The 246,492-nt window shown below is 37.1% G+C and overlaps 1 protein-coding gene across 1 annotated transcript; it reads left to right on the top strand.

The window, feature by feature from the left end:
- Positions 1-73,268: 73,268 nt before the first annotated feature.
- LOC308613262 (bifunctional heparan sulfate N-deacetylase/N-sulfotransferase 3) lies at positions 73,269-217,938 on the top strand (the record flags this gene model as incomplete). Its single annotated transcript, XM_081226474.1, has 13 exons — positions 73,269-74,482; positions 120,707-120,794; positions 128,384-128,538; positions 145,321-145,506; positions 150,482-150,610; positions 185,688-185,870; positions 188,043-188,139; positions 192,283-192,406; positions 196,772-196,946; positions 199,938-200,108; positions 201,569-201,678; positions 212,356-212,458; positions 217,819-217,938. The coding sequence occupies exons 1-13, from the start codon at positions 73,460-73,462 to the stop codon at positions 217,936-217,938; spliced, it is 2,664 nt and encodes an 887-aa protein (XP_081082600.1). The 5' UTR covers positions 73,269-73,459.
- Between the last annotated feature and the right edge of the window lie 28,554 nt (positions 217,939-246,492).

Consider the following 246,492-nt stretch of genomic DNA (forward strand, 5'->3'; position numbering starts at 1 on the left):
ACATGAACTCATGGCAATCCTGGAGCAGAAAATGTCACAGAGACTGAAACTCAGAAGTGGAGACTCGGACAGAGTTCTAGAGAGTGAATGGATTTTCTTTTTACCTGGGTGGCAGAAGTTTATTGCTTCTCTGCTTGCGTGATATTCAGCTCCTGTCTGTCTCTGTTTTCTCTCCTTTCAGAAACTATCAACAGCATCCATACGTTTTAATGTATTTCCTTGTGGCCTTCCTGTCCCACCACTTTCTCTGAATGCTTTTTTTCAACTTCTGCTTCAACTACCTAATCTCCTGGTCCATATTTCCAGTTTAAATTCACAAGAGTCTAATTTGCTCAGCTGATCCTTGTTTGGGCAGAGTTTTCACATGTCAGATCGCCTCACGGGTAAGGCTGTGGATTGGTCAGGTGCCCACTCCAGATCAGATGCTCTCAGTGAAGGCTAGGGGTTGACGTGGTACAGACTGTGGTCACCCCGTCTCTGGGATGATTGAGACCTCCTTCCTTTGCAGGGGCTGTAGATGAGGCAGTTTCCCTCATGGGGATTAATAGCATGGCCAACTGGTCTAATACAGCAGTGGCGGGAAACAGAGAGAAATAGGGAAATAGGTTCAAAAAGGGGAGGGGAGGAGAAAAGGGAGCATATCCAGTGTTCCACGGGAGAGTACAGAGATGTGGCCTCCTAGGACCTACATCAAGGCCCAAGAAAGAATGCATTAGCTCTAAGGAAAACTTTAAAATAGTCCTGAATTGCTAAGAATGTGGCATATAAAAGAGGCTCCAGGAGATCTCTAGCCCCTTCCATCATGCGAGGCCACAGCCAGAGGGTGTTGGCTGAGAACCAGGAAGGGGGCCCTGCCCAGAAGGCAACCATGCTAGTACCTTGATCTTAGACTTTCCGACCTCCAGAACAGTGACCAACAAATTTTTAGGAGCCACCCACTGTGTGGGAGCTTATATTAATAGCCCAAACAGACTAAGGCAGTGACCACATAACACATGATCCATTTCACTTCTTTATGTACTGTCTCCAGCCTCCACTAGAATGTGGGCTCCTTGAGGGGTGAAGAATTTTGCCTATTTGTTCATAGTTGTATTTCCAGTGTTCAGAACAATGCCCTGCATATAGTATTCATTCAAAAACATTTGCTGAGTGAATGAATATTTGATATATATTATTTTCTAGTTAATATATAATATAGAAAGTTAAAAAGAGGAAACAAATCTGCAAATAAAAAAGAAACTTTAAGATTCTGTCAGTAAGAGATCATCTTAATAAATTTGTGCTAGAGAGAGTTATGATCAATGGGTAGCAAATTCATAGAATGGTATCATTCTTCCTATTTATCTTTAGAGACAGAAAAGCGTTGAACTTCTCCAAACTGAAACAAATTGTTCACTTTGGGGCATAACACAACTTGGCAACAAACATCCTGCAAATTCTTTGGTTAAAAATAGTGCCAAGTAATTGAGCTAAAAAAAGTTTTTTAATTACAAAAAAAAAAAAATGAGTTGCAGAGGGTTGGAAACAGTACCACAGTTTTTAAAATACATTTGGAAAGCTGACTCTTTCATATAAATTACATGGTAAGTGGAATGACTGTGCAAATTCTTACATAATTCTAAGACACTTTCCATATTATTCTTTAAGAAAAAAAATACCAGTACCATTCAAGTAACAGAATATTATGCAAACTGAATACCTTTAATAAAAAGGCAAAAATATACTCTTTTGCAAGAATGCTTGTCTGGCTGGTCTAAAAACACTTCATGAGATAATAGCACAAAATAACATAATCAACTCCCTCTAAAGCTAACATTTATGTCCAAAACAGTATAATATGGTTTTGTTTATTTAGAAAAGTAAAATGTAGTGATACTTTCCAAATTCCTTTTCTAGCATCTTAAAAAAAAAAGAATAGAATATGAAAATAAACTTAAGTGCACACGAGTAGGATAAATAGTAAAACTGATACAACTGCAGAAAGATAAAATGAGTTATGTAAATGGTAAACTCTCCAATAAACTACTTCATACTACAAATATACAAATACACTACAAAAAGTATATTTGATAAATGAAAGGGTGTTACAAATACAGATGAAAGAGGTATAATATTAGAATTTTCACTTTTATAAAGACAAACGTTTATTTCATGTTATTTGCAGTTTAAAAATTTTCCTTCAGATATATTTTGTAGCATTAATAAATCGACATGTTTATGACAAATTCATTCTGGCAATCTTTATATTATATGCTTCAAATGCATTCTTCTTTTGCTTAAAGATTACAAAATTTCAACACAACAAGTAATTATTGTTTTTCCTCTTTCTTAATCTGACTTGATTATGTGTAAACTTCCATTTCAGGAGACAGCAACATCTTTTCTCTAGGCTCCTTTAGGTATCAGGAATTGGAAGTATAATCCAATAAAATTCCAATGTGTGTGGAATACCTAATACCATACTAACCACTCCCATGAGATTATACATTTTACTTCAACACTTTTTGCCACTTGCGGTGGCTTTTTGTCCCCTTTCTTATAAGCATAAAAAATTTACAATTCCTCGGGCTTCCCTGGTGGCGCAGTGGTTGAGAGTCCGCCTGCCGATGCAGGGGACACGGGTTCGTGCCCCAGTCCGGGAAGATCCCACATGCCGCAGAGCGGCTGGGCCCGTGAGCCGTGGCTGCTGAGCCTGCATGTCCAGAGCCTGTGCTCCGCAACGGGAGAGGCCACAACAGTGAGAGGCCCACGTACTGCAAAAAAAAAAAAAAAAAAAAAAAAAAAAAAAAAAAAAAAATTTACAATTCCTCTAACATGAACTTATGCTGTTTTTTCTTTATAGCATAAACATATCACTAAAAAACTCACTGTAAATAAAATTATATTAATATTAATAAATGTATAATTTTATTATAAAAATACAGGTTAAATACATACTATTTGAAAACTCAAAATATTTTTTTTTAATCTTCTAAGTTTAGAAAACTAAGTTTCTCAGTTTAGTATGCAGGCTTTAAACATTCTTAATTAAAATTAATTTTTAATTACACAATTTAAAAGTGCTTTTCCTTACTTAAAAATTTCGATGAAAATTTTCTTTTGCCATCAAATATTCTTCTAAAGTATGAGACAACAATAAGCAGATCCATATAGGATTTCTGAGAACTCACCCATTTTGTCTGGATTTGTGCTAATCCTTTAGCAGTCTGTTACTTTTAAAAATCATAACCCCTGGGCTTCCCTGGTGGCGCAGTGGTTGAGAGTCCGCCTGCCGATGCAGGGGACACGGGTTCGTGCCCCTATCCCGGAAGATCCCACATGCCGCGCAGCGGCTGGGCCCGCGAGCCATGGCAGCGGAGCCTGTGTGTCCGGAGCCTGTGCTCCGCAACGGGAGAGGCCACAGTAGTGAGAGGCCCGCGTACAGCAAAAAAAAAATAAAAAAAAAAAAATAAAAAAAAAATCATAACCCATACTATATTGTCTTGAAATATCACTTATTATTACTTCCCCTCTTCCTAGTGTATAATTGCATGGCAAAAAAATGTGTCTCTTAGCCATCCTTCTACTGCCATTGTCTAGAACATATAGGAAGACAAGCCTATCACAATTCTTTAAACTAAACCGTAATATTGTTATATTATAGCGATGTCCTTTGATGTAACTATTTCTTCTTCTTTTTTGTTTATTATTATGGAAAATTTCAAACAGAATAGAATAATGACCCCCATGCTCCCCTCACCCTGTTTCAAAATTATCAGTTCATGGCAATCATTTTTACCTATATCCTCATCCACTACCTCCACCAATTTTATTTTGAAGCAAATCCCTGAATGATATTACTTCCTCTTAAAATGTTTTAGTATGAATTTTTAAAGCTAAGAACTCTTTTAAACATAACCACAACACCATTATCACACCCAAAATAATTTAATATTTATTCCTTAATGTCATCCAATATCCAGTCAGTGAGAATAATTATTTCTTCTATTTGTCCCAAACTGTATTTAGTAATACACATTAAATTACTACTAGTATACCTAGAAGAGACTCTCAGATCTAAGAAGTTTTGAAGTAAAATGTAAAGCATAAAATATTACTAAGGTAGAAAACCACAGTATAGGGAAAATACATTTTATTTACTTTTTATATGAGACAGCACTGAGAAAATAGTATTTAAGTTTGAATTCTCATGGTGTCTCTGCTTTCATTTGTTTAGAAAAACTAAAGCCTTCACGAGCACGTGTGCTCTAGAGCATGAGCTCATACCTCTCCATTCTCTGATCAAAGAATAAATCTTTCCTTTGCTTCTGAGCCAAAAAAATAAATAAGTAAATAAAACCTTCACAAAATTATTAACCAAGAAAAGGCTTCGCTGTTGTGCTTAAGTACTCCAGAGTCAGATAGCTCAGTGATTACAGGATATTGGCCAGGTCACAACTATTTCCTCACCTGTAAAGGGATCAAATATCACCTACCACCTAAGACTGTTGAGTTAATGCAAACAACGCATCCAGAGAAGTTCCTGACACTTAATAAGTCCTCAATAAATGATCACAGTTATTGCTGTTGTTTTAAAGAGAAATGAGAAAAAGAATACAGACAGCAGAGATGGTTGACCTTTCTTTACTTCATGAACGAAATTCTAAAAGACTTTCTAAAGCACACTAAGGAGCAGAGTTGGAAAATTCTTGTTTGCAGAGGCTTTTAACAGTACATAGAAATTTAAAAACTGATACTGATCGGTAATCCTTAGATAATTATGGAAGACCAAAACTACCTATAATTTCACATAATTCCCAAGATTACAAAAATCCACTATTGTGTTTGGAACAATATAGAAGAGTCCTAAACTATCATCTGACTCATTTTATCGTTAAACACATCTTTTTTTTTTTAATATCCTATTACAGAAAGGCTTTGGGTTTTATCTTGTGGTTAAGAGTGTTTCCTTAAAATCTACTTTTGTCCAATATAGAAACTACCTCAATAAAAAATGGCTTTTTGAAGTCAAGCAGGGAAAAATCTAGTTCCCTTGTACTTCCAAGGAGAGAGAAGTGACATGAACCACTGGCACAGTATGCTTGGAGAGGTGACTAGCATAAAAGTGGATATTAAGAAATAGTTTAAATTTTAACACAAACTAGGAGAGTTCAGTCTCACACATGAGTTCTTTGCCCGGGCCTCCACCAGGTGCTATGAAAAAGACAGGCAGGGAGGAGACTGCAAGAAACTCCTCAGTGACACATAGGTACAAAACCCAACCCAATCACTAGACCCTTCTCCCACACAAAGCAAAAGCCTTAATCTACTGGGTGACAAGTTGTAAACCATCCCACTCCCAGGGTCTATGCAAATACAAAATGCCTCAGGGGGTGCGGCAGAAAGAACAGCTGTTTGCCCTTGCAGGCAGGCAGGACATTTGCTCAGGCCTAGGATCGTGCACTGATAGAAAGCTGAAATCAGCTCACATTAGGGCAGCAGAAGGAAACCATCTCCCATCCAAGACCATCCACCCCCAGGCATGCGTGCACGTCACACACACACACACACACACACACACACACACACACACAAATATACACACAGATAGATAGAAGGAAGAATTTGGCTCTCATGTGAGGGAGGGAAAGAAATGCTGAGAAATTGTAAAAGTGAGTCCCAAGTACACAGGGCCTGCCTAAGACTGAAGCTGGACCAGGATAGGCGAGAACTCTCCATCCTAACCATGAGCCTAACACTGAGTAGCAAGCAGCAGGAGTCTATCACTGGAGGCTGGCAAGAGGATGGAGAGAGAACCCCTCACTGTGCACACGTGTGCAGGGACTGCTCATAGTGGGGAATGGACCAGAAACATGGAGAAACCTAGCCAATACCCCAAATCCAACACTAAGCACAATGTAGCAGTGGTTCATGCCTGGAAAAATCTAAAGTCTGTTGAGCACTAAATTTGATTATAGCAACAATAAAACCAAAATCCAGTTCAACTACTGACTAGATGGGTTCAGTCCACAAAACTAATGACCAGAAAGGAGAGGAAGGATTGACCATTTCAGGAAGAAATGTTATTTATTATGATACACACCAAAAAAAGCAGAAAGAAAACAATCAGGAGAGAAGATGTTTAACAGAAAAGATTCAGAGATGACCAAGATGTTAGAACAAATAAAGTCTTTAAAATAACTATTCTTAATATATTAAAACCTGTAATGGTAAAGATGACAAAATCCCCATAAAATAAATGGGAAAATTTAGCAGGAAAAATGGAAACAATAAGTCAAATGGAAATGTTAGAAATAAAAACATTAAAAAAAAGAAGAAATAAAAACATTGATATTACATATGAATTCTTTGGATGAGTTCCTCATCAGATTGGATAAAGCTAAGGAAAGAATCAATAAAGTTAAAAGCAGGTCAATGGAATTTATCCAAATATAAAGAAAAAAAAGAATACAAAAACAGAACAGAACATCCAAGAGTTGTGGGACAATAACAATTGGTCTAATAAATTAACCAATAATTAACTAATAATTAATTAGCTCTGGGAGGAGAAAATAGGGAGAATGGGACAGGAGGAATATTTGAAGAGATAATAGCTAAGAATTTTTAAAGATTAATGAATGACAACAAACAAACCACGGATCTAAAAAGCTCAGAGAAACCCAAGCAGGAGATATAGATAGATAGATAGATAGATAAATTTTTTAAATTAGACACATCCTAATCAAACTGCTTTTTAAAAAAAGATAAAAAGAAAATCATGAAGGCAAGCAAATAATAAGAAACATTACCTACAAATAAAGATGAAGTATTCAGCAGACTTCTTATCAGAAATAACGCAAAACCAGTCAACAATGAAGTACTGAAAGAAAAAACTGTCAAAACAGAAATCTTAACAAAAATATCTTACAAAAATAAAAGCAAAATAAAGACTTTTCAGACAGACAAAAGTCAATAAAATGAGTAGGAGTAGTGTAGGAGACCTGTACTACAAGAAATGTTAAAGGAAATCCTTTAGGCAACAGATTTGATACCACATTAAAATTTTTATTTACATAAAGAAATAAAGAGCTACAGAAATGGTAAAAATGATGGTAAATATTTAAAGCCATTTTTATCTGACGTTTAAGTCTCTTTTTAAAATAATTTACAGTTGCCAAGGTATGGGAGCAACCTAAGTGTCCATCAACAGATGAATGGATAAAGAAGATGTGGTACATATATACAATAGAACATTACTCAGCCATAAAAAAAGAATGAAATCTTGCCATTTGCAGCAACATGGATGGACTTGGCATTATGCGAAGTGGAATAAGTCAGACAGAGAAAGACAAATACCCTATATTATCACTTATATGTGGAACTAAAAAGTACAACAAACTAGTGACTAAAACAAAAAAGAAGCAGACTCACAGATACAGAGAACAAACTAGTGGTTACCAGTGGGGCGGAGAGAGAAAAAAAGGTAGAGGAAATATAAGGCTAGAAGAAAAAAAGAGTTATTATGGGATTATATGAAATCACCTGTGTGAAACTTTTGAAAATTGTAAAGCATATAGAATTTAAAGAATCTTTCATTCAATAAAAAAATTTTAAATTGTCTAAAATTAAAATAGTAACAATATATTGTGATATTTACATATATGTAGAAGTGAAATCAATGACAAAATGATTACAAATGAGGAACACAGAGTAAGGGGAATAGTTGTGCAAATGAATATACAATCATAAACTATAAGAAGCACCATGAAGGAAACATTCAGCGTTTTTTCAGAAGCTGTCATTTGTGCTTCTACAGAACATGCTAAGAATTTTGAACTGTATTTTAAGAGCATGGGAAATTAAGAAATGATAAGCAAGGAGTATCAAAATAAAATTTTCATTTTAAAGAGGTCATTCTAGTTACTTCCCAAAGAGTTGCCTGTAGGGCAAAATGGATTCAAGAACAATTGGGAGACTATTTCACCATTGTAAGAGCCACACAATGGAGTTTTTGGCCTACAATGGATACAAGGGAGAGGGGGCAATGTAGAATGACTTGAGAAACATTTATGAGCTAAAATCAATGGTCCTCAGTGATGGAGAGAGATGTATAAGTTTGTTTTTTTCACTGTAGGTCATGACTCTTCTGGTGACACACAGGTAATTTCCTAGCAAAAGAAAGTTGAGAGTATTTGGGAAAAATAAAATAAAATATAATAAATCCATATAAAAGATTCTGAGGCCCTATAACTGAATCACTTTGCTATACACTGGAAACATTGTAATCCAACTATACTTCAATTTAAAAATGTCAAAAAACACATTTCAATATCTGCATAGTATATTTGTATGTCTATAGTACAGTAACATTAAGCCAGATGTTTTGAATGCTTCCAATTATAAATAAATTTTAATGAAATTTTTTTAAAAAGTTTCTGAGGCCTAAATATAGTATTTTAAGATACAGAATGCATTTTAACATAGTTTCTTCCAATGCAAATAGCAAATTAGTAGCATAGTGTGGATATTTTAAATATTGTGATTCCTCGCCTTTTAGGCTGAGCCCTGATTTTGTGTGCTGAGCCAGATCACCATTTATGAAAGCAGGCAAAAGCTATAGGATTTTAAGTATAGCTGTGTCAGGACCATTCAATAAAATCATTTTTTCACAGTATGCTTTTGTTAGCCTTTTAATGACAAGTTAGCACACCACAACGTTGGTTTGCATAACCGCAAAATTTGTAACTTCTAAAATATGTAACTTGCTGTATGGTTATTGTTTTTTTATTCCAAAATGCCTTGTAGTTGCATGAAGAAGAATTTAATTATTCATCCTGCTTTACTTGGAGTTCATTTCTGCCAGATCTTTTAAAACAGAGAAACCAAAAGTTCTGACACACAGAAACTTCTTTGGCATTCACAACTTTATGGAATGTTTTTTCTTAAATTCTTTAACTTATACTCCTAATTCCACAAACTATAATTCTAAATTATACAGAAATAATATATGAGTACCAATAGGTAATGGTGATTGATGTTCTTATGTCTAAATAAACTTCATCATAAATAAGAATACTAAGACAAAGATAAGTGTAAGAAAATTATTTTTCTTTGAATGTTTAATTCAAAGATTATCATACTAATTTAATTTTCAAAAATTATGAAAATAATGAATTTTAACTATAGAGATATATTTAGAAAAATATCCACTCCTTCTGGTTCAATATGAAAGGAGAAAAAAACATACGTTATTTTCCCTTTCCCTACAGTCCTGCTGAAATGTCAGAAAAGTACATGAGAAATACACCACATCTCCAAAAGCTCTGGATTAGGAGAGGATTCTGCAGAGATCACAGTTCCTCTGTCCAGTAACTCCCCAGAAGAATGCTAAGTTTATTATTCACTAGGGTGGGGAGCAAAAGTGGACCATGGAGTGATTATCAAGTTTATTTTAAAAGGCCACAGAAGAGCTGATTAGAGCATTTCCAGATGCCATGATTAGAACACTGTCCAGTTGTACCCATATCCTCACAGGAGTCACCACTGAGCCTGATTCTTTTATTTCTAGCTTGGAGATCCAGGATGTCATAAATCATGAAAAGAGAAATGGTAATTTTTATTGTCCTAGAAAATTGACCTCTTATCTAGATTTTCAAACTTACTGTATTGAATTACACCTAGCACTCACTGGTAATTTTTTAGAACACTTTTGTTATATGTACATATATTTGCTTTGACAGTTCCAATGTCCTTAATTTATATTTCCCTCTCTTTGGTTTTTTGGTCAGACTAGCCAAGTTGTTGTTCTTAGAATATTCAAAGAATCAACCCTTGATATAACTTATCAGAAAGTCCTGCTGATTTAACCCACTAAGTATTTCTCAAGAACTTGCTCTTCTCTTCTTTCTCATCATTATCACACTTGTCCAAGCCACCATCATCCTTTGCCTGGCAACTGTGAAAGCTGCCTAACATCACTACAGCATCTCTCCCTGACCTTCCTCCAATCCATTCTCCACATTGCAGGCAGTGACCTTTACAATAACACAAATTTTACTCCATCTCCTCTCCTGCTTACAACGTTTCAAGGAGTGCCCATTGTGTGCCCATAGGAAAAAGGCAAACTCTAACATAGCCTACAAAGTTCTGCCCGGTCAGCACCCCACTGGCCTCTGATCTCTGGCCTCATCTCACCCCATGTGCCCCACTTGTCCTCCCCATTTCATCCACACTGTATTTCTTTCAGTCACTTGTATTCAACACGCTCCCTTATCTCAGCGGACTTTTGCAGTGCAGGTGGGATGATTTAGTCCTGTCTCTTTGCCTCACCAGAGGGTAAACTTTATGAGGGGAGGCTCCCACTAACGTGGCTTCCACTTTATCCCTGGACTTAATAGAGGACCTGGCACACAGTGGACATGCAATACATTTTTGTTAAATTAATGAATGATATTAACAAGTCTGTGACATTGTGTGGTGAGATGGTATGGTTTGGATGGTGAAAGCTTTGAATGTGAAAGTGAACGTTTTTCAGTTCTTCAGTATGTCTCTAAATAGATTCCTCTCCCTCTTTTTCCTCTTTTTCTGGTACTCCTAATAATTTTTTTTTAATGTCTTGAGATTCATTCTCTAAATGTCTTATCTTTTCCCTACAATTTTAGATCTCTTTGTATTTTGGTTACCTTTTCGGAGATTAATTTCACTTTATCTTCCTACTAATAGATTTTTTAATTAGCCATATATTTCTAATATGTATATATGCTCTGATTATCCCTGTGAGTTTTTAAAATTTTTATGAATAAGTATTATCTCCTTTGAAGTTTTCTTCTACTGCCTGTATTTTCTCTTTTTTCTCTGAGTTTCATTTTCTATTGATTTGGTTTTGGTTTCAGTATTCTATGTTGGAGACTCCTCTCACATGTTTAATTATTATTTTTGATTTATTCATATTTAAGAGATAACAGCCGGCAGATTGGAAGTTTTACAGGCGTGGGTGCATTTTGTTTAGTGGAACCCAGCCAATTTATTGAGCCGTCCACAGATGTCAGTAATCATGTGTCTTTTCTGAGGAGCACTACAATTTCTCCAGGGAAGAATCTGTTGATTCTTGAATCTACTTTAATCTACCAGCAATGCTGTGCCAAAAGGCGCAAGTCCAAAAGGTACAAGAGAGCTGGGTGGCCTCACTATTCATTACGTGGGTTTTTACATCATCTTCTCTTTTTGGTATGGCACCTCTTGCTGCTATTCCTGCTGTCCCTGGCTTGGAGTTTCTTGGTTCAGTTTCCCCAAACAAGAAACCTCCAGACTCATGCCAAAATCAGTGAGGGCTGGATTTCTAACTGCACAGAATACAGAAGGGAACCATAATGTCTAATTGATCTTTTTGGACTTCTAAACAATCCCTAGGTTTCCGCATTCAGTCCCTACCTTTGGAAATCACCACTGACTTTTGGAGCAAAGAAAATGTTAAAAGGAGTAGTACCATAATTTTTGCTAATTGTTTTATTATGAGACTGAAAGTGCCTTTATGATCAGTAGTCCTCTAATGGGACTCTTCTCCCTAGGCCTACGATCACTAGCTTTTTTACAACTGGTATACGTAGAAGATGTGAAGCAGTGACAGTGTAACAGTACTTCATACTATAACTCAGCTACTTCTCTCACAGTAGAAACTATGTATGCATTTATGTTTGAGATACTCAAGAATTCAAAGCACTGTAGCTAGGATTTTGTTTTCTGCTTGAGAACCAACATGGATCATTGAGAAAAATATCAGACTGGGAACAAAAAGACCTACATATCAGTTCCAGCTCTCTCAAAAAATTAGTTCTGTATCTTTAAACAACTCACTTAACTGCCCTAACAGTTTTTTGATCTGCAGAATGCTGAGATTGGATTAGTAATCTCTAAAATCCTTTCTATTTCTAATATCATAGGATTGACTAAGGTGATGTGATGGTACTTTGACAAGAACAGAATAATAGACAAAAACACCACCAACCCTTTAAAAAGCTTTGACTCTCTAACACTTTCAGTAATTAGTTGCCAAGATTAATGACAGTGTCACCTAAAAACAAAAATATCATAACATACTCATTATCAGATAGAATCAAGGATATTGAACTTGCAAAAACTGAGACCCTTTCATTTCTGGCCCTCTTTAATTAAGAATTTGTTTAATTTCTTTTTTAATACTAACGGCATTTGTGAAAAGCAGGGCGAGGTTTCTTCCTATAAATGTAGATAAATAATTTCTTATATCTATACAGTTCTTTACAGTTTTAAAGCACTTTTAACTGCATTTTCCATCTAATGGCCATAATGACCTCAATGAAATCAGTAGAACAGGTACTGGTGTTATCCTCATTTCCAAATAACAATATAAAGAGCCCCTGATTGTTACAAAGATAGTAAGCAAAACCAGGACTCCTAACTTCAAGCATGATTTCCGTATCTTGTGCTGCTTTCCCAGAAAGGTCCTAGAAAATAAGCACACTATCCTTACAAATAGATATATCTGAGTGGTTTATTAAAGACCAAAGTTTATAAACTAGTAAGTATGGATCCAGCGTCTCGCTATCTTCATTCCCAACATGACTTTCAGATTTCAAAAGTAATTTTCACTTTACAACCTAAAGCAACAAGTTCAATTATACTGTTCTGTGTTGGTAGAAGTCAAAAATATATATGTTATGGCTAAACTTTGTTCCACCAAACTTGGAACACAAAGTAGCATTTAGGTTTAGTTACATCATCCATCCATGACACAAAGCAACACACCCTTCTCTTTTATAACTTCCTAGTGTCCCAAGCCTTAAAGGGTCACTGAGCGCTCGTTAGGTAGGATGCCTGCTGAAGATCTGTAATCCATTCAAAAGTGTTATCAAGGCACTGGGTATGTGTCCCCCTACACCATCAACCACTCCCCCTTCCAGAGCTGAAGGATCATACCCTTCATTCCCTCACATTACTTCCATTAGTCTTTAGAAGAACACACTCAATCTTCTTGAACTGTCCACGATGAATGTCCAGTGTGGCATCACCTTCATTCCTAATGGATGTGACCCCTGTACTCAGAACAGAGGTCTCACTTCTTCCAAGAATGAGTCATTATATGTTCCTCCTCAGGAGCTTCAGCTGTCAATGTCATTGAGATGTATTTTGATCCGGAATTCACTGAGGCAAGCAATGAATTGAAATGGATCATTTAATCCCACCTCCTGTGAATAATTCCCAACCATGACTTAGATCCTTTAAAAATCATGTTCTTTTGTAATCAAATGTAAAGCAGTAGATAAAATTAGAAATTGCAAATTTAAATTTTCACCCCGTGAGATTGCCTAACAATATAGGGAATTTATTGGCTTATGTAACTGAACTGTGTAGAAATGTGATTAAGTGACTGGATACAGGAACTCCAACTTTATCACCCAGGACCTGTTTTCTACCAAGTCTCCACTCTGTTTCTGCAGTGGAGGCACCAGCCTCGGGCTCCACACAGTAACTGGCGACGGGACACTCTACCTCAATGGTAGTAACATCCTTTTGGGTTTATAAAATTCACATCCTCATGTCCCAACAAAAGTTTCTTTCCATCTCATTGGCTCTGTCTGGGTTATTTACCCATTCCTCAGAGGATCTCTATTGCTAGTAATTTGGCCACTCCTGAGTTCAATTCAACCACACTCAAATAATATCGAATTAGATGAGTGTTTTTCAAACTGCACCTAATCTCATTTGTGGGCCATACACTCACAATACAATGGACCGCAAGCAGTTTTTTAAAAGAATAGACTAATAGAATAGAACAGAAATAAAAATATCAGCGTGCATTACCATTAGTAATATTTTTTGTTGAAACTTGCTTAGTTTTATACAAATGATGTATGTGTTTGGTGGGTAGTGAGGTAATTTGTTTTCTGTGAACTTCCGTGGAAAAGTTTGAAAGGTACTATTTAGAACAAGAGAAATTTGTACCTTTCCCAGGAAAATCAAGGTGTTGATTGGAAATGGGAACAGATGCTGGATAGCAGCTGAAAGACAAATATATACCACATGGTTTTTGTTGATTTATCATCTTTATAGTACACAAACTATTTGCTCTTTTATTTTTTACTAACTGTAGTTACTTTTAAAGTAAGAGCACTAGCCATTTGACAAATGTTTTCTGTGAGTTTGGGAAAGCAGTATTTTTTAAAAGCCGTTTAAATCTTTCATCTCTGCCATTCTGAATAAAAGGTATATTTCTCCACCTAACAAGCTTATTCCACTTGTGCCGTGAAGCATGACCTTTAGCTCTAAAGCTCTGTGTGCTCAAATTCCAAGTTATTTCTTGACAGTTCCTGGTTTTTTTTATTCATGATGGTTATTTTAATTTTAATCTACAGACTTCCCTACAATCAGTCTCTGGATGGTGTCTGTGTGCGTAAAGAAGAAATAACATAACAGCAATCAGGAGGCCCAGACACCAGTCCAGTCCCCAACCAGTCCTAGCAGCTTGGGTCTTGTCATTCTCAGTGGCTCAGTTTCTTGAAATGTTTAACATCTTAAAATGGTGAAATTCTCTCCTAAGAGAACTTCCATCTTTACAAGACTCATTTGAGTAACAGCAAGTTGAGCAGGGTTTTTCAGTTGTTAAGGAAAAAGATATATAGCAACTTTTATTTCTGTATTACCAGATCATAACACAGTAGGAGGAAAGAAGTCTCCCGGTGAATGGACATACAGGAATACAGGAACATCAGATAAAGTGTTATGTTTATTAAATGAGTTAAGAGGTGTTAGATATCTAGCACATTGTCTGGGTCTTGGTAGCTTCTCAATAAGAGGAAAGGAATATCAATAAACACCTGGTAGACAATGTTTAATTTCATCAGTAACAAAAGAAATACAATATAGTATGATGATATACTATTTTTCACCAGATTAGTGACAGTGACTGAGGGTGACTGTGCCCAAAACTGTTTTAGGTGTATGATGTAAATATGTAGGGCCATGAATATAGAAATCTCCAGAAGAATATAACAATAGTTACTTGTATTGTGGTAATATAGGTGGCGTGCATGTGTGTTTTAAAAACCTCTTGATATTGCACAGCAATTTATAAAATAAAAATAAACTATTTTTTAAAGAAAAGAGGCAAAGATGAGGGGAAAGCAAGTAACAGAGACTTGGAAATAAATTTTTGAAATGACTCAAGGCTATTTCCTTGACAAACTGCCCCAATGGCCCAATTCTGCTCCTAACATGAATTAGCTTTCTGAATCACATAACCATTGCTCAAACCATTAATGAGAATTTAATCTCAGCTTAATCAGAAAATATTTATTAAAGTCGCCTCTGTGCCCATTTTGAGCTATTTGTTGTGATAGATGTAAACCAAAACAATAAATATCCTTAGAAAATGCATAAATTTATTAGGAAGACAAGACTTCACAGTAGAGCAGCAAAGGGTAGAAGCCTAGAGATGAGTAGCAAATTTTGAAATACAGATTAAGAAGTGCAGAATTAGAAACAAGAAAAATCAATACGGACTGAAAAATCAGAAAGTTTCATACATCAGATAGAATCTACTGTAATCTTCTACAGAGATATCCTTGTGTCTCCTCCACTGACCTCTACATAAACCAAGATATAAACTCACTGTGTATTTCCAAAATCCTCAGAAGCTTATGCAGGGAAAATAAATGAGGACATGGTGTTTGCAAGAACATTACAAAGCCCCTGCCCGTGTAATCATTCCAGGCAGGATTGTCCTCCAACTCTGCAGCCAATGGACTATTCCTTGCCAAAACAACCCTCATGGATCCCTGGACCATCTGCAGTGGTGAATGGAGCAGCCCCCTCTGCTCCACACCCTGTTTGTGTCTGTCACATGTCAGGTTCCCCAGGAAGAAAATGCTGAGGCAGAGTTTCATGTGTAAGACAGTTATTAGGAAGTTCTCTTAGGCTCAATACCTATGGAAAGGAAGAGGGAAAAATTAGAAATTGACAAAAGAAGAAGTTGAATGCAATCTCAGTGGAGGCCTCAGCCAACTCTCTGGGAAGTTGTAAAGCTAGAATGATCCTTCAGAGTTGTCCTGAGTTAAGGAGAGAACACTTTTATTTCCCATGTAGATTAGTCACTGGACACAGGCCTCCCCAGAAATGGAGTGTGACCTTGGGTGAGTTGCTTCTCAGCGGAAGCATATTCTGTAGAGAGATAACAGCTGAGGTCTTTCTGTTTATAGCACTTCTAGCAACTGGGGAGTAAATCCTTCAATCCTAAAGTGGAAATCTGGGTGGCTTATCACAGTGTCCACCACATGGCCTATGTCTGTAAAGCTGTATCACCCCAATACCCCTGTAGGCCCCCAGAACAGGGTTGTGCTGTTCCTCTCTATTCATATTCCCCATCTTCTCATTGATTCTGCTACCCAAAGACCTCAGAATATACGCTCCACTGAAAAGAGAGTCAGGGATACAAGAAGCCTTAATATGAAAGTCACATTCAGGTCAGAATTCTGTTGTCTCATAGCTCCAGGGGTGCGATCTGTTAGCACGCAGTATTTACAAGAATCCTGTTATCTAGGCATCTCCAGAAACAATGTGGTCTGTGTGTTGTTGGCATTGCTTTTCCTCCATACTTTTCCACTGGATGATGAAGCAATGGTTCCATGTTCCCTTGAGACAACAGCATAACTGCTCTTTGTAACTGTTTTTCTTAGTCCATTTGGCCTACTATAACAAAGTACCATAGAATGGGTGGCTTATAGACAGCAGAAATTGATTTCTCACAGTTCTGGAGGCTGAGAAGTCCAAGATCAGGGTGCCTGCATGGTTGGGTGAGGGCCCTTTTCTTGGTTCATAGCCAATGCCTTTTCATGGTGTTCTCAAATGGTGGAAGGGCAAGGGATCTCTGTGGGGTCTCTTTTATAAGAACACTAATTCTGTTCATGAGGACTCCACCCTCATCATCAAGCACCTCTCAAAAGTACCACCTCCTAATACCATCACAGCTGGCATTAGGACTTTAACATATGAATTTGGGGGGAACACAAACATTCAGACCATAGCACCATCACACCTGAATGCAAGAGAAACCCAGAAAACACAGAATTAAAATACACCCTCCCGCCACTCTGAGGCACTGCTTCTGCTGCTTTGTTATATCATTCCAAGATCTGAAAACTAGGAAGGCCCAGGACCCTCTCCAGAGGGAATGTGTTTTTCCTGTGTCCCCCTAACCCCACCTATCCTTACAGAGAACATTCAGCAACTAAGGCCTGACCTTTCTCTAACAGGGGTCATATTCCCTACCAGCCCCCCCAGGTTTCAACATGGGATGGACAGACTTCCCCTCTCCCAATCTGGACCCTGTGAGGAAACACTTTCCACACATTTCGGCATAAATGCCTTTACCACAAGGTGAAGGCCAACACGGCAGTTGTTAGCTATTAGGGCCATATAAGGCCAATTTCCTGTCGGTGGGGCTGGAAGATTCAAAAAGGATGCATCTTATTATAAAGAACACAATTGGAAAGACAAGCCTTTCACAGAAGTGTGCAGCATCATTCATTCTGTATTTCAAAATACCAAGTCTGGCATCCTGGGCAACAGATGTTAAAGAGGCTGCCAGTCTGGTTGACTATGTAAGCCTGTAGCAAAGAAGGGAAAGGCTTAAGCTAATATTTTTCTCAGTATAGTGAACTAAGAAAGTGCCTGCCGGGCTTCCCTGGTGGCGCAGTGGTTGGGAGTCCACCTGCCGATGCAGGGGACACGGGTTTGTGCCCTGGTCTGGGAAGATCCCACATACCGCGGAGTGGCTGGGCCCGTGAGGCATGGCCGCTGAGCCTGCGCGTCCGGAGCATGTGCTCCTCAACGGGAGAGGCCACAGCAGTGAGAGGCCCGCATACCGCCAAAAAAAAAAAAAAAAAAAGAAAGCGCCTGCCTTAGAATCAGATCTGGGGTAAAAGCCCAGCTTTTCAGTTAATAAGTTGTGTGATGTACTGAAAGTACTTTGCCTCTCAACCTTGGTTTCAGGTTGGAAAATGGGAGAAAATATCATTACCCAATAGGACTTTTGTAAAGATTTAATGAATAACTAGATAAATCTCACCCCAATATAGTATCTGGCAGATGGTACACACTCAGAAAACAGGAGCTGTGATTATCACTTCATATGGAATTTGATGGGGCCTGTTCTCTCCAAGGAGCAAGCTATACCTTTGTAAACAAGAACGTTTCGATTTCTTCTATGCTGCATCTATTTTTCTTGGTAATTTCTCACTATTGAGTAAGGCGTTTGAAAAGCTCAGGATTTCTCAGTTGCATTAAGAAAAAAATTTAAGTCAAAACCCGAGTCCATGCAAGTGGTCAGGGAGGCAAGTGCCCACTAAGGGTGGCAGTGTGGCCTGGGGTTGGTCACCACGGTGCTTGCACTAGCTGGGAGAGCATGGAACTTTCAAAGAAAAAGTTGGGGCCTTGGGCTCTTAATTCCTCTTCCCAGAAGATTACCACAGTTTGGAGGTTCTGGGTATTATTATATTAAGAATGCTGCTGTTTCCTGCAATACCTGTATTGTACAAGTAAAATGCACATGAGGTTTTTCTGAGAGGACACAGAGCTAACATGATTAAAAGAGGGTGGTGCTCAAAGGTCTACAGGGGCTTGGGAGTAACATGCATAAGTGAAGCAAGCCCAGTGGAAGAATGATCAAGAGGCAGTAAGAAGTGTCCAGGGCAGCGATGCTCCAGGCATGAAATCACACGCCCTGTCCAAAAGGGGCCACACTGACAGCCTGGGAATGTGGACCAGGCATTGCCACAGCTTCCAGTTTTTTTCAAGAGAAAACAGATATCAGGACTTCTATGTAAATTGTTCAATTTTGGCCATTAAACTCAGTTTCATTCAATTTGTGCAAGCCCTAAACCTATGTAGAGAGAGAAGTAAGGATGAGATCATAAAAGTCAGAATATGAACACTCTCATAACTTCAGTTATTACTTTTTTTTATTAACACCTCTCAGTGTTTTATGCAAGAAGATTATTTCCTCACCAATGAAAACTGGTTTTGTAAACGGAGCAGGAGTGGGCCCTGGTCCAAGACATGCCAGTGTGGAACATTTAAGACTCAGTGATTGAACGTAAGAAATTCTATCAGGCTTCACAGTTAATCGTCCATATTTACACTAAACTATATTAGCTACCAAAATGATCATGTGAACAAAGTTTTATATACTGATGCTTTTCCCTACATGCCCACAAAAGACAGTCCTCTTTTATTTCCCCACTGCCAAATCTTCACTGTAACTCATCCATTCTTCTAATCATTATCACTTTTCCACAGTCAATGCCATGGCTGCATGCACTCCATCTCTTTTAATTCTAAACCAGAACACAAGATCTAGGAATATGAAGTTTGTTAAATCCCTTGACCCAGCTAAGTACACAATGCAGTAGATTACAGCAGATGAGGGACGTCTGAACCTGGGGACCAACCTCTCCCGCTGAGGAGGTAGAAGTGCTGAGGCTCATGAATCAGCCTCAGGTGGTAAGATTCCAGCCAGGAGGGAGTTCAATATCCAGAAGAGGATAACAGACTTAGGTGAAGGTCCAAAGAAGGTGTCAAGGCACTTTGCACATGCTACCTCTTAGAGCTGTCACCATGTAAACGCCAGGCTGATTCCACTCAGGACCAGCTCACAGTTGCACGATTCAATATTACTATTGACAATGAGCTCCTGTCTTTTATGAAGATCTTTTCAGACAAAGTTCTAAAAATAGCAGAAAATGTTTGGTCTCTGAAAACCAGAGAGGAAGGACTGTGTGACAGGGATTTCTATATTTACAGAATGGTTACTCTGTTTTCATACCTGAGTGGTAATTTCACACACAATAATGACACTGGTGGAAAAGCCATCTTCCAGGAGAAATATGCTGCTAAGAACGTTTTCTGGAAGCACACCAGTCTTGGCACCTTGTCCAAGGCAAACGTTGGATCCAATACAAGTGGTTCTAGAGTCTTCATCTGTCCTGCTGGTTAGCTGGATGGAAATAACGTAGTCTCTGGGCTAGTGAAAGGTAGCCCCATGGAAGTGGTCAAAGCCATGGACAGTCAGCCATGCTAACCCCAGCCCTTCTGAATTTGGGTTATCTGCCTTCATATACTACTACTTTGTGCTCTTACTTGTTACCTCTTTTACATTTTCTTCATCCCCTCTGTAAGTTTAACTGAATATCGGAATAAAGTTATGGCCACAAAATAGAAACTAATATCAATAATAAATCATTATGAGGCAGAGTGCAGGCACAGGGACAAGGCGGCGGGGGCGTAGGGATGGGTCTTAAAAAGTCCATATACAGAGATCAGGAATGCAGGGCATCACAGAGCTCCAAGTGGACACAGTAGAGCTCAGTAGTTAATACAGGGTATTACGGAAATACAAGCAAGGAAACTAAAGGACAAGACAAATTATTAAGATATCACTAAGATTATTAAGACAGTAATCACTTACTAAAGCCAGTGTCCTCAAGGAACCTGAATCTTAGAATCAAGACAAAAGTCATCCTACCTCCTCTAGGCCAGTGCAAGCCTGGCAGAAAGGACCCCAGAGTCCTGGACTATGTATATGATTTATTTATTTCAGGATTTGTCTAAAGGGGTAAACTCTGTCAGATTAATGCTTTGGGGGAATGTGAAACATGTTATTTTGGCTTTTCTAACTTTTGAAGAGAAGACAAATTTCATGTAAAGTTACCAAATATTCAGTATTGGCCACCAATTCAAAACTTAGGGACTGCTCATCCTAGAGGTAGAGGTAAAGGATTCCACTGTATAGACTGCACGTGTAGGAGCAGAAATTAAGGGAGGTTGTTACATGTAAAAAATCAGTAAAATGTAGAGAAGTAAATCCACCTTTCTAATTTAATGGAGAAATGGGTCTTTATATTAGAATTAGGAGAAAAAATACTTATTTCTTTTTGTGGCCAACCCAATATAATTTGGCAAGAAAATCTAAGAAATTTCTTCTCCTTATGTTGATTAAAGATATTTTTAAGAATAGTCATTTTGGATAAGTACAGTTAATAAACACAATTAGGTATTTAATAAGGATACTACTGCCTTTAAATTTTTTCAGATTTAAACAAGAAATATCTTTGTCAAGTCAAAGATAATGCCAGATCTGAAATCTGACAGTCTACCCATAGAACATGACTTACAGATTTCCTGGAAGATATTCAAATGCACTCTGGGCAAAGAATGTTCTGGAACTGAAGAAAAGTTTCATTGATATCAGGAGTTCTCACTTTGTGGGGGTTTTTTTTTCATATTTTATTTTATTTTATTTTACATCTTTATTGGAGTATAATTGCTTTAAAATGGTGTGTTAGTTTCTGCTTTATAACAAAGTGAATCAGTTATACATATACATATATTCCCATATCGCTTCCCTCTTGCATCTCCCTCCCTCCCACCCTACCTATTCCACCCCTCTAGGTGGTCACAAATCACCTAGCTGATCTCCCTGTGTTATGCGGCTGCTTCCCACTAGCTATCTATTTTACATTTGGTAGTGTATATATGTCCAAGGCCAGACACTATCAAACTCTTAGAGGAAAACATAGGCAGAACACTCTATGACATAAATCACAGCAAGATCCTTTTGGACACACCTCCTAGAGAAATGGAAATAAAAACAAAAATAAACAAATGGGACCTAATGAAACTTAAAAGCTTTTGCACAGCAAAGGAAACCATAAACAAAACCAAAAGACAACCCTCAGAATGGGAGAAAATATTTGCAAATGAAGCAACTGACAAAGGACTAATCTCCAAAATTTATAAGCAGTCATGCAGCTCAATAACAAAAAAAAAAAAACCCAATCCAAAAATGGGCAGAAGACCTAAATAGACATTTCTCCAAAGAAGATATACAGACTGCCAACAAACACATGAAAGAATGCTCAACATCATTAATCATTAGAGAAATGCAAATCAAAACTACAATGAGATATCATCTCACACCAGTCAGAATGGCCATCAAAAAATCTAGAAACAATAAATGCTGGAGAGGGTGTGGAGAAAAGGGAACACTCTTGCACTGCTGGTGTGAGTGTGAATTGGTACAGCCACTATGGAGAACAGTATGGAGGTTCCTTAAAAAACTACAAATAGAACTACCATATGACCCAGCAATCCCACTACTGGGCATATACCCTGAGAAAACCATAATTCAAAAAGAGTCATGTACCAAAATGTTCATTGCAGCTCTATTTACAATAGCCCGGAGATGGAAACAACCTAAGTGTCCATCATCAGAGAAATGGATAAAGAAGATGTGGCACATATATACAATGGAATATTACTCAGCCATAAAAAGAAACGAAATTGAGCTATTTGTAGTGAGGTGGATAGACCTAGAGTCTGTCATACAGAGTGAAGTAAGTCAGCAAGAGAAAGACAAATACTGTATTCTAACACATATATATGGAATTTAAGAAAAAAAAATGTCATGAAGAACCTAGGGGTAAGACAGGAATAAAGACACAGACCTACTAGAGAATGGACTTGAGGATATGGGGAGGGGGAAGGGTAAGCTGTGACAAAGCAAGAGAGTGGCATGGACATATATTCACTTTGTGTTTTAAGTCTGCCATTTTTTTTAGTAAAACAGGAGCAACTGAACATGCTTCTTTGTCCTAGACATGGAAGACCAATTGAGTTTTCTTTGAAAATGACTTAAGTATTTGAGATTAAATTTTTTCCTAAGTTTTGTATTATTCTCAATTCCAACATGATATAAAAGTTACACACCAAGGAAAAGAATCCAGTAGAGCAGAGCAACCCCGTAAGTACACCTATTGAGCCCCAGAGGATTTGTTCGTATATCAGATTGTAATTCATTTCCCACTTACCCAGAACTTACTGCTATACACTTCTAATAAAACAAACTAGATTGTGAAATTCAGAAACTGCTAAGGTTGGCTAGCAATGCTTTTCCACACAAAAGGAAGCAATGCTGGTGCACCTGAGATGCCGAGGGACTTAGAAAACAAAACCCACTTTTTTCACTTGTCATTTACCTTGGGATGTGTTGGTCAAAATCATAAAGAATGTTTACCAGCTGAAAGCTCTGCTAAAACACTCAAATAATTTGTTTGCATTAGAAAAATACCAGATGCTATCATGTTTTAAAAAATATATTTAAACTATATCAAAGGAGAAATAGGAAGGGATTTGAACACTAGGAACAAAAGGTAAAAGCAATAAATCAAATTAAATCCATGCCTAATTAAATCCATGTCTAATCCATATCTAATGGTGGTGAGAATTCTGATGCCTACCAGGATATATAAAACATAGTCCCTTCCTATGGGGATAGGGAGCTAAAGGAGCTAAAATCTAATATACTAGGAAAACAATAAAAGACATGAAATGATAAATAGTTTCACGTGCATAAAGTGCAAATACTCCGAGAGGAAGAAATGAGATGAAGCAACACAGTATTAATTACCAAAATAAAGTCACAATCACTACAAAGAAGAAAGGATTGACTTCAGCCTGAGTTTTCCCTGAGAAAGGGAATTTGAGCTCAGTCTTGGAGGATGGGTGGAATAAGTGTGGTTGTAGTGACATATTATGTTTTACACACTTGAACGTGCAAAAATTGTGAAATTACTTTATTTAAATCAAATATGACCCAAGCCTGTGTGGTTCCATGAAGGCAGGTGATTTCTGTGCCAAGTTTGGACAGGAGAATCTTGGTTTATGCCAGAGCCCTGGTAGCCAAGTTTTCTCCTACTTGGTAAAGTAGGAGCTCCTTCATTCCTTTCCACACTGTGCCACCCAGGCTAGCATTGCCAGGGAGAAAGTAAGCATAGGCCTCCCCTATGCTTTACCTGCCAATCTCCTAACATTCCCAGTGTATTACTCTCTCTAGTAGGATGAATAGTGTTCCCCCAAAATCCATATCTACCTGGAACCTCGGAATAAGACCTTATTTGGAAATAGGGTCTCTGCAGATGTAATTTTTTTTTTTTTTGGCAGTACACGGGCCTCTCACTGTTGTGGCCTCTCCCATTGCAGAGCACAGGCTCTGGATGCACAGGCCCAGCGGCCATGGCTCACGGGCCCAGCCGCACCACGGCATGTGGGATCTTCCCAGACCGGGGCACGAACCCGTGTCCCCTGCATCGGCAGGCGGACTCTCAACCACTGCACCACCAGGGAAGCCCGTCTGCAGATGTAATTTAATGATCTTGAGATGAAATCATCCTGGGTTTAGGGTGGGCCCAAAACCCAATGTAAGTGTCCTTAGAAGAAGAAGAAAGGACACAGAGACACACGGAATACCTCATGAAGATGGAAGCAAATAATGGAGTTCTGTGTCTCCAAGCCAAGGAACACCAAGGATTGCCAGCAAACTAGGAGGGAGGCCTGGAATAGCTTCTTCTTAGGAGCCTCCAGAAGGAACCAACCCTGCTAACATGTTGATTTTGGACTTTTGGTATCCAGAACTGTAAGAGAATAAATTTCTGTTGTTTCAAGCTACCAAGTTTGTGTTAATTTGTTGCAGTAGCCCTAGGGAACTAATACACTCTCCTTTACTCTTTTTCCCCACTGCCAATACAGTCCCCTTCCTGCTTTCCCTCAATCCCAAACATAAATCTCTCAAGGACTTTGACCTTCTGAATAAAATAAAATCCGGAAAACAGTTTGTCTATCAACAACTTCTATTTTCTGACTGGAAGATACCCCTTTTCCCCCCTTATTCAAGGATCTACAAGTGCCTGAGAACCTGTTTGGACAAAGGAGGGAAAAAGATATATCAAAATGCAAATAATATTTCCACAAATTATACATGTGGAAAGTATATGGACAAAAGTGCAGGTTGGGAAGTAAATATGCAAAGTACTGACTGGATAAACCATTATCAAGAGACAATGAATGCACCATTCTAGAGATAAAAGTGCATTAAAGTAAGGAAATGGTCTAACATGAATTAAAAAGAATTTGGGGCAATATTTAAAGAACACTGAATGCAAGGCTAAAAGGCTTAGCCAGAGATTTCCATATCTTCGTTCATGGCATCCTTTTTAACTCAGTAATTTTTTCGTGACACCTCTAGACCAAAAGAAATACCTAGTATCTCCATTTATTAAGTAACTAAGTTCAAACAACTTAATAAATATTTATGTCCTAACAAGTCAGTAACCATTTGAAAAATAAATATAACACATTTAAAGAAAAAAATACATTTTCTTTCATTTTAAGTAACCATAATTATTTACTAATGGGATGTATATGCTTGCTGGGCACTGCACAACTTCTCAAGAGTCAAAATCAGACTGGATGTTACCATCCTCATTTCATGTCCCACATTGTTTTCCAAGAGGTATTTGATTTTTTCATAGCAATTGTTGAAAAGTCACCTTTGAAAAGATAAGATGCCACCAAAAGGAATTGTAGCACAATCAAATATTAAAACTGCAAACTACCTTGAGATAGTAGTTTCTATAGTGTCTGGCAAATGTCCACTATCCTTCTTTCAATTTTTACAAAAATTCTGTGGCATCCCTATGAATTCACTGCAGTGCCCTGGGTGCTCATAGTCTGGAAACCATTGGCTTACACATTAATCTCTAATGACAAATACTCAAAGTTTTTGAGCAGAGGAATAACCTAATCAAAGCAATGTTTTAGGAAGACTTATTGAAAATTGGAAGGCAGACTAGGCTGAAAACGAAGAAGACTAAAGAAGGGAGACTCAGAATTAGGTATTTGGTTCTGCTAAAATATTTTTTACCATAACCATTGTTTAATATGTATGAAAATTTCTTATATGTGGAGGGCCTTTGAGTTGATTGGCAAAAGTAGGGGTGCTATGCTAATGAGAGGAAAAATTATAAAGCAAGCACTGTCTTGGGCTAGAGAATGTGACATTAGATATGAGATGTTAAAACGTAAATACTATGGCAAATCATTCATTATTCTGAAACTGCAAGAAGATCCAGAGCTCAACATTCTGAAGCCCTCCTTCTTAGAGCAGACATTTGACAGATGACATAGGCAGCACAAAAACTCCATTTAAAATGGGTTCTCAAAAACCAACGTCATTTGGGGGTGTGGAAAGACAACCAGGTTTCCACTTTTCCTTATGATTCCCTCTTTTCAAAGGAATCATTTGCTCTATTATTGGCAGAATGCTTCACATTCAGGGTTTGTACATGTATATTTGTGAGGGAAGTAGGGATGGTTGCTGTTTGACTTTCAGGGAAAATTTGAGCTTCAGAAGATTTGTGCAAAAGTAGTTTTAGAAGTATAGCACTAAAATTAAGTGATCTATAAAAATATTCTCTATATTCTGTAGTTATAAGTACCTTTTAATAAAGAATTCTTCCTTAGCAGACCAAAAAAAAAAAAAAAAAAGAATCAGTTTCACTAGAAAAACCAAAGAACCAAGGTTCAGGAGACCTCGTTCTAGAGGCAGTTCTGCAACTAATTTGCTGTGATCTTAGAGAAGTCATTTCTCTTCTTTGAGTGTCATGCTTTAGTTCTAAAATAGAATAAAACAATAAAATAAAATAAAATGATTTGTAATAGAACTAGAGATCACAAACAGCTGCTCTGGTCTGGGTATGACATGAAAATAAATGTATTTTGCTTGGCCCACTGTGTTTTCATACGAACTAATTTCACTGCTAAAAGGAGTTTTCACATAAAACTCTAGGTAATCTGTCTGGCTTCTTTTGAACACTCAGCCTCTTTTCTCCCAAAGCAATGAGCAAGACCTCGCTCACTGCTGCCCTCTTTCGATGGGTCACACACTGTAAATGAAACCCAAACAGCTTTGTTTATTATTAGTGCCAGGAGTCTGGCCCTTATAGGATTTGAGTTTATAACCCCTAATCTACATGATTGCTGAACTTCCAAAATGTCTAAGTACCTCAGATATACACTGAGAAAAGGATAGAATGTGATTAGATATGTATTACACGTGTGTATTTATTTAATTCTATAAATAATTTATTTTGTTATTTTCATTGTATATCTTTTTCTTTATCAAATAACATAACATTGCTCTACAAATTTATTTATCACGCTAAGATTTAACTACCTTTGTGATTATATATATTTGATTTTGTTGTAAACAAATACAAATGTGTTAGAGAAAATAATGAATTATATGTATATAAGGAGATGAAATATATAGAGCATATTTTATCAGCTAAGCAAACTTCAGTGATATGCCAGATCACACATATCTTCACAGCCGATTCACTGAACCATCCAACGCTGCATATGTTTTAGGTAGTGTTATGAATCCATAGTGTTTAAATATAAAGCACATGGGACTTAAGATATGAACTACGGGAAGGAATTATTTTTCATGAATATTTCAATGTTATCAATAAGCCATTAGCTAATTATCCACTAAAATGCAATACACACATTTAAAATATCAACATACATTTTAAAAGACAAAAATCTATAATTTACATATCTAAAACCAGTTTTTTAGCTTTTCTTTCCAGAATATGTACATATGGACTTACATGTTTATAGCTGTGAGTAAACAAAATTTTGCTTCTCACTTTTTGCCATTTAGTCTGACATCCCAAACACTTTGCCATGTTGAACAATTTTCATAATTTTTACTTAGTGACACTAGAGTATGACATCCACTGCCTATACCTTGCTTTACTTAATTATTCCCATGCTTTTAGTATTAAATTTATTCTCAATTTTTTCATTATAATCATTATTGTAATGAGCTTCTTAATACTCATAGCTTTTTTTTTCTTCTTCTGAAGAGTTTCCTCAGGGTAAATTCTCAATAGTAGAATTACAGAGTTGAAGAGTATAAACTTTTCTATGGCTTATGATATATACAGCCAAAATGGTTTCTGAGAGGTATATGAATTCACATTTAATGTGCCAGCTTTGTGAGGAACTTGCCAGCATTAACCTATTATCATTTTTAATGTCTATGCCAATTTAAAAGATGTTAAAATTGCCTCATTATTGTTTAAATTTGCATTCTCTTGAACATTAGTAATGCCGAAACTTTTAACATGGGACTCGGTATACTGGATCAAAAAGTTAGATAGTCAATTTTTCTTTTCCTAAATAAAAAGTAGAGGGAGATACCCTCATAATGAGTGTTAACACCCCCAGAAAGCTATTAAAAAAAAGAGGTAAGAAAGAACTTTCCTCAGTTTATCCCAACATGCACTGCCATGAATATGATAATTTGTCATGAAACCACCCATCCACGTAGAATTATTTTCCTAAAGGTGATACCTATAAAATATTCAACAGTCTAATATTCTAATATACTCTAAATATACCCACCTTTCAAATAATTCTTTGTTCATGACATTTTCATTTAGTTCTAAAATAGTTCTATATACTTGAATCTTCAAAATAAGATGTGTTTAAAGTTCCTTCTTATGGCTGCCTTGAATAAATAGTGCTTTCCATTGGTTAGGTTCACAATAACTGGGAAACAACTGAGGACATTTTATGTAGCTTCAACCTTACAATTGCAGCTAAACACAAAATATTCTTAAGGGGGTTACCAAAGACAAGATGTTCTCATTTGCCACCAGCAAGACACATACTTTCTGCTTTTTCTTCAGGTGTTATTGCAGTTGGATGGTTCTTTATTTACCATTGCAACTATGTAGAATTGATTCCAACCAAACTTATTTATCTAATTTTGACTTAGCAGTAATTTATGAGAAGAATGTGTTTCCCATCAAAAGAATTATCACATGAAAGACTATTTATAGATGTCCCCCAATTCTTTTTCTGTGTAGTTTGCTTTAACCAAAATAATAGATAATAATAATAATTAATGAATGATAAATACAACATGCTTAAAGACAACTGTCATGAAATTGAGTTCCAGATTTGAAAAAAACTACCCAAACATTAATATTAGTTATCTAAATTTATTACCTTTTTTTTAAAACAGTCTTTTAAAGTGGACTGACATTAAATGCATCTTTATAATGCTGAAAATGAGGTTAGCTTCTCCACTAAGTGTATAATTTGCAAAAACTGTTCTTTATTTTTGTTTGCTAGACTTCCATGTGTCTTATCAAAGAAAGCTTAACTGCATTTTGGTAGAACTGTCAGGCTCAACAAATCTAGTTCATATGATTTGTACCACAGAATATAGTTTCTGAAAAAGAACTCAATAAGTGTTTCACATACTTTTTGAAGAATATTCCAAAGAAAAAATTATCTAATCAAGGACCCATTTCATCAACTAACATTATTTAAAGATTAAAATGTTTACATAGGGCTTCCCTGGTGGCGCAGTGGTTGAGAATCTGCCTGCCAATGCAGGGGACACGGGTTCAAGCCCTGGTCTGGGAAGATCCCATATGCCGCGGAGCAACTGGGCCCGTGAGCCACAACTACTGAGCCTGCGCATCTGGAGCCTGTGCTCCGCAACAAGAGAGGCCGTGACAGTGAGAGGCCCACACACTGCGATGAAGAGTGGCCCCCGCTTGCCACAACTAGAGAAAGCCCTCGCACAGAAACGAAGACCCAACACAGCCAAAAATAAATAAATAAATAAAAATTAAAAAAAAAAAAAATGTTTACATAAAAAGAATTATCCATGACAGGCACATAATGTACTTTTTACTAAAGAAGGAAAGAGGGAGGGAAGGAAGGAGGGAAGGGGTGAGTATTCCAATAAATAATTACAATATATAATTAAATTAATAGGTCAAGTTTGAAAATACAGTACAATCTCAGATGCTGAAAAGGCTTTTGATTAAAAGAAAAGTAAATTAAGCTTGGAATAAAATGAGCCATTCTTAATGGGATAAATACAACCTATAAAAAAGATTACCCAATGCCAAATATCAAAGGTATCCCATTCATACTGGAAACAAGTCAAGACTGTCACCTATCAATGCTAAAATCTTATCCTGAAGTTTCTGTTTACTGCTAAAAATAAATCAAAAAAGGAAACAAATATATATCAATTGGAAAAGAAAGATCAAAATTATAATTTTTTATATTATGTGATTGCCTAGGAAACCTAAGAGAACCAACCATAAAACTCTTAGATTTAATAAGAAAATGCATCAAAGTAGCCAAATAAAACTACACGGAAAAATAATTTGGGGACATCTACAAATAGTCTTTAATGTGACTAATCCTTTGGTGGGAAATACACTCCTCTCATAAATTACTGCTAGTCAAAAGTAGACAAATAGGTTTGGTTGGAATCAAGGGACTATTCTACATAGCTGCAATGAACCAAATAAATAGATTTAAAACAATCTAAATGCAATAGCACATGATGAAAAAGCAGAAGTAATCTAAATATTTAGATTATAATAATCAGTAATAACATTTTAAAAGACCATCCCCATTCACAATAGCAAAAAAATATGTGAAATGTGAAAATATAAGCTTAATCTGAAGGACTTACAATGAAAATTTTAAAAGCATTCTGAGACAGATTTTTTTTAAAGACTGAAATAAAAGAAAGCATATTCCTGAATGAAAGACAAACCTCTGGATATGTAAATTGTAGCCAAATAATATAGAGGTTCAAGAAAATATAATCAATAATAATTAGTAAACATTAATATAAATTAAAATAAATATTTTAAAATATTTTATTGCCAAAAAAATAATTCTTCAGTAAAAAACTTATTTGAAATGGAAATTTTTAATTTAATGCTATTTATTCAGTTTAGAACATACTCCTAATTACATCAGGAAGGAAATCTCTTACCTGTCCTGAACAGTTAAGGACTGATAATTTTCCAGAATACATGAAAGTAGTAAAAGGATTTTTCTAAGCAACTGGAGACAAAGCTTTTATTGTTATTTTGTGTTTGGGGATTAACTAATCTATAATTTCCTCTGATTTCTGTGCCATTTAGATCTTCCTTCCAAATCAAAATACTTGAATTGTTATATCACTTATTTATGTAAAGTTCAACAAGTTGGTTAATTCCTCCCATTTTGGGGGGCTTCATTATTAAAATGGGATAAGATGTGGATAACAAGTTTACCAGTTGGATCCCCTCCTTTCTGCTGTACAAGGAACAAGAACTGCTGTAAAAAGAAAATCCAGTTCACTGATCTGCAAACGTTTTAGAGGTCTTCTGTTGTTCACATCAGACCATGTTTTGACCTTTCAATTATAGAAGAAGGTTAAAAGATTTTTTAAGTACTTTTAAATTAAATCTTTGTATCCTAAATAGATTGATAATTATACTGCTACATATCTGTAATATAGTTTTAGCTGAAGGTTTTCCTTTTACACAAATATGAACAATCATGAACTTCTCTAGAAATAGAATGTATACTACTTAAGTTTTGGAACAATAAGCCTTTCAGTAGCCAAATTACTTAATTGTCTTTCTCATTTGACCTTTCAGCACATTGGCAGAATCAAACAAGAAGAATCAAAGAACATTCACAATCCTAAACTTAAAAGCATCAGAAACAGATTTTATGCAAAACATTTCCCTGAGGCTTAAGGGTGAGATCACATAGTCCTTCTTTGGCTTCTCAAAAACTCTTAATTCTTTGCTTTAACACTTTTCTGATAAAACAGCAGTCAGACTATGAACAGTAATACTCCATAGAGTGATAGATTGAAGTGAGCTTGTCCATTAAACTACAAGATAATGTGCATTTATGAAGTTAATGATAAATGCTGCTTCTCTACATTAATGCATTACTTTATTCACCATAATTATTGATCCCTAAAAGCCATTCTTTGTACTAAAGTGCTTTAACCAAAGTGCCTTAATAGAAAGTTAATTAGTGACCTCATAAAATGACACACATACAAAGGAAAATAGAGAGTTAAATCATATATATACCAAAAACTTGAATATCACATATGCCATTGGAAATCTTTCAATAGAAATCACATAAGAACAAGTAATATAAAGAGAAATCTAAATCTTGTATATGTTGGGTTCTGTCCAAAATGTAACCCAACCAAGATTCCCTACAAGAACATTGCAATGATCAGTCATATAGCAGACATCAGAAAGTAGAAAAACAGTGGTAATATATTAAAACACATTTTCAGTAGACCTAAGACCAAGCTCTTGAAATCTACAAAGAATTAATTTAAGAGGGAGAGAGAGAATGCATCCCTGCAAAGTATAGCAGTTCATCTTCATTTAATAAAGTATAGGACACACTCAAGTATGTATAAATCACTTTACGTTTGTTCCATTTGTACCATATGTACCTTCATAGGAGTAGTTTGGACACTGCTGATGTCAAAGAGAAGAAACATTACAGCAGTTAGACAAAGAAAGGTTATATTCCTTTTCTGAAGGCACCGAATTCACTTCTGCTAATCTATGATCAGCAACAAGTTCCAAATGGCTGTTGGAATTAGAAAAATTACACATGGTGTAACTAGAAATTTCATGCTCAGAAAATACCTCGCGTTGGCAAACAGTGTTGGCTTAGTAAACATGAAATAAAAGTGTTTCAAATTCTAGCTGTTCGATTCAACGCAATCCCTATCAAACTACCACTGGCATTTTTCACAGAACTAGAACAAAAAATTTCACAATTTGTATGGAAACACAAAAGACCCCAAATAACCAAAGCAATGTTGAGAACGAAAAACAGAGCTGGAGCAATCAGGCTCCCTGACTTCAGATTATACTACAAAGCTACAGTAATCAAGACAGTACGGTATTGGCACAAAAACAGAAATATAGTCAATGGAACAGGATAGAAAGCCCAGAGATAAACCCATACACATATGGTCACCTTATTTTTGATAAAGGAGGCAAGAATATACAATGGAGAAAAGACAGCCTCTTCAATAAGTGGTGCTGGGAAAACTGGACAGGTATATGTAAAAGTATGAGATTAGAACCCTCCCTAACACCATACATGAAAATAAGCTCAAAATGGATTAAAGACCTAAATGCAAATCCAGAAACTATCAAACTCTTAGAGGAAAACATAGGCAGAACACTCTATGACATAAATCACAGCAAGATCCTTTTTGACCCACCTCCTAGAGAAATGGAAATAAAAACAAAAATAAACAAATGGGACCCAATGAAACTTAAAAACTTTTGCACAGCAAGGGAAACCATAAACAAGACCAAAAGGCAACCCTCAGAATGGGAGAAAATATTTGCAAATGAAGCAACTGACAAAAGATTAATCTCCAAAATTTACAAGCAGCTCATGCATCACAATAATAAAAAAAACAAACAAACCAATCCAAAAATGGGCAGAAGACCTAAATAGACATTTCTCCAAAGAAGATATACAGATTGCCAACAAACACATGAAAGAATGCTCAACATCATTAATCATTAGAGAAATGCAAATCAAAACTACAATGAGATATCATCTCACACCAGTCAGAATGGCCATCATCAAAAAATCTAGAAACAATAAATGCTGGAGAGGGTGTGGAGAAAAGGGAACACTCTTGCACTGCTGGTGGGAATGTAAATTGATACAGCCACTATGGAGAACAGTATGGAGGCTCCTTAAAAAACTACAAATAGAACTACCATATGACCCAGCAATCCCACTACTGGGCATATACCCTGAGAAAACCATAATTCAAAAAGAGACATGTACCACAATGTTCACTGCAGCTCTATTTACAATAGCCAGGAGATGGAAGCAACCTAAGTGTCCATCATCGGATGATTGGATAAAGAAGATGTGGCACATATATACAATGGAATATTACTCAGCCATAAAAAGAAACGAAATTGAGTTATCTGTACTGAGGTGGATGGACCTAGAGTCTGTCATACAGAGTGAAGTAAGTCAGAAAGAGAAAAACAAATACCGTATGCTAACACATATATATGGAATCTAAGGGGAAAAAAATGTCATGAAGAACCTAGGGGTAAGACAGGAAAATAAAGACACAGACCTACTAGAGAATGGACTTGAGGATATGGGGTGGGGAAAGGGTAAGCTGTGACAAAGTGAGAGAGTGGCATGGACATATATACACTACCAAACGTAAAATAGATAGCTAGTGGGTAGCAGCCGCATAGCACAGGGAAATCAGCTCAGTGACCACCTAGAGGGGTGGGATAGGGAGGGTGGGAGGGAGTGAGACGCAAGAGGGAAGAGATATGGGAACATATGTATATGTATAACTGATTCACTTTGTTATAAAGCAGAAACTAACACACCATTGTAAAGCAATTATACTCCAATAAAGATGTTAAAAAAAATTCTAGCTGTTCTAAATTTATCATAAGTAATATCTTTTATTAGGTAATATAACAGTAGAGACAAATTCAATCATTTTGGTGGGTAAAAACCTTACAATCTTATCCTGTTGATAACATATACAATCAGCAGATTATGCATTAATTATTTTCTAATAATTAATAATTTATTAGAAACTGTAGCTTAACTGTTTATCCCCATGTTCCTTCTTGCTGTTCTTTTACTATACTTATGTCTTTTGACTAGGGCATTCCTTGGAGATCTGCTTTAAATCTATTATCAGAAGGATTAGAAGGAAATACATTATAGAAGACACATGTTGAATAATGTCATGTGTCTAACAGACAGAGGTCAAATAGATGAGCTCTTTAAAAAGGGCACTTAGAAAAAGTACCTCAACTCTACTGATTTTTGCTATGTTTACATTCTTACAAATATTTCATAATTGTTTATCCACTTTCAAAAAAGAATGCTTCTGACATCTGATACTATAAAAACTCTAGAGCTCTAATTTGTTTTTTAATTGATTGTTATAAGCCAATAGTTAAGCCCTGATAAACATACCCTGAAATGTTCTTAAGTATATCTAGTATTCCAATTTAAGTTCTTTATTATTTTATCTATGCATTTTAGGAGAAGAGAAAAACCATTCTGTCCCAGATTGAAAGCCAATAACTAAAGCTAAAACTCTCAAATCTAACCCAAGCGTTCCAGGTTGTGAGAGTACCATAATGATAGAGGAAAAAGAAAGATTCATGTTCAGCCAGTGCTTTGTACAAACGACTAATCTGCATATATCACATCATTCCCAAGACAAAAGTAAATATATTCTTCCTTCCTACTGCTGCATGAAGGCCTCAGGCTGAATGTTCTCTTTTTATTTTTCTCCCATTAATATTATCTTTGATGAAAAACTGTAATCTGATCTCTCCAGTGTAAAACTTTTGGCAAATGAGGTATGAAGATATTTGGGGCATGGGGACGAATCACAGTGTGATTGGTCATAGGACTCAAATATTATCTCAGACAACCACATAAAGCATACTCGATTTCACATCTATATCTTCCTTTCTTCATCTGCATTAAAAAAAAAAAGTTCCTTCATACTATAGTTTCCTTATTTTTACAAAGGAATTATGTGTTTTTCCCCTGCAGTTCAGTCAGGATACCATGGGAGGAGGAAAAAGAAAACATGTTAATAAGAAGTAGTAATATATATATTTTTAAATCAAGCTAAAATGCTACTCAGAGGAATTTTATAAGAATCTGCTGCCCTTATGAAGCTTGTGGTACTTACAGAGGAGTGAAGATTCATCATCATCTCTGATTTTAGTAGCTCCCTCAATAATTTCATTTTATTATTCTCTTCATCCCACTTCAAAGCTCTTCAATCATTCCAGTTTTATTTTCAGTGCTTTTCTTCAGTACCAAAATCTCGTTGAAATAAAACCTGACTGTGGAATCATTATAGGATTTGGTGGCAGTTCGATCGTTAAGATTGTGTGAATATCTCCTTCATCTCTGTTACATTTCTTCTCCTAAGGGCATAACATAACACCAGTACTATACTTTTTATGGGAAGAAATTTCTCCTTGTATGTTCTAAAAATCAGGAGCAAGGGAAATCATACAGCACTAAATTCTTCTGAAACTTTAGTTCGAAAATAGCAGATAAGTAAATAAAAGACGACTACAGTGTTGTTAAGGTTAATCATTAACTATACTTACAGGTTGTAATTTTTTTCATTTATAGAAGAGATAATAATTTAAACAAAATAACTATTGTCCCCACTATATGGTACTTAAAGACTAATGGAATCAACAGAGCTAGGAAATAAAAGAAACTTAGGGAAAATTTAGGAAACAGAAATAGGAAGAGAGGATCTTGAACTTTAGAGTGCATAAGAATCACTTAAGGAGATTGGTAAAAATACAGCTTCCCATATGTCTCCATCGAAGATTCTAATTTAATGCATTTGGTCAGAATTTGGGGTATCTGCATTTTAGCAAATATTTCCAATGATTCTGATTCAGAGAGTCTGTTTGAGAAATACTTAATGGGCAGAACTCAGGGCCCTTAATTCCAAGTTCAATATTATTTCTGCCATACCACAAGGTCCTTGATTTTCATGGAATTTTTAAATTCCATTTTTAAACAAGGTGTTATAATTTGGAAATATAATTACAAAGTGTCCATTGAGTTTTGACCATGATTTACAGAAATTAGTCATTAGAAATGACATCCTTTCCTCCTGGGAGTACTCATCTCTACCTATTTATCTCCACAGTGCTCATTTTGACTATTTCCATATTACTGTGGTTCTGGCTACAGAGAAAGACGACTAAGATTTGATATGTAGTTTCTAGTCAAAGATATAGCTGGGGACTAAAAACATGACCCTTGAGTTGGAACACAATCCCTGTGCAGTGGCGAGATTTACAAGGACACCACCACCTTGAACAAGAACTACCCTGGGATCACATGAGGGACAGCACTTGATTTACCATCATTAAATGTGCTCTGGTAATAAATAAATAAATAAATATATATATATATATGTATGTATATAATTTTTTAAGTGCTGCATCTCTCTGAAATTGGAAATTAATCTTAAACTGGCAAATCATTGGAATATTTTACCTTACATAGAAACTTAGAAAATAAAACTGCAACAAAATGGATTCTGGAGTTGTACATCAAATGTATAAAGCAACTTGTCAATGAATGAAGAGGAAAGAGCAAATTATCCCCCCTTTCACCAGCTTTCTATTTTATCTCCTAGAGGCAGAGTCCCCTGCCCATTCTATTTACCTTGATCAAGCAGAAAAGTGACTATATCTAAAATTGTGCCTAGTGTAAGAAACATTGTAGAAAGTTTTTTTTTCCTCAGAAAGTGAGAGAGTAAACAGAGTTGTGCAATTTAGGATAATTACCAGCTTTTTGCAATTAAATAACAGAGTTTTCTATTCTTTAACTTAATAACCTGGCATGGATTTAAAATGCCACACCACCACAAATAAAAGTTCTTTTTCACAAGAATGAGAGAAGTTTATTCAAAGGAGTTAAAGGATCAGAGTTGAAGGCTTCTTTCTACCACTAACTTGAACCTCTGAAAGCCTGTACCTTGAATCTCTGCTTCACCTATAGAGAATACATGGAATCACCTAAGAGTTTAATAAAATTGGATTATAAAAGTATTTTGCAAACCAGCAAGTCACATTTTTCAATCCCACCTATATTTTGATTTTCTAATTAGGAAATCCATTTCCGTTTTTTTAAAGGTTCTAACATAATTATGAGGATTTATTAAACTTTTTAAAAGTACAGCTTACTCCATTAAGTACAGGCATACCTTAGAGATATTGCAAGTTCAGTTCCAGACCACTACAATAAAGTGAATATCACAATAAAGCAAGTCGCACAAGTTTTTTAGTTTCCCAGTACATATAAAACTTATGTTTACACTATACTGCAGTCTATTAAGTGTGCAATAGCATTATGTCTGAAAAACCAATATGCATACCTTGACTAAAAAATACTTTCACACTAAAAAATGCCAACCAAATGCTAACCTTCAGCAAGCCATAATCTTTTTGCTGGTGGAGGGCTTGAAAGATTGCAAGAAATACCAAAATGTGACACAGAGAAAGAAGTGAGCAAATGCTGTTGGAAAAATGGTGCCAATAGACCTGCTCCACACCGCGTTGCCACAAACCTTCAGTTTGTAAAAAACACAACTCCTTGAAGCATAATAAAAGGAAGCACAATAAAACAAGGTATGCTTGAACACTGAAACATGCACCATGGGATCCTGCCATCGGTGCTCTTGTGGCCTTATAGTACAAAAACACAGCGAAACACCCTGGGAGGATTTCAAAAGAGGAGCACCTCAATTTGGTTATCTATTTTTTGAGAAGTACTCTTGAACACGAAAGCTGCTGAGTGTTAACTGACACCTTCAACTTGAATTAGAGAGTCTCTACAAATTTCATTTTTTGGAAAATGTCATGTTGTACTCCTCACATCATTTTATTCAGTTTTCCTCATTTCCAAAGGAAATACAGTAAGATCACATGGGCAGATTTGCTCCCATCAAGGACAATACATATGAAACACAATGACCTGAACCGTATCTCCTTAACGCAACTTTAGTTCAGAAGATAAGGTTATAGATTTCCAAAATTCAGGCTTATATTTCCTTGTTTTCTTTCTTCTTAAATCTTTCCCCATGCATGAAGTAAATTCATAGACTTTTCATTGAAAATGATCCTATTCATTTTAATAAGTGGAAAATACAGCTATTAATAGCTATATTTATCAATTAACTTTCCAACAAAAATGTTAATAACTCTCCATTCCATGCCTACCAGCAGAAGAGAGGCGGGAGTAAGAAAGTCTAATTATAAGAAAATAGCAGGTTCTTAATGCCATCTGGGTAGTGTGCAGAGGAAATAATCTGAGTTGGGGGATGGAGAAATCATGGAGTTCTGACTTGATCTAAGAGAGATTCTATGAAGAAGCTGAGAGTTCAACTGACTTTAAAGGACGGAGCCATTTAAAGTGCAGAGGAGGTAATATCATAATAAGCTGGAGAGTTGAGCAAAGGTGTGGAGGAGGGAGCTTTAGAAAGCTTATTTGGGGTAGATCAGCATACCTGGAGCTAAGGGTCGATTGGGAGATATTTTTGTAAAGACAGATTGGACCCATAAGTAGAGGACCATAACTACTAAGAACCTTGGACTTGAGAATTTTTAAAATAAAACTCAAAATAAGATTAGCAAACCTTCAACTTTTGAAAAGCTGTAATGAGGGACTTCCCAGGTAGCGCAGTGGTTAAGAATACGCCTGCCAATGCAGGGAATGTGGGTTCGATTCCTGGTCCAGGAAGATCCCACATGCCACGGAGCAACTAAGCCCATGTGCCACAACTACCGAGCCCACATGCCACAACTACTGAAGCCTGTGCACCTAGAGCCCATGCTCTGCAACAAGAGAAGCCTCCGTAATGAGAAGCCCACGCACCGCAACAAAGAGTATGCCCCGCTCGCCGCAACTAGAGAAAGCCTGCGTGCAGCAGCGAAGAACCAACACAGCCAAAAATAAATAAATAAAATAAATTATTTTTTAAAAAGCTGTAATAAATAATATGGCAAGCCTGAGTTCACACAAATTTTAACTAGCATGTGAAAATATTAGCAAAATCACAGCTCATACATATATATGTACAAAGTTAAGCAATAATCTGAGATTCATCAGTGAATGCAAAAGTCTACATCTGAGTTATCTGTTTAGTTATTGAAGTCAAATACTGAACACAAAAACAAATGGCTTAAATTGACTTTTTACAAAAACTGAAATTTAGTGACAAAGAAAAAGATGGGACATTTTGTCTCTTTCTTGCCAAATGCTTGTTTGATTAGATTTTTCACATTCCAAACAGATGTTTTAAAGTAATTTCAATAAACTTTATCTTAATGACAGAGAAGTCATGACATTTAAATGTCACAAATATTTGCTATAGAAGTCTATTTTCCCAGCACTTAGATCAAAATACTAAAGAGAAATAAACCAAATGTTAATGGTGGGTGTTTCTGAGTGTATATTAATGAGTGATATTTCTTCTTTGTTCTTTCCAAATCTCCTATAATAAACATATATTCTTACTGTAGTAAACAGTAAAATGAAACTTCCAGTTGATAATACTATATTATTTGGAATAATGATAGAAAACTAGAAAAGGCAAAATAACGGCTCAAACAAGATACAGTTATGCTCACATGAAATCCCCTCCCCCTCAAGAACCTAGAGGTCTTCCACCTCAAGGCTCCAGCATCTCAAAAGTGTGGTCCTCAACCTCTTGGTCCAGTAAAGTTGTAGCTGAGTTTTAGGCAAAAGGATAGAAGCAGACATGAAAAATAAAAAGAGGGCAAAGGGCTTGTGCCAGTGGTCTCTGAAGAAGTATGTTAGTTATCTATTCCACACAACAAACTACCACGTACTTAGCAATTTAAACAACAGATATTTATTATCTTACAGTTTCCATGGTCAGGAATACAGATACAGCTTAGCTAGTTCTCTGGCTTACGGTTTCACAGTGTTGCTATGAACGTATTGGCCAGGCTGCATTCTCATCTGGGGGCTCAGCTAGGGAAGAAACCACTTGTAAGATGACCCAGGTTGTTAGCAGAATTTGTTTCCTATGCTTCTAGGACTGAGGGTCCAGCTTATTGCTAGCTGTTGCCTGGAGGCTGCCCTCAGCTCCTAGAGGCCATAGTTCCTAGAGGCTGCCCACAGTTCCTAGAGGCCTCCCATGGTTTCTTGAGGACTCGTGAAGTTCTTTGACACATGGACTTCCCCAGTGTGGCCACTTACTTCACCAAGCTGGGACAGAGAGCCCCTAGAGTTAGTCTGCTGGCAAGATGGAGTCCTATGTAATATAACTTAACTGTGGGAGTAACATCCCATCATCTTCACCATATTTTATTTGTTAGAAACAAGCCACTGATCCTAACCACACTCTCCCAGGGAAAAGGATTCTAGAAGGGCATGAACACCAGAAGACAGAGATAATGAGGGCTTCCCTAGTGCCTTGTCCACCACAGAAAGTTTCCCAGAAACAATCACATAACCTTTCCTCTTGTATACCATTGGCTACAGCTGATCCACATCTAGTTGGAAAATGCAGCCTCTTTTTCTGGCTAGCCATATGTCCTGATACAAGTGTTATTACCTGATATAAGGAGAGATGGAATATTGGGAGACAACTAGCAGATTGCCTTCCAATCAGAGACCTTCCCATCAGAACTTTTATAGCAATTCGGTGAGCTGAGGAACACGACAGCATCTGGCATAGATTAGGAGGCCAAATGATGTTCCCTTATTACATCTACTAAATTGACTACTAGCTGTAGTTTGGTTATTAGAAGAATAAAAATTAAATTCCTTTAGAAGAATAGAAATTAAATTCCTTTAAAAGAAGAAAAGTGTTTGAAAAGAATATCATGTTCAATTCACTTGTACACTGAGAGCTAGTCTCAGGTAAATCAATTCGATCTAGTGTTATAACTTTTTTTTTTCTTCTAAACATGATCAACCTGGTTACCATTTTTAAAATTTTTGTGTGGGCTTCCCTGGTGGCGCAGTGGTTGAGAGTCTGCCTGCCGATGCAGGGGACACGGGTTCATGCCCCGGTCCGGGAAGATCCCACATGCCACGGAGCAGCTGGGCCCGTGAGCCATGGCCACTCAGCCTGCACGTACGGAGCCTGTGCTCCGCAACGGGAGAGGCAACAACAGTGAGAGGCCTGCGTACCGCAAAAAAAAAAAAAAACAATTGTGTATCTATATAACCCTTTTTAAATTGCATAGCACTTTCTCACATATCTCATTTTATTTTCATTTCTCTCAATGAGTGTCCATTACTCTGTTTACCAAGTGAAGTTAAGTGACCAGCCCAAAGATAAGTAACTGGAAAATAGCACAGCCCAAGCTGAGGCCCAGGTTGTATACCTCTATATAGATTCTACTACACTATAATGTCAAGAAATCAATTTTGTTGAAGAACAAAAATTTGAGTATATTACACATTTGAACAAATGCTAGATGTTGTTCAAGCTCCAAAAGTGTGGATATATCCAGATAATTGATGGATTTTTGCTTGGTCTCTCTCTGCTGTGTCTGACATAGCCCCAACCAAAAGGACTGATGAAGAGAAGGAAAGAAGGAGAGGAAGGCAGGTCAAAGGAAGGGACAGTAGGTTAGGTTGCTAGAGGATGCTGCACCATTAAAAGAGCTTTAACATTTGAATGTGACTATAAAGAAAATTTTTAAGTATTAAAAAGTATTAGTTACATAGTCAATCCAATCCTCCAGAAAACAATTAAGTGGGGTCAGGTGGTTGCAAACACTGAGACTTTTCTAAAACAGGTTCCTGCTAGACTACTGAAATTAAACTCACAAATACACATCCTACCCTTCACTCGCTATTACCCTGGACACTCTGTGCTTGTGGGTTGTTTATTTTTTTTTCTGCAAAATGAAACAATGAAATCAGGCTAGGTACCATGATTCACTGAAAATCAGTCCCATAGGTAAGATTCTCTGACCCCTTAAACACCCTCACTCCTCCCCAGACTAGGTCAGGTTGCCTGATACTCATTCTCATCACCCTGTATGTTTTCAATGCGGCACTAAAAATAGTACATGATAATTGTAAGTAATGTTGTACTTAAATTAACTGTCAATTTAGCTGTGTAATGACAATGTGAAAGTCAGGAGGTCAGGGTCCGCTGCAATCTTTCTAACTCACCACTACATTTCTACAGCACATTATATACATATATCAATACATATCTACCCCATACATATTTGATGACGGTGTAAATATAACTCATTCAATAATGAAATGAGCCTGAGTTTTGAAAGTAAATTTTTGCCAATCATCTTTTTTTCTTTTCTTTTTCTTTCCCCTCTCTCTTACCCACCCCATACCCAATCTACCTCAAAGGTCACCATCACTGTGCTTATTTTGGAACGTTACTTCCTAAGACTGATTTTCTTCTTCTACACAATTATAATACATTTTGCTGAGCTTTTATCTACTGATACATTATATAACAGCATACAAAGAGCTCCAACATGTGACAAGTTCTTGTTTTCTGTCTCATTGCCATCCCTGTTGCTATTAATGTGTAGAGGTTCTATCATTACTTTTGTCAAAATTGTCAAGTTCTTAGGTAAAGGAGTTATATAAAACTCACAGAGACAAACATGTATATAAAATAACCAAGACTGACTTCAAGGAATGCTAACACACAGTCTATTATTTATAAAGTAATATAAATTAAGTTGACATGGTTCTCCTGGTTTCATTTTGTTTAAATTCTATCCTATAATGAAAAGTAATAGTTTTCTATATTGAGTTAAAGTTAAGATTTTTCACAAGAGCCAGAAAGCTGTTGCCCCCAGAATAGTCAGGCTTGGATAAAAAATACTTCTGTTATCATCCCAAGCCCTTTAACCCAGTTTAAGATTTTTTCTTTTGCTGTAAATACAAGGCTATGACAAGTTTTAGAACTCTAGAGGGTCTGCACTAACCCTATTCCCTGCCCTTATCAACAAGAGAATTGAGTTCTAAATGTATAATTTATATATAAAACCATAGGCACAAACTGTGAATGGAATCTTTCAAAGATTAATTCTTAAATATACATTACATACAGAGCTTAAGGAAAAGAATGTTTTAAGATCTGGATTCATTTGTCCAATCAACACTTATTTATCTTTTCCAGAGGGCTGAGCTCTATCTTGTGGAGGGAAAATAAAATGATCATGGATTCCCGAGTAAAATGAGACTTTAGAGAAAAATGTTTGGGTTTAACCAATAGATTCCAGTAATTTCATTTCATTTCTGTGTACGTGTTTGATTTCAAGTGTGAGTTTTAAGAAAAATGAATGAGGGCATCTACTATTTTTTTTCTCAGAAGGCAGAAGATGCTGAACAACACGAATTTGACGCTAAGTGAGCTGAGTTCCCATTTTCTATTTCTTCTATTACTACTGAGAGCTCTTGCTCATGACTGAGGGAGAAAAACTATACACATAAATTTTTCCTATCCCAATTAAATTTTCATTTATTTATACTCACAGTTCTCTAATTCAAATGTTTGGCAGAGAATTCAGTCCAAACACCTCAAGCCTAAGAATATTGGATACGTCAATCCACAATGTACAGGGCATCTAAATTTTCTCTGCTATTTCTCTTTTTTCTAACAACTTTTTATATCACTATTTCAAAGATACTTTCAGAGGAGCAAAACAAAATTAATTCATACAACTCCTACTTCTTGAATATTTATTATTTTCTTCAACCTCTTGAAATCGAAGGATCAGATATAATGGAGAAACATCATTATAGGTAGGGAAAGTATTCTGGGGTCTTTCTATGAAGGCTGTTTTCACACAGATTGAAAGAGAAATCATCCATTTTACTCTCACAATGAATCTCTCTTGTACTACATGGCATGAGGCCAAGCTATAAAATGATGTTTTAATGTTGCAAGCTAGATCAAAGAAACATGTTAATGATGTTTGGTCCTGCCTGAATATTGAGATAGCTTTGAAGACTCACACAGTATGTTCTACAATCTGACGATTGCTTGTATTTCCCCATTAAAATGAAACAAAACAACAGTTATTTCAATACTTTATGCTAAACCTATAGATATGAATATGTTTATACTGCCAAATAGTCATCACCCAAGGCTGGTAATTAACTACATACATTATGATCAGAACAGAAGAACTTAAACTAGTTGCACATTAGGGAAACAGCTATTTTTGAGGACAAAGCATTTGAAAATTAAACAGAAATGATAGAAAATAATGTGTAGAGGTGTTTTTTGGCTAAGAAATAAAAACAACTTTTAATGACAGAATATTATAAGGTGATTTCCTTTATCAGGGACAATGTAAAACATTACCTATTATCTAAGAAAATAACTTCTTTCTCTTCTTTAGTTCATTTTAAATGACCACTGTTGTGCAAGGCCCTGTACCTGGGGCAGTGGAAGACACAAAATGAACCAGGGAGGGATACAGCCCTCAAGGAGGTGAGACTGTAGCATCTGTTAACCTGTTTCCAAATCTTGCTACTTTTTACTATGCCAAAGGCCCTATATTTTTTAACAAACCACTTCCGTTTCATTGATAGTTTACCTAATCGACTGTATCAGAAGCAAATTAAAATCCTGACTTTAAGTGGGACCTTCAAGATGGCGGAGGAGTAACATGTGGAAATCACCTTCCTCCCCACAAATACATCAAAATTACATCTACATGTGGAAAAACTGCTACAGAATACCTACTGAATGCTGGCAGAAGACCTCAGATTTCTCAAAAGTTCAGAGAGTGAAGAAAGAGGTACTAACTGGTGTAAACCAAGAAGAATCTATAGGATAGACAGCAAAGGATTGGGCTGTGGCCAGACTAGACTGAACAACAACTGCTGGGATTTCTAAGTTCCAGAGGCAAAAAGTCGTGTGGCTGACAGGATCTTGGTGCTCCTGCCGGGTGTCAGACCTGTGCCTCTGATGTGGGAGAGCTGAGTTCAGGACATTGGTCCACCAGAGACCTCCAGGCTCCATGCAATATCAAACAGCGAAAGTTCTCCCCGAGATCTCCAACTCAACACTAAGACCTAGCTCCACTAAACAATCAGCAAGCTATAGTGCAGGACACCCTATAACAAACAACTAGCAAGACAGAAACACAGCCCCACCCATTAGCAGAGAGGCTGCCTAAAATCATAATAAGTACACAGAAACCTCAAAACACACCACCAGACGCGGTCCTGCCCACCAGAAAGACGAGATCCAGCCTCATCCACCAGAACACAGGCACTAGTCCCCTCCACCAGGAAGCCTACACAACCCACTGAATCTACCTTAGTCACTGGGGGCAGACACCAAAAACAATGGAATCTACGAACCTGCAGCCTGCAAAAAGGAGACCCCAGACACAGTAAGTTAAGCAAAATGAGAAAACAGAGAAACACACAGCAGATGAAGGAGCAAGGTAAAAACCCACCAGACCAAACAAATGAAGAGGAAATAGGCAGTCTACCTGAAAAAGAATTCAGAATAATGATAGTAAATATGATCCAAAATCTGGGGAATAGAATGGAGAAGATACAAGAAACATTTAACAAGAACCTAGAAAAACTAAAGAGCAAACAAACAATAATGAACAACACAATAAATGAAATTTAAAATTCTCTAGAAGGAATCAATAGCAGAATAACTAAGGCAGAAGAACAAATAAGTGACCTGGAAGACAAAATAGTGGAAATAACTATCACAGACCAGAATAAAGAAAAAAATAATTAAAAGAATTGAGGACAGCCTCAGAGACCTCTGGGACATTAAACGCACCAACATTCAAATTATAGGGGTCCCAGAAGAAGAAGAGAAAAAGGAAGGGTCTGAGAAAATATTTCAAGGGATTATAGTTGAAAACTTCCCTAATATGGGAAACGAAATAGTCAATCAAGTCCAGGAAGTACAGAGAGTCCCATAGGGGATAAATCCAAGGAGAAACACGCAAAGACACACATTAATCAAACTATCAAAAAGTAAATACAAAGAAAAACTATTAAACGCAGCAAGGGAAAAACAACAAATAGCATACAAGGGAAACCCCATAAGGTTAACAGCTCATTTTTCAGCAGAAACTCTGCAAGCCAGAAGGGACTGGCAGGACATATTTAAACTGATGAAAGGGAAACACCTACAACCAAGATTACTCTACCCAGCAAGGACCTCATTCACATTCGATGGAGAAATTAAAACCTTTACAGAAAAGCAAAAGCTAAGAGAATTCAGCACCACCAAACCAGCTTTACAACAACTGCTAAAGGAACTTCTCTAGGGAGGAAACACAACACAAGGAAAAGACCTACAATAACAAACCCAAAACAATTAAGAAAATGGTAATAGGAACATACATATCGATAACTACCTTAAATGTAAATGGATTAAATGCTCCAACCAAAAGACATAGACTGGCTGAATGGATACAAAAACAAGACCTGTATATATGCCATCTATCAGAGACCCGCTTCAGACCTTACAGACACATACAGACCGAAAGTGAGGGGATGGAAAAATATATTCCATGCAAATGGAAATCAAAAGAAATCTGTGGAGTAGCAATTCTCATATCAGACAAAATAGACTTTAAAATAAAGACTATAACAAGAGACAAAGAAGGACACCACATAATGATCAAGGGATCAATCCAAGAAGAAGATATAACAATTGTAAATATTTATGCACCCAACATAGGAGCACCTCAATACATAAGGCAAATGCTAACAGCCATAAAAGGGGAAATCAACAGTAACACAATCATAGTAGGGGACTTTAACACCCCACTTTCACCAATGGACTGACTATCCAAAATGAAAATAAATAAGGAAACACAAGCTTTAAATGATACATTAAACACGATGGACTTAATTGTTATTTATAGAACATTCCATCCAAAAACAACAGAATACACTTTCTTCTCAAGTGCTCATGGAACATTCTCCAGGACAGATCATATCTTGGGTCAAAAATCAAGCCATGGTAAATCTAAGAAAATTGAAATCGTATCAAGTATCTTTTCTGACCACAATGCTATGAGACTAGATATCGATTAGAGGGAAAAATATCTGTAAAAAACACAAACACATGGAGGCTAAACAATACACTACTAAATAACCAAGAGATCACTGAAGAAATCAAAGAATACCTAGAAACAAATGACAATGAAAATACGACAACCTAAAATCTATGGGATGCAACAAAAGCAGTTCTAAGAGGGAAGTTTATAGCATTACAATCCTACCTCAAGAAACAAGAAATATCTCAAATAAACAACCTAACCTTACACCGAAAGCAATTAGAGAAAGAAGAACAAAAAAACGCCCAAAGTTCGCAGAAGGAAAAAAATCATAAAGATCAGATCAGAAATAAATGAAAAAGAAATGAAGGAAACAATAGCAAAGATCAATACAACTAAAAGCTCGTTCTTTGGGAAGATAGACAAAATTGATAAGCCATTAGCCAGACTCATCAAAAAAAAAAAAAGGGGGGGGGGGGAAGACTCAAATCAATAGAATTAGAAATGAAAAAGGAGAAGTAACAACTGACACTGCAGAAATACAAAGGATCATGAAAGATTACTACAAGCAACTATATGCCAATAAAATGGACAACCTGGAAGAAATGGACAAATTCTTAGAAAAGCACAACCTTCCAAGACTGAACCACGAAGAAACAGAAAATATAAAGAGAACAATCACAAGCACTGAAATTGAGACTGTGATTAAAAATCATCCAACAGGGAGAGGGGGAAGATGGCGGAAGAGTAAAACGCGGAGATCACCTTCCTCCCCACAGATACATCAGAAATACATCTACACGTGGAACAGCTCCTACAGAACACTCACTGAACGCTGGCAGAAGACCTCAGACCTCCCAAAAGGCAAGAAACTCCCCCATACCTGGGTAGGGCCAAAGAAAAAAGAATAAACAGAGACAAAAGAATAGGGACAGGACCTGCACCAGTGGGAGGGAGCTGTGAAGGAGGAAAGGTTTCCACATACTAGGAAGCCCCTTCACGGGCGGAGACTGCGGGTGGCGGAGAGGGGAGCTTCGGAGCCGCGGAGGAGAGCACAGCAACAGGGGTGCAGAGGGCAAAGCGGAGAGATTCCCACACAGAGGATCAGAGCCGACCGGCACTCACCAGCCCAAGAGGCTTGTCGGCTCACCCGCCGGGGAGGGCAGGGCTGGGAGCTGAGGTTCGGTCTTCCGACAGATCATAGGGAGAGGACTGGCTGCGTGAACACAGCCTGCAGGGGCTAGTGCGCCACGGCTAGCCGGGAGGGAGTCCGGGAGAAGTCTGGAGCTGCTGAAGAGGCAAGAGACTTTTTCTTCCCTCTTTGTTTCCTGGTGCGCGAGGAGAGGGGATTAAGAGCGCTGCTTAAAAGAGCTCCAGAGACGGGCGTGAGCCGCGGCGATCACCTCAGACCCCAGAGACGGGCATGCGATGCTAAGGCCGCTGCTGCCGCCACCAAGAAGCCTGCGTGCGAGCACAGGTCACTTTCCACACCTCCCCACCTGGGAGCCTGTGCAGCCCGCCACTGCCAGGGTCCCGTGATCCAGGGAAAACTTCCCCAGAAGAACGCACGGCGGGCCTCAGGCTGGTGCAATGTCACTCTGGCTTCTACCGCCGCAGGCTCGCCCCGCATCTGTACCCCTCCCTCCCCCCGGCCTGAGTGCGGCAGAGCCCCCGAATCAGCTGCTCCTTTAACCCCGTCCTGTCTGAGCGAAGAACAGACGCCCTCCGGCGACCTACATGCAGAGGTGGGGCCAAATACAAAGCTGAACACCAGGAGCTTTGTGTGAACAAAGAAGAGAAAGGGAAATCTCTCCCAGCAGCCTCAGGAGCAGCGGAGTAAATCTCCACAATCAACTTGATGTACCCTGCATCTGTGGAATACCTGAATAGACATCAAATCATCCCAAATTGAGGAGGTGAACTTTGAGAGCAAGATTTATTATTTTTCCCCCTTTTCCTTTTTAGTGAGTGTGTATGTGTATGCTTCTGTGTGAGATTTTGTCTCTATAACTTTGCTTTCACCATTTGTCCTAGGGTTCTGTCCGTCTGTTTTTGTTTTTGTTTTGATTTGTTTTGTTTTTTTACTTTTCAAAAAAAAATTTCTTAGTAATTATTTTTTATTTTAATAACTTTATTTTATTTTATCCTCTTTCTTTCTTTCTTTCTTTCTACTTTTTCTCCCTTTTATTCTGAGCCGAGTGGATGAAAGGCTCTTGGTGCTGCAGCCAGGAGTCAGTGCTGTGCCTCTGAGGTGTGAGAGCCAACGTCAGAACACTGGTCCACAAGAGACCTCCCAAATCCACGTAATATCAAACGGTGAAAATCACGCAGCGATCTCCATCTAAACACCAATACCCAGCTTCACTCAACGACCAGCAAGCTACAGTGTTGCACACCCTATGCCAAACAACTAGCAAGACAGGAACACAACCCCATCCATTAGCACAGAGGCGGCTGAAAATCATAATAAGGCCACAGACACCCCAAAACACACCACCAGACGTGGACCTGCCCACCAGACAGTCAAGATCCAGCCTCATCCACCAGAACACAGACACTAGTCCCCTCCACCAGGAAGCCTACACAACCCACTGAACCAACTTTAGCCACTGGGGACAGACACCAAAAACAACAGTAACTACGAACCTGCAGCCTGCAAAAAGGAGACCTGAAACACAGTAAGATAAGCAAAATGAGAAGACAGAAAAACACACAGCAAATGAAGGAGCAAGACAAAACCCCATCAGACCTAACAAATGAAGAGGAAATAGGCAGTCTACCTGAAAAAGAATACAGAATAATGATAATAAAGATGATCCAAAATCTTAGAAATAGAATAGAGAAAATGCAAGAAACATTTAACAAGGACCTAAAAGAACTAAAGAGGAGACAAGCAACAATCAACAACACAATAAATGAAATTAAAAATACTCTAGAAGGGATCAATAGCAGAATAACTAAGGGATAAGAACGGATAAGTGACCTGGAAGATAAAATAGGGGAAACTGAGTTATTTGTAGTGAGGTGGATGGACCTAGAGTCTTTCATACAGAGTGAAGTAAGCCAGAAAGAGAAAGACAAATACCGTATGCTAACACATATATATGGAATCTAAGAAAAAAAAAAATGTCATGAAGAAACTAGGGGTAAGATGGGAATAAAGACACAGACCTACTAGAGAATGGACTTGAGGATATGGGGTGGGGGAAGGGTAAGCTGTGACAAAGCGAGAGAGTAGCATGGACATATATACACTACCAAACGTAAGGTAGATAGCTAGTGGGAAGCAGCCGCATAGCACAGGCAGATCAGCTAGGTGCTTTTTGACCACCTAGAGGGGTGGGAGGGTGAGAAGGAGGGAGATGCAAGAGGGAAGACATATGGGGATATATGTATATGTATAGTTGATTCACTTTGTTATAAAGCAGAAACTAACACACCATTGTAAAGCAATTATACTCCAATAAAGATGTAAAAAAAAAAAAAAAAATCTTCCAGCAAAGAAAAGCCCAGGACTAGATGGCCTCACAGGCAAATTCTATCAAGCATTTAGAGACAAGTTAACACCTATCCTTCTCAAACTCTTCTAAAACACAGCAGAGTGAGGAACACTCCCAATCTCATTCTACAAGGCCACCATCACACTGATACCAAAACCAGACAAAGATGTCACAAGGAAAGAAAACTACAGGACAATATCACTGATGAACACAGATGCAAAAACCCTCAACAAAATACTACCAAACAGAATCCAATAGCACATTAAAAGGATCATACACCATGATCAAGTGGGATTTATCCCAGGAATGCAAGGATTCTTTAATACATACAAATCAATCAATGTGATAAACCATATTAACAAACTGAAGGAGAAACACCATATGATCACTTCAGTAGATGCAGATAAAACTTTCAGTAAAGTTCAACACCCATTTATGATAAAAACCCTCCAGAAAGTAGGCATAGAGGGAACTTGCCTCAACATAATAAAGGCCATATATGAAAAACCCAGAGCCAACATCATTCTCAATGGTGGAAAACTGAAACCATTTCCACTAAGATCAGGAACAAGACAAGGTTGTCCACTCTCACCACCATTATTCAACATAGTTTTGGAAGTTTTAGCCACAGCAATCAGGGAAGAAAACAAAATAAAAGGAATCGAAATTGGAAAAGAAGAAATAAAGATGTCACTGTTTGTAGATTACATGATACCAAACAGAGAGTATCCTAAAGACGCTACCAGAAAACTACTAGAGCTAATCAATAAATTTGGTACAGTAGCAGGATACAAAATTAATGCACAGAAATCTGTTGCATTCCTACATACTAATAATGAAAAATCTGAAAGATAAACTAAGGAAACACTCCCATTTATCACTGCAACAAAAAGAATAAAATACCTAGGAATAAACCTACCTAAGGAGACAAAGACCTGTATGCCGAAAACCATAAGACCCTAATGAAAAAAATTAAAGATGATACAAACAGATGGAGAGAGAGATACACCACGCTCTTGGATTGGAAGAATCAACATTGTGAAAATGACTATACTACCCAAAGCAATCTACACATTCAATGCAATCCCTATCGAACTACCAATGGCATTTTTCACAGAACTAGAACAAAAAATTTCAAAATTTGTATGGAAATATAAAAGACCCCAAATAGCCAAAGCAATCTTGAGAAAGAAAAATGGAGCTCGAGGAATCAGGCTCCCTGACTTCAGACTATACTACAAAGCTACAGTAATCAAGACAGTATGGTACTGCCACAAAAACAGAAATATAGATCAATGGAACAGGATAGAAAGTCCAGAGATAAACCCACACACATATGGTCACCTTATTTTTGATAAAGGAGGCAAGAATATACAATGGAGAAAAGACAGCCCCTTTAAGAAGTGGTGCTGGGAAAACTGGACAGCTACATGTAAAAGAATGAAATTAGAACACTCCCTAACACCATACACAAAAATAAGCTCAAAATGGATTAAAGACCTAAATGCAAATCCAGAAACTATCAAACTCTTAGAGGAAAACATAGGCAGAACACTCTATGACATAAATCACAGCAAGATCCTTTTTGACCCACCTCCTAGAGAAATGGAAATAAAAACAAAAATAAACAAATGGGACCCAATGAAACTTAAAAGCTTTTGCACAGCAAAGGAAACCATAAACAAGACCAAAAGACAACACTCAGAATGGGAGAAAATATTTGCAAATGAAGCAACTGACAAAGGATTAATCTCCAAAATTTACAAGCAGCTCATGCAGCTCAATATCAAAAAAACAAACAACCCAATCCAAAAATGGGCAGAAGACCTAAATAGACATTTCTCCAAAGAAGATATACAGACTGCCAACAAACACATGAAAGAATGCTCCACATCATTAATCATTAGAGAAATGCAAATCAAAACTACAATGAGATATCATCTCACACCAGTCAGAATGGCCATCATCAAAAAATCTAGAAACAATAAATGCTGGAGAGGGTGTGGAAAACAGGGAACACTCTTGCACTGTTGGAGGGAATGTAAATTGATTCAGCCACTATGGAGAATAGTATGGAGGTTCCTTACAAAACTACAAATAGAACTACCATATGCCCCAGCAATCCCACTACTGGGCATATACCCTGAGAAAACCATAATTCAAAAAGAGTCATGTACCAAAATGTTCATTGCAGCTCTATTTACAATAGCTAGGACATGGAAGCAACCTAAGTGTCCATCAACAGATGAATGGATAAAGAAGATGTGGCACATATATACAACGGAATATTACTCAGCCATAAAAAGAAACAAAATAGAGTTATTTGTGGTGAGGTGGATGGACTTAGAGTCTGTCATACAGAGTGAAGTTAAGTCAGAAAGAGAAAAACAAATACCGTATGCTAACACATATATATGGAATCTAAGGGAAAAAAAAGATCATGAAGAACCTAGGGGTAAGACAGGAATAAAGACACAGACCTACTAGAGCATGGACTTGAGGATATGGGTAGGGGGAGGGGTAGGCTGTGACGAGGTGAGAGAGTGTCATGGAAATATATACACTACCAAGCGTAAAGTGGATAGCTAGTGGGAAGCAGCTGTGTAGCACAGGGAGATCAGCTATGTGGTTTGTGACTGCCTAGAGGGGTGGGATAGGGAGGGTGGGAGGGAGGGAGACGTAGGAGGGAAGAGAAATGGGAACATGTGTATATGTATAACTGATTCACTTTGTTATAAAGCAGAAACTAACACAGCATTGTAAAGCAATTATACTCCAATAAAGATGTTTTAAAAAAATCTACAAACAGTAAATGCTGGAAGAGTTGTGGAGGAAAAGGAACCCTCTTGCACTGTTGGTGGGAATGTAAACTGATACAGCCACTATGGAGAACACAACGGAGGTTCCTTAAAAAACTAAAAATAGAACTACCATACGACCCAGCAATCCAACTACTGGGCATATACCCTGAGAAAACCATAATTCAAAAAGTGTCATGTACCACAATGTTCATTGCAGCTCTATTTACAATAACCAGGACATGGAAGCAACCTAAGTGTCCATCGACAGATGAATGGATAAAGAAGATGTGGCACATATATACAATGGAATATTACTCAGCCATAAAAAGAAACAATATTGAGTTATTTGTAGTGAGGTGGATGGACCTAGAGTCTGTCATACAGAGTGAAGTAAGTCAGAAAGAGAAAAACAAATACCGTATGCTAACACATATATATGGAATCTAAAAAAACAACCACAACAAAAAAAAAGGTTCTGGGGCTTCCCTTGTGGCGCAGTGGTTGAGAGTCCGCCTGCCGATGCAGGGGACACAGGTTCGTGCCCCTGTCTGGGAGGATCCCACATGCCACAGAGCAGCTAGGCCCATGAGCCATGGCCACTGAGCCTGCGCATCCGGAGCCTGTGCTCTGCAATGGGAGAGGCCACAACAGTGAGAGGCCCGCGTACCACAAAAAAATTTTAAAAAAAAAGGTTCTGAAGAACCTAGGGGCAGGACAGGAATAAAGAGGTAGAGAATGAACTTGAGGACACGGGGAGGGGGAAGGGTAAGCTAGGAGGAAGTGAGAGAGTGGCATGGACATATATACACTACCAAATGTAAAATAGATAGCTAGTGGGAAGCAGCTGCATAGCACAGGGAGATCAGCTTGGTGCTCTGTGACCACCTAGAGGGGTGGGATAGGGAGGGTGGGAGGGAGAAGCAAGAGGGAGGAGATATTGGGATGTATGTACATGTATAGCTTTGTTATAAAGCAGAAACTAACACACCATTTTAAAGCAATTATACTTCAATAAAGATGTTAAAAAAATCCTGACTTTACTGTATATTTATTATGAGTAACATAAAAAAAGAGAATTAGTTTTGAAAACCAAATAATTTATACAACAATAAATGTTCATTCTTATAGACCCACATTAAGACACAACCTGTGTTCTCAATAATGCTCTAATGCAAGGGATCTTAAAGTGTAGTCTCAGATTAGCAGTATCTGCTTCACCTGGCAGCTTGTTAAAAATGCAAATTCTCCGACCCTACCGGACTCCTAGTGAATCCAAAACTCTGGGGTGGGGCCCACCAACCTGTGATTTAATAAGCCTTCCAGATTATACTGATGCACCCTAGAATTTGAGAACCACTGCTCTAATCTAGTCTATTAAGTTTAAGTTTGTGTTTTATAAAATAAGGCAAGATTTTCATACTACTAATTCAACCTTGTACACTTTTCACAGGCATGTCTGCAAGGAGACTTAGAGGCAGGTAAAATTCATCTTTTCTGTGGCTTTTGAGAAGCCGATACCACTCCCATTTCTCTTCCTCCTAACCAATCATCTTGGGGAGATTTTTGGTTTTGATCTATTTTCACTTAACATCTCTTGAGACAATGAAGAAAGTTGGGGTACGTTTCCTTGAGCTGAGTTAGCAGTTTCTAGCTAGAATATGCTTTCTTTCAAATCTTCATCCATTACCTTTCAGCAGCTTAACAGTGTCATTGATTACTATAACTATAGATCCAAGCTGAATATTTTCAAGAAAAGTAATACTACACTTACTAGTTATTTCAGGTCAGAAATACTGATGTATTCTTTATTAACACTTGCATTTTAAAAAACTTGTTAGAATAGTATGTTGCTTTAATTTAGACACTGAAAAGTAGAAGAAGACTGTAAATTGAAGTGAGTTTCCCAATCCTTCATAATCATCACCTCCACATAGAAGTATTTAGAGGCAGGGGAAAAAAAACCATCAAAAGATACAAATAATTTTTAAACTATACAAAGCATAAATTCTTAAATCTCCATAATTCAGTGTCTTATTTCAGAGTGACTAAATACAAGGGTCGAATATTTCAATATATAAAAGTGCATAGTTTTGTTCTTTTTCTTTCTTATTAATGGTTTCCACAGGTATTTGATTTACAGAGCTGGGTCTCTGATAAATATATTTGATATTACCTCAGGGCTTCTCAGAGGTTGACAGAAGCCTGAACTTCCATTTTTGAGGTCTCCAGTATTTATGTAAATAGTAATAGTAGATATGCTAAAGGTAGATACAAAAACTGTGGTTTATCCCATAAGTCTAAACCAAAGCTAACACATTTATCACATTAAAAAATATTGTATAAGTTCATTTAGAGATTATACTAAATTTGAGGTTCTTTACAAATGTGAGACACTGGGCTAGAACATCTTCTCCACCTCTGCTTCCGCCACTGCCACAGGTTCTTTGCTGTCTAAAATGAGTGCTGCATAAACTGGAATCTCTTGGGAAGAAAAATTATTCCCTGGCCTTAATACTCCTGGGTTAGGGAAGAAGACAGGAAGGAAAGGCTAGAGGGGACAATGGTTGACACTGCTACCTATTGCCTCTTTACCTTCTGCTGGGCAAGTAAAGAGGAAGGAAATATAGGCAACATATCTATCTGCTCTTACACTGGGTTAACTTTCATATGTGCACTGATGGGAACTTGTGGAATAGATCTATAAGACTTGACTATCTCATAGGAAAAAAACACAGAATCCTAAGGTGTCTGTACTTCCAGTTAGATAGTTAGAGTAGCAATCACTGGTGAAGGTAGCAATTCTCCCCAAAGATTCAGGAAATTTGCGCCTCCAATCAAAGATTCATGAATCTTTTCTATTTCCTGAAATCTTGTAGAAGAGCCTGACCTCCTACCCCTATATCAATACATAAGTACCAGAAGAGCAGGGAAGGTTCCTGCTTTTATTTTCTTATTAAAATATTATTTAATATTTAGTAGGTGGACCATTTAGTAGATGTTCAATAATTTTTCTTTTTTTTATTTTTATAACTGGAATGAAGACTGTAAAGGTGCTTGGATGACAGAGCAAGTTCTCCGGAAAAGATGCATTTAAAAAAAAAAAAGTAAGTTCTTAAAATTCCTGAAAGGCACAAGACTCCCAGGGGGTGGGGGGCGGGGGGAACCACAACAAAATTAATTAATTAATTTTAAAAACCAATCTAATGCATGTCATCTGGCAAAAGAATTCTACCATCTTGACATTTTCATAGGCTTCCAGAAGGAGTAATTCGTTCAGTTACTTCTGTAACCTCTTTATCAAAAGAGCAAAAAGAATACACAACTTTCAGGCTTTTTAAAATTCCAAGCTAACTCAAAACATGAGAATCTAATCGAAGATCTCGCTATACAGTATCCAAATGCTCCATTAAAGCTAATAAACGACCAAAATGTTTAATTTCTGTATCATTTGGGTCTCTTTCAATTCCAACAAGGCAGAAATTTCAACTCAAGCTGCCTTAAGACAAAACTGAATTTGGTGATTTGTATTTGAAAATATCCAAAGTTAGGACCTTTTTTCAGCAGCAGCTGGGTTCAGAGCTCAAATATCCCCATCTAGGTTTAGCTTTCCTCCAACTCGCAGGTATGCCTGAGTATTTGCTTCATTCCCAGACTTCACATGGTGACACAAAGAAGCTCTAAGCTCACAACTCACTCTGCAAAGTCCAATGGAAGGGAGTCCCTTTCTTAAGGGGGCCAAAAAAAAGTCCCAAAACGGTGCTTTCTTGTCTCTGACTGGCCAGACTTGGTCATATACTTTTCTGTAAACTAGTCCTAGCTACCAGGAAGATATAATGCTTCTAATGGTCATACCTGAGTCGTGGGTCACCCAGTGAATCACAGTAGTGGCTGACATCACCTGAAGCTTATGGGCCGAGGGGTGCTGGTACGATCCTCAGAATAAACGAGGGCACTGTTTCCATGAAGAGGAGCGAGTAGCTGCGAAGCAAAACCACAAATATCCACTACAAGTTATCATTAGTAGATCCACTTCCCCCACTAGTAAAACTATGTTATGTTAGTGGGTCAAAATGGAATCTAAAAGAAAAAAAAAATCATTCGATTGAGGCTCCTGATCAACCTATAGTTTAGAAGAGTGTAACCTCACACCTTGTATCCAAAATGTTGCTCCAGTTGTTGGCCTTCCATTTGTCTTCAGGAGCTGGAACACGTGGCCTTTAGAAAGCCCGCAAATAGAGGCAATTCCCGGCTTACAACCTCGAAGCCGCCCGCCGTGCTCTGCCAGGTCCAGTGTCACTGGCGGGAGCGCGACCAGAGGGGACTACGAGGGTGTGCCCCACCTTCCCAGCGCCGCCTCAAGGACTCGCACCCACTTCCCACGCGGCGCAACCCTTCTCATCCTTGGCGGCCGCTACCAATACTGCCCGCAGTGGCCGTCGGAACCGGACGACCAGGGCGGGACGCCCGGGGTCCCCAAGACGAGGGCCGGGCAGGCAGACCCGGGTGCGAGGCGGGCGGATAGAGGCTCCTCCAGCCCCCTGGCTCCCGCCTCCTCCCCTTAAGCCGGCGGGCGGGCGCGGGCGCGGGCGGGTCGGGAGCCGGGAGGCAGCGTGAGGGCGGCGCCGGCGCCGCCGGGCGGGTCCCGGGGCCGCGGAGCGCGTCGGAGCGAGCGCACGAGTCCCCCGCGCGTCCGCCGCGCTCGCCCCGCGGCCGCTCCCGCCCGGCGCCGCCCGCGCTCCCGAATACGCGAGGCGCCCACCGGCCGCGGCCGCGGGGACCCGGGCGCGCGAGGGGAGGGGCCGCCCCCTCCGGGTTCCCGGCACCTCGTCGCCCCTGAGAGAAGCCCGAACGGCGGGGCCGCCGCGAGGAGCCGCGGAGACCGAGGACCCGGGAAGGCGGATCCCGTGGACGCCCGCAGCCTGAGAGAACCACCAGGGACCGGGCGGTCCTCGGCGACTTGGAATGCGGACTCTAGAGGCGGCGCGCACGGTCAGGGCAAGTTTCTCGCGGTTTGAAGGGGTCCTGAAACCGCCACTCGTTTTATTTAATTGTCCTTTCCCCTACTGTTTTAAATAAGTTTATTTAGACAGTGAAGAAAAATAAAAATAGCTTCCTGGATGACTGTAGGTTTGTAAATATAATCCCGAAAGTTTTGCATAGTGTGGTTATTTGCTTATGCAGATTTATTAACCTGTTAACTCTTCAGCTAGACAGAAAATTGACATTTTAAATATTGTTTGAGAAACATTACAAGTTCGCTGCTGCGTTCAGGCATTGTGTTATTTATCAGCTTAGTTAGCATCTGTTTTCCCGAAGTGGTACCCAAACCTGTCCCTTGGCGACCGGTCTTGCATGTGACACTCTTGCCCTCTAGTGCCTCAGCAGCTTGGTAGCAGTTTGATGGCTAATATTAATGAGATGTTACATAACACAAGGGTACTGGGCCTGAACTGGTTATTGCTGCCACTTTTTACAAAAGCCAAAAGGCTGAGCCGGTGGTAGTGGATACTGCTGTTTCAGTTTCTTTTCTATCTATTGAAACTTTCTCAAGCGTTTTCAGCTCTTTCTGTTTTCATTCCAGGTAAGTGTATCTATTTATTTATACTATACATTAATGGCTCACTCATAAATGTAGGAGTAGCAACTTTGTTTTTAATTAATCTAAGAATTTCAGGATTGAATAAGTGCCTAATTTTATCTTTATAGAAGAAATAGAGCATGTAATTAAATTGAGTGAAACAAAGAACTGTCTTCTCCTGGTGTAATTTTAAAGCTTCTCTTTTATAAAATTAAAGTGTTAAGGGGATGATCCCTTATAATTGTTTAAGATCTCCACCAAGAACTTGTAATTATTCTGCAGTAGATTAGTTAGACAGAACAAATGTCTGTTGCTTGATGGACTAGAAATTTGTAAGCAACATCAGAGATTTAAACTATACCTATTTAACTATACAGTAATGATCCTCAACAAATCTTTCTATTTGATGTAATTCATTTTATAAACATTATTTAAAATTGTACAGTTAATAAAATTAAATGCAACTGGCAAGAAATAGCCTAAGTTTTGAATACAGAAGCTTTAAATTAAAAGAAAATACATATTCTTCCATTTAATATATCCACTTTTTTTGAAGAGGAAGAACTAAGTTTCATTTTTTTAAGGGGTTTACCTAGATCATCTTCCAACTAGTTCTTCTAGTTCTTCTAATATCTGGAAACTATTTAAGCCTCAAACTCATTTAAAGTTGAAATTTATCCATATTCTTTATAAACATATTGGAATATGGCAACATATGTAATCTGGAAGAGTTTAAAGGAATTCATTCCTAAGTAATGTAAACAACTAAATCTTAATATTAAAATACAAATCAGATATTGAGACACATGAGAAACTGACCTCAAATCCACTTTTTCTTTTTGTTAGAAAATACATTATCAACTATTGAACAGTGCTGTTCACCACTAGAGAGCAGAGTGATGTGGAAGAGAAACTCTCAAACATCTGATATTCACCTGAAGGGCATTTTTTCCCTTTTTTCTTTAGCCATAGCTCCCTATTAACATTGTATTTGAGAAGCAGATTTCAAAAATAAATTTGAAAGATATTCTTTTGGAAAATAGTACTGAACATATCAAGAGGCTTGCCTTAACAGAAACTCTTTTCCTTTTCTTTCTCCAGTTAACACAGACAGTATCTGCCACCTCTCTGATATTTTTATTGTTTTTCTTTATGGTCTTGATGGTAAAGCAGAAGCCTTCTTTCTTTGTCTAAGTAAATATTGATATTAAACTGGTCACATGAGTTAATTTTCTTCATAGTCTTTAGAATAAAGATTCTCACATTACTAAAATATTTTAGATAAAATAAAACTTTTATCTCTTTCTAGAGAAATTTGTTATAGTTCAATTCAGTTGAGTTATAGTATACCATTTCTTTTAATACATTTTCTTGAGAAAACTATTGTTTCTGAAGATTACGGCAAATATTAGAGTAATCTGTGGTATAACTGAAAGGTTTGTTGAAAAAAATATAGTGGAAGAGATACCCAGGCATTTGAGGTTCTTTTTTTCTGAACAATATATCCTGCTGAAGAAGTTATTATGAGCTAGAATCTATAAATTCAAAGGTTGACTTGTCAATAAGAATTTTAAAATGATAAAGAAATTACAAATTTTTCTTTTAATTCAGGGAATCTTATATGACTTCCTTGAATCCTAGTTGAATCTCAACTGCTCTTTGGTGATTAATGGCAACTTTTAAATTTAAATAAAATTTGAGGTTAAAATACTTTGGTGATTTGTATGCGCTAGAAAAACGGGGACATAGAATTGGTGATAAAAACACTATTCTCAACTAAGTAAATGCCTTGGACTTCTAATTGCTTAACAGTTTAGACAATAGGGGAAAGACAGTGGAAGTTTACTTATCCTGTGCTGTGGCTGTTGGCGATGAGCATTCACACTGAAATGCACGAACTCTGAACACCTGTCCATATTCGAGGATGCTGCCAGCCCACAAAAGTAAGAGCTTGCATTATAATGGTAACTAGTGTGAACAATGCTCACAGTTGTGAACAATGCTCACAGTTGTTTTATAACTGAAGTTTCTCTTAGAACACCCAAGAATTGGTTTTAGAAAACCTACTGACTTATTTGTCTGCTTGTTTGTTTTTAATAAAAACTATATTCTTAGGCTCTGGGACATCACAATGAGTGATTTATCGCTTCAAGTTGAGCTAAACATTTTTCATCAATTTCACATAAGTTACATAACTAGGAAAAAAAAGTCAGGCCCTGCTGCAAGTATCCTGTATAATAAATTATTTTACAAAAACTCCTACAAATTAATGAGGACTGTAACTTCACTCCCTGATGCCAAAAAATCAAGTATTAAAGTTCTATACTAAAACCTTTTAGCATCTCTGTGATGGGTATCCATTTTACAAACATTTCCCTTTTAAATCTTTTTCTTTGATTACAATGTTTGAGAATAACATGAAGTTAGATCTAGATTCTAGGTCTGGTTCTGCCGTGAGAGCTGTAGTCTTGGACAACTCCCTTGCTGACTCTGGGCCTTGGTCCCTCACCTGGAAAATAAGGATCTCAGAGATCCTTTCATATCCTCTTTATTGCCCAGCACTGTGGAAATTGTTCTGGAGTACAGGACAAAAAGACATGAAAAAAAGTAAAGAATAATGCAAAGCTAAACTTATTGAGAATAACTTATTGAGAATAAACTTACTGAGTACTACAGTCTAGAATTTTAGTAGTAGATATGTTAAGTCATTAAAATGACAGCTAACACTCAGAATGGTTACGTGCACCAGGCACTGTTCTAAGCACTTTACTAATTTTCAGCTCATGCAATCTTCACAGAGATTATTTGAGGTAGATACTGTAATTATTTCCACTTCACAGATGAAGAAATTGAGGCACTGAGAGGTTACCTACATGTCTAAGATGGCATCCTTGCCAAGTGGTAAAGCTGGGATTCAGTTTGACTCTGGCTCCAATGCACATGCCCTTAACAACTAAATTACATTGTAACTCTATATGTTTCAAATATTTGTGCTTGATATGCCTATTGATATAACATAGGAAATTCATGTACCACTCTAGTTATTTCCACCACTTCTACCCTTACATATGAAATGATCATTCATTTATTCAAGAAAAAGTTACTTAGCACCTATTATTGTTCCAGACTTAAAGCGGTTCCCAGAACCCTAATATGTGGTGCCTTCCCTAATGGGGTATATATAATCTAGTTTAGGTGATTTCTTTCTCCTCGCTTCCCCAATTGAGTTGTGTCACTTGTTCTAAAAGATGCCAAAGGCAACAGAGGAAGAATTTGTCTTCTTCACTGATGCATCCATAGGGTAGAGAGTAAGAGAACCAGGACCTCAGACCTCCTTAGGACTCCCTGTCATATTTTTTCATTGCTCCTCTCTGCTCTTTTTGCATTATCAACTCTGCAGATTGGCTGCCTCTGCTTCTCTGGTTCATGTAACCTGCCCTAAAACAGCCAAAAACTGATTTGTAATTTACATCTTTTTTTTTTAACATCTTTATTGGAGTATAATTGCTTTACAATGGTGTGTTAGCTTCTGCTTTATAACAAAGTGAACCAGTTATACATATACATATGTTTCCATATCTCTTCCCTCTTGCGTCTCCCTCCCTCCCACCCGCCCTATCCCACCCCTCTAGGTGATCACAAAGCACTGAGCTGATCTCCCTGTGCTATGCGGCTGCTTCCCACTAGCTATCTATTTTACCTTTGTTAGTGTATATATGTCCATGCCACTCGCTCACTTCGTCCCAGCTTACCCTTCCCCCTCCCCATGTCGTCAAGTCCATTCTCTACGTCTGCGTCTTTATTCCTGTCCTGCCCCTAGGTTCTTCAGAACATTTTTTTTCCTTAAATTCCATATATATGTGTTAGCACACGGTATTTGTTTTTCTCTTTCTGACTTACTTCACTCTGTATGACAGACTCTAGGTCCATCCACCTCACTACAAATAACTCAATATTGTTTCTTTTTATGGCTGAGTAATATTCCATTGTATATATGTGCCACATCTTCTTTATCCATTCATCTGTTGATGGACACTTAGGTTGCTTCCATGTCCTGGCTATTGTAAATAGAGCTGCAATGAACATTTTGGTACATGACTCTTTTTGAATTATGGTTTTCTCAGGGTATATGCCCAGTAGTGGGATTGCTGGGTCATATGGTAATTCTATCTGTAGTTTTTTAAGGAACCTCCATACTGTTCTCCATAGTGGCTGTATCAATTTACATTCCCTCCAACAGTGCAAGAGTGTTCCCTTTTCTCCACACCCTCTCCAGCATTTATTGTTTGTAGATTTTTTTGATGATGGCCATTCTGACTGGTATGAGATGATATCTCATTGTAGTTTTGATTTGCATTTCTCTAATGATTAATGATGTGGTGCATTCTTTCATGTGTTTGTTGGCAGTCTGTATATCTTCTTTGGAGAAATGTCTATTTAGGTCTTCTGCCCATTTTTGGATTGGATAGTTTGTTTTGTTGATACTGAGCTGCATGAGCTGCTTGTAAATTTTGGAGATTAATCCTTTGTCAGTCGCTTCATTTGCAAATATTTTCTCCCATTCTGAGGGTTGTCTTTTGGTCTTGTTTATGGTTTCCTTTGCTGTGCAAAAGCTTTTAAGTTTCATTAGGTCCCATTTGTTTATTTTTGTTTTTATTTCCATTTCTCTGGGAGGTGGGTCAAAAAGGATCTTGCTGTGATTTATGTCATAGAGTGTTCTTCCTATGTTTTCCTCTAAAGGTTTGATAGTGTCTGGCCTTACATTTAGGTCTTTAATCCATTTAGAGTTTATTTTTGTGTATGGTGTTAGGGAGTGTTCCAATTTCATACTTTTACATGTACCTGTCCAGTTTGCCCAGCACCACTTATTGAAGAGGCTGTCTTTTCTCCATTGTATATTCTTGCCTCCTTTATCAAAGATAAGGTGACCATATGTGTATGGGTTTATCTCTGGGTTTTCTATCCTGTTCCATTGATCAATATTTCTGTTTTTGTGTCAGTACCATACTGTCTTGATTACTGTAGCTTTGTAGTATAGCCTGAAGTCAGGGAACCTGATTCCTCCAGCTCTGTTTTTCCTTCTGAAGATTGCTTTGGCTACTCGGGGTCTTTTGTGTTTCCATACAAATTTTGAAATTTTTTGTTCTAGTTCTGTGAAAAATGCCATTGGTAGTTCGATAGGGATTGCATTGAATCTGTAGATTGCTTTGGGTAGTAGAGTCATTTTCACAGTGTTGATTCTTCCAGTCCAAGAACATGGTATATCTCTCCATCTGTTTGTATCATCTTTAATTTCTTTCTTCAGTGTCTTATAATTTTCTGCATACAGGTCTTTTGTCTCCTTAGGTAGGTTTTTTCCTAGATATTTTATTCTGTGTGTGTGTGTGTGTGTGTGTGTGTGAGAGAGAGAGAGAGATACGCAGGCCTCTCACTGTTGTGGCCTCTCCCGTTGCGGAGCATAGGCTCTGGACGCGCAGGCTCAGTGGCCATGGCTTACGGGCCCAGCCACTCCTCAGCATGTGGGATTTTCCCAGACCGGGGCACGAACCCATGTCCCCTGCATCAGCAGGTGGACTCTCAACCACTGCGCCACCAGGGAAGCCAGATATTTTATTCTTTTTGTTACAATGGTAAATGGGAGTATTTTCTTAATTTCACTTTCAGATTTTTCATCATTAGTGTATAGGAATGCCAGAGATTTCTGTGCATTAATTTTGTATCCTGCTACTTTACCAAATTCATTGATTAGCTCCAGTAGTTTTCTGGTAGTATCTTTAGGATTCTCTATGTATAGTATCATGTCACTGCAAACAGTGACATCTTTATTTCTTCTTTTCCAATTTGGATTCCTTTTATTTCCTTTTCTTCCCTGATTGCTGTGGCTAATACTTCCAAAACTATGTTGAATAGTGGTGGTGAGAGTGGGCAAACTTGTCTTGTTCCTGATCTTAGTGGAAATGGTTTCAGTTTTTCACCATTGAGGATGATGTTGGCCGTGGGTTTGTCATATATGGCCTTTATTATGTTGAGGAAAGTTCCCTCTATGCCTACTTTCTGGAGAGTTTTTATGTAACTTTACATCTTATGGTCTAGGCAAACTGTAAGAGACTGGGTTAATAATCTCTTGTTCCCACGTCTCTGAAGAGGATTTAAATGACAAGGGTTAGATTATATCCTGAAAACTGCACTGCAGTATCATAATGCCCTGTTGTTAGGCATGCACTGATGCATACATTCTAGCTGAATTTAAGAGGATATAGGCAGACTTTTTCCCCTATAAGTCATACAGGCAGAGCAAACAGCAAGCAGCAGTGGGATAGTTTTCTTCTCTTGCCTCACTGGATGGCATAACACTGAGGGAATTGAACAAAATGTATTCTTTCCTTCATAAGAAGGATGGAAAATACACAGAAGGATGGAAAATTGCAATAGAAAGTCATTTTCCATCAATATATCAAACAAAGCTAATATCCCCAAGTGCAGCTTTTCTCCCATCCATCTTATAAAAAAAAAAAACCAGTTCTAGTGACAGGGTATTATTCTTGGTTGTACTCCATGCATATCAGCATCTTACTTGCCTACCACAGCAGGATTCAATAAATATGACACAATTTCACACATTCTTTCTCAGAGAAAAAAGCATGTTCTTTGTCAATTTTTTAGTATCACTGAATTACTTTTAGCAAATTCATGTAATGTATTTGAGGCCTCCCAATGAGTTTTTCAACACTATAAAATATGGTTAATTTTGTGAAAGAGGAATATTGTCAAGATCTTTTAAATCTCTTTCATTTATGTTAGAACCTGAAGTTCTTTAGTTATTAATACTCATTTTCCAGATGGCAATCTTTTTTTCACATTTCTTGTGCTGCCAACATGATTCTATTCCATTTGGAAATTGATTTTTACTTTGGGATGATGTTGGGTGTTAGTGGAAGAAAAAAGATTAGGTTACAGTGACAAGTAGGTGCTTCTCCTTGCAGATTTTGCAATGTTTTGCAAACTGTATGTTTGTATGTAGTCAGTTCTTCACTATGTATATGAAATGGCCTGTGATTCCAAAAAAATAATTGCTCCCTCCGCCTTTCATTAATGTAGAAAATTAAATAATGGAAAACACTGTTTTCAGTGGAAAACAGATGTTTTCCTTTTTAAAAACAGATGCATTGCAAAACAACCCTAACCACTCTCAATTCTGAAAAATATCAGAAAGGGGGAAATCGGTATTTGAGTAAGAGTCAGTAAAAGGCACATTGTGGATGTGCCTGGTTTGTGGCTGTGGTCAAGGTGGTCACTGCCATTCACGGTGTTTATATTATCACCCTGACTGAGGCCAGCGTGACTGATGGAGGGTGTTCATTCATGGAAGATGGTTTGACTTCGTGACTGCTCTGGTTTGTGAATGCAGCTGCTATTTGTAAAATTTAGTAGAAGCTCTTTTTCACTCATTTTTCAAGTATTCAGTGGGATGTTTTAACTTCAGGCACCGTGTTGATATCAAGAATACAGAAGTGAACAGGGCAAGTACTTACAGATTCTTCCCAACTATGAAGAAATATTACACAGAAAATCACATGACTGACTAACTATGGAACATGACTAATCACATTATAACTATGGAATGTGCTGCAGAGTTCAAGTAGATGGTGATGTGAGAGTGTGTTACAGGGAGCCCTGACAGATCTAGGGAATCAGGGAGGCTTTTGTGAGGCAGGGACATTTATGCTTAGAGCCACAGGATTTGGACAATGAAGCCAAATGAGAAGAGCAGAGAAAACTTCCAGACAAAGAGAACAGCATGTAAGAAGACCCTGAGTCAGTAAAGAGCTCCAGGCAGAGCTCCTGCCTGGAGCTTAGCTGGGAGCACACCATCGAATCAGGCCTGAGATGTCAGAGTGGGAAGCATACCTCAGTGTGTTGTGGGATGTGTATAGGAATTTGGGTTTTAATCCGTAAGTGAGATAGGCAGCCATTGTTGGATTTTCAGCTGGGAAGAAACAATCAGATTTGTACTATGATGCTGGATTGAAAAAAGTGTAGAGGGAGCCAAGAGTGTTTATGGCGGGGCTAGTGGTTGTAGTAGTTCAGGTGAGAGGGACATTGCCTGGAAAAGGAGAGAAAAGCACTGGGTCAGATGAGTTTTAGAAAATGGAAATGAGAGCTCTTGGGTCTATTTAGATAAGCAGGAGTGAGGGAAGAGAAGATGTCAAGGGTGAGCCACCAGATGGTTGTGGGAAGATGAAGATGGTGTTAGAGGGTGGATCACAAATTCAGTTATGGACAGGTTGAGCTTGCTTGTGACATGATTCCAGTGGAGCCAAGGAGTGGTGGGTCTATAATAAGAAAAGGCACAGTTACTGTGCGTTGTTATTATACCAAATCGACAGTTCAATTTGGAGTCCTGGAGCTCAGAGGAAGGAGGTTTGAGTTACAAATAAACATTTGGAATTTGGGGGAGCATAGAGGGTAATGAAAGCCAGGGAGTATATGAGCTTATCTAGGAAAGGGGGAGGCAGGATTAAAAGAAGGCCAAGGATGGACACGGTGCCAATTATGCCTCTCATTGGGCCTCTTACTCTGAGGTGAGATCCATCTGACTTTAGATTTCTGCATCAGAAGTGGACTTCCTGTACTTCCCACCACTCTGCTCATACTAGAATGTTTGTAGCTATCCCTGTATGAACCCTTAATACATTTTTATTCGCCATCTTCAGGATATTGCTCTCATTTACTATGTTATTTATACCATCATCATCATCATCATCATCATCATTATAACAGGTAACATTTAATATATTCATTCTCTGTGCCAGACAATTTTCTAAGAGCTTTTTATACTTTTAACTCATAACCCTCATCAAAACCCTATTAAGTAGGTACCACAAGTATCCCCCATTTCATGAGGAAACGGCAGCATCTAAAGGGAAGAGGTGCTTGATAACCATTTCCTGCATGTCCCTAGCATGAAAGGGATGTGTTGCACTTCCCTTCCTAGGTGGACGGTATCTTTGATGTAGGCTGTCGGGTTCGAAATCACTTCAGCTACTACAAGCTGAGGCATCTTGGGCAGGTTACTTAGCCTTTAAAGGGCCCAAGGCCGTGTTGGCATATCGTAAGTGTTCTTTAGTGTTAGCTGGGTTGCTGTTGTTATTCTGCCTTCCCACAGGATGTAATTTCCTTCAGTGTGCCTTATAGGAAATCCTGATGAGGTGGTGAGGCTTATAACCAGCCCAACCTTGCAACTTTCCTGTATCTACTGTCACTCTTCCAAAATGCCTGCCTAAATGGTTTGTTGATATTCTAAATTTCATAATCAGTTTCTTGGTCATTCAGCATATTCCTCATCATAGGTCGAATGGGTGGCCAAGTCCAACCACAGATGTCAGCTCTATGCTTCTAAGACAGACAGTTGTGTCCAGGAAACTCTCTGACATGCAGGCTCGTGTGCCTGTTCTTTAGTCATTCACAGAACCCTTCAGACCATGCAAAAGTCTGTAATTTTCAATATATTTTTGTGAGAGCACTTCAAGAACACTGTTGTCATTATACTAAAGGGTTTACCTGTTGATCTTTTTGGACTTTAAATATGTTTTTATCCTTTGTCTTGTTTGAAAGATCACTGGGAATAACACAAATCCTATACCCTTGGAAATTTCAGTCTAACAAAACAGAGAGACATTAAACAAATCATGTTGCTAATATTAATAAGAGTTTTGATAAAGGCCCCAAAGGAAAAGTAATTATAATTAGAGTATATAATCTGGAGACCTGGCCTAAAGAGGAGAGGAGTGGAGTTGGTCAGAAAGACTTTTCTGAGGAACTGAGTTTGTGTAGCATATTGAGATTTACCCATGACCCATCAATTTCAAACATTTCCTTGACTTTCTTATTTGTCAACATCCAACTATTTTTTAGAACACTGTGATTTTGCTCTCTCCCCACACATCATTTAGTCACCTGCCTGAACCCTAAGTGTCCATCACTGGCTCAAGTCAGTTTCTGCTCCAAGGTGTTTTTATTACTGGCACTTTTATTCTTCTAGTCCCAAAGCCAGCCGGCCCTTTCCCCAACCAGTAATCGTTTCCTTTTCTCTTTTCCTCCCAAGTCTCTCTTTGTTTTCATTCTCCCCGATAACCACCGTGGTCTGGACTCAGACCACCCCCAACCTGGATTATGCAGCAGCATCTTAGCTGGGACTACCCAGACTCCATCTGCTTCTTCACTGCGTGCAGTGCAGCGGGTACTCTCTCTGTTCATATTACTGCTCTTTGTCCATCCTGGATGTCACTGCTACACTAATTATCTGTAAACACTATTTTTATTGTCTCTCTTCTGTTCAGATATACCCAATGCTGTTTCACACTCTTGAGTTCACAGTCACTTCCAAGGATGTTTGTCAATCTGCAGTACTCTTTCAATCACATGTTATTCCCATTTTCAACCCAACACACAGTGCCTTATAATTAGTTTAGGCTGACTTTCAGATAAACACACTGTAACCATTTCATTTCTTCAACTTTGCCAGGTTTTTATGCCTGATGTGTTCACCTCATCCTGGTACCCAAATCCTGCCCATCATGCCATGTCCCCCTCAAGCACCATGTCTCTTAGAAAGTGCCACTGACTTTCCTTTCATTACTCTCTCTTGCCCTTTCTTCTGAAACTTATAATAGATATAGTCTGTAGAGCACAAATCACTACTTACTATGGGTAACATAGTGTTGGCTACTGTTTCACAAGTCTCATTTCCCCCATAGAGACCATGCTTCTACAGAGAAGAATCATTCCTAAAATTACTTCTGTGGTGTCCGCAGCACCTAGTACAGCACTAAGCCCAAAGCAGGTGTTCAATAAATACCTAAAGACTGCTTGCAGAATGATTAATTGAAAGGTATCTTTGGGTGGGTGAAGACTTAATATCTACCATAGTTGCTCTTTTGTCCCATGTTGGGATGGTATGAATATATTTCTTAGTAATGAATAAAACAGAGACATTAAATCCAGCAAATTTATGGATAATTGTAATCATTAATAGTGATGTGTAGCCTTAAAAATAATTTATGGCATTAGAATAAAGTAGAAGGGTCAAATTAACCTTTAAGGTTAATATGCCATTGTATTCAACTAATTCCACAAATAGCCATTTGGTGCTTACTCTGTGCCTGACCCTAGGGGCTCAGTGATACACAAAAGAAGCATTATCTCTACTCTTCTAGAGTTTACAGATAAACAGGGGAGTCTGACTTTAAACAGAATTTTAATTATAATAGTGTCAAGAAGTACAAAGGAAAGATACTTTCCACAATGGCTGTGTGTGACTGCTGAGTCTTACCATGTTTAGGTCAGCTCCACGCTGAGAAGTTTTCACAGGGGAATTGTGTGGAGGAGTTTAATTTTCCTCATGTAACTGTCTTCTTAGTGATGCCCCACTGGTGAAAGGCTCAGGAGAAGCTGCTACAGGGCCATCTAATGCAGAAGAAGGAGTAACAGCAACAATTCAGTCCATCCCGAGATTTTCAGAGCTAACGGAGACAGAGAGAGCATGGGAAGTTGGTGGTGGTGGACGAGGTTGCAGTAGGAACAGGAAGTTTTGAGAGTCCACCCCAAAGACTAAATTTGACCACAGCGAAGTGAGATGTGCAGCCAAAAAAGGTTTGCAGAAAACTTAGAGAATCTTAATGTATCCATTTAAATATGTTAGACCAAATCCTATGCTCAGGGACTTACACATTGGAATTCCCTTTGGCTTCAGGAGGACACTGGAAGTGTTTAATGGAAAAGACATGTCTTTCAGTATTTTATACTTGCTAATGGAGAAGATAATTTGATAGGTTCCTAATAATCGTCCTGCATAGTGAGACCAAATATTCCTCACCATTCTGCCTCATCATAGGTAAGAATTTTATGAATTACATGCCTTTCACTTCTGAAAATAGGAACAAACTATGAGACACAGCTATCTGAAATGCAAAATGTGGTAATACGTTTTGTATCCAGTCAAAAACACTTCACAGCTAAAATTGAAACAGAGGCCTAGAGAGATGTGAGATTTTGTATCCTGCTATTATACCTCAGACTATTATAGTATTCATAAACATGTACCTAACTTTAAAAGTACAGTTACTTTTTAAAATGAAATAACTACAGTTACAATGAAAACTCTCTGTTGTCCTGGTAATTTTGATTTGCTTAAGTTACACCTAAACCTATGTGAGAATGTTTAAAAGAGTAGGATTTCTTTGAGACCATGTCAGAGCCCTTAATGGCATTTTACTTGGCAAAGGGTGGTGTACCAGAGACCTCCCATGAAATATGAAGTTCAACACCTCCTTTCTTTGCAGTGTCCCTCAGACTTGTCCCTGCCTACATTCTGTCTGCTGTGTGAGCATTAACAGTCCGTGATTGGACTGTGAGAAATGAGCCTATACTGGCTTTTGCCAGAGTTGACTCTAACACTGCTCTGGGATATATTCCACATTCTTGATTAATTCATTCCCCCCGACCCCGCAAAATCTCACCCTTATCGTGTTATTTCCCAAATCAGGAAAGTTTAATGGCTCCCTACAGGCTTTCTCAACAATGAACTTCTATGCTGTCTAATCTCTCTATAATCTGAGTTACCCATATTTTATTCAGTTTATTTTTAGCTGTTCCTCACTCTTTCTTTCAACTTTTCATCAGAGTGTCCCTTACCCAGTATTGTACTCACACCTGCCTCTGTAAAATTACCTCTGTCTCAGATGCCTATTCATTTTACCCTCATCCTTCAAGGCTCTGCCCAAATCCAACCCCGACACATTGCAGACTCCCCCACTTGCCATGGTGTCTGTGTTCTCTCATCCTGTGCCAATCGTTTGTCTCCAATCAACAACCCATACATTATTGTTTGCATTCTAGTCACTGTCTCTACCTTATAATTTTGTTTCCTTTAAAGAAAGTCACTCTGCTGAACGTTTATAATTTAAATAGAAAGATAATTATCCCATAAATATTTGAATGAATGATATAGATTCCCTAAATATTTGAATGAATAAAGCACAATATATAATTTAAATAAGATATTTATCCTATAAATATCCTGCAGTTACATTCCAGAATATTATATTCTTCATAAAGATAAATATATATTCAAAATATTGCTCACTGCTTATTTCACAGGTGAATATCACAGAATTTTAGAGCCAAAATGTTCTTGGTGGTCATTTATTCTAACCTTATCATTTTACTTAGAAGATAACAGGACCAAAGTGACAATTAATATGAGACAGAAGTGTAATAAACCCTAATCTTATGAAGAACGTCAACTACAATGTTCTCCACTAGCGCTTTCAGCTGTCTTCAGCTAGCTTTCAGCCTGCCTTATGGACAATAATAATACCTTTCTTAAATTTTTTTATATTCCATGATATTTCCATGAAAAGTGCCAGGACTGTAAGACTCTAATAAACTTCTAATCTAAAAAGCACCCATGTTTCTTTCTTATTATTTTTCAAAAGTTACTAAATTTTTCAAAGGTTACTGAAACTTGAAAAGGATTTGAAATTATAGCATAACAAAGTGTTTCATGAAGTTGCAGTTGTTTTCATTATGTTTTTTAAAAACACTTTTATGGTAGTTTTTTATATAATTACTGAACTTTTTCTAAAAAGCAGAAACTGTTGTCTTAATAGTAGCATTTAATGAAATATATCCAAGCTTTTATGAATTTTCAGTGTATGCAGTTAAAAACAAATAGTTTGAGCCTATATTACATGATATGGCAGTGTATGGCTCAGGTGACCTCTCTGTGATCTTAAGTCTATATGATCTGCAGAATTTCATGCAAAGCTCAAGGAGTAAGAGGCAATTCCTTGTTAGTCCAACGTCTTTTCTATACTAGGGATAGAGACCTCTGTTCAATGGAGCCCTTTCCCTCTTTGTGCCCCTCCCACATCCTCATTAAGATCTGGGAGAAGGAAAGAGTGGTTTTCTTACTTACCAAACACCAGTTCATGTGCCTAACAGGTTGCCACTTGTGCCAGTCACAAGTATAAAAACTTGCTCATTTTAATGCTGCAGACTGAATGTTTGATATTCTATTGCATTTTATTCTACTTTTCAGATTATATTTTCTGTGAGTCCTGATCAAGTGACACAAATGTGCTGCAATGGTGACATAAACTATTGATTGAGGCTGGAAAAGTGTCTGAAACATCATCTTTTCTTTTTTTCTTTTATTTTTTTATGGTGCCTCTATTGGAACAGTCTGAGGGAAGTATATACAACATGAGTTTTATCATGAAGCTGCACAGACACTTTCAAAGGACGGTGATTCTGCTTGCCACATTCTGTATGGTGAGCATTATTATTTCTGCTTACTACCTGTACAGTGGCTACAAACAGGAAAATGAACTGTCTGAGATGGCTTCAGAAGTAGACTGTGGGGACTTCCAGCACCTACCATACAGGCTGATGGAAGTGAAGACAAGGAAGCTTTCTGATGCCTCAAGGACAGAACCCACAGTCCTGGTGTTTGTGGAGAGCCAGTACTCATCGCTCGGTCAAGACATCGTTATGATTCTAGAATCCAGCAGATTCCAGTATCACATTGAAATTGCTCCTGGAAAAGGGGATCTCCCAGCACTTATAGAAAAAACTAAAGGCAAATACATTCTCATTATTTATGAGAATATTTTAAAGTATATAAATATGGACTCTTGGAATCGAAGCCTTTTAGATAAATACTGTGTTGAATATGGTGTGGGTGTCATTGGATTCCACAAAACTAGTGAGAAGAGCCTACAGAGTTTTCAGTTGAAAGGTTTCCCTTTTTCTGTATATGGAAACCTTGCAGTAAAAGATTGTTGTATTAATCCTCATTCTCCATTGCTTCATGTGACCAAATCTTCTAAGCTTGAAAAAGGTTCTTTACCTGGAACTGACTGGACCATTTTCCAGATTAATCACTCAGCCTACCAACCAGTAATATTTGCCAAAGTAAAGACCCCAGAAAACCTTTCTCCTCCCATCCCTAAAGGCAGTTTTTATGCCACTGTCATACACGACCTGGGGCTCCATGATGGAATTCACAGAGTTCTTTTTGGCAGCAACTTGAACTTTTGGTTGCATAAGCTCATCTTCATAGATGCTGTTTCCTTCTTGTCAGGGAAGAGGCTCACATTGTCCTTGGACAGGTACATTCTCGTGGATATTGATGATATTTTTGTGGGAAAGGAAGGAACAAGAATGAACACCAATGATGTTAAGGTAAGGCTCTTTATCTCAAAGTTTGGTTCATCTCTCAGTAGGTTTGTCTAGGGCTAAGGGATTTCCTGGGACATAGGATTTTTATTTTATTTGGAAATTCTTAGGCAAACTGGGATGAGTTGGCTACCCTCAGCTATTTTTGAGATATGGGGCTATATCTCAGCCCTAGAACAACTAAGTAGATAATACATTTTTCTCTGAATCAAGAAGAAAATGAAGATTGTACTAAAGGATTGAGTGTGGCAGAATCCTGAAATGCATTTCTGTGTGTATTTAAAACTACAGAGTGGAAACCACTTTGTTTAATTACTTTCCAGAAACTATCTACCTCAGTAAACTATTACTAATCTAAGACTTTAGTCCATTTAGCTATGAAATCAAGGTGAATTTATTTTAATGAAAATAAATACTCCCACAAATTTTCAAGAATTAAAGATCTCATAAGTAGCAAGTTCAGATGTTTCTGGAAGTCAAATGTGTGACTCATTTTCTCTTATTACTTTTTTGAAACTCTGAAAATTAGCACTACTAAATATGGAAAGCTATGAATACACAAGCATACCTATTCACATACACACATAAGAATTTACATTAATTTTCAAAATTCATTGAACACTTCTGGTTCATATATGAAACCTATCATGCTACATTTATATTGGATTAGATTTCTTACTGTGTAAAACTGCTGCCCTTAGATAGAAAACAATTATTTGAAGATAGTTGGTTATCATTGTGAAGGGATTATATTACATAAACAACTGGCTGTTTAATATTAATGGAATTTAAAATTAAAATGATCTACATTGATCTTAGTTTCCCATTCGAAATGCCACTGGATTCTATCTCTGTTATACTACATATCGATTTCGCGTAAAAGTGAAAGAAGAGATTTTGATACATAATTTTTATTCTATATAGCTTTGACCTTTTGGTAAAATATAAAGTACTGAATCAGATGGAAAAAAAGTCTTGAAACTGCATTCTTTTCTCCAGACACTAAGCATCTGGCAAATAATAGTAATGTTCATCACACTACTTAAATGAGCTAAGAATACCAGAAGGACTATTAAATGTTACCATAAGAGAGTGTGAAGACTGAAAAGAAAAAAAAACCTTTCATATTCTTGGCAATATTTTAGACTCTTCCTTTTTTTTTTTTTGCGTTATGCAGGCCTCTCACTGTTGTGGCCTCTCCCGTTGCGGAGCACAGGCTCCGGACGCGCAGGCTCAGCGGCCATGGCTCACGGGCCCAGCCGCTCCGTGGCATGTGGGATCCTCCCAGACCGGGGCACGAACCCACGTCCCGTGCATCGGCAGGCGGACTCTCAACCACTGCGCCACCAGGGAGGCCCTAGACTCTTCCTTTTAAGTCAATATAAATTAATTAATGAAGTTGTACTTAAGTTTTCATTAGTCTTTTGAAATAGTCTTTGAAAATGTAGCTAAATTAAACCAAGCTGATAGTTTAAACATTTATTATGAAAAAAAAACATTTATTATATCCTTGAAAATTACAAACATATATAATTCTCTTTCTAATTTTTCCATTTCAAAATATTATGATAAAAAAATTTTAAGGCTTTATTTCTAAAATACAAGTCTTTAAAAATGTCAAAATATGTTGTTATGTCATTAAAAATATGCTAGATAAATCTCCGAGTTTTATGCAAATTCTACTATATCCTCTAAAATTATACAAAATGCCTTTAGTGCTCTTAAGGTTAAGCCATTTTTAAGTGTTATAAAAATTAAAACCTTACTGAATAAATTCAATAAGAATTTAACGTGTAAAATATTTTATGAATTGCTCACATTTAGATGGGAATATATTTTCTAACAAACCTAAAGGCTTAAAAGAAAGTATGTTTTGAATTATTTGGGTTTTTGAACTACTTCTGAATTGTATCTGTGATTGTGTCTCTAGACATAGTCATTCATCCATTCATTCATTCCTTCATTGATTCATTCTGTAACTAGTTATTAAGCATGTCCTACATGTGAAGTAGTTTTGGTGATATGTAAATAGAAACATACACCATGGTCTTATCCCTTTAGAAGAGAGGGTGGGGAGGGTAGTTAGAGAAGCTCAGAAAGCACACAGGTGAAGATTGTGCTGAGCATCTTCCTGCTCAATACTTGGAACGGCCATATCACACACCAGCCATGGAGGTAGGCACTAGGGATACAAAGATAAATAAAGCATGGCTCCCCCTTAATGAGTGTACCACTGTCTTGGTAGGGGTGGAGTGGGAGTGATAAATAGGTAGATAGCTTGCAATATGGTGAGTACAATAGGAAAAGTGCCTGTGTGCTTTTATGTAAGTAATGCTGTGTGAAACACTATACTGTGTGCTGTGTACCAGAACTGTTAAGTCCTATTAAGCAGAACAGATTTAGAAGGCAAAGCTATAGTGATATAATGATTTAGGAGGCTGTAGAGATGATATTCAGACAAAAGAAGATTTCTTGAGACTAGGAAATGAGAATAAGAATGGAGAAGGAATGACCAATATCAGAACAATATCGAAGGTAAAGTTGAAAACTTAGTAATTGGATCAATGGAGATGAAAGAGAATATAATCAAGGATGACATTAAGATTTTTAGCGTAGTTGAATAGAGTTGCCATGTGATTCAGCAGTCCCACTCCCGGGCATATATCCAGACAAAACTATAATTCAAAAAGATACATGCACCCCTATGTTCATAGCAGCACTATTTACAACAGCCAAGACATGGAAACAACTTAAATGTCCATCAACAGATGAATGGATAAAGATGTGGTATGTATATACAGTGGAACATTAGTCATTAAAAAGAATGAAATAATGCCATTTGCAGCAACATGGATGGATCTAGAGATTATCATACTAAGTGAAGTAAGTCAGAAAGAGAAAGACATATGATACCACTTATATGTGGAATCTAAAATATGACACAAATGAACGTATCTATGAAACAGAAACAGACTCACAGACATAGAGAACAGACTTGTGGTTGCCAAGGGGGAGGGGGAAGGATTGGGAGTTTGGGATTAGCAGGTGCAAACTATTATATATAGAATGGATAAACAACAAGGTCCTACTGTATAGCAAGGGGAACTATATTCAGTATCCTGGGATAAACCATAATAAAAAAGAATATATATATATATATATATATATATATATGTATAGCTGAATCACTTTGCCGTACAATAAAAATTAACACAACGTTGTCAATCGACTATACTTCAATAAAAATTTTTTAAAGTTAAAAAATGATATTTAGTGTAGTTGAATAATAGTTGATTATTCCAACAACAAAGAAAGAGGAGAGAGCAAGATCATAATGAAGGTCATTAGAGGTCATATTAAAATTTTCAGTTTTATTTTAGTGCATCTGGGACATACAGGTATAGATGTTTAACAGGTAGTTGGCTCCCGAGAAGTCTGGGTAGCAAGTGTAGTTTTTGAAGTTATCATTCTAATTAGGGGATGGTTCACTTTCAGCATGAAAGTATGTGAGATCAGCCAGGGAAAGGGTTTATAGAGTGACAAGAGAAGAAGATAGAGTGTAGAATCTTGAGGAAAATCATCTTTCAGAAAATAAGTGGAGAGAGAAAATCCTGTGAATAAGAGTCAGAAAATAAGTGGAGAGAGAAAAACCTGTGAATAAGAGTCAGAATAGTCGGAGACCAGAAAGCTGTGATGCTATACAAGCCTTGGGAGTAAAGAGCTTCAGTGAGGGTGTGATCTAATAGCAGGGTCCACTGAGGTAAGAAATGGCAAGTCTCCTTTGGCAAAAGACAAAAAGTCACTGGGGACTCTTACAAGATCCAGGGTAATGGAATGATCGAGGCAGAGGCACAGCTGAAGTAAGTTCAGGAGTAAATTAGGGGGTTAAGATACGAAGGAGGAGAACGTGGAGTACTCAGTGGAGAAATTTTGATATAAAAGAGAGAAGAGAAATTAGCTGGAGGGTGGGCTAGAGTTAGAGGGACCAACTATCCTGGTTTACTTACACTGAGGGCATTCAATGCTAAAATTCAGAGTCCCAGGCAAACTGGAATGCTAGGTCTCCCTAACTAACTAGGGTAAGGGAAGGATTTTTTCCTAGGAAGGAAGATCCAAGAGCAGGTGGTCTAAGAAAAGGTCATGGATGTGGTGATTAATAGTACATAATTAATAGAAATATTTTCATAAAGCTCTTTTATTTAATTATTACCACTAAAAATAACAAGTATTACACTTACCCTATTTGATGTATTAGGAAAATTAAAAAGAATGTGAGGAAATTGAAGGTGACGTAGAATGTTTCTTGCAAAATTAGAAGGATGGTTGCATACCACGTAAATTTTAACTATGATGCTAATCACTGCAAACGTGCTTTTTTTCCTTATGTGGGACAAAAAAACTGTGTTTCCTTATTTAATCGGAAGATTAGAATTAGCAATGCAATATCAGTTTTTACCTGCCTTGCTACTGAATAATATGAGCACGTTTCAAAGAGCCTCAAAGCTACAGAAGAAACTGTGACATGGCACAAAATATATGACTCTTCAAGAGGAAGAAGATAAATAATGGACCTAAGGTATTATCTTCATTAGTTGGAGAACTTACAAGCCACAAGCCATAGCCCTTAAAGAACCAAAGAACATAGTGTAGACAAATATTATACTACATTCAGTAAAACTGAAGTCAGGAAGGACATATGTGTGTGTGTGTGTGTCTGTGTGTGTATTGAACTAAATGGACAAGACTTTTCTCAAATTTACCATGGACTAGTTTTGTGATGTTAGAAAATTCAAGTTCCTAGTGTTCTAACACCTGTCCTCAAACATCCTGAGACTAGTGGTTTTTGGAGAAAGGCTTTTTGGAGAGGGAAAGTGGGTATATAAATAGATACTTCTCCCATTAAAGCATTTTAAAGTTATACATGAAAGCACAGCATGACCAAATGAATACTAACAATTTCAAATTCTCTCTTAGAAGAATGAATTCGCTCGGCCTAAGATGCATTATACCTTTAAACTTAGACCGTTTCGTATAACATTTCAGCCCTAAGATAGGTAGGAAGTGGAACAGGGAGGAGGCTCTGATAAAAGTGGTCTTAAGGGTTTTACTGAACTCTCTGCAGGTATACGTGCAACAAATAAAAGAGCTGGCTATCACTCTCATGCCTATGTTTCTCCCTCCTTCTCCTTCTAGAATAGGCACACGCACTCTTTCTAACGTTGACAAACTTTCTAACATCCGTGAGAAAATGAAGAACCAGCCCAGCTGGATCTGAGCACACTAAACAGGGGCCTGAGCATGACTGGAGGGACTCAGCAACCATTCCCCGTCCTCACTACCCTAACCTTTCCCACTGCTCCCTTATGCTTCACTATTCCTTAGTTTGGCTGTTTGTTGATTACCTCTTAAATCTACATTTTGTAAGTGGCCTCATAAGAGAGGACAGTTCTCTATGAGTGACTTTATCATTATTTTCCCTGCTAACTGAAGGTCCCAGAGCGCCTAGGGAAAAGAAAGTGCCGAAAATAGAAGTAGGACGCCGTAAAGCTCTGAGAAGTGAGTGGTATCAGGCTCAGAAGACAGACTTGGCTGACTTCTCTGTCATGCAGGGGGAGCTGAACCCCCTGAGGCTGAAATGGAAGCTTCAGTGAAGGGGAGCTTCGTGCTGCCTGACCTCACCCTCTCACAAGAACCTTCCTTGCCCCAGCTAAGGTCAAGCCAGAGGTTTCGTAAAGTCATTGAAAAAGAAACTGACACACCAAATGTTTGCAGGGAAAAGGCAACTGCAACCAGTTACTCTGTCATAAGTAAAAATAGAAAGGAAACATTTCTCCAGATAGCTCACTACTGATGGATGTTAAGGCATGTACATAGCACCAATCTTTGTTTCCCCCTAAACTCATATTTCTCTAATTCCTTTCCATTTTCTGTGATGTTTCTTATTTTTTATTTGCTAACATCCACTTTAATTGCATTGTGCTCTGGAAGCATGTGTCTCTTTGATACCAATACTTTCCATTTGCTAGAATCACTTTATGACTGGATACAATATTCTTATAAGAACATATATTGTACAGTCAAGGTATATCTATTAGCTCAACTTTGTTAAATGTGTGGTTCAGAGCTTCTGTATTCTTCCTGTTTTGATCTTTTTTTGGATGGAGGGGAAGGAATAGAGTGTACTACTTGATGTTACCAAAGGTGGTATGTTTAATTCTCCAACTCTAATAGTGGATTGTAAATATTTCGTTGTTTTTCTGTCAGTTGTTCCCTTACATATTTTGAAGCTATGTTATTTAAGTGTGTGTGTATATATTTATATATTAATTTAATATTTTATTATTCTATGGCTATCTTAATACTAGTAGAGCTACACTGGCTTTTGGGGGGATACTATTTAAAAATTATACTTTATCTCATTTTTATATTTGCTCTATCATGTCTTTACATTTTAAATTAGTTTTTTGTTTGTTTGTTTGTTTGTTTGCTGTATGCGGGCCTCTCATTGTTGTGGCCTCTCCCGTTGTGGAGCACAGGCTCCGGATGTGCAGGCTCAGCGGCCATGACTCATGGGCCCAGCCGCTCCGCGGCATGTGGGATCTTCCCAGACCAGGGCATGAACCCGTGTCCCCTGCATCGGCAGGCGGACTCTCAACCACTGCGCCGCCATGGAAGCCCTATAAATTAGTTTTGAGAACAACTTTCTATGACTTTTGCTTTTTATCTACTGTGTCAATATTTGCCTTTTAATTAACAAGATCGGTCTATGTACACTTAATATGATTATCAATGTGTATGGATTAATTTCAGCTACCTTATTTTGTGCTTTATATTTGTCCCACTTGTTCTGTATCTTCTTTTCTTTCTCTCTGTCCTTTATTGCTTTTATTGTCAGTTTCCTTCTCTTTTCTACCCATTCTTGGTTTGAAATATATATATATATTATATATATATATATATATTATATATATATATTTATATATTTATTTTTAATATATATCAAACTAGTGGTTTCTCCAGAAATTTATACATATGTACTAATAAGCAGGGGTAATATTAATATTCTCACACCTCAGTCAAAAAGTGCAAAGTACTTTGTCTCCAATCATGTCCACTCTCCTTCGGCTGATAAGCCATTCTTTTTTTTTTTAATTTATTTTATTGAAGTATAGTTGATTTGCAATACTGTGTTAATTTGTGAAGTGCAGGAAACTGATTCAGTTTATATATATATATATATATATATATATATATATATATATATATATATTCTTTTTCATATTCTTTTCCATTATGGTTTATTACAGGATATTGAATATAGTTCCCTGTGCTATACAGTAGGACCTCGTTGTTTATCCATCCTATATATAATAGTTTGCATCTACTAATCCCAAACTCCCAAGTCCTCCCACCCCCACCCCACAATGGGCCTTTCTATGTTATGGCTGTTTATTAGACATTATTATTTTTACTACCATCATGGTTTAATGAGATTGGCCTACTCCTTTTCAACAGGTAAGCCAGAGAGATGTCATTGACATATAATTCAGATCATGTCCTTCTTCTCAGAACCCTCCAGTGACTTCCAGTCTCACCCACGCTAAAAGCCAAAATTCTTAGTCTTTTATACCCTCTCCTTAACTCCCTGATCACATGTCCTGCTCCCCTCCTCTTCACTCTAACCTCCCTAGCCTCCTTGCTGTTCCAGCTCCTGCTTTAGGGTTTTGTACTTGCTGTTCTTTCTGCCTAAAATGTTTTTCCCCCAAATTGGTGCATGGCTCTCTTCCTCACTTCCTTCAGGTCTTTACTCAAATGTCACCTTCTCAGTGACGTCTTCTCTGACCATTCTCTTTAAAATTGCAACACTCCAAGTCTTCTCATCTTTTCCTAATTTTTTTCCCTAGCACTTATGATCATCAATAGTGTGCTGAAATTGGCACATGCTCACCAGGTCAACTGTGTACATCTCTTCCCAGCTTCAATAACATGGCCAGTAGTTTGGCATTTTGGCATGGGCGTAGTATTACCACAGAAACTGGCAAATTCTATAAATTCAGGTTTTTTTCTTTTCAAAGAGCCAGTTGTTAAAGGTTTAATAGCACACTACTGGACAGACTCTATGTAATTACCTATTTTTGTTGGTTTGTGACTTTGGCTACTAAAATGTAAACACCATGAGGACAAGATTTTCTCATCTGTTTGTTCACTGAGGTATCCCCAGCATCTAAAAGTGTGTCTGGCTCCTTATATATTTGTTGAGTGGATGAATCCCATTCTTCCTGGAGCATATCCTTTAGATGTTCCTTTAGTGAGAGTCTATTCACGGTAAACTCTCAGATTTTATGGAATGTAAATGTTTTTATTCACCCTTGTCTTTGAAAGACAGTTTTGTTGAATTTACAATGCTTAGTTGATAGTTCCTTCATGTATAACCATTGTTGCTCATACTAGGAAAAATAGGGCTCCCTACAAGTCACCTGAATGTTTGTGGTAGTAAAATGTATCTGAATCCCTCTGGGCCCTATATTGTTTTATAATTGTCAAAAAGTTAGGCAATTTGGGACTGTTCTTATGAACGTATATGAAATGTTTCTCTTTCAGTTTGGTAGAATACTTATTTCTAAATTTTAGATAATGTGATTTATAATATACAAGAAAATACATCATTCTCAATATTATTATCAAAATTAAATAGCCATAGTGTGCTAGCAGCTATAAAGACAATTATATTAAGGAAATAATTTTCTGGAAATAGGTTTTGGCAATAATTTAACATGGGGAAATAAGAAAATAGTTTAGCAAAGGGAAAAACTATTTTGTTTCCATAATCTACTTACATTTAATAAATTTTATTAAATTTGTTACATTGTGAGATGGAATGTATCTCTATTACTATTAATATCAAGGAGTCATTTGTTACACAATGACATTCTAAAAGAATGAGTTTTAAATTATTTAAAGGAGAAAAAATGATGTTTCTGAACACCACATGAATATATAAACAATATTTGGTGACTAATTACATTTTTAAAGGTCCGATGTGATGAATCCTTCCCAAGCAGGATAAAAAGCAGGGCAATCATAGATGGTACTAAAGCTCAACCAGGCAATGACAAGTTTTACACACTAGATGAGCAGAAGATTACAAGAGGAAAACTCTCAGTACAGATTTAGATGCTAGAGATATTCAATTCAGTTCAGAGAATTATGAACATCTACTCTAAGTGCCGTGATAAGGATTTTAAGGGGTACATTGATGAATAATGAAACATGTTTTTTATAAAGGAAGTGAAGAACAAAGGAGAAAATTTTACTGGGTTATTTCCTTCTTTGGATTGATTTTTTATATTTCTGTGCTGATGGCTTATAATAATTACATAAAAGATGTAATTATTTTATAATGATATATTTGGGGGTACTTAGCCACTCCCAAGAGGGGTAACACTTACTGAGTACATACATTGTTTTGTGTTTTATATTTATTATTTAATTTTCATTAAAAAATCCTATAAAACAATGATTATAAGTACCATCACTTCATATGAAGAAACTGAAGTTCACAGTCTAAGATTAAGTTGCCTAAGATCTTTCAACCAGCAAGAGCCAGTCCCAGGATACAAGATGCATCTCCACCTGCTCCAAAAGCTGAGCTTTCCCCCGCACACTACTCCCCAGTTGCCCCCTAACACAGTACTGTGGTGTCCATATCAAATCATTCCTACACTACTTTATAGCAAATTAGATCCAAGACAGAGTCTATTATAGTTTGATGGGTCATATCTGAAGCTCTGCCTTGGATTTAATTATAAGTTTGGAAAAAAGTATCAATCACTTCTTGAAATGCCTTGGACTTAAGTAACTGCAGTGATTTGGCCAAGGCAGATTTTACTTGAAGATTTGAGTTAACAAGTTCACCTTCCTATGCACTAATGTCTTTTTTCCAGGCACTTTGCCTCAGTTCTGGTAACTGTCATCATTTAAGCAGTTTTGATTGAATTAGGGTGACAAAATGACAGATACTTTTGGTGCTAGCTCAATTAAAGTACCGAAGTTTTCCATAATTAAGATAATTTAAGGGCCTCCCTGGTGGCGCAGTGGTTGAGAGTCCGCCTGCCGATGCAGGGGATACGGGTTCGTGCCCCGGTCTGGGAGGATCCCATATGCCGCGGAGCGGCTGGGCCCGTGAGCCATGGCCGCTGGGCCTGCGCATCCGGAGCCTGTGCTCCGCAACGGGAGAGGCCACAACAGTGAGAGGCCCGCATACCACAAAAAAAAAAAAAAAAAAAGATAATTTAACTTTCTCTCTGTGTACGTTCAGATTTTACAGTCCCTATGATATTTTACTATGCGTTATACAGGTATTCCTAATATTTTTTTAAGCACACACATTTTTTTTAAATGAAGTAAATTCTGGTATATTGTCTTAGTCTCTGGGAGACATTAATTAATAGCTAAAACACTTTTTTTTTTTTTTGCGGTACACGGGCCTCTCACCGCTGCGGCCTCTCCTGTTGCGGAGCACAGGCTCTGGACGCACAGGCTCAGCGGCCATGGCTCACGGGCCTAGCTGCTCCGCGGCATGTGGGATCTTCCCGGACCGGGGTACGAACCCGTGTCCCCTGCATCGGCAGGCGGACTCTCAACCACTGCGCCACCAGGGAAGCCCTAAAACACTTTTTATTCTTAACTTTTATAGGCCATTTATGCATATGGAACTGTAGCCTCAGATACTAAATAGCTCTTAAAATCACAATGTAAATATAAAATAAATTACGAGATCTACTTGACATAATTTATGGACTATTTATAGACAACAGAAACATAGTCAACTGGTTTTATTAAACTTCAAAGTGGGCTAAAATGTTTAAAGTATTAAAATTACTCATTTGGTACATATTGGAATTTTACCTTAAAAATTAGGTGTCTTCATTTTCATATTAATAATTAGAATGATTATACATAATAATAGTTATAATTATTAATTATACCAATTACTGGGACTTCCCTCCCTGGTGGCACAGTGGTTAAGAATCTGCCTGCCAATGCAGGGGACATGGGTTTGATCCCTGGTCCGGGAAGATCCCATGTGCCGCAGAGCAACTAAGCCCATGTGCCACAACTACTGAGCCTGCACTTTAGAGCCCGCAAGCCACAGCTACTGAGCCCATGCACCGCAACTACTGGAGCCCGTGTGCCTAGAGCCCGTGCTCCACGACAAGAGAAGCCACCGCAATGAGAAGCCTGTGCACTGCAACGAAGAGTAGCCCCTGCTCACTGCAACTAGAGAAAGTCCATGCTCAGCAATGAAGATCCAACAAAGCCCAATATATATATATATATATATATATATATATATATATATATATATATATATACATATATATATATAGCAATATACCAGTATACCAGTAATATACCAATTACTAAAATGTGTTTGTTTCCTTTTGTTCCTGTAACAGAGTACCACTAACTTAGTGGCTTAAAACAACCCAGATTTATCACTTAACAATTCTGGAGGCCAGGGGTCCCACATGGGTGTCACTGAGTTAAGTTCCAGGTATTGGCAGGGCTGTGTTCCTTTCTGGAGGCTTTAGGGGAGAATCTATTGCCTTACCTTTTCCATCTTCCAAAGTCTGCCCACATTCCTTGGCTCATGTTACCTTCCTTCATCTCCAAAGCTGGCAGTGTTACATCTTTCTATGCCTTTCTTTCATAGCCACATCTACCTCTAAAACTGGGAAGGTTTTCCACTTTTTAAGGACCCACATGATTTGATTGGCCCACCCACATAATCCCTATATGAAGGTCCTTAATTTAATCACATCTGCCAAATCCTTCTTGCCATATCACATAACATATTCACAGGTTTCAGGGCTTAGTACTTGTTTATCTTGGGGAGGGAAGGGGAGGAAGGAAGCATTATTCTGCCACAAACTATGCTCTTCATGTAGTCATGTCAGCAATTCTTACAGCTGCTCAATCCCCCAAAACACTTTACTACTGTTCTCATTGGGAAATGAAACTTTGATGCCATACCTATGATCGAACAATAAATTTAGCTGAGTCAATGGTAATTAATTAGGGAAAATTAAATTATTGTGCTCATAAACTCTTCCTACCCCTTACACTCTACAAGTTGACACCGGCAAGCAAGTAACCCTTTATTCATTTGGGAAGTTTAAGAAATTTAGCTCTCCAAAGACTGCTCAGTAGGAGCAGATTGTGACTATCACCAATTCACTACTTCAGTCGTTTCCAAGGTCATTTTTCTAAAAGTGCATCCATTATGAAACTAACTAAAAAACAATTTTAAAAGCCAGTTTATTAGGACTACCACACAGTTACTTAAGCACTGATCACCAGTTTTATCATACATTTTTTCTCTCTCCATTTTATTGTCTTTGACATATCTTGTGTTCCTGCACCTACCTCAGCCCTTATTTTATCGCTTTTCCCTCTTTAGAATCCTTCCTCTAATTACCCCAATCCAAAAACAACAGTGGAATTCTATTCCATCTGCTTATCCCTTCTCTCCTCCACTCCCCTGCTTTGATTCCCAGTGTTTGGATTTGTACAGCCATGGTTCATTTTCTCCCCCTTTAGATTTACATATTTATTTTTACGTAACTTACTGTCTCTGTTTTTTTCTCTGAACTATATATACTGAGTAGAATCAGCTTTCCAAAAAAAGAAAAAACTGCATGTAGAAATTAAGCCAGCTGGTTGGGGCATTGAACAATGATCTATTTGGGAAAAAAAGAAAAAGAAAAAAATAGTTCGTCACTATTCTATTCTTCATTTTGGATTAAATAATCTATCAATATATACATCAGAACAACATATAACAGAGTCATTCCTTGTTCAGGAATCCTAAGAAACAAGGTATTTGAGTTCACCTAGAAAGACAACTTACTTGATACCCTTGAGTAACTGAATTGAGTGGTTTTGACAATAAACCATTCAAAGGTTAGAGTTGCTGTCATCAAAAATAGTTAACACTTGTATCTTGTCAGACTTGAATTTCTGATCTATTGACACTACTGAAAAATACCTTTAAGAGATATTGTATGTTACAAAATTTTTAACAAAAATTATCTGACAATATTTTCAAGAGAAAGAAGGCATTATAATGAAGACTGATTTTAATTCTAGTGTATTTGCTTTGCCAAAAAATAGTTTAGGTGGATATTCAAAATATTTTTGCCTGATTTGCTAATCTGCTTTAGAAATGTAATAAGCATTTAAAGAGAGTAAAAGGAGAAGAGAAAACACTTTCCCAATTTTGATATTTCTTATCTGATACAGGAGCACTGTCATTGGTCTGACTCAGGGGCAAATGAATAATGGAAAAGGAAAGCTGTATTTTTCATTCTTGTTAGAAGTTTATTGCTAGAATTAGATCTCCAAAATCACTATCACTTGCAACTTCACAAGAGCCAATGAATACTCAAACGCCATTCTCAGTGAAGACCCAGTAGCTTATTGCACTCAGAAAAGTTCCATTTCCCTAAATGGGATCAATCTTTAATGGATGCCAGTGACAGGAGGCTGTTCATCAACCCTTCAGGATAATTCAGAGCCTTAGTAGAGGCCAGTGTTCAGTGCTGTGTACTTGGAAATTGATACAATGTCAATGTAACATCTTCAAGAGCAAGGGCAGCCTAGGAAGGTGATTCACTGAACATCTTCCTTTTTAAGCCATTACATTTTCACACTGGTTCTCTATTATAATTGAATGCCTCTAAGGAGCAAAATCATTACTTAAGCTACCCCTTTAAGCCACTCATGTATAACAAAAGTCAACAGTTTATAACTATTTTTATTGTTGATGAGCCTAAAACAGAGATACTTTTAAAGTCACCATGTACAACATATAACTTGTAAATGAACAGAAAGCAGGGTGCTATTAGTATTTTTTTTTAAAGGAACAATCCAAGAATTTGCCACTAGTTTCATCTTGACAATCTTTCACTCAGAGATATTTAGATGTATTTAATCACTTTTCAAGATGAGACCATTTTCATGAGTTTCCAAATCAGAAAAGGCAAAATACTCATTTAAAATGCTTGTTTAAACTGCACATTTCCCAATCACACACTCACAGATTTTGACTTGGTAGATTTAGGGAGAGCAGAGGAATCTATGTTTAATATGCTCACCTAGATGATTCTAATATAGATGGCAGACAAGCAAGTTTGGGGAAATACTGGTTTAAAAAAACTGCATTCAATATTACTGCAAAATACAAAGACATGGGTCCTATTATCTTTCTGTGAAGAAGGCATGTTAAAATAATTTTGTATAAAAATATTTATAATAACTCTCTCTATATAAGCATATATATAATGGAAAGAGGTCATAATAGAATTAATAGTTTTGTGCCTGATTTCAACCTAATGCTGGAAGAGTTCTTATTTTCACTTATTTTTGAGGCATACATCAAGACTGTTCAACAATACTTTAGCCAATGTGTATACATGTGAAACTTCTTGTGGAGTTGAATAAAGTAGATTTTATATGAAGGCACAAGAAGCAGAGGATTTGAGAAAGTGATTCCAATAAATGGATAGCTTAGTATGGCCTAGTAAGAAGACAATGGATAATTTTAACAAAGTAAAGTAATGAGAGGTACATTGCTTCTGTGATCTTTCAGGAAGAAGGACTCCAGAGGCAAAGAGGGCCATAAGCAAGAGTTTTATAAGAAGTAGGATAAGTGGTATTTTGCGGGGGAAGGGAAGAGGAGAGAGGAAAAAAGGACCAAAGAAAGACAGGAAGCACGGTGGGAGAGAGAGAGAGAAGTGTGAGATATATTCTTTGTGTTTCAAGTCTAAGTGAATGTGCGTATAATACGATATCAGAGAAATCACAGAGGTTTGGGCTGAATTATAGGTGGAATAGAGGTACCCCACCAGATGATTTTTAAAAATCATTAAGAAGTGGAGTATTTTTGAATGAAGAAAAGGTTTAAAGTTTCTTAGGAAGCTTTAAACATTTGTCTCTAATAAGCTACAGCTCGAGTGGGCTAGGCTTGTTTGTTCATTTTGTCCAAAACAAAAATAAATTTTCTTCGTTTTCAAGTAGGTAAATAATACATGCAGTTTGTAATAAAAACAATCAAACAATGTAGAAAACTATAAAGAAGAAAGCAAAAAAATAGTCTCCCCTAAGTCCCACTACACACTGGATTTAGTCATTCTTTAATGTTTGAAAATGTGGTAGGTAAAAAATTTTATTTCATTAATTTTTAACTTCATTTAATTGTGAAAGCAGATTAACTTGGTCACATATTTTTATTGCCCATTTGCATTTCTCTTTTGGGAATTACCTTTTATCTAGTTTTCCGTTAAGGTGTTTATTTTTGTTATTGATCTGTAGCATACTATCTCTTCACAAAGAAAAAGACAGATACCAAGTGATAGTCTCTCCCTTTTTTCCCCCAATTTAACATGTCATAAGTTACTTTCATTCATTCATGTAATTAAAGGGAGGATTTACTTTCCTTATATTAATAGGTCTCTCTAGTCAGTTATCACTTTTCCTTTTATTTCACATTCCATACACTTCTGCCTCTTCAGGTGAGAGATATAATTCCAAGACACTCTGGTTTCCTTGAATAACTTACTATACATTTATAACATAACATTTAAAATATTTATATAATTACTTATAAATTTTTTTTTTTTTGGCTGTGTTGGGTCTTTGTTGTTGCGCACGGGCTTTCTGTAATTGCAGCGAGAGGGGCTACTCTTTGTTGCCGTGCACGGGCTTCTAATTGCAGTGGCTTCTCTTGTTGTGGAGCATGGGCTCTAGGTGCACTGGCTTAAGTAGTTGTGGTGTGCGGGCTCAGTAGTTGCGGCTCACGGGCTCTAGAGCACAGGCTCAGTAGTTGTGGCGCACAGGCTTAGTTGCTCTATGGCATGTGGGATCTTCCCGGACCAGGGCTCAAACCCATGTCCCGTGCATTGGCAGGCGGATTCTTAACCACTGCGCCATCAGAGAAGTCCCTGTAAGCTTACTCTTAATGTGAAATAAATTTCCCAGCCCTGAGCTCTTATGAAATCTTTGATCATTCTGTTCAATCTCAACCATTTGTAGACCTCAACCATTCTCCTTTTGGCTTTCGCATTTTCATAGACTGGAAAACTTATCATTTCATCTTTCTGATTATTTACTTTTTCTTGTAAGTTGCATAGCTGAACATAATATTCCTGTTGAAAATAGCTTGGGACCTGAAGTCAGACAAATCAGCCTGGGTCCATATCTCAACTCTGTCCCTTTCTAGCTGAGTAACCCAGGGCAAGTTTCTTAATCTCTCTCATCATCAGTTTCCATATCTTTAAAATGAGAACAATACCTACTTCACAGCATGTATGCCACCTGTGAGGGTGACAGTGTATGTCAAATGCCTAATATCAGTAGACCCTCAATAAATTTAAGCTATTTTTTATTATGAACACACCATGCACTAGGAGAGAATATTTGAGCAGCATTTGGGATAAAATTCTAAAATGAGTAAAATTAGTTCTTCTAAATACCTGAGAGATACAAAATCAGCTAGAGGAAAATGAGATCATTTTTGGTTATCCACTCAAAAAATATTGATTGGTGTCTACTATGTGCCAGGCATTCTTTTAGGAGCTGGTGATGTAGTGGTGGCCAAGACAGACAAGTTCGCTGCCCATGTACATCTTACCTCTCTGATGAGGAGAAACAGACAATAAACACGTATACAAATGAACAAATAATCTCAGGTAGAGATAAGAGAGCTATGAAAAAAATAAAACAGGTTCTGTGAGATCAAGAGTGGTGGAAGGTGCAGGGGCTGGGGGCGGGGAGGAGGGTACAAGGAGAGTTCTGATTTGGGAGAAGCTGGATAGGAAAATCATCTCTGATGTAATATTTGAACTGAGACCTGAAAGAGGAATGAATCAAAGACCTAGGGTAAGAGAATTCCATGCAGAGGATGCTGTGGAACAAGCCGCATGTGGTCAAGAGGGAGAAAAGTGAGGCCAGTGTGAGTGGAGCACAGGGGCCATGAAGGAGCCTGCCGTGAGATTAGTTCAGAAAGGTAGGCCCCTGCCTTCCTCCTCGAGAGGAGCTTGGGTTTTATTCTAATTTCAGAGAGCAGGCATTGGAGATCTTTGGCAAAGTAGTAATAAGGTCAAATTTAGGTGTTTTTTTTTTTTTAAATCATACTGGCTGTATGGAGAATGGACTGTAGAAAAATAAAGGTGAGAACCCAGGTAGGTGGCCACTGCCAGACAGGCAAGTACTAATGGTGGTAAGAAAGATGGTAAGGGGCTTCCCTGGTGGCGCAGTGGTTGAGAGTCCACCTGCTGATGCAGGGGACATGCCCCGGTCTGGGAAGATCCCACATGCCGCTGAGCGGCTGGGCCCGTGAGCCATGGCCGCTGAGCCTGCTCATCCGGAGCCTGTGCTCCGCAACAGGAGAGGCCATAACAGTGAGAGGCCCTTGTACCGCAAAAAAAAAAAAAAAAAGAAAGAAAGAAAGATGATAAGAAAACAGCAGGTTTGAGATCTATTTTGGAGATATCACTGAGAGAACTTGCCAATGGATGGTATGTGGGGAGCTTCAAGAAAGTGTTGAATCAAGGATAACTCCTAAGATTTTGGCCTGACAGTGGTGTGTACCCTGAGTTGGGGACCAAAGAGAGAAGAGGAGTATCCTGCAGTGGCTGTGAGGGCAGGCACTGTGGACACAGGCTGAGCTGGAATCGCATCTTCATCACTACTAGCTTTGGACAATTAATTAGCCTCTGTGCCTCAGTTTCCTTTTGGGTAAAATTAGACCCATCATAGCACCCATCTCATAGATGTACCCTAAGGATTAAATAACTAAATAATTTAATTAAATAATTATAAGCACTTAGGACAGTGCCTGTCTCCTGGTGTTAGTTACTATTAAGGGAGAAAAATTAAGAGTTCTCTTTCAGACTTGTTTACGATGTTTTTTAGGTGTCCAAGCAGAGATGTGCAGGAGGTTGAGCGTGCAGGCTTAGAGTTCAGGGAGAGGTCAGGCGGAAAGATATAAATCGAGAGCTCATTAGCATACCATATTGATGGTGTTTAAAGTCCTGGCACTGGAAGAAATCACCTAGGAAAAGACAGTAGAGAAGAGAATAAAACAGGACCCGCCCTGGGCCGCTTCACCATTAAGTTCACAGCTCTGATAAATTTAGATGTCAGAGAAATGGCTGAGAGTCTGAATGAATTCTATCTCACTTGTTATTTTTAGATACATCTTTTTCCTAAATTAATTCATAAAAGTCTCATTCTGGATCACAAACTGTCCTCCATTTCCCATTTCACATATATGCTTTTCCATCAGATTGTAGGCTTCTCATGGTAAGATTATCTGGCATACATTTTTTCATGTCCTTCTCTGTCCCTACTACAGAGTAATACACATAGGCGCTCTCAATAAATGTCTCTTGGATATCAGATATTTAAAGAATTATAATGAATAATTTGTCTTTTCCATCTTACCATATGAAGGACTGGTTGCTGAGGACATGAATTTTTTGCTCTAAGGAAGAACATTAACTGAAAGAGTTTAATTGAAAAAATATATATATGACCCCTTTGGAAAACCAAACAGGAATCCCGGCTCATGAATAAATTTATCTTCCTAGAATCTATCTTTCTCTATTGCACAAAGAATGGATTTAAAATGAAAAGATAATGAGGTTTTGGACTAAAGCAAACTTGTGCTCAAATCTCAGATCCATGCAAGTCGTGAGACCTGAACAAGTTACTCAACCTGTCTGAACCCCAGTCTCCTCATCGTTAAAGTAGGGATGATGATAATACCTACCTAATAAAATTTGAAGAAGTTTAAAGGAGACTGTGCTTTGCATACTCACATGTTGATTTCCTTTTCTCTCCTACAAATTATACTGCCTTATCTTCTAAAAATTAATTCAACTTGACAGCCCTTAAACACAGTATTGCTTAACTGAGAATGGCCTCTGATAAAAGTTTGGAACTTGTTTCAGTCAGTTAGATTTAAATCTCACTATGGTGAGATTGCATGTGAGTTTTATTTCATTCTTAACTCTACAGTGAATAAGCATTTCTTTAACTTTTTAAACTATAAAGAAAATAATTTGGCATATTCAAGTACTCAACATTTTAAACAGATATTACCTTTTTGCTGTATCTGATTTAAATCTTTTTGTTGTTACTGTGGAAGAAATAAAATATTTCAGATACAGGGAAAAGCACCCCCTCCCAATTCCTTTCCCCTTCTTCCTCATTTCCCCCAGAGGTAACCACTATCCTGAAGTTGGTGTGTATCATTCCCAAACAAGCTTTTATATTTTCTACTATGTATGTGTATATATATATATATATATATATATATATATAAACAACATATTGTTTTCTCTTTTTAGATTTTATATGAATGGTATCATCGTCTATTGATCATTCTGCAATTTCTTCACTCAATACTATATTTTTGAGATTTATTCATGGTTATAATTAAAATCTAATTCATTAATATTAAAAAAATTATACTGCCTTATATATATTTTTTTAAAACCTTATGGAAGGTTTTTTGCACTTATGCATTCATTATTTTCCATATTCATCACAATTACATACATATAAAATGCAGTTTTTTTAAATGATGCATGCAAGTAGTATATTATGTGTTATCTGTAGATATAAAAGTACATTGAGTTATAAAAATGTGTTTAGTTTTACATAAATAAATTTACTTATTTCTAAATCAAATATATATATATGACAAGATCTTTCATATGTAACAGGTGAGACTTGTTACGTGTGTAGTAATTTGTGCTTTTTTTTCCTTTTGTTTTATTCTTTTCCATTATAGGCTACCACAAGACACTGAGTGTAGCTCCCTGGGCTACACAGCAGATCCCTGCTGCTTACCCACCCCATATATAGCACTGTGTATATGCCAATCCCAAACTCCCAATCCATCTATCCCCCCCTCCCACTATTCCCTTTGGTAACCACAAGCCTGCCCTCCACATCTGTGAGTCCATTTCTGTTTTGTAAATAAGTTCATATAAGTTATTTACAAATATATATATTTACAAAATATATAAGTTTATATATTTTGTAAATGTATATATTTATAAAATATATAAGTTTATATATTTTGTAAATATATATATCACATCTTCTTTATCCATTCATTTGTTGATGGATATTAGGTTGCTTCCATGTATTGGCTATTGTAAACAGTGCTGCTATGAATATTTGGGTGCATGTAATATCTTTTCGAATCATAGTTTTGTCTGGATATATGCCCAGGAGTGGGATTGCAGGATCATATGGTAGCTCTATTTTTAGTTTTTTAAGGAACCTCCATACTGTTTTCCATAGTGGCTGCAGCAACTTACATTCCCACCAAGAGTGTAGGCGGGTTCCATTTTCTCCACACCCTCTCCAGCATTTATTATCTGTAGACTTTTTGATGATGGCCATTCTGACTGGTGTGAGGTGATACCTCATTGTAGTTTTGAGTTGCATTTCTCTAATAATTAGCAATATTGAGCATATTTTCATGTGCCTATTGGCCATCTGTATGTCTTCTTTGGAAAAATGTCTATTCGGATCTTCTGTTTTTTAATTGGATTGTTTTGTGTATTTTTTTATTTGTTATAGTGTTGTATGTGTTCTTTATATATTTTGTGTATGCACCCCTTATCAGGTATATAATTTGCAAATATTTTCTTCCATTCAGTAGTTTACCTTTTCATTTTGTTGATGGTTTCCTTTGCTGTGCAGAAGCCTTTTAGTTTGATGTAGTCCCACTTGCTTACTTTTGCTTTTGTTGCCTTTGCATTTGGAATCAAATCCAAAAAATCATCAGCAAGACCAATGTCAAGGAGCTTACCGCCTGTTTTCTTCTAGGAACTTTATGGTTTCAGGTCTTACATGCAAGTCCTTAAGCATTTTGAGTTAATTTTTGTGATTGATGTAAAATATTAGTCTAATTTCATTCCTTTGCATGTCAATGTTCATTTTCCAACACCATTTATTGAAGACACTTTCCTTTCCCCATTGTATATTTTTAGCTCCTTTGTTGTAAATTAATTCACCATATATGGGTGGGTTTATTTCTGGGCTCTCCATTCTGTTCCATTTATCTATGTGTCTGTGCTTATGGAATACCATACTGTTTTGATTACTATAGCTTTGTAATATAGTTTGAAATAAGGGAGCATGACACCACCAACTTTGTTCTTTCTCAAGATTGCTTTGGCTATTTAGAGTCTTTTGTGCTTCCATACAAATTTTAGAGTTTGCTCTCTTTGTTTGAAAAATTCCATTGGAATTTTGATAGGAATTGCACTGAATCTTTAGATTGCTTTGGGTAGTATGGACATGTAAACAATTTTAATTTTTCCAATCCATGAGCACAGAATAACTTTCCATTTATTTGTGTCTTCTTCCATTTCTTTCATTAACATCTTGTAGTTTTCAATGTACAGGTTAAATTTATTACTAGGATTTTATTCTTTTGATGCAATTGCAAAGGGAATTGTTTCCTTTATTTCTCTTTCTGATAGTTCATTATTAGTGTATAGAACTACAATAGATTTTTGTGTGTCAATTTTATATCCTGGAACTTTACTGAATTCATTTATTCTAACAGTTTTTTGATGGAGTCATTAGGGTTGTCTATATATAATATGTCACTGGCAAAGAGTAACAGTTTTACTTCTTCCTTTCCAATTTAGATGACTTTTTTTTTTTCCTCACCTAATTGTTCTGGCTGGGACTTTCAATCCTATGTTGAATAAAAGTGGTGGGACTGGACATCCTTGTCTTGCTCCTGATATTAGAGGAAAGGCTTCCAGCTTTTCACCATTGAGTATATCCACTTTGTTGAGAGTTTTTATCATAAATGGATGTTGAATTTTGTCAACATTTTTCTGCATCTATTGAGATAATCACATGACTTTTATCCTTTATTTTGTTAATGTGGTGTATCACATTGACTGATTTGAGAATGTTGAACCATCCTTGCATCCCTGGTAAAAATCCCACTTGATCATGGTGTATGATTCTTTTAATGTACTGTTGTATTCTTTGGTTTGCTAATATTTTTGTTGGGGATTTTTGCATGTATGTTCATCAGAGATATTGGCCTGTAATTTTGTTTTTTGGTGGTGTCCTTGTTTGGTTTTTGTATCAGGGTAATGCTGGCCTCATAAAATAAGTTTTGAAAGCATTCCCTCTTCTGCAGCTTTTTGAAGAGTTTGAGAAGGAAAGGTATTAAATCTTCTTTGAATGTTTGGTATAATTCACCAGTGAAACCATCTGGTCCTGGTCTTTTGTTTGTTGGGATGTTTTGATTACTGATTCAGTCTTACTTGCAATCAGTCATTTCAAATTTTCTATTTCTTCATGATTCAGTCTTGGAAAATTGTATGTTTCTAGAAATTTTTTCATTTCTTCTAGGTTGTCCAATTTGTTGGCCTATAATTGTTCATAGTAGTCTCTTATGATCCTTTGTATTTATTGGTATCAGTTGTAACTTCTCCTCTTTCATTTCTGATTTTATTTATTTGAGCTTTCTCTCTTTTTTTCTTAGTGAGTCTCACTAAATGTTTGTCAATTTTGTTTCTTTTCAAAGAACCAGCTCTTAGTTTCATTGATCTTTTCTACTGTCTTTTTAGTCTCTATTTGTTTACAATCTGATTTTAGTTATTTCCTTCCTTCTACTAACTTTGCACTTCATTTGTTCTTCTTTTTCTAGTTTTTTTAGGTGTAAAGTTAGTTTATTTGAGATTTTTCTAGTTTCTTGAAGTAGGCCTGTATTGCTCTGACATTCCTTCTTAGAACTGTTTTTGCTGCATTCCAGAGATTTTGGTGTGTTGTATTTTTCATTTGTCTCAAGGCATTTTTTCATTTCTCCTTTGATTTCTTCATTAACACATTGGTTGTTCAGTAGCATGTTGTTTAATCTCCATATATTTGTGATTTTTCCAGTTTTCTTTCTGTAATTGATTTTTAGTTTCATAGTATTGTGGTTGGAAAAGATGCTTTATATGATTTCAGTCTTCTTAAATTTATTTAGACTTGTTTTGTGGCTGAGCATATGATCTATCCTGGAGAATGTTCCATGTGTACTTGAGAAGATAAAATGTGTATTCTGTTGCTTTTGGATAGAATGTTTTATATATATCTATTAGGTCAATCTGATGTTCAAGGGGTGTCCCCTGTGTGGCCTGCACTTGCCTGTTGGCTTTAGCAAGGCAGCAGGAGAGTACAGGGCTGGGGCATGCCTGCCAGTTTTATCAAGGCGGTGGGAAAACACAGGGCTGGGATATAACCAGCCAGTTTTAGCAAGAGCAGGAGAGCTCAGGGGTGCGGCATGCTTGCTGGCTTTAGTGGGGCAGCCTAGAGAGCTGTGACTACATGCCCGCCAGAGCTAGCAAGGAAGAAAGAGAGTGAAAAAATGACACCTGCCAGTGCCCAGGGAGAGTCCCTCCAGGCCCCTGCCCCTCCAACAGATGCTTTAAGATTAGCAAATGAATCTCTTTCACATGTGATCTAGGTGCTTTTCAAACTGCTGGTTTTGTGCTGGGTCCTGGGGCCAGTAAGTCTGTGCATGAGCACTTTAAGAGCAGAATCTCAGTTCCCTACAGCTCTGTGGGGTTCTAGGACATAAACCTTGTTGGTTTTAAAAGCCAGATGTTTGGGGGGCTTGTCTCTCCAGTGCAGATCCCAAGGGTTGGGGTGCCTGACATGTGGCACAAACCTCTGGCTCCTCAAGGAGAAGTGCCACTTTTGTGAGCTCCCTCCCAACTGTAGGTTGCTGCACTGGGTGGGAGGGGGGCACGTTTGGTGAGACTGCATCTCTCTTTCTCCTACCCATCTCAGTGTGGCTCTTTTATCCTTTATTGCAGAGGAACAGTTCAGCTAGTTTTCAGGTCTTTTTCAGAGGGAATTATTCCATATGTAACTGTAGACTTGGTGTGTCTGTGGGAGGAGGTGAGTTCAGGATCTTACTATGCTGCCATCTTGAACCACCTCCTCAGCACCTTGCACTTGTCTGGCTTGCAGAAAATTGCAGCTGGGGTTAAGAGCTACATCTGTGCTGGCCAGTAATTTGTTGCTTTTTTTGTTTTGTTTTGTTTTGGTTTGGTTAGTTTTTTTCACTTGAAGTATAGTTGATGTACAATATCATGTAAGTTACAGGTGTACAACAGAGTGATTCACAATTTTTTAAGGTTATACTCCATTTATAGTTATCATAAAATATTGGCTATATTCCCCATGTTATACAATATGTCCTTGTAGCTTATTTTGTACATTATAGTTTGTACTTCTTAATCCCCTACTGCTATATTGCCCTTCCCCCTTCCCTCTCCCCACTGGTAACCACTAATTTGTTCTCTATATCTGTGAGTCTGCTTCTCTTTTGTTTTAGTCACTAGTTTGTTGTACTTTTTAGATTCCACTTATAAATGATAATGTACGGTATTTGTCTTTCCCTGTCTGACTTATTTCACTTATCATAATATCCTCCAAGTCCATCCATGTTGCTGCAAATGGCAAATTTTCATTCTTTTTATGGTTGAGCAGTATTCCGTTGTATATATATATCACATCTTCTTTATCCATTCATCTGTTGATGTACACTTAGGTTGCTGCCATATCTTGGCAATTGTAAATAATGCTGCTATGAACATTGTGGTGCATGTATCTTTTCAAATTAGTGTTTTTGTTTTCTTCAGATATATACCTGGGAGTGGAATTGCTGGACCATATGGTAGCTCTATTTTTAGTTTTTTGAGAAACCTCCGTAATGTTTTCCACAGTGGCTACACCAATTTACATTCCTATCAACAGTGTACAAGGGTTCCACATCCTTGCAACATTCGTTATTTATGTTCCTTTTGATGATGGCCATTCTGACAGGTGTGAGGTGATATCTCACTGTGGTTTTGATTTGCATTTACCTGATGATTAGCGATGTTGATCATCTTTTCATGTGCCTGTTGACCATCTGCATTTCCTCTTCGGAAAAATGTCTATTCAGGTCTTCTGCCCATTTTTAAATTAGGTTGTTTGTTTCTTTAAAACAGACTTAGCAAGATCCACAGCAAGGACTGTTATGGTCTCATTATTGCCTGCCCCCCAGAGGATGAACTCTGTTAATGAAGTTCAATTAAAGTGAAAAAAATGCCTCTTTGCTATATCCCCATTAAGCTTTACTTACTGTTGTCTGTTAACAATTTATTAACTATGAATTATAACTCATAGTAAATTAACCCTTCTTTCTCTGCTCAATTTGCCAGAAAAAAAATAGTTGCATAAAGTTATAAACCAGCCTACTGGCTTCATGAGAATATGGATATGAAACTATTTCCTGCAGCTTTGAACATCAGAAGAATTTAACAGCTTTTGTGAATCTAGTACTGGCACTCATTTTTAAGCCAGGAGCAAACATATAAATCATGTGCAGCACAGTGTACCTGTCTTTAGAAAGCTGTTTACAGTCATGTATATTTATTAGTTTTCCATGGTTTCAGGTAATATGTTTTCTTTGCCCTTTCCTGTTTTTCTGTATGCACACACACAAATTTCTATCCCAAAGCCCCTCTGGTTCATCGTGAAACACGGCCTTCAGGAATGATTATTTTCCCACGTACATCCTCATGCAGTTGCTTTAGATAGCACCTTAAATAAACTGGATCTTTTCCTGTCCTTGCATGTTTACAATTTTCCCTTCTCCACTTGTTAAGAACTAGGAAGTGGCAGAGATTTCATCCTGTTTGCAAGCCAGCAAGTCAGCCTGCCACAGTCTCATGGATGCTATTAGAAGGTACAAGATTTCTGAGTCAGAGAGAAAGTATATTATTACTCACAGCAATAGCAACAGCCAGAGTATCCACATCTGAGCTGGTTCTCCAAGTCCCACTTCCTACAGGGTGATGTGAAAAGGTCTAGTTGATTCACACCTGCACATGCAGTGGGTTGCATTACAGGAGAGGAACCCTAATGTTGAGGAACCCGAATCTTTTATAATGGGTGATATCCTGCATGACCTTTGCATTGGGGGGTAGATAAGATCTTGTTTATACTGGAAAGTAAGCAACTTGCCCTTTGCTCTGAAGGAAGATACTATCTCTGTTTTACAAAGCTGTCTGTTCTATAAACATCCTTGAAAAGACAGCTCCAAGCAAGGGCAGTCAATGCCTCTGCTCACAAGACATGCAGGCATGCAAGAATACCATGGAGAATTGTCTTCCAACACCACGAAGCTTTTCTTCATGGACTTGTGTTACATTTTATTAATGTTTTCAATACATGCTTTTAAAGTTAAGGTGGATTTAGTGCTATGAACATATAATCCCCAAATCACATAAGTCCTCTTGCAAAGGAATACCCCATATTCTTTTTTTTAACTAAATTAAAATTCGGGGGGGGGGATGTTTTTGTGGGGTTTTTTTGCAGTACACGGGCCTCTCACTGCTGTGGCCTCTCCCGTCGCGGAGCACGGGCTCCGGACGTGCAGTCTCAGCGGCCATGGCTCACGGGCCTAGCGCAGCACGTGGGATCTTCCCAGACCGGGGCACGAACCCGTGTCCCCTGCATCGGCAGGCGGACTCTCAACCACTGCGCCACCAGGGAAGCCTTAAGATTCAGTTTTTAATTTCTGCTTAATTTACTTAACCTCTGTGTGCCTCAGTTTCCTTATGTGTGTAATGAATTAAATAATAGTATCTGCTTGTTGAATAGATTAAGTGAGATAATCCAATAACAGTGAGTTGCTGAATAGGTTAAATGAGATTGTCCATCCTTAGCACAGAGCCTAGTAAACATTAAATGCCCATTGATCAATAAATGTTAGCTTTAATTAGAACTGGCTATAAATGCAATTGATGAGAGGTACTTAAAACACCTCTTTTACTACACCAACACCATTGGACCCATTTCCAAATGTATCTTGGGGGTGCTGTTTTGCCTTTTGTTGCTGTTGAGCATTTATCAGGAATAGGGAGAGAAAAAAGGAACTAGCATTTCTGAAGACCTGTTATGTGTTTTAGGTTAATTATTTGTTTTTATTTGTTTTGCTGGGATTTTTTTGGTTTTTTTTTTTTTTACTTGAAGCATAATTGATTTACAGTGTTGTGTTTCAGGTGTGCAACAAAGTGATTCAGTTATATATATATATATATATATATATATATATATATATATTCTTTTATATGTATATTCTTTTTCAGATTCTTTTCACTTATAGGTTATTACAGAATATTGAGTATAGTTCCCTGTGCTATACAGTAGGTCTTTGTTGGTTAATTATTTTATAAGTATATAGTAGTGTGTATATGTTATTCCCAAACTCCTAATTTATCCCTCCCCAAGGTTGATTATTTGATCTAGTGCTTCCATGAATTGTTTCAATCATTCTTCATTGCATTCTCATAAAGGAGGTATGATTTTACAAAAGAGTAGACTGTGACTCAGACTTATCAAGGTCATACTGCTTGTAAATGGAAGAGCAGGGGTAAAACCCTGTCTGACTAGTCTGACTCTGTGCCTTTTTAAGTTTTAACTATTTGATCTTACTTCCCTCAACTATCTCCCTATCTTTAGGAACAATAATATATGCAACCTGCTAGGTTTGAGCTGGACTTCTGGCCTAAATGCCACTTTTTGTACCATGGCCTACTGCCAGATTCATAGGCTCAATCAACATGTTTTTCTCAGTCATTTTGAATATATGATTCCTGGTTTTACTCATTTTCAAATCTCTCTCAGAAATCTTAATGACAGTATGACATATTTGAGAAATGCAAGCATGACAACTTCTGTAGTATGTTGGCTTTTTTAAGAGCCATTACATTAAACAGAAATTATAAAAGTAAATTATGATAAGCCTGCAATAATAACAAAACCCTCATTCAGGTAAATCATACAAACTCACTTTTAACTTTAGAAGATAGACTCCTAATGCTACACTAAAACAAACAAAGGTCAACTGCCTTTTTAACAGTTCCATAGGAATTTTTTTTTTAGGAACACTGCATGGAAAATCGATTATACATTCTTTAAAGCAACTCATATAAAAATCAGGCTGTGGAAAATAATGATTGCTTCTTAACACTGGAATAAAGTTTGCTATAGATTTGCTGCAGAATTAAGATTCTGTATTTTCTGAAATCTTTATTGACCTTAGTGGACCATATCAAAAGTCTTCTGAAATAATACTTTGAGCTCTCTCAGAAATTCACCACTTCAAGAAAAACTCCAAAATAAAATTTTTTTAAAGTCTGTTAGATAGGGAGGGTGGGAGGAAGGGAGACGCAAGAGGGAAGAGATATGGAAACATATGTATATGTATAACTGATTCACTTTGTTATAAAGCAGAAACTAACACACCATTGTAAAGCAATTATACTCCAATAAAGATGTAAAAAAAAAAGTCTGTTAGAAAAGTTTAGACAACAGTCCAGAACTGCCGAAGAAATTTAGAATTCATATATAATCTTAAACAGATATGAAGGTGGGAAAAGTACTAATAGAAACTGTTCTGGTGCTCTAATTGAAAGTAGTTATATAGTCCCTGAAAATAATAAATTGATGTTATAATATAGGGAAAGCCAGTCAACCAACATAACACACAGAGTGATAAGTGAGTGAAAAAAGCATTGCAGCCTTTTGTTGGTAACGTTGTTTAATCCAGGATCCTACTCCCACTCACATTGATCGCTCTTGGTTACTGTCAACAACTTCGTACATGCTCTACTCTTGTTGTTTTCTGCTCTGCCCCCTCTAAATTTTTTAGAGGAAGAAACATCAGATATATAACATGGCCTTGTGAGAAAACCAGAACATAAAGCCATGAAATGAAGAATTTCACTCTGTCGACCTGTTCAGCTTTCCCTAGGAGTTCAATTACTGTATTGGCTTTTATCTGTTCCACTGAGCATTTACTGAGAACATCGGCTATTATGGACTACAACCTAGATACTTGGCTATACTGTTACTTCACATTTATCTGAAATCCTTTCAAGGATTTCAATAGAGACTTTTATTCTGTTCCATAGCACTACCATTTGTAGGAAAGTTTTATTTTACTTGAATGAGATAGTGAGTAGTCACTTATTTTTCTCAGGAACGTACTCTTCCTCTACTGTGGTTATTTCTAAAAATTTCTGTGACTTTCTCATGACTTTTTCATACCCATAACTCCTCTGTCCCTTTCATACAATGTACTTAATATTTCAATTTGAGCCTCTTGGAATCAAGTCTCATTCCAAGAGCTTGTTTAAAATCTGAGCTATTTTTAATTTATGAGTAGTTGAGGGAATTTCTCTTTTCACTGAGTTATGAAGTAAAGACTGAGATTCAAACAATGTAGTAAAATCTTTTCAAAGTTTTCCTTTGATTCATTGACGTGATCCAGATCCTCATGTGTGCATCTCCCTAGAAACTCTCATTTTAGGAGATTTTTTTCAGTACCCCTAACATCCTAAAACTTAGTCATTCAGACACCACCCACCCGCCCTCTGACACCTTCTTCCTGACTGAAAGAGGCATTTATGTATATGAGTCACCTCCTGCCAGCTTCACAGGAATTACATAAAAGCAATCTGCCTACCAACTTGGCCTGAGGACAGAAAATCACATTTCATGTCAATGTGAAAGACATTCTTGCTTGTGGAAAATCACAATAGAGGACTTTTAAGACCTTAACTCTCAGGATATCAAGCCTTAATCTATACTCTATACTATAAATGAGTGAACTTATAAATGCTGTACTTTCATCAGTTTGGTCTAAGCTTCTTCCATTTTAAATGCTTTTTTTGTGATAGATAAGTGAAAGGCTAATTCATACGCAAGAAAGATTACATAAATATATACACACACACATACACACACAGAAAGGGAGGGAGAGAAAATGAATACAGGGAGAGAATATAGATCAATAAATAAACATACAAACAAAACACACTATGTTTCCTCAGCAATACAAAAATATTAGTGTGGGAAGATTTAAAAGACATGGTTTGTGACAGGAAAGTCTGTTTCATAGTCTTAAAAAAATTGAAAGACTTTTCTGTATAAGATATTATACTTGGAAAGCATATTAGTCAAGATATTTTTCATTTTCTTGTTTCTAGACAAGACAGCTTATACCATATGGAAATATGGGTTTAAATCCCCTATTCTGCCTCTTATTTACTGCGTGGGTTTAGCAAGTCACTTCACATATCTGAGCCTTACTTTCCTTAAATTTAAAGTGGCAATAATAGTGCTTACCCTGACTTTCTTAAGTTGTTGTAAAGGTCAGGCGAGATGATAAATGAAAGCTTTTTGAGAATTATAAGCAATAATACAAATGTAAAGTTATATTATCTTTATCTCAGAATCAGAATTGCACCATTCTAGTATCTTCAGTCATTACTCTCTTGGTGGCACAAAATATAGAGTGCCAGTTCAGTCTTTCTCTCTTTTGTATCCTTTGTAGTTTTTGGCATTTCTCAGGGTTGGCGATGGGACCCCTGAGTTGGCTGCAGTTGTGAGGATCACTAGAAAGGCTGGGAAAGTCATAATAACCCTTTCTAGCTGATAGAGGATCCTGGGAGGTCCCCATGTATTCCATATTCTCTTCCTTTCTTTCTTACCAGCCCACCCCTCCCCCGCATTCACAAATTCATGGAACCTCAAAGAAAGTGCCATTGAGGCTGTCCAGACACCCTACCATAATATCTCAGAGTATGCATTTCTCTCAGCCATGAGTAGCCCTACTCAATTCCATACTATCCTAGGAATTCAGTGTGTGACACCAATCATCACCACCAATTAGAACCGGAACTTTGGCTGCCAACCCAGACCTTCTCCAGTGTTCATACGTGGCCTGTTTTGGTGGGGTAGGTTAGGGGAGTGGGGGGCATCTCTGAAAAGCATAAATCATTGTACTGAGGATGATTGCTTTTTAGAGATTCTTTTCAATCTGCATGTCAGGCTTTCTCTCTATGTTACAAAGGACAGCATACAGAGGACAATAAAAGTGTGCACACTTATAGCCAAATCCAGACTTACTTCTATGAGGAGAGACAATTCCAAGTTCGGTAGATTTTCATGGAAGGGAGACTGACTGACCGTAACAGTTCTCAACTAGGATAGGCTTTCCCAAGTACAACCTGTGGGATGTTGTCAGACATAAGGAAACTCATCATACTAGGGCTGTTAGAGGAGAGTTACATCATTTTCTTTCTTTGGTTTCAATTCCCATCCTTATTCAGAGTGAAGTTGAAAATAAGTGGAACCATTGACAATAAAACCTTAATCACCGCTTGGGTTTTCTGTGAAAGTACCAGTCAAATCACAGAAATGACAGTCATCTAGGTAAGCTCCAGTGGTAAATTTTTTTTTAATATTGAGAATAAAAATAATAGCAGTGAGAGAATTGTAAATAGTGTTTTAAACCATTCCTTATCAAAATAATACTATTCAGAACTTGATAAAAGCAGATTTTTAGGTTATCTGCAGTGACTAAAACCATGGTCAAAATAAAATATATGTTTTTTTCCCTAGGCTGGTCCTAGGGCATCTAATTGTGCATGGCAAGCAAGCTAACGTTCACAGAATACAAATAAATATGAAGCTCAAAATGATCTGAATGAGTGCCCATTGCTCTCCTCAGCTGACTCAAAATGGGGCGTGGCCAGGACGTGACCAGCTCTACCTTGTGCTGCTCCCAGGACCAGGCTCCCTGAAGAAACACTCTTCTACTCTCAGTCCAATCAGCATATTTACAGTGTTTCTTAGAATGTTAATTTTACACAATCTGTAGTAACAACCTTACGAGCCAAAGAAGTTGTAATTTAGTTTTTGTCAGTTTGTGTGACTTCATTAATCTCGGAAATGTTTGTATTCAAACTAACACAAAGACTCTCGTCTGTTTGCAAGGAGGGCCTTTCTAAAGCCCACTTGGAAAAACGTACATATTTTCAAACAGAGAAATAAAGAACAAAGTGGCTAGGAACTTCCTTGACACATCAGTTTTGCCTTTGTTGAGGAGTTTAGGTATTAGGTATTCCAGAATATTTCTGATTTTAGAATTCATAGTACCCATTACTTATGTGGCTTGTAAAATCATTGACTAGCTGAATGCCTCCTGTGTACCAAGAATTTTGCTATATAGTGGACATCAAAGATTTCATATTCTCAAAGAAAAAACATACCTATAAGTAAATGAGAACCTGTGTTGAGCTATTTGAAATCAAGGAATAGGACAGTGATTCTTAGAGTGTGGTATAATGTCACCTATATCAGAATCATCTGGGATGCTTTGGGCCTGCTTCGACACTATTGTTCAGCATCTCTGGGTTAGAACCCAGGAATTTGCATTTTATTAAGCTTTTAAGATGATCTTCATGTACACAGAAGTTTGAGAAGCACTGATATAGGGAATGCTTTTATTTTAGCCCTTTTACAAATAATTTGAAAATCAAATGCTTTATAATTACTTTTTTGGATATGAAATATGTTGAAATTAATTCATCAAGATTCAAAACAGCTTATGAAAGTAGAATAGCAAAAGAATGTTCCACAATATTATTGTCTTTATTAATTTATTACACTATAAGATCAATCAGAAATTCATTAATGTCCCCATTCAACAAATAGTTACTTGCCCCTCTTCTGCTCCTGACATCATGCTGAACTTTAGTGGTCAAAAGTGAATTGGACAGAGTCATACCTCATGGTATTTATAGTCTAGCTTCAGTCTCACATTTTGTTTTTAACATATAACCCAAAATTTATTTGGTGGGGAGTGGGGACTAGGGAACATTTTATCAGTTTAAGTATTTAGCACTTTCACTTCTTCAACAGAACAGATATGCTACTTAAGGGGTTTCCAACATAACTCTGCAACTGTTAAAGGAAACCTAATTTGCTCTGGAATAATAGTACATGGGTTGAGATGCTTCAGTCCCTTCAGATGGAATCTTATACCTCTCCTTCTTTGCTGCTCGAAGAAAGTATTTTAAATTATTAAGGTGTTAAAATTATGTTTATTACAACACATAAAAACCTTTTCTCTATAATTGAATGAGCGAGATATAACTTACAGTTGCCTAAAGATGCTGCATTGTAAGGAACTGTGAACTACCTTTTATTTTTATTTCTTTTTTTTAAAAAAGTACATTAGTATTTTGACTAAGTATATCAACCATAAGCTAAATAGAATATGTATAACAATTTCAAATGAATGGTTAATGAGAATAGTACTTACCTGCTTTCTGTTTTCCCACTCACTTATCATTATTTACCAATTTCAGTTCAACAAACGTTCTAGCAAAACCATCTCTCACCTGTACAATTTAGAGGTTATGTATAATGTGCGCTCTGACAGTTTAAGTATGTAACAAATAATTCAAGATTATTATGCTACTCTTTTCTCCTTGGCTTTCACAAAAACCTTTGTCCTTCCACTATTACTCCAATACAAACAATAAAATACATGAACCTTGCAATGGAGAATAAAGAATTCAGTAAGGTCACTTAGAAAGAATTACAAAGCCTTGTGAAAGTTACTATAATATAGCTACTTGAACCATCTTCCTCTTTTGTTTAAAATCCTCAGTGCTGATTAGATAACTCCAAAAGTGCCAAGGCTTAATTTGAAAATATTTAAAATTTTAGGCATATGCCTGATTTTACTCCAAGTGGGCAGCAGTAAGAAATACAAGATGGCATTTTCTGACAAGATGATAAGGAAATATTAAGGTTGACAGAGGAAGGGACAAAGAATTCCATTCATAGGGCTAAAGCTCCGCTTCTGTGTGCTAGAAAAGGTTTTAGGGCCATGAGTCCACGTTCACATTTGATCTTCATACCATACCCATGAGCATCTCTGATGCCTGTGTGTGTGTGTGTATGTGTGTGTGTGTTTGTGTGTGTACATACATCAATAGATACAGGAGCTTATAATTAGCTGCCAAATTCTTTTCATTTACTTTAGCAGATCTGGATACATTATATATATTTATAATTATCATTTGGTTGATTAAGGAAATATTAACTCTAAAAATTCTGTGCTGAAACATACTTTTGCCTACCGCTGAAAAACCATATTTAACACTAAAATTTCTTTCCCAGTCATTTTCTTTTTGAATTTTATTTTATTTATTTTTTTATACAGCAGGTTCTTATTAGTTATCTATTTTATACCTATTAGTACATATATGTCAATCCCACTCTCCCAATTCATCCCACTACCACCACCATCCCTGCCACTTTCTTCCCTTGGTGTCCATATGTTTGTCCTCTACAGCTGTGTCTCTATTTCTGCCCTACAAACCAGTTCATCTGTACCATTTTTCTAGGTTCCACATATATGCGTTAATATACAATATGTGTTTTTCCCTTTCTGACTTACTTCACTCTGTATGACAGTCTCTAGATCCATCCACGTCTCTACAAATGACCCAATTTAGTTCCTTTTTATGGCTAAGTAATATTCCATTTTATATATGTACCACATCTTCTTTATCCATTTGTCTTTCCCAGTCTTAATTTGGTCGCCAAATACTTTTGTTAACTTACAAAATATAAAATAGGTCAAAATAATATAATCTAAGAAGCTCAGATAAGAAACGAAAAACTAGCAGATATTTCCCCAGAATGTCACACATGTAATGAGTCCTAACATGAATCTCCATGTAAAACTCTTCTGCAGTTATTTTTAAATTTCTGTCTCTTCTATTTGCTTTAATTGATATATTCATTCTGTTTAAGAAAGTTGGAGAAAATCCAAAGATATATAAAATCTCCCATTTTGCTCAGTTCTCAAGAGTTCAATTCCTTTAAATTAGATCTTTTTTATAAGTATTTTCAAATTTGCTCAGAAACTGTTTTGTTTACTGAAGAGTAAGCAAAATTATTTTCTCCTGCAGAAATGGTTACTTCTTTGCTATATAAATATGTATTGATACACAGAGCAGTATTTATATTAGACAAAAAATTTAAACAATCTAAATGTACAACAGTAGTATAAAATAGTTAAATAAATTATAGTATATCCATTTGATGTAATATTCAGCATTCATTAACAATTTTGGTTTTGGATGGTTAATGTGACAGGAAAAAGCTCATGATATACTGTTAAATGGAAAAGGCAAAATTCAAAACTCTGTATTTTTAATCATAATTGATACAGTTCTAATCTTTATGGCTCTAATTTCACTTATACACCTATATAGCTACATATACATAGGTATATGTAGTTTTTGGTAAAAATGGGATGGGATTACATCATAATATTAATTTATCCTGAGAGGTAGATTTATTAATGATTTTAATTTTTTTAATTAGAAAAAAATGTGATATTTTAAAGATAATCACTGACACGTAGAATTGTGAATTATCCTGCTAAATATATTCAAAGTTTTGGAACACTTAGAGTACCATTTTTCAATAATCAGACCATTTCTGACAGTACACATCTATGTTCTTAGGGTTCTTAGATTGGAGGAGACCAGTAAATAATACCTCTGCACGTGGCAGTGATCAATTACCTCCTCCATGGCCAAAGTAGTTTGCATACCAGAGAGTGTTTCCTTGCCCAGAATACACGTGGTTTTCTGAATTTGGTACTGGAATATTGAATTAGATTGTTATGATTAGATTTTAGATATTATTACAGCATTTTAGATGTGTTGCACATAAAGGATAAAGCATTTTAGACATGTTGCACATAAAGTATTATTTTATATCATTTTATATAAATGTTCATAGGAATAATAGACTATATCAGTTGTAAATAGAATAATGATGAATAAAAACATTCTAGCAATGAAGAGTTTAACGAAAAGGATATGATTTAAGAATATACTGAGTATTCAAGCTTCCTGCACAAAAGCATATTTTGAAAAGACAGAAATAATGGGAGAATATATAACATTGTTCTCATAGACACTCCCAAAATCTGGTTCATAAAAGCAATGTAAAAAATAAGAAATATTACTACTTAACTTTATAAATTATTATCTAGAAATAAACTTCCCTCTTCACTATACATAGTCATAATATTAGTAGCTGCCATCTGTTTCAATATATCTTTTATGTGTTTTAATGTTTATTTCTAGAACATTGAATAAATATGTAAAATGCCAAGTCAAGCCTGCAAAATCAGAGCTAATTCAATAATTTGAGTCAGTGTATTGTAGCTGATTTAGAGGTTAGTTAACAGGTAGTGAATTTGCTTCCAAGGTCTAATCATAGGATAGATATGTTTGGGTTTTTTCCTATTAAATATTGTAAATGTAAATTTTTAAAAAACAATCTAGAATCACAAAGTAAAGTTCAAGTGTAGTTTGGGGATTTTATTTTCAGGGATATAAAAAGAAAAAATTTCTAACTTTAAGAATAAAGCAGTGAACACACAAGAAATGATTTTAAGATGGATTTTTGAATACATATTTTCACCATTGAAAGGAGAAAAATAAGAGAATGAAATGAAGTAAGATGGATGAAGAAGAAAGATAAGATCTAAGGGGAAGGAAAGATAGGAAGAGCCAACTAGAATATTCAGCTGAGTAGAAGAAATAAGCAAGAAGAAGGGGAGAAAGAAGGGTAGGAGGATACTGAAGGTAAATAAAATGAGGGGAAAAAACCTTCAAGAAATAAATAAGATCTCAAGATGATGTAGTATGAAGACCCTGAACTCACCTCCTTTCATGGGCACACCAAAATTACAACTACTTACAGAGTAACTATCTATAGAACAACCCGAAGAGTAGCAGAAAAGAGCTTCCACAACTGAAGATATAAAGAAGGAGCTACAACAAGATGGGTAGGAAGGGCAGAGATGCTATCTAGTCAAGACCCACACCCCCTGGTTGATGACCCATAAACAGGAGTTCCTCCCCTCCCCAAGGAGTGAGAGGTCTGAGCCCCATATCAAGCTCCCCAGCCCAGGGGTCCTGTACTATGAAGACAAGCCCTTAGAAAGTCAGACTTTGAAAACCAGCAGAGCTTACATTCAGGAGAGCCAAAGTTCTATAGGATAATGAACTCTGTGTTTAAAGGACATGCACAAAGGGCACCCACAAAATCTCACACAGTCCAAGTCCCAGTGTGGAGGCAGTAATTTGAGAAGTGCCTGGGTCAGAACCACTGGCTGATATTGGAGAGCCTCTCAGAGAGGCAAAAGGCAACTGAGACTCCCCATGAGACTCTGGCAACAGCCGTCTTTGAAATGTCATTGTACAGTGCTGACACGGGCACTGGCAAGCGCCATTTTGGAATCCACCTTCTAGCCCATTATCATGGGAGACTTGCCCTGCCCACCAGCAGGCCCTTGGCAACCAGCTGGGCCAGGAACCAGCTCCACCTACCAGCACAGCCATGATAGTCGGCCCTGATACAACAGAAGGGCACACATACAGCCCACATAGGAGACACCTCTGTAACATCTATCTTAGGTGGCCAGCAGGGAGCTTTCTGCTGGTCCCCATAAGATGTCTCCTACATAAGGCTACTTCTCTGAGATTGGAAGACATAATACCACTATCTAATACATAGGAAAAAAAACAGAGAATTAGACAAAATGAGGAGATGAAGGAATATGTTCCATATGATGGAACAAGACAAAATCCCAGGTAAAAACATTAACCAAAATGGAGATAAGCAACATACCCAATAAAGAGCTCAAGGTAATGATCATAAAGATGCTCACTGATCTCAGGAGAAGAATGGATGAACACAGTGAAAACTACAACAAAGAATTAGAAAATATAAGAAAGAACCCAGCAGAGCTGAAGAATACAATAAATGGGATGAAAAATATACTAGAGGAAATCAACAGTAGATTAGATGATACAGAAGAACAGATCAGCAATCTGAAAGACAGAGTAGTGGAAATCACCCAAGCTGAACAGAAAAGAGAAAAAAATTGTTTTGATAAGAATGGCTTAAGAGACTTCTGGGACAACATCAAGCATATTAACATTCACATTATAGAGTCCCAGAAGAAGAGATGAGAAGACAGCAGAAAACTTTTTTTAAGAAAAAATAGCCAGGGACTTCCCTGGTGGTCCAGTGGTTAAGAATCCACCTTCCAATGCAGGGGACATGGGTTCGATCCCTGGTTGGGGAACTAAGATCCCACATGCCACGGGGCAACTAAGCCTGTGCACTCTAGAGTCTGCACACCACAACTGGAGAGCCTGCATGCCGCAACTACTGAGCCCATGCGCTCTGGAGCCCATGCGCCACAACTAGAGAGAAGCCTGCGCACCATGACCAGAGAGAAGCCCGCGTGCCGCAACAAAGAGCCCATGCACCTCAATGAAAGATCCCACATGCCTCAGTGAAGATCCCACAACTAAGACCCGATGCAGCCAAATAAATAAATATTAAAGAAAAAAAGGAAAGAAAAATAGCTGAAAATTTCCCTAACCCTGGGAAGGAAATAGACATCCAGTTTCAAGAAGCACAGAGAGTCCCCAAGAAGATGAAGTCAAAGAGGTCCACACCAATACACATTTTAACTAAAATTAAAGAGAGAATCTTAAAGTCAGCATGAGAAAAAACAACTAGTTATGTACAAGGAAACTGCCCTAAGACCATGAGCTGACTTTTCATCAGATGCTTTGGCAGGCTAGAAGAGAGTGGCATGATAATTCAAAGTGCCAAAAGGAAAAAACCTACAACCAAGAATATTCTACCCGTTAAGGTTAAAGTTCACAGTTGAAGGAGACAAAGTGTTTTACAGATGAGCAAATGCTGAAAGAGTTCATCACTGCTAAACTGGCCTTACAAGAAATGTTAAAGGCACTTTACTGTGCAGAAAAGAAAAAGCCACAACTAGAAATAAGAAAAGTATGAAAGGAAAAATCTCATTGATAAAAGCAAACATATAGCAAAGGTAGTGGATTAATCACATGTAAACTAGTAGGAAGGTTAAAAGACAAAAGTAGTAAAATGGTCTATATCTACAATAAGTAATTAAAGGATACATAAAATAAAATGATGTAAAATATGACATCAAAAACATAAAATCTGGGGGTGTGTAAAAATATAAGGCTGTTAGAAGGTGTTTGAGCTTAAGAGATCATCAGCTTAAAATAAGCATACATAAATGTTGTTATATATAAACCTCATGGTAACCACAAACCAAAAACCTATAATAGATACATAAAAAATAAGGAGAAAGGAATCCAAACATAACACTAACAATAGTCATCAAATCATAAGGGAAGAGGGCAAGAGAAGAAGAAAAGAACAAAGAACTACAAAAAAAATAGAAAACAATAAAAAATGGCAATAAATACATACCTATCAATAATTGCTTTAAATGTAAAGGGACTAAATGCTCCAATCAAAAGATATAGAGTTGAATGGATTAAAAAACAAGACCTAAATATATATGCCTACAAGAGACTCATTTCAGATTTAAAACACAGACTGTCAGTGAGGGAATGAAAAAAGATATTCCATGCAAATGGAAACAAAAAGAAAGCTGGTATTGCAATACTTATATTAGACAAAATAGAGTTTAGAACAAAGACTGTAACAAGAGACAAAGAAGGGCTTATATAATGATAAAGGGATCGATCCAACAAAAAGCTATAACACCTGTAAGTATATATGCAAACAGCTGTAAGTATATAGAAGCACCTTAATACATAAAGCAAATATTAACAGACATAAAGGAAGAAGTTGACAGTAACACAATAATAGTAGGGGACAATGGACAGATCATCCAGACAGAAAATCACTAAGGAAACACTGGCCTTAAATGATACATTAGATAAAATTGACTTAGTAGATGTATATATAGAACATTCCATCCAAAAGCAGAATACACATTCTTTTCAAGAGCACATGGATCTTTCTGTAGAATAGATCACATGCTAGGCCACGAAAAAAAGTCTCAGTAAATTTAAGAAAATTGAAATCATAGCAAGCATCTTTCTGACCACAATACTGAGACTAGAAATCAACTAAAAGAAAAAACCACAAAAAATAAAAACATGTGAATGCTAAACAATATGCTACTAAACAACCAATGGGTCATTGAAGAAATCAAAGAGGAAATTTAAAAATACTTGAAATAAATGAAAATGGAATCACAGTGTTCCAAAATCTATGGAAAGTAGCAAAACAGTTCTAACAGGGAAGTTTATAGAGATATAGGCTTACTCCAGGAACAAGAAAATCTCAAATAAACAGTCTAACCTTACACCTAAAGGAACTAGGAAAAGAAGAACAAACAAAACCCAACATTAGTAAAAGGAAGGAAATAATAAAGATCTGAGTCGAAATAAATGAAATAGAGACAAAAAAAACAACAGGAAAAAATCAATGAAACTAATAGCTGGTTTTTGGAAAAGATAAACAAAATTCATGAACCTTAGCTACACTCATCAAGAAAAAAAGAGAGAGGGCCCAAATAAATAAAATCAGAAATAAAAGAGGAGAAGGTACAACTAGCATCACAGAAATACAAAGGATCCTAAGAGATTACTAGGAACAGCTATATGCCAACAAATTGGGCAAACTATTAGAAATGGATATATTCCTAGAAATGTATAATCTCACAGACCGAATCAGGAAGAAATAGAAAATCTGAACAGAAGAGTAATGAAATTGAATCAGTAATCAAAAATATTCCAACAAAAAAATTTCCAGGACCAGGCGGCTTCACAGGTGAATTCTACCAAACATTTAAAGAGTTAACATCTCTTTCAAACTATTCCAAAAAACTGAAGAGGAGAGAACACTTCTAAATTCATTCTATGAGGCCAGCATCACCCTGGTACCAAAACCTGACAAAGACACCACAAAAAAAGGAATATTACAGGCCAGTATCACTATGAACATAGATACAAAAATCTTCAAAAAGTATTAGCAAACAAAATTCAGCAATACGTTAAAAGGATCATACACCATGATCAAGCGGGATTTTTACCAGGGATGGAAGGATGGTTCAAAATCCACAACTCAATCAACGTTATACACCACATTAACAAAATAAAGGATAAAAATCACATAATCATCTCACTAGATGCAAAAAATATTTCTGACAAAGTTCAACATCCATTTATGATAAAGAACTCTCAACAAAGTGGTTATAGAGGGAATGTACCTCAACATACTCAAGGCCGTATATGACAAACCCACAGCCAACATCAGAACCAACCGTGAAGAGTTAAAAACTTTTCCTCTAAGATCAGGAACAAGACAAAGATATGCCCCTCTCACAACATAGTATCAGAAGTCTGAGCCACAGCAAAGAGACCAAAAAAAAAAAAGGAATAAAAGGAATCCAAATTGGAAAGGAAGAAGCAAAACTGTCACTGTTTGATACTTTATATAGAAATCCCTAAAGGCTCCACCAAAAAAACTATTATAACTAATAAATGAATTCAAAAAAGTTTCAGGATACAAAATCAGTGCAAAAATCAGTTGCATTTCTAGACACTAGTAATGAACTATCAGAGAAATTAAGAAAAGGATGCCGTTTACAATTGCATCAAAAAGAATAAAATACCTAGGAATGAATCTAACCAAGGAGGCAAAAGTCTTGTACTCCAAAGACTAAGACACTGATGAAAGAAATTAAAGATTACACAAACAAATGGAAAGATATACTGTGCTCATGGATTGGAAAAATTAATATTGTTTAAATCTCCAGAGTACCCAAGGCAATCTACAGATTCAGTGCAAATCCTATCAAAAAACCAATGACATTTTTCACGGAACTAGAACAGATAACTCTAAAATTTGCATGGAATTACAAAAGACCCCAAATAACCAAAATAATTTTGAGAAAAAACAAGGCTGAAGGTATCATGCTCCCTGATTTCATGCAGTCCTACAAAGCTACAGTAATCAAAATATTATGGTACTGGCACAAAAACAGACACATAGAACAATGGAACAGAATAGAGAACACAGAAATAAACCACACTTAGATGGTCAATTAATCTATGACAAAGGAGACAAGAATATAAAATGGGGAAAAGACAGCTTCTTTAATAAATGGCGCTTGGAAAACTGGACAGCTATATGCAAAAGGATCAAACTGGAGCACTTTCTCATACCATATACAGAAATAAACTCAATATGGATTAAAGACTTAAATGTTAAGACCTGACACCATAAAACTTCTAGAAAAAAACATAGGCAGTACGTTCTTTGACATCAGTCTGAACAATATTTTTTGAATGTATCTTCTCAGGCAAGGAAAACAAATGTAAAAAGAAACAAGTAGGACTATATCAAACCAAAAGCTTTTTGAAGAAAACCATCAACAAAATGAAAAGGCAAATTACTGAATGGTAGAAGATATTTGTAAATGACATATCCAATAAGGGGCTGATATCCAAAATACATAAAAAATTCATGAAACTCAATACCATACCAAAAAAACCCAATCCATTTAAAAATGGGTAGAGGATCTGAATAGACATTACTCCAAAGAAGACATACAGATGGCCAACAGACACATGAAAAGATGTCTGTCAGAATAACTACCATCAAAATGACAAGAAATAGCCAGTGCTAGATATCAAGAAAAGGGAACCCTCATATACTATTGGTGGGATTGTAAATTGGTGCAGCCACTATGGAAAACAGTACGAAGCTTCCTCAAAAACTTAAAAATAGAACTACCATATCATCCAGCAATTTCACTTCTGAGTATTTACCCAAAGAAAACAAAAACACTAATTCAAAAACATATGTGCAAAAGACAACCCTCAGAATGGGAGAACATAGTTGCAAACGAAGCAACTGACAAAGGATTAATCTCCAAAATATACAAGCAGCTCACGCAGCTCAATATCAAAAAAACAAACAACCCAATCCAAAAATGGGCAGAAGACCTAAATAGACATTTCTCCAAAGGATATACAGATTGCCATCAAACACATGAAAGGATGCTCAACATTACTAATCATTAGAGAAATGCAAATCAAAACTACAATGAGGTATCACCTCACACTGGTCAGAATGGCCATCATCAAAAAATCTACAAACAATAAATGCTGGAGAGGGTGTGGAGAAAAGGGAACCCTCTTGCACTGTTGGTGGGAATGTTCTCCACTATGGAGAACAGTTAAAAAAAACTAAAAACTAAAAATAGTTTTAGTTTTTAGTTTTAGTTTTTAGTTTTTTAGGTTCCTTAAAAAACTAAAAATAGAACTACCATACAACCCAGCAATTCCACTACTGGGCATATACCCTGAGAAAACCATAATTCAAAAAAGTGTCATGTACCACAATATCCATTGCAGCTCTATTTACAATAGCCAGTACATGGAAGCAACCTAAGTGTCCATTGACAGATGAATGGATAAAGAAGATGTGACACATATATACAATGGAATGTTACTCAGCTATAAAAAGAAATGAAATTGAGTTATTTGTAGTGAGGTGGATGGACCTAGAGTCTGTCATACAGAGTGAAGTAAGTCAGAAAGAGAAAAACAAGTACCGTATGCTAACACATATATATGGAATCTAAGAAAACAAAATGGTTCTGAAGAACCTAGGGGCAGGACAAGAATAAAGATGCAGATGTAGAGAATGGACTTGAGGACACGAGGAGAGGGAAGGGTAAGCTGGGACGAAGTGAGAGAGTGGCATTGACATTTATACACTACCAAGTGTAAAACAGATCGCTAGTGGGAAGCAGCCACGTAGCACAGGCAGATCAGCTCAGTGCTTTGTGACCACCTAGAGAGGTGGGATAGGGAGGGTGGGAGGGAGATGCAAGAGGGAGGGAATAGGGGGATATATGTATATGTATAGCTGATTCACTTTGTTATACAGCAGAAACTAACACAACATTGTAAAGTAATTATACTCCAATAAAGATGTTAAAAATAAATAAAATAAATTAAAAAAATATGTGCACCCCTATGTTCATTGTAGTATTATTTATAATAGCCAAGATATGGAAGCAACCTAAGGTCCATTGATGGATGAATGGATAAATAAGAGTGGTATGTATATACAGTAGAATATTAGCCATAAAAAAGAGTGAAATCTTGCCATGGGACAGCATGGATGGATCTAGAGGGTATTATGCTAAGTGAAGTAAATAGACAGAGAAAGATAAATTCCATATGATCTCACTTATATGTAGAGTCTAAAAAACAAAACAAACAAACAAAACAAAATGTAAACAGACTCGCAGATACTAAGAACAAATGGGTGGTTGCCAAAGGGCAGGGGTGTGGGGGAAATGAGTGAAATACGTGAGGGAGATTAAGAAGTACAAACTTCTGATTATAAAATGAATAAGTCGTGGGGATGTAATTTTCACATGAGGAATATGGTCAGTAATACTGTAACAACTTTGTGTGGGGACAGATGGTTGCTAGACTTCAGGTGTTGATCATTTCATAGTATAAATGTCAAATCACTATTTTATACTCCTGAAGCTAACATAATATTGTATGTCAACTATATTTCAATTAAAAAAATAAGTAGATGAGATATATATAATATACAGATATATATACAGATATAGATAATTATAGATATAATTATCAGTAATATATAATTATATACATATAATTATATTAATATATAATATATTGCTGATAATATTTTTTTAATCTTTATTGGAGTATAGTTGCTTTACAATGTTGTATTAGCTTCTACTGCACAGCAAAATGAATCATCCATACATATACATATATCCCCTCCCTTTTGGATTTCCCTCCCAGTTAGGACACCACAGTGCATTAAGTAGAGTTTCCTGTGCTATACAGTATGTTCTCATCAGCTGTCTATTTTATACATAGTATCAATAGTGTATATGTGTCAATCCCAATCTCCCAGTTCCTCCCACCCTACCCCTTTCCCCCATGGTATCCATATATTTGTTCTCTATGTCTGTGTCTCTATTTCTGCTTGGCAAATAAGGTCATCTATACCATTTTTCTAGATTCCATGTACATGCATTAATATACAATATTTGTTTTTCGCTTTCTGACTTACTTCACTCTGTATGACACTCTAGGTCCATCCATGTCTCTACAAATGACCCAGTTTTGTTCCTTTTTATGGCTGAGTAGTATTCCATTGTATATATGTACCACATCTTCTTTATCTATTTTATGCCACTTTTAAAAAAAATTATCAAGCACTTCCTCATCATAATTCTCTGAGTTAGATAATTGTCTCGACTTTAATAAATGAAGGGAAAAGTTCAGAGAGATGATATGTATTATCTATTACTAACAACAACCATATTAGGAGTAGTAATAGTAGCAGCAGCAATAATAGAGGGATGGCAACTAATAATTGCTGAACACATACAATCATGAGAGGGTCTCTGAATAATATGTATATCTGTTTATCCCAAAAAAACACTGAGACCGTGAACATGATGGGTCAGAACTTCCAGATATCAGCTACACTATTAAGAAAAGATTTTGCTGTGGATCCAGCAGTACTGTGGAAGGGTGGGGAAAGATTTGGTGTGGTAGAGTAAAAAGAGTACCTAATATGGAATCAGGTGATCTATATCCTTAACCTTGGATCTACCACTAATTTTATCTTTGAAAATGGGCAAGTCATTTCTCCTTAGTTTCTTCGTATATAAAAGAAATGTTGACTAAGATCCTTTACAAATCTACCATTTAATGTTACTTTTTGCCTCATTGAGGTGGGCACTCAACTACCAGAGTCTGGGGGAGGGGGAGAGAGGAATAAATTATAGATTTACTTTACCATGATATCCATTTTTGAAGAATAATCACTATCTTTGGGGAGTCTAAGACTTAAAGGTTGAAAAGTCTTATATTTTGAAGACCAAAGATATATCTGAAAAAAAACAATCTGTTTCTTTCAATATATGTTCTTGCATAGTTTCACTTAAACAGAATGTCCTTCTTTTGACAACTGGTGAACTACGTCCCTGAGGGGTAAAGGGAGATATATTTTATGTACTAGGTACTACTTCCTTTGATACATGAAGAATAAACTTTTCATTTAACTTCCTTTTTCTAGCTGACATTTTTTGCTGATTTATTGCAGCTAAAGGATAAATATAAGTATGTATTTATGTAATCTCAGAAGCTTCTTGCTAGTTGTAAGGTGGTAAAGAAACCACTTTCCATCATTTAATTCTCTCATGTCTAAAGGAGTAGTTTTACCTTTTGAATGCTAAAGGAAGATATCTTCTCAAGGCCATGCTCTACCTGATATATATTTTTTAATTATGTATTTCAGGCCCTGCTTGATACTCAGAATCTTTTGCGTGCACAAATCACAAATTTTACATTCAACCTGGGATTTTCAGGGAAATTTTACCATACAGGTAAGAAAAAGGAGATTAACTGTTCTCATTAAAGCCTCTCTGACCACTCTTTTTAAAATTAGGACCCCTCTTCACACCTTCCTGTATTCCCTGTGTCTCTCCCCTACTTTATTTTCTTCATATTATTCAATTTCATTTAACCTATTATTTTTTCACCTTTACAAAATTAATAGTTGGAAAGTTTATTCACCATATTATTATTTAATGGGCTTTTTTCTATTGAACTATAATTTACATATATAAAACTGCATAAGTAATAGGTATAGTGCTCAATGAATTTTCACAAAGTGTACAGAGCTCCATAACCAGCATGCAGATCAAGAAGGAGATACTTCCAGAATCTCACACACCCCCTCCCTTGTGCTGCCTTAGTCACGAGCTTCCCTCAAAGAAAACCACTATCCTAACTTCTAATATCATAAATTAGTTTGCCTGGCTTTGAGGTGTGTATAAAAGTATGGACTCTTATATAGTATGGACTCTTCTATATACAGCTTGTTTTGTTCAACATTATTTTGGTTTTGCAGACATCATTGTGTATAGTTGTAATTCTTTCATCGTCATTGTTCTGTAGTATTCCATTTTTTAAATTTACCAGAATTTCTTTATTCCATTCCTCCAGTGTGGATGGTTGGGTTGTTTCCAGTCTTTGGCTTTTTTTTGCATAGTTGTGTTAAGAACATTTTTGTACCTGTCCTTCAGAGGACATATGTATTCTTTTCTGTTGGTTATCAACCAGGAGTTAGAATTGCTAGTTATGTGGTACATTGATGATCAGCTTTAGTAGAAAATGCCAAACAGATTTTCAGAGTGGTTGTACCAGTTTTTATTTCCAACAGTATGTAAGTTTTCCTGTTGCTCTACATTCTCACCAGTATTTATTTGTCTTTTTAACTCTAGCCTTTCTGGTGGGCAGTAGAGATATCACATTATATATGATTTAAATGCACATTTCACTAAGTTGTGAAATGGAGCTTCTTTCATATATTTATTGACCATTTGGATATCTTCTGTTTTGAAATACCTCAGTGTTTTTTTTTTTATTGAGTTGTCTGCTTTTACTTATTGATTTGTAGAAATTCGTTATATACTCTTAATGAGCCCTTTGTCAGTTATCTGTGTTGCAAATACTTTCTCCTAATGTGTGGTTTATCTTTTTTACATTCCTACTGGTATTTTTTGATGAACAAACATTTTAATGTAGTCCAATTTATCTTTTTTTTTCCTTTTTTGTGTCTTTTTAAAGACATCTCTGCATGCCACAAGATCATGAAAATATATTCCTACATGCTTAAAATGTATGTATCTGGGATCCATCTGGAATTGATTTTTGTGTATGTGTGAGATAAGGGCCAAGATACCTTCTTTTTTTCCATAAAGATGTCAAGTTGGTACCAAGTATTGAAAAGACCATCCTTTTCTCACTGTACCATGGTACCATCATTGTCACAAATTAGATGACCATATATATGTGTACTCTGTTTCTGTACTCTCCTGTCCATTGGTTCCATTTGTGTCATCATACTGTCTTATTTACTGTAATTTTATAATTAATTTTAATATCTGCCATTGTAAGTCCTCTAAGTTTGTTCATCTTCTTCAAGATTGCCTTGGCAATTCTTGGCCCTTTGCATTTTTATGTAAAGTTTAAAATCAGCTTACCAATATCCACAAAGAACCTCAAATTTTTATTTTAAATTTTTTATTTTATTTAAATTTAAAACCTTAAATTTTTATTTAAATTACATTAAATCTATTAATTAGTTTGGGGAGAATTGCTATCCTAAATATTGATTCTTCCTATTCTTGAACACATTTAGGACCTCTTTAACTACACCTGATACAACTTTATTGTTTTTATATTAATTCCTTGGTGGGGTTTTTTGATGCAATAGTAAATGGTGTCTTTTTTTAAAGTTTTCCATTTCTCTGTTGTTAGTATAATAATAATAATATAATTGATTTTGTATACGATCTTGTATTTAGCAACCTTGCTACATTCACTTATTAATTTTATAGTTTATAGATTCTTTTGGATTTTCTACCTATTCAATCATATAATTTTTGAATAGTAAAAATTTTATTTCTTTCTTTCTAAGCTTTATGAATTTTTTTCTTTTCCTTGCCTATTGCACTAGCTTGGATCTCCCATAAGCATTAAAGATGGTGATAGTAACACTCATATCTTGTTCCTGACCTCAGGGGAAATTCTTCAGTAGTTTTCTTCCTGTTCTTGAGGGGAATTCTTTCAATGGACAGTTTTATAGAAAGTCTTTATTAGCTTAAGAAAGCTCCTTTCTATTCCTAGATTTCTAAATGTTTCATCATGAATGTACTTTATTTTTAAATTATCTATTTCTTTCTTCCCTCACTAAAATGAACTCTACAAAGGCTTTACTGCTGTAACACCAGCAAGTAGGACAGTGCCTATTGAAAAAAAAATGAATTAATGAATAAATGATTGAATGAAAATGAAATTACCTTTATTTTAACTATTAGTATTTATATGGAACAAGGTCAGAGAATAAAATGTGACCATGTTGTGTTATAAAAGAAAATCACTCTAAATATTAAGAATAATTAAAACTTTTTCCCAAACATAATAGAAATATAATAAAGCACTCCTGGCAACTCAGTTTTTTGCCCAGTGATGAATGCTAAGAATGACTGTAGCCAGTGGCTCTCCTTCATTCTTGTTTCTGAAAGATTTGTCTTCTTTCCTTACTTGGGTACTTCCCACAGCTCACAGTAGGTAGGTATATCCTCTCTGTAAGCCAGGGACAGTAGAACACAGGAGGAATCTAAGGAGAAGGCTTGAAAAGAGTTTTGTTGGGTTTCCCTGGTGGCGCAGTGGTTGAGAGTCCGCCTGCCGATGCAGGGGACGCGGGTTCGTGCCCCGGTCTGGGAAGATCCCACATGCTGCGGAGCGGCTGGGCCCGTGAGCCATGGCCGCTGGGCCTGCGCATCCGGAGCCTGTGCTCCGCAACGGGAGAGGCCGCAACAGTGAGAGGCCCGCGTACCGCAAAAAAAAAAAAAAGAGTTTTGTTGTCTGTATAAGACCTGCAAGCTTCCACAAAAACTTAGCTAGACTTGTCTAAAACCAGTAAAATCAGTTTTCAATGGGAACAGATATAAAATTTAATACTCTGAATCCTTCAAAAATTAAATATTGTAAAGTTTAATTGAATTACACGGCCTTCATTTCTAAATGAGTAACTCCTTTTTCTATTAAAAATTCTATTTTATTCAGTCTTTAAGGGAAGGAGAAAAACAGCACTGTCATACTAGTAAGACTTCATTTCAGGAGAGGGTTTCATCTTGTTTGATGTACTTTACTTTTTGAAAGACTTGTGCATTTTGTGAGAAATAGAGAGATGAAAGAATAAAAATTAAAGTTCCCTTTTAGTGAGCAGCACCATATTCTAGGTACTTAGCTAAGCACTTTTCATGTACCTTTTCATTGAATCCTAGGAGTTAAAGAATGTGTTACCTTGTTTTCTAGATAATTACATAGAAACTTAGAGGGGCCCAAGGTCATATAGCTACTTAAGTGTCAAAAAATACTCTTAACTTAAGGTCAGTCAGAGCCCAAGTCTTATGTATTAGAAAAAAAATGGGTTTTTATCATTTAATTGGCAATCCTTGATTAAGGAAGCTGAATGGCAAAAGGTTCCTTCCCCTTATCTATAGGTTCTTTAGGTTTGTATATTTTCCCAAATCACTGAGAGTATTTGTAAATTCTATCACAGAATTAATTAACAATGTGAAGAGCAATGTTACATGAATTAGTAAATGCTAATCTTATTTCTAAACTCCACATTTGGTCAGTGAATGATGGTTAAGGGTCCTGAATTTAGAGTTGTGTAATATGGGTTAGATTTCAGGTTCTGAATTCAGGTTCTATCCCAGTATTCCCAGTGACTTGTGACAAATTACTTTGCCTCTCCAAATATCAATTTCCTTATCTGTAAAATGGCATTAGCAGTAGCCCCTAGCGCATAGGGTTGTAGTGAGAATTAAATGAGACTATACTTGAAAAACACTTAAGACAGTCTCAATCAATAATGGTTTTTAATATAATATCAGAGTAGGAAATACTACAGATAAAATACTGAAGAGACATAAGTTATTTAAATAGATATATAATAAAATAATAATTTGCATTAACTATAAAATTTCAGTGTAGTTTTGTAACAACTTAAGAAATGACACTTAAAGTTGAGGAATTTGGGCTTCCCTGGTGGCGCAGTGGTTCGGAGTCTGCCTGCCAATGCAGGGGACACAGGTTTGAGCCCTGGTCTGGGAAGATCCCACATGCCGCGGAGCGACTAAGCCCGTGTGCCGCAACTACTGAGCCTGTGCGTCTGGAGCCTGTGCTCCGCAACAGGAGAGGCTGTGACAGTGAGAGGCCCGCGCACCGCGATGAAGAGTGGCCCCCGCTCGCCGCAACTGGAGAAAGCCCTCGCACAGAAACGAAGACTCAACACAGCCAAAAATAAATAAATAAATTTATTTAAAAAAAAAAAATTGAGGAATTTGACTTCTAGTTCTCTCTCCAGTTCTGCCAAAAGTGTGTAAAGTGGAGGAATAAAGGAGTGGCAAGAGGCCAGCACAATCCAACCATGAATAATTATGTTTCAGCTGTTTTTTATCATGATGTTTAAAGTGTTAGGCAAAGACACTTGTTCTCAATATAATTAATTCTGATGTAAAACATCCCCAAAGTAGGATTAAAGGAAATCAGATAAGAGAGAGTTATAAAGAAAAAAGGAAAGGCATACAATTATGCCTACTATGATTTTATATGTCTGTCAGAGGGCAGACATTGTTTGTCTGACTCTTGCATGATTAAAATGTATGAATATTTTAATAGCAGATTTCACCATGATATTCAGGAAAGGACATCAAATACCTGAGCAATCTTTCCAAAGAATTCTGAAATCTGTTTTGCTGTCCTCATAAATAAACTTTGGGTAAAGGCCAACTAGAAAAATAAATAAAGAGATAAGAAGAAGGATGCAGGTAAAGATAGGAGTTATAGGAGTCGGGGAATAAAGATTAAAAGTAGTACGAAGGGTGACTTTTCATAAACTAGGAAATCTCAGCTCACTTTTCCCAGGGGAGGTGGAAATCAGAAATGAACTGATTACTGGGAAACCCCAAGAGACATCTGCCTATTTTCAGTATGGGAAAGTAAAACTGAAACAAGTAACTAACTGTAATCTTAACTAATACGGTGTCCTGAGGACAAACAAAATGTTAAACAAGAGGAGAGTATGTAACTAGAGATGTTTAATTGCAGGGAAACCAAATGACATCATCCTTATGTAAAAACAAAACAACAACAAAAAAAACCCAACATGTATTTAAGCATCACCAGTCGCACATAGCTAATGTTTCTTTACCAGGGCTGCCTTATTTACCACCTAAAAGGTAGCAGGGTGCAAGACTTTGCGATGATTGGGGTCATCAGATATTCTAAGCCCCTACCTCCATTTTCCTATTCCTTTGCATTCCTCTCTAGATGGCTTCCCAGAGCTGTAAGATAATCACTCAGAAGCCCCAAGAATGCTCGATGTGGGTGACTCGTTTATCAGGCCAGTCAGTTAATATAATGGCTTGATCAGTTCTTACATTCTTAAATACAGTGTCCCCTCTGCCACATAACACTCATGTCAGTGCCCCCCCATGCAGTATTACAGTGAAAAAAAAAAACAAACAAACACAGAGACATGTAGAAGAACAGGAGCAAGAGATACAGGAGGGAAAGACGTGGGCATTTTAGATTACCCAGTATGTGCCGGGACTGTGTAGACACTTCCTCCCAAATAGAATAAAATAGGTATTGCTATCCGTGTGTTTTGCCTACATGAATACCAACATTAAAGGAGTTATGTGACTTGCCCACAGTTACACAACTCAAATGTGTTGGAAACTACAAATAAACTAAACACTTCTGACTCCAAAGGCTATACTTGTTCAACTACACTGTGGTAACATGAGTGTATGATGAAGAGGAAAAAATAAGGGAAATAAAACAGATTCAAGTTAAAGATGCCCTTTACAGAGAGAGAAAAAGTTCCTTCATATCAGCAGAGTATTGATACTTAAGTATATGAAAGTGAAATTGAAGACTTTCCTTGTTGAAAGATTATTTTACTCCACTCAGTCTATATCACTAATTCTGTTCTTCCTGCATACAGTGGAGCAACCATACAGCCTCATACTACACCTTTATCTTTGGTCTCCTTCACTGCACAGTAAATCATAGGATCTGATTCTTTTCCTATCAATAGGCTCTGCCTTCCTTCTCTTGGAAAATTAAATGAAAGAAGAGTGGTAACAAGCACCGGGCTCAGTTGGCTGAGCCGGGGAAGCAGTCCACCCTCCATCTTTAGCCCCTAGCACCCTATTAGAACCGGTCACATCAGAACTGCTATTGAAAATATGAGAGGAGGTTTTTTTCTCCACAAAGAAGGGACATGATTTGAAGAAACCCCTGTTCTAGGACCTTACTGGATTCAGTGTTGTGGCTGAAATTAAAGTGTGGCTGCATAATTTTGTGATGATTAATATCATTTTATGATATGCCAGGACAGGCACCTTACACTGCTCTCATTTCATGCTTTAGTAAAGAAACTCTGCCTGGGGAAATACAAAAAGAGACTCCTACCCCCTCACATAAGTTAGAGAACTGTGTAATTTCTCACACTCAACTAAACTGCAGGTCGTGGAAAAGGGAGGCATTAAAACAAGCTCAAATATGAATCATCAGAGGAACAACAACAAAGCTGACTCTCAAGGAAATAGAGGTCTCTTGATGGAAAGTTTGCTTCCAAGAACTTGAGAGAAAGGGCAAACATGAGGAACATAAGTAGCACCAAGGAGCATGGTGGTACTTGGATTGTTTTACAATGACTTCACCACTTCTCACCTTCTTTCTATCACTGTCTTTGCTTTCTCTTTCCTTCAGTTTTCTCTCATTTTCTCAATAATAATTCCTATATTTCCCTTTTTTCTCCTTTTTATGCCTTACTTTTCACTAAATATATACTAAATACCTTCTTCTCAGACCTAAGGAGTAACCCAAATAAATTATGGAATTGTTTTGTTGCAACTGTTGTGTCACAACCCATGTCTAATGATCAACCATTAGAGCTCTGCTGCACATTTCCTCACTCATATTCCCTTGACTACATTCCCGACTTATCCCCCATTCTCTCCAAACTGCAAATTATATAAATATCCTAAAAGTTAGAAGTTCTAAAGTCCTTTGGAATGGTTGTGTACTTCCATCTTGCAGTGATTTTATATCCATGTCTCATGTTTTAAAACTTTAAAAAGAGTTGTATCACAGTCTCTGGTTGTTCCCCAAGTAACAGATTTTCCTTTGTTACATTTCATGTTCCAAGTCTTATATGTATCTAAGATAGTATAAATGGTACCTTCTAAATATATATATACGATTACATAATTAGATGCATGGACGGATGGGTGGATGGACAGATAGATATACAGATAAAGAGACAATCAGTATAACTAAAATTAATTGAATAATCTTTCTCCTCTCCACCCCACCCCCACCCAAGGAACTGAAGAGGAAGATGAAGGGGATGACCGTCTTTTGGGGTCTGTGGATGAGTTCTGGTGGTTTCCACATATGTGGAGCCACATGCAGCCCCACCTCTTCCATAATGAGTCATCTTTGGTGGAGCAGATGATTCTTAACAAAAAATTTGCCTTAGTAAGTAACTCACTTTGAACACTACATTGAACTAATGTGCAATGACTACAGAAATGACCAGCTTTTTATACTGAGAATGTCTTAGAGATTTTTGGCATATTGGCACTTTTTAAGCAGGCTTTTCTATGTGATCATTGGAACAGTTTGGTAGTGCATCCTTTCAATATGTGACTTTTGACTTTGTATTGGGTGCTCATCACTATGCTTAATGCTTTGAGGGGTCTACTTTAAAAGGAACTTCGCAAGACACTCACAGGACTCAGTTACATGACATTATAGTCAGAGCTCATAAAAGATGGTTCCGATCCAGAAGGAGCTTCCTGCTGCACTTCAAAAGAAAAATATACACATAAAACAATTTTCCACATAGAAAGCAAACTTATGGTTACCAAAGGGGATGGGGGAGGGATGAAGTAGGAGTTTGGGATTAGCAGATACAAACTACTATATATAAAATAGATAAACAAAAAGGTTTTACTGTATAACACAGGGAACTATATTCAATATCGTGTAATTAACCATAACGGAAAAGAATATGAAAAAGAATATGTGTGTGTGTATATATATATATATATATATATATATATATATATATATATATAATTGAATCACTTTGCTGTACACCAGAAACTAACACAACATTGTAAATCAACTATAGTTCAATCTTTTTTAAAAGTCTCCAATAAAATGAGATATTCCAGGACCTAGTACCAAACCGTGTAGACATAAAACCTACAGTTCAGAGAAGTAAGTGTCATTGGGAGTGCCCAGGGAAATGCTGTGCAAATAGGAGTTTAGGTACACTCTGAAATAAGAATAAGATTTAAGCGTCAGGGAGAATTTGTAGTTAAATGAGCCTGAGGGAAAACACCAGGTAGGAGACCATATTGTGGGTATGAGGTAATGAAGAGTCGATCCAGAAAGGCAATAGAATTGGGAAGAAAACTATTTCAAAGACATCACACCTATAATATAGGATGGAACATTCACTTGACTGAGCAGGATACACTGTTTTATACTATAGGGATTCTGATTCTGGACAGGGAAATTTACAGTAAAAGCTCCAATACATACAGTACATTGTAAGATGTGCTTGTGATGAGCGGAGACAGTATAGAGTGATTAACAAGCCAATAAGGCTTATGTTTGGGGTGGGGAGGATGTTTTATCTTTGTTTCTATGAATTATTCTAATGGGCACACAAACATGTAGAGGGAGTCCAGACAAGTAATTGTTTATTTACCCAGCATTCTCCCTCCCTGGGCAGGGAGTACTTTGGGGGCAGGAACTATATTCTGTCTATCACAGTTCCTTGCTCATAAACGTACTCCGTGAGTATGTGTAGTATAAATGATCAAGGCAGCAGAAATTACCACTCAAAAAGCAAGTGAAGTGTAATATATCTTTATGTATTACAGCATTTCTCTTATTTGCAAACTCCAAAACTTACATTACAATGTTCACAGATTATGTTGTTAATAAATCTAAAAACATCAAATCATGTTTCTAGGTAAATTCTACTAAATGTAGACTAAACCTAGAGTGCAAAATAATTAAAATACACTACACTGGTTAATTTGGATATGAGTTGGAAAATTCTAAAATATAACCACTCCACTGACAGACAGAAAATGTTTTTCTAGAGATTTGAAGTCCTGACCCTAAAACTAGAAATGACTGATTTGAAGTATAATCTGCTCAATTTTGAGATTTCCTACACATACATGCCTTTCCTAACGTTATAGTTCCTAAACCCTGAAGATATACTATTTCCATACATACCTGCCCTTAACATATTTATACTCTAAAATGGCATAGAGAGATTGTGGCTGTACTCTGTGGAAACAAGAGCACGTGTTACATCTCCCTTGGCTGGCCACCCAGCCATGTTAACTATTAGTTTTTTTGGCTAATCAGAATTTAAGAAAGTACTGATGCCCACTTGCCCACTTACCATGGAATGTATTCTACATAAACTTGTAAAGCCCCAAGATGTTTTAGTTGAAACACATGATACCTTACTCAAATTTGTACAAGAAAAGGTTAGAATTTATAAAATATATTGCTTTTTCCATGAGGATATAGAAGACCAAATACTTATGGGTAGTATCAGGAGCTCATACTTACCTTTTAACTTCAGTCTACTCCCCAAAATAGACAGCTTCAAGTATACCTTTGCCAGGCATTGATATTTTGTCAAGAAAGCAAGAATAGTGTCCTACATGCTAATATTGCGTATATATTTTGACAGTATTTGCAAACTCCTGTGAGATGGAGAGCCAGTATTTTTTCACCAAAAGTATAAACAGGAATAGTAAACAGCATGTAAAAGTGGGTAAACATTGCCACAGTTTGTAATACAGAGCACTAAAAATCCCCTCAGTGCAGCAAACATTAATTCTATGATCTTCAGAAGTCTAAAAGACTGCCAATATTAGCAACATTAATCAGCAAGAGAGGATGTGGAGAAGAAAATTACTTTGTAGTTTATTTTTAAATCTGTGGAGAAAGAGAGGAATTTGTAAAAGAAGAAAATACATAAAGTAAAAGAGTGTACCAATAAAAGATAAATTAAGAAGTGAGGAGGAAGATTTTTAGGTTTGTTGTTATTGTTGTTTAGGTAGCCTTCAAAAAAAGTTTATCAAGGCAGATTTGATGAAAGACATGACATTCACTGTTATATTCTCCTGAAAATAGAACATTATCTAAAATAATGGTATTCTATTATGACTTGGATGAATGAATCAATGCATGCCAATATTATGGTTACACCTAACAGATGTAAATACTTGAAAGTACATACAGTAAGAACCGATGCACAGGAGTTATACATTTTTTGGAATTCTCAACTACAGAGCCTCATGAATTGAAAGAATAATTCAAAATTGAAATTTAGTCATTCTTAACCTCAAGTGCCAAGCAGAAGATATTTCTTAAAAATGTCATTCCTAGCTTCAGGTTGACAAGCCAAATTATGGTCCTTGAGGCTGTAGAGAACATTCATAAAAGTTTAATCAAATACAGAACTGGTCTGCTTTTTTGTCAGAAGAGGACACACATGAAAAGAGGTTGAATCCAGGGTCAGTCCCTCCCCAGACATAACAATGTGAAAGAGAACAGAAGCATTTGGGAACAGTGATTAGTACATAACACACATTCAGTAGATAACAGCTGTTGTTTTTATTATCATTATATTCAGTATCATAAAACTGCCATCTTCAGTTTTTACCTAGGTTCCTGAGGTGTTTAGAGTGACAGGTAAAAGGGACAAAAATCCTCAAGTTTAAAAGCTTATTCTGTATTGGAAAGACATTTGGTTCATGTGAATTCTACACATTTTCTAATGTGTGGTAACTCTTTTACTTCCCACTAAGGCATTAGGGTTACAAAGCTGCTTTGCTGCTAAATTTAAAGATGTAATAAGAAAAGTTCAAGTGTTTTATTTTCTTTTTTTAATATAATCTGTATTATTTCCTTTAATTCTTACAGCAACCCTGAATTGTAAGTATATTTATTCTCACACTATAGAGAATAAAACTGAAAAGTCAGAGAAATACAGTGACACACTCATGATGATAAAGCTCACTAGTCGTAGAATTTAAAACCAGAAATCCTGGGGACTTCCCTGGCGGTCCAGTGGTTAAGACTCCATGCTTCCACTGCAGGGGGCGCGGGTTCAATCCCTAGTTGGGGGAATTAAGATCCCACAGGGCACGTGGCGCAGCCAAAACAAACAAACAGAAAACCCGAGAAATCCTGGTTTTCTAAAACTGCATAAATTGTGATCTCCAAGTTTCCTCACTAGCCTCCCAAACCAATTCACACATGTAAGTCTAGATTTCTCTTTTGCCTGGTAATCCAAGGGGGTATCTGGTAATTCTGCTAACATAAAAGGAATTGAGCGCTAGAGGTGGAACTAATAGGGCAACTTTTCCCTTAGGTTCCCAAAGGTTCCCTACAGTAGGCAGAGGTTCTACAATGTTGGGAAGGGAGACAAACAACTGAATCTGAGGAACTTTCCACATGACTATCATTTATCATGTATGGATATAGAGTCTACTCTTATTCAAAGAAACTATTTTGGAGGAATTCTGCCTCAACTCTCGTCTCACTAGATCTAAGAACCAGCAGTATTGTGCTGATATTGCATTTCTAAATTGGGTCACGTTCTGCTTTTTTCCACCAGCTTGGAAGCTCTAAATTTAAAGATGAGCATGCGTGTTTCCCAATGAAGGAACTGAAAGACATACAAAGAAGCAACTAGGTGTTCAAACAAGACTAGAGGCCACGGATAAAATGTAGTATTCACATGAGTGATTGAGTTAGAGGACACTTAAATACTTTTCCAGCTCAGAGAATCTGAGACTATGATGTAAGACTCTTTGGTTGGGCCTTCTCTATCACCATCTACAGCCAAACACCTGCTATTTTCATTGAGTTTTAGCAAACATATCTGACCTATTAATCCTTTTGCACAATGTGGACACTTCTATCTCTCAAGGGAATTTAATGTCTGTTTTAATTTACTTTGAAAGCTCTGTCTAATTGCTTACTGTGGAAGGTCAAGCAAATCCTTTAAGCAAACTTGCATTTGATGATTACAGCCATCAGGAAATACAGCTTTAGAGGTTGATTGGAAAAATATTTTTAGTTATCAAATATGGGCTAATTCACTTATCAAAATGAAATTTCAACAGGGGATTTTTTTGGAAAGGTACCATTTTTGAAGCAAAGATTAATTGTAACATTAATTATTGACCTACAACACAGTAGAAATATCTATTATACAGTTTTTAAAATTCCATTGGAAAAATAAAATAACTTATTGCATTTAAACCTCAACAAATATCATCAGTATATATACTCTCAGAGAATTGGATTTACATTTTAGTGAATTATGGTAGTTTAATTTTTAGAGATAAAATAATTAGTAGAAATTTTATCATAGAACTCATTGCCAATATCAATGATACTTAGCACTATTTACAGACAATACCATTAAAATTAGTAGTAGTGAAACAATGTTCCCGATCCTGAAAACATAAAATCTTGCCCAAGATTGTACTTTTTGATTGTATTATCATTATTCTTTCAAACAGTATCCTTTTCCCCCCTCTTTTCCAAGTTCAGCAGAACCCACTAATTTACATTAGCTGAAATGTCTAGTATCAATTATGCAACTCTTTAGGTTAGTGAGCACATTAACTTTTCTAAAATGGAAATAAAGATTATAGTATCAAATATAATTTAAAATATATTGAAAGACTTGCTGGCTTAAGGAATATATAATAATCTTTTAATTAGTTTGCTTGCCAGCTAGAGAATGACTGAATATTATCATTTTTACTTCAGAGAAGCACTTTATAAAAAAAGGGACATTAGATTTTCATTTTATTGATATTGAAAACAAAGTATAATTCTAATGGTCCTAATAGAAATAGAGCTCAACTCAGGATGCACAAAGTCTAGTCTGAGCTGGTAGACCACTTCTGGACTAATGCAAACTGCACAGTTAAGAAAGACACTAGCCATTATTCAGAGCAGGATGACCAATATGGTGAAGTATGTAATTTACTTCACAAAAAGAATGTCTGAAGGAACTTGGAGAGGGCAAGAAATAGAAGAGAAGGGCTTCCCTGGTGGCACAGTGGTTGGGAGTCCACCTGCTGATGCAGGGGACACGGGTTCGTGCCCCGGTCCGGGAGGATCCCACATGCCGCGGAGCGGCTGGGCCCGTGAGCCATGGCCGCTGAGCCTGCGTGTCCGGAGCCTGTGCTCTGCAATGGGAGAGGCCACAACAGTGAGAGGCCCGCATACCACAAAAAAAAAAAAAAAGAAATAGAAGAGAAGACTAAGGGATATATTATCAGGGTTAATATTAAACTTAAAAGTACTGGTATGGCAATGCCAGTTATTACAATATTGAAAAGCGTCAATACCTTCAGTTGGGAACTGAAGGGACCTGGCTTGTGGTCTCCAACATCCAGCTCCAGCTCTACAGCTGGCAACAGGTCTGATTGATCAGTGGATGGCATGCTGGCTGGTAAATATTTTGAATGTTACCCCTGAATATGATTAATCAATCAATGAAAGTAAAATCCTCACAACTGCTAACTTTGTGTATGCTTTGGCTTTTTTGTATCTTCCACTCCAAGTTCCCAATCATTCAGTAGTTTCTGTGAATTCTTCCTTTTGTACCATATCCTACTCCATTTCAAAACTTTCCATCCCCACTCCACTTCCAAATTTTTTATCCCACATCTGGTTCATTGCAGCAGCATCCAAACTAGTCTCCCCAATTCCGCATTCTTTTCCTTTAATTTATGCTCAGATCAGGGAAAACTGTGAAACTTGAAATTCTATTATTCTGTTTTCCCTATATGAAACAGAACCTTGCATTTCAGTGAGAAAGATTCTTGACTCTCCAGAGGAAATGTAGGAAGAGAACTCCAGATATCTACCAGACATTGTGCTTAGTGCTTTCCACGCATCTATCCCCAATTAATCCTCACAACCACCTGTGAGCCTAGTTATTCCCATATTTAAAATGCAAAAAGTGAGGCTCAGAGAGCTTATGTAATTTTCTTAAGATCACATTGCCAGTGAAAGCTGGAGAAAGGATTTGATCCCAGGTCTGTCAAGTTCCAAAGCCCCCATAACCAACGTGGTTTGGGTAACTGAAAGTTGACATGCCACTGATACTGCTATTGATTGCTGTTACAAAAACCTCACAACCAGAATGTTATTACTTCCTGAAGAGTTATATTTTTTAAACGAATTCAGAACATTAAAATCTGACTTTTACAATGTTTTTCTTTTAGTCGCTGTTTATATGATTCATGTCATTTCTTGTGTTTGTGCAACCATCACACAAGTATGGTGCAACATCACTGTCCTGACGGCTATTATAAATACCAGAGGGTATGCAATAGTTATAACAAACAAAGATCAATATCAACTTCTCTATTCTGTCAGTAATATTACTTCAGTTAAAATACCATGCAGACTTAAAGACTCCTAGTCTAATCAACCTTTTATATATTTTCAGAAAGATTAAATGTGTTTGCAAATACTTTGGGAATTTAAGCCTGTGTCTGAATTATTTATAGGTTTATTACCTCTCAAGTACCCCAAAGGTCCATGTTAAACTCATGGCTTCAAACTCTGAGAAAGCTGGATTAGACTAAATGCTTCAATTCCTCCACTATGTCTCTAGATAATTTCATTTTCAGTTAATTTGCTATAGCATAAAAAAAATAAAGCTTCATAGATTCATTTTTTTACATTTCTACAAACTCCTTCATGTGTTTACTTGAAGAAATTTTAGCAATTCAAAAAAATCAACCTGGCCTGTGCAAAGTACAAGTGTTTACATCAGTCTTTTGAGTATTCTTAAAAAAGCACACCCTTTAGAGGTGTGTTTAGTTATGAGACACTCAACAAAGATATGATAATTCAAACATTTGAAGGGAACTCTAAGAGAGGAAAACAGCATGCTCTGTTAAATGAAACTAACTTGAAATAAACTACATAATTATTAGGGAGGACTAGAAGAAAATCTGTCACTCTCCCCGAAATAATTCTTTCTGAGAGGTTACAAGTGAAAATGAAGGTTAAAGCTGAGTATACATACCTTTTGTAAACCTTTTTCTGTATTGGTACTGAATTATTAGCTTAACTTTCAGTTCTGGAATTTCTTTTTTTTTCTTCCAGTTTTATTGAGATATAATTGATACACAGCACTGTATAAGTTTAAGGTGTGCAGCATAATGATCTGACTTACATATATCATGAGATGATTACCACAGCGAGCTAACATCCATCATCTCATATAGATGCAAAATTAAAGAAACAGAAAAAATATGTTTTTCCTTGGGATGAGAACTCCTAGGATTTATTGTCTCAACAACTTTCATTATATATTTATCATGTCGTGTATTATATACCTAGTACTTCCTTTATCTTGTAACTGGAAGTTTGTACCTTTTAACTACTTTCCTCCCCATCCCCTACATCTGGTAACTACAAATCTGATCTCTTTTTCTATGAGTTTGTTTTTGAAGTATAACTGACCTACAACACCGTTTTAGTTCCTGTTACACAACATAGTAATTTGATGTTTTTACACGTGTTTCTGGAATTTCTTAATGCATTTGGCTTACTAAATTTCATTAAAGTTCTTCAAATAATTCAGCTATTAACTTGGGGTAGTACTTGAAGGGGAAGATGTAGTGTCAAGAAAGGGCTTTTGCTGATGTCATTGTTATGGCCTTATCAAATTCATGGTTCACCGAGGATTTTTTAATTCTTTTTCAAATTTTTTCCCATTCAGGTTGTTCTATAATATTGAGCAGAGTTCCCTGTGCTATACACAGTAGGTCCCTGTTAGTCATCCAGTTTAAATACAGCAGTGTGTACATGTCAATCCCAAACTCCCTAACCACCCCTTCTCCCCCTCTGCCCCCACCCCATAACCATAAGTTTGGGGACCTAGAGATTGTCATACTGAGTGAAGTAAGTCAGACAAAGTGAAATATTATATGATATCACTTATATGAGGAGTCTATTAAAAAATGATATTCTGGAGATTAATCCTTTGTTGTTTCATTTGCAAAAAAAAAAATGATACAAATGAACTTGTCTACGAAGGGGAAAGGACTCACCAAGGATATTTATAGCTCCTACTTTATACATAATATCAATTACTTTTTCCAGAAGAAATGTATACTGTTTGGTAAAACTTTTTTTAGATAAGGCTGATAATGAGAGTGTATCTTTTATTTATTTGCAGGCGAGGGCTACTCTTCATTGTGGTGCGAGGGGCTTATCATTGCGGTGGCTTCTCTTATTGTGGAGCACAGGCTCTAGGCACACGGGCTTCAGTAGCTGTGGCACGTGGGCTCAGTAGTTGTGGCTCGCGGGCTCTAGAGCGCAGGCTCAGTAATTGTGGCACACGGGCTTAGTTACTCCCCGGCATGTAGGATCTTCCTGGAGCGGGGTTCGAACCCATGTCCCCTGCATTGGCAGGCATATTCTTAACCACTGTGCCACCAGGGAAGTCCCGTGTGTCTTCTTTTAAGGGATGTCTTCTCTTAAATAAGAATCCTGAGTTTTGGCAGTGGCTGGAAGTGATGGTGGAAGGATTCTTAGTTTACCTCTGTTCCCGTGTTTTACTTGTTGTTTCAATAAGAAAGAGAATAATATTAATAAGATGAAAGGAAATTAAATTGCACTTGATCTATAATGTTGCTTATATCTTTCATTCTCTACATCTCAGTAAGATAATTTGTTTTATTACCCCTACTTGGAAAATAAAGAAATTGAGGTTTGGTGAAGTTGTATAACCTGCCCAAGATTCTACAACTAATGAAGGGCAGCACTGAGACTGAGCCCAGGACTTCTAAATGTGTGTTTCCTCCACGATACTAAACTGTTCCCTATCCCCAGGATTCCCTGATAGATACTGATCATTTTATTGTCATGAGTTTGACTTTGTTTTACATTTTTAAAAAATTTCACTGAAGTATAGTTGATTTAAAATGTGTTAATTTCTGCTGTACAGCAAAGTGATTCAGTTATATACATATATATTCTTTTTCATATTCTTTTCCATTATGGTTTATCACAGGATATTGAATATAGTTCCCTGTGCTATACCATAGGACCTTGTTGTTTATCCATCCTATGTATAATAGTCTGCATCTGCTAACCCAAACTCCCAATCCATCCCTCCCTCCCCGAATCTCTTTGAATATGGGAAAAAATAAGATTCTTTTCTCACTATATAGTTAATCAAACACTACAGACTCTTCTCCAGATCTGATTGACTTCAGAGTGACGAGATCATACTTCTGTTTTATGAGTTACTGTAATGACATTCTGTTTCACAAGATCTCATTATTAACACCTTTATCCAAAGACTTCTGTACCTTTTGTTACTGTAGCCATGTTTTTTTAAAATCCAAACTGTGAGACAAAGAATATCACCTTCCTGGGGCTTCTGGACTCATAGGAATATCACTAACTAGGGAAGCTTACCTCAGCTTTGACGTTCAGTGTTTTTATTGGAGTTTCATTTCATAGACATGATGACTGACTGACTGCATGAATGAACTCAATCTCCAACTCTCCTCCCCTGCCTAGAGGTCTGATATAAACTAGCTCAAAGCCCCAACTCTCTAATTGAATGGTTGGTCTTTCTGGCATGGCCAAACTCTGAACTGAGTCATTCTGTTAACATAAACTCAGATCTTTGGTCTCAGGGACCCACCATGAATAACAAGACATTCTTATAACTTAGAAAATTCAAAGGATTTAGGGCTTACCTCCCAGCAACCAGAGATGATAAAGACCAGCCAGCTTTTTAATTATACAACAGCTGCCAACAGAGGATGATTTTAAACTCTTAAACCAAATCTATTAAAAACAACATGATCACTGCAGATTTTTCACATACCAGCTGGCAAACAGAATTTATATTATGAATTAAAGAGCACCCTTTTAAAAAAAAAAAAACTAGAAAGAAATCTAGGGGCCAGTTCTATAAATATTAACCAAATTTATGTAAATATGCCTATCACATTTTAGAGCATTATCACTTATTTAAATATGTAGGAAGAAAAGTACACATGTTAGTTTAAGATTAGATCATGGATTAAAAATAGTGCATTTATATTTAGCATCCAAATATGACTGCTTCTAAAACCACAAAGATTATGTACAGCCCCTTTATTTCACAGTTGAAAAAAATGAAAAATCAGATTCTTATACTAAGGTAATTATTTCTTTCAGGATCTTTCATTTCATACCACGCCAGAAGTACTTCCATTTATCACAGGAACATACTCTAATATTTACACTCTTAGCATTCAGTACCAAACCTAATTCCCTAACCTAAAGATAAATCCTGACTTGCCTGGTTTTGTCCCAGATGAAGAAGGAAGTAAGACTCCTTCAAATAGTAACTTTAGGTACATTGGGTCACCATCACTGCCATTTCTTACTTCTCCTGAGTCACAGCAACTGCTATAGGACTCCTTTAAGTGCCAGAGGCCCCACAGTTTCTCATAAAATTCATGTGTGGCTCATTAGTATTACCTTAGGAAAACAGTCTTTAGAAGATTTAAAGTGCTCCTCAAATTCAAGGGAATAGTTTCATAAATTTGTTTTCTTCACATACTGTGTGTGTATGTGTATGTACATGCATATGTGTATATGTATGCATGTGTCTTTTAGTGAAAAGGTTCTAATTCCACTGTCCAAATGAGCTCCTATTATCTGGAAAAATGTATTATTTTCTATGTGAAATAATATCTCAAACAGCCACAGCTTTTAAGAAAGGCACTTTAAAAATCTATTTTTAAAAAGCAATTTTTTCTAGAAACAACTCCAAAATATACCACCAAATATAAACATCGGGAAACTTTATTGCAAGCCCATTTTTAATTGTAAATGTAAATTCTCAATACTATGAGGTAGTTAACCAAAGCATGAACTTCTACATACTGAGGAAATGGGACATTCTAACCCAAATGTACTATAGGAAAGCATTTAGAAGTATTTTGAAATTACGTGGTAATGAAGTTTTAGATTTTTTCGACTGTAGAGTATAGAATGTCTGTTTGACTTCCTATCACTGTGCATTTTTTTAATTACATTAGTTTGTATTCTTGCTAATCTGAGAAATACGGAGATAGACAACAAATCTTCAGGTCATTAGCATAAATTTAAAATGTTCTCTTTAGAAAGATTGAAATAGAGAAAAATATTAAAGTATCATTCTTGATAACTAGCAAGAATTTAAATAAAGAAATATTATCAAGGATAGTAAAAAAAAAAAACAAGGATTTCTTCAGGAATGAAGTTACTGTGTTTCTCAAATACCTAAATGCCAATTTTTTTTTTTTTTTTTTTTAGTTTTGGGGAAGTTTTTCTAACAAATTTTGAATATCATTATTGAATATCAAATATTACTCTTTGCTTGATAAAATTGTGTTATCTTCACATTCTCCATGTGGAAACATCTGAATAAACAATTCAGGAAAATCTTGCAATTTTTAATTCTATACAGTATAATTTAAATATAAATTCATTATAATAAGTGTCTGTTTTTCACTTGAATCATTTGTAACTACAGTCTCAAAAGTGTTTTCAATTATTACTTATCTAGATGTTAAATTTCTCTGTGAGTTACCGTATGTCCATTCTGCAGATGAACTGACAGTTTGAGATAATTGAGAAAGTGAAAGTCAGAATGAGAGGAAGGTAGTCAGGATCAGTTCACACAGTTGTTCACTAATATTTGTTGACTGCTTATTGTTGGCAAGGCACTGGGCATATAGCAGTGAATAAGACAGAACCCAGAACTCATGGAGCTTATTGTTTAATGAGGAAGAGAGACATTAAAAAACAATTATATGAAGCAATACTCACTTACAAACTGTGCTGTGTACCATGAAAAACAAATGAATGCTGCTAAGAGAAGTCTTAATGTGGACTTCATTTACATTGAGACTTGTCAATGGAGGCTTCTCTGAAGGTATCACAGAATAAAGTACCTAAAAGAGGTGCCAAATTTATCTAAGTGAAGAATTGGAGTAGGGAAATTCCAGTCTGGGAAAACCACATATGGGAAGATGCTCAGGTAGGAAGTTGCTTGGTGAGTTTTGGGAAAAGATTAATGTGACTAAAATACAGTGAAAGGTGGAGGGTAGTGCAAAATGAGGCAAGAGAGAGAAGCACGGTCATACCATGCAAGGCTCATGACCACCCTAAGAATTTTGTATTTTATCTTAAGTGCAAGGGGAAACCATGGAAGAATTTTGAGTAGAAAGTGACATGGTCACATTCGGGTCTTTTAAGTATTACTCTGGCTGCTATGTAGAGAATGGATTGGAAGCAGGCAAGAGAGGAAATGGGTAGAATGGTTAGGAACCTGTGCTTGAAGGCCACGGGATAAAATGGTAGATTGGATTAGGGTGATGGTGATGATGATGATAGAACTGGAGAAAAGTGGATAGATTTAAGATTTATACTAGAGGTATACTGATAGGACATGATAATGAACTAGATTTAGGAGAGAATGAGGAAACGGGTGTCAAGAATAGCCTCTATCTTTTTGACATGGCAACTAGTTGGTTGACAATTAATCACATCATTTAGTGGCATGGAGGAACCCTGGGGAAAGAGCATTTCTGGTAGAGCTGAGAGGTGGAGATGAAGGGTTCAATTGTGAGAATAATTAATCCCACTTGTGTTCTAAGTATTTAACATATATTTTATAGTAAATAGCCATATTCCCTAGTCTTTTTGGTCCACTTCCTTTTTTAGGGAAATTTTTACATAGGTTACAGAGTTCCTAGATCTAAGATGCTAGTTTCAATCAAGGACTCATAAAAAGAATAAAGAGAATTAACTTTTTAAGCTAAAATATCTACTCTTTTAAAATTTTTGTCCCCAAGTCCAAAATAATAATGTACTTAATTTCAAATTTAAAAATCTGGAAGAGAATAATCAGTCAAAAATTTAGCATTACAGGGCTTCCCTGGTGGTGCAGTGGTTAAGAATCCGCCTGCCAATGCAGGGGACGCAGGTTCAATACCTGGACCAGGAAGATCCTACATGCCGCGGAGCAACTAAGCCCATGCGCCACAACTACTGAGCCTGTGCTCTAGAGCCCACGAGCCACAACTACTGAGCCCTCATGCCACAACTACTGAAGCCCATGCACCTAGAGCCTGTGCTCCACAACAAGAGAAACTGCCGCAATGAGAGGCCCACATGCTGCAACAAAGAGTAGCCCCCGCTCACCGCAGCTAGAGAAAGCCCGCGCGCAGCAATGAAGACCCAGTGCAGCCAAAACTAAATAAATAAATTTAAAAATAATAAAAAAAATTTTTAAAAAGAAGTTAGCATTGGGACTAAATCTTCTGAAACATAATAGTCTGCATCCCAGAACATACAGACCTGCAATCTTAGCCCCAAGATTTCTACCCAATAAGATTTCAGGTGTTCTCCCTGGTATTGAATGCAAATTTGGGGGCCAATTTATGTTGCCTTCATCTCATTTAAAAGAGACCACCTACTAGCTAATGTTCAGTGATTCACAAGTTGGAGGCACATGGTTGCGGGTATTTGGATCAGGCGGAAAGCAGGCCCAAGAAGGGATAGTGAGATAGAAGTCACAGAAGCCTCACAAGGGAGAATCCCCAAATCTACCCTTTTCGTTTACTGAAAAAAAGGTTGGCCCAGTATTTTTATTATTTCCACATTAGAGTTAAGTAGGATGATAGCTTATTTTAAAATGGAGGCAGGCCAGTAATGACAACAATAATAAACAACATTCATTGAATGTGTATCATGTTTCAGGAACTGCACTAAATGCTTTCCGTGTATTATATTATTTAATTTCCTCTTAACCTCTTATGAGGCTTAGCGGTCATAAATCATTCTCCAAAGGCCACACAGTTCATAAATGCAAGAGTGACATGGCCAGTTGTGTTTGACTCCAGGAGGGGAGTTTTCTGCCACTGTGCCACAATGCACCAGCACACAAATAAAAGATGAGACTGAAAAACCTCAGTATTTCTTTAGTGTTAAAAGGTAAAAAGAAAAACACAAGTTTTGTATACGATGGTTTGCAAATATTTGGGAATATTCCAAAATAAGGGAAATGTCTCTGCTGTGCTGGACCGTCCTTTTCTTACATAGTGTTCTGAAGAGATAGCTCACCACTTATAGGTATTTAAAACTACCCTGAGCTTTCTGTCAGCATAATTTCTCACAAATTTGGAGATATTTGAATTTTATAATGTAGTTCCTGTCATTGTGAATTTCATTCTTGCTTCTTCCTATACCCTTTTAAAAACTGATAACCCATAATTCTTCACAATTTTTCTTTAAATTTCTGTGATTGAAATTCATTTTCTTTCAACTGTTCCATTATAACTGCACCCCTATTCTTAAACCACTTCAGATGAATACTTCACTGACCTTTTCTAACACAAAGTATGTGTTGGTAAGTAATTTTTAGTTGAAAAAAATTGCCTTAGAGTTTTTTAAAATGGGGGAAAGAAAGCAATGAGATATTTCAATTCACTTTGTAGTGAAATTCTAAATGATAATAATAATTGCCTAGTTATGGTAATTTCTAACAAAGATGAAAATAAAATGAAGAACATGAAACTTCCCTCTCACCCTTCAGGAACACAAGTATAATCTACCCCACCCATTCTCTTCCTCATAGCAACAGTGTGGCATCTTCCCTTTCCAGCATCCTCAACTACAACTGTCTGAGCTGAGTTTTGAATGATGAACAGTTTACAAGATAAGAGGAAAGGGGCATTCCAGTTGGGTGGACAATATGTACAGTGTACAGCAAAGACATGAAAGAAATCATCAGAAACTGGGGTGGGGAGGATGAATGCTGACAGGAGATCGGCTATGTTAGGTTGGTTGTGAGCCTTTTATGCCGTATTGAAGGAGTCTGACAGATACTTAGGTAATGGCAACCCTTGTTCCTTCTGCGTTCAAGTGCTCATACACTTCCTTCACCTCCTGTTATTTAGGTTGAGAAACAAAGCTAGCCATGCCTTTTCCACTTCTTCCATATCCATATTTCTACAATTCAGTGCATTTAGCAGCTTAATACTATGGTTCTTTGTACGTGAAATTGGACTTTGGCATGAAGACAAGCGATGACCAAGTCAGAGGAAGTCTATTTGGGTAGAACTTTTGAAGAATATAAAGCAGTTGAAAAATACAGATAGAAAAATAAAATATCATTCAGGAGAAAAAATACATGTCTACTACTGACACCATGAGTGTTCTTTTAATAAAAGACATCTCATCTTTTATGCTAAAGAGACTTTATCAGGAATAATGGACCATCTCAAATGAAGAAGAATAATCACAATTATACAAGGTTTCCCCAAGTCCTCTCCAAAATAGTCTAGTTGTCACGTAGATTTATTTTCAGAATTTCCAGACTTGGTCAGGACCAAGTGAATAGAGGAAGTAGTGAGAGAGAGACAGAGAGAGAAAGAGAGAGACAGAGAGAGTAATTTTGAAAGGATTTTTTTAAACTGGACTCATTTTATATACTAAAGCTGGATTTCAAATCAACTAAATTTCCAGATTGTTTGGCTCATTCAGTACCTCCTATTTTCACTATAACCAGGGCTTTGGCTTCAAAGAAAATTGCTCTATAGAATTTTACCACATTTTCTAATCAAAAGTGTGTGCTTCTAACAAGGCAGGGAACATTGTCTATTACTGGCCCTCTTGCTGAGGGAACAACAGAAACGTGGCAAACTTGGTAGAAACTGGGCTATAGACAAAATAAAATCCTGTTAGCAAGTCTAGTGAATGCAGAATGTGTTCTGCCCTCTAAGAAATGCTGGTTTTATTTTGTGGGGAGTGCTGAGTGTTGTCTGTAGCGAGTGTTTGTCATTCAACTTACTGAGATCGTGAGGATAGGTGAGTCACAGGTGACTGTGGCAGGATGCACTGAATGCAGGCTCTTTCACATTATTCATTAAATGTCCTGTCCCATCACCTCTTAAACACACATGTATCACACATGTATCATCATCAAAACTGGTGGAGTGGCTATCAGGCCTCATGAAGTCTATAAGTCTTAATGTTTATCACTTTAATTTTGCCATACAATTAAATAATGATGGAGTGAAACAAATGTATTTATAGTACATTTGAAAATCCTGGGATAAAAATAGGATCCAGATAAATCTTCCCACATGCTAACTAACATTTGCTTGGCCTTAGGAGCATGGCATTCCTACTGACATGGGCTACGCGGTGGCCCCTCACCATTCGGGCGTCTACCCTGTACACATTCAGCTGTACGAGGCCTGGAAGAAGGTTTGGAATATTAGAATCACCAGCACTGAAGAATACCCACACCTGAAACCAGCTAGATACCGGAGGGGCTTCATCCACAAAAACATCATGGTGAGCTTCCTCTGGTATGCATAGGGTAGACCTCATTCTGCCAGACTTAATTCCTCATTTGAAGAAAGAACAAAAGAGAAGAACTAAATATTAAAAGCTTAACAGAAGGAAATGCTCCACGCAGCAGGAAACATATTTTTTTCATACCCAAGCAAAGGACGTTTTCATCAAAGTCACTTCTTTTCAATTCTTCAAATATAACTTTAAAATGTTTTTGACTAACACTCTTGCTGTTAAGCAGGCACTGACATTAAAATACTAAGGAAACATTACACCTAACTTGCAGATAATTTACAGAAGCCATCATTTCTTCAAAAAGTTATTTAGCATGTAAAACTAACACCATCTCTCTATATATAAACCATGCCGCTCTTGCCAGGCTGTATCCTCTTTATCATATCAGACTAAAAAAAAAAAAAAAAAAAAAAAAAAACTATTTACAACAAGAAGCCACATATCCTGCATAATCATTAACAGATCATAATATAGAGTACAAATGAGAGATGATGTTAATGAAGTCATTTCTATTCATTGTCGAATTCTCTCCAGAGCTTCTCCATTTTGTTTTGTGTTCTTACACTGGTGACAAATGTACATTGTCAAGATATATTATTACCTAATACTTTGTGAGACCTCTCAAAGTAAGTAATTAAATCCTAATTTTTTCCGAAATCAGAAAATCTAAAGAGCACTAGTGAAGTTAGGAGTAGGCCTCCTGATTTAGACACACGCTGGGAAGGAACACCACACAGAACACTATGTGGTCAGGCACCATCACACTGTCAAACTGTGTTTGAACAGATGTCTACCTTCTAGAATTAGGTGTAACTGACTTCCTTTTCAGACAGTTTTCCTATGTCGGCAAAAATTACAGATTGGATAATGCCATTTGTATTACTACAGATAGGATAATGAACTTGGATCAACTTCCACCTTAACTTTTCCCTCAATAAAAACTGTTGTAAATGCTATATGGGGACATAATGGCCACATTTTATCCCACCTGCCATTCCTCCTTACTGAAAATGAACTCACTGTGCCGCAAGCTGCCAGTCTTTTGGGTTATATTATAATAATATAATATATATTGGGTTATATTATAATTTAAAAGTATGCCAGTACTCTCCTGTCATGTTTAAATCATATGCAGTCTTAGTACAATAATAAACTTAAGTCTCCAAGGACTTTATTCAATGGTGTTCTCTTTTGTTTCTGTTTCTCTCTGTAGTGCCAGAAAACTTGCTTGGATATGTCCCATGACATATGTTCATCTTTGTTTCTCCTGAAAACATATTTTACCTGTATTATAAATGCATGAATCTGGCAGGTATTAAAGGCTCTAACAGATTTCCTGTTTTGAGGGAACGGTCCCTGAGGTTCCACTTATGCAGCAATCCGTGGAAACTCTGTTTGCTTTGTGGACCCTTGTATGAGAATTTCCTAGTGGGAAATGTTCCAAGTCGATGTGTAGTTAGAGAAGACAGGGCTTGAAGTCATCCTAATATAGTTGTAAGTGGAGACCACAATAGCCAATATGCCCTCCTAGGGAGAGACTGCAAAGAAAAAAGAGCAGGGAACTGAGGAACAAACGTTACTTAGATCACACCCATACCCTGTTGTATGAATGAGGGAAACTGGGTTTTGATGATCTATTCACAAATCAAACTTATAAGGCCTTAAATGAAACTTATTATCTTCCCTTCGAACTAGCTATTGGTCCTGCTATCCCTAATTCAGTTCTGCAATTTGAACATCACACTGACCCCCCCATTTCCAATCAGTCTCTACATTCCGTCAATAATTCCTTCATAATATTTTTAAATTTCACTTCCTTTCCCACAGCCTAATTCACTGCCTTGACTTTCATTTGTAAACCATGGCGCTGGTTTCTACTTCGTTTATTTACAGCTTCTATCCACCACTCACTGCAGTCCATACCATGGAAAGTGCCAACCTTTTAACCCTAAAATGCTGCCTCATCTTGCCTTCCTAACCTGATTCTTTCCAGTTATTTCCATACGCCTTAACTTGCTCTTCAGGGACCTGAAAACAATTTAAACTGTCTACCTTTCCATCTCCTGTTGTCCCGTAGCTAACACAGACTCAGTCCAGACAAAAAGGTCTGCAGCAATATCACTGTGTCTATACCTTTGTCATTCTTTCCACCTTGAAAGACCACTTTCTGATCACTCTCTACCTATTCCTATTCCCTTTATTCCTCAGTATCAAGTTCCATATCTTATATAATTTAATGTAAAGCACCTTGGTATATATATAGCAGCTCAATACCTAGGTCAGGCCTACACTGATCTTATTCTCCTCTGAATTCTTATAACACATCCTCTTGTAACCCCATTAGGAACATAAAAGCTAGATTCAAGCCTTATGTACAGGATATTGGCTTTAGGTCCACTGGCCGAGATTCTTATGACTATGACTTTCATAACCATCTCCTAGTTATTGTCAGGAGCTATAAGGTTTCCAGGGGCTCATCAATATCTCAAAGTTTGAATTTGATAGCATTACACTCCCAGAAACAGTTCTAGAGAGCAGTTCACAGCAGAATGCCTAAAACCTCTCATTCCTTCTCTAACACAAGAGAGCCATTTCAAGGAACATGTTCAGTGTCCTGTAGCACTGGATTTAGGGAGCAAGGCAATGGGATATGACCCTCTTCTCTTACACTCTGATGATCTCCTCAGCCTCCTTTGGTAGTCCACTGACCATCCTCGGGCTCATGGTGACTCATCCTCTCAGCAAGTGTGATCCTCCCCAGAGTTGCAGGGTAAAGCCTGACACTTCCTCTTCCCTCTGTTCAAACTCAAATAATTTGAGAAATAAATGAAATTCAAATTTCTTTTCACTTCTCTCTCCCTTTTGCATAGAATCAGCTAGGCAATCAAATCCTAAAGTTGGCTCTGTATGTTGCCATAGTTTTTCAAGCAAGATATTCAAACTGAATCCTAAAAGCGATTCAGAATAATGCACGTTAAAATGTAAAACTAACCTGGCGTTTAATTACATGTAGGCATTTCATTATTTAGCTTTGGGGTATTTCTCTTTATCCCAATATACCTTAAATCCTTCAAGAATATAAAGGCTGTATCTTTGTGTTCTCCCACCTGGACTTGCAAAGAATTTTGAATAAGTATTTGTTAAATAAATAACTGCTATGTAAAATTTAATTTCCAGGAAATTACATGTTCATGAATTGTTAGGGGTATATTTGATTCAGTTAGAATACCTCTGCACTTAGTTCTTTTTTGTTGTTGATTTTGTGCATAACGTTATGAGAATGCATAATGCTTTTAAACATAAACATCATCAGAGCTAATACTCTGCAATTAAACTGAAGTTCTTGGAATGATTTCATCAAGATAAGATAGCTTCTAAGGATATAACTTTCACCAGTTTACCAAAATAAATAGGATAGATACAGTTTTGATTTACACTGAATATGTAGTTTATTGATTGAGCTGGGAATTATGTTTTCTAAGAAAACTTTCCAAGGACTAGATTGAAATTTATTAAATACATATTCAGTATATTTCTAGTAGGTTGCAAAACATGGGGATTCCTGTACAGGTAATATTTTGAAAGCACTTACTGAATCAATTGTGCTTTAAGAATCAAGACGAAAAAAAAATGAAGATCCATTTGCTTAGGACAATAAACAGAAGACCTGCCTGTGTAAGATTCTATAAAACTTGTATCCCTCCAAAGTATACTAATTCATTTTCTGCTACTTCAAGGGTGTAGTGACAAATGACAAATTATGTAATGACTTCATAAAGAAGTCATTATATAAAATTTAGCTAAAGTTTGTACCATCTTGCACAGCTTTTGTTCAGCCCTTCTTTTATAATTGTACTGATATTTTACCAGGAAAGCTGTAAGAAAGCTGTAAGAATTTGAAAAAAAATCCTTATCACAAATATGTATAACTGAAGTAAATAATGGCTTTTATATACAAAGGATGCAAAGAAGACTTTTTACTGAGTGACCTTTTTATCATTTTGTTTCTGACACTTTATAAAAATTACTAACCAAATGCATCATCTCTTTCTTACTTTTGGAACTGGCAGGCTTCAGACTTAGAATTCGGGGCAATTACTACAACCTACAGTAGTCCTTTCAGAGTAGAACAGGAACTATGATTTGTGTCTCAAATATTTGTTCTAATTTAAAATGTCATTTCCTAAGAATCACATTAAGTTAATAATTGACTTCATTTTCTAATGCATGCGTAGAATTTGATAGAAGTATTATCCTTAAAAATTTTGCCTACTAGAATTACAATGCAGCACAGGCAAGTCCAGTATTTTTTTTTTAATCTTTTCTTTATTTATTTATGGCTGTGTTGGCTCTTTGTTTCTGTGTGAGGGCTTTCTCTAGTTGCGTCAAGTGGGGGCCACTCCTCATCGTGGTGCACGGGCCTCTCACTATTGCGGCCTCTCTTGTTGCGGAGCACAGCTTCCAGACGCGCAGGCTCAGTAATTGTGGCTCACGGGACTAGTTGCTCTGCGGCATGTGGGCTCTTCCCAGACTGGGACTCGAAACCCGTGTCCCCTGCATTGGCAGGCAGATTCTCAACCACTGCGCCACCAGGGAAGCCCAAGTCCAGTATTTTTAAAGTCTAATTTTTACTTTTTGTTTGTTTGTTTTATTTCTTAAGATGCTGGAACATACTAGGCTTCAAAACAGAAGTAATGACTTGGAGATTTAAAATAGATAAGTGGCTAAAATAATTCAAATTCTATCTTAGTTTTAACATATTTCTTCCACTCTCTTCAGTATTCCTGCTGTAGTGATGTCATCCCCACTTTCCCACATTGTGAAGAACTTTGGGGGTGTTAGTTAAGAGTTGAATAATGACACCAGCTTGTACATTATTTTCCATGAGGGAAAAAGCTAAGTTTCAACATATTAATTGGTTGAAAGGAAATTTTTCTTTACCTGTTCATTCTTCCTTCAGGTTCTTCCAAGACAAACCTGTGGGCTTTTCACTCACACAATTTTCTATAAAGAATATCCAGGAGGTCCTAAAGAGCTGGACAAGAGTATCCAAGGAGGTGAACTTTTCTTCACTGTGGTCCTCAACCCAGTAAGTACTTTGAGTTATTCTCCAAATAAATAATGAAAAATGACAGGGCAAATGACAAAGAGGCCAGGGTTTTGGTAGTTATCAGCCAATCAAGATGAAGTTTCAGTTCTAAAACAGTAGTTAAAAACTAAATGGAACCACATCTAGTAATGGGGGCAAACTAATTCTACAAGTAGTAATGATATGAGGAACTTATGGAAGAGCCAAGGAAGTGCTCTAGCAAACCCTCCTCTGCATTGGAAAGTGATCAAAATTTAGAGATTCTTGCTTTTATGCAGAGTAAGATTTTTCACCTATAAAACTCTCCAATTCCCAATGGGACCAGTTTTTCATTTAGATGACTATTCTATTTTTTTCTTATTTAAAATAAAAGTAGAAGCAAAATGGGAGAGGAATTAGATAAGCAAATAGGGTCACTGTTGGAACATTCACATTAGATCTTATCTTGCTGCATCTCAGGCCAGGGCAGAGCAGCCTGTTTTATTGGGCTACTGTTCTTCCTCCTTTACTTCTTAATACTAGGGTGCCAGCTCCCAAATGAACCATTTGTACTTATTTCTGCTTGAGGCCAGTGTTATAAAGTTGTATAGAAAACGAACTAACTGAAGTAAGGTGTATAAGGGAAAGAAGGGATTTTTATTTCCCTTCTGAAGATCACTGACATAAAAAGTAAAGCTGGGGCTTCCCTGGTGGCGCAGTGGTTGAGAGTCTGCCTGCCGATGCAGGGGACATGGGTTCGTGCCCCGGTCTGGGAAGATCCCACATGCTGCGGAGCGGCTGGGCCCGTGAGCCATGGCCGCTGAGCCTGCGTGTCTGGAGCCTGTGCTCCGCAACGGGAGAGGCCACAACAGTGAGAGGCCCACGTACCGCAAAAAAAAAAAAAAAAAAAAAAAAAAAAAAAGTAAAGCTGTATTTATTTATAGTAAATTTGTCCCTGATGTTAGCAATATTCAAGATGAAAAAAAAAAGTAATTTTCCAAATGTGAAAAAAATTCTATCAGCATAAAAGTTAGAGAAGAGAGGGATAAAGAGAATAAAATTTGAAAGACCCCTCTCTTGACCTTAATTTTACAGGTCTTGCAAATAAAATTTCAGATATTTTTCATTATCTACTGGTATTCAATCGCTATCTATTTCTCAGCTCCTAGAAAATGAGACAGAAGTAAGAGTAACTCATCTTTGGGCAAAATCAACATGTCTATCCAAAAATCACCATAGTTTGAAGTTAATAAACTTCTTCATACCCCCCAAAAATATAAATAATTCTGAGTTATATATCAGAAATAATCTGGTTCTTCTAACTTTTCTATTCTTAACAAATGGAAGTATCTTTGGAATCATCTCATATGGTTTTGTTCTCTTTTTTTATCAATTCAGCCAGTAACACACAGGCAAAAGAATTAAACTAATGCCTAATGATGAACTGAAAATTCAGTTATAATATTCTTAATATGGTAACATTTTCATCAATAATTTTAAGACTCTTTAATCTATAATCTGTAAAATTCTGATGTTTTATATTTCCTTTCATCATAGAGCAACTGTGAACAAGTAAGTCATCTATTTGATTTTTTTAACCAATAGTTGCTTTGGCACTTAAGAAATTCCTGGTGGTATTGTAATTTCAAAACTTTCTAAACCAAATTAGTTTTATTTACCATGGAAGGAATTCAAAATAAGATCATTCATGTTCAGTAGATTTACAATAAATATTATATTTTTTACTAATTAAAAACCAAAGTATTTTCTTTTCTTTTCTTTTTTTTTTTTTTCTGCGGTACGTGGGCCTCTCACTGTTGTGGCCTCTCCCGTTGCGGAGCACAGGCTCCGGACACGCAGGCTCAGTGGCCATGGCTCACAGGCCCAGCCCCGCCGCGGCACATGGGATCCTCCCGGGCCGGGGCACGAACCCGTGTCCCCAGCATCGGCAGGCGGACTCTCAACCACTGCGCCACCAGGGAAGCCCCAAAGTATTTTCTTAATTGAAAAAAGATCTTGTGGTAAAGCTTATGTTATTCTTGGATACTGACTTGGACTAAACTAACCGAACAAACTCTTTAAAAGTTTAGTAAACCTTGCTACTTTTCAGGCCTTTATCAATAATATTTGGCAATTTTGTTTGTCTTGCTGAGGAGATCCACAGGGAATAAAGGGGAGAATAAACTTCATGAACTTGTTCTTTTCTGATTCAGAAAACTTTCAGTAGACAGTTACTTTCAGATAAATGCTGGAATTCAAAATAAATGACAGATTTTGTTAGACACCATAAGACATGCAAGGAATCCAAATTAACTTCATCTGGCATGTGAACTACGATTTTTGGAAACAACTGTAGTTCCCTAGAGATTTGTGGTTAAGAAGCCCACTTCTAGACTCAGCCCAAGTCTTACCCAAGGAAAGATTACTATCATTAGCTAGTGATGTTTGCTTTGCAGAACAGAGTGAGGAGTAGTGGTCTGTTTCCTATGAATTCTACATCCCAAAATTAAATGTTTAGATAAAGTTTGTGTTAAAATTAAGAAAGGTCCACGTGCAGTTAGGCATACTAGTAATTTGGCAGATGACACTCTTTTTAGGCCAGAATGAGAATGAGAAACCCTTGATGGAATCAAAGTAGATATTAGCTGCAAGAAAGATAAGAATTTTAATTATAGTGGATTTGAAAGATAGCCATTGTGAGCTTCAGTAATACTCCAGGCCTCGATTAGAAGTATCATTTTCTGAGAATGCTGAATGAGTTTGCTGTTTACTTCAAAAAGGGAGATGTGCATTAGAAATATACATATGGCTTTTAAATATATTCAAATATATTTGAATGAGTTGAAAATGAAAGTATAAGCAGGATTTTATTTAATGTGCTTCTAAATTTTCTTCCTATATGTCAACATAATATCAAGGTATTCCAATAACTTTTACCAGTATTGTGGTGAGAGGTGGTTACAATGAAGTACCTCTCAGAGTTAAACTAGAATAAATCACAGCAAAGATAAGTATGTTCCTTAAACAGAGTAACTCTCTGGCCTGAAATGTTCTACTGTTACCAAAGTAGTTTTCACTGCTAAAGAAAAAAGTGTCAACCTTGGAAATTTAACACAAAGAGTTTCAAAGACAATGTTAGCACTGCGTAAGAGAGAGAAAACCTTGGCCTTTTCCAAATGAGTATTTCCAGTGTCACAGGCCACACACCACAGATGTGGGTTGGATGCAGAGATTTTATTAGACGCTGAGGTTCAGGTGCATTTGAGAGGTGGGCCCATCAGGCTATCTGAGACTGGGACCACTAAGAATTCAGTTCTTCTAATTCCCTTTCTGATTCTAAACTCAACCAGCAACTTCCTGAATATAGTTTGCTTTCCTATATAAATCCTACTATAGGAAAAGAATATGTCCATCATAAGAACTTGTACTCACTAGAACAGTAATTTGCAGCACAATTTTATAAATCTTTCAGTTGGTGAATACTTCCCATTTAACCTGATAACCAGGAGAGGACCCTCCAATTGTATATATTTTAATATTTCAGTTCCTCTATAATATATAATTCTCCATTTTAAACTAATGGATGAAATTCTGTTTTTATTTATCAGTTTCAATTGTCTTTGCTAATTTGATTCTGCCCCCCAGAAATGGACACTGTCTGTCAGTGTACTCAATCAGGTGTTGGAGCCCATCAGGCTAAGTAACAGGCCCTGAAGTGTTTGTTGATTAATTCAGGAAGGTAATGAATTACCTTATGGATATACCAGGGGAGAGAGCCACTAGAACTATCCCAGAGTCACTGTTAGCTATACACACACAAGCACAAAATTTCTACACAAACATGTAATACACCCACTCACAATATTCTTGATCAATTCATAATGCTCCAAGTACCCTTGTATATACTTTAAAAAATAGTGAGAAAGAGTCTACTTTACTTTACATACCTATATAAAATAATATGTAGATGGGTACTAAGAACTAAAATATATGAAGATGACAAAAAATATTAATTCACAGTGACTGCACCTGCCCTCAATAAACAGAACCCTATAAATTTATGACATATATACTTATAGAAAAAAAAAACCACTACTAAGAGTATACTGTCCATTTTAATGTGAGTTTCCAGTTCTGCCTATATTAGGTAAATGTGATAATACTTAAGTAGTGTGACAAATGGAATAGTTCTGAATTAGACATGATTGTTCCTCTTTTGGGAGCCATATTATATTCTATTGCTCTGAAAAAGGATGTCCCCTTCCTTCTCCAGTATTCTTATTTCTAATTACAAAATGTCTGAGTCTTTGCTTACACTCTTGTTCAATAAACAGACTCTAGGTATTGAGTCCTTAACAACCGATATCTGTGCCTCCCTCCAACATGCTTGATAAGAAAGTCAGTGCTTACTTTACTTATTAATCCAGAACAGTTGTGGATTGCTACAAGATTCATGCTCTTACCACACTTGTTTGGAATTCAAGTGGAGCAAATCCCTGACAGCATAGCAATATTATACTTCCTTCATCAAACTGTTAAACATCCCATACAAACAGTAGCTAATCCCCTTATGCCCATGTTTCATTAAATGCTTTTTGTCTCTATGTTTCTCAATTTGATATAGCATCTATCCACCATACTCTCCATACCCTCCTACCCAAATCCCTGAAAGCTAAATCTAAATTGTATTTCTCTAATTACAATTACACGTGGTGAGTAGAATGACTATTTCAAACTGGGTAACACATGAGTGAATTACAATGAAAGTAAAACAACAGAATTCATACAAGATACTTTGTATAAATAGAAATTAACCCACACTGAAATTTTTTTTAAAACTATAATTTACATGTATATGGCTTATGTGTGCTTATCTATAGAATTCATCTAAAAGAAAACAGCTTTTTTTCCTAATGGGAAATTTTATGTTTCTTTCTTTTCTTATTTACTAATCCTGGAAAACATTGTGATAACAGAAAACTCTTTATTGAAAAATAAATGCTAATAATAACAACAACTTTGGATAGTAGAAAAACAATTCCTGAACATGTCTAATAATGAGTATTACCTGGGACAATTGATTAAAAAAAGTCCAGACTTAATGCATCAGAACCTGCAGGGGACAGTTTGGGGACCTGCATACTTATCATGAGCTTTAGGTGATTCTTATGATCAGGCAAATTTGGGAAATACTGAAGAGAAAGAAAATGGAGAAATAATTTTGGTAATCGAAGATTACCAAAAACTGCTATAGAAATTGTGGACCTATGGTCAAGGTATCAGAATTGAAAATGAGTCCAAATCTGCAGTAAGATTTTTTTAAAAACCAATGAGAATGAATGTTTTTTCTTAATGACCAGAGAACTCTAGCTTGAACTGGAGTTTAAAATAGAGGTAACTCCTGTTTATCCTTTAAGGATGGCTTAAGGGTCACTTTCCTCAGGAAACACTCTCTGCTCAGGTTTAGAAGTACCTTCTTGTGTTCCCATAGCATCCTCTGCCGACTCTTCCTAAGTACCTACTATCTTGCATTGTGACGGTGGGTTTGCTGTTAGGCTCTTTGCTTCTTGCGGCAGAAAATGTGTCTTTCATCTCCAAAATCATCCCAGTGCCTAAACATGATGCCTTATACCTAGTTTTTATTTAACACATATTAAGGAAGAGAAACTGACTTTTCTAATGGCCTGATACCAAAAACAAACACAATAAATCTGAAAGGAAAGGACATCTGGGTCCTGGTAAGATAATTCTTGAATCAAAAGCATAAGTAAAACCTGTATCATGAGTTTGATGGGGCTGAATTATGTACTGTTGTATGTACTCTTCACATATGTAGTTGTCTCTTCTGTATAAAGATTTGTTTTCATTGAGTTCCTCTGGCTGTAAGAACTAGAGACCCACTCAAGTTACCTCAAATAATGGAAGTGTGGGACTCCAGAAGGCTGAACAATCAAAGTCCATTGGACCTGGAGGGTTCTTCTGAGTCCAAGGCAGTTTCAGGGCCCATAAAAATGAGAATTACTGATCTTGATCTTGCCTTAGTGCTTTAATACAACACAACAGGTGCTTTTCACGTGTCTGAGTGTCTCATTTTTCTACTACTGACTATATATTATATGTCTGCCTCAAAAGTGCTGCTTGTTTAATGGCTTCTGTGCCCTCATTAATTAATTTTACACATGACCCAATGTGACTGCATCAAATGTTTTCCATATAACATTCAGCTTCAATTCTAACTTGCTAATTATCTCATCCTCTTGTGGTGTCGCAGATCAAATTCCCAAGCAAGGGAATCTATTTGTCCCAGCTTACTTTTTTGAGTCAGCCAATATCAGTCCTGGCCTGCTGTGAACTGACTGCTCCTGGCTATGGGCACCCCACAACTACCTCCAATCTCCATTCTACACTATGACTGGGCAATGGGCTGCCTAAGGGCTATCCTTTCAGCAAAAGCTTGGAAGAGGCAGGTACTATGACTGCTGTCTAGCCTGAATCTGAATCCTGTGGGAATAGTCAGTATGGTCTCAGCCAATTCCAGAGATTTGGGAGGAAGCTAAACCTTTTTGGAGAAGGCCTAAAGACTAATTTTGAAGCTTGTAAAGTTTAAGTGAGTAGTTCTGTTAGATATAGGACCAATTAATCTCATTCATCATTTTACTGTCTATCTTGCTTCTAGAATGCAAGTTCCAAGACAGCATGTACGTCCTGTGTTTTATTTACTCTATATCTTCAAACTAAGAAGAGTTCCTGGCATGTCACAGGTGCTAACAAAATATTTCATAAGTGGATGAATGAAGTTAAATGTCCAACAACAGGGATGGGGATATTAAAAGAGCAAATTATGTTCCCCCCCATAGCGGAATACATTCAGCCATTAAAAAACACATTGTGGGCTTCCCTGGTGGCGCAGTGGTTGAGAGTCCGCCTGCCGATGCAGGGAACATGGGTTCGTGCCCCGGTCCGGGAAGATCCCACATGCCGCAGAGCAGCTGGGCCCGTGAGCCATGGCCTCTGAGCCTGAGCGTCTGGAGCCTGTGCTCCGCAACGGGAGAGGCCACAACAGTGAGAGGCCCGTGTACCGCAAAAAAAAAACAAAAAAACACATTGTATAATAATTTTTGATGACATGGAAATAGTCATGATATATTCAGTGAAAAAGTATGTTATTAGAAAATTAGATGCAAGCATGGAAATAAACTAGAAGGAATTCAGCCGAATGTTAGCAATGGTTGCCCTAGATAACAGGATTAAAGATGATTTTCTTTGTCATGTTTGTTTGATTTTTATAATATGTCTACATTGAATGTCTATTACTCTTAAAACCAGCACACAGACACACACACACACACGCGCGCGCGCAAAATGCTACATTAAAAACAATAATAAAAAATTATCTAACACTAACAGTGAAGGACGTAAAATGCAATTATTTATTTAGTGATATATCAGGGGTAGAATTAGTATTTACTCAGTTCCAGTTGTTCCCTGTCTCGTATATCACCTAACACCTACCTCACTGCATGGTTATTTGTGTACATATACATCATTTCTCCTATATGAGGGGGCATTCTTGCAGAATTATCTGTGTTTGTTTCATTTTTGTGCTTCCCATGGTGTCTAGATCAATGTTTTAAATCTAATAAATGGTCACTAAATGTTTTTTAAATGATTGACTAAATGTAAGAAGTTATGTTTTAGGGGCATCACTTGACTTATGGCCTATCCAAATGTGAATAATAACAAGCCTGGTTTTAACAAAACTACATTCTGGCAGATTCTCTGCTTTCAAGAGAGTGAAATTCAGGATCCAGGAAATTTTCAAGTGGCTCTAAACATTTGGCAGGTTTTTACAAGTGATGATGAATTAGCCTGACATGGAACAATGGACAATTAAAGCTGGAAGGAACCACAGAATTCATCTACTCAGTCACCTAATTTTAGGCTCAAGGTCACTTCTGTATTTTTCTGTTGAGAACCCAGCCTTCCTGACTCTGAGTTTGGTGCTTCTACCACTACAACATGCTGCTTCTGCACTCCTGGGTAAATTGGCCTTAATGTGACGCACATTACCTGTTAATGTGACTCAGTTACCTGGTACCAGGAAAATGTGCAAATGGTTTAAAATTTCTGGCTATTATTTAGAAAAAGCAACCCATCTCCATATGGAGTAAAAAACAAAAAATAAGTGCTTTTGAAAAAAAGCTATAATAAGCAGTTATAGCTAAGGGAAAATGTCAAATGTACTTTTAAAGAACTATGAATAATAAGCTATATATTTTTTATCTTAAAACAATAAATCTTATTGATGTTACTTATATATTGATAAGACTTTTTAAAATTTTTTTTAAATTTATCTTTTATTAGACTTTTAAACTTGTAAAGCCAAAACACTTTATTTCATTTATTTCCTACTTTCCATATCAGCCCTATTTTTCTATCAGTGTTCCTCATGATTAACTATGGTTTTATATAATTACTTGCCACTGTGAGATTAAGAATATTATAAGAAAGCATGATTGTCTTGATTCTACAGTTAAGAAAAATAGGAGTATGATAAACTCTCAAGCCATTGAGATGGATATTTTTAAGAAATTTAAGAAAATAGATATTAAGTTAAAGAAACAAATATTATGTTATTTTTGTTTAATCCTTTCATAGTTTCAGATAACTTATAGGATAAACAAACAAACAAAAAATCCTTCACTTGGAAAAAAAATTAAGTCTGGCTCCTACCCACCTTTATGGTCTCTTTTTTCAATAATCTCATATATGCACCTTTCAATCCACCCATACCGAAGAATTTGTAGTTCCCTAAACAGGACCTGTTATCTTGTTCTGTGCCTTAGAGTGCTACTGCCTCAGGTTGGAATGCCTTCCAGCAAATCCGAGCTCGTACGTCATCTTTTTACAGAAGACCTCCCCCAACTCTTCAGTTTCTCCTGTGTTCTCATAGCACCCAGGCATAACCCTAACATAACTTGTCCCCAGTACTATAATCAGTTATCTTTCTCATCCAGTAGTTTGTGCATTCCTTGATAGAAAGCATCATGTCTTATTTATTTTGTAATCAAGATATATGCAAAATTTTAGCACATAGTAGGCTCTCAATAAATGACAGTGCATTAACTTGCCATGCATGTATATGTACTATCCTTTGAAGGAAAATCTAGTTGCCTTGGAAATACTTATTCACAGAATTCACTTGACTCAAGAGTTTGCATTATTGTGCTTTCATTTCTCCCAACATGGCATCCAGGGAGATCCTTTTGAAAGTCATTAAATTTATGAAAAGATGGTCAGTTTCACTCATAGGAAGAAAAATCAAGGTTAAACATATTGAGATACCATTTCTTATCCATCATGTTGCCAAAAATTCAAAAGATTGGTAAAATATTCTGTTAACAAGGCTATGGGAAAACAGATATGCTCATACGTCCTAGTGGAGGTGCAAAGTGGTGCAACCCCTACTGAGGGAATGCAAAATGGTACAGCCGCTATGGAAAACAGTATGGAGTTTCCTCAAAAATTAAAAATAAGGCTACCATATGATCCAGCAATCGTACTTCTGGACATCTGTCCAAAAGAATTGAAAACAGGATCTCAAAGAGTTATTTGCCCTCCTACGTTTGTTGCAGCATTATTCTCAATGGCCAAGAGGTAGAAACAACTTAGCTGTCCATTCACAGATAAATGAATAAAGAAAATATGGTACATATGTACAGTAGAATATTATTCAGCCTTAAAAAGGAAGGAAATCTTGTCATATGCTACAACATGAATGAAACTTGAGGACATTATATGCTAAGTGAAATAAGCCAGTCACAAAAGAACAATACTATATGATCCCACTTGTTTGAGGTGTCTAAAGTGGTCAGACTCATAGAAACAAAGTAAAATGGTGGTTGCCAGGGCCTGGAGGGAGGGGAAAATGGGGAGGTGCTATGCAGTGGGTATAGAGTTCCAGCCATGCAAGATGAGAAAGCTCTAGACATGTGCAGTACAATGATGTGCACATACTGTACTGTACATTTAAAAATTTGCTAAGGGTAGATTTCATGTTAATTTTTGCCACAAATGTTTTTAAAATTTCTATTGGAATATAGTTACTTTACAATGTTGTGTTAGTTTCTGCTGTACAGCAAAGTTAATCAGCTTTATGTATACATATATCCCCTCTTTTTCAGATTTCCTTCCTATTTAGGTCACCACAGAGCACTGAGTAGAGTTCCCTGTTCTATACAGTAGGTTCTCATTAGTTATCTATTTTATACATAGTATTAATAGTGTATATATGTCAATCCCAATCTCCCACCCAATTCATCCCACCCCCCCATTCCCCCGCTTGGTGTCCGTACGTTTGTTCTCTACGTCTGTGTCTCTATTTCTGCTTTGCAAATAGGTTCATCTGTACCATTTTTCTAGATTCCACATATATGTATTAATATATGATATTTGTTTTTCTCTTTCTGACTTACTTCACTCTGTATGACAGTCTCTAAGTCCACCCATGTCTCTGCAAATGACACAGTTTCATTCCTTTTTATGGCTGAGTAACATTCCATTGTATACATGTACCACATCTTCTTTACCCATTCCTCTGACGATGGACATTTAGGTCGCTTCATTCTCCTGGCTGCTGTAAATAATGCTGCCATGAACATTGGGGTGCATGGGTCTTTTGGAATTATGGTTTTCTCCAGGTATATGCCCAGGAGTGGGATTGCTGGGTCATATGGTAGTTCTATTTTTAGTTTTTTAAGGAACCTCCATACTGTTCTCCATAGTAGCTGTATCAATTTACATTCCCACCAACAGTGTAAGAGGGTTCCCTTTTCTCCATACCCTCTCCAGCATTTATTGTTTGTAGATTTTTGGATGATGGCCATTCTGACCAGTGTGAGGTGATACCTCATTGTAGTTTTGATTTGCATTTCTCTAATAATTAGTCATGTTGAGCATCTTTTCATGTGCCTGTTGGCCATCTGTATGAGTCCACATATAGACATTTCTCTTTGGAGAGACATTGTCTCTCCAAAGAAGAGACATTTCTCCTTGGAGAAATGTCTATTTAGGTCTTCCACCCATTTTTTGATTGGGTTGTTTTTTTTGATACTGAGCTGCATGAGCTGTTTGTATATTTTGGAGATTAATCCCTTGTCAGTTGCTTCATTTGCAAATATTTTCTCCCACTCTGAGAGCTGTCTTTTCATCTTTTTTATGGTTTCCTTTGCTGTGCAAAAGCTTTTAAGTTTCATTAGGTCCCACTTGTTTATTTTTGTTTTTATTTTCATTACTCTAGGACATGGGTCAAAAAAGATATTGTTGTGATTTATGTCAAAGAGTGTTCTGCCTATGTTTTCCTCTAAGAATTTTATAGTGTCCGGCCTTACATTTAGGTCTTTAATCCATTTTGAGTTTATTTTTGTGTATGGTGTTAAGGAGTGTTCTAATGTCATTCTTTTACATGTAGCTGTCCAGTTTTCCCAGCACCACTGATTGAAGAGACTGTCTTTTCTCCATTGTATATTCTTGCCTCCTTTGTCATAGATTAGGTGACCATAGGTGCGTGGGTTTATCTCTGGGCTTTGTATCCTGCTCCATTGATCTATATTTCTGTTTTTGTGCCAGTACGATACCGTCTTGATAACTGTCTTGCGAGGTTTGTAGTGTATCTGAAGTCAGGGAGCCTGATTTCTCCAGCTCCGTTTTTCTTTCTCAAGATTGCTTTGGCTATTCAGGGTCTTTTGTATTTCCATACAAGTTGTAAAATTTTTTGTTCTTATTCTATGAAAACTGCCATTGGTAATTTGATATGGACTGCATTGAATCTGTAGATTGCTTTGGGTAGTGTAGTCATTTTCACAATATTGATTCTTCCAAGCCAAGAGCATGGTATATCTCTCCATCTGTGTGTGTCGTCTTTGATTTCTTTCATCAGTATCTTATAGTTTTCTGAGTACAGGTCTTTTTTTCTGAAAAAGTGAAAGAACTTTAAAAAATACCTTTTTGTATTTTTGACAGTACATTTTAAACATGAATCTAATCATGAAGAAACAACCTCACAAGTCCCAAAATTGGTATATTCTATAAAACAAATGTTCTAGAATTTTCAAAAAAAATATCATGTTTAACAAAATAGAGAAGAGATTCCCTGTTGGCGCAGTGGTTAAGAATCTGCCTGCCAGACATGGGTTCGAGCCCTGGTCTGGGAAGATCCCACATGCCTCAGAGCAACTAAGCCCGTGTGCCACAACTACTGAGCCTGCACTCTAGAGCCCGCAGGCCACAACTACTGAAGCCTGTGCACCTAGAGCCTGTGCTCCATAATAAGAGAAGCCACTGCAATGAGAAGCCTTCACACCACAACAAAGAGTAGCCCGTGCTTGCCTCACCTAGAGAAAGCCCGTGTGCAACAACGAAGACACAACGCACCCAAAAATAAAATAAATAAATTTACAAAAAAATAAACAAAGAAAGTAGGAGGATTATTTTAGTTTAAAAGAAACTGAAAGACATAATAATCTAATACAATTTATAAATCTTAAGCCTTCTTTGGATCCTCAATTTTTTTTTAAATATATCTATAAAAATCACTTTTCTAGTTATTACTGCTGGGTAACAAAATACCCCAAAACACAATGGCTTAAAAAGAAAACAGTAATTACTTTATTATCACTCATGATTTCTGTAGGTCAGAATTCAGGGAGGGCTGGACTGGGTGGTGATTCTGGCCTTCAGTGTCTCATGAGGTTGCAGCCAGACGGTGACTGGACCTGGAAAACCAGGCAGCGAGCTGGCAGGACATCTCTTCACAGTGTCTCAGGGCTTTTTCATGTGATCTCTCCCCAAGGGCTTCTAGGGGGCTTCCTCACAGCAGGAGGGCCTCAGGCAGTCATGCGGCTTTAGGGCTCATCAAGCATCAGAGCAACCAAGGCAGAAGCAAAACTGCCTGGGATTCAGAAGTCACAGCAGCATTTCTGCTTCACGAAAGCCTGACCACATTCAAAGGGAGAATTAGATTCCATCTCTTTACGGGAAGTAACAAAGTTCTAGAAGACAGAGAAATTGTGGGAGGCCATCTTTGGAAAATATAATTTACCACAGACAATTATGGAACAATTAGGGAAATTTAAATATGGACTGCACAATAGATGATACTGAAATATGTCTTCCTAGGCGTGATGATATTTGATTTTACAGTAAAATGTATGTGTTCTTAGATGATGCATGCTAAGGGATTTAGTGGCAGTGTCCTGCTGTCTGCAACTTATTTTCAAGCAATTTAGCAAAATAACAGGTATATTTAAGAGTGAAAGAAACACAGAAAATGCAAAGCAAATGTAGTGAAATGTAAGCAACTGGAGAATAAGTGAAGGATATACAGATGTCCACTGTCCTAATTTTTTGCTTTTCTATAGATTTATAACATGTTTCTCAAATAATTGAGTGGGAAATAATGTAAGTCCTATTACATTATTTCTCTGCTCACATCCTCCAAACCTCTCTCTTCAGAGTAGATGCCAGACTCCTTACCATGACCTACAGGACCTGTGTGACCCGAACCCTTACCTCCCTGATATTATCTCCAGACAGAGGGAACAGCAAGTACAAAAGCCCCGGGAGTGTGCTTGGCATGTTTTAGAAACAGCAGGTAGTTTACAATGTCCTATTTTAATTGATGCCTCTTAAACATCTTCTTCATAAATCTTTGTGTACGCATTCTTTCTGGTTTGATGTGAAACCTCAGTTCCCTGCCTACTCACTTCTTTCTTGTTTGTAGGAACTTCAGCCCTAGAAGAACTCAGTCAAAGCCAGATCATTTCTCACTACCCCCCAAAATACCTGAGAATTCTGTTTAGGAAAGGGAAAAGATCCAGCCAGGAAAATTTAAGAAGGTTCCCAGTTACATTCATATTGGAATTTCACCTATTTGATATTCCCCTCAGGATGCCTGGGATCGTTTCAATCTTACCTCCAAGGCATATTGTATTGTATTGGTTTTGAGGTTTAGATTGTCTAAGCATGCCCTGTAGTAACTAGTAGGTTCTTAACAAGATTTTACTTTGCAGGATTTAACCCACTGGCTTTCTTGCTTGGCTGCCTTTGGCTAAAGCTCAGTGTTTGGTTGGACCTCCCTTGCCTGTGGCCCTACACCATGGTGCTGCCTATCACAGGCATTAGTAATTTCCTGTCTTGGCTGGAGGCCCTCACAGAAGCCATATTTTCATTGCATATATTTGTTCCTGATGTTTTGGTCTTAGGTCTCAGCAGAATTGTGGTTCTTTCTGAAGGTCATATGATACTGTTTTCAGGGGAGGTATTAGTCCCACAGATAATTGGGCCTTTTGATTTCCAAGATGAGTAGGTTGGCCACATCTTTCCTTCCAAACCAGTGAACACTGTATTAAGTAGGGCTTGTTGGTAAATTCAGTGTGTCAGGAACTCACAGCCAGATGAGGGGCCAATGAGCTAATAATAACAACAACCCAGGTACCTCTTATTAGAAGCCAGATATTTAATAGACATTAGAAATTAAAGTTCAAAAAGTATTACCAGGCTTCCCTGGTGGCGCAGTGGTTGAGAGTCCGCCTGCTGACGCAGGGGACACGGGTTCGTGCCCTGGTCTGGGAAGGTCCCACATGCCGCAGAGTGGCTGGGCCCATGAGCCATGGCCGCTGAGCCTGCACGTCAGGAGCCTGTGCTCCGCAACGGGAGAGGCCACAGCAGTGAGAGGCCCGTGTACAGGAAAATATATATATATATATATATATATATAACCAGGCTATCTGAATGTTCACTGTACTGGCATCAGTAAAGTGAGCAAACCCCAGGTGAGATTGCTATCCGTAGTGAAACAGGCTAAGACAATCATTTGGAGGAAACGGGACAGTTAAATGCCAGGTAGGCTTGGCTAGGTGTCCTCTGTACTAAAATTATAATTCTGAGATTGCCATTTTCCAACTTGGCAAGCCTTAAAAAAAAAAATCTTCATATCCTTTAACACTGTAATTCCACTTCTAGGAATCTATCTTAGATTTAGAAAAAAGTGTTAATTGTAATGAGGAAAGAAAATGGAAATAAATGATGTCCAACTGAACGGAAATGTAGAAATAAGTTATGTCCACTTAGGTTATTATGCAGATTTTAAAATTTATGTGTATGAATAATTAGGCAATAACATAAGAAGTAAAAGATATATTATGTATAAATAGGGTACAAAAGTATCAAAATTTTGTTTTAAAAAACTATACATAAACTATACATACTGAAAAGAAATGTATCTTTGGATGTTGAAATTTTGGTATTTTTCTTTCTGCTTTTCTGTATTTTATATTTTTCTTTTTTAAAATATCTTTATTGGAGTAAAATTGCTTTACAATGTTGTGTTAGTTTCTGCTGTACCACAAAAAGAATCAGCTATATGTATACATATATCCCCATATCCCCTTCCTCTTCAGCTCCCTCCCACCCTCTCTATCCCATCCCTATAGGTAGTCACAAAGCATGGAGCTGATCTCCCTGTGCTATGCAGCAGCTTCCCATTAGCCATCCATTTTACATTTGGTAGCGTACATATGTCATGGCTACTCTCTCACTTCGTCCTATAATTTTTCTTTAATGAGTTTCCAACATCTTTTTTAATAAGAAGTGTAAAGCACTGATTTTTAAAGTACTAACACAAGAGTTCCTATTAGCAGAGAATGATCAAGCCAGTTTAATTATGAATTACCATTTAAACAAATTATTTTAAGACAAGGGTATCATATTAGGGGATTCGGTTCAGCAGTACTTTTTGAGTATCTTTTTCTTCAAATTTAAAAATATTAACACCTTGTAAAATTCCATAGGATAAGAGGTGAAACACTAATAATTATATTTCTGTAATTCTGCTTTTTCCCTTTAACAAGTGTATGGACTGAAGCAAGAACAAGGCAATAAGCAAGAAGGGCCCTTGAGCAAGAGGGAAGGAGACAAAGGGAACCTGCTCTGTACTAGGCCATGCTTTTTAGAAGGGACCTTATTTCATTCTAGCAACAATTCCATGAGGCTTTGTGTATATCATCTTATTTGACCTTAACAGCAATCCTATGAGGCATGTCATGGATGAGGAAACTGGGGTTCAAAGAGATTCCCTAATCTGACCAAAGATAAACATATAGTAAGAGAAAGGTCCTCCATTCTACTGTCATTGTGCTTCATTGATAGAATACCCCTGACTCACACTCAGAGCCTTGAATAGCCTCATTTTTAAACAGAATTAAGCCACACTTCTTAGTCTGGTTTCTCATCCTAAGGGACATATTACACACAAACATTTGAACATGAGAGAAAGAACACTAGAGCAATGGCAGTGGAAAATGAAAGCTGACAAAGGAGTAGGACATCCCCCCCCAAAAAAACCCACCTATTACAAAGCACCCAAAAACTCAAAAACCGTAGTTATGTGGTAGTATAGAACAGCTTTATGACAAGACATACAACTCTATGCAATGCTGAGGTAATTGTTATATTCAATACTTTATTTTCCATATACTCTGTAATACAGGAGGAATGTAGTACCTACAAGTTATTTTGCACAAAGGTCATCCTAATTCTCTTCTCCAAGGGTTCTGAATGGATGAGGTGTTTGCTTTTGTTGTTTTTGTTATACATAAGAATCTAGTAGAAGACTCACAAACACAAGGTGATTACTAAACTGAGGCACCTCAGAATAGACAGTATCCAAATATAGAACTTGTTTTTTGTTTAAGTAAAAGCCAAGAATAGACTTAACAGCTACTTAGTTATTGATATACCTTGAAATATTTTGCTAGAACAATGTAGAAATGGAATTGAAACATCAAGTGAAGCTTTCTGTGCTACTGTGGTTTCAATTGAATGCTGCGCTTTGTATAAACACAATTTTTGTGGTTTAACTTTAGGCTGTTCTCTGCGGTCTTCCCATATAATGGGAATGCGTCAGAAGCACAGCTTCGCTTCCTGTGTAGGCTGGAAACTGTTAACTGCGAAGTTTGGAGATAGTCTCACAGAGCTCTTTGCCATATGTTAAACTAAACTTGATATGAAAAATATCATATCAGTTTCCAGTTTCCCAGAGCATTAAGAAGAAAAAAAAAGGAGCTCAAGCTTTATAAATATAAAAAGCATCTGTCTGCACAGGAAATTCTACTGTGTTATTTTGCAAATGATCCCTGCTTATATTTACAAGAGAAATCAGATCTGATGAAGTAGTGATATATAGGAAGTAGCGCACCATTTTGTTCAGAATTTTTTAATATATATTCATAACTCTGAATGGCTGCCTGGACTGTGAACTAACCATCATTGAACACAGCTCTCAACAGCGCTGCCCAGTATGCTCCTAAGCATTTATGCTTCCAAGTGAAAGGAGATGGAATATTTTGATAGCATGCTGCTAACTTAAACATTTCTGTCGGATGTCATTTTTGTGTTTAACTGCTCCCACCACTCTTTCCAATTAAGGAAGACTCATGAGCATTCACAAAATGTTTGGCACAGTTTTCATTCTGATTTTTTACTTCTTGACTCTCTGAGACTCAGCATAGGAACTCATCCAGATGCAAATATCCTTGAGTTCACCTTCAGTAGCCTTTTTAAGAATCCCTTTCTGTGACTTCCTTTCTACCTGCCTCCCCACTGTCACCTCTAATTTTGACATTTCTTTTGCTCTGAACCACCATTCCATGGCCCTCATAAGATTAACAGCTGAAACCCATACCCAGAACCCTGGTCATTCCTCACAGTCTACGGAGGACTTCATGCTGCCTTTATAATATACCATATATTTACCCTCAGCCCTCTCTCAGATTTGGCTATACACCCTTCGGCTCACTTCATCAATTCAGTGCTCCAGCATTTAGCCTTGATCTCACTGATTGTTTTCTTGCCTCACAGAGAGTACTTAAAGACTTCCACCTGAATCTGTCTGCCTTTTTTATCTAATAGCCTATCCATGCCGGTACTACCAACTAAACTCCCTTTAACCATGAAATGATAGTTTTTCTTCTGATTTCTTCTTTTTCACACCTTTATCTTGCCTAGTTTTCACTCAGTGTTCATTCTTTTACTAACTTAAGGCTTCTCTTGCTCTCAGTTCCATGTAATTCCCTTCTTTCTTCCAATATCATATATTAGTAACTATTACTCATCCATCACCAAGTATTGCCCACTTTTACCATTTTCACTGGTTTAAAAGTTGCTGTCTCTTCTATTAAGCTTTCACTTGCAGTTCCCTAATTTTGAAAATATATATTAATTTCTCCGTGTGGTCTTGATGCTCTAGTCTTAAGACAAAGAAATAGCACCACTTCCTCCACAGGAGTCAGAAGGAGGGCACTCATGGTACACTGATCATTTTCATTAAAGAAAATTTCTAATTTTCAAACTCCCTCAATTACTTCAATATTTGTCTCTTTTATACCCTATTCTTCGTCCACCTGAACAGAGTGTACTGTAATTCAATTCAGTTCTGATGCTAACCACCTGGCATTAGCATCAGACTCCACAGGTTTAAGGGCCTGGTTCTCAAGAAAACTGCCTTTACTTCAGATGCCAGCCCCAAGTGGCCGGGGAACATGCCCCCATCCCCCAGCCACCCATACTTCTGACCAAATGGCTACCAATTCAGGTGTCCCCACTATCTCTTCAAGTTCAATAATTAGCTGGAATGACCCACAGAGACTCAGGAAAGCACTACAATTATGATTACAGTTTTACTATCAAGGATACACAGAGGGCAAGGTTTGGGAAAGAACACAGAGCTTCTTTGCCCGCTCATGGGGAAATCAGGGCATATCACTCTCCGGGCACATCAGTGTGTTCACCAACCAAGAAGCTCCACTGACCTTCAGTACCCAGGGTTTTCATTGGGATTTCATTACATTGGCATGTTTCATTAAATCATTGGCCACATGATCGATCTCAATTTCCAGCCCTCTCCTTCAGAGGAGCTCAGTTTGATATCACATGGTTAAAGCTTCAAACCCTCTAAGTACATGACTGGTCTTTCTGGCTTAGCCTATCCCTATTTGGAGTCATCTCATTAGCATAATCTATGTAGGGTCCAAAGCATAAACTATTAGGACCCACCATGAATAACAAAGAACTTCCATCACTAGGGAAATTCTAAGGGATTAGAGTTTTCCTCCCAGGAACCAGAGACAAAGATCTGTCAAATTCTTTAGTAACAATCCTCAAGATGGTGAATAGCCAAAGATTTTTTTACCACTTCCCTTGCAAGACAAATGGTCCAGGCTCTCACTCTGAAATTTAGGATTTAACAGCTTTTATCTTTGGACCTCAGATGAAACTGAAACTAAAATAATTGCATTTTCACATCCTCTTAATTGTTCATTGGCTAAGCTGCATGATTATGCAAAATCCAGCAGATCTGTGGCTTCTATGTTTGTCAGGCTGTGGCTTCTATGTTTGTCAGGCTGGGATAGGGGAATCTGGACTGAGTTTGAAAACTCAGAAGCCTAGGCCCCAGTCTGCATAGATGTACCACAGAGGCTTTCGCTCAAATGGGAGGTCCTGCCAGTTACCCAGGGTAGTAAAAGTGTGGCTAAGGCACCTCCTCACTCACAGAGCCTCTGTCCTAGTTTGAGTTTTGCAGAGTTTTGCACATCTCTCTCCCTCTTCTTTCCTAGCAAAACTCTCTCATAAAACTAGTTCTAAGGAGAAAGCACATGACACAAAATAGTTTAATGAATTGTTTTGTTACACTTGGTATTGAAAGAGAAGATGAACCCTTTTTAAAAAAAGTATCATCTTCTCTGTGATGGCTAATTTTACAAATTCCATGGTAGGCCAGGATAACATTTAACGCTGGATAAACGTTATTGTAGATGTTTCTGGGAAGATACTTTTTGATGAGATAACATTTAAGTTAGTAGATTGACTAAATCAGATTACCCTTCATAATGTGTGTTAGCCTCATCTGATCATTAAAGGCCTGAATGGAAGAGGAAAGGCCAGAAAAAGAGTAAATTCTGCCAGGAGACTGTCTTTGAACTCAAACTGCAACTCTTCCCTTGTATACTGGTATGTCTCCAATATATCCATCTACCATACACACACACACACACACACACACACACACACACACATATACGCGCATGAACACGTCCTTTGGTTCTATTTCTCTGGAGAAAGCTAACTAATACACTCAATATTGTGTAATAACACAATATCAAGTGTCCATAATTGATTACTATAAATGTGCTTTTATTCTACATACTAAAGAAATAAATTATACTTACCTGTTCTAATAATGAGCATGTCCGTATTTATGGTCTGCATTCTCACCTGAGCCCTCTGACCATGAAAGCAGAATGGTTACAAACCATCTCTAGGCCTTTACATTTCCCATGAAGTGCCTTGTTCTCTATCAATTTTTTTTTCCTGCATTCTTACTCAACTGGCAAATGAAATGAGGCACAAAGAAGTAAGACTTCTATACTTTACTTCAAGGACAGTAAGTATGAATCACCAAATTTCTATACAAAATATCCTATTGGTTTCTTATGTTTCTTAAGAAGTAACAATGCTAAAGAAACATGTAATGGGAAATAGCCACTCAGTTACATCTCCAAAGCTCATTAAAATGTAATTGAAACATAATGGATACATATGCTAAAGTGTATTTTTAAATGCCTATTGAATTTCAAGGAATACTTCAAGTGTTTTATCATATTCATTGAATATTCTAGAAAGCATTTTACTTTATGTATATGTGCAAACTAAAACATTTTTAATAGTCTCTATTCATTTTAATTATTTTATAAATAAGAAAAGCTTACCAAATTTAGTTCACTTTAAAAGGAAAAGAGGGCTTCCCTGGTGGCGCAGTGGTTGAGAGTCCCTGCCCATGCAGGGGAAACGGGTTCGTGCCCCCGTCCAGGAAGATCCCACATGCCGTGGAGCGGCTGGGCCCGTGAGCCATGGCCGCTGAGCCTGCATGTCCGGAGCCTGTGCTCTGCAACGGGAGAGGCCACAGCAGTGAGAGGCCCAAGTACCGCCAAAAAAAAAAAAAAAAAAGGAAAAGAAATCAACTACCAAAAATTAGCATAATATGTAAGATTTGAAATGATAAATCTGTCAAAGTCAATAAGTACAAGATTAAATCAAAATGGTAAATAATTTTATTATATTTATTATAAAATATAATTTTATAACATATATAAATGTGCATATATGTGCATGTGTATTTAGATATATAGATCTATAAATACAAAAAAACGCTCTAAGATATTGTTACTTCTTATTAACTGGTTTTTTAATACCATTTAGAACTTAAAAGCAATGGATTTGATAAGTTTGGAAGGCAAGGAGAGTTAGCTGAACTAACTCTTACATGAGTGCAGTTGTTTATAACAAGTTTAATCTGAAATTAGAGTCAACAAACCTAACGGTTTTGAGCATTCACTCACTCTATACCTGTATACAATTGCTTGGCCTCATATTAAAGTGGCTTTTAACTTCACTTTCTGTTAACTCCAAAAAAACTGTCAATTCTAGAAATATTTATTTAATTTTGTTCAGTTTCTTTTTAATTTAATAATAATAACGTTTTTTGTTGTTTTTTTTTTTTTGCGGTACGCGGGCCTCTCACTGCTGTGGCCTCTCCCGTTGCGGACCACAGGCTCCGGACACGCAGGCTCAGCAGCCATGGCTCACGGGCCCAGCTGCTCCGCGGCATGTGGGATCTTCCTGGACCAGGGCACGCACCCGTCTCCCCTGCATCGGCAGGCGGACTCTCAACCACTGCGCCACCAGGGAAGCCCAATAACGTTAATATTATCGTTGCTTCTATTTTCTATGTATCTAACATTTCTCTGAAGTTGAGCAGCCTTACCTCCCAATTTATAGTGATAACAGTTTACATGTAAATAGGGAAGATTTTCACTTATGCAGATGGGCCTCAAGACATACAAACAGACACTCAAAGAGAAAGAGAAAAACTCAAGAGCATACACACACACACACACACACACACACACACCCCTACCCATTTGATCCTCTGCTTACAAAATGACAGACAAGTGAGTTCATTTTCCAGATACAGTTAACTCATTCACATGTCATTTTAAAAAATAGAATGGAAGTCTTGCTAGATACAGTAAACCTTTCCCTGCCTTCTAACTCGGACTGTTCTGCACATAATTTGCTTATCTCCTTGTGCTCTAATAAACTGACATCCACAGAGTATAGGGCACTTTACATTAGATGGTTCCAGTCAGTGATGCTAATGTTCATATATCAGCTTTTTGTAGGTTTTTCTTTCTTTATCTTCAGAGATAAAGCTCAAGATATTAGCCATTTCTGGCTGCTGTTCTCTGTCAGATATGTCAGTGTAGTGCAGTGTGAGAGAGTCTAGGCTTTGCATCCAGATAGGCTTGGGTTTAGATACTAGCTCGGCTGTCTTCTAGGTATCTGGCTTGTCTGACTATAAAAGAGGGATTGTAATATCCACCTCCTTATGCGTGATGAGATTAAAAATATATAATAGCCACCACATATTGAGCATTCAATATATATGTGTTCCCTGTCACCACCCTCTACAACATTCACACTAGAAACCTTGCACCATCCTGCTTCTGACCTCTTCCTTCCTGTCATCTGTGATCTAGGCATCTATACAACCAGGAAGGTTTGAATTATGTCTGAACCAAAAGTCAATGATTATAATAGAAATGTTTATTAGAATAAACAATTCTAAGTGTACACTGACTATTAGCAGAATAAAGTCTAAGGGCTGATCAATTTTGACCTTTAAGTAGGTAATATTTGAGATAGTCCTTGAAAGGTGGATAGAATTTAGCCTGAAAGACACATAGGTAGAGAAACATTCTTTTTTTTTTAAGTTTGTTTTTGTTTTTGTTTTGGCTGCGTTGGGTCTTCATTGCTGCGTGTGGGCTTTCTCTAGTTGCAGCGAGTGGGGGGCTACTCTTCATTGCGGTGCATGGGCTTCTCATTGTGGTGGCTTCTCTTGTTGTGGAGCACAGGCTCTAGGCACGTGGGCTCTAGAGCACAGGCTCAGCAGTTGTGACACATGGGCTTAGTTGCTCTGTGGCATATGGGATCTTCCCGGACCAGGGATCAAAGCCATGCCCCCTGCATTGGCAGGTGGATTCTTAACCACTGCTCCACCAGGGAAGTCCCAAGAAGCATCCTTTACAGAGGAAATGGATACCTGGCCTAAAGCATGAGCATTTGGAGAATAAGGAGTAGTTCCATTTGTTCCTTAGAGAGTGTATGTGGGGGAAGATAAAACTCAAGAAGGAATATGGGCCTGTTTCATCAAGGATTCTGAGTGCCAGGTAAAGGAGTTTAACTTAGTGGAAAATAAGGAGTTGTTACTATTTTCTAAGCAAAGGAGTTTTGCTTTAGGAGGATTTTTCTGGTGTTAGCATAAGGGATATAACAGAGTTGGGAGAAATAAAAGTGAACAGATCATTCAGGAAGTTATTAGAGTGGTTCAGGCAAAAAGTAACAGGGCCTAACCCTTACACATTGCTAGTAGGAGTGTAAATTTGTACAATCTCTATGAAAGGCAACTTAGCAACATCTATCAGTATTACAGATGCACATATGTTCCTCAGCAATTCTACCTGCAAGAATTTATGCTCAGATATACTTGCAAAAGAGTGAACTGATGCACCCACAAGGTTATTCATAGTAGCATAAAAATCACAAGGACTCACTGGATAATTAGAGCAATCCATACAACAGAATTATAGTACATCTATACAATATGAATGAGGAAGTCCCTTATGCACTCATTGAACAATTTCCAAGATTTAAGTTTTAAAAAATCAGGGCATGGGCTTCCCTGGTGGCGCAGTGGTTGAGAGTCCGCCTGCCGATGCAGGGGACACGGGTTCGTGCCCTGGTCCAGGAAGACCCCACATGCTGTGGAGCAGCTGGGCCCGTGAGCCATGGCCGCTGAGCCTGCGCGTCTGGAGCCTGGGCTCCGCAACGGGAGAGGCCACAACAGTGAGAGGCCGGCGTACCGCAAAAAAAAAAAAAAAAAAAAAAAAATCAAGACATAAAACTGTGTGTACAGTTTGCTTCCATTTGTGTTTTAAAAATAAAAAAAGAGGAGGAATACATATACATACTTGGTTTTGTATACATAGAATATTTCTGGAAGAACACACACACCAATGATATTGGTGGCTTCTTGGTAAAAGAACTGAGTGACTGAAAGACAGGAGGAAGAAGAAGATTTTTTACTGTACACCTTGTTGTGCCTTTAGAATTTTATACGACACAATATTACCTAACCAAAATAAGTTTTAAAAGCAGTGAGGCCTAAAGTCAGAGTGGTAGCTATACGGTTAGAGAGAGAACGTATCAGAAGTTGGTAGTGAGGGATAAACTTTTATAAAGGAAGAATGTAGACGTCCAAGAACAGAAATATGTGGAAAGTCTAGTACTAGTTTGTGCGCTTTAAGCAGAGAGAGAAGTTAAGAAATCATGCATTGCAGCCTGAGCCTTTGGGGAATATAATTATCATCCCATCTTTACAGATGAAGCATCTGAACATGTGGAAGTTTACTGCTTCACCCAAAGTAACAAGTGAGTGTCATAGTAGAGGTCTATGTAAAGCTTTAAATGGGAGCAATATTTAGAAAAGTATAGAAAATTCCCTTCATAGTTGGAAGGGACAGGAGAAACCTGCCCTCCTCCCCTCTGCCTAGTAATCCACCAAATAAGGCAAATTTTCTTATTCAGCAGGCACTATTCCCTAGACATTGGTGTTTAATGAAACCATTTCTAAAAACCCCTGCAATTCTTTCAGAGTTCTGTCTGAGGCTTGCCTGATTGTAATGGTGATGGTGATGGTGATGATGACGATGATATCCAGGCAAATATTTTTAGAATTTTCCTTTAAGTCACTATGAAAATGTTGACCTTAGTAGAAGATGGAACCTACACTTCAAATTTCATAACCTCATTAAATCTCCTTGTACCTGTTATGTGTAGCTCTGGGTAGTTGCTGCTGTGCGAAGGGTTGACAGGAAACATTTTAAAACTCCAGTTCTTCTTAAGCTGATTTACTTAATTCCTCAGATAATTCACTTTTAGAAAATGTAACTCCTCATTACATAACAGTCTTACTTATAGATTTGTATCTATAAATAAGTTATTTTAAAGGACTCACAGCTTAAAGCTATAATAAGAAACTATAGACCAAATGTGGGGTTCCTACTACAATTTTTTTTTAAATAGATACTTGGTTTAGTTACAATCTTTTATGACCTCATCACCTTTTAGAAACCTCTGTCATGGTATTGTTCTCATTACAGTTGAAAGAGGCCCTCCACCTGCCAGCAGCTTTGGCAGTAGGTGGCCTCTAGCTGTGCTGACTCATAAGGGTTTGGAATCCTTTCTATTTCTTCTCTTTACCCATCTCTTCAGAAATGCCCTTCTAGTTATCTTGCTTTTAATTAAGTTTCATTAGGCACCTTAGCTGACTCATATCTGGGTTGGTCTCCTTCAAAGCCCTGAAAGAACTACTTCACTTCTGCTATCTTGTGCCAAACATTTTATTCTTAAAATGTCTTTTTTTAGTCAAAATAGTAAGCTGTGGCCTGTCAAGCAAGCCCTGGTATTTTTCCTCTCATTGAAGGTATAGAGACCTCAGTGACTCAGTTAATACCTGGTTGAGTGTTTATTCTTTAGTATTGTTCTTTCTTGTCCTCTGAGTTCTCACTGTCTTCATAAATTTCTGTACAAAATAGATGCTCCCAAAATCTGTCTGCATTTTACAAATCACTTTATTAGAGGACCTGCCTTAAAATAAATAATTAAAAAGAAAATTTCTAATGTTTTTGAATATTCAGAAACGACAACAATTAGTTCCTAGCTTTTAAAAACCTAGCTTTTCTCTACAAAATAAACATACTTCTTTGGCATGGTTATTTTTGCCCCCAGGGTGAATTCAGCTTTATGAGCAAACACAGCTAGTTGAAACCTCCTGATGATCAGAAGCTGATCTTTGTGATTACCTAAATGTAATTCATTCACATAGCCAAAATCAGATTTTCATGTGGGTCCATTTACTTGAAGGATTCTTTTTTTAAATTCTGTCAGGTTTTTTTCCGTTAAATTAAACACCTCAAGGGAGGTTTAATTTCATCTCCTCTCTACATCTTCATTATGGTGTGGAGGCAGTGCTTTAAAACTAAGAAACAAAGTGTTTTCCACTAGGAAAAAAAAAAAAAGGTTTTCATTGAAAAATTAAATATAACCTTTGTATTACATTGCTGCTTAAATAAGGATTTCTCTTAATTAATCATTTTTAAATCTATAAGCTGTAACTATTCATTATCCTGTCACTTTGTAAGTCTAATAGAACAAGAACAGCTGTTGTCTAGTCTCTAAATAACTGCAACAGAGTCTTTCAGAGTAATGCAGAGACAATATCGGAACAGCACACCCAAGGTACACAACGCAAAATTCACTGAAAATTGGTGGTCTGAGAGCTGTAAGCACTCTTGTGCGTGTAAACATTTGTTCAGCAGCTGAAGTAATGGCAGTGCATTAAACCAATAGAATTACTTCCTCTGGTACCCGAAAGAAATGTTAAATCATTAGCTTGTAATAAAAGGGCTGAATTTGCAGTTCTGAATGTATAGCCAGAAGAATTAAGTGAGAGACATAAATGTTATAAAAAAGACAAATGTTCCAAGCTAAATTGCTTTAAATTACATTGACCTCATCACTGTACCTTTGAAACCTGTCCCTAATTGAGAGCAATTGATTTACCCTTCCAGCTCCCCTGTAAAGCCCATCAGATCCCAGATTCAAAATGTTAAGGGTCCCTTGCCAAATTATTCTGCAGTTGAGCTTTCCTTTGAGATTCTTAAATGATGACTAAGGCACAAGCCAGGTAGAAAAATGGCACTCAATGAATTTAAGTCTTAAAAATGAAAGTGACATTTTTTTTACTTCCATTGGGCAAGGTGACAAAATTAATGAAAATGATTTTTAGCGTAAAACAGTTGTAACAGCACAAAAATATGGAAGATATAAGCAACAAAGTGAGCTGTGAGTGAGACCACCGTGAAAAAAATTTCAAATGTCTCACCCACGTCCCAGATAAAATGATCAAGTTTCTGGAAATAAGGAGAATTTGTGAGGAAGACTTTTGGAGACAGCTGTGCTGTGCAGTGAGCGTGATCCCCACCACTTTCTACCCACTGGGGAGCAGAGGGTGAAGGGCTGCCCTGCTGCTTATCTCAGCTCTGGCACGAGGGTCACCAGAATAGTCAGAGAGCTCTTGGTATGTGTTCCCAGAAGAGGGACATATTGGGCTGCTGTCTGCCTCATGACTCATAAAACTAAAGCATGAGAGAGAGATTGGCTAAAATGGTCTTTGTCAAAAGAGGAGGGAGCCACATCTAAGAGTATGTGCCCTCTTTTCCAAACTCAGATCAAAGGTCCCTAAATCTCAGGGCCCAGCTGTAGAATTCTTAGTAGGAATGTTAACTGGGAATCTTTTTAAAAGGGCTCCTGACAAGGAACTGAGGGAGGCACTAGCCTTGTAAAGGAAATTGCATTGCTGGGGGCTAGGAGGAATATCTCCAAAGATCTCAAATGGCTTTACACATATGCCATCTTTTGACACATTATCCATCACGTAATAATCCCTGTCTCCCTCTCCCTCCTTCATCTCCATGTCCCAAACACTAAGGGATCAGAAGCCTCAGCTAGCAAGATGAAGAATAAAATCACCCACTGGAGAAGAATCAATCAGGCTCTCTTCCCAGCCTCTCTTGCAGATTCTCTCCTATACCAGGTCGCAGCTTAGAGACAGGAGAAGATTTAATATTGCAACAAGTTTGGAGTTTTATTTTCTGGACCAGGAGATTTAAACTACTAAATCAAGATTGTGTTAGCAACCTAAAGCTGCATGAGAGCTCTCTGTTCACTGAAGAAACTAGGGAGGCCATGCTGCCTTCCCTAGCCTTCATCCAGGGATAAGGGGAAAACCGCCCACACTGAATAAACGTTAAAGGGACAGTGCAAAAAAGCGATGGGTTAGTTTAATGATTATATTCCATGAATCTAAAGTGTTTAATGTATGAATTACACAATGATTTTTAAGATTGCAGATGTTATACTTGGAGTTGCTCCCCTTTGACAAGGCATTTTCAATGGAATGGTGGGAACAAAAGACAGATTACAAAGGACTAAAAAGTGAATGGAAATGAGGAGTAAAGACACCACGTATACGCTGCTCCTTTGAAGACCTTGGCTGGGAAGGACAGTGTCTAGAAAAGAAAAAAACTCAGAGCCTAAGATGAGAGAGACTCAAGAGTGTTTTCAGGCATTAGGGAAGGACTAGTAGAGAGGATTAAAAATAGAGGAAAACACAGGAATAAGTGATAGAATGAGATCTCTTGGGAGTTGAAAGTAGATGGGATAAAAAGCACTTGGAGATATATTAGTCTTGAAAACAAAATGGAACACCGCTGCCTGACACTGAAGGTGTCAGGAGGAATTTTTAGAAGACAAATATCTATGGAGAGGGGTAGGAAGTTGAAAGAGTTCCTGCCTCATGACCGTTACTCCCCATTAATCATGGGGACAAACTAGGGAGATTAGGGAGAGTGAAGACTGAGCAAAAGGCCTCAGGGAAGAATGAGATTTTGAAATAGCTGCTGAAGGAAACTGAAGAGCAAGGAGATAAAGAATGAATAAAAAGAATAGCCAATAGTATGGAGGATTCCATTGAAATTGGGGACCGTGAGCTTACGTGACCTGAATAGCTCCTGTTGTATATTTTTTTCTTTAGCTGTGCTGAAAAGTTCATATGTGGGTGTGAAGAAATTGAATGGAAAATTAATCCAAAGTCTCAGACCTGCAGAGTATTGAAAGCAGAAAGAAGGTTGGGAATCTGAGGGTGATAGTGGGAGAGAAGTTCAAATTATTGACCCTAGAATCTTGCCTGGTGGAGGAAGTGATCAGATGAACATTGACAGATGCAGAAAAAAATGAAGGGATTAAGAGACTAGAGCTATAGATAAGGTTGATGAGCTGCTGGAAGGAAGCTATAAATGAGAAATGATGTTCCTGCAAAACCATAGTAATATAACAGCAAAAGCAATATTTATTAAGCAATTACTGTGTCAAGCAGTGCTTTAAATGTTTTATTACATTTAATCATCAGAACAACCGTGTGAAGTAGTTACTATTATTCTACCCCTTTTTTTCCTTTTAATTAAGTAAATTAAAGTACTGAGAGTTTAAATAACTTGTTAAATCAGTATGTGGCAGAGCCCACTTTCTTAACCACCATGAAGGTCAAAGTTAAAGTCCTTAAGATATCGTTTATTTACAAAGGAAGGAAGTTTCACAGGAAACAGAAGGAAATGGGTGGTAAAAAAAATAAATAAACGGAGACTGGGAGGCCAGAGTTCCGTGGAAAGAGTACAGAGCGAACGGGGACAAAGTTGGAAGAGACAAGAATAAATCCTTGAGGAGTCTCACAATTTGAATGGTGCTAAAGGATTACCAGAATGAATGGCACTGTAAAAACAATTGACCCTAGATTTCCCAACTTTTTAAGCAAGATTATTGGTGCCAACTCAAGGCACATACTATATATCATAGGCAGCTCAGAGAATAAAGTTGAGAAAGCCCCATGCCTGCCCCCAAGGAACTTACAATCTAGACACAAATAAAACAAGCACTTTTTAAAAGCATAATACAAATCAGAGTAAGAAAATGTCAGAAAGACTAAACTGTAATGCTCTGAGGCTCAAATTTATTAAAGATTTCATTTGCCTAGAAAGATCTGAAAAGGTAGATGTGACCCTGTGGATACCTAGGACAGACAGAAGTAGAAAAGTGAGGCAGTGTATTCTAGAGAGAAGAAACTGCATAAACAAAGCATTGAGGTAGGTGAGTCTAGGGAACACTGGGGAGCAGTAAGCAAAGCAACTGACTGGTACCCCGAGCACAGATAAGATTGGAAAGGTAACCTGAGATCATGGTGTAATTTAGGATGACATCCTGAATTTTACTTAGTTCAGAAAGCAGTGAGGAACTATTAGATGGTTTGAACTGGGAAATTATAGAATTGGAGGTTCAGGCCCAATGCCTCATTAGAAGAGTCTTCTCCTCAGAATTTTTAGCTTATTTTCCAGAAAGAGACAAACTCATGCAATGAAGTACCATTCTTGACAGTGGTGAAACTCATATATTTTTCATGGTAATAAAACTTCCACAGTTTGATCACTACCCCATAAAAAATAAACTGTTTTCCTTATTTTTCCCCTAAAGAAGTTAATAACAGTATGCTTGTCCTCTTCCAGACAATATTTTAAATGCTATGAAATAAAGTAAAAATGAACATGAAAAGCAGCCTATTAAATAGAGAAGTTATAAGACAATATGTATCTGAGAGGTACATGAGGAAACAGAGAAGAATTTTGCTTTGGTAAAAAAACAACAACACAGGATTGAAGGGGATTTAGGAACCAATTGCGCATGTCTATACGGACCAGTTCTCTTTTGTGTCTCCACACATACGTCAGCAGTGCAGAAGCCCTCCAAAGGCAAAGCCAAGGGCACTTACCAAATTGTTCTTTGTGCCATGGTTAGCTCTAAGCCTAGAACATCAAAATATTCATAAACTTTACATGTTCTTTTTTTAAAATGTATTCAAAAGGATAACTACAGAAAAGCTGATGGCTTTTGGTGAACAAAAAAAAATCTTTTCTATGGGAATAAACAATGGGTCTGGCCAGTTTTCCTCAAATCATATTCCAGTGGCACCTGCATCTGGACAACTAGGGATGATCCTCTAAAATGCAGGTACAAGGCCACCCTCCAGATCTAGAAAATCAGAATCTCTGAGTGTAAGACCTGGTGATCTGAACTTTTATAAACTTCCTAGGTGATCTGTATATATGCTAAGGCTTTTGAACCTTTGGTCACCTGGAAGGATACCAAACAAAACAAAATTGGTTGGCTAAAGGATGGAGGTAGGAGGAAAAAGTTTTTTCACTGTAAACTCTTTTGTGTCTTTTGAATTCTAAATTTTTTCACAAAAAAGACTTAAAAAGAATGAGCATCATATTTATATTTGCACCCCTCCAGAACCAATCGGAGCATCTGGCAAATAGGATAAGAAAAATGTTTGTGGATTTTAACTAAGCAGCATGGTCATAAATGGCATAGTTTATAGCAAATATTATAACATACTTTTTTATACCCTAACTTCCTCTCCCCTCCCCCCTGACCTTCTCAAAACAAACAGTATAATTACTGCATTGTCAACTGCTTTTGCACCAGGACCCATGTTTCGCTCCTTATTCTTCTTGGTAGTGATTCATCCATCTCCAATACCTGGAACTTATCAGAGGCTGGAAAGTATAGATAAAGCTTCCCACATCTTTCTCTTAGCCATACTTTTACAACTGGTATCTGTTTCCTTTCTCATAAATGCCAGTATATAAGATATTTGGCATTTACCATTTGCCTCTTATAGAAAAAAATCATAGATAAGTATCTCGTTATACAATACTATGTTTATCGGGCTAGAATTTTTTTCAGCTGTTAATCAGATAAACTTTATGTCTTTGGCAGTTTCCAATGATTTGAGTTTTAAGCAGCTGATTAGTCTTTTGGGTAACAAGGAGAATTGCTTGCAGTTTGCTTACAGCAAAAAACTGTTATAGAAATGCAATTGTAACTTCTTTTGACATTTTCCTTCTCACTGGATTCTGCATGTAAAGATAACTTATTTTGACACATTCAATCCTTTTTTAAAAAACAAAACAAAACCCCTTAGTTCTGAAACACTCTTAAAATTATAAAGGCATCTTCTTTAGGAAACGACTAATATCTACTTTCCCTGAAATAGCAACCTTTTCAAGCTGCTTCTTTGTTTCTTTCTATTCCATGCAGACATTGTTGTCAGATGAGGAAGTGCCAAGAAGTAAGGTGACACTATAGTTGTCACAGATTAGAACAGAAGAAGAAATACTATTTGGAAAGCAAGCTAATTTTTGACCAAAACCTTCTCTTTATATATCTGTTCCCACCTGTGCTGATGCTTGCTGTGCATACCTTCCTAACAAAAATAATAAGAAAACTTGGAGAGGTGACATGTTCAGCAAAAGATATGTACAATGTTCCATGTGTAGAGCGAATATTGTGATTCACCCCCCCAATAAAAGTTTAAAAAGAAATTGAAGTGTTTTATGTCCTGAACAATTATATATTCCTTTTATGGCCTTGTATTTCTTTAGGAGCACAAAACAAATCCCAGGCTTGAGTCCAAAGCCTAAAAGTGTAATGAGGTGACATGCATTACAAAACCATCACTTTGAAGCAGTACTTTTGCTTAGGGTACACTTTGTATTATGTTAAAGTTGATATACAAAAATAGAATTGAAAACCTAGGAAAGTTTCCCTGGTTGGAGGTTAAGTAGCTTTTCTTTTACAGGATTAAGTTCAACATCTTATAAGTATTACCTTAATTCTTGCCAGTCAGGTTCAGTTTCAGCAAAAGCAATGTCATCAACCATCTCATACTCACTTTGGGCCACTTCTGTTTTTACCAGAGAGAGAAGCATGTTTTACTTTCTACACTCATACAAGTAAAAAAGTGGCACTCTGCTTTAAATGTCACAGCATAAAATGCTTTCCAAGGTTGAAAAGTAAATTCAAAGGGATGTCAAATGTATTAGTATCAGAAAGTCAAACAGTATCTCTAAGTTTTTCATTTTCTGTCCAATGCAGATATTAAGGTGAAATATAGACACAGATTTTTTGATAACTCTTTCAGAAAAATAAAGCGATAAATTTGAATTAGTGGCTAACTAGGTTAACATATTATTTTTACATTGTATGAAAAAAATTTAATAGAAAGACACTTGAAGTATCATTTTGCCATTGTAATTGGGCCACACTGAAAAATGTAGCATATAAAACAAATGATGAAAGACTGCTTCGAATGGTTATCAGGAAAGAACTTCCAAATTTAAGTATGATTTTCTTAAATCTCTCAATACACTACTGTTTTGATAAATTTTGGAGGAAACAAAGGAGGGGGTGAGAAAGGTCAAACAATTGAACCTACTATAAAAAATAACCAGAAGGTTAGGTTTTAAAAGTCTCATTTTTCACAAATACCCCAAATGGTAAAAGTCTTACTTATCAATTCCATGACTGCATCAGTCTGCTGGTAGCTATTTAAAATCACCCTTAAAGTATTTTGTCTGTGAAAGTTCTAAGATTTAAAATATATTCAGGCAGAGTGAATAGACACATGATTAAATATTCTTGATCACACTTGAAGCTTTTCATGTTAAAGTCTGTGATTTGTTCTATATAATATAGGATATTACTGCTTCCTTTTATTCATAGTTGTAAGTAATTATATTTTTTCTGATTTTTTATATCAGAACTTTCTCTCATCTCTGCCACTTAACCTCAATAAATTTTCTTAAATATTTCTCTCAGCCAGTCTCTTAATGAATGAACCTATTATATTCGTTATTATGATGATTATAATAACCATTATTACTATTCATTCATATGACATTATATATTTTAGGAGCATACTATTATCCCATGAATTACGTTTATGATCTCTTTATAGCAGCATAAATGCCACAGTGGTTTTCATTGCCATTGAAAATCTCATGCAGAATTATTTCCATTTGTCAACACTAACCAACAAAAGCTATTTGCATTCACTTTAAGCAGTAGCTTTAAAAATGCCCATTCTGGGCTTCCCTGGTGGCGCAGTGGTTGAGAGTCCGCTTGCCGATGCAGGGGACGCGGGTTCGTGACCCGGTCCGGGAAGATCCCACATGCCGCGGAGCGGCTGGGCCCGTGAGCCATGGCCGCTGAGCTTGCGCGTCCGGAGCCTGTGCTCCGCAATGGGAGAGGCCACAACAGTGAGAGGCCCGCGGACCGCAAAAAAACAAACAAACAAAAGCCCATTCTAGGGCTTTCCTGGTGGCACAGTGGTTGGGAATCTGCCTGCCGATGCAGGGAACACGGGTTCGAGCCCTGGTCCGGGAAGATCCCACATGCCACAGAGCAACTAAGTCTGTGCACCACAACAACTGAGCCTGCGCTCTAGAGCCCACGAGCCACAACTACTGAGCCTGCACGCCACAACTACTGAAGCCCACACACCTAGAGCCCGCGCTCTGCAACGGGAGAAGCCACCGCAATGAGAAGCCCATGCACCGCAATGAAGACCCAACACAGCCAAAAATAAATAAAATAAAATAAATTAAAAAAAAAAAAAGCCCATTCTACATTCCTGACCAATTTAACTAAACCTAAAGAATTCAAATTTATTTTATTATAAAAAGATCCCCATGTTTGCTATAATTTTTTTTCAATGGGTGGATTCAATCTAGGACACCTGCTTCCATAGGAATAGTTTATCTAGCTGAGCACTGAAAACTTTTCTTAAAGGAGGTATTTGATATTGGAAATAGTAGACTCAATAAATATTGAAAAGGGTTTCAGAGTGTCATTGATGGAAAATAGTTGATAGTTCTTTTAGTAAAAATTCATTCACTAGTTTTTTGTCATTATGGCCTCTAATAAATACAAATCAGAGGATATTCAGTTAATGCTAATAATCACAATTCATTGATTATTTATATCCATTAATTCTACATACTATGTTACAAATCAGATTAAGGTGATTGAAATTACAAAATCCCAACCTCCTGCTGCCTCAAATTTGGAATAGTTCACATATCATGAAGCCACTATGTGTGAACATCTAGGATGTGTTATTCAGCATCAGTTGAATTGCACCAACGTGGGTCTGTGGCAGTTAGACTCATTTTTTGTTATGAAATACATTAAAACCTTAGGGAAAAAATGCTCATTTTTTTAATAACACATCCTCCAGAGTGCATTAATATAGTGAGAGTATTTGAGATATGTCCAAAATTCAAAAACATTTCATGAACTGAAACCCTGTGCAAAGACTTCTTAAGAAAAACTAGCATTGCTGTGATTGCACTGCCCCCTAGGGTTAAAATAACTTGTGTTTACATTGAAGTTCATTTGCCTTTTCCAGATCAGCATTTTCATGACCCATTTGTCTAACTATGGGAATGACCGACTAGGATTATATACATTTGTCAATCTAGCCAACTTCGTGCAGAGCTGGACCAACTTACGACTTCAGACTCTGCCTCCAGTGCAGCTGGCTCATAAATATTTTGAGCTCTTTCCTGATCAAAAAGACCCTCTCTGGCAGGTAAGATTGGGTCAATGATTGGTATTATTAATGAATCCCACAAACATATCTTGGAGTTTCATGAGGTAATCCAAATCTGAAAAGTGAAGACATCCTGGGGAAAAAATAACGTACGTTTTGTACGTTAGTAGATTTGAGAAACTTCATAGTGGGCCATATTCTCTGTTCCTGTGCCCATTAGAAACTATGGAATTCTGAAAGCTCAGTGAGATGTTCAGTGGATATAATGTTTTGAATCAGGATTGAGGGATCAATTTGAAGATTGCAATAGGCTGAAAGAGCAGAAGATGGTTTAGGCGTGTGTTAGACAGGTAGCCAGCTGGTCAGCCTTGAGCACATCACCTCTCATGACTAAATGACATTACAGGGGTAGGTGAGAAGAGTTCAGAACTGACATCTGCTTCTGAACCATGAGGTACACCAGCAGCTGCAGAATATAGTCAGCTTTCAAAAGTATTATCGGGAATTAACTTTGGACATGAGGAAAGTGTTTAGTGGCAAAATCACTGAGCTTCTTAAGAGAAAATGTCACATAAACATGGCATATTCAAACTGTTCCAGGCATGAGCCAGATTTCAAAGCTTACACTCTCATGTGTCTAGAATTGCAAAAACATACTTTGAGCTTAGATTCCCCACACCATGATCTGGAGAAAGTAATAATCTTTAGCAAATAACTACATAGTGCTTATTACATGTCTGACTGGGTTCTTTACATATGTTCATTCATTTAATCCTCACAACTACCCTTTGAGGTAGGTATAGTTATTATCGCCATTTTAGAGATGAAGAAACTGGGGCACAGAAAGGCTGAGACACTTAAGCAAGGTCATACAGCTGCTATGTGACAGAGTGGGAAAGAATTCCAGGCCACTGCGCTCTGAATCAATGTTCTAAATGAGAGTTACTGACAGAGCTGATGGTATAATAATAATGATCTTCAGAAGCAGAATTCAGTAAATTTCACAGATTGAAGTTACAGTAAGCTCTGCACTTATATTCTATTCATTTAGCTCTGAACTTGAGCTAATTACCTCCTGGGCACAAACAGATAACCCCAAGAAGAAACGTAACTACACATTTTAGTAGGTTAAAGTTGGTGGTTATAAAATTATCACTGCATATTATTTTGCAGTTAAGATTTTAAAACACCCATCTTTTTATGTTAACCACTACAGAACATCACCTGGTGTTAGCCACTGGAAAGACATGAAACTTTCCTGCTAATTTAACACCTTATTTTTAAACTGAAATCATTATTATTTCAGGTCAAACCACTTTTTTTCTAAACCAACAGCCAAAAAGAATACCCTTACTTTAATCTTAAAATCTGTTGCTTATGCTAAATAAGCAGGTTTATTTAACTGCACGTATCTATAGTGTTAGTTGAATAGAAATAGAGTGTTGTCCTGTTTGCCTATTCCTGAATAATATTAAAAGGTGCTGTTAATTCTTTACATAATATGCACTTAGAGGTTAAAATTAAGGATGTTCTAGATACATCTTGCACAGTGGGTTTGGTTTAACTACTATAGACCAAAAGCAGATTCCCTAAGGTAGTAATTCACCCTCATTTTACCCGTTCACTGAAATTTAGTGCTTTTTAGTATCACAGTCTGTAAAGTTATAGTTTTAGACATACATTTACTGACCTTTGAAGGCAGCTGAAAGGAATCTGCTGTCTCTTTAAATATTATTACAGCCAGATCCATCTCCCTTTAAAAGCATAGCACAAAAGCTCAAAGTTACTTAGAATAAAAGTCTGACACCTTAAATTTCAGTTACTTATTGAATGCTGAGAGTGTATCTTCTTTTAGGTTAGCGCAAGCACAGTCTCTGCCCAACAAGCTCATTATTTTAAAACTTAAACCACACACCCACAATTAAGACATAGAACTGCCAACAGCAGAAAAAATATTAAACCTGCAGTGCTATGAAGCTGTTTTCCCATAATGGAAATGTCTCCCCTCCCTCACCTCCTCAGTAGGCACTCAACTTCAGTATGGAAAGGAGTTCTTTGAAATCTTCCATGATGCCACTTCAAGACTTTCACTAAAAGAAGGAGACACATAGCCTTGTTTCCTGGGATATCTTTTCAAGGACAAAAGTTGAAAAACTCTAGCACACAATGGGCACCCACAAAAATACATCTCTATTTTCTTCTCCTGTTTAGAATCCTTGTGATGACAAACGCCACAGAGACATTTGGTCTAAAGAAAAAACCTGTGATCGCTTACCAAAATTCTTGGTAATAGGACCCCAGAAAACTGGTGAGAAATTTTTGTTATAATTAACCAAACTGTAAAAATCCTGATGAGAAGACAGTGAATTCATGTCACAATGACTTCTCAAACTGCCTATAAATATTGATGAATGAATAACATTTTATTCTCCGACGTAATCTTTGTTTAGCTCAATAATGTGTTTTTTAAAGTAAAAAGGATGAAAATAGATGTCACACAGTTTGAATATCCAGCAGTCAATGTGGTGGCAAAAGTTATGTTTTTTCCAAAGACCTTAATTGAAAAGTGGTGTTATTAACATTTCTAAAATCAAAACTAATCATGTGTTTGGAGAGTGACTGACAGGATTTCATCAAAAGTCAAAATGGACACATGTAAGTACCTATAACTCTTCTGGAAATTTAGCCTCTTCCTGCCATCTTCCTGATACAGTTTATTTCTAGACTATTTCTTGCAGAAATGACTATTTTCTAAAAGTCTATAAAAGATGTTTGACAAGCAGAATTCCTAGACGTAAACAAAACTTTGTGCTAAGAAAGATATTCATTCATACCCAGGAGAAATCTTTGGCACCTTTTCTTAAATTGGTGTGCAATTTTTTCCCTTAAACTTCTTGTCTCTGTAAGAATCGTTATTAAAATGAAGCCCAGTGGAAGCTTTAAAATGCCAGACATTCAAGCTGTATCCTGCATGATAAATTATTTGGGGCTTTTCATTTCTAGCTTCACCGAAAACAGCCATTTCAACCCTTCCTAAGGGGAATACATTCCCTTTCCTCATTTCTCTAGAAATAACTGGGGAGAATTCTACGTAATGCACACAGTAAGTTTAGCCTATTCGTTTTCTCTTAGTCCCATTTACAAATATCAATCTGAAAACAATAATAAATATGACAAATAGTTCTCTTATCCTTATTTATTTCGCTTGTCCTTATCTATTTAAAGTCAAGAAGCAACTAGAAAGACATTTAAAGTCTCTTTAGCGAACTCCCACTGTCATCACATAGCTTTGTCATTAACAAATCACATCTCTCTGAAGCTTGGCAGATCAAGTTTGCCTCAGAAAGCCCTGCAGGATATGCTTCCTCTTGTGTTGTGCTAGATATGCAGACATTTTAATATCATAGTTAGATGACATAATTACTTGTCATCTTCAACTCATCTGGGTTTCCAAATGTTTATGTTACAATTTGTAGATGACATTTACCTTTGGAAGGGGATTTTTATCTCCTTTTTATAGAAATTGAATTTTTTCCCAGTTTTATAGAGGTATAATTTACACACAGTAAAATTCACCCATTTTAAATGCACAGTTTGATGAATTTTAGAAATTGCACACAGTGGCATAACCACTACAACATTAAAGATTTAGAACATTTCTGTCTCCCTAAAAAGTTTCTCCATGTCTTTTTCTTCTGAGTCCTTGTGGGATTTTTTTTTTTAATTCAAACAGAAAGTCACAAAAATTATAATCATCCTCATCAGTTCACTCAGTCCCATGTAATTAATTTTTTTTCATCTTGATCTTTTGTTAGCACTTTTATGAATTCATCAGTTTTCTATTAGAGTTCTGAAAATGCTTATTCATTCAGTTCAGCAGTATAGTCAGTTACCAGAAACCTGTACTTGTCAGAGTCTTTTCCGTGATCTCCATGTCTTTTTCTCCCCCATCCTCAACCACAGCCCCTTTCCGCCACTATAGTTTTGCCTTTTCAAGAATTTCACATAAATGGAATCATAAAATATGTAACCTTTTGTGTTGGACTTCTTTCACTTAGCATATTGCTTTTGAGATTCATCCATATTGTTGTATATATTGATTTTTTTTTTTTATTGCGGTATGCGGGCCTCTCACTGCTGTGGCACAAACCCGTGTCCCCTGCATCGGCAAGCGGACTCTCAACCACTGCGCCACCAGGGAAGCCCTATATCGATATTTTATGAGATTATTTTTTAAATGGGCAAACATATCTTCTTATATCAGTTCCATAAAAATTAATGAGCTTCATTTTTATCTTTAGTTTTGCCAAAAGTATTTTTCTGAATAATTTTGCATGGATGTATAGTCATCTGGATATTCAAATATTTTAGTGTTGAAACTAACAAATATAAAAACTGAAGCTTTTTTTGAACATGTGTGTCTATGATTATGCAGTTGAGATACACACACACACACACACACACAAACACACAGAACAGTTTATTCAGACCCAAGAATATGAGTAGATAAAGACAGAATTCAAACACCACAACTTAACAATTTTTTGACCACTGATAAATTATAGTATGCCTTTTACCGACTATACAAATGATTAGATCTTATTCATTTTTTGTCTTATTAATGCTCATCATGCTATTAAAAGCAAATAACATGATTTAATACAATTCTTAAAAATAAAATTCAGAAAAGAATGTTATCAGTTGATCTGATAATGGAATTAATCTATTTTCTTTTTTCACATTGTAATAGCTATTCTTTCTGTCTTTACAAATACTATATTCTTTTTAATTTTTAAAAAATGCATTACTGAACTCTATCTCAATAAAATTATTTTTAAAAATACCTTACTAATATTTAGATATGGAGCTATTTAGGTAACTTTCACGTAGATTATCTCACTTGACCCTCAGAGAGCCCTGATAGCTAAGTATCTTCTTCCCCACTACACAGATAAGAAAACTAAGACTCAGGTTAGATATTTTTGTTCAAGTTCACACAGCTGGTAAGTGCTGGAAATAAAACTCTTGATCCTAGAAGTTATCGGACTCTAAAGATCATGCTCTAGGACTTCCCTGGTGGCCCAGTGGTTAAGAATCCGCCTGCCAATGCAGGGGACACGGGTTCAATCCCTGGTCTGGGAAGATCCCACATGCCGCAGAGCAACTAAGCCTGTGCGCCACAACTACTGAGCCTGCGCTCTAGAGCCCATGTGCCACAACTACTGAAGCCCACGTGCCTAGAGCCCGTGCTCTGCAACGAGAGAAGCCACCGTGATGAGAAGCCCACGCACCACAACAAAGAGTAGCCCCTGCTCGCAGCAACTAAAGAACGCCTGAGCACAGCAACGAAGACCCAACGCATACAAAAATTTAAAAATAAATAAATTTATTAAATAAATAAATAAATAAAGATCATGCTCTAGAAAGCTTTACTATGGATTCCAAGTAATGGAACATTTTTTTTCCCAATAAGTTTTAGATTTTGTCCCATATTTCTTCTAAGTCAGTGATTCTCAAAGTGTACTAAATCAGAAACTGGGATAGAGCCCAGCTCTCTGTTTTAAATAGCCTCCAGGTGAATATGATGCACGCTAAAGTTTGAGAAGCACTGTTTTAAGTCAAGTTTGTGAAGAACATTTTTACCTTGTATATCATAGGTTATCTGTGATTGTAGATAAAATATTCATTGTTTGGCTCAGATATAATCTAGGAACACTGCCTCTTCCAATTCATTGTTTTAGAGAATATTGCTGTTGACAGTTATTTTAACAAATCTATATGAGTACCTGTGATGTGCCATTCTCTTCCCAAAAATGCAAATTTTGTCATGTCACTAACAAAGGGCACCAATTTTTTTTCAAATTTAGCAATTTAAACAATTTTGGCACTACTTTTTAGAGGTATGTAAATGCATTCAAACTTAAACTGGTTAAAAGTTTAAATTCTGTCTCAAATTAATAAGCTTTCATAGGCCTCAGGAAGAACTTTATAGGGAAACCCAAGTATTAATTTGATAACGTAACATCTCATATTAAGTAATGATAGCTTTCATTTATATGGTACTTTATTAATATCAAAATATCTTCAGATACAATATGTCTTTTTGTCCTCAGAGAAGGCCTAGGAAATAATCAAGGCAGGGGATTTTCCACTAATAAGTCAAGACAAAGAAGCTAAAAGCCGAAGACACAGACCAAGTCAGTGACTGAACTGAGGTCAAAAGCCAGTTCTCCCAGTTCCTGCACAGGCCTTTTCTCACATCACACTGTCCTCATTTTTTAGAATTTGCTTCTTTTAAGATGCTGGTTATCTATTCAATTTATTTCAAGGAGTATTTATATGTATCTGTTTGGATCATTGAAACACTTAGTTTATTAATGACTTTGAAATGCTAATAATAGGAAACTGTGTTTTTGTTTAATTAATCTCTGAACCTCTATTATCTTTTCAGGAACCACTGCTTTGTATTTGTTCCTGGTTATGCATCCTTCCATCCTTAGTAACTCCCCCAGCCCAAAAACCTTTGAGGAGGTACAGTTCTTTAATAGAAATAACTACCACAGGGGGATTGATTGGTAAGATGGGTTATTAGTATAAATCTAAAAGTATATGTACTGTGCACAGTATAAAATTAGCGCTTATAATTATAAACATTTAAGTTTGTAGCCACAAATAGAAGTCATCCTCCATGCCTTAGAAACTGATTGAATAGAAGGAGCACGTAAATTATTCGTAACAAACTTTTTCTCAGGTTATGGAGGGACTTGTCGCCTCAAGAGACTTACAGGTAATTTTAATTTGCATTAATTATCTTTGATGGTAATTACAGATAAAAAGTCAGAGAAATACCTAATACACAGGAATTTCATTTCTCTCTATGCTTAAAAAAACACTTTCATAACTTTCTGTTCTTATGCACTTTGCATTTAAGTGATGCTACAGTTCACATATATAATTTTCAATTTTTACTTTGGTACAAAAGGTAAATAAATAGAACTAGAAATGTGTATGCATTTTATGAGTAGTGAAAGCTATAAAAAAGCTATCAACAGTATACAAAATTTAATTTTTGGCCTTTGAAATTAGAACCATATCAACCATTTAAGTAAAAGAGTTAAATTAAAATTAAAAGTTAAAATGTCAATATACACAAAATATGTGATGGAGCAGGAATAAATGTTGCAAACAGACATGTTAATCATAAAATGTATCTAGAAGTCTTTCTTTTAAGATATAAATTCTGGGCAGAAAGTGGTATAAAAGAGTAAATTCTTACAATAACTCTAGAGCATGAACATAAACATTCTGCCTGTAGTTTAGCAAAAAGGTGTATATTAACTTCTGTTGTCAAATCACATAATCTCTGTTTTATATGTATCAACCCCCTCAAGTTTTGCCTGTGAGCCATCCAAATGGAAAGCTGAAGAAATGGATTGAGTATAAGTTGAGCACCTACTAGGATTTACATATATTCTAATTGTTATATATTTCCCTGCGAATTCTTCAGTACAGTGCTTGATATTGATTAATTGCAGTAGTGTTAAATAACAACTGTGAGAATCAAGAAACCCATCAACTACTTCAGCCACTATTTTCCCACTGACTCAAATATCAATATACATGCTTGTATACAGTTCACATCAAGACTAAAGGGGGTGATTAAAAACTGCTTTGGAAGTGGAGAGGAATTCAATAATACTTGGAGGGCTTCCCTGGTGGTGCAGTGGTTGAGAATCTGCCTGCCAATGCAGGGTTCGAGCCCTGGTCTGGGAAGATCCCACATGCCACTGAGCAACTAAGCCCGTGCGCCACAGCTACTGAGCCTGCACGTCTGGAGCCTGTGCTCCGCAACAAGAGAGGCCGCGACAGTGAGAGGCCCGCACACTGCGATGAAGAGTGGCCCCCACTCGCCATAACTAGAGAAAGCCCTCACACAGAAACGAAGACCCAACACAGCCAAAAATAAATAAATAAATTTAAAAATAATAATAATACTTGGATTCCCTGGGACTTAAGAATATCTGTGAGAATATTCAATTAAAAAAAAAAAAAGCTGGGCTTCCCTGGTGGCGCAGTGGTTGAGAGTCCGCCTGCCGATGCAGGGGACATGGGTTCATGCCCCGGTCCAGGAAGATCCCACATGCCGCGGAGCGGCTGGGCCCATGAGCCATGGCCACTGAGCCTGCACGTCCAGAGCCTGTGCTCCGCAATGGGAGAGGCCACAACAGGGAGAGGCCCACGTACCGAAAAAAAAAAAAAAGGTGTTCTTAGACAGTAATGTGTACAGGCACTATAACAGAAATGAAAAGTCCCTTAGTAGTCTACAAAGAGATGGCATAAATAAGTAGAAAACTAAAGACAATTAAAGATTTTAATTATAACTCACTAAAATACCCCAATTGTAAACACTTTTGATTGACAATTGTGTGTTTATAAAAGGCAGTTAACACAAAGAGCAAATAATGGTAACTGCAAATGTCAATCTATTAGCAATAACTAGAGCTTTGCTCTCAAAGACATCAGTGTATTCAGTCTTCGGTCTGGCCTTACCCCTCCCTGAAGCATCAGCACCTCAGCAGTCCCTTTAGGACCACAGAGTCACAAGGTTGAAGATTATGTGTCTCAGCATGCCAAGGTCACTTACAGAAGCTCAGGCACAGTTAGTTAATCTGGATACATGGATCTGCTCTTCTTGGAGAACTGGGCAAAACCAGGACTGCCCTAACTAACAGGCAGCCTAAACACAGGCTTAGGGCACAAGCAAAGCAGGGCAAATGAAAATGAGGAAACTCCATCTTTGATTAAATAGCCAAGATTTGTGATCAGAATCTCTAAGAAAAATGTTTGATTTATGCATACAGTTAAGTTTTATGTTTCATGGTTTGGTGTTATTTTTTATAATTACCTGGGGAGGCAGTGGATGGTTGAAGTGGCACATGGAGAGCCATAAAATCCTGTTAACACTTGGAACCTCTAAACATCTTAATTTGGCTTTGAGTAAAATCACGTAAAAATACAGGGTCAGCCCAAGAAACAAATAAATGTGGAGTGCTGCAAAAAATCATGTCTTTCAGTTAAAAAAAATCGCTGAGCTGTTATGGGAGTAGCAAAGCTTAAATGAGGCCGGCATTCGCTTTTAACCTACATATTGTTAAACCACTCTAGTTTGCTCACCAATTCTTTGAATAACCTGAATTCATATTCCAAACGTGGACGTATTTCCACCCTGGAAATATGAAGCTGAATTCTTTATTTTCTTATGAATTCATCAAACATTTTTCAAGTGTTTATTACTACCAGCCACTATATTAGAAAAAACATGGGCATATAGGCAAACAGGAACTGGCCCCTGATTTCTCTGTGAGCCTCTGGAGCCTTGTGGGTCCAAGATCCAGAACTGCTGGAGGAAGTTTTCAAGGCCCAAAGTGTTATAGGTATGGAGGACTACTGGGAAGGTGGTACAGTTTTTAGAAATTAAAAGTTATCCTGCCCTTCTTTTGTGATTCTTGGACCCTTGCTGAGAATAAGCAAGCTTGAGACAAGCTTGGACCAAATAAGATACCACTAGACATCTGATATAACCTTAGCACCCCTGGAACAAGTGTGGGCATCTAAATTAAAAAGTATCCTGAAATATGGCACTTTCTATAAATAGAGTGTACACCAGAACAGTTAACAGATCAAACTTTCCAGAAATGTTTATATGTCTTTACCCCTAAAAGAAAGGGATGCCAAAATGATATATCACCAACAAGGCAATTTCCAGAAAACATAAAAGGATTTCTTTACTGCCCTGAGTTTCAAAACATCACTTTGTTGCATCAGCCAAACTGTGTAATATGGTAACAACTGGAATCCTACTAGAAGCTTTATTGTGTGACTGAAAACAACACACTGCAAAAAGTCGTCACATAAATGTTAATGATTCTCTTGTTCAGTAATTACTGAACTACCTTGTCTTGGTAACCCAAAGTCATAGTGGCTTATGAATTGAAGAAGGTGTGGGTGGAGTGTGTGGCTATTATCATAAAATGTAAGAAACCCTAGAAGTTAAATTTGCATGTTCTTTCTAAAAAGGCCCCTTTTCCTTTAAAGATGTTCCTTGGTGCTTTAGAAATACCTACTATCATACGCTGAATTCATTTATATTTGACATTTTGTACAAATGGAATGTTATACAAAACCCATTATGTCCTACTTTTCTGTGCTTGAGGCTACAGGTATTCCTGTGCTCACTCTGCTGGTGATTTGAATTCTCACCACACTTAAGGATACAGGACCTGACCTTGGAAAATTTGATAGTATTTTATATCTGAAAATATACACATACTTTTTAAACTTCTATAATTTTTCTAAAGAATATAAATGGCTCTATATGGGAAAAAATTAAGGAAATGGGCAGTGTTTATATCAGATCTGTTCTGCCCTTTGATACTTTATAGTTGAATATAATAGCAGCACAATACATTAGTGGGAATGAAATTATTTTTTCTTGTGACAAAGTAAAAACTGTTTTGTCTAAGATTTTTCAAAATGCCTTTGAACTGAACACATCATTTGTTTCGATCAAATTTTCTTCTTGGTTGAGCACTCACATTTTTCTCTGTAAAACATTTCTGCATTTAGATATATTTTATACAGTTAGGTTGATTATTATTGCCATTTGATCACTCTGTGTATACATTTTTATCTCCCATACCTTTTTTTCTTGATATTAAGTAGAACAAAAAGAAAATGTATTTAGAAAAGCATTTTCTAAATACATTATTAGTGTTCTATATATTTTTTCCTTGCCAACAGGCTTGTGGAACAAATGCCTTAAAGAAAAAGGCTTTTGTTTAGGAAACAAATGAATTTTGTTTGTGGGACATTTTTAACATCTTCAGTCACCAGGGTATGAGTATAAACCAGTCTTATTTTGAGAAATATTTCTTTTCTAGGTACATGGATTTCTTCCCAGTCCCATCTAATGTTACCACTGACTTTCTGTTTGAGAAGAGCGCCAATTACTTCCACTCAGAGGAAGCGCCTAAAAGAGCAGCTTCTCTGGTCCCCAAAGCCAAGATCATCACCATTCTCATTGACCCATCAGACCGAGCATATTCCTGGTACCAGGTAAGGAAAATACAGACAGAATCCAGCAAGCAGAAGAGGAGTATGGAGAAGGGAGGGTGGTTTTCAGCAATAGCCACCACCTCGGGTTTTAACAGAAGAGACTTGCTAGCTTTATATTTCAGGAAGGTAAATAAATTTTTCTTTGTTTCCATGGAGAAACATTCCCCTTAAGTTTTTCTTAATTTTGCATTCATTTAATTCATGTATATAATAAAATGTATTAATACAATGAAGGAATTAAAATAGAGCAAATAAAATAGTATATACTTGTATGTTTTCTGCTTCTATATATCTGCATTTTAAAAGTAAAGTGTTACAACTTAAAACCATTATTTTTCATCTAATATGTGTATAATGCTGCTATTATTATCTCAATTTTACAGATAAGGAATATAACTGATTCCCCAAAGCAAAAGTCACAGGTCTTTTTTTTTTTTTTTTCTGTAAAGGGCCAGAGAGTAAATATTTCAGGCTTTGCAGGCCATATGGTTACAACTCTGCCATTGTATTGCAAAAGCAGCCATAGACAATATGGAATTTAATGAGCCTAGCTGTGTTCCAATAAAACTTTATTTACAAAAACAAGCAACAGCAAACTTTAGCCATAGATTGATGACCCTGACTCTAAAAGAGCTTAAATAACTGCTGTACTGAAGAAATAACTTAGTAGCAAAACTAAATATAAGAATGAATTCTTCATCCTTGAAAGCCCAGCCAGTGTTCGCTGTTCTAAGCCTCTTTCTCATACACTCCAGGGTTGCCATTATGCTTCTGCTGTTGGTTAGAACCTAGCACAGAAACGATCACTTTGAAATAATTTAACAGACTCTAATAATAAAACTTACACATCAAATACATGTTTACTTTAATAAATACTAAAAATAATAGGAAAAAACTGCCCCAGTGATATTTTATTAATCATCAAGTGGAAAAAGTTCAATAAAAAGCAGTCAAAATTAAATATAAGAGCATAACAAAATTAATAGAGTCAGTGTGTTTAGTCTCTAGTATCCTTAGTTATCATTCCTCGGTTTTGTAATTTAAACACCACTTTTCTAATGTTCATGCGTTCATCCATTCATTAAATTATTTTAATGACTACCAGTACAAAGTACTGTTCTAAGTATGTTCTACAGGTAAATTTAACAAATGTGGATGCTACACTTGAGACCACTTTCAGTCTAATTGGAGAAATATGTGTAAATAACCAGTGTATAAATCAGAAAGTGTTAAGTGACAGGTAGACTCCTACAGAGTGATAAAGCCCATCTGATAAAGACAACCAGGAACAACAAGTTAGGTATATTAATTGGCTGCAGCAGAGGAGCCTGAACACTGGAAGAACTATTTGGGCACTTCCCTAAAGAAGGGAAGGATTTGTAAGGGGAGAAATTTAGGTAAAATTAACATGAAGTGTTTGATAGATGCAGGCAGGGCTGTGTGTAAGCTGGTTATCAGTAGGTCAGGGCTGAAAAGCAGACTAACGGTCCAATTTCCTTGGAAACTATAAAGTTAGGATAAATGTGGAATGTTACATCCAAAAATCACTTACCTGAAACTCTGCACCTAGGTTGGAAATAAGGCTTCTTTGTATTAAAGTGACCCACATAGCTCAGATCCTCCAGGCAAGACTGGGATGTTTCATTCTCACTGACTTCAAACATCTAAATTCCTGACAATCTATGATATTAGAGAATAAAATTTCTCAGCATGGGGTCTTTTTTAACAAAAGCAGTTTTTCCATGTTCACAAAAGGAAGCACGGATTGTCAGGAAAGGTTTCGTGGCTGGGACAGACTGGAGGATGGTCATGGGATCTTAGACAGGCATATTGATAATGATCTGCGTGATAGGGAATGAGACATCCTGGAAAGCTGGAATCCACAACTCCACACGAATCAGTCATGCCCAACTCCTACAGCCATCTTTTAAATCAAAAATACAGCAAATTGCAAACTGACTGATTTGATATTGCGCCTTTTACCTTTTCCACTAGGTATCTAGAGAAAAAAGAAATAAGCCTTAATTGACTCAACAAGAAACAAGAAAATTGGAGCTTGGCAACCACTTAGCCCCTGAAAAATTGAGAATTTGCTGAAAAAGGAAGTTTCAAGGCTGCAAGCTAACAAAACGTCCTAAATATTACAAATTACCACAGTGGCAAAATGCAGGGCTTAACAAAGTCTAGTGGAGTTTGTAGTATAGTAATTTGAATCTCAATTGCAGCAAATTTGCTATTCAACTAGATGTGGTAAACATCCACAAACCCACCACTAAGCCTGAATATTTTTTGGTCAATTTAGGGGAAAGGTGATTTCCTCAAACCCCTGGGCGTGAGCCTGAGCCATTATGAAACGCTTTCCTATTTGGATTGCTGCTTTCTGCATTTTCCGTACAATAAGCGATTCTGATTCATCACAAAGGTTACCATTAGGTAAAATAATCTTGGCTCTGAGATGCTAGGTAGTATATTATAAAAGCTGTGGGTTTCAGATAATGCACGTCAGCATTTTCAGTAATTTCTCCATTTAAATAGCCGATAGGGCTTTTCTAATCTAAAACTGCATTACTAGATGGAGCAAAACTACGTGGCAGAACTAGTAGAGCGCTTTGTGCATTATGGATATTCACTGGACATGATAAATGGTTTCTTATGGGCTGAAAAGGGGGCATTAAGGCAACTTTCAAAAGTTTACTTTCAGAATAATATGTATACACTAAGGAAACGACTCAGAAAAACTGGTTAAGGAATCCTATCAAGAAGAATTCTACCTCTACCAATTAATTCTCAAATATATACTCTCATCAATGTCATAACTTTTAATCCTGATGCTCCAAGCAAACATTTTCATCCTTTATTAATTGCAAAACAAATAACTCTCCAGCAGTGAGGCACTCCTTCCTTTAGCTTTGAGACTTGTCACAGAGATTGATTTTTAATTATTTATGCCTATGATTCAAGTCGGTTTAATTATCCACCTTTTCATCATAGCATCAGCGATCACATGAAGACCCCGCAGCTCTGAAGTTTAGCTTCTACGAAGTGATCTCAGCCGGGCCCCGTGCATCCTCTGAACTTAGAGCCTTGCAGAAGAGATGTTTGGTCCCAGGCTGGTATGCCAGCCACATCGAGAGATGGCTCATTTATTTCCCTCCCTTTCAGGTACTGAGTAGTAAGAATCTACATCATGTTACAATCTCGTTAAGATTACAGCTCTGGTTTGGTTTTCTTTTGCTGGTTCCTCTAGGCTAGTGACTTTGCCTCTAGGCTAGAGGAAATTTTTACTCATTAAAACATTACTAAAAAAAAAAAAAAAAAAAAAAAACATTACTAGCCTTTAGTCTTTAGTTGTAAATGAGACTCTGGCAAACAGTAATAGGCAGAGGTAGAAAAACTATCTACTCTTCTTTCTAGAAGTATTTCAGGATAATTCTCCCTGCCCTATTTTCTAGTGCATACCCTTCCTGATTGTAAAGAGCATCAGAAGCTTGATACTCCTGATTCTTATTCTGAGAATAAAGCTTGAGAACCTCTTAGCCAAACAAGGCAAATATTGTTTTGCTTAATTAAGTGCCGTTATTTCCCTTTGAACCACCTTGCTGCATTTTTCACAAGTCCTATGTTTTCCTTGGCTTCCTTGCTTCTCTCTTTTGCCTAGCATTAGCCTAGATTACAAAATCAGCCCCTACTGGATTGCATAAAGCAGTCTTGTCACATCAGACACAGTATATGCCTGTGTGTCTAGAAACATGCTAGCCATAATGATACCATATATGCAACCATATATGGCTATTTAAATTTTTATTAAAATTATATAAAATTAAAAATTAAGTTTCTCAATCACATTAGCCACATTTCAAATGTTCAATAGCCACCAGTTAGATACTACAGCCATTGAACGTGTCCATCAACAGAGAAAGTTCTAATGAACGATGCTGGTAGAGACTAAATAGAAATATTGGAGAAGAGGTGTGAGCAAGAGCTGCTTTCCAGGCTTTATGGCCCTTCATCATGGCCTCCTGTCATTTTATCTTGCTGGGACCACCCCCTTCCCTCACCAGAGTAACAAGCAAATTCTTGCCTTTAGTCTGTTGAGGAACTTCTGTTTCCTTTCAGGCTTTCTGGCAGTCTTATCTTTTTCTCCAAATGGATTATCAAAATATTTCTTAAAACTTTACAGTGCTACTCCTTTGACTGGAATCATGGAGAATGGCCATGTCCTCTGTCTCACTGTACCTGATCTGGTCACTTTTCTTCTTCCTGCAATGCTCCTTCCCACCTTGAATCATGGAATCATTGTTTTATCTGTTTTTAAACTTGGTTTCCATTTGTGATTTTGTAGTCACATTTCTTAAGCTCTCTTGTTACCCTCAAATGGCTTTTTTGTTTTCATAGTGTTTGCAGGACTTCTCGGACTACAAAACGTGAGCACATTTAATTAGTGTGATTTATTTTTTGTTCCAGGTCATTAATGAGGATGGCCTGGTTAAGTCTTAACAACAATGCACACAAGTCCCCTCAGTCTCTCATTGAATAAATTCAGAGTGCAGAATTTTTAAATTATGCAGTTACATGTCTTTTTTCAATGTGCATTGTTTTTTTTTATTTCCTTGTTAATTTAGTTGCTAATTATTGATGGGCAACAGCTAAGAACTGATCCTGCTACAGTGATGGATGAAGTACAGAAGTTTCTAGGAGTCTCTCCTCATTATAATTACTCAGAAGCTTTAACGTAAGTTTATATTCTAATTAGTTTATTGAAGTTTCAGCAGAGAACTGATTTTAAAGAAATTGAGTTTGGTGACACAGCTGTCAAGTTAGCTGTTCCTTACACACTGATTATTTTCCAGTTGATATTAACCACTTGAGAAAGAACATTTCAACAGTTTGGAAAGAAATGTCCAAAATCCTCTATTGATTTCTAACTAGGAAAGATTTCCCCTGGAAGGAAAAGAGAGGAACAAAACAGTTGCAAATCTTAATAGCAACAACTAACCTTAAAAGAGGCTACTTTAAGTTGGTAAGCACTGAGCCTATTTAACAGACAGTAGTGAGACCTCTCGGAAGTATTAAAAAGAATTCTTGAACTAGGTGATTTATGAACTCCTCTCTCTTCTGTGTAATTTTCAAAAACCAATGTCATACAGCAAGAAATAGCCCAATAGGCGACTGAACAGGCAGAGAGAAAGGTGCTATTATTACTTCTACAATTAATTCCATTTTTTGCTGGTCTTTACCCACTGTATGACTGACCCTGCCACCTCTTCTTCAGAGGCCTCAGCAGTTACAGCTCTGGTTTGGTTTTCTTTTGCTGGTTCCCACTGATTTTCTTAGATAGTCAACTCCATCAGGGTGGGGGCCAGGGTGAGGCAAGAGAAGCACTAGAATTTAAGGAGGGACTCACACTCAGGACCCCACAAATACCTGAGAGTGAGTGGCTCCTAAAATTTTTCAGCCAAGGTGCCTCTCTTGCCTCACCTTAATCCTGACTCTGGGGTTCATTTAGCATTTTAAATAAGACCTCCATCTGACTTTGTCCATTTATAATGGTTGGCAATCCTATGTCTCAAGGTTGTGTTTGTTCCTATTTCACGTGCAACTGGAACAAGCAACTGGGAGATCCTGAGCTGGATGAACTGTGGACTTGGCTCTCACTGTAATATATATATTTAATTTTAGGGTCATAGACTGAGCCTTAAAAAAACCGATTAAGACTGCAGTGTGGAATTCTTCCATTGTATCTCTCAGTATAAAACTCAGTTCTGTAGATCAGCTGATTTTCTCTTTTCATTGTACTCCTTATGCTATAGCAGTTTAGAAAGTGAGAGACAAGATTCCTTTACCTTTCACTGTCCCTTACAGAAAAAGGTTTGCAGAAAACCATCAAATACTGCGTACATCTTGCATAAATCATATGTAGAGACACGTGTAAGAGAGATATGTTGATCTAGAGGACAAAGGAGTAGGTGGAACTCGAGAGTTTTGCGCTTCCTTCCTGAGAGTCATTTACTTTGTTGTTACTATTAACCTTCTAACCTCTCTGTTTTCTATAGTGTGAATCCTATCAGAGATTTGGAGAGCTTAGTTAAAGTGCCAACACAGACACAAGCCTTAGGTATTTAACTTTCAGCTTGACCTTAAAGAAAGCTGAGTGAATTCAGCTTTAGTTAGAAATTAGAGTCCACTTTCTGCTTTATATCCTTTTAAGTATCTCTTAGAAAAGAAAGTTTTTATTTTCTAAACAGTTTTCTATTTCAAGTTGGCTTATCTTTGGGTCTTTTTTATAGAGTATATAGCAAAGTACTGTATTTCAGAAAGAAGTGGAGTACTCATATAAAAACATAATCTCGGGGGCTTCCCTGGTGGCGCAGTGGTTGAGAGTCCGCTTGCCGATGCAGGGGACACGGGTTCGTGCCCTAGTCCGGGAAGATCCCACATGGTACGGAGCGGCTGGGCCCGGGAGCCATGGCCGCTGAGCCTGCGTGTCTGGAGCCTGTGCTCCGCAACGGGAGAGGCCACAACAGTGAGAGGCCCACGTACCGCAAAAAAAAAAAAAAAAAAAAAAAAAAAAAAACATAATCTCGGGGCTTCCCTGGTGGCGCAGTGGTCGAGTGTCCGCCTGCCAATGCAGGGGACACAGGTTCGTGCCCTGGTCCCGGAAGATCCCACATGCCGTGGGGCGGCTGGGCCCGTGAGCCATGGCTGTTGAGCCTGCGCATCCGGAGCCTGTGCTCCGCAATGGGAGAGGCCACAACAGTGAGAGGCCCGCGTACCGCAAAAAAAAAAAAAAAAAGAAAAAAAAACATAATCTCTTTTTCTTATGGAATGGTCCTTGACCTGCATGCTGTGTATCTGTCCCCTGAGCATCCAGCTCAGCAGCAAGCTTTTTATTCACCTCCAAGGGTAAAGGGAGTGTAAACTTAAGAGAAGTAATATCAAAGCAACGTACTGTATACAAAGGACTATGGGTCACTTTGCACCTGGGATGTATCTGGCTAAAATTACCCCTTATATGATTCTGTAACCTTATTGGGGGCTCAGTGGGTGAAGTAGCAAGATAAGATGTGTGTAGTCTCTGAAACCACAGTTTCTGGTCCAGCAGGGCTGCCTACTCACCCTGCTGATAGATAATGTACTGCCATTCCGTTTCTTTTTATATTTTCTTGTCAATCAATTAGCCTGACACACCTTGTAAAAACCAGCAGTTGTACCTGTTGTAGAATATTTGGAACTTCATGTCATTGACTTAGGTCTAAATCCTCCTTCATCCATGCCCTTTGCAATTGTTCTGAATCCTGCCCTCAAAATTTAGTTATTCTTATTAAACTAATTGTACTGGTAAGTTGTTTCTTACTTGGAGATGTTGGAGATGACTGGGTGTAGAAAATGTATGTTCACAGGAATGTCATTTATTGCTTCATATTTTTCCTGCTAATGATAGTGAAGACTACCTCTTCAGTAGTTTAAAAAAAATTATTTAAAGCCTTCGAAGAACGTACTGCACTGCAAACAGATATGAATTCTCAACTAACCACATAAATCCAGTTCTTTGCACACAGTAGAATAAATGAATGAAACTAGGTCTATGCAAAGGTTTTACCATACAGTCTTGGCATGAAAGAGTACTCCAGTTTAAGAGATCTATAAATTGATTGTCTTCAATATTTAAAAAGCTCCAACTTCAAAACTATTTTCAAGAAAAATGGCAATAAATTTCTATTGTTGAGTGTTATTTTTTCTTTTCCACAATCACTACAGAAGTGTTCAAGACTTCCAAATTTCACACAGTCATGGATGGTCTATGATATCTTAAAATCACTTAGTACTGTCATCATGGATTTTAAATGATATATTGAATCCGTAAAAATCTGATTTTCTTAGTGAGTGTGGTTGTGATCTGAAATAAGCAGTTTAAGCTTTAAAAAATATAAATGGGAACTCTCTCATTCAATTAAGTAAATTCACATTTTACAATTCTTGTTCAACATAACCCTAATCCCTAAATTATAAATAACATTGATAATACTAACATTATTTTAGCTTGCATATTATGTTTTTAGTGTTTAAAAGCTGTCTAATCATTTAAGAAAAAGCAGGAAAAGTAATGCTCAGCATGGAATTGTGCTAATTTGTATAAACTAAAAGGAAAAATGTAAACTTTTAATTTTCCCATGAATATATCCATTCAGAATTATACCAGACATCAATGACTGTGACAGGAGTCTTCCCACTTACAAGTACTAGTTAAATACTAGTGAATACTGAACCTGACATCTTTATTTCTCAGTCAATTAACCTGTTTATTAACATGAATGAAACCAGACTGAGTTATATGAATTTTTAATAATAATTTACAATGAAAATTTCAATAAATGGACAATAAGGATTTGAAGGCCAGGAGTTGAATGAAGATTTTGTGTTTGTTTTGTTTTATTCTGTGGATGGGGCTTAACTAAGTCATAAAGAACTGAAGCTGCTTCAGCTGTTTCTAATATTACTTCCCCTGGCAACCAAATTTATATTGTCTAGGAATTCTTTCCCTTTTTAGATGAGTTTGAGTAAAATTGTGCCAAATTAAAACTTTTTTTAGTAGCAAAAAACAGTAGCCATAGTAGCTAAAATCTGCTGGTTCTCTAGATTACCTATGAAACAGCTAGAAATGCTAGGAAGTGAAAAAGAAAAAAATAATCTACTCCAATTTCATATAAATTTGTTTTTAAAAGTGCTTATAACATTTCAAAATCAGTATATGTTTATATGTTCTAAATATTTTATATATATTGCTTTATAACAATACTATGTGATAGACACTATTAGCTCCACTTTTCAGCTACAAAAACTGGGGCACAGAAAAGCTTAGCCAAAAGTCACTCAGCAAGTAAGTTGAGGAGGCAGGATTGAAACACAATCATTCCTCTGGAGCCTACACTGTCAATTTATTAAGCTCTTCAAATTGGCACAAGAGGGACTTCCCTGGCGGTCCAGTGGTAAAGAATCCACCTTCCAATGCAGGGGACATGGGTTCAATCCCTGGTCGGGGAACTAAGATCCCACATGCCGTGCACAGGGCAACTAATCCCACGCACCACAACTACTGAGCTCGCGCTCCTCAACTAGAGGGGCCACATGCCGCAAACTACAGAGCCCACGTGCTCTGGAGACTGCACGCCACAACTAGAGAGAAACCTGCGCACCACAATGAAAGATCCGTCATGCCTCAACAAAGATCCCCCATGCCCGCCATAAAAATATAATAAATAAGTAAAATATTTTTTAAAAATTGGCACAAGAACCAGAGAAAAACAATATTGTAAATTTTTACTAATGAATAATATAACAAGAGGAGGTATCAATACTTCCTTTAAAAAACTGAAACCTTAAAATGAGCTTTTTAAGTTGTCTCAGACATTATAAAAAGAATCCATTTCTACAGAAATGCAAATCAAAACTGCAATGAGGTACCATCTCACACCAGTCAGAACAGCCATCATCAAAAAGTCTACAAATAGGGCTTCCCTGGTGGCGCGGTGGTTGAGACTCCGCCTGCCAATGCAGGGGACACGGGTTCAAGCCCTGGTCTGGGAGGATCCCACACACTGCAGAGCAACTAAGCCCGTGAGCCACAACTACTGAGCATGTGCTCTAGAGCCCACGAGCCACAACTACTGAGGCCCATGCGCCTAGAGCCCGTGCTCTGCAACGGGAGAGGCCACCACAGTGAGAGGCCTGTGCACCGCGATGAAGAGTAGCCCCCGCTCACCATAGCTAGAGAAAGCCCACGCACAGCAACAAAGACCCAATGCAGCCAAAAATAAATAAAATAAATGAATTTATTTAAAAAAAAGTCTACAAATAACAAATGCTGGAGAGGTTGTGGAGAAAAGGGAACCCTCCTACACTGTTGGTGGGAATGCAAGTTGGTACAGCTGCTATGGAAAACATTATGGAGGTTCCTCAGAAAACTAAAAGTAGAATTACCATATGATACAGCAATCCCATTCCTGAGCATATATCCAGAGAAAACTATCATTCAAAAAGATACAGGCAGCCGTTCATAGCAGCACTATTCATGATAGCCAAGACATGGAAACAACCTAAATGTCCATTGACAGATGAATGGATAAAGAAGATATGGTGTATACATATAATGGAATATTGCTCAGCCATAGAAAATGACATAATGCCATTTGCAGAAACATGGATGTAACCAGAGATTATTATACTAAGTGAAGTAAGTCAAAAAGAAAAAGACAAATACCATATGATACCACTTATATGTGGAATGAACCTATCAATGAAACAGAAACAGAATCACGGACATAGAGAATAGACTGGTGGTTGCCAAGGGGAAGGGGGGAGGGCAGAGGATGGACTAGGAGTTTGGGGTTAGTAGATGCAAACTATCACATATAGAATGGATGGACAAGAAGGTCCTACTGTATAGCACAGAGAATTATAGTCAATGTCCTGAGATAAACCATAATGGAAAAGAATATAAAAAAGAATGTATATGTAGGTATAAGTGAGTCACTTTGCTGTACAGCAGAAATTAACACAACATTGTAAATTAACTATACCTCAATTTAAAAAAACAAATAAAAATGTGATATATATCAGTACATCCAATGGAATACTATTCAGCAATAAAAAAGAATAAATTTTGAAACATGCTAAAAAATAAATAAAAATAATCCATCTCCAGACACATTGTCACTTTGCATAATAAATGTGTAATCACAGTGATATGCAAATTAAAGCTACATTGAGATACTATTAGAATGGCTATAATCCAAAAGACAATACCAAATGTTGGTAAGAATGTGGAGAAACTGGAAACCTCATATATTGCTGATGGTAATGTATAATATATGGCCACTTTAGAAAAGCAGTTTTTCAGTTTCTTAAAAAATTAAACAGAAGTTTACAAATAATCCAATTCCACTCCTAGGAATCTACCCCAAAAGAAATGAAAACCTAGGTCCACAAAGAATTGCTCACCACAGCATTATTCATAATAGCCAAAAGCTGGAATCAATCTGATAAATGGATTTAAGAAAATTTGGCATATCCACACAATTCAGTATTCGTTCACAGAAATGTTATTTCAATTTAAAGACATTTCAAACATTCTTGCACCTTCTAAGTGTAATCTGAATGTTCCCTGGGATTCACCTGCCCAAGGATAAAATGAAGGTCACATTTTCATTAATATAGAGATGTTACTAGTTGGAGGCTGAATCACTGGAGAATCTTGATTGTTCATGCCCACAAGTCTCTTCCAGTTATTTCTAAACATCCCCAGGTAATACTCCACACAAACTTAAGAACCAGTGCATTCTCGCTTTTTCTTTAATTCAACAAAGATTTATTGAATGACTATTATGGCATGACTCTGGGTACACAATGATAAAGTATCCCTACCTCTAGGAAGGGATAACCATGGAGAGACACTAAACAACACATAAAATTTTCTCCAAAATGTTATCTTCCTGAAAGCCTTTAAAGAGGATCCTAGCCATTACTAGTTACCACATGAAATGACTAGCTGCCAGTGCCTACACAAAAAGGTTGTTTCCTTGCTGTTCTACCAGATACTAGTAGTCCTGAGGCTAATTTTCAGAGGGACACTGCTGATATTCTGAAAAGATGTGGGAGAAGATCTTTCTCCATCTCATGTCAAGCTTCTCCACTTGGGCTCTGAATTGCTCACAAGGTCCTTCATCAACATCAATCCCTCACCTTCTCAGGCAACCTGAAAAATAATATGATCTCTCTTCTACCTTCCTCTCCTTTTTGTTTCCACTATGATACAGTTACACCACTGCTTGTGAACTTATGCTTACAGAACTTACAGATGTCTGGGCTAGGTGTCAGCTCCACAGATACACATTTTTATCAATAAAGCCCAGCATGACAGCCCACTGCATGAGATGTAATCAATTAGCAGAGGTGAAAGAAAAACCTATTTTTCTTTTGATTTTTAATTTTAATATGTGTGAAGTTAGTGTTTCTTAAAGAAACATTCTGTCAGAAAGCTGCTCATTTTAACATAAGGCATGTGTATGTTGCAGACATGTATCTATAGTTAGGTATATTAGCAAAAAAAACCATAATAATAGCTAGTCTGGATTCTGGATTTTGATCATTTAAATACTTAAAATGAGTCATAATTCAGTTATGGAAATTACCAATATCAAAATGTTAATGAAAAATGTTTTATCAATAGCAGACTTCCAGAAATGTTGATGTGTTAGAGCTTCCCAGCTTTCGTGTATAGATTATTTCAATCATCGTCTCTATTTTTTAAATTTATTTATTTTATTGACATTAGTTGATTTATTAATGCTCTCCTTTCTTAAACCTCTATGAAACATTTATTCAGTTGCCTTACAGATGCAAACAAGAATATAAACAACATGGAGATATATCATATTGTGTCTTGATCCCACACAATTGCTTTAATAATGATCAGAAATGGGCTTTGCACAAGTAGGATGCGAGTAATCCTTTAGTGTCTCTAATATCCAAAGCAGGGCAGAGACAGAGATATAGGTTTGCCTTCTTTTCATAGGGCTATAGTTATAAAGTCTACAACATTAGCTACAGAAAGACTACTCTCCAATCACACATTCAATCACAATATAATTTTAAATCAGCTTTACTGATGTGTAATTTACATATAATAAAATCCACCCATTTTAATTGTACAGTTTGATGAATTTTGACAAACGTGTACTGTTGTATACACCATCACAATCAAGATATAGAACATTTCCATTAATCCAAAGTTTCCACATGCTCTGTTGCAGTCAGTCCTTTCCCCTCACCCCTGAGCCCTAGCAACCACTCTTCTACTTTCTTTCACTTAGCATAATGCTTTTGACATTCCTCCTTGTTGTTACATCTATCAGTAATTGGGGTTTTTTTATTGTTTAGTAGTACTCCATTTTATGGATATACCACAATTTGTTTATCCTTTCACCAGTTGATGGACATAGGGTTGCTTCCACTTGGGGGCTACTATGAATGAAGCTACCACGAACATTTGTGTACAGATCTTTGTGTGGACATATATTTTCATTTCTTTTGGATAAAGACCTAGAAATGGAATTAGTGGGTCATATAGTACTTACGTATTTAACTTTATAAGAAACTTTCCAAAGTGTCTGTAATATCTTAAATTTCTACCAAAAGGTGTAACAGTTCTAGCTGTTCCACATCTTTGCCAACACTTGGTATTGGTCTTTTTAAGTTAAGTCATTCTAGTATCTAGTGGTATTTCATTTATGATTTTAATTTGCATTTTCTTAATGACTAATGATACTGAGCAAATTTGCATTTGTTTATTGGTCATTCATCTATGTTTTTGATAAAGTGTCTATTCCAATCTTTTACTCAATTTTTATTGGTAATGTCATCTTTTTTTATTGAGTTCAGTTGTATATTCTGAATATAAGTCCTTTATTAGATTAACATTTTACAAATATTTTTGCCCAACATGTGGTTTCTCTTTTCATTTTCTTAAGTGTTTTAGAAAAGCGAGTTTAAATTTTGATGTATTCAAAATTATCATTATTCTTTTATCATTCATCCTAAGAAGTCTTTGCCTAACCCAAAAATTTTCCATATGTTTTTTCCTATGTTTACTTCCAGAATTCTTACAGTTTAGCTCTTAGCTCATTCATGAAATGAGATTTCATTTCAAGTTAATTTTCATATACAGTGTGAGGTCAGTGTTCATATTTTCCATATAGATATCCAATTTTTCCAGTTCAATTTATTTAAAAGACTGTCCTTTCCCATTGAACTACTGTGGCACCTACTTTTGAAAATCAGTTGACAGTAGATGTGTTGGTCTGTTTCTAGATTCTATTTTGTTCATTGACCCATTGGTGCCAATACTATGCAGCCTTGATTACTGTGGCATTATAGTAAATCTTGAAACTAAATAGTATAAGATCTCCAACTTTGATCTTCTCTTTCAAATTGTTTTAGCTTGTCTAAAACAAATTATTAGCTTGTATCTCCATATACATTTTATAATCATTTTTTCAATTTCTACCAAAAAAAAGTCCATTGGAGTTTTGGACTCACATTGAATATCTAGATAAATCTGGAGATGAGACTGATATTTTTAAAATATTTAGTCTTCTGATCTGTGAACATGGTATAGCTCTTTTTTGTTTATGTCTTCTGTAATTTCACTTAACAACTGTAGTTTTCATTGTACAGATCTTGCATACATTTTGTGCTAAATTTATCCCTAGGTATTTCATGTTTTTACGCTAATTTAAATGTTTTAATTTCAATTTCCAGTTGTTCATTGTTTACACTATAGTTTTAAGAAAAAGTTAGAAGCAGCATTCTGGGAAGTAGTATGAATTAAAGACAAAAGGAAAAGGTGGCCCTAAATGATAATTCTTTCTAATGAAGAAAAAATTATAGCAATAGAATTGTTGAATAACAAAAGCCATGTGAAAGAATCATCATTGCTGTTACTTTCACTTTTATATTCAAGCATGGAAATTACTATTTATTCATAATGAATGATAATACAGAACATACCCAGAGACCAGTGAAGAAAAAACGCCCTCTACCTAGGGTCAGGAGGCTTAGACTTGAGTTGTCACCTGCATACTGAAAAAGTATATAGTCCAAGATAAATAAACCTTGACAAGCACTTCCTTCTTTCTCATTTTTTTATTCAACTAACAGTTGGTGAGTGTTCACAAAGAGCCAGACGCTGTGCTAAGTGCCATTAAATGGGACAAATGCTATACTCCATATCATTAAGGGGTTATAAGAAAAGCTCAAATGAGAAAGGGTTATATGAAATATTTTGGTAAACTAAAATATAAGTTTAATGTGCTATTATGTTTATTACAATTATGTCATGAAAATCTTTTTTATAGGTGTTATTACTTTAATACAGAGCTCATACCAAAATAAGGAAGTGTCTCTGGAAAAAAATTTAATGGATTAGCGCTAGAGACTCCTGAAATTCATCACTCCATGACACACCAAAACCTCTTCTTCTATTAACCTGTAACTGAATGGTACAAGTACTGTGTAAATCCGTAGATATGAAGACTGACTTGTCATTTTTAAAACCTGCAAAGGGAAAGAATGGGCTTGAAATTTATAAAACTTTTTCCTTCCAGATGAAGGAGGTAGGCTTATTAATTTCTATTAATAGGAGACCTTCTGCTGACCATTTTTCTATTAGAAATCTGGCAAACTCACAAATATGACAGATGGACTGAGAATTCAGAAGTATGCCAAAAGACTTTATGTAAAGTGATGCAGTCAAAAAATATGCCAGTTTCCTTGGTTATAGATTAATATCCAAATAATTAAAATACTTGCTTGAAAAATACTTTTTTGTTCTTTGTATTTTTTATTTTTTTAGGTTTGATTCTCATAAAGGTTTCTGGTGTCAATTACTGGAAGAAGGTAAAACAAAATGCCTTGGAAAGAGCAAAGGAAGAAAATACCCTCCAATGGATCCTGAGGTAAGTATAGAGCTTAAAAATACAAACTAAATAAGCAAAATGATACATAAAAATATATCTATTTTCTTAGAAAAGTGATTAAAATAAAAATTCACCCTTTATAAAAATTAAAAGTGACATTTGGATTAGAATGCATTCAGGTTGCTTGTTTTGCTTTTTCCAGTAATTATCTTACCTGTCATGCAAGAATAAAAGAAAACAATAGAATTTGCCATTTTGAATCAGAACGAAGAAGGCAACATCTCATTCCAAAAAGAGTGATACATTCACAGAAATTTTAGCACTAAAAATGTTAACTGAAACCAAGGCAGGAAATATATCAACTGGAAATTGAAAATAGGCCCAAAAGATTTTATTTTCACTGTCTAAGTCACTCTCTAGTAGTAAGTGTGGCCTGCATAATAACATTAATTATTGGTATACTAAGTTTTGAACTGTTAATACATTAATAAGATGAAAGAATGAATATATTTCCCAAATGTATAACATACTAGCAGATAATTTAGGCTGTGGAGAATGGAGACACCCAAACTTAGCAGTAGGTATGTAGCGTTTCGTGTTTATTCTGTTCCAAATGGTGACATAGTGATCACTTAAAGCTACAGTTTTCCCACTTTGTAGATGCTATATATTTACTTTAAAGCTTATTTCACATATATTAAAATTTATTAATATTATTTTGATTTCATAATCAGTCCAGTTAACATATAGTTTGGACATAAGAATGCAAGTAGATTGATTTTGTAAAAAAATTTTTTTAACTCAAAAATTAAGACATTATTTGGCATCGTTTTCCCACAATGTTTAATATATTATGGTAACTAAGAATCCTGCAGTGGTCTGAGAATCCTAACATGGTATGAACTTGTCTGGATACTGTTTAATACTTGAAGACTTTAAGGACCTTTTTTCCAACCTGATAGAGACAGAGCCTCTAACAAGCTAAGCTCACTAAGCTCACAATTAAATTCTATCTAAAAGGCATTGTGGAGGTTCTTGTTCTTTTGATAAACAAATTGCATTCTCAGAACTCCAATTTTCTTTGGTGGGATATTAAAATATACCTTCATAGCACTATGAAAACAATCCTTACATATTAATAAATATTCAAGGGCAATTCCCATTGTATTTCAAGACAGTAATATAAAGTATCTCATTTTCATGTATGTCAAAGCTATCTCTCTATATATTTATTAAAACTAAAACATTCAAGACACTGTAGAACATCTTTCTTAGTATTTTATTTCACTCCTATCAAACACATACTGAGACATAATATTAAGTTTGTGGTAGAGAAAGATAAGAAAAACATAACTTTTCAGGATATCATTATCTCCATATCTCCCAACAAGATTACTGTGTAATACATCCCTAAGATATTTTTTCTCAAACACCTCTGACACCAAATGTGTGAGTTTTCCATACCAAGCAATTCTCCAGTTTTCTGCAGACACCAGCTAGGTATCCTGCAGTTTAATCCAATTCTGACACTAACTATTCAGGGTTAGTGTAGCCCCACAGATTAAGGGCTCAGCCCCACAGAACTGCCCCCTTCAGACTCCAGTAACAAGTAGTGGGTTCCCAGGTTACTCACACTTCTGTCCAACTTGGCTACAAATCAGGGGTTCCCATGACCCCCTCATCAGGTTTTATAATTTGCTATAATGACTCACACAACCCAGGGAAACACTTTACTTCCTATTATTATAAACAAAGAGGTACTTAGGACAAGGTCCAGAAGGGTCCTGAGCACAGGAGCTTCTCTGTCCCTGTGGAGTCTGGGGTGTACCACCCTCCCAGCACATGGATGCATTTACCAACCCTAACTTATGGAGGTTTCGTTGCACAAGCATGGTTGATTAAATAATTGTCTATTGGTGAATAACTCAATCCCCTGTCCCTCTTCCCTTCCCTGGAGGTCAGAGGGAGGGGCTGAAAGTTCCAACCCTCTAATGATATGTTTGGTTCCTCTATAGCAACCAGCCCCCATCTGAAGCTATCTGGGGGCCCATAAGAGTCAAGTCATTAGCAGAAACTCAGAAACTCAGTTAAGGTTTAAAGGAACTTATTGTAAATAAGAAAAGACACTCTTTACACCCCTGTCATTCAGGAAATTACAAAGGATTTAGGAGCTCTGTGCCAGGAACCAGAGTCAAAAACCAAATATATATTTCTTATTATATCACAATATCATATACACACTGGACTTATTTGAGGGAGTAGAATAGCTGATTTTGTGCAAATAGTGCCCAGAGAGGAGGCAAGAGTAAAGGGTCCTTCCTGGAGGTAATGGAAACACAAATGTGTACACAGATTAGAATAGGCAGTACTGTCACCACACTGCTTGCTTCTCCCTCTGTTACAGAAAAACACCAAAACCCTTCCTCACAAGTATCACCAAAACATCATAGGATGCATTTGATCCTGGAAATTAAGAATGCTGTTAGCCTACTTCCACTTTGATTTTGTTTATCAAAATATATTGTAGAGGGGCTTCCCTGGTGGCACAGTGGTTGAGAGTCCGCCTGCCGGTGCAGGGGACACGGGTTCGTGCCCCAGTCCGGGAAGGTCCCACATGCCGCGGAGAGGCTGGGCCCGTGAGCCATGGCCGCTGAGCCTGCACGTCCAGAGCCTGTGCTCCGCAACGGGAGAGGCCACAACAGTGAGAGGCCCGCGTACCGCAAAAAAAAAAAAAAAAAAAAAAAAAATATATATATATATATATATATATATATATAGTAGAAAGGGAATAAAAACTGACATTTTAAATGAACCAGTAAGTCTATGACCTCTCCAAATCAAAAGCATTTAATAGATTCTTTAATAATAGGCCAATAAACCACCTGATATTGAATTTATTATACGATTCCTTCTTTTACCATATATTATTATTCCCTCTTATTACATTAATTTCATGAGTTTGCATGAAGTAGACTATGTTGGCATACTTAGCATATATCCTATCTGTGATTTATCATCTAAAATAGTCCCTTTCTGGGGCTTCCCTGGTGGCGCAGTGGTTGAGAGTCCGCCTGCCCATGCAGGGGACGCGGGTTCGTGCCCCGGTCCGGGAAGATCCCACATGCCGCGGAGCGGCTGGGCCCGTGAGCCATGGCCGCTGAGCCTGCGCGTCCGGAGCCTGTGCTCCGCAACGGGAGAGGCCACAACGGTGAGAGGCCCGCGTACCGCAAAAAAATAAATAAAATAAAATAGTCCCTTTCTGAATGATGGTCAGATAACAATGTATGTACAATAAATCCTGCATATCACTGAGTTCTGTCCTAGTAACTTTTGGCCTGAATATATTAGACTCTCAAATAGGACATGTTGTACTTTACAAATCTCATATCAGTTATCTTGCCATATGAGAGAGCAGAGCAACAAGAAGAAAGGGTACTTGATTATAGGGACATGATTACAGGAACCAACATACACAAATAATAGGGCACAGGACAAGGGTTTGGCTACAGAGGTAGCACTGATACAGGCAGCCAGGTTTGAAAATAATGCCAAAAAGACCAAAAAGTTGAGGTATAGTTGAGATAATCCTCAGTATCAGGAGGTACGATCCAAACTGCAAAGGAGTGTGTGGTAGGTATTGATCCCAGGAGGTTCAATTCTAAAATTAGTTAAGATGTTGGAGAATCCTTTGCCATATGGAAAATACTAGGGAGCAAGAGGGCAGGCGCTGGGCAGCCCCGGGGCTGCTGTTGTTCCAGGGCTTCTCTCATAAAGAGGAACAATGCAAAGTAAGACCTTAAGAGAAAACACAGTGGGGAAGTTTGGAAACTTAGCCTCTGCACAAAGGCCTAGGGCTCAGCCCTGGATTCCAGGTCTGCCTGGCAGCAAAGGAGGCACAAAATGATCAGGCCCCCAGATGGAGTATCTGGGAATATGATTTGTCTCCACCTCTCTCTGGCCTGGGTGTACCAGCTGGGCCTGTCAGTGGTTTTAGAGCTAATGACCATGGAAGACCAAAAACAGAAGTGAGACAAAGGTTTGGGTCCTCCCTTGATCTCAGTGATGGTTAGAATATAGCACAAATGTCAGTCTGGTTCCAGTGATCATAATGACTACAAAAACCACTATGTTTCTGGGCTTCCCTGGTGGCGCAGTGGTTGAGAGTCCGCCGGCCGATGCAGGGGACACGGGTTCATGCCCCGGTCCAGGAAGGTTCCACATGCCGCAGAGCGGCTGCGCCCGTGAGCTATGGCCACTGAGCCTGCGCGTCCAGAGCCTGTGCTCCGCAACGGGAGAGGCCGCAACAGTGAGAGGCCCTCGTACCGGAAAAAAAAAAAAAAAACCCACTATGTTACATAGCAATTATCAGTATAAAACAAGATGTTTTTTTATGGCCTTTAAAATGGGGTACCAGATATGACATTTTAAAAGACTAGCACAAGGAATTAAATAAAAACTTTTTAAAGATTCAACTCAACTAAAAACCTCAGAATAGGGACTTCCCTGGTGGTCCAGTGGTTAAGACCCCATGGTGGGAAAACTAAGATCCCACATGCCACACGGTGTGGTCCAAAAATAATAATAAAAATAAAAAATTAAATTAAATTAAAACCTCAGAATAGTGTAAAGCAGGGAGGTACAAATACAGATTTAGAAATCCGTCCTTCACAACATTCCCAACAATGGTCATTTAAACTACATATAAACCCCACTAAACACCATCTTACAATACAGCGCTTTCCATTTCTGACAATTTCAATTATTAAACTATTTTTCTTTATTGAAGGGAAATCTACTTCCCTATAAGTCAGGATAGTTTACAAGGCATTCCTTTCCTTCCTTGGGTCAAATAGTACAAATATACCAGGTTATAGGTTTACCTAGTTTACCTATTATATTTTTAAGGTTTACCATAGTACTGTTTTAGCAGTGAATATTTTGTGTATGCCTTAAAAGAGCTCTTAAGAAAATATTACCTTTAAAATCTAAATGTAAATTAATGATGACAAAGGAGTATTTTATTTTATAGATTTACCAACCCAACTCTTATTCCAAAGCCAGGATAGTTTTAATAGAGCATAATATTAGACCCAATCAGTTATTACAGCTATATTTCTAGCAATTCAATCTAGTTATTTGAACATTTAATTCTGCACAAATAAATCCCATGTTTAATATGAAAACCCTTTCCCTAGTGAAAACAGCATATGTGTTTGGAGTGTGTATTTTGAAGAACAGAGTCACTGTGTTTATATTGTGCTAAACAAATAGTCCACATGCATAATACCAGTTTTAAACCAGCATGGTTTACTTGACACAGATGTAAACATCGTCAAAGTATTTGAAGTATACTTTAAAAAACAAAATTAAATGTCCTTTCATCTCCCCTCCCATCTCAGAGCAGAGTGTTTTTATCCAGCTACTATCGGGACCACAACGTGGAACTCTCCAAGCTGCTGCACAGACTGGGGCAGCCCCTGCCGTCCTGGCTGAGACAGGAGCTGCAGAAAGTGAGATAGCACTGAGAGACATCTCGAGAATGCATCTCCGTGGAATGCTCACCTCTCCCAGAGCTTCCAGGGGCTACCAAAAGGTGGTTTATAAACATACCTCTTCAAATGAGAAAAAAAGAACAAAGGTCCTTCCATGTGCTGGCATGTGGATGAGTAGAAACAAAACAAACAAACAAAAGAAGTATCTGTTACAAGCCTTGAGGCCTATGGCCTTTAACATTGGAGTCTGTGGGGTCATTGGAGACTACTGTGCACTCATGTGGAAATCAATAGCAACCAATATAGATATCAAACACAAATGCAGAACTGTCCCATTTTGTAGTAATATTTACACTTTTATATATCAACCAAGATTGGGTCTCTGTAGATTTTTAGGCTGCTGTTTGCCTGTACAATGTTTTCTTATTCTTCGATTCTATAAAGTGTCCTACAAAACAAGAAGCAAACATCACAATGTAGCATAAGACGCTAAAGGCCTAACATCCATGAAAAATGAAAAATGCTTGCCAAAATGTAAATCCACTGAAGTATTTAGAATTATAAATTACAGCTTGTGCTAGATCAAAGAGCGGGAAAGTTATATATGAGCTTTATCTGCATCCAAAAAAAAAAAAGTGCTATAGCAGAAAAAAATGTGGGTTTTCATCCACATAGTCTAGTACATTTATGTAAAAGTTACTAACTTCTCTATCATAATTGTTATTCTGAAAGATGCATTGTAAAGCCATTGGATTGGAAATAGAAACACACTAAGTATACCAAAACAGTAAGAAGTAATGGAAAGTGTACTGACTAAATCCTCTAAAAGGGAGAAACTGTAGGGGTCGTAAGATATCTGATTGACAACCTATGTCCCTTTTCTGTGAGCTGCAGATCAACTCCGGTAGTCCTCACTGGTTCTACAGAAACGCTTGCATAGAATCTGACGTATATGTCATCTCCAGAAACAGACTGACTTTTCAATGTAAATATTTTTTTTTAACGTTCCCAAGAACAAAACCTATTAAATGAAAACTAAGGACATTTCTTTAGATGATATGTTAGGTTATTTACATTTAAATTATAGAAAAACTACATCGTTTCAGATAATTCAAAATGAAATTGTGTAATGTAGAGATTTATTACAGAAAACAAACTAACATATGATTTTTGCAATGATACAAGGCAGAAAAAGATAAGCAAAGCCCAGTCCCATTTTTTAAGAACATTTCATACATCACTCTCATGGAAGACAATAGAACACAGTTAAATTTTTGAGTTATCTACTAAATTAAATGGAAGAAGTACAAAGATGAGCCAGGCATGGTTTTAAAATATATTTACGCTTAAATTTTTAATGATTATATGATTAATGAAGTATTCAAAAAAAGAAAAGAATGTCATACTTATTTTCCTGTGCTTATATTTACTTAGTTTTTAAATGTACTCTGCACATAAAAAATTTAAGTAGTAAATAAATTCCCTGCTATGATTACATAAGCCTTTATGAAATGTTATCAAAAGTATGATTAGGGGGCCTCCCTGGTGGCGCAGTGGTTGAGAGTCCGCCTGCCGATGCAGGGGATACGGGTTCGTGCCCCGGTCCGGGAGGATCCCATATGCCGCGGAGTGGCTGGGCCCGTGAGCCATGGCCGCTGAGCCTGCGCATCCGGAGCCTGTGCTCCGCAAGGGGAGAGGCCACAACAGTGAGAGGCCCGCGTACCAAAAAAAAAAAAAAAAAAGTATGATTAGGGAAAAAAAGATATGCCCAAATATTTTCATTGCCATTATAATGTGTGAAACTAAACTCTATCAATTATGCATTAATTAGAAAACAAATTTTGAGACACTTCCACTAACTATAAATTTTTTAATTGCATTATAACTATTAATTTAATTTTGTTTTATATACCCAAATGATATATTAATTTTAAAACAAACAAGCTATTAGCAGAAAGAATTAGACAAAGAACCAGGTTTTAAGATTCCTGACAGTAAAAGCAAAATCAAAGTCATTTGGACAAACATGGTAAAGTCAGTCTTCATGCTTACTGCTACCATTTTTGAAGCAGCACATGCCCAGCATCCCAGGAAAATAAATACAGCCTTTAATCTCCACTAATTTCAGAAAACTAGCTTAAGAGGGTCATACATAGTGAGAATACGTCCCAGTAATTACATATGGTATTATGTTTTCATTTCAACAGCAACAGTTCTACTGATTTAAAAAAAAAAGAAAAAGAACGCATTTATGTTTCAAGGATGAGGTGTGCATTTAGACTTCTAAACAAAGCTGCTATTGGCATAATTTTGCCTGGGTACACTGAATCAACTAAACAGCTCACCCTTTAATAAATGTTAAAAACACACTGGATGCTTGTGTAACGAAAGGAGAAAAAAGAAGAGATCATATCAAAATTTACTCATTCATAGTACAGATATTATGCTACCTAGAGCAGCAAACCTTTGCAAGGAATTTTGACCACTCAGTATATCTGGGAGGCAACTCAAATTCTAGAGGACACATAATTTCTGCATTGTACACTCCAGCTGGTTGTTACGCTCTTCTGGAAGGAACATAAATACATATGGGAAAAGATTGAGAGATAATGTGATTTTAAACTAGCTTTGTATAGAATTCCTTTTTCATTGCTTAAAATATGAAACTTCCTCAGGAAGAAATGAAATGGTTATTTCAATGTTTATAGCTATAATATTCTTGTCATTCACATTGAATGAAAATTAATGGAAACGTTTTTTTCTCTGAGTTTTTTAAAATAAAAAACCTGGATATAATTCTGATAGTAGCATGGTACCTCATATGTTCAACAATAAACTGTGATAAGAAAATGAAGAGTTTGGGCCTGGTAATTTTAGGTAATAAGTAGGCATTTCTTTGATTGTTTGTGTTTGCCTGTGACAGAGCGGGAGGTGGTCACAGAACATAGGTACCACTAATACAGTTCTAAATGGAGAGACACATGGAAAACTTCCCAGGAGGAAATAAGTTTATTTTTAACAATATAACCTTTAACAGATCTTCTAATCAATGTTAGTCTTTTTTTTTTTTAGTTCTAATAGATATAAAAGTTCCTAGCGTCACTCATGAAACCAGAGAATAAGAGAAGCACACAGCTGTTACTTAACAGACTTGAGAACTTGAATAATTATAGCATTTCTTACTCCCAGTGCTCAGCTCTGCTCCCGACAAATCGGCGCCTTTCTTTAGAGCTTTAAAAGGCGTTAGCTAGGCTCTCTTTTATTAAAAATCTAGCAAAAACAAACTATCTGCAAAAAAGGGGGTCGGGAGAGTTAGACATTTATCTACATTTTCCACAAAACTTTCTTTTTCTCTAACCCAGTCCCTTTCTTTTTTAAACATCAGGTTTTCTCATATTGCAACCCACCCTGTCAACATACACCAGTTGATTCCTCATAGGATTATCTCCCAGACACACAGTTCCCCAATCCAGAGTACATCTGACTCCCAATTTTCTAAGTATGCCATCCTATGTTCTATCTACTCCAGGACCAACTGGTGAGTGGCTAATAAACCAACCCCATTGATGTTAGGGGCTTATAATGACTTAACAATATTTTACTTTCCAGAGATATCAGCACTGCATTTCCAGGAGATATGTTTTAGGCTAAAGGCTCACTAACGGGGAGGCACTGAACAGTTCAAATACTTTAAAATGAAGGGATTTCTCTCTTTTGGAATCATACTCTATGGCTGAGTTCTGTTCTGCCAAAGCTGACTCTGCTTGGTTACCACCTACAACATAGCTGCTGCCTTCTTCCTGCCCACCCTACCCCATACACACACACCCATCCCCAAAGAGATGGCAGTCATGGCAACAGCAATGATTACTTGTGGTGGATAATCCTTAAGAAATTATTTGTGTTGGCTGGAAATGTTTACCTTCTCTTCACTTACTTTACCCAAAAGCAAACTAAATATTATAAGGTCAAGCCGTGAATTTTAGCTTTGAGTATAAAAGCTAAAGACACAGTGTGACATTGATTCCATTCCCAAGAAAATCTAGAATCTACTTTGAGGAAGCCTCTCACCTGTGGCCAAGGGTACCTAAGAGAATTTGAGGACCACTTTTCCCCATCCATTGCTACTACTAGTTCTTGCTGTTTTTGTCCTCAATTTGTTGTCTATATGGTTCTTGATATATCCAGTGCTCTTAACAAAAGTCACAAACATTTATTCACTTATTTATTAGTATGTGAAATTTATTTCTTACTCTGCCTTTCCACCTTCTTCCATTAATCCTGTAACTATCTTAATCTTTGAGTTTCTATCATTTTTCAGTCTATTCCCAAAAGTTATATACACAAAGATTAATAAATCACTGAAATTGGAACCTGCTAGATTTTCGCCATCTCTCTTTTTAGAGAAAGAAGAATCATGAATAGTGTCAATATGTGTTTAAGAAAGACATTCACTTGCCAGATTCAGGTCAGATACTTTACTTGCCTAGCATTCCCTTTCACGGAAGTCAAGGCAAATTTCACAAATTAAATACTCACAGCATAAAGTCTCCAAGATATTGTTAGGAAGAATGTATTTACCCACATTTTATCATACAAAAAACTGAAACTGAATGAAATGTGAAACATTTCCAAAGCACACAGGATCTATGACAAATCTTACATAAAACTATCTATATCAAGCTGTTTCTTGGTTATGAGGGAATAAATTAAGTGCAGGAAATGCCTGCTGTCTGCATTTCTGATGCCAAAATGCTCTATTTCAAATCAATAACTGAAATGGAAAGCAGATCTTGCTCTTAAATATTACGCATAATTTATACAGTTGGACCAGAGAAGATTGGTCTTCTTTTCTCTATTTGGTAAATACTATTCTGAATCTGAATTTTTTCAGTTTCAACCACTTTAAACAGAAATGCAAGCTCAAAATGCTATATACTCTTAGGGCTGTGCTGTATCTTTTCAGAACCTAATTTACATCTTTCAAAGCAAACAAAGCTTTTAAAAGCCCACAAAACATATGCCATCAAAAAATAGGGTTTGCTTCACATACAGATGAACAAATTGACAAACTTATAAGAAGTTAAAGATTCTAATTTTAAAAACAATAAAAAGCTATGAAAATGTAATACTGGGACTTCCCTGGTGGCACAGTGGTTAAGAATCCACCTGCCAATGCAGGGGAAACGGGTTCAATCCCTGGTCTGGGAAGATCCCACATGCCACACAGCAACTAAGCCCTAGTGTGCCACAACTACTGAGCCTGCACTCTGGAGCCCGTGAGCCACAACTACTGCAGCCCGTGCACCTAGAGCCCGTGCTCCGCAACAAGAGAAGCCACTGCAATGAGAAGCCCACGCACTGCAATGAAGAGTAGCCCCGGCTCGCCACAACTAGAGAAAGCCCGCACACAGCAACAAAGACCCAACACAGCCAAAAATACATAAATAAATAAATTTATTTTTTTAATGTAATACTGACAAATCCTCATTCCCACCTATGATCAACTTGATAAAACCATATTGTTTCTATGTCCAGCTAATTACAAGGATGTCCTAAATACAACTGGAATAGTAAACAGGATAGATTAGACCAATGTAGATATTGGTCCAATCTCTGTTCTTAACCAAAATGACACTGGGTAAGTCACTTTTCCTTTGGGGGCCTCAATTTCCTCATCCATCAATGGAAGAAGTCAAATGTGATCATCCCAGCTCTTCCCCTTGCTTTATTTTATCATCAGTTATTATAACATGTGACTCTCCCTGTCTCTCACACATTCTGCCACAGGGCAGGACCTGTGAATTATCTTGGTGGTAAAGCTGGAAGCAGAAAGGTGGCCTGAGTAGTTCAACCCCTTCTCCCTCACTTCTCTTTGGAGAACACCCTGGTCTGCTTTTGACCTGTGGTAAGTTCAGGAGAAATCTATGTTTAAATACATTATTTAAAGCTACAAACATAACCAAAAGAACTATAAACAGAAATAAAAATATGCACTAAAAAATTAGAAAGATGAGCAAGAGTGTAAATGAGGAACAAGGGTCTAAATGAGCCAAACGTCTCATCCTTCATGTGGGAACCAACAGACGCTGCTTAAAGTTCACAAACCAAGAATTTAAGGTAAACGATAGCTGGAATTATGGAGTTAATCAATGCAACTTGGATAGAAATGGTAAAAGGGAGTTAATTACCTTTGACAAATGGGGCTAGGGTGCAGGACCAGGCAGAAATATTTGAAGTTTTATTTCCAAGTGCATGCACTACTTTTATGACAACAACAGCAACAACTATCATTTAAAAAAAAAAAAGTCTAAATATTTAGGCCCAACAGTATCCAATCTGGTGGGAAGATCACAGAGGCAAGAGAGCTAAGCAGCAGCTGACTTTGGTGTCAGATGTTGGATGTTACCCTGGAGATTAACTAGTAAGTAAGACCTCGGTGGTGATGCAGAGCCTTACTTAGTGCTGTAGAGCAATGGCTCTAAAAGTAGAGCATGTGGACCCCTGGCAGACCCAAGTCCTCTTCGGGGAGTCTGCAAGGTCAAAACTATTTTTATAATATACCAATTTATCATATTCCTTTGTCACTGTGTTGATATTTTCACTGATTTTGCAAGAGTAATAATGGGTAAAAGTGCTGGTGCTTTAACATAAAACAAGGCAGTAACATCAAACTGTACTCATAGTCATTATATTCTCCACCATCACACAATCATTTACAAAGTCAGCTTCACTTAAGAATAACCTTGACAAAGCAGGAACAATTATTAATACTATTCAATTTCATTCCTTCAGTACCAGTCTTTTTTTTTTTAACATCTTTATTGGAGTATAATTGCTTTACAATGGTGTGTTAGTTTCTGCTTTATAACAAAGTGAATCAGTTATACATATACATATGTTCCCATATCTCTTCCCTCTTGCGTCTCCCTCCCTCCCACCCTCCCTATCCCACCCCTCTAGGTGGTCACAAACCACCGAGCTGATCTCCCTGTGCTATGTGGCTGCTTCCCACTAGCTATCTATTTTACGTTTGGTAGTGTATATATGTCCATGCCACTCTCACTTCGTCCCAGCTTACCCTTCCCCCTCCCCATATCCTCAAGTCCATTCTCTAGTAGGTCTGTGTCTTTATTCCCGTCTTACCCCTCGGTTCTTCATAACCTTTTTTTTTTTTTTTTAAGATTCCATATATATGTGTTAGCCACTATGGAGAAGATTATGGAGGTTCCTTAAAAAACTAAAAACAGAATTACCATACGACCCAGCAATCCCACTACTGGGCATATACCCTGAGAAAACCATAATTCAGAAAGAGTCATGGGGCTTCCCTGGTGGCGCAGTGGTTGAGAGTCCACCTGCCGATGCAGGGGACACGGGTTCATGCCCCGGTCTGGGAAGATCCCACATGCCGCAGAGCGGCGAGGCCCGTGAACCATGGCCGCTGAGCCTGCACTTCCGGAGCCTGTGCTCCGCAATGGGAGAGGCCAAAACAGTGAGAGGCCCGTGTACCGCAAAAAAAAAAAAAAAAAGAGTCATGTACCAAAATGTTCATTGCAGCTCTATTTACAATAGCCAGGACATGGAAGTAACCTAAGTGTCCATCAACAGATAAATGGATAAAGAAGATGTGGCACATATATACAATGGAATATTACTCAGCCATAAAAAGAAGCGAAATTGAATTATTTGTAGTGAGGTGGATGGACCTAGAGTCTGTCATACAGAGTGAAGTAAGTTAGAAAGAGAAAAACAAATACCGTATGCTAACACATACATATGGAATCTAAGTACCTGTCTTTTTAATGTTCTCTGTTTCAAAATGTGAAGCATGCCTAGAGCACCTCCACTTCTTAATGAAGTAGATAGCTATCTCAAGGAAAAGCACCTGAGCAATTGAGTTGCAAATTGAACTAGCTACTTTATTTTTTTATTCAATTTATTTAATCTGAAAAAAACTAGATACGTCATTCACAGAACATCATTTTGACTTAAAAGAATGACTGAGAGGGAACTATGGTTATTCAGACTTGAGTAATTGGCAGACATTTGTTTGAAAAAGAACAAAGTGAGCCTGTCACTTCAAGAAAAACAACTGACAGCATTTACTGCCAATAAGATTTGAGCTTTCAAGTGAAAATAAGAATTGTGTAGAACTTGTGTCTACTACTAGAGCTTAACAACAGGCTATTATCTAAATGCTTTCTTTGATGAGACTAATGGTGATATTAACAAATATAATTTTTAATATTATATATTGAAATGTACAAATGTTTGGAATATCTGCACAACTCAGTAAAACAGTATTTTCCAAATGATCCATGTATGAGGTTACAAAATCATTGTACATAGTGCAACCATTATAATGGTAAAAGACCCATTCTTAGGGCAAGATAAACTAATAGTTTTTAATGTAGCAGAGTATGAAAAGCTCATTGATTTGGTTTCAGATTCCACATTACAAATGACCTTTAAAAAATACCACTTGTCAAGTTTTCTCATAGTATCAAAGAAAAATATACACAGTTACTTGAAAGGCTATAAATATATACTTCCCTTTCCTAGATACATATTTGGGTGAGCTTCGATTTTCTTCACGCACGTCAACAAAAACAACATATGAAAATAGATTAAATGCAAAAATAGATATCAGAATCCAGCTGTCTTCCATTAAGCCAAGCATTAAAGAGATTTGCAAAAATGTAACACAATGCCACTCTTCCACTAATTTTTTTTTTGTTTTGGAAAATTGTTTTTTTTTAATTAAAACTATGATCTTATTATGGATTTGCTCTTGTTGCTTTTAAATTAATTAGTATTTTTTAGTTCCTCGATTTGAATTTCTAGTACAGTAAATTTTTTATTAATTTATTTTTATTGGAGTATAGTTGCTCTACAAGGTTGTATTAGCTTCTACTGCACAGCAAAATGAATCTAGTACAGTAAATATTGATGGATATAACACTTACAAGCAAAAGCCATGGGGGTCCTCATAATTTTTTAAAAGATAGAAGGGATCCAGAGACCAAAAAGTGTGAAAACCACTGGCATAGGAGTTGAAAGTAATTTAAGTACCAAAAGCCAAAACTTACACCATAAATGACAGACAAGAAAGAAAACAGGTGGAAAACCAGACTACACCTCCTATCGCCTTTCCACTCCACTCCCAGACTGTAAGTTGCCTGGCTGGAGATGAAGGAATACTGGAAAGGGAGAAGAGAGGTAAACATGGGTATGAGTTTCTTCTCTCCCTGCTCCTCCTTCTTGCTGCCCAAGTGAGTCATAAAAATGACAGGATGAGAGTTCTTCCTTAAGACTGAGGATCCAAGAGTGGAGAAAGCTGTGTCCTACTTTGCATCTAAAAGTTGGCCAAGCAGCAACCTCCTCTGTGTGCTCTGCCCACCAATGGTATGGGAGCAAAATAGTAACAACAGGACCAGGTGTTCCAGGCATATGATCTAAGACTGTACAAGTTCCACAGGGGCACAGGAGAACATACAAAAATTCCTGTTCTCCGTGGAAGCTGCAAAAACCACTAAGAATAGGCGTATTTAGATCCAAAGGGATGGGGCAGCTAGGACCAGGAGGACACCTGCAGGGCATGGGAAGAGCCCAGAACATGGAAGCCATAGGCCACTTACCGAAGACTGAACTTGATGAGATTCAACCAGTGCCAGCAGAAGACAGATGATGGCTGAGGCCAAGGTCTCACCCTCTTACCTCATGTCCAAGACAACCTTGGGAAGAAAGGAGAGAAGAATTCTGAAATTGAATGGGGTTTTTTTTGTTTTGTTTTGTTTTGTTTTTGCAGTACGCAGGCCTCTCACTGCCATGGCCTATCCTGTTGCAGAGCACAGGCTCCGGACGCACAGGCTCAGCAGCCATGGCTCATGGGCCCAGCCGCTCCGTGGCATGTGGGATCTTCCCAGACCAGGACACGAACCTGTGTCCCCTGCATTGGCAGGCAGACCCTCAACCACTGCACCACCAGGGAAGCCCCCTTGACTGGATTTTTTTTTAATAGAATTAAAAATTCCTAAAGTGATGAACCATATCTTAAACTGAGACAGTCACTGAAAACTAAAAAAAGCTACATTTCTGCACAGGTTCTGGATTATAGAATTTATACCCACTATATAAGCATTGGAACCCAGGTTCAATTAGCAACAATGGAGATACATGGAAAAAGAGCAAACAGCCAGGGTCAAGTGTATTGATAAACCACCCCAGTTAAGAAGAGCCAGCAGTGGGGAATTAGTTTTTCTGAGTCTCTCCCATGTAGACATGTTGTTAAACTTTTGTTTGATTTTCTCCTGTTAATCTGTTTCTTCTCAATTTAATTCTTAGACCAGCCAGAAGAACCTAGAAGGGTAGAGGGCAATTTCTTCCTACCCAACAGCTGGGATGAGAATGGGATGCAACATTACTAGCTGTACACTACTTGCCCCAAAGCTGTTGCAGTAAAAGATGCTAGGACACCTGACAGAAGCCAGCAGAAGCCGTGTGGCTGGCAGGGTCTTGGTGCTCTGGCCGGGTGTCAGGCCTGAGCCTCCAAGGAGGAAGAGCCGAGTTCAGGACATCGGACCACCAGAAACCTCCTGACCCCACATAATATCAATCACCAAGAGCTCTCCTAGAGATCTCTGTCTCAACACTAAGACCCAGCTCCACCAAACAGCCAGCAAGCTACAGTGCTGGATGCCCCATGCCAAACAACTAGCAAGACAGGAAGACAGCCCCACCCATTAGCAGAGAGATTGCCTAAAATCATAATAAGTTCACAGAAACCCCAAAACACACCACCGGACGTGGCCCTGCCCAGCAGAAAGACAAGATCAAGTCCCACCCACCAGAACACAGGCACCAGTCCCCTCCACCAGGAAGCCTACACAAGCCAATCAACCACGCTTTACCCACTGGGGGCAGAAACCAAAAACAACGGGAACTATGAACCTGCAGTCTGTGAAAAAGAGACCCGAAACACAGTAAGTTAAGCAAAATGAGAAGATAGAGAAATACACAGCAGATAAAGGAGCAAGGTAAAAACCCAGCAGACAAAACAAATGAAGAGGAAATAGGCAGTCTACCTGAAAAAGAATTCAGAGTAATGACAGTAAAGATGATCCAAAATCTCAAGAATACAATGGAGAAGATACAAGAAACATTTAACAAGAACCTAGAAGAACTAAAGAGTAAACAAACAACACAATAATTAAAAATTCTCTACAAGGAATCAATAGCAGAATAACTGAGGCAGAAGAACAGATAAGTGACCTGGAAGACATAACAGTGGAAATAACTGCTGCAGAGCCGAATAAAGAAAAAAGAATGAAAAGAATTAAGGACAGTCTCAGAGACCTTTGGGACAACATTAAATGTACCAACATTGGAATTATAGGGGTCCCAGAAGAAGAAAAGGAAAACAAAGGGTCTGAGAAAATATTTGAAGAGATTATAGTTGAAAATTTCCCTAACATTGGAAAGGAAATAATCAAGTCCAGGAAGTGCAGAGAATCCCATACAGGATAAATCCAAGAAGAAACAGGCCAAGACACTTATTAATCAAACTATCAAAAATTAAATACAAAGAAAAATACTAAAGAAGCAAGGGAAAAGCAACAAATAACATACAAGGGAATCCCCATAAGGTTAACATCTGATCTTTCAGCAGAAACTCTGCAAGCCAGAAGGGAGTGGCAGGACATATTTAAGGTGATGAAAGGGAAAAACCTACAACCAAGATTACTCTACCCAGCAAGGATCTCATTCAGATTAGATGGAGAAATTAAAACTTTACAGACAAGCAAAAGCTAAGAGAATTCAGCACCACCAAACCAGCTTTATAACAAATGCTAAAGGAACTTCTCTAGCCAGGAAACACAACAGAAAGAAGAGCCCTACAAAAACAAACACAAAACAATTAATAAAATGGTAATAGGCACATACATATTGATAATTACCTTAAATGTAACTGGATTAAATAATCCAACCAAAAGACACAGATTTGCTGAGTGGATACAAAAACAAGACCCGTATATATGCTGTCTACAAGAAACCCACTTCAGACCTAGGGACACATAGAGACTGAAAGTGAGGGGATGGAAAAAGATATTCCATGCAAATGGAAATCAAAAGAAAGCTGGAGTAGCAATTCTTGTATCAGACAAAATAGACTTTATAATAAAGACTATTACAAGAAACAAAGAGGACACTACATAATGATCAAGGAATCAATCCAGAAGAAGATATAACAATTGTAAATATTTATGCACCCAATATAGGAGCACCTCACTACATAAAGCAAATACTAACAGCCATAAAAGGGGAAATTGACAGTACCACAATAATAGGGGGACTTTGACACCCCACTTTCCCCAATGGACAGATCATCCAAAATGAAAATAAATAAGGAAACACAAGCTTTAAATGACACATTAGACAAGATGGACTTAATTGATATTTATAGGACATTCCATCCAAAAACAACAGAATACACTTTCTTCTCAAGTGCTCATGGAATATTCTCCAGGATACATGATATCTTGGGTCACAGATCAAGCCTCAGTAAATTAAAGAAAACTGAAATCATATCAAGTATCTTTTCCAACCACAGCGCTATGAGACTAGATATCAACTACAGGGAAAAAAACTGTAAAAAATACAAACACCTAGAAGCTAAACAATACACTACTAAATTACCAAGAGATCACTGGAGAAACCAAACAGGAAATGAAAAAATACCTAGAAACAAATGACAATGAAAACACAATGAACCAAAACCTATGGGATGCAGCAAAAGCAGTTCTAAGAGGGAAGTTTATAACAATACAATCCTACCTCAAGAAACAAGGAAAGGGCTTCCCTGGTGGCGCAGTTGTTGGGAATCTGTCTGCCAGGGCAGAGGACACGGGTTCAAGCCCTGGTCCGGGAGGATCCCACATGCCGTGGAGCAGCTGGGCCCGTGCGCTACAGCTACTGAGCCTGCGGTCTGGAGCCCGCGAGCCACAACTACTGAACCTGCGTGTCACAACTACTGAAGCATGCATGCCTAGAGCCCGTGCTCTGCAACAAGAGAGGCCATGGCAATGAGAGGCCCACGCACCACAACGAGGAGTGGTCCCCGCTCGCCGCGGCTGGAGAGGGTCTGCATGCAGCAACGAAGACCCAATGCAGCCAACAATAAATAAATAAATAAATAATTTTATTTAAAAAAAAAAAAGAAACAAGGAAAATCCAAATCAACAACCTAACCTTACACCTAAAGCATTAGAGAAAGAAGTACAAAAAACCCCCCAAAGTTAGCAGAAGGAAAGAAATCATAAAGATCAGATCAGAAACAAATGAAAAAGAAGTGAAGGAAATAATAGCAAAGATCAATAAAACTAAAAGCTGGTTCTTTGAGAAGATAAACAAAATTGATAAACCATTAGCCAGATTCATCAAGAAAAAAAGGGAGAAGACTCAAATCAACAGAATTAGAAATGTAAAAGGAGAAGTAACAACTGACACTGCAGAAATACAAAAGATCATGCAAGATTACTACAAGCAACTATACACCAATAAAATGGACAACCTGAAAGAAATGGACAAATTCTTAGAAAAGCACAACCTTCCAAGACTGAACCAGGAAGAAACAGAAAATATGAACAGACCAATCACATGCACTGAAATTGAAGCTGTGATTAAAAATCTTCCAACAAACAAAAGCCCAGGACCAGATGGTTTCACAGGTGAATTCTATCAAACATTTAGAAAAGAGCTAACACCAATTCTTCTCAAACTCTTCCAAAATATAGCAGAGGAGGAACACTCACAAACTCATTCTATGAGGCCACCATCACCCTGATACCAAAACCAGACTAAGATGTCACAATAAGGAAAACTAGAAGCCAATAGATGCAAAAATCCTCAACAAAATACTAGCAAACAGAATCCAACAGCACATTAAAAGGATCATACACCATGATCAAGTGGGGTTTATCCCAGGAATGCAGGGATTCTTCAATGTATGCAAATCAATCAATGTGCTACACCATATTAACAAACTGAAGGATAAAAACCATATGATCATTTCAATAGATGCAGAAAAAGCTTTCAACAAAATTCAACACCCATTTATGATAAAAACTCTCTAGAAAGTGGGCAAAGAAAGAACCTACCTCAACATAATAAAGGCCATATATGACAAACCCACAGCCAACATCATTCTCAATGGTGAAAAACTGAAACCATTTCCTCTAAATCAGGAACAAGACAAGGTTGCCCAGTCTCACCACTATTATTCTACACAGCTTTGGAAGTTTTAGCCACAGCAGTCAGAGAAGGAAAAGAAATAAAAGGAATACAAATTAGAAAAGAAGAAGTAAAACTGTCACTGTTTGCAGATGACATGATACTATACATAGAGAATCCTAAAGATGCTACCAGAAAACTACTAGAGCTAATCAATGAATTGGTAAAGTAGCAGGATACAAAATTAATGCACAGAAATCTCTTGCATTCCTATATACTAACGACGAAAAATCTGAAAGAGGAATTAAGGAAACACTCCCATTTACCACTGCAACAAAAAGAAAAAAATATCTAGGAATAAACCTACCTAAGGAGACAAAAGACCTGTATGCAGAAAATTATAAGACACTGATGAAAGAAATTAAAGACAATACAAACAGATGGAAAGATACACCATGTTCTTGGATTGGAAGTATCAGCATTGTGAAAATGACTATACTACCCAAAGCAATCTACAGATTCAGTGCAATCCCTATCAAACTACCAATGGCATTTTTCACAGAATTGGAACAAAAATTTCACAATTTGTATGGAAACACAAAAGACCCCAAATAGCCAAAGCAATCTTGAGAAATAAAAATGGAGCTAGAGGAATCAGGCTCCCTGACTTCAGACTATACTACAAAGCTACAGTTATCAAGACAGTATGGCACTGGCACAAAAACAGAAATATACATCAATGGAACAGAATAGAAATCCCAGAGGTTAACCCACGCACCTATGGTCACTGTATCTTTGACAATGGAGGCAAGAATATACAGTGGAGAAAAGACAACCTCTTCAATAAATGGTGCTGGGGAAAATGGGATAGCTACATGTAAAAGAATGAAATTAGACACTCACTAACACCATACACAAAAATAAGCTCAAAATGAATTAAAGATCTAAATGTATGGCCAGACACTATAAAACTCTTAGAGGAAAACATAGGCAGAACACTTTATGACATAAATCACAGCAAGATCCTTTTGGACCCACCTCCTCTAGAAATGGAAATAAAAACAAAAATAAACAAATGGGACCGAAGGAAACTTAAAAGTTTTTGCAGAGCAAAGGAAACCGTAAACAAGATGAAAAGACAACCCTCAGAATGGGAGAAAATATTTGCAAACAAAGCAACTGACAAAGGATTAATCTCCAAAATATACAAGAAGCTCATGCAGCTCAATATCAAAAAACCAACAACCCAATCCCAAAATGGGTGGAAGACCTAAATAGACATTTCTCCAAAGAAGGTATACAGATTGCCCACAAACACATGAAAGGATGCTCAACATCACAAATCATTAAAGAAATGCAAATCAAAACCACAATGAGGTATCACCTCACACAGGTCAGAATGGCCATCATCCAAAAATCTACAAACAATAAATGCTGGAGAGGGTGTGGAGAAAAGGGAACCCTCTTGCACTGTTGGTGGGAATGTAACAGCCACTATGGAGAACAGTACGGAGGTTCCTTAAAAAACTAAAAATAGAACTACCATACGACCCAGCAATCCCACTACTGGGCATATACCCTGAGAAAACCATAATTCAAAGAGTCATGTACCACAATGTTCACTGCAGCTCTATTTACAATAGCCAGGTCTTGGAAGCAACCTAAGTGTCCATCGACAGATGAATGGATAAAGAAGATGTGGCACATATATACAATGGAATATTTTTTAGCCATAAAAAGAAACGAAATTGAGTTATTTCTACTGAGGTGGATGGACCTAGAGTCTGTGACACAGAGTGGAGTAAGTCAGAAACAGAAAAACAAATACCATATGCTAAGACATATATATGGAATCTAAAAAAAAAAAAGGTCATGAAGAACCTAGGGGCAGGACTGAAATAAAGACACAGACCTACTAGAGAATGGACTTGAGGACACAGGTGGGGGAAGAGTAAGCTGAGACAAAGTGAGAGAGTGGCATGGACATATATACACTACCAAATGTAAAATAGATAGCGAATGGAAAACAGCCACATAGCACAGGGAGATCAGCTCGGTGGTTTGTGACCACCTAGAGGGGTGGGATATGGAGGGAGACGTAAGAGGAAAGAGATATGGGGATATATGTATATGTATAGCTGATTCACTTTGTTATAAAGCAGAAACTAACACACCATTGTAAAGCAATTATACTCCAATGAAGATCTTTAAAAATATTAAAAAAAAAAAAAAAGAACTACCATATGCCCCAGCAATCCCACTACTGGGCATGTACCCTGAGAAAACCATAATTCAAAAAGAGTCATGTACCACAATGTTCATTGCAGCTCTATTTACAATAGCCAGGACATGGAAGCAACTTAGGTGTCCATCAACAGATGAGTGCATAAAGAAGATGTGGTTCATATACACAATGGAATATTACTCAGCCATAAAAAGAAACAAAATTGAGTTATTTGTAGTGAGGTGGATGCATCTAGAGTCTGTCATACAGAGTGAAGTAAGTCAGAAAGAGAAAAACAAATACCATACACTAATACATATATATGGAGTCTAAAAAAGAAAATGGTTCTAATGAACCTAGGGGCAGGACGGAAATAAAGACACAGATGAAGAGAATGGACTTGAGGATACAGGGAGGGGGAAGGGTAAGCTGAGAGGAAGTGAGAGAGTGGCATTGACATATATACACTACCAAATGTAAAATAGATAGCTAGTGGGAAGCAGCCGCATAGCACAGGGAGATCAGCTCGGTGCTTTGTGACCACCTAGAGGGGTGGGATAGGGAGGGTGGGAGGGAGACGCAAGAGGGGGGAAATATGGGGATATATGTATATGTATAGCTGATTCACTTTGTTATACAGCAGAAACTAACACAACATTGTAAAGCAATTATACTCCAATAAAGATGTTAAAAAAAAAAAAAAAAAGAACTGTGGGTAGGCATGGTGATTTACTAGGCATGAGTCTGCAGAAAGAGCACATCTGCAGATTTTCATCCTCCCACAAAATAATCTGTTCCATCCTATGGTGGACACACCCTAAGAGGTATGCCCTTGTATGATATTGCCTTGAGTGTGGGCTGAACCTGTAGATATGTTAGGATATTTGTTCTCTTGATTAGCACACCCCACATTCAATCTGTCAAGAATCCTGTTGGCTCTATCTTCAATTCTACCTAAAACCAACCACTTCTCGCCAATTCCACGGCTGCCACCCTGCTTGAGATAGCATAATCTTTATCTGCCATATCTTCCCTGCTTCCCCCCGGCCTGTCCTCTATAATCTGCTGTCAGCTCAACACCCAAAATAACCTTTTTACACATTAAGTCAGAACACTTCTGTTACAAGTCCTGCAGTAGCTCTTCTTTTCAGTCAGAGTTCGCAATCCTATGTGACCTGATGTTCATTGCCTTTGAGACCTCAGTTCCCCTGTCCCCCAATGCAACAGCTGCACTGACTTCCTTGCTATCTTAGAGCCTCTGTGCTAATGTTCCCTCAGATGTCCACATGGCTGACTCCTGCAATTTATCTGGGTCCCTGCTCAAATATCATCTTTTTTAAAAGGCCAACACCAACAACCTTATAGAAAGTTTACCCTTCCCAGCCCTCCTGATTCTCATCACCCTGGTCTAATTTTTGCTTTGCCATAGCACCTATTATCTTAAAACTAACTATATAATTTACTGATTTTACTACATCTGTTGTCTTCTACTACTTAAATAAGCTTCATGAAGCCAAGTGTATTTGTTTTCTTTCATCAGTGTATCCCCACATTTACGTGTCTAATCTCTGGCACATAATAGGTGCTCAATACTTGTTGCATTAATTAATTATTAGGAATCAATAACTGGGGAAGAAAAAAAGGCAAAGGATGATAGTTTTTTGTTTTTTTTTTAAATACATTTATTTATTTATTCATATATTTAATTTTTGGCTGCATTGGGTCTTCGCTGCTGCACGCGGGCTTTCTCTAGTTGCAGTGAGCGGGGGATACTCTTTGTTGCGGGGCACAGGCTTCTCATTGTGGTGGCTTCTCTTCTTGCAGAGCACAGGCTCTAGGCGTGCGGGCTTCAGTAGTTGTGGCACACGGGCTTCAGTAGTTATGGCTCGTGGGCTCTAGAGTGCAGGCTCAGTAGTTGTGGCACACAGGCTTAGTTGCTCCGCGGCATGTGGGATCTTCCAGGACCAGGGCTCGAACCCGTGTCCTCTGCATTGGCAGGCGGATTCTTAACCACTGCACCACCAGGGAAGCCCCGGATGATAGTTTTAACATGGCATATTTTCTTACATTTAAGTGTTAGAAAAAAGCATAACTTTTTACAAATCAATAAATTCGGTAGGGACTTCCCTTGTGGTGAAATGCATAAGTCTCCGTGCTCTCAATGCAGGGGGCCTGGGTTCAATCCCTGGCCAAGGAACTAGATCCCACATGCGTGCTGCAACTAAGAGTTCACATGCCACACCTAAGGAGCCCGCCTGCCACAACTAAGACCCAGTGCAACCAAATAAATAATGAAAATATTTTAAAATAAATAAATAAATTTGATAAACAAAGATATATATTTCCCCCATCATGCAAAGGCTTACAGTGCTATGTCTCTCTTCTAAATAACAAGAAACAAGTTCAGACTTTAAATAATAATGAATTCCTAATAAAGAACTAAAATTAGCAAAATAAATTTTAAATGTAAGACCAAAAAAACCTCTAGCCTTTAAGTAGTGCTTTCTATTTACCAGACTATTCATATAAATTACCCAAACAACAATACTAATCTTCTAGCTTCCTTTACAGATGAAGAAATGGGTATGGAAAGGTCAGATAACTTTCCCAAAGTCACACAAGAAGCAAAGTCAAAAATGTGAGATTTGAACCCAGATTTAAATTTACCTTATACCTAACATCATTCTTCATTCTTTACAACACACACCAGTTAAGAATGGGGACCTGAGCCAGATTCCACTCAAATCCCAGAGCTAACCTTAGGTTAATCATATTATTTCTCTGTGCCTCAATTTACTCATCTGTTAAATGGAGATAACAGTACATTCTCATACAATTGTTGAGACAAAGAAATGACTTAATGAACACATATAGACTCAACAAACATTAGCTGTTACCATCATTATCATTATTATTATAATTACCTCAAGGAGGTAATAATAGCAAATAATTGTTCTTTTTAGAACCCCTTTAGTGTCTGTTCATTTTATATTTCCTTCCTTACACCTTCTCAGTCATTACTGTTTGGTGCCTTAAAGAATGATGAGTATTCCAAAATTCGTATTGCTTTTATCAAATGTACTGAATTCCAGAGATTTCTTTCAGGACTCTTCTGATTTCTAAGACATAATACCCATTTGTACAAATTATCATACAAGTAAAAAGGGTTTTATATTAAAGAAATATAAAAGTCATTGCTCTGGTTCTAATTCTACTTGATTTTCTATAAATTTACTTGGATAGAATTATTAAATAACTACTAAAACATCTTATATAGTAAATTGGAGTATTTCCACATGCCATCTGAAGTCTCTTCATTAAAAAAAAAAAAGAGTGTTAAGATTTTTCTAGATTCAGCTCAAACTAAAATTTTTGAGGGAGCATTGTATGAGTCCCATCAGTTCTTTGAGGATCAAATAGAAATTAATCAATATAGTCCTTACAGTCTCATGAAGAATGTGGACCTCTAATACTGAGAATTAAGACAGTGAAGATCTATTTCAGTTATAAACATTGACTAATAGGGATCAGTTCCAGAGTTTGTTATAAAATGTTCTCTGTAAAATGATTTCCATTATAACATTTGAAATATATTCCCAGAGAAGGGAAAAAAAAAACCCTCAATTGAAAACTTTTGGCAAAGACAGAGGTAAGATATGTCCCAAATCAAAAAACATTTTTGCTTTAAATATACTAACTGGCAACTTATTTTTCCTTTCGAAGATTGTGTATAATTTCCCACAAATTTTTTTTTCACCTTTACCATCCAAGCTTCCTCATTCAACAAACATTCACATTCATGGACCAAGTACTACTATAGGTAAGATGAATATGATTACATCCTTACCCTCTGGTAGACTGGGCAAAAATACTTCTCTTCTCCAACAGAATCACTGTCTACTTCGATACACTCCAAATTAAAAATGTATCAACTTAAATACTTCAGACAGTAGGAAATGAATCAAATCCCTACTTGATTAATTTAGTATTTTAAAAACCTATACATCAAATTTGCATATAAAAAGGTGTGTGGTATTTCAATTATATTCTTATGCATCTGGGGAAAGTTGTTCCTTTTCAGAATATAAGGTTTTCAATATTCAGTATAGATATTTATTATATAAAACCAGAGCCTGAGGGTAGGTTGGTAGAGCCATTATATATCCTGACTTTTTCATATTATTATTCACACATTCATTTATACACTCACATACAATAATAAATGAATGTATTTTATTTTAAACCTAGGGTTTCAAATTCTTTCCCATCTAGGTTACTAAAGAATATTGAGTAGAGTTCCCAATGCTATATATACAGTGGGTCCTTGTTGGTTACCTATTTTAAATATAGTCGCGTGTATATGTCAATAGATGTATGTATATGTATAACTGAATCACTTTGATGTACACCTGAAAATAACACAACATTGTAAATCAACTATACTCCAATATAAAATAAATAAAAATTTTGAAATGTAAAATAAAATCTAGGGTTAAACACAGGCTTAAATAATAGGGTAACAGCGCCACCTCGTGGACTCATAAAAATTGGATGCTTGTCATTTTCATTCCATTAAGTTTTGCATACACATAAGCTTATCTTTTCAGTGATACAGGTATTAATAATATTTAGTGTACTAGAGTAAATGTCTGACATCATGGAACATCTATAAAGTATATTATAGGGGGAAATAAAGAAAAACAAGTAAAGAGAATTTTAGCAAGTGATCATTTTCAACTTATGTTAATACGTCCAGTATAAAAGCATTAGGTATTTTACAAATATTAGTTTATAAATACTATAAAACAGTAATAAGATCTTTCATTTTAATGTACTATATTTCTATATTATATATTAAATAATCTCTTGCATAAAGGCATGCAAGCCAAAAAAAATTTTTTAAGGCCTTATTAGAAAACAGATTAAACCAAAGACCAAGGATCGCAAGTCGTCTGAGAAGGGAAAAAAGAAAGTCAAGTTTTGAGATGTTAAATATTTAGTGAAACATGAATGCAACATCTCACCAACAAGCACATTTCTACAACAAAGGCAAGCAATCACTCTTGAGGTAATGGAGGCCAATTTAAGATCACTGAACACCTGGCGACTCCAGTTTGTCATGCTAAACCATAAAAGGCTCAGCAGGTTGCTTGCTAAATCTCCCAATATGTGTTATAGACATTTCATGAAGTCATTTACTATAGTACCCCAGCTCCAAAATTTGACTCACCATCACCTCAAAGCTCATTAGTCCTCCTTACATTTTCAGTGTCCCTCACTCTGCTCATGTGTTATCATCCCTCTTCATCTAGCTTAAATTCCATGGCAAATCAACATAATCGCTCTCATTCATATGTTCCCTCTCCCTTTTGTCACTTTGTTTACTTCCTTGGCAAACCCCAACCTTAGTTATTTCCAACTCTTTGTCAGCTTTACACCTACACCTATGCAGCTGAGCTTGGTGTGGAGAAAATATACAATCGTGACTTTTTTTAATTTAAATCAATTTAGATTCATTACAAGAACTGAAGTGGACCCCTAAAGTGGCCCGGGAATCCTACTACATTTCCTAGTCTATTCACACTCTCTCCTAATTATATCTCCTCCTCTCTCCTCAACTATCCAACACTCCCTCCCTCATCCTCACTCTCAGTTGATGACTTTGCTTTCTATTACTCTGAAAAACAGGAACAAATTAATAGAAGAGACTATTCAAAAGTTCACATCAGCACATCATTCACTTAGCAGTATCTGTACCCTGCTAGTCCTGCTTCAGTGGATGAAAAATTGCTTGAACTACCATTTAGACTAACTCCTACTTTGTGCACAAGATCCCACGTCATCAACCAAGAAATTTACTAACTCTCTCCTGTATAATCAATTTTTTCATTTCTACTGGATATTTCCCATCAATATGAAAACACTTTACATTCTCCCATGCCTAAAAAATAACCCACCCTTGATCCTACATCGCTCTGAGGTACTGCCCCATTTCTCATCCCCTTTATAGTAAAACTCCTTAGATGAGTCATCCAAATCCATTGTCACCAACTCTGCCCCTCCCATTCTCTCTGAAACTATTCTTTTTTTTTTTTAATTTATTTTATTGAAGTATAGTTGATCTACAATGCTGTGTTAGTTTCTGGTGTACAGCAAAGTGGTCAGTTACATATTTTTTTTTCTTTTTCACATTCTTTTCCATTATGGTTTATCACAGGGTATTGAATATAGCTCCCTGTGCTATACAGTAGGACCTTGTTGTCTATCCATTCTATTTATAATAGTTTGCAGTCTGTATCTTCTAATCCCAATTCCCAATCCATCCCTCCACTGCCCCACTCCCCCTTGGCAATCATAAGTCTGTTCTGTGTGTCTGTGAGTCTGTTTCTGTCTGAAATTATTCTTAACAAGGTCCCAAATGACCTCCACACAGCAAATCCAATAGTCATTTCTCAACTCCCATCTTACCTGTACCATGAACAGTTGATCATTCCCTCTTATTTGAAAAGCTTTCTTCTTGCCTTTCAGGATACCACACTTCTCGTTACCTCACTTCTCAGTCCCCTTGGCTGGTTCCCGGTATTTTTCCTGTGGACCTGCCCAAGGGCTCAGTCTTTGATCCTATTTTCTATCTATACTTTGTCCCTTGGTATTCAGCATCCAATCTCATGGCTTTAAGCACCACCATGACAGCTCCCACATTTGTTCCTCCAGCCCAGACCTTTCCCCAGAACATACGCATATAGTGAACTCCCCACTCAACAATTCTACTTGGATGTCTAAAAGGCATCTCAAACTTAACACAGACAAAACTATCTTCCTGAATACTCCTCCAACCAACCTGCTACTCCTTAGTCATCTCCATCTCAGCAAATAATCAAAAAAGCTTGAAGCCATTTTTCTCATACCCCTTTTCCCTTTCTCTTATAGCCTATATCCAATCTGTCCTCAAATACTATCAGTTCTACTGTAAAAATCTGTTGAGTTGAATCGTTTATTTACTCCACTGGTACCACTAAGCCAACACTGTTCTCTCATTGTATTATTGCACTAGCTTAACTGGTGTACCTGCTCCGACCCTATTCCCCACCACTGTTCTCTCTTCTCAGTAGAGCTTCGAGAAAGAACATGTAAGTCCAAAGTCATATCATGTCATTCCTCTACTCAAAACTCTCCAGCGGTTACCGAGGTTACTCAAACAAAATAAAACCTAAAAACCATACGATGACTTACAAGGCCCTAGGTAGCCTATTACCTTTCTAACTTCACTTCCTATTTGCTTACCCAACTCCAGCCAAACTGGTTTCATTTCTGTTCCTTGACTACATCAAGTATATGAGCTATTGATTGCTGAATAACAAATTATCCCCAAATTTACTGACTTAAAACAAACGTATCTCACACACTTTCTGTAGGTCATGAATCCAGGTATAGCTTAGCTGGATTCTCTGCTTCAGCGTCTCTGACAGACTGCAATCAACAGCTGGGGCTGTAATCATCTCAAGGCTCGGCTTGTTAAAGATTCACTTCCAAGCTCACTTACCTGGCTGTTGACAGGATTCAGTGGCCTACTGGTCTGATAGCCCCAGTTCCTTAATGGACGTTGGCCAGAGGCCACTCTCTGTTCTTTGCCACACAGGCCTCTCCAGCATAGGAGCTTGCTTCATCAAAGCAAGCAATCCAAAAAGGCAAGAGAAAGAATGGGAGCAAGACACAGATCAGAGTCTTTTATAACCTAACCCCAGAAGTGACATCTCATCCCTTTGCCACTCCAGGGAAGGGGATTGCATAACGGAGGGAGTGACATGAGGTGGGCATCATTAAGAGCCTTGTAAAATGCTGTCTACCACACAGGTTTGGTGCCACTCAGGAAACACTGGTTGCATAGAACATTCTTCCACATATCAGCATGTTTCACTCCCTCACCTTCAAGTCTTTGACCTAATGTCACCTTCTCAGTGATATCTTTTTTTGTTTTTTTGCGGTACGTGGGCTTCTCACTGTTGTAGCCTCTCCCGTGGCGGAGCACAGGCTCCGGACGCGCAGGCTCAGTGGCCATGGCTCACGGGCCCAGCCGCTCCGCGGCATGTGGGATCCTCCCGGACCGGGGCACGAACCCGTGTCCCCTGCATCGGCAGGCAGACTCTCAACCATTGCGCCACCAGGGAAGCAATCAGTGATATCTTTTTAAAATTACAATTCCTACCCCCCAAACACTCCTCATCCCCTTCTTTATTTTTCTTCACAGCACTAACTGACTTTAACATACTATATAATTTATTTACTGTGGTTGATTTCTATTTTGTCAAATTAGCTAAGCTAGTACTGCATTTCCACTTCCTTCCCTGAAAAGTTCCAAGATAGCACGGACCACAGACTCATTCTGCCTGAGATTTGGTAGGTGGAAGTGAAGCAGAAGTCCTATACTTTTACACGAGGAAGGCCAGTGCAGGGCATGAGGCAATGTTGCAGATCGTGCACATTGTCACGTCTTCTGCCAACACATGCTGTAGGTATTGGGTAGCAGTCAGGTCCAAACCTTCAACGCCTGCCAGATCTTCTCTTCCAATTTCAGCAACTCTTGAGTCTGTGACAAAGGACTAGCCCCTCCTGCAGATCACCTCCATCATCAAAGTTGAACCCTGGGAACCAGGGAGAAATCAGTGCAGATTCCAATCCATTCTCACGGGTTCCAGTTCATCCTTACCAGTTTTCCTTGCTTCCTCCACTTGACAACAATTGTGATTTGACCTTTTGCTAGTAGTTCTGCTCCTCTGATAGAACTCTAATATTCATTTATGTGTGTTTTCTGCCATTAAAACATAAGCTCTGTGAGTAAAAAATATTGTCTGTTTTGTTTACTGCTCTTGCCCCAGCACCTAGAACAGGGCCTAGTACATAGTACAACTTTTTAAAACATAAGGCACTAAGAATAAATATTAAGGGTGGTAAGAAAAGGAAAAGATTAATAGATGTTCTAGAAGAAAGGTTCCTGTAAAAATTAAAAACTGGAATGTGTCTTAATGGATGGATAGGAAGGAAATACAGTCTACACTATGAAATAGTATGAAAAAAATCACGATGAGCATGCTAAGTGTAACATACACTGTATGTTGTCCAGGGATTAGGAATTTGACCTGGGGAAGCCATTATCATTTCTGTAGCAAATGACTAACCTGGAGAAAATGCTATTTCAGGAAATTTATCTTCCAGGAGTACACTCAGTTGATTGGAAAGGGAGAATCAGAAAAGTAGGGATACAAATCACACATGTTGTCTTAGATTACTAGTATGACAATAGAGAAAAGGAAAAGGTAAATATAAAAATAATTGTTAAAACGTTATAACATGGCACCTGTAGAAATCATTAGTGTTATTTATTGATTTCTGATTCTCCTCCTAAACACATAGTAGGGTTCCATTTCCTCACCTTTTTGAAGCTATGCATGGCCATGAAACTTGCTTTAGTCCCAGAAATATGAAGCAACATGACAAGTGCCACTTCAAAATGGCAGACTTTAATAACAAGTGTGATTCTCTACCTTCCCTTCTCCCTTCATGTTGCCTAGAAATATTACAAATGGTGAAGGTTTCATTAGTCTGAGTCTCTAAATGGCCAAGAGCATTACAAGAAACAAACCTTTGTGGTTTTAAGCCACAAAGACTTTGGATTGTTCGTAACTGCAACTCAACCTCACCCATTCTGATTGTGGCAGTTTTAACTGGTGTCGACAAATATTTACATTCCCCTCTTTAAGAGATGGAGCTTAATTTCCCTCCCTTTTTGTGTGAGCTGAAGTTAATAGCTAATTTCTAACAAGTGATGGCATGTAACTTCTCAGACTAGGTCTGAGAAAAACATTAGGACTGTCTCTTGGATCACTCACTTTGGGGAAAACCAAACTGCTGTAACTTGAGGACACTCGAGCAGACCTATGGAGATCCACATGCTGAGGAGTTGAGGCCTCCTGCCAACTATTAGCATTAGCTTGCCAAGCTCAGGAGTGAACCACCTTGGAAGAGGATCCTACAGCCCCAGGCAACATCCTGAATGCAACCTCAAGAGATACACTAAGACAGCTTAGCTGCTCTTGGATTCCTGATCCGCAGAAATTGTACAAGATGATAAATGCTTACTGTCTTAATCCACCATGCTTTAGGCTAATTTGATACACAGCAATAGATAACAAATACATTGAATGATACAGAAACACACTAAAAATTGAACATTGAGGACAGAATGAAATCAAAGATAGCTCCTAGGCTTTGAGCTTTGAAAAATTTGGAAAAATTGTGATATCACTGACTGTAAGTTACTCAATTCCATTGTAGTTTTGAGGCAAGGGCCATGTCTGCTCAACAAACATTTGCTGGAGTCTTGTAAATGTTTAACAACTGAAAAAAGTGTTCAGAACTGAAAAAAATATTCCACTACAGATAGAGGAGAACTCTCATCTCCTCTCGTCTAGACACTATACTTCTATTACAATTTTGTTCCCAGTAGTACCACATTGTTAGTACACACCAACTGCAAGTTTAAGTTCCCAAAGTATTTTAAGACGAAAGTAAGCCCACAGGCGATTTCCTGACTATATTTCCTCCCACTTATCTCAACAATCATATGAGAGATGTGCAGTTATGCTACTTTTGTTTCCCTGATGATTACCATAGTTTCTAAACTAAAACGCTAAAAGGAAAAAGGGAGAAGTAGTATAGTTGAAGAATGAGTATTCTATAATGAACGGTTTCAGTTCATGTATCAAATGCAGAATTGAAATATTTTCCAGCCATCGTTTTATCAGTCTAACAGCTTCACCTCACAGTCTACCTTTAAAATCCTTAAACTAACCTTTATTTACAATCAATTTTTAATCCTTCTATCTATTACCACATTATCTCTCCTGAGAACTCACTCTAAGCCTCAAAGATTTGGCTTGAACAGTGGCTAAATCCATTAGGTATGATCTCGGAATCCCACCGAATTTAGAAATATTGCCATCTTAGCCACAAATTTCACACTAACAGTAGACAAAAACCATCACTAAAGCACCACTTGTTAAAATGAAAACAGACTAGAAAGTGATGACTTTTATTAAGCTTTATTTTAAAATAGTTTCAGATTTACAGAAAAGTTGCAAAAATGGTACAGGGAGTTCCCAGACACCTGTCGTCCAACTTCCCCTACTGTTAATATCTTATAATACCGTGTACATCTGTCACAACTAAGAAACCAACACTGGCACATTAGTATTAACTAAATTCCACACTTTATTCAAATTTCACCAGTTTTCCATTAATGTCCTTTTTCTGCTTGAGGATCCCAGCCAGGATACAACATTACGTTCAGTCATTATGTCTCATCTCCTCTGGTGTGACAGTTTCACAAACTTTGATTTTCATGACCACAACAGTTTGAGTACAGTTTAGGGAATTAGTAGAACGTCCACCAATTTGATTTTGTCTGATGTTTTTCTCCTGAGTAGACTGGGGTTAGAGCTTTGCATAAGAATAACACAGAAGGAGGTGAAGTGTTCTTCTCATCACATCTTATCAGGGTACACACTATCAATATGACTTACCACTGATGTTGATATTGATTACCTGGTTTAGGTAGTATTTGCTAGATTTCTCTACTGTAAAGTTATGTTTTCCCCCTCTTGCCTTACCCTATCCTTTGAAAGCAAGTCACTAAGCACAGCCCATACTCAAGATGGTGCTGGGGTAGGAAAGGGGGATTAAACTTTATCTCCTGGAGAGAAGCGACTTTTTAAAATAAATATAAAATTTACTCAATTCCTGAAATACATACTGAGTACCTCAAAGCATTTGCTAATGCAATTTAGTGCCCATTTAATGTGAATAACTCTGCTAGGCACTTCAAATAATGGTTAGAAACAGACCTGCATCATGAGGAGTTAATAATATAGTGGAGAAAATATACCACAATAAAAATGCTAGTTAAGTACTATAATGCTAGTTAAGTCACAAAAAGGGAAAAATCAAATTCAGTTGGAGTTATGAAAAGTTTCATAGAACAAGAGATATTTAAGCAAGGTATTTAAAGCTGAGTATAATTTTGACAGATGGCAATTCAACAACCATTTATGATTTTAAAAATCTCAAAA

Source organism: Mesoplodon bidens (assembly GCF_964165515.1).
Source record: "Mesoplodon bidens genome assembly, chromosome: 1".
Classification (NCBI taxonomy): domain Eukaryota; kingdom Metazoa; phylum Chordata; class Mammalia; order Artiodactyla; family Ziphiidae; genus Mesoplodon; species Mesoplodon bidens.